Source organism: Oncorhynchus tshawytscha, linkage group LG05 (genome assembly GCF_018296145.1).
Source record: "Oncorhynchus tshawytscha isolate Ot180627B linkage group LG05, Otsh_v2.0, whole genome shotgun sequence".
NCBI classification, from domain to species: Eukaryota; Metazoa; Chordata; class Actinopteri; order Salmoniformes; family Salmonidae; genus Oncorhynchus; species Oncorhynchus tshawytscha.
The window spans coordinates 23,463,477-23,701,599 of record NC_056433.1 but is presented as its reverse complement, the minus strand read 5'-3'; the positions used below and the strand labels follow the sequence as shown (position 1 = coordinate 23,701,599).

At 44.4% G+C, this 238,123-nt stretch overlaps 11 protein-coding genes across 25 annotated transcripts in view; 4 read left to right on the top strand and 7 right to left on the bottom strand.

Annotated features, from left to right (window-relative positions):
- Positions 1-279: 279 nt before the first annotated feature.
- On the bottom strand, positions 280-4,384 carry LOC121846498. Its single transcript, XM_042321710.1, has 2 exons — positions 3,150-4,384; positions 280-3,092 (listed from the first exon to the last, which is right to left on the bottom strand). The coding sequence occupies exons 1-2, from the start codon at positions 3,202-3,204 to the stop codon at positions 556-558; spliced, it is 2,592 nt and encodes an 863-aa protein (XP_042177644.1). The 5' UTR covers positions 3,205-4,384; the 3' UTR covers positions 280-555.
- A 148-nt stretch (positions 4,385-4,532) lies between these two features.
- On the bottom strand, positions 4,533-39,544 carry vash2 (vasohibin 2). 3 transcript variants are annotated; one of them, XM_024420136.2, is made up of 8 exons: positions 39,239-39,544; positions 38,583-39,033; positions 32,850-32,938; positions 28,582-28,638; positions 27,970-28,044; positions 23,024-23,405; positions 20,090-20,208; positions 4,533-6,772 (listed from the first exon to the last, which is right to left on the bottom strand). In XM_024420136.2, the coding sequence occupies exons 2-8, from the start codon at positions 38,895-38,897 to the stop codon at positions 6,703-6,705; spliced, it is 1,107 nt and encodes a 368-aa protein (XP_024275904.1). In that variant the 5' UTR covers positions 38,898-39,033; positions 39,239-39,544; the 3' UTR covers positions 4,533-6,702. The 3 variants fall into 3 exon arrangements, with proteins under 3 accessions (XP_024275904.1, XP_024275905.1, XP_042177645.1); XM_024420137.2 differs by having other exon boundaries at positions 39,277-39,544; XM_042321711.1 differs by lacking the exon at positions 38,583-39,033 and having other exon boundaries at positions 39,277-39,544.
- A 758-nt stretch (positions 39,545-40,302) lies between these two features.
- flvcr1 (FLVCR heme transporter 1) lies at positions 40,303-51,827 on the bottom strand. Its single transcript, XM_024420129.2, has 10 exons — positions 50,774-51,827; positions 50,446-50,590; positions 48,193-48,333; positions 47,533-47,600; positions 45,213-45,316; positions 44,633-44,743; positions 43,861-43,966; positions 43,259-43,370; positions 42,997-43,064; positions 40,303-42,310 (listed from the first exon to the last, which is right to left on the bottom strand). Exons 1-10 carry the CDS (start codon positions 51,443-51,445, stop codon positions 42,224-42,226), a joined length of 1,614 nt encoding a protein of 537 aa, XP_024275897.1. The 5' UTR covers positions 51,446-51,827; the 3' UTR covers positions 40,303-42,223.
- Positions 51,828-53,218: 1,391 nt separating this feature from the next.
- On the bottom strand, positions 53,219-60,235 carry tatdn3 (TatD DNase domain containing 3). Of its 2 annotated transcripts, none has more exons than XM_024420138.2 (10): positions 60,080-60,235; positions 59,778-59,810; positions 59,576-59,649; positions 59,196-59,280; positions 58,946-59,008; positions 54,476-54,585; positions 54,189-54,244; positions 53,972-54,084; positions 53,535-53,615; positions 53,219-53,445 (listed from the first exon to the last, which is right to left on the bottom strand). In XM_024420138.2, the coding sequence occupies exons 1-10, from the start codon at positions 60,143-60,145 to the stop codon at positions 53,308-53,310; spliced, it is 819 nt and encodes a 272-aa protein (XP_024275906.1). In that variant the 5' UTR covers positions 60,146-60,235; the 3' UTR covers positions 53,219-53,307. The 2 variants fall into 2 exon arrangements, with proteins under 2 accessions (XP_024275906.1, XP_024275907.1); XM_024420139.2 differs by having other exon boundaries at positions 53,972-54,051.
- A 5-nt stretch (positions 60,236-60,240) lies between these two features.
- On the top strand, positions 60,241-63,671 carry nsl1 (NSL1 component of MIS12 kinetochore complex). Of its 2 annotated transcripts, XM_042321709.1 has the most exons (7): positions 60,241-60,472; positions 61,733-61,805; positions 62,124-62,189; positions 62,356-62,486; positions 62,685-62,739; positions 62,886-62,953; positions 63,079-63,671. In XM_042321709.1, exons 1-7 carry the CDS (start codon positions 60,305-60,307, stop codon positions 63,319-63,321), a joined length of 804 nt encoding a protein of 267 aa, XP_042177643.1. In that variant the 5' UTR covers positions 60,241-60,304; the 3' UTR covers positions 63,322-63,671. The 2 variants fall into 2 exon arrangements, with proteins under 2 accessions (XP_042177643.1, XP_024275908.1); XM_024420140.2 differs by lacking the exon at positions 62,124-62,189 and having other exon boundaries at positions 60,243-60,472.
- Positions 63,672-64,895: 1,224 nt separating this feature from the next.
- On the top strand, positions 64,896-69,013 carry batf3 (basic leucine zipper transcription factor, ATF-like 3). Its single transcript, XM_024420151.2, has 3 exons — positions 64,896-65,457; positions 66,255-66,374; positions 67,819-69,013. The coding sequence occupies exons 1-3, from the start codon at positions 65,383-65,385 to the stop codon at positions 68,011-68,013; spliced, it is 390 nt and encodes a 129-aa protein (XP_024275919.1). The 5' UTR covers positions 64,896-65,382; the 3' UTR covers positions 68,014-69,013.
- A 13,060-nt stretch (positions 69,014-82,073) lies between these two features.
- Positions 82,074-86,108, bottom strand: atf3 (activating transcription factor 3). The gene is made up of 4 exons (XM_024420143.2): positions 85,626-86,108; positions 84,803-85,054; positions 84,404-84,511; positions 82,074-83,993 (listed from the first exon to the last, which is right to left on the bottom strand). The coding sequence occupies exons 2-4, from the start codon at positions 85,043-85,045 to the stop codon at positions 83,745-83,747; spliced, it is 600 nt and encodes a 199-aa protein (XP_024275911.1). The 5' UTR covers positions 85,046-85,054; positions 85,626-86,108; the 3' UTR covers positions 82,074-83,744.
- A 21,737-nt stretch (positions 86,109-107,845) lies between these two features.
- Positions 107,846-112,800, bottom strand: pex3 (peroxisomal biogenesis factor 3). Its single transcript, XM_024420135.2, has 12 exons — positions 112,586-112,800; positions 112,171-112,302; positions 111,928-112,009; positions 111,786-111,829; positions 111,554-111,675; positions 111,315-111,381; positions 111,128-111,182; positions 110,845-110,995; positions 109,864-109,934; positions 109,641-109,772; positions 109,388-109,484; positions 107,846-109,292 (listed from the first exon to the last, which is right to left on the bottom strand). The coding sequence occupies exons 1-12, from the start codon at positions 112,656-112,658 to the stop codon at positions 109,209-109,211; spliced, it is 1,110 nt and encodes a 369-aa protein (XP_024275903.1). The 5' UTR covers positions 112,659-112,800; the 3' UTR covers positions 107,846-109,208.
- Positions 112,801-112,861: 61 nt separating this feature from the next.
- adat2 (adenosine deaminase tRNA specific 2) lies at positions 112,862-120,914 on the top strand. 4 transcript variants are annotated; one of them, XM_024420146.2, is made up of 7 exons: positions 112,862-113,095; positions 113,551-113,655; positions 114,382-114,532; positions 119,096-119,202; positions 119,383-119,455; positions 119,572-119,646; positions 120,767-120,914. In XM_024420146.2, the coding sequence occupies exons 1-6, from the start codon at positions 112,997-112,999 to the stop codon at positions 119,598-119,600; spliced, it is 564 nt and encodes a 187-aa protein (XP_024275914.1). In that variant the 5' UTR covers positions 112,862-112,996; the 3' UTR covers positions 119,601-119,646; positions 120,767-120,914. The 4 variants fall into 4 exon arrangements, with proteins under 4 accessions (XP_024275914.1, XP_024275913.1, XP_024275912.1 ...); XM_024420145.2 differs by having other exon boundaries at positions 120,034-120,914; XM_024420144.2 differs by having other exon boundaries at positions 119,572-120,914.
- A 1,856-nt stretch (positions 120,915-122,770) lies between these two features.
- Positions 122,771-184,183, bottom strand: aig1 (androgen-induced 1 (H. sapiens)). 3 transcript variants are annotated; one of them, XM_024420142.2, is made up of 6 exons: positions 183,828-184,152; positions 175,778-175,933; positions 166,344-166,445; positions 146,035-146,150; positions 124,727-124,890; positions 122,771-123,532 (listed from the first exon to the last, which is right to left on the bottom strand). In XM_024420142.2, the coding sequence occupies exons 1-6, from the start codon at positions 183,966-183,968 to the stop codon at positions 123,498-123,500; spliced, it is 714 nt and encodes a 237-aa protein (XP_024275910.1). In that variant the 5' UTR covers positions 183,969-184,152; the 3' UTR covers positions 122,771-123,497. The 3 variants fall into 3 exon arrangements, with proteins under 3 accessions (XP_024275910.1, XP_042177641.1, XP_042177642.1); XM_042321707.1 differs by lacking the exons at positions 175,778-175,933; positions 183,828-184,152 and adding an exon at positions 173,163-173,601; XM_042321708.1 differs by lacking the exons at positions 122,771-123,532; positions 124,727-124,890; positions 146,035-146,150; positions 166,344-166,445 and adding an exon at positions 173,194-173,718 and having other exon boundaries at positions 183,828-184,183.
- Positions 184,184-194,609: 10,426 nt separating this feature from the next.
- Positions 194,610-238,123, top strand: part of hivep2a (HIVEP zinc finger 2a) — a 103,534-nt gene continuing 60,020 nt past the window's right edge. For 2 of the 6 annotated variants that reach the window (XM_042321700.1, XM_042321706.1), the window contains exons 1-4: positions 194,610-194,952; positions 200,510-200,625; positions 201,545-201,619; positions 231,461-231,653. The gene's annotated coding sequence lies outside the window, so the exon portion shown is untranslated. Of the gene's footprint in view, positions 194,953-200,509; positions 200,626-200,694; positions 201,080-201,544; positions 201,620-231,460; positions 231,654-238,123 lie in introns of those variants that run through there. The other 4 variants (XM_042321702.1, XM_042321701.1, XM_042321703.1 and 1 more) reach the window with 4 other exon arrangements.

Genomic DNA, 238,123 nt, shown 5'->3' with positions numbered 1-238,123 from the left:
GACTATATACAGAGCAATATCAGTACAGCACTATCCCAAAGAACTAGTAAGACCATAGCCTACTAGGGAATGTTATGACATTATTAATTTATATTTACTCCGATGGGGTCAAATCTACCTGGTCTGGTTGTGTGATATATTCAAATCTGGAATGATTTGATTGAATACCATAATTGTACATCCATTATGCCTGTGCCCCATGAAGAAATGTATTTCACATTATTTCATTACCTATTATCTGTCCTACCTGTTGAGTAAGAAATTACAGCAAAGATCGAATAGAAACATAAATCATTTTTTATTACAACACATGGTAGAGTTGATAAAAAACCATTGTCAACTGATCAGTGTAACAGTAGGAGTTGGGAGGACATTATCTTCCACCAGCGGTCAAAATACAAAAATCACCCTGTCATCATCATACATGGAGACAACCAGGGGCGGATTCTAAAGTCTCATTTCAATAGAATAGTGTTGCTGTAAGAAATGCTACCATTTGTTCTGCTATTGATCTACCATCAATACTTTTCCTTTTCAGCCAATGGGACAAATAGATCAGCCCTTTCCAGAAATATATGAGAATAATACCAGCCAACTGGCAGCACCAGTGGCATGAGTATAAACAAGAACACTCTTAACACCCAGAGTCCTAGTACATTCCCATTTACGAGAAGAGGCCAAGAAAACACTCTTAACACCCAGAGTCCTAGTACATTCCCATTTACGAGAAGAGGCCAAGAGAACACTCTTAACACCCAGAGTCCTAGTACATTCCCATTTACGAGAAGAGGCCAAGAGAACACTCTTAACACCCAGAGTCCTAGTACATTCCCATTTACGAGAAGAGGCCAAGAGAACACTCTTAACACCCAGAGTCCTAGTACATTCCCATTTACGAGAAGAGGCCAAGGGAACACTCTTAACACCCAGAGTCCTAGTACATTCCCATTTACGAGAAGAGGCCAAGAGAACACTCTTAACACCCAGAGTCCTAGTACATTCCCATTTACGAGAAGAGGCCAAGAGAACACTCTTAACACCCAGAGTCCTAGTACATTCCCATTTACGAGAAGAGGCCAAGAGAACACTCTTAACACCCAGAGTCCTAGTACATTCCCATTTACGAGAAGAGGCCAAGAGAACACTCTTAACACCCAGAGTCCTAGTACATTCCCATTTACGAGAAGAGGCCAAGAGAACACTCTTAACACCCAGAGTCCTAGTACATTCCCATTTACGAGAAGAGGCCAAGAGAACACTCTTAACACCCAGAGTCCTAGTACATTCCCATTTACGAGAAGAGGCCAAGAAAACACTCTTAACACCCAGAGTCCTAGTACATTCCCATTTACGAGAAGAGGCCAAGAAAACACTCTTAACACCCAGAGTCCTAGTGCATTCCCATTTACGAGAAGAGGCCAAGAGAACACTCTTAACACCCAGAGTCCTAGTACATTCCCATTTACGAGAAGAGGCCAAGAGAACACTCTTAACACCCAGAGTCCTAGTACATTCCCATTTACGAGAAGAGGCCAAGAGAACACTCTTAACACCCAGAGTCCTAGTACATTCCCATTTACGAGAAGAGGCCAAGAGAACACTCTTAACACCCAGAGTCCTAGTACATTCCCATTTATGAGAAGAGGCCAAGAGAACACTCTTAACACCCAGAGTCCTAGTACATTCCCATTTACGAGAAGAGGCCAAGAGAACACTCTTAACACCCAGAGTCCTAGTACATTCCCATTTACGAGAAGAGGCCAAGAAAACACTCTTAACACCCAGAGTCCTAGTACATTCCCATTTACGAGAAGAGGCCAAGAGAACACTCTTAACACCCAGAGTCCTAGTACATTCCCATTTACGAGAAGAGGCCAAGAAAACACTCTTAACACCCAGAGTCCTAGTACATTCCCATTTACGAGAAGAGGCCAAGAGAACACTCTTAACACCCAGAGTCCTAGTACATTCCCATTTACGAGAAGAGGCCAAGAGAACACTCTTAACACCCAGAGTCCTAGTACATTCCCATTTACGAGAAGAGGCCAAGGGAACACTCTTAACACCCAGAGTCCTAGTACATTCCCATTTACGAGAAGAGGCCAAGAGAACACTCTTAACACCCAGAGTCCTAGTACATTCCCATTTACGAGAAGAGGCCAAGAGAACACTCTTAACACCCAGAGTCCTAGTACATTCCCATTTACGAGAAGAGGCCAAGAGAACACTCTTAACACCCAGAGTCCTAGTACATTCCCATTTACGAGAAGAGGCCAAGAGAACACTCTTAACACCCAGAGTCCTAGTACATTCCCATTTACGAGAAGAGGCCAAGAGAACACTCTTAACACCCAGAGTCCTAGTACATTCCCATTTACGAGAAGAGGCCAAGAGAACACTCTTAACACCCAGAGTCCTAGTACATTCCCATTTACGAGAAGAGGCCAAGAAAACACTCTTAACACCCAGAGTCCTAGTACATTCCCATTTACGAGAAGAGGCCAAGAAAACACTCTTAACACCCAGAGTCCTAGTGCATTCCCATTTACGAGAAGAGGCCAAGAGAACACTCTTAACACCCAGAGTCCTAGTACATTCCCATTTACGAGAAGAGGCCAAGAGAACACTCTTAACACCCAGAGTCCTAGTACATTCCCATTTACGAGAAGAGGCCAAGAGAACACTCTTAACACCCAGAGTCCTAGTACATTCCCATTTACGAGAAGAGGCCAAGAGAACACTCTTAACACCCAGAGTCCTAGTACATTCCCATTTATGAGAAGAGGCCAAGAGAACACTCTTAACACCCAGAGTCCTAGTACATTCCCATTTACGAGAAGAGGCCAAGAGAACACTCTTAACACCCAGAGTCCTAGTACATTCCCATTTACGAGAAGAGGCCAAGAAAACACTCTTAACACCCAGAGTCCTAGTACATTCCCATTTACGAGAAGAGGCCAAGAGAACACTCTTAACACCCAGAGTCCTAGTACATTCCCATTTACGAGAAGAGGCCAAGGGAACACTCTTAACACCCAGAGTCCTAGTACATTCCCATTTACGAGAAGAGGCCAAGAGAACACTCTTAACACCCAGAGTCCTAGTACATTCCCATTCACGAGAAGAGGCCAAGAGAACACTCTTAACACCCAGAGTCCTAGTACATTCCCATTTACGAGAAGAGGCCAAGAAAACACTCCTCATGAAACGTACGTTAATACAGGAAAAACAGTCTCATCTAAAACGCTGAATTGCAGTGACTCAAAGGTAGAGTTCCACAGTCCACATCGTGCTTTGAAAACACCTAAATATTCAGTAACACTTAGTCCCAACAGCACATCATTGCCTTTCAAGTTATCAACCACTAAATGCAGTAGGTGGTGGTATATTATAGTGGTGGTAGCTGGTTTAGGTTACTCATATTGTGCAGTTATTCAGATAACTTGATTCTGTTTTTCTTTTCTTTTTTTTAAACACCATTTGGTAAATACAAAATGGATAAAAGAAATCTACAGTCATGAGTGGTACTGTTTTTCTTTAACCATTATCCCATTGGATGGTACTTCATTTTTCAAGCCTATTCAGTGGTCAACAGCACAAACATAGCAAGACCTTTGAAAAATGATAATGCTACAATGTGGTGTGCTTCTTTAAAAATCACACCTCGTCCAAAGAATATATCATCATCATCATCACAACAAAGTGTTTTCACCACGTCATAAAAACAACAACCAGCACGATTAAACACTGCACTCAGTAACAGATGTGTTCAAGAAACAGCGAATAATCACCAATAGAACTCAGCCACAACACAATTTAGCTCTCAACACTAAACGGTTAAGAGCACAACTCTAATTTAGCTACATCACTTAAGAGTATTATCTTTCAGTTCCCAGATTTGCAGCAGTGAAAGCAGTCTTTCCTCCCAGTAAGGGTTCTAATCAATCTGGAAAGCTGAAGTGTTAGATATGCAGTGGGTACGGTAAATGCAGTCTCCACTAAAGCTGACATTGCCTTCAAATTTCAATCACGCTGTAAAGCTGAACTTCCGCAATGCATATTGAAAAGAGCCCAGTCTTTTTCTTTTTTTTTAATGGCAGTGTTTAACAGTAAGAATGTTAAACCTAGCCTGTATAGATTAGACAAACAATTGTATTGTGTAAAAGTGAAGCACATTGTGCTTCTATAGAGGATTGTAAAACCAAAGTCATATACTACATGGCCAAAAGTATGTGGACACCTGCTCGTCAAACATCTCATTCCAAAATCACGGCGATTACTATGAGGTTGGTCCCCCTTTGTTGCTATAACAGCCTCCGCCCTTCTGGGAATGCTTTCCGTCAGATGTGGGAACATTGCTGCGGGGACTTGCTTCCATTCAGCCACAAGAGCATTAGTGAGGTCGGCACTGATGTTGGGCGATTAGGCCTGGCTCGCAGTCGGCGTTCCAATTCATCCACAAGGTGTTCGATGGGGTTGAGGTCAGGGCTCTGTGTAGGCCAGTTAAGTTCTTCCACACCGACAAACCATTTCTGTATGGACCTCGCTTTGTGCTTTGTCATGCTGAAACAAAAAAGGGGCTTCCCCAAACTGTTGCCACAAAGTTGGAAGCACAGAATCATCTAGAATGTCATTGTATACTGTATGCCTCGTCCAGAGTCAGTTTGGAACTCCGTAGTGAGTGTTGCAACCGAGGACAGACGACTTTCACGTGCGCTTCAGCACATTTCCACTTCCCAATAACAGCACTTACAGTTGACCGGGGCAGCACTAGCACGGCAGAAATTTGATAAACTGTCTTGTTGGAAAGGTGGCATCCTATGACAGTGCCACATTGAAGTCACTGAGCTCTTCAGTATTGGCCATTCTACTGCCAATGTTTGTCTATGGAGATTGCTTGGCCGTGTGCTCGATTTTATACACCTGTCAGCAACGGGTGTGACTGAAACAGCTGAATTCACCAATACATATACTTTTGGCCATGTATATTAAGCTGGTTATTTTGTGCTTATAGTCTTTCAGACGGCTGGTGCCAATAGTGTTGGCCTTGATGGTATACTGTCAGACTAGCAGCACCATTCACAATTTGATCGTTAGAATAAAAAATGTTAATTAGAAACACAAGAACTGATATGTTCTCAGCTCGTTCAGGATTCAAGAAAATGAGACTGGATTTCATTTCTGCTGCAATCTCGAAACTATTTAGATTGAGGAAGACATACAATGATTTATCATTTCCGTTTGATGTGCATAGCTTGTTTAACCAAAAGCTATAAAATGTTATATTGTTCAGTTGGCACCCTCCTGGATATCTGATGACTTTTGAATACTACAAAAAAAATGGAAACAATCTTCAACACCGCATCATGGCAGTTGAGATGACATAGAAGCCTTGATTTGACTGATGTGTCTGTCTTGTGGTGTTCAGTTCAGTATTTGCATTCTTAACTTCAAGATTCTGTGATAGGATTCAGAAAGGCCTCAGGTTAGGAGCTACATAATAATATTAGACATGTTTTCGTATATGTTTGTATGCTGAGGTGTAACAGAGTTGACATTTGAAGCAACACGTCACAGTCAAATTCTCTTGGGATTAAAAAGGTAATGTTCTGGCTAAGCTCCAAAGCATCATTGTCACAAGCTTTGATTTCCTTAAAAGATTAATAGATCTGGGCCAGGTTTCCCAAAAGCATCTTAAGCGATGGTTCTAATGTTGAACTTAAAATGCTTTTGGGAAACCGGGCCCAGCACTGTATCTGTGAGAGAGGAGGGTCTATAGAGACAGAGACAGGGGGGATAATCTAACCGAGAGTCAGTGTCAGGGCTGGGGTTTAGCAGAGTACTCAGCAGGCTCTCTGCTTGACTGCCCTGGTCTTTGGCACCTCTCTGTTCCCCTCACCTCAAGCCTACAGTACTTCCTGTTTCCTCCAACTCTTCTCTCTCTTTCTCCCCTCACTCACCCTTTCATTTCCCACATCATCACACGGACTACAGCTCAGCCCAGCAGATAACTACTTAACATCCTCTACAGATTTAGGCATTACATCAACCGTTCAGTCTATATATTAATTATATTGAAAAAAAAATAGATGATCAGTCACACTATTTGATCCTTTTTACATTATGTCAGCATACTGTCGGCAATTTTTTTTAACCCACAGACTCTGTTTTTAAAAATGAATCTTCACATTGTAAAAGTAAATGAAATGTGACTGTTGCTCTCCGACACAAAAGCACACAGGCTATACAAAAACGGATTTTTAAAAACCATGTAGAGAATCCAACATATGTACTTCTCTAAACGCATGAGAGGTCTTGATATGATGTCTTCATGCAATTTAGGCATCAGTCCTTCATTAAAAACATAATAGATATGTATGCAAATGTATGTGGCTAATGCATGTGTGGAGGTGTATAATGAAACACACCTCTTTGTTCAGGCTTTTGTTCGTCTAGTCATGAAGGACAGGAAATATATACCTTTGATATATTCAATGTATAGGTTCCTACTGGATGTCCGCCTCCAGTGTAGCACTGAGCATAATGTCATCATCTTCACCCTACAGAAGAGGCTGGCAAAACCCTAGAAATACTTTATAATTATGATATACACAATGTCAGGTGAACATATTTGAGGGTGTGTGAGGCGGACTGGGTGGTCAGAGTGGAGACCAGGAGAATGAAGTCCAGTTCCAAGGAGTCTCAGATGCGGATCTGGTAGCCGTCGGTCAAAGTGCTGAGTTCTGCAGGCTTTCGATCCAGAGCCGCAGGACTGAGAGAGAGAGAGGGACAAGACAGATGTAGTTTCATCATTTAGAGCAGTAAAAGACAAGAAGACAATCAAAGTAAGACCCAGTCACTTCAGTTGAGGAACTGTATGGGCACATCAGACACACTCAATAACTTCCTATTGAAGTGATTACAGTATCCTTAAAAAGTATATATATATATATATTCCATCTAGTTTGTTTAATATAAGGAATGTGAAGTGATTTAAACTTTTACTTTTGATACTTAAGTATATTTAAAACCAAATAATTTTAGACCTTTACTCAAAGTAGTATTTTACTGGGTGAATTTCATTTTTACTTGAGGTATCTTTACTTTTACTCAAGTATGACAATTGGGTACTTATTCCACCACTGGACACACTATAACTTCATATTGAAGTGATTACAGTAGTGGACACCTCAGACCCACTCAATAACTTCATATTGAAGTGATTACAGTAGTGGACACCTCAGACCCACTCAATAACTTCATATTGAAGTGATTACAGTATTGGACACCTCTGACCCACTCAATAACTTCATATTGAAGTGATTACAGTAGTGGACACCTCTGACCCACTCAATAACTTCATATTGAAGTGATTACAGTAATCGACACCTCTGACCCACTCAATAACTTCATATTGAAGTGATTACAGTATTGGAGACCTCAGACCCACTCAATAACTTAATGGAGGAAGATGGAGTGGAATAAAGAGAGGCAGGGGGCAGATAGAAAGGGAGTAGAGAGGGAGAGAGAAAGAAGAGAAGGGGTTTGAAGTGTGAAGCAGCGGGGTAGAGTCTCAGTCAGCCAGTCATCTCTTTTTAATCCTGCTTTGTGATGGTGGTGTCCCGTCAGCTCAGCCCCGCACTGCTACACTTCCCCTGTCACTGCTATCATGCTTACACACAGACACACACACCTGCATTCTCAAGCCCTAAATAACCACACACACAGCACCTTCCCTCTTACAAAAATACTTTTCAGTCCAGAGATCAAAGAAACGAGGTATTTCTAAAGAGGCTTATGGGTTAGACCTTCATAAATAAGCTCTCTCCAAAGTAACAAAGGTTTGAATGTCTTCGGTGTTCAATATTCTGCTTGACATGAAGCCCTGAAAGCACTTCTCCTGCCTGTGCTTCTCTCACGCCATTCCCTCCCTCAGAGTGCATTTCCTGCTCACCATCCTTTCCCATTGATTTCCATCTCCTCCAGCTCCCTCTGCCAGAGAGAGCGAGAGAAGAACTCATCTCAACATCAAACCAGTCCAACAATGCAGGCGGTGTAAGCGTGTGCGTGTGTGTGTATGCTGGTATATGTGTATCTAAGACTACTTCCTCAGTGCCCTGGACAGCACACCTACTCCCTCCCCTGGTGATCTGATCAACAGCATTCTGTCTTCCAGGGAGAGGGGGAGCACAGAGCCCAGGATTTCAACACCCAGCGCACCCAGTCAGTCGATCAGTCAGCCAGAAAGGCATCAACTTTCTCTGAGTACACCATTCTCACACAGTGGCTTCCAAGCAGCTCTGGTTAACAGCCCATCCTTCACCACAGGCCACGAAATGAAAATCATTCCTCAACACAGAGAAACACCACTCTGCTTAACTATTCAGACTAAAGCCTGTAGACTTCACTAAGTCCTCTGGGAGGGCACAAATTACCTGTTGGTAGGCTTTGTTTCAGTGCTGATCAAAACAATTACAACTGTGTTGATTGAGCCCCTGTAAGGATCACAGCCTATGCATGGCTTTCACAGTTGATTACACACTGTTAGCTTTGTTAAAGAATAATAGAGGAGAGGAGAGAAGAGGAGAGAAGAGAAGAGAGAAGAGAAGAGAAGAGAAGAGAAGAGAAGAGAAGAGGAGAGGAGGAGAGGAGAGGAGAGAGAGAAGAGAGAGAGAGGAGAGAGAGGAGAGAGGGGAGGGGAAGAGAGAGAAGAGAGGAGAGGAAGAGAAGAGAAGAGAAGAGAGAGGAGAGGAGAGGAGAGGGAGAGGAGAGGAGAGGAGAGGAGAGAGAGGAGAGGGGGAGGAGAGGAGAGAAGAGAGGAGAGGAGAGGAGAGGAGAGGAGAGGAGAGGAGAGGAGAGGAGAGGAGAGGAGAGGAGAGGAGAGGAGAGGAGAGGAGGAAGAGAAGAGAAGAGAAGAGAGGAGAGAGAGAAGAGAAGAGAGGAGAGGAGAGGAGAGGAGAGAGAGGAGAGGAGAGGAGAGGAGAGGAGAGGAGAGGAGAGGAGAGGAGAGGAGAGGAGAGGAGAGGAGAGGAGAGGAGAGGAGAGGAGAGAGAGAGGGAGAGGGGGCTGGACTGAAGAGGAGAATCTAGGAGCAGCACAAGGACAGACACAGCAGTCACCACCCAGCAGCCAGCCCAGCCCACTACAGAACAGACACCCAGCCAATTATAGAACAGGCAACACCAGCACGCTACAGAATAGACAACACCCACCTCACCACAGCCCACTACAGAATTGACAACACCCAGCCCACCGCAGAATAGACGACACCAAGCCAACCGCAGAAGAGACGACACCCAGCCCACTACAGAATTGACAACAGCCAGCCCACTACAGAATAGACATCCCACTACACGGCCCGCAACCAAAACCTGCGGACTCTCCTTCACTGCAGCCGAGGTGAGTAAAACATTTAAAGGTGTTAACCCTCGCAAGGCTGCAGGCCCAGACGGCATCCCCAGCCGCGTCCTCAGAGCATGCACAGACCAGCTGGCTGGTGTGTTTACGGACATATTCAATCAATCCTTATCCCAGTCTGCTGTTCCCACATGCTTCAAGAGGGCCACCATTGTCCCTGTTCCCAAGAAAGCTAAGGTAACTGAGCTAAACGACTACCGCCCGTAGCACTCACTTCCGTCATCATGAAGTGCTTTGAGAGACTAGTCAAGGACCATATCACCTCCACCCTACCTGACACCCTAGACCCACTCCAATTTGCTTACCGCCCAAATAGGTCCACAGACGACGCAGTCACAACCACACTGCACACTGCCCTAACCTATCTGTACAAGAGGAATACCTATGTGAGAATGCTGTTCATCGACTACAGCTCAGCATTCAACACCATAGTACCCTCCAAACTCGTCATTAAGCTCGAGACCCTGGGTCTCGACCCCGCCCTGTGCAACTGGGTACTGGACTTCCTGACGGGACGCCCCCAGGTGGTGAGTGTAGGTAACAACATCTCCACCCCGCTGATCCTCAACACTGGGGACCCACAAGGGTGCGTTCTGAGCCCTCTCCTGTACTCCCTGTTCATCAACGACTGCGTGGCCATGCACGCCTTCAACTCAATCATTAAGTTTGCGGACGACACTACAGTGGTAGGCTTGATTACCAACAACGACGAGACGGCCTACAGGGAGGAGGTGAGGGCCCTCGGAGTGTGGTGTCAGGAAAATAACCTCATACTCAAAGTCAACAAAACAAAGGAGATGATTGTGGACTTCAGGAAACAGCAGAGGGAGCAGCCCCCTATCCACATCGATGGGACAGTAGTGGAGAGGGTAGTAAGTTTTAAGTTCCTCGGCGTACACATCACGGACAAACTGAATTGGTCCACCCACACAGACAGCCTCGTGAAGAAGGCGCAGCAGCGCCTCTTCAACCTCAGGAGGCTGAAGAAATTTGGCTTGTCACCAAAAGCACTCACAAACTTCTACAGATGCACAATCGAGAGCATCCTGTCGGGCTGTATCACCGCCTGGTACGGCAACTGCTCCGCACACAACCGTAAGGCTCTACAGAGGGTAGTGAGGTCTGCACAACGCATCACTGGGGGCAAACTACCTGCCCTCCAGGACACCTACACCACCCGATGTCACAGGAAGGCCATAAAGATCATCAAGGACAACAACCACCCGAGCCACTGCCTGTTCACCCTGATATCATCCAGAAGGCGAGGTCAGTACAGGTGCATCAAAGCAGGGAGACTGAAAAACAGCTTCTATCTCAAGGCCATCAGACTGTTAAACAGCCACCACTAACATTGAGTGGCTGCTGCCAACACACTGACTCAACTCCAGCCACTTTAATAATGGGAATTGATGGAAATTGATGTAAAATATATCACTAGCCACTTTAAACAATGCTACTTAATATAATGTTTACATACCCTACATTACTCATCTCATATGTATATGTATATAGTGTACTATATATAATCTACTGCATCTTTATGTAATACATGTATCACTAGCCACTTTAAACTATGCCACTTTGTTTACATACCCTACATTACTCATCTCATATGTATATACTGTACTCTATACCATCCACTGCATCTTGCCTATGCCGTTCTGTACCATCACTCATTCATATATCTTTATGTACATATTCTTTATCCCTTTACACTTGTGTGTATAAGGTAGTAGTTTTGGAATTGTTAGGTTAGATTACTCTTTGGTTATTACTGCATTGTCGGAACTAGAAGCACAAGCATTTCGCTACACTTGCATTAACATCTGCTAACCATGTGTATGTGACAAATAAATTTGATTTGACCCGTCCCACCGCAGAACAGACGACACCCGCCCCACCGCAGCACAGACGACACCCGTCCCCCGCAGAACAGACGACACACGTCCCACCGCAGAACAGACGACACCCGCCCCCCACAGAACAGACGACACCCGTCCCTCGCAGAACAGACGACAGAATAGACAACACCCAGCCCACCACAGAATAAACAACACCCAGCCCACCACGGAATAGACAACACCCAGTACCACCACAGAATAGACAACATCCAGCCCACTACAGAAAACACAACACCCAGCCCCACTGCAGAATAGACAACACCCATCCCACTGCAGAATAGACAACACCCATCCCACTGCAGAATAGACAACACCCATCCCACTGCAGAATAGACAACACCCGTCCCACTGCAGAATAGACAACACCCATCCCACTGCAGAATAGACAACACCCATCCCACTACAGAATAGACCACATCCAGCACACCACAGAATAGACAACACCCAGCCCACCACAGAATAGACAACACCCAGCCCACCACAGAATAGACAACACCCAGAATAGACAACACCCACCACAGAATAGACAACACCCAGCCCAGCCCACCACAGAATAGACAACACCCAGCCCACCACAGAATAGACAACAGCCCCAGCAACACCCACCACAGAATAGACAACACCAGCCCACCACAGAATAGACAACACCCAGCCCACCACAGAATAGACAACACCCAGCCCACCACAGAATAGACAACACCCAGCCCACCACAGAATAGACAACACCCAGCCCACCACAGAATAAACAACACCCAGCCCACCGCAGAATAGACAACACCCAGTACCACCATGGAATAGACAACATCCAGCCCACCGCAGAATAGACAACACCCAGCCCACTGCAGAATAGACAACACCCATCCCCCACTACAGAATAGACCACATCCAGCACACCACAGAATAGACAACACCCAGCCCACCACAGAATAGACAACACCCAGCCCCCAGCCCACCACAGAATAGACAACACCCAGCCCACCACAGAATAGACAACAGCCCCCAGCCCACCACAGAATAGACAACACCCATCCCACTGCAGAATAGACAACACCCAGAATCCCACTGCAGAATAGACAACACCCATCCCACTGCAGAATAGACAACACCCATCCCACTGCAGAATAGACAACACCCATCCCACTGCAGAATAGACAACACCCAGTCCCACTGCAGAATAGACAACACCCATCCCACTGCAGAATAGACAACACCCATCCCACTACAGAATAGACCACATCCAGCACACCACAGAATAGACAACACCCAGCCCACCACAGAATAGACAACACCCAGCCCACCACAGAATAGACAACACCCAGCCCACCACAGAATAGACAACACCCAGCCCACCACAGAATAGACAACACCCAGCACACCACAGAATAGACAACACCCAGCCCACCACAGAATAGAGCCCACCACAGAATAGATAACACCCAGCCCACCACAGAATAAACAACACCCAGCCCACCACGGAATAGACAACACCCAGCCCACCACAGAATAGACAACACCCAGCCCACCACAGAATAAACAACACCCAGCCCACCGCGGAATAGACAACACCCAGTACCACCACAGAATAGACAACATCCAGCCCACCACAGAATAAACAACACCCAGCCCACCACGGAATAGACAACACCCAGTACCACCACGGAATAGACAACATCCAGCCCACTACAGAAAACACAACACCCAGCCCCACAGAATAGACAACACCCATCCCACTGCAGAATAGACAACACCCATCCCACTGCAGAATAGACAACCCATCCCACTGCAGAATAGACAACACCCATCCCACTACAGAATAGACAACACCCAGCCCACCACAGAATAGACAACACCCAGCCCACCACAGAATAGACAACACCCAGCCCACCACAGAATAGACAACACCCAGCCCACCACAGAATAGACAACACCCATCCCACTGCAGAATAGACAAGACAACACCCACCCATCCCACTGCAGAATAGACAACACCCATCCCACTACAGAATAGACCACATCCAGCACACACAGAATAGACAGAACCCAGCCCACAACACCCAGCCCACCACAGAATAGACAACACCCAGCCCACCACAGAATAGACAACACCCAGCCCACCACAGAATAGACAACACCCAGCCCACCACAGAATAGACAACACCCAGCCCACCATGGAATAGACAACATCCAGCCCACCACAGAATAGACAACACCCAGCCCACCACAGAATAGACAACACCCATCCCACTGCAGAATAGACAACACCCATCCCACTGCAGAATAGACAACACCCATCCCACTGCAGAATAGACAACACCCATCCCACTACAGAATAGACCACATCCAGCACACTACAGAATAAACAACATCCAGCCCACCACAGAATAGACAACACCCAGCCCACCACAGAATAGACAACACCCAGCCCACCACAGAATAAAGATGGTGCCGAACAAAGATGAAGCCTGAGAACAAGGCTGACGTTTTAAGTATTTCTAACTAATTGTGTTTTTTATTTGTTTCTTTGCGTTATTTGTAACTTAGTTTTTTACTTATCTTGTACATAGTGTTAATGCTACCGTCTCTTATGATTGAAAATAGCTTCTGGACACTAGAACTGCGATTACTCAATACGGACTGGCAGAATCCTTTTTTTCCTTTAACAAGTCCGACGAGCACAACGTGAATGATATACTGCTTTCCCGGGAACAGGCCCAGATCCCTGTCATTTGCTTGAAGAGAAGGCAGAGAAAAATGGTCCAGAGGGCAGGCTGCCTTCTGAGATTTCGTAGGCGATCGAATAAAGCACCACTTCCTTTCATTCTGCTAGCAAACGCAGAAGATTAAACTACCAACGGGACATTCAAAACTGTAATATCTTATGCTTCACGGAATCGTGGCTGAACGACAACATTATCAACATACAGCTGGCTGGTTATACGCTGTACCGGCAGGATACAACAGCGGCGTCTGGTAAGACAAGGGACAGTGGACTATGTATTTTTGAAAATAACAGCTGGTGCACGATATCTAAGGAAGTCTCGAGTATCATGATAAGCTGTAGACTACACTATCTACCTAGAGAGATTTCATCTGTATTTTTTGTAGCTGTCTACATACCACCACAGACTGATGCTGGCATGAAGACCGCACTCAATGAGCTGTATTCCTCCATAAGCAAACAGGAAAACGCTCAACCAGAGACAGCGATCCTAGTAGCCAGGGACTTGAATGCAGAGAAACTTAAATCTGTCTCACCAAATTTCTATCAGCATGTTAAATGTGCAACCAGAGGGGGAAAAAAAACTCTGGACCACCTTTACTCCACACACAGAGACCCATACAAAGCTCTCCCTCCAATTGGCAAATCTGACAATAATTCTATCTTCCTGATTCCTGCTTACAAGCAAAACTAAAGCAGGAAGCACCAGTGACTCAATCAATAAAAAAATGGTCAGATGAAGCAGATGCTAAGCTACAGGACTGTTTTGCTAGCACAGACTGGAATATATTCAGTCATTGGCTCATCAATAAGTGCATTGATGACATTGTCCCCACAGTGACCGCACGTACATACCCCAACCAGAAGCCATGGATTAAAAGCAACATCCGCACTGTGCTAAAGGCTAGAGCTGCTGCTTTCAAGGATTGGGACTAACCCAGAAGCTTATTAGAAATCACGCTATGCCCTCTGACGAACCATCAAACAGGCAAAGCGTCAATACAGGACTAAGATCGAATCATACTTCACTGGCTCTGACGCTCGTCGGATGTGGCAGGGCTTGCAAACTATTACAGACTACAAAGGAAAGCACAGCCGAGAGCTGCCCAGTGAAACAAGCCTACCAGACGAGCAAAACTACTTATATGCTCACTTCGAGGCAAATAACACTGAAACATGCATGAGAGCACCAGCTGTTCCGGAAGACTGTGTAATCACGATCTCCGCAGCCGATGTGAGTAAGACCTTTTAACAGGTCAACATTCAGACAGATTACCAGGACGGGTACTGCGAGTATGCGCTGACCAACTGGCAAGTGTCTTCTCTCACATTTTTCAACCTCTCCCTGTCCGAGTCTGTAATACCAACATGTTTCAAGCAGACCACCATAGTCCCTGCGTCCAAGAACACTAAGGTAACCTACCTAAATGACTACCGACCCGTAGCACTCACATCTGTAGCCATGAAGTGCTTTGAAAGGCTGGCCATGGCTCATATCAACACCATTATCCCAGAAACCCTAGACCCACTTCAATTTGCATACCGCCACAACAGATCCACAGATTATGCAATCTCTATTGCACTCCACACTGCCCTTTCACACCTGGACAAAATGAACACCTATCTGAGAATGCTATTCATTGACTACAGCTCAGCGTTCAACACCATAGTGCCCTCAAAGCTCATCAATAAGCTAAGGACCCTGGGACTAAACACCTCCCTCTGCAACTGGATCCTGGACTTCCTGGCGGGCCGCCCCAGGTGGTAAGGTTAGGTAACAACACATCCGCCACACTGATCCTCAACACAGGGGCCCCTCAGAGGTGCGTGCTCAGTCCCCTCCTGTACTCCCTGTTCACTCATGACTGCATGGGCAGGAACGACTCCAACACCATCATTAAGTTTGCCAATGACGCAATAGTGGTAGGCCTGATCACCGACAACAACGACACAGCCTATAGAGCCTATAGAGGTCAGAGACCTGGTCGTGTGGTGCCAGGACAACAATCTCTCCCTCAGCATGATCAAGACAAAGGAGATGATTGTGGAATACAGGAAAAAGAGGACCGAGCACGCCCCCATTCTCATCGACGGGGCTGTAGTGGAGCAGGTTGAGAGCTTCAAGTTCCTTGGTGTCCACATCACCAACAAACTAACAAGGTCCAAGCACACCAAGACAGCTGTGAAAAGGGCACAACAATACCTATTTCCCCTCAGGAGACTGAAAAGTTTTGGCATGGGTTCTCAGATCCTCAAAAGGTTCTACAGCTGCACCATCGAGAGCATCCTGACTGGTTGCATTACTGCCTGGTACGGCAACTGCTCGGCCTACTACCGCAACGCACTACAGAGGGTAATGCGAACGGCCCAGTACTGTACATCACTGGGGCCAAGCTCTCTGCCTCTACATCAGACGGTGTCAGAGGAAAGACCTAAAAATTGTCATAGACTGTTCTCTCTGATACCGCATGGCAAGCGGAACCGGAACGCCAAGTCTAGATGCAAGAGGTTTCTAAACAGCTTCTACCCCCAAGCCATAAGACTCCTGAACATCTAATCAAATGGACATGCAGACTATTTGCATTGCCCCTTTTTTTTTTACACCGTTGCTACTCTGTTGTTATCAACTGTGCATAGTCAACTCTACCTACATGAACATATTACCGCAACTAACCGGTGTCCCCGCACATTGACTCTGTACCGGTACCCCCCTGTATATACTCTCGCTATTGATATTTTACTGCTGCTCTTTAATTACTTGTAACTTTTATATCTTATTCTTACTTTTTTTTTAAAACTGCATTGTTGGTTAGGGGCTCGTAAGTAATTTCACTGTAAGGTCTACACCTGTTGTATCCGGCGCATGTGACTAATACAATTGGATTTGAATAGACAACACCTAGCCCATCACAGAATAGACAACACCCAGCCCACCACAGCCCATGCAGAACCGACAACAGCCAGCCAATCTACTGTACAGGCTGCCGCTACAATGTACAGCTATAGAGGAAAGATAGTAGGAGATACAAACAGTAATGACAATGACAAGGCCCTTGGTCTGACCACTCTTAGCTTTCCTTGTCTCAACAACATCACTGAATATTTCACTTTTCCGAAAACAGGTTTACATGCAGTATTATAGTCCATTAGAATTACCTTGCATTTGATATTAAGAAACCGGGTGGGTCTAGAGACTCTAAAATGTATTTCCTTCAAAAGCAAAGGTTTCTTGGAGAGTGGGCTAAACCTCTAATTGATAAAGCCAGATGACAGTGACACAGAGTGATAGAGTAGAGCGCTGCCCCGGAGCATTCTGTCTCCCTGTCTGACTGCTGCTTTCCTTTGCCTGAGAGGAAGATCCCAAGGAGGAATACAATATTCATACATACCCCATCATATACCTTCATCGCCATGGAGACTAGTTCACCTCTATCTTCAACTTGCATCTCCTGCAAAGTCTTTGTCTATTAAGTGAAGTTCATTTCAGCCTTTCTCTCAGCTTTACTTGTCTGTGTGTATGAGAAGGATCCCTATGAGCTGAAAGCACCTGCTGAGCAGAGCTCTGGATAACTGCATAGAGGTCATTACCTCCTGATTCCGTCTTTTTAACGGCACTGCTAATACATCTATGGGTTCATCTACTGAACCATTCATCCACAACAGGAGGGGATTTTCCAAGCTATTCAGGGATACATCACGCTCTCAGTGTAGCTTTTATTCACCATTTAACCAATTAGATTTAATACGTTCATAAACCACTGTGGGAATAAAAATACAGTCTTCACAAATCAATGTTATTTGGCAGCGCACATTCGCCCCATTAAACAAACCCCATATCTACAAATCTCAGAGCGGCGCCACTCGATGAGCAGGCAGTGGATGGAGGGAGGGCATTAGCAGGCTTCCAGAGATCTGTTAGAGTTACTCTCCACTCTTTGTACACAGACTCTGACTGCTGATGACATTTTCTGAGGCGCTGGCTGAATAAACATTTCTAGAACATGGATAGACTATGTCGGTTGCGTCTGGATTTGAGGTGAATTATTGAATATGTTGTGACAGGGGGACACTGCTCCCTAGGGGGCGACATGGTAAGACATGGGACACGAGGACATATCAGGGGGTGGAAAAGACTCTTCCTCAATAATTAACATCTCACAGGAGGCGTCAGGCAGAGAAGTGGGTGTCTAAGAACAGGCCCAAAATAACTCTGTCAGATTGGGGGGTGGTGCTGAACACATAGACCTTGGCCTGAAGCCCCTCTTTAAATGTCACTGTTGTTCTCTTAGAAGAGCCCCCTCCCACTCCTTTGGTCTGTCAGGATAGACAATGTACTTCATTGTTCTCAATTACTACGGTGTAGAAGCCACTTCAAGTGGTGATTACGCACATGCACGGACTCACATTCACAAACACACATATAAATGTACGTAAGCATGCACGCACACACACAAACAAGCGTGCACACACACAAACCCATGCACACACACACCAGATGCCAAAGGATAAAAGGTTTCCTATCATGTCAATTCACATCACACATACCCGTAATGCAGGCATGACAGAAATCCCCTGGCCATTTCACTGTGTCCATTCCAACAGGGGCGTGGGTTACATCATTAGGCTTTGGGTTGCTGAGATGATTGGTACTATGATAAAAACCAAGTATCAAGCCTCTGTCGGAGATGGGCTGGGGATTACCAGAAGGCATCTGTCTCATGCATGTGAATCCTCCTCTCCGTGTGTGTTCCCTGAGCGACGCTGCAGCTGCTGCACTGAGTCAGCCCCAGAGCCTCTGCCTGCCCTCTGCCAGCTGAGAGGAGACCAAACCAGGCCAGGAGGATGGGAAAAGAGGGCTCTCATCTCGCAAGATAGCAACAGGGCACTGCGTGTGTGTGTGTGTGTGTGTGTGTGTGTGTGTGTGTGTGTGTGTGTGTGTGTGTGTGTGTGTGTGTGTGTGTGTGTGTGTGTGTGTGTGTGTGTGTGTGTGTGTGTGTGTGTGTGTGTGTGTGTGTGTGTGTGTGCTTGCGTGTGTGTGCTTGTGTGTGTGTGCTAAAAAAAAATCTAGTTTGGTTTTAAATAAAGTATCAGTGAGAGTGGGAGACAGGTGACTCTCCAGAGTTTCTCTCCGAGCCTCCATCAACAGTGCACATATCCCAGCAGCCTCTTTGTTAGGGCAGGGTCTTCCTGAATCCTCCCAGTGTGCTGGTGAGTGATAATACGAGTGAACACATCCCTTCTATAAGAGACACTATGCTGGCCTGGCTGGGGCTTTCAGAAAACAAATACTTCTCCCTGTGATTATGCTGCTGTGTTGTCAGAATGGACCATCAACCCAGTATACACTCACGCGTAGGCTACATACCATAGGCATGCACATTGCACACATTCACTCCCTCGCCTACACACTGAAGCCAGTGTGCTTAAAAGTTAACTCCGTACTCCAAGTTCACCCAGATTAGCTAATGTCAGTATCTGATCTAGTCCTGCTTCTTAGTCCTCACGGTTTCCTCTAACTGGAGCTGACAAGAGTGTGATCGACTGAACTCTACATGAACTGGGTTCCTTAGCCGGGAAGCAAGACAGGGAAAGAGGGTTGATAGAAGAAGAGAACTGCAATAGTCTACAGAAAACAAAGACTCTGTTAACGCCTTAGAGTTCAGCAACTTCAGAAAGTGTGCCAGCCCTCGTTAATACAAAAACAAGATGGAAAACATTCCAGCCAATTCATCTCTCTCTAACATAACAGCATCAAGCCAAGTAATCAAGATGGGGCATTGAGAGCTTTTATAGTTGATCAACAGTTGATTTCTATGAATTGTACATTTCACTCATGCATATCCAATCTGATCTATATTATATATATTACAATTTGTGACCATTGAACATGAAACAAATTCTATTTTAAAGTAACCTGATGTGAACTAACTCTCCCTAATTGTTAGGAAGTGTTGAGATGTCAATGTAAAACTACCTAAGAAAGGCCATTCCATCTTCCAGCTTCTGTCTCAGTGATGCTAATAACTCGAGATTGATTCCCAGGGATACTTACGACTTGTCTCTCCGGTGGATGTGGCGTCTTTGGGGGCTGCTCTGTCGGCGGCGGGGGGAGAGAGACTTGCCTCTGCTCCGTTCTTTGATGGGAGACTGGGCACTTGACGACTTCAGGATCTGAGAGAAAACAAAAAAATAACAGATAGGGAGTCTACATGATAAGAGACGGTTTGAGCTGCAGTTTTTTACTGCACTGATATTTAAGTGATTTTGTTTACAGCGGCAAGTTACAGAGGAGGCACTGCAGACATGTTCATCATTCAGTGGGCCCATTTGCCGCAGGCCATGTGCTGGGGAAATGAAAGGTTCCACTTCAATAAAAAGAGCAGTCGAAGACGGTAACTTTTAATGACACAGTTGGATCTCAGAGACAAAGAGTATAAAAGAGTCGTCTGTGAGCCAATGTAGGGAGAAGAGACTAACAGATAGTAATGAAGCCAGTCTCCCAAGATACCCCATTAACCCAATCAGCCCACTAGTCAACTCCCTCTGCAAACTCAATTACGCAGCACCCATCTGTCTCACAGGCACGCACACTAAGAGACACGCAGGACTTGTACTGGAAAACTACTGACGTCCGCCACTCGATTAGCAGAATTTGAGTTTCATGGTCACCTTGTCCTGGTAGAAACCTAATGAGAGCTCACTCCTGATCGACATTTGGAGGAGAGACAGGAGAGGGATCATGAATTCCTGGAATGAACACACAGGAAGTAGCTCATATTCCGTGCTCCAGAAACCACATGCAGCTGAAAGCATAGGCAGGATGTTAGTCATAAGGTTGGTGATAGATGTAAGGATATACCGTATGTGATGTAGTGGAGGAGGGTTATAAGCACAGCCAATGATCTCCTATATGAAATGCAAGCTCTGTCTGAGTTGTGCATAGAAAACACTCTACAGAAATTTTCCAACTGGTTTTTGAGCAAGTGAAAAGGTGGTTGTGATTTTTTCACCTTCCAGAAATACAGTGATATCTATTACACTGGCACATTTTTGGTATGCACTGTAAGAATGTAACATTTCTACAGTATTCACATGACTCACATGAACTATGTACAGCTAACGAGGGTCAAACACAGAGGTCAAGGCTGTGTCTCCAGCACTGGGCAGCTGGGAACTGACCTACATTTACTGCTGCTGTTATAGTCAGCTCCAGACGCACCATCCTACGACCATCCCCCAGCACCACTAGCTACCACCACCATGCAACAGCTGATGCAAGGGAGTCTGGGATACACAGTCCAACCAGCTTCTCGCTCTCTATCCATTTCTCTTTCTCTCCCTAATCTCTGTCGCTCTCGTTCTCTCTTTCGCTCTCTGTTCCACTGAGGGTAACTCCGGCCTTAATTATCCCTGAAGATTCGTATTACACCTTTTGCCTCTCCGTGGCGGCCGCTCTGCTTTCAGACCTGAATTGGGGGATTCTATGACATGACGCCGTTCCAGACGGATGTCAAGCCAAAGCAACGCGAACGAGTTAAACGTTCCCTCGGGGATGACCCAGGGACAGTAGACTAGAGAGTTAATGTACTGTGGTAAACTTTTTCACCCCAACAGAGTTCAAAATGTACAGTTGAAGTCGGAAGTTTACATACACTTAGGTTGGAGTCATTAAAACTTGTTTTTCAACCACTCCACAAATTTCTTGCTAAGACCTCCGCAAGTCTGGATCATACTTGGGAGCAATTTCCAAACGCCTGAAGGTACCACATTCATCTGTACAAACAAAATTACGCAAGTATAAACACCATTGGCCTACGCAGCCGTCATACCGCTCAGGAAGGAGACGCGTTCTGTCTCCTAGAGATTATCGTACTTTGGTGCGAAAAGTGCAAATCAATCCCAGAAGAACAGCAAAGGACCTTGTGAAGAAGCTGGAGGAAACAGGTAAAAAAAAGTATGTATATCCACAGTAAAAACAATTCCTATATCGACTTAACCTGAAAGTGCACTCAGCAAGGAAGAAACCACTGCTCCAAAACCGGCATAAAAAAAACTGACTACGGTTCCATCTTTATGTTTGGAGGAAAAAGGGTGAAGCTTGCAAGCCGAAGAACACCATCCTAATCGTGAAGCATGGGGCTGGCAGCATCATGTTGTGGGGGTGCTTCGCTGCAGGAGGGACTGGTGCACTTCACAAAATGGATGGCATCATGAGGGAGGAAATTATGTGGATATATTGAAGTAACATCTCAAGACATCCGTCAGGAATTTAAAGCTTGGTCGCAAATGGGTCTTCAAAATGGACAATGACCCCAAGCATACTTCCAAAGTTGGGGCAAAATGGCTTAAGGACAACAAAGTCAAGGTATTAATTGGAGTGGCCATCATAAAGCCCTGACCTCAATCTTATAGAAAAGTTACGGTCAGAACTAAAAAAGCGTGTGCGAGCAATGAGGCCTACAAACCTGACACAGTTACACCAGCTCTGTCAGGAGGAATGGGCCATAATTCACACTATTTATTGTAGGAAGCTTGTGAAAGGCTACCTGAAACATTTGACCCAAGATAAACAATTTAAAGGCAATGCTACCAAATAATAATTGAGTGCATGTAAAATTCTGACCCACTGGGAATGTGATGAAAGAAATTAAAGCTGAAATAAATAATTCTCCACTATTATTCTGACATTTCACATTCTTAAAATAAAGTGGTGACCCTATCTGACCTAAGACAGGGAAACTTTACTAGGATTAAATGTCAGGAATTGTAAAAAACTGAGTTTAAATGTATTTGGCCAAGGTGTACGTAAACTTCTGACTTCAACTGAATATTGTACCCTAAACGTCTTAGTATTTTTCAAAGTTACAGTATTGTAGATACTAAGCCCAGGAAATGTATGAACGGATGGCAGTGAGGCGTCAAGTAATCAAGTATGACACGTGACCTCTCATGTCTGCCCATGTGAGAAAGTAGGACAACATGTCACCTTCATCCTCATGTCTCGGCCATGCTTCTCCAGCTCCTTCCTCATGTCCTCTCTCCCCAGACGGGCGGCGTTGAGCACCAGGTACTTCCACTCGATAGGCTGGAAGACGTGCGGGTCGTGGGGCACGTATAGGCCGATCTTCACCTTCTTCAGGGTGTGCTGGTAGCGGCGGTACGAGTCCTCGAACTCCAACACCAGGTCGCTGAGCGTGCGGAAGGTCAGGGCCTTGTCCATGAGGTCTTGGCGGCGACTCATGCCCAGTGTGCCATAGCGTCCGTTGCAGTAGACGCCCAGCACCACGTGGTGGAAGTGGTTACCTGAGAACTGGGTCTTGAAGCTGATGGGAAAACGCTCCACCGAGGTCAGCCCATTGGTCAGGTAGCTGACGCAGCTTGGGTCAAGGACGTTAACTGAGATCATTAGCAAAAAATACAGTTTCATGGAATTTAACACAGTCTACTAAATGGTTATTATTTAGACAGAGAGAGAGACGGAGAGAGCATGATGGAGAGAGAAAGAGGGAGCGAGGACAGAGCTTAAGCCCCATGGTCAATGGTGTTAGCATCATTAGCATCATCAACAATAACTTAAAAGTTTTCAGAGGTTTAATACTTTCTAATTATCTCCTGAATCGTGATTACTTGATGTTTACTGCTGTTGACAAGCAGCATCAGAGAGAGAGAGAAGGGCGTATGGAGGCCAGTTTTAAGCCTCTCTCAGAAATTCATTATATTTCCATAAACTCATTAGCTAACTGGCATTTGCTTAGAACGCAAACACACCCACACTATCTCTAAATCAATCAGCTAATGGAGGGAGTCAATGAGAGGGCTCAAAGCTGAGAGGAGGCATTTTCATTATAACAGACCCAGTACAGACTATAGAATATCTCTGCAGAAACAATACATCTTTCACAAGACATTCGCATTCTTAACATGAATTCCTTCCAAATCAGCGCATCATAGGACAGGATACCATTACAAAAAGACTAAGGCCCATTTCAAATAAAAGTGAGGACTTTTATTAAGCAACCAGACTCATAAATCAAGCTCAAAGACTGCTTTCCCTAAAAGTCCCAGGAATACATTGCTGTGGTGTCCTAACGTGGACTCTCACACAACACACCAGGCTAGCCTCATTCTCCCTGGGACATATACTCTATCTGTGGTAGTGGCTCCCCAGAACCTTTATGTAACTGGCCTGTGGACCCATTACAGCATGTCTGGATGACACACGATGAGGCAGACTGGTCTAATCTGTCCTGCCCAGGTTCAGAAGGAGGCGGAAGGGGACTTGGTGGATGGTGGAACTGGGTTATCTGGGACCAGTAGAGGCACTATATGGTGACACACACAGGAACAGGAAACTCCACTGTCCGTGTCAGTGACCTAAGGACCAGTAACGAGCGACTAGCAAATTCAACCCGACTGACTGGGTCAATTACAGATACTGGAGTGTGAACCCTTTACACAAGACTTTGAGACCTTCTAGCCTGAGCAGCACTCTGATGTTAATACCACTGTTGTCCATACATCTATCATGCATCTATGATCTAATCATCCGTATCACCATCCTTTTTATTGATGCTTTATGTTTTCAGTAAGCAGGCCGTTTAAGCTGCGCCCTCACTCTGCAGTGTTGTGCAGTAACATCACAAGCTGCTACTGTGGGTGAGAGAACACAATACATCTGAGAGATGGAGCACATTTCAGGACACACTGACTGGTTTGTGGTTTGGCTCTGTCTCTCCTCAGCTACCAGCAACCATCTGTTTCAAGCTCTCACACACCGAGCCCTCTGAATGGCTTGAGCGCCTGTCCGTCATCTCAACACCCCACCAGCCACAGCACAGTACAGTCCTCTCATTAGATAATCATAGAGGCCAGCCGACAGAGCCTCACCACCAGTTTGATGGCTGCTTTGGGGATTCTCTTTTTCCTGCCGCAATGACAATGAACACAACATCCATCATTTAAAAAGGCATCTCTGTAGCGCTCGTGTACGTTTATGAGTCGTGTTTCACAAGCAAGATTCTTGGAGAGCGATATTCACAGAGAATGCCTCAAGTAAATCAAGTGAACATAGCTCTTGAGGTTCGAGAGAAAGGTGACAGGTATTATTTAATATCCCCACAGGACAGTAAGCACCATGAGTAGAGGTTATGGTTGACATGAACATGTTGATGAGTCACACATTGTGTTTTCACATGAGAAATAACCCGCACTGGGAGAATACAGCCAGGCAGCAAAAATAAATCTCCCTCAGAAAGAAGACTTTGTTCTGACACCTTGTTTCTTCACAGAGTAGCAAGCGCAGCGTGGCGTCTGTTGCAGAATGTTGGTGTGATTATTCATTGAGGTGGCAGTTAGAGAAGAAAAAAAGAAGCCAGAGGCTACGAATGAGGAGTTTTCAACCCCGCGCCACCCCCCTGGAAACGTCTTTCTCAAAACTATTTACCGCCTGTGTGTCTTGCTTGTTGATATGCTGTGTACATATAGCTTGCCTAAATACTGTAGCTGCATGTAGGCTAACTCCCCTCCGGAAAAAGAACATGAACTATGTCGTGCTTATGTTTGCATTGATTACTGTTACAACAGAAAAATAACTCAAATTGTTAGAACAAGCGGCAGCGGAGTCACGGCATGAGTGAGCACTGAGCAGGAGCTGAAAGGACCCGGAGTGCAGAAATCTCTGCAGGTCCCAGAAAATCTGGAACCGCAGCCACTCCGAAAAAGAAAGAATCTCAGTCCTTCCTGTGGCAGCTGGGTCCACACACACACACTGCTTCTCTATAATTAATGGGCTATTAACTACAAAAAGATCACATTACCCATGATGCAAGGCATGTGATCCACCCCAATAGTAGCATACTTCCAGTCCTCTTATCTGCCACCAGGCAAGCACTCTTTCTGTCACCTGGGTAGGATTACTGTTACCATGGAAACCAAGCTAAGAGACGTATGACTCTATAAAGCCTGTGTTTACTAGCTCTAGCAGCTCTCTGCTGCTTTGACACCTGAGCACTGAGCTGGGTGAACTCCAGGGAGACGTTGCAAATATTAATTACATGCCTGTTAACTGCCCACCGAGCCCTTCTCCAACCGAACAGCATATCTCCAGTTAAACGACCAACACTGTCAGTGTTTGGAAGATTAAGACAACCGCTTGCACTGTCGCCATGATGCTCTGGGAGATGGCCCACAGTAAATATGATCCATGATGCACCACTGTGGGATCCAGAAGAGGGTCAGCGCTTTACGATAGTAAAACCATCTGCAGTCCGAATTCAAATGTTTTTTTTTAAAACCAACTGTCAAAAACGTTCACTTTCCGACTCGCAACAAACATGGAAACATTCTGCTGGGAAAAGACGGCCATTAACCCCTGATCCATTACTTTTTCTAAAGTATTAAATGAATCCCCCCTCACTTGCCCTAATTCTTTGATGTTCCGACAATATTCCTGGCAGCTTAAAGCAGGGTTTTCTGCCCCCCCCCCCCGGGTGCATGTTTTTTGTTGTTGCTTTAGTACTACACATAATCAGGCTTTGATTATTTGAAGTGTTATGGCAACAACCAAAATGAGCACCCAGGTGGGGCCCCAGGACCCAGTTTGGGAAACCCTGGCCTAAAGAATAGGTATAAAATACGTGACAATGATAAGAGCATCCAGAGTTGAATTAAAGGGAACTTTAATTTCTCCTCTTTCCATGTCTTCTAAATCCAGGCTCTGGTTAATGGTGCTGGTTTATCAAAAGGTTGAAGAATACATGTCCAAGACCGAATGAAACAGTTAGATTATTGTAATTTTAAAAATCCATAAACTCTGTTTCTTCTCTCTGTGATACTCGGAATCTCTTATCGGTAGTAGAGGAACCTGCCTTGGTGGGTCCTAATAATGCAGCATGCTACTGGTGGTTTAATGCTACTGGTGGTTTAATGCTACTGGTGGTTTAAGCTCAACACAAAGAAACGGCTGTGGTGGTTGAATTTGAGCGACAACAGAGGTTGTATCATAACATGAGTATACTACGCACCATTTACTCAGCCATTAACATAACAGAACTACGAGCCATGCTGTAACAGTTGAGGATGTCTTTATCTACCTGTTAATGATGCATGAACAGAGTGAGTCAGTGAGTATCTGAACATATCAACTAGTTTTTTATCTTAACATACAGCTTGGCTGACTCCGATCTCGGAGATGAGACCCTGTCGGTTGCAAGTTGAGGTAATCATCTTTGTCAATGAGGGTTAACAGGTTTGGTCCCACATGACAGACTGGGACATAAAGATGGAATCCGCAGTGGGGGGGAAACAGCGCCACTGTCCGTTCCGCAGCCATTATTGTTTTTTTGTTTGTGTTTTTTTTAGGAAGCAGAGGTGAGGAGCGCTGGTGGAGTGTCAAAACAAATTGTATTACATATGCTGCTGTTCTGTCACGTGTGCTATGATGTACAAGGGAGAAAACTGTTTTCGTTGTTTGCAGTAACTTTGCAAACGGACGTGGCAGTTTCACCATTGAGGATTACAACTTTAAGCCTATGACATAAACCTAGAGAAAAGCCGGTCTTTCTTCATGAGTGAGACGAGCCTGCAGTGTGAATGTCCAGGCTGCCTACAACCTTGACCGAGGATAAACCTGTGTGCCCCTAAGCTTGACAGTAACCGTATGTGAAAAAGCCAAGCTGCTCTAAATGGCAATGTGTGAGACACTGCAGAAACTTTGCTCTGCCTGTCTGACTACATGCTTTGAACTTTTAGACTCTTGTTTCCTAGCAACAGGGAAATCTGTGAGCCTTATTGAGCCTAAGCGGGAACATTAGACTACATATCTCATTGATTTCAAGAGTTTCATCGGGCACATCGTGACCTGAAACAGATCGGCTCCAACTCCCACTGGTTAATGTGTATCTCTGACTGTGCCTACAGACGATGAAAGGATACATTCCAAGGATGACAGCTTCAAGGCATTTGATTGGAAGAGATTCCCTGATCATTTCCCTCGCAGTCTCCATCAACCTAAAAGGGAACAGAGATGATTGTTGTGAATACTATTGTTTCATACCAAGTCCTCTTCGGTGCTTTATGCAGAAAGTGTCACAATGGTATAATCTCATCATACAGGATTACAACAAACAAATAGTGTCAAGTACAAGCCAAGCACATTAATGAAAGCACCATCTTCTAAATACAATGACCCCTTTTACTTATTTTCTATAAAATGTCAAATGTTCTAGTTGTTTTTGCAGTACATGCACCTAGCATGTGTACTCAGAGTGAAGAACACAGACAGAGGACGGCTATTTACAACATCTGAACTGGCCTATATTCTTCTACAGGGGGGTAGGCCGCCATTGTAAATAAGAATTTGCTCTTAACTGACTTGCCAAGTTAAATAAAGTTTCAATAAAAATAAAATAAATACAGACACGTGTGGATTCCCAGAGTAGTGGGACCTCTCTCCTGGCTCTGTAAAGTAACGGTAGCAGACAGTAAAGATACACAAAGACAAGCCAATGGAAAAAAACACAGAAATGGCCTCACAGCCTCACTTACCCACACAATGGTCTAGTTTTCCTTATCTCAAAGAACTGAGTTCCTGTGTGATTGTATCTAACAGACAGTTAAGGGAATGCACGTTATTTATAATGAGGGATACCTGGAGAACCTCTGAAATTAAAATGGATGGCCCTCCCTTCAGTGAAATATATTTTTACCCAACCCTCCCTGAATGCATGAAAAAAAAAACAGGTGACCCTCCATTATAGCCAAAATAATATTTAAAACAGAAAGTGGATAGTAGAGAACAGACACTAACTCCAACACAAAGCCCTTTTGTTGTCAGTAGCCTAAACTCCAACACAAAGCCCTTTTGTTGTCAGTAGCCTAAAGTCAAATTAAAATGAAGACTGTTTAAATGAATTACTTGAATATGGCTTTTTTGTGAGGTCAATAACTCGGCTAAATAGCTTTATTATGGGCAACTAAACATATTGTTCTTATTAAAATCAATTATAGCAGCAGCAAGCTTACCTCTGGTCCTCCTCATCTTCGCGCTCTCCTTCTGAAACTGAACAGGAAATCAGGAGGCCTAGTCCGCGCGCACAAAAACATACAGTTGAAGTCGGAAGTTTACATACACCTTAGCCAAATACATTTAAACTCAGTTTCACATAATTCCTGACATTTAATCCTAGGAAAGATTCCCTGTCTTAGGTCAGATAGGATCACCACTTTATTTTAAGAATGTGAAATGTCAGAATAATAGTAGAGAGAATGATTTATTTCAGCTTTTAATTCTTTCATCACATTCCCAGTGGGTCAGAAGTTTACATACACTCAATTAGTATTTGGTAGCATTGCCTTTATATTGTTTACCTTGGGTCAAACGTTTCGGGTAGCCTTCCACAAGCTTCCCACAATAAGTTGGGTGAATTTTGGCCCATTCCTTCTGACAGAGCTGGTGTAACTGACTCAGGTTTGTAGGCCTCCTTGCTCGCACACGCTTTTTCAGTTCTGCCCACAAATGTTCTATAAGATTGAGGTCAGGGCTTTATGATGGCCACTCCTGTCACGCCCTGACCTTAGTTATCTTTGTTTTCTTTATTATTTTGGTTAGGTCAGGGTGTGACGAGGGTGGTTTGTTTAGCTTTTGTATGTCTAGGGGTTTTTCTAGTCTAGGTGTTTATATGTCTATGGTTGCCTAGATTGGTTCTCAATCAAAGGCAGCAGTTTATCATTGTCTCTGATTGGGAACCATATTTAGGTAGCCATATTCCTTGGTTATTTTGTGGGTTGTTATGTCTATGTGTAGTTGCTTGTCAGCACTTGTGTTTATAGCGTCACGGTTGTTTTGTTAGTTTGTTTAGTGGTCTTCGTTTAAATAAAGAAGAATGTATTCATCTCATGCTGCACCTTGGTCTCCTCGTTAAGATGAACGTGACAGCTCCAATACCTTGACTTTGTTGTCCTTAAGCCATTTTGCCCCAACTTTGGAAGTTTGCTTGGGGTCATTGTCCATTTGGAAGACCCATTTGCGACCAAGCTTTAACTTCCTGACTGATGTCTTGAGATGTTGCTTAAATATATCCACATAATTTTCCTTCATGATTTCATCTATTTTGTGAAGTGCACCAGTCCCTCCTGCAGCGAAGCACCCCCACAACATGATGCTGACACCCCTGTGCTTCATGGTTGGGATGGTGTTCTTCGGCTTGCAAGCCTCCCCTTTTCCTCCAAACATAACAATGGTCATTACGGCCAAAGAGTACTATTTGTATTTCATCCAACCAGAGGACATTTATCCAAAAGGTACGATCTTTGTCCCCATGTGCAGTTGCACACCGTAGTCTGGCTTTTTTATGGCGATTTTGGAGCAGTGGCTTCTTCCTTGCTGAGTGGTATTTCAGGTTATGTCGATATAGGACTTGTTTTACTGTGGATATAGATACATATATACCGGTTTCCTCCAGCTTCTTCACAAGGTCCTTTGCTGTTGTTCTGGGATTGATTTGCACTTTTCGCACCAAAGTACGTTCATCTCTAGGAAACAGAACGGATCTCCTTCCTGACACGTTATGATGGCTGTGTGGTCCCATGGTGTTTATACTTGCGTACTATTGTTTGTATAGATGAATGTGGTACCTTCAGGTGTTTGGAAATTGCTCCCAAGGATGAACCAGACTTGTGGAGGTCTACAATTCTTTTTCTGAGGTCTTGGCTAATTTATATTGATTTTCCCATGATGTCAAGCAAAGAGGCACTGAGTTTGAAGGGAGGCCTTGAAATACATCCACAGGTACAGCTCCAATTGACTCAGACTATAACAATTAGCCTATCAGAAGCTTCTAAAGCCATGACATCATTTTCTGAAATTTTCCAAGCTGTTTAAAGGCACATTCAACTTTGTGTATGTAAACTTCTGACCCACTGGAATTGTGATACAGTGAATTATAAGTGAAATAATCTGTCTGTAAACAATTGTTGGAAAAATAACTTGTGTCATGCACAAAGTAGATGTCCTTACCGATTTGTGGAGTGGTTGAAAAACAAGTTTTAATGACTCCAACCTAAAGTGCCACCGTACACAGCACAGTCATTGGATAGGCAGCACAAAAGGGTTTACCTCTGCAAGAGCAGGGCAGGCCAGGGCTACTGATTAGGATAGCCTATCTATTGCAGTGTGTAATGCAGTGCAGCCTGGTTTTATATACACAATTCCAGCAGCGCAAAAACTCTGGAAGGAAGTATATTTTCTTCAAATATGACTTTGCCTTGTGCTTCTCCGAGCATGCTCTTCATACAGCCTAGGTCTACAGTATAGGCTATGGATCATTTTATTGAGACCACACTAGATGCACTTGATATTGCGCGCCCAGCAGAGAATCAGGGATGAGGGGCATCATCGGGCACACATCGAGATACTACAATAAGCAACTCATTCTCCAACCCTGAGCAATATGACATTTAATCAAATACAAATGACATAACCCTCCCCTGGACTGAAATTGAAAAAGCATGACCTTCCCCCATTTTCCTCCGGGTAACAATTGTGCACATTTCGACTGCTCCCTAAGGGGCCTTTATAGGGGTCTGGAAGATTATATAAGTGTGGATGAGAGGGGAATGGTGGACGTTTCTGAGATCAGGTTCATGTAATGTAGGCTATCAATGTTTGAGAGAAATGTAACTGTACCTTGAAGACCTAATTAGTTTATGTATTTCCTCACTGATGTGTGTCAAGATGAACTGAAATGAATTTGAAGACTATGTCCAAGCTCCACCTGATTGTGTCTACTCTAGTTAACAGAGTTGACAGTTAATTGGTTTTAATAAAACATTTTAAGAGAGGCAGCAGATTTTTTTTTGTAAAGTGCTGACCCTCTTCTTGACCCCACAGTGGTGCATCTTGGATCATATTTACTATGGGCATTAAAGGTACTGTGACATTGTTTACAGACCCAGAGAGCCTCTGTTGTTATGGCAGTTGGTGCAACTGCACTCCCCTGGCTATTATGACAACAAATTAAGCCCATCTGAAAACCTTGAAAGTGTTAGCTAGCTAACACACTGCATGCATACAGTACAACCCCCCAGGGCTCCAGTGTGAATTAAAACAGTGTGAAAAGAGCAGTGGTGCACATGAATCTGTAATGAACTATAGGAGGACAATGTGTGCTAACAGGTGCAACGTGGTCTCAGGACAATTCGTATTATTCTATATGTAAATCTGTGACACTCCAATTAGTATGTTATGTTAAATGATGAATGGTATTGCGGTCATACAATATCATACAAATTAGAGAGTGTATAGTTTCATACACCTTATCCGGTCATACAACAGCATACGAGCTGGATGGTTTAACTTACATCCTGGAGGGCGTATAGCTTTATACATCTTTGTCTGTGACCAGGTTGCTTGTTGCATCATAACAACAGAGGAGAATTACAGAGAGAATTTATGTTGGTGCTTAGGCGAACTAACGACAAAGGTTATGAGAACTAAAACGACAAAGGTTAGGTGACTGGGTTAAGTTTAGCATAAGGGTTAAGGCTTAGCTAAAATACTACAGTTGTCCCCAACCTTTGGATTACTAGATGGTCACGGATTACACCCACCCATCTTCCCCGACTAACTTCCCTACTTTTGCTTCTGTCTAAAGTAACTAGACCATTAGTAGGTGTCATACATCTTGGAGGTGCTCAGAACTACGTACAGTATGTTTCATATGACTCTGAGGTCATTGTGTTTTGTGAACAGGGGATGAGAGAGGGGTGGAAGGGAGGGTTGGTGGCAGGTTGCGGGCTCGGCAGGGAAAGGATACTGCAGTGTCTTCATATAGTTCTGGATGGCCAGCAGCCAATCAGGGACAGACATGGTGGGCTTGAAGTTGGGGACCGATGGCACAGGGTGCTGTAGGTTGACAAAAAAAGACTGTTAGAGTTTATCTTGGTGGTGGATACATAAACATGTGGCAATATTGAAGGTCTTGGGAGAAACTGTAAAACAGCTGCTATGACTAATACTGTGCTTCCTCTGACATGTCCTAGAATTTGGCTCATAAAATGTTTGGCTTCCTTTTTATTGTACATTCATTGACTCAGTCAGAACCAGAAAAACACATGTACTGTATATGTGGTGTGTGTGTATGTGTGTGTACAGGAAGGAGGCCAGGGGACACAATAGACATAAAGCCATGTCATTTCCTCTGGGTTGTTTCTCTTAACAAGAGCTAGAATTAGCTTAGCTGAAGAGTCTGGTCTCATGCTCAAGACAAACAGTTTAGCCCTCTGGCTCAGTCACACAACTCTACTACGTTATATTTGCAAAGCCTGAGGTGATAGATCAAACTAATGAGCGAGTACCATGCCCTCAATCCAGAGTCAATACATTTCCTTTCCAGGGTATTAGGTTTTCTAGGTAGTCCTTTTTTGGTCTATTTCTCTAGTGAGTCAATGGCACACACACATACACACTGATCCTACCAATCAGGTTTCTGTGGTATCTGAGTCAATACAGCCACTGGATCAAAGGGCTGACAAGCAAAGAGAGAGTGAGAGATAGCAAATGTGTATATTTTTTTGTGGCGGGGGTGGAGAGGAAAAGAGAAACCCCAAACCAATCAAGGTGAGATGAAAATAAGATTAGGTTTTTCCTTCATCAGCACTCTACCCTTAAAGGATAGGGCTAAACTCTCTTAGTAGACACCATTTTATGCAGAGAGACTTACAGGAGCAATTAGGGTTGAGTGCCTTGCTCAAGGGCACATTGACAGATTTTCCACCTAGTCGGCTTGGGATGTGAAACAGCAACCTTTTGGTTACATTCCCAATGCTCTTAACCACTAGGTTACCTGCCGCACACAGGCCCATTTTAAAAGCATCACATTCAAGCTGTGCAAGTGAAATGAAAAGCAGAAAAATGTATGGAATATTCAGCAGTCAGTGGCATTGGGTCTTATTTCTCAATAATCCCTCAAACAATCGCCCCGCCAAACCTATCTCAATTTCTGAGAGCCTGGAATAGAACAGAATTCTGCTGGGTCAGGGAAGAAATATGGGGTGATTCCTTTCTCCTTTCCCTCTCTTTATCTCTCTCTCTCTCCACAGCATAGAGAGGGATGAGAGGATGAGTGCTAACTGAGGAAGGGACCTCGTAGTGTCTTGGGATCAGCCATTTTCTCAAAGTGTAGCCTACCACACCACTTATAGAAATGTAATAACACTTCATTGATAATTAATAGAACATGAAAACATTGATTTAGTTATTTAGGCACAGTGTTACTGTTTAGTGTTTAGTTGAGTGCAACACACAGTCCCAAATCACCCTGTGTAATTAGCTGTCATCCTTCTCCTCTTTCTCTCCTTCCCCCTGGAGAAGAGCAGGGCGCCTTGCGGAGCTCAGAGAACTACTGGAGCTGAACGAACGAGTGTGTGATTCACATCTTTATTCCTCATTATACGGTGTGAAAGAGGTTTTTATAAAAGGGGGACAATCACGCAGAGGGATATGGAAAGCTTGTGGCAGTGGCACAAGCTTTGAAAGTAGATTGAATTTCAGCCTCAGCACTGCAGTAAGTTGGATAGTAATAACACCTGGCGAACTCACTGAGCAAGGTTGAGGCTGACCATTCATGGTCTGTCTGTAGCTGTACTGTATGCTCCTCACAGGTGGACTTGCAGGAATTAAAAGATCGTTCAAAGAGGGACTTTCTCCCTTTCCGTCCAGCTGTCCCTCACCCCTTCTGAATCTTTTCCCCAGCTTTAGAGAGGTCTTCTGTGGGTGAAAAGGGCGACCTGCCCCCCTGTACGGTGGATCTAATCTAACTTTACATCCCCAGGGCACATCAGTGAAACCTGAGAGAGACAGCCAAGATGTGACTGCAGCACCAAACACCCTGGTCATTTGTCTCTCTCCAGAAGACAGTTGGGCATTGGTCAGAGACTATCTTTAGAGCATGATAGCTTGCGGTTTTCATGTGGTGTGCATGTAAGCAGAGCCTGTGTAACTACTTATTTACAGTTACCAGAAAACATTAGCTTGAACCTTCTCCCATAGGAATGCAACAAAATCAAATACCTCTCTTTATGTAATGTTGTGTTGTCTCTCTTGTCATGATGTGTGTTTTGTCCTATATTTTTATTAAATTTATTTTTAATCCCAGCCCCGGTCCCAGCAAGAGGCTTTTTGCCTTTTGGTAGGCCGTCATTGTAAATAAGAATTTGTTCTTAACTGACTTGCCTAGTTAAATAAAGGTTAAATAAAATTAGAATAAAAATGATTCTTCATACAGTAGCACCACGTTTGGAGATCAGTTCAGTTCTAACCAAATCCTGTGGTGATGCAATGTGATTTGGTGTTTGTAGAAAATACCTTTCAATGTTGTTAACACACAAAGTAACAAAAAACCTGATCTAATTTTGCACCAAATTTGCAGCACACAGTAGAATGTTCGCCACAAGTTTCCCAGAATCGTTTGCCAGAAATTCACAAGTTGCCGCAAAGTTTTGCTATATTTAGTTATAAGAGCTTTCTGCAAATTTGAATAAAATTGGCCAAAGATTTGCCTCAACTGTTTTCCAGAAGCCTGTTTTTTGGTAAGGGTGAGGTGTGTATAATCTACATTTGAAACAGAACGGAAGGCTTTGGTCTGAAATCCAGTTTAGTTTCCTGTACAAAGCTTTATGGAAACAATTAGGCGATAAAGATTATCCTAGACTCAAATCCCAGATGGTGGATTAGTTCACTCACAACCAACCCCTTCAAATAGTCAGGGCAAAGGACAGGCACAAAGCTCAAGCAGTGGTGTTACCATTCCTGACAACATCAATAGAGAATAACAGAGGAATACAGCATTTCAGGAGAGTAAAATCTGCTAAGTTCTTACCAACATGCCATTTGGATGGGACACTGGAACCAAATTTACAAAACAATGAATGACAAAATCATTTAAATCCTATCCTTTTCTTAATGCAAGATGAATGGATGCAATGAATGAATCAGGAGACACACTTTGATCACAACTCCTCAGAGTGTGTTAGTTTGCATTCAGTGCAGCAGGAAGATGCAGCTTGAGATTTCACAGGTTTCTCTCTGTAGCCTATAGCTCTATATGAATACATGTGAGCTCCACAGACAGCACTGCAATGCTCATTCCTCCACACAGTCACCCAGACGCTGGCCCTGGATTTGAGATTGTCCCTGAGCTGCCTTGCTGTAACTCTGCCCAATCTCCTTAATGAGTTAGCTAGCCCAAAACCTGCACCTTCGAGATCACAGACTGGTCAGGCAGGGTTCACTGTTACTTCTGGGATATTAATGACTCCACTCTCCTTTCACACTTTTCAGGACATTTGTGTTTCTCAAAACAGTTTTGGGTTACAGACTAATATACTGAACAAAAATATAAACGCAACATGTAAAGTGTTGGTCCCATGTTTCATGAGCTGAAATAAAATATACATTTGGCAGTACGTCCAACCTACTTCACAACTGCAGACCACGTGTAACAATGCCAGCCCAGGACCTTCACATCCAGCTTCTTCACCTGCAGGATTATCTATGACCAGCCACCCAGACAGCTGATGAAACTGTGGGTTTGCACAACTGAAGAATTTCTGCACAAACTGTCAAAAACCGTCTCAGGGCAGCTCATCTGCGTGCACGTTGTCCACGCCAGGGTCTTGACTGGCAGTTTGGCATCGTAACCGACTTCAGTGGGAAAATGCTCACCTTCGGTGGCCACTGGTACGCTGGAGAAGTGTGCTCTTCACGGATGAATCACGGTTTCAACTGTACCGGGCAGATGGTAGACAACATGAATGACGTTGTGTGAGTGAGATGGTTTTCTGATGTCAATGTTGTGAACAGTGTGCCCCATGGTGGCAGTTGGGTTATGGTATGGGTAGGCATAAGCTACAGACAACGAACACAATTGTATTTTATCGATGGCAATTTGAATGCACATCAACATGACGAGATCCAGACGCCCATTGTCGTGTCATTCATCCACCGCCATTACATCGTGTTTCAGCATGGCCCCATGGTGCAAGGATCTGTACACAAATCCTGGAAGCTGAACATGTCCCAGTTCATCCATGGCCTGCATACTCAGACATGTCACCCATTGAGCATGTTTGGGATGCTCTGGATCGACGTGTATGACCGCATGTTCCAGTTCCCACCAATATCCAGCAACTTCACACAGCCATTGAAGAGGAGTGACAACATTCCACAGGCAACAATCAACAGTCTGATCAACTCTATGCGAAGGAGATGTCGCACTGCATGAGGCTAATGGTGGTCACACCAGATACTGACTGGTTTTCTGATCCATTAAGTATCTCTGACCAACAGATGTATATCTGTATTCCCAGTCATGTGAAATCCATAGATTAGGGCCTAATATGTTTATTTGAATTGACTAAATTCCTTATGTGAATTGTAACTCAGTAAAATCTTTGAAATTGTTGCGTTAATATTTTTGTTCAGTGTAGTATGGCGTAGCAATGTGGAATACAACTACAGTCTCCTATTCACTTAGCTGTAGTCTATAAATAGTGTTCTTTATTTTTTATTTAACCAGGTAAGTCAGTTAAGAACAAATTGTTATTTACAATGACAGCCTACCGGGGGACAGTGGGATAACTGCCTTGTTCAGGGGCAGAACAACATATTTTTACCTTGTCAGCTCGGAGATTTAGTCCAGCAACCTTTCAGTTACCGGCCCAACACTCTAACCACTAGGCTACCTGCTGCCCCAATTAAGGCAGTGTGGTGGACATCGGTATGATGTGACATGCGTGAAATCCCACAGCACTGAGCAGGCCTACAGGTTTCTCAGCTAAAGACTGCTATTGTGGACTGCCAAAAGGTAGTTGATAAGACACCCTGAACATAAAAGAAAGTGTCACTGTCCCTTGGTGATACTATACAACACTAAAGCAGCCTCTGGTCATAATTCCAATAACTAGTACAGAGGCAGCATCAAGAAAGGACACAGTCTGGGGCAAATACAAAGATTCCTGTGTGCATTGTCATATGCTCTGCTATTTATATTGCCTACAGTGTGATATGAACTTTGGCTTTGCCATCACATGTACTAATTTCCAGTGTACCAATTAGTGATGCTCCAGAGTCTCCTTTCTCAGCCCAGTCCCAGTCCCACCAATGACAGCAAGAGAAAGGCTCTCAACACTGGTCCCCGCTTGGTGACATTTCGGTCCCAGTTATATCTGGCCTCTGATGAAATTACTCAGAGACAATGTAGTGTCCTGTTGGAGGCCAGGGGCAGGCTGAAATAGTCTGCATGCCTTAAATTCATTCTTCATTCCTCGTCAGCATAATTAGGAAAGAGAAGACTTTCAGGAGGAACTTTAACTCATCCTGCTATTGTCCTGTCAACAGTTGTTGATGGATTCTTTGCATAGATCGAATTTCTAATTATGTCTGTTGAATTGCAATATGAAGCATATGTCTGTTGGTTATAACATGGTAATTTCCCGGGTTTTTATGTCAATATAACTGCTTATTTGTCTGGCTTTAAGGCTATACTTACTTTAGGAAGGTATGCAGCATTCCTTATCTTGCTAATGTCTTGTCCATCAGGGTGTACTTTGGCCACATGAGTCCACATCCTCTCCCAAGTAACACCGTCAATGGGAAAACCAGTTCTGTTCACATAAAATAGCACCCCCCCATCTTTCTCCTCTTCCTCTCCCGATGAACGTCCAGCGTTGTTGGGGGTGCTAAGGGAGGCAGATTCAGCACCCGGGCTCGAGATGCAGTACGTACTGCCACTGGTGCTTTTGGATCGGTGCCTCCCCATTTTAGCTGTAGGTGAACTAGTGCTAGTGGCGTTGGGTCCAGTCATTGTTCAATTCAAAAGTGGGGGTCCTGGCAGATGGCAGCCCGTGATGATTTACTTAGCCTTTGTCAATAACCCAGGTTTGCTATAACAAACATGTTGCTGTACCAATATCCACTCCCGTACATCCATATAAAGGATACTGAAATCACATATTAACGAAATTATTTTGGGGGGCACGTGTGAAGCTTTATAGGTAGAAATGCACCAGAAAAAATATGCATTTCATATATTTAGCTAAACATAATCTTTAGCCATTAAAAAATCTGAAAGATATAGGCTAGCATGAATTCAAACCCCAAAGCATAGCCGTATAAAATACCGCATTGTGTGTGGACCATTCATACCAATGTAGTTTGCTAGTTGCCCGTAGTGGAATATTCACCGTTTGGCTTCCTCTGTAACTTCATCCTTTGCTCAGAAAACTGCGGGGGCGACTGACTCCCACAGCTGACCTCTGCTATGCATTCCGTTCCGTTCGTAGTCTACTACATATTTCCCCAATATCGAGTAGGCTGTCTATTCGAAAGCTTCGTCCTCATGATGAAAACTCCTCTTTGGTAATTTAATCCTCCATCACATGGTTAATATTTTGGGATTAATGATTTCACTACGTTATTCTGCCTATCGTAACCCCGGCAGCCAGCCGTGTTCTGAATGATTTCATTGGCTGTACCAACAAAGGGAAGCGGATTTAAGTAGCCATAGCAAATAAGGAAGGAGTCCCTTGCTGTGATTGGTGGTGATTGCGGATGAGGGCGTCAACAAGTGAAATTTGCAACAAATTGATTTCTTTTTCTCAACGCCCGTTATTGTCTAGGTCAATATTTTTAAAATTATACTGTTATTATAACAGTAAACAATGTAACATCTTCACCCGATTCAATTCAACAAGTGGTGTCTGACGTGAAATGGTCAGTGGCTATATAAAAAATTATATTGGCTTGTTTCAGCAAGCAATGTACATGTTTACATATTGTCCAAGATTATCAAGTTATCAAGGGCCAAATTATTAATGCAGAGGACAAATAAATGTAATATATTTATCAAATTGCAAAAGTGGGATATCAAGGTTACTCATTTAGAAATATGAAAATAAGCACTCCAGTAACAGGTTAGTTTGCCAAATATGCCCTCTTCTGGACAATGTTAGACAAACGCATATTCCAACTCTATTGGTCTAACTTTCTCTACACGTTTTCCAGTATTGTGATAACCTAAATGCTAGCATTTCATTCACTTAGGATACTGTCACAAAACCATTATTATAATACACTATATGCTTATGAAAATGTATGTGAGGGCACTATTGTTACAATATTTAGGTCATTAGCTAAAAGTCTTCTGTGACACCTCATGACTACAATTAGTAAAACATATACAGAATTACAACATCCACTGACTATAGTAGCTGAGCTAAAAATCATTTTATTGTATTGTTTACACTCTGTGTTTTATGTTTTGATTGCCACAGTACATTATCTGCAGATAAGCAAGTACACATGCGACTCCTTACCACCGAGAAAAGCCCAAAGACAAACTACAGAGGCAAAACTAAAACCACATTTTTACAGTACAATCTGGGGCACCTTGAAGGGATTGTCTAGCAGACACATTATATAGCAGCTGTATTGTAACAGTGTTGGCATTGACTATACTGTGGATTACTGTGCGAAATTATAAATCAGGCTGTCGAGACTTTAGACAGTCGTGTGTCAAAGCCATATGTTGTATTGAACAATAGGTAAGTATAGTTCAAGGTCCGGATGTACTCATTTTCAGTTGGGAACAATGATTCAGTTCAGTGGTCTTGGTAAATGCAATACATTGAAATAAAGATAAATAAATAATTGAAACAAATTGGTATAAGTGAACTATCAAATTTCGAGAAAAAAAGCAAGGAAATGTTATGAATGTCCATATTCGAATGTTATTTCATCATTATTCAGAACTACATTCAAATCTAGAAAAGAGAGGAATACATCTGTCAACCAAATAACTGTTTTTTTTCCTACGGTCATAAGAAGCTAAATAATAACATTAGTTTTGATACGCAAATATGAATAATTATAAGCACTAATTTGGACATATCCTGCAGGAAGCAATCATTTAAAAACAGTAAATTGTTTTTGAGATAGCAGAAACGCCTATGGGTTGGATCTTCTGATTATTAATGGGATGATATTACTTATTCCCGTTAAAACAAAGGAAAAACAGGAGCCAAAATATAGCGGTTTAGAGATGTAGTGGGGAATACCTAGTCAGTTGTCCAACTGAATGTATTCAACTGAAATGTATCTTCTGCTTTTAACCCAACCCCTATGAATCAAAGAGGTGCGGGGGCTGCCTTGATCAAAATCCACATTTTCGGCACCCGAGGATTAACTGCCTTGCTCAGGAGCAGAACAACATATTTTTACCTTGTCAATTCGGGGATTTGAAGGTCGGAGTGACCGTCCCAACACTCTAACCACTAGACCACCTACTGCGCATAGTCTTTATAGCCACCGTTTGAGCTATATAATCCACTGTGAAGGTTTGGAGCTATTTTTATTGTAACGCTGCAGTCATTATCACTCCTATTTGTGCTTCATCATCCACACAGCTTTCTTAGTATTTCCACAAAATCCCTCTGGGTGGCGCTGCTATACCATTAGCTACCTATCTCGGCAGAACTGTTATCTGTGCCATGTATTCAACAAAGTTGTCAACATTTGAACACTTTCAAAAGCATGCATGTAAGTAATACACTGAAAAGTAGATTGTGCATGTTGCACATTTGTCATATGCATTGTGCATTGTGCATCTTAGTGTGTCATATTTGGTCCATATTTGTATGAATGGCTGACATGTTATAGAGAACAAAACTGACACTGTTAAACTGCATTGTCATGCAATTCAAATAATGCAGCGTCACAATAATAACATCACCATAATGACAACAATGTTCTTCCTCACAGGCTAAGGCAGGTCAGAGATCCTACATTATATTTCCCTTTTGGTTTTGTATAATGCCTAGAAATAAGTTTAAATAAGCAGCACTTTATGAACCAGCGATGATGACAATTGTAGAGACAGAAGTGGTCATCAAGCAAAAGAAGGAGAGGACTATTGGAAGTGAAAAGGTGTATTTAGGTGCTTATAGTTTACCTATGTATAAACAAATCATGGCTTGGCTAAAACCACTACAGTACAAACATTATAACACATTACAGTTTACAATCCAAAGAAAAGGAGATTTCAAGTAACCTCAGGATATGTTGTTGAATGTGTTGTAGGCCTCTGAAATGTTCAGTAGTGTTGAGTGACCTGACCCCCCTGTCCTTTTTGGATTAAAGTGAGGTCTCGTGGGAAAAGCTGACTGAAGTTTCCATCTTGACGCCATTGGTTGCCTTGTCTGAAGGGCACTCGGTAGGGACCTAAGACAGCAGAGAGAAATATATCTTTAATTAAAGTATTCTATTCTCCTTTCATGAGACAAAGAGTCTTCTCATCACTGAAGTAACTAGTTGTAACAATGTTATAAGCCAATAGCTGTATATTAAACCAACATAGTGGGGTACATAATCACAGTGCCAAATGGTATTCTAGTATCCCATAACAACATCCTACAGCACAACTTTTCAGATGCCCTATACTGACGTCAGCAATGCTCCTGGGAACTATAAAACTATAAATCTTTTCAATAGATATGCAACATGACTACTACTATACATCTACTATACATCTTTTGTCTGGTGACTGCCTGAAGACTATTCCAAAAAATCCATGGAAAACAAATGTATTAAAGGATTCATTTGCTTTGCCCAGCACGCAGCTCTCGACATGATAAAAATTCACATTAGATGAGCCCAGCAGAGAGGTCAGTGGCGGAGACACAGCAGGACTTTTCTGTCTTTTGAGGTTTGCCCGGCCCTTGATGTTGGGGATCTCATGAGATACGAGACAGCTTTCACAATGGCTGTCAATGTGAAAGAACAAACGGACGAGTGACCTGACATCTGCGTCATTCAAGGAAAAGTGATTAAGAGGAGGCTGACCTTTCAGGAGAAAGAACAGGAAAATAGAAAATCTCTCTTAGGTAAATGGACAGAATGGGACTTACTGCTTGAAGATTTCTGTGGTTCATGCCCATATTGACGTTGTTTCTTTTCAGTTCTGATTTTATTAAGGCTGAAATAAACAAGTGAAAGTAATTAAGAGAGCCTCGTCAAAAAATATATAAACATACAACATTGTGGTGTAGCCTACATAGTATTGCATTGTATTTTATCAGCCTGTATCAGTTTTCATAGCAGAAAGTGGATCATATGGAAGACCCCCACACTCCACAGAACAGATCAGAACAGATCAGAGAGCCAACCAACCTGTGAGAAAGATGCCCAGGAAGATCCAGACACAGAGGAACAGGTTCCCAGCCAGGGGGTTGTAGTCTGTTGTTAGTCTTCCCTGGATCAATGTGAAAATAATCCCAAAGATCTGAGGGAGGAAGAAGACATAGGAGGTGAGCAACACACTATACACCTGTAGTGCCTCAAGGGTACACTCTTAGAAAAAAAGAGTTCCAAAAGGATTCTTCAGCTGTCCTCATAGGAGAACCATTTTTGGTCCCAAGTACAACTATTTTGGGTTACATGTAGAACCTTCTGTGGAAAAGGTTCTACACGAAACCCAAAAGAGTTCTACCTGGAACCAAAAAGGGTTCTTAAAAGGGTTTTTCTATATGGACAGCCGAAGAACCATTATTGGTTTTAGACAGCACCTTTTTCCCCCAAGAGTGTATATACAAATTTATGGTGACTAACAAAACAGATCACCAAACAAAAAACTTCTCAGATGCCCACTTGGCAAAGAAGCTAAATCATTTTATGAAGAGCTAGAATAGAAAGTAAATGTACTATGCAGACTTTGTAGGGGTAGGCCAATATTACATAATACACTGTTGAGGGGAGGACACATGCTGTGGTACCTGTGCAAATGCATTAAGAAGACCAGAAGATGTCCCTTCCGATTCAGGATACGTAATTTCAACCCCAAATTCAAAGCCAAGCGGCAGGTAACCAGTCATGAAGAACCTACAGAATAACAATAGCATATCAGTGAACCATGCCTGCCCTCAGGGAAAACACACTGCTTTATCTTGATGCCCTTGACGTTTATAATTTTTGAACATAACCAGGCCCGTTCTGGCCATATGGTACTTCAGGAAAATGCCAGATGGGCTGGTCCATTTTTAGCCCAGTGGGCCTGTCCAGCTTAGGTTTTTTTGCACAAAAGTATCATTATCTGGCTAATAATGGGGGCCTCAAGGAATAAAATGGGCGGGTGTGTTAGAAATGCCAAGGCAGATTTCTGGTTCCAGTCCACCCCTGAACAATACATAAATAATAGAGACATTGCATGAGTGACTGTTTACCTTCAGAGCATACAAGAGAACGAGAAGCTGATGTCCAAAAGGTCATTAGACCATGGCATGGAAATGTCCTGAATGACACCCTACTGTTCACTACCTTGTCATGTAGACACAATGTGCAACATGGGCTATCATAACTATTTTACTTCATAATTATCATTTCAATAAATTCTTTACAATCTGATAGGAAACCATTTCCTTTGTGGCTACAGGATCCTTTCCGGTTACAAAGATGTCAGTTACACAAATGAGAAGCGTCTCTCAATGATGATGCTAGACAGTCTTTTTAAAAATCTAGTTCCAACAGAGGGGTTGTCTCCAGCCTTACCCCAGCACGCCGGCAGTGAAGAACACCAGGTAGATATTGTTGAGGTCCAGAGTGAAGGTGAACACCAGCATACCAATGAAGGACAGGATGTAGACCATCAAAGTGGTCATTCTGAAGAACAATCACAGGACAGAACATTTATGTAAATACAAGTGGATACATTCAATACCGAGAGTTTCACAACTAAAGAGGCAATAGGGAGGTACCATGGGCAGGGAATTCCCTAAATGCATTAAGAGCAATTTACTACAAACCTGCATTATTATGGTCTGAACTGGCAGGACATAATTCTTGGAATGTCCCGTAGGCTGCATATCTAAAGGGCGAGTTAAAACTCATAAACGTCAGAGTTTGTGTTTTTACAGAACTTCCCTTTCTAGTAACAGCAGAATCTGTCTGCAAAACTGCTACCACAGTGCACAAAGTTTCCAGAAATAACTATACCAATTTAAATAGACATACACCGTAACTGCCTTCTGTAGCTCAAGATTGCATCATGTGCAACATAGATTCATGACTGTGTCAACAAATGATGTAGTGATTCATGTCATTGGCAGTTGTGCTTGGGGACAGTACCTACTTGTAGGTTTTGGTGTGATCCAGCCACAGTCCACAGATGATGGAGCCCACCATTCCAGCCACCACAAGGGTGAGACCAATCCTGCCTGCATTCAGTTCCTGGTTCTGGGGTGAGGAGTTTAATGTTAGTGTAGGGTAAAGCAGGCTTTTCAAGGGACATGTGCCACACTATCATATTCACACGAAGACCCATGGCTAAGAGCATTTAGTTAAAACTTGAGGCTCATGAGGACACAATATGGTCTGGATGCATGTAGGATGCATGTATGATTCATGTATGATGCATGTATGATGCATGTATGATGCATGTATAAATGGTACATACAGTACCATTCAAGGGTTTTCTTTCATTTTTAAAAAACTATTTTCTACTTTGTAGAATAATAGTGAAGACATCAAAACTATGAACACATATGGAATCATGCAGTAACCAAAAAAAGTGTTAAACAAATCAAAATATATTCTATATTTGAGATTTTTCAAAGTAGCCACCCTTTGCCTTGATGACAGCTTTGCACACTCTTGGCATTCTCTCAACCAGCTTCATGAGGTAGTCACCTAGAATGCATTTCAATTAACAGGTGTGCCTTGTTAAAAGTACATTTGTGGAATTTCTTTCCCTCTTAATTCATTTGAGCCAATCAGTTGTGTTGTGACAAGGTAGGGATGGTATACAGAGTAGCCACCCTTTGCTTTGATTACAGCTTTGCACACTCTTGGAATTCTCTCAACCAACTTCACCTCGAATGCTTTTCCAACAGTCTTGAAGGAGTTCCCACATATGCCGATTTGTTGGCTGCTTTTCCTTCACTCCAACTCATCCCAAACCGCTGAGGTCGGGTGATTGTGGAAGCCAGGGCATCTCATGCAGCACTCCATCACTCTCCTTCTTGGTCAAATAGCCCTTACACAGCCTGGATGTGTGTTGGGTCATTGTCCTGTTGAAAAACAAATTATAGTCCCACTAACTGCAAACCAGATGGGATGGTGTATCGCTGCAGAATGCTGTGGTAGGCATGCTGTTTAAGTGTGCCTACAATTCTAAATAAATCACTGTGTCACCAGCAAAGCACCCCCACACCATCACACCTCCTCCTCCATGCTTCTTAGTAGGAACCCCACATGCGAAGATCATCTGTTCACCTACTCTGAATCTCATAAAGACACAGTGGTTGGAACCAAAAATCTTACATTCGGTCTCATCAGACCAAAGGATAGATTTCCACCGGTCTAATGTCCAGTGCTCATGTTTCTTTGCCCAAGCAAGATTCTTTTTCTTATTGGTGTCTTTCAGTAGTGGTTTCTTTGCAGCAATTCGACCATGAAGGCCTGATTCATGCAGTCTCCTCTGAACAGTTGATGTCGAGATGTGTCTGTTACTTGAACTCTGTGAAGTATTTATTTGGGCTGCAATTTTCTGAGGCTAGTAACTCTAATGAACTTGTCCTCTGCAGCAGATGTAACTCTGGATCCTCCTTTCATGTGGCAGTCCTCATGAGAGACAGTTTCATCATAACTCTTGATGGTTTTTGCAACTTCACTTGAAGAAACTTTCAAAGTTCTTGTAATTTGCCGGATTGACCTCATGTCTTAAAGTAATGATGGACTTGTGTTTCTCTTTGCTTATTTGAGCTGTTCTTGCCATAATATGGACATGGTCTTTTAACAAATACGTCTATCTTCTGTATACCACCCTTACCTTGTCACAACACACCTGATTGGCTCAAATGCATTTAGAAGGAAAGAAATTCCACAAATGTACTTTTAACATGGCACACCTGTTAATTGAAATGCATTCCAGGTAACTACCTAATGAAACTGGTTGAGAGAATGCCAAATGTATGCAAAGATGTCATCAAGGCAAAGGGTGGCTACTTTGAAGAATCTCAAATATAATATATATTTAGATTTGTTTAAACCTTTTTTGATTCCATATGTGTTATTTCATAGTTTTGATGTCTCCACTATTATTCTACAATGTAGAAAATAGTAAAAATAAAGAAAAACCCTAGAATGAGTAGGTGTGTCCAAACTTTTGACTTGTACTGTACACGGTGAATCGGTTTAGGGGGTACAGTTCCGGGATTTATGGAAAAAGCGGATAATGAACTTCAAAGCGGGAGACAATGGATTTGTTCCCTGTCATGGTTTCCGCTCTCATTTAACTCCATCTGTTTATAGAGAAAGCCTTTTCCCTTAAGTCTTTACTACTGTCCTGTTCAAGAGCTTGTGTTTGATCTAGCTATGCATGTAGTAAATCAACTTAGCAAATCATCTTAATTTTCAGTCATTGAAACATGCATCTTTTGCACTCCACTTACCTTGTAACAAGCCATAATCATCTGATTGAGAAGTGTTGACACAGAGTAGAAAGAACCAGTCATGATACCTAAAAGAAAATGGGGGGGTGAAATGATTTATTTCAATGTTTCATCCCGACATAGTGATATCAATTCCAAGAATTTATGTAGTACACATAAAATCATGAAAATTGCTGAACACCAAACAAAATAAACTCTCTGGAGGTCAGATGCAAGAAACATATGTAACTGGACTGAGCACTGGGCAGTCAGTCTGCCTTGGGGTGCATGGGGTTAAAGGACAGATCTCATCTGCCTTGTATGGGGTTAAAGACAGATGGATCTCATAATGGAACAAATATCCCCCAGCAAACAATCAGTGAATGAACAGAATGCAATAACAAGAGACTTTGGTCCCCACTCAGGATAACTGGCCTGGCCCCAGATCTGTATGTGCTTCGGCCAACTCCTCTAACTTTACTTGTCATGGAAGAACACGTTTGGCATGACAACAAACCCAACAGATGAGTTTGCTAAAGCACAGACCTGGCAATTAGTCAGGTGTCTCACCATAACTTTAAGGTAGCTTTATGTTACAGTGGTAATAACATGGTTATAGTAAGTGTAGTAACAACATAAGGAGCTAAATAAGGTAAGATGATGATAAGTCTGGTGTCTCACCATAACTGATGAGCAGTAGGATGAAAGGTTTGTTCTTGAACAGGTTGATTATGGACTGTCTGTAGGAGTAGTCTTCAGGAGCACAGTCAGGTAGGACCGCCTGAGCTTGGCTGGGAGGTAGTGAGGGTCTGTCTTTCATGACTAGGAGAGAAAAGACATAGTCAACACTAACACGCTGTATGTACAGCTTTACAACATAATGGCGAAGTGTTTGTTTCTTGCTTCAAATGCACTCAGTAGCTTATGACTGCAATGACTCATTCCTGATTTTGCAAAACACTATCACAGCTTATTGTGAAATAAACACAAATTACTTACTCGAAATTCGTGACAGGCACACTTTGTATGTATTACACAATTTTCTTCACAGTGCATTTTGTGTGTATTTCTTTCTTCATAAGGCATTTGTGTACATTAAACCAATTACAATTTGTTGTGGCTAACTTTAGCTAGGCTAGCTAGGTGGCTAACGTTAACTAGAGGGCTAACGTTATAGCTCGGCTAAGACGTTGCTAGACGTTCGCATTATATGCCCACCCATCCTCAATGACCAACCTCCTTCCTATCATTTCTGTCTTAAGTAACCTACTGTCTTTATCTGTGATTGAAATTCACTGGTTACAAAATGTTGTACTGCACACAGAAAATTACACATTTTCTTGTGCCTGTCAAAAATGTCCAATAAGTAATTTGTGTCTATTTCACAATAATCTGTGATACTGGGTTAGATTTACTGTGGTATATTTGCATAGTTGTATGGAATGTGTAGCCTATAGAACATCTACAGTGCCTTCAGAAAGTGTTCACACCCCTTGAATTTTTCCACATTTTGTTGTGTTACAGCCTGAATTTAAATGGATTACATTTATATTTTTGTGTCACTGTTCTACACACAATACCCCATAATGTGAAAGTGTAATTTTGTATGTAGAACATTTTAGAAATGAATAAAAGGACCACAGGAGGAGGCAGGTGGCTGGGTCCAGGGGCAGGCAGAAGGTCAAACACAGGGGGTCCAAAAAGGCAACAGTACAGGCAGGGAAAAGGCTAGTAACATCGTCCGGGAGATCGAGCAATAGGTTGTGTGGTGGAAGAATCAGAATTAGTTGTGTAACATAGATAATTAAGATGTCTTATCTGCATAATATACTTATGTGATATACTTGTTGTTAGAATGTATCCCTTCGGACTCTGGTGTTGGCAGTTGCATTTCTTCCCTCAGCTGGGGCTCAGTCACCTGGGGCCCAGAGAGGGGAGAGGTCAGGCTTGTCTTTTACATGTCCTTGGTGCTATGCAGAATATCAGAAATGGAGGAGGACAGGAGGGAACATTGTCTTCATATGTGAATGTGTCTTTACCTATTCTTAAACCATGTGAAGGGATGGTGTGATTAATGGGAAACAAATTACTTGTCTCCACAATGTCTGTGCACCAGTCACTCCCTCGTTTGGCATTGGGGGATGTGTGTGGTAGTGTCTGGAACCATTGTATGTCATCTCTGATGTTGCACTTATCCTGGGTTAGTGTATGACCTAGAGGCTCACTCCTCTCAGTGAGCTTGTCCAGGAGTGGGGTCAAGAAGGGGTTTTACTTGAGATGGAAGTATCTGGAGTTGACAATTGATTTATGCCATTGGATGAGTTGGTGTTTTTGTGCTATGAAGTACCAGGAACGAGATTGGAACCTCGTCTTAGGGACCAAGATGAACGCTAATTTATAGCGAATTCTATCTGGCTACAGGACACTCCTTCCTCATTTAAAAAGTCTCAACCTGTGACCCATTCAAAACATCTGTGGTTTGATATGTCGACTAGGGGGTGGATCTTGGCTATAAAAGACCTTTGTACTTTTGTCTCGCCGCTTTTCAACTAATCATCAGAGACGTGGAATAAGTCAAGGGGTATGAAAACTTTCTGAAGGCATTGTAAATGCAGTTGTCTGGACCTATGGAGTTAGTTTCTACAGTGACTAAATCAGGGCTCTCCAACCCTGTTCCTGGAGAGCTACCCTCCTGTAAATTTTTGCTCCAACCCCAGCTGTAACTAGCTTATCAACCAGCTAATTATAGCTGGTTGATAAGCTAGATAATAATAATAATAACCAGCTAATTATTAGGGATGAAAAGCCACAGGACGGTAGCTGTCCAGGAACAGGGTTGGAGAGCCCTGGACTAAATGATGTGCTATCCATCGGATCCATTTCTGCACAACACTATTCCAGATGGCATGATGAGGCTTGTGTCAACTTACTTACCAATTACAGTCAAGATGAAGAGAGCAGTGGAGACTACAGCTGTCCAATAAAACATAACGCTGATGTTGTGTCCCATCAGCTCTATGTCTTCCACAGTGTTGGGGACTAGGACAGGTGGAAGCAGGAAGCCAATGGCAGTGCCCAGCTAGAAGGGGATCAGACAAATACATCAATGTCACATATTCCATCAAAATACAGAAATAAATGGTTATTTTTACACAGCAGCATAAACATGTACATCATAAGCATGCAGGCCTACAGTTTACAATATGATTAGGCTAAAGGATTCAATAGGTGCCACCCATATCATGACTCAACACACACACACCTGGTTACCCAGCACGGCAGTGGCACATGCAGTAGACACCTCCTTCGGGCCAAACCACACTGATGCAATCTTAGAGGGCAGCCCGAGGATGAAGACTTGGGCTATAGAACATATTATCTGTCCGGTCATTGTCACCCCGAACAGATCTGGCCGGACGCTGGCGCATTTCACCCACGCACCGACGCAGTTCAAACCCGCGCCCATAAGGGCTGTCAGTTTCAGTCCTTTTTTATCCAGTAACCATGTTGCCGGGAAGATCAAAGGCACATACGCGACCATGTATACAATTGACAGCCAGTCGATCTTGTCGCTGGATACATTGTAGAAGTGGGTAAAAATGTTGGTGATGATGCTGTACTGGATCCATTGAAATGCGTTGACGAGGGAGTAAAAGCTGAACACAGCTAAAACGGAGAATCTTCTCCAATAGAGTTTCGTTTCGATACATGTTTCCTCTCCAGGAAGCATAGCCTGCTTCTCATCTGGAGGGATCTCTTGTTCCAAAGCCTTCGAGTCCAGTTCTGTCAGATGTGCCGATCCATTCGTTAGATCGGTGTACTGGTCCCCTATTGGGACTGCCCCGTTATGCACCGAGCGCTTGCATGAGATGTCTATTTCGTCAGGTGCGTTGTCACGTCGCAGATGCTCCTGTACCAACTCGCCAGCTACCATGATGCTGCGCCAACGTCGCCTATCGCTATAGCCTATACCCTAAAGTCAGGAAGCACGTTTACACAAAATAGGGCAGATCCAACATTCAGTTAGTAGATAATACAACTATTCACACCGTTTTATGAATAAGTCATTTTAAAATATTGTAGGCTATCTATCTGTATTCGCTCTCATAAACGCCTTCTTTCGCATAGTCCTGCTGTAGCCTAGTATGCCCGTGCCGCTTTTGTTCAGTGCATGGGAGTGGAGAGTACTGTAAGGCAGGGCGCATTTACATCAGACAACTCAAATATAGAGGCCTTCGGATGATGACTCCGACCAATCAAAATACCTGATTTGGAGGGCTATGGCGGTTATTATCCCCAACCAGTCCGGGACATGTGATTGGAAGAAGTGCTCACCGGCCTCTTTATGCATTCAAATAAACTGGATAATTTCCTTAATATAATTGAGGTTGTTCAAAGGTGTATGTGTTCATTAGTGACACATGGTCTCCTCATTATCTCTCCCTAATCCTAATCTTAGATGAACCTAATATACCTGCCTAGCATATACTGTACAGTAGGATACTCGCACTAAAAAACTAACGATTGAGACAATCTATGCATAAAATGTGTAATAAAATCATCCACCTCAATGACATAGGCCTAACAAATCAATTTTCTCTGCTAATTGTAGACCTTACATTTGTAGATGGGAGGTGAATTTACACTTTTATTCATTATGTTTTTGAAAATGCGGATCTTCAATTCGTCCTCAGATTTACCACGATTAAATACGTTTCAAGATGCACTGGCACACGTAGGCCTACATCACTACACTTCCACGTTGTCACAGTTTGCATTGTTGCGCGAAATTCTCAGGTTTCCAGATCCATGGAAACCGCAGCGCGGCTAAAGACAACAATGCGCTCATTACGCCCACGTCATTTGGCTGCTGCTTGCTATTGTGGTGTTGTAAAGCCTATCAAACATGTCAAAATATAAAGAGGGTGCCCTGTTCGAATTAAACATGCTACGAGAAACGTGGTGTCGAGTAGAGATTGACAGTAAGTTTTGGGAAAGAGCAGAGAAGAGACATTTTGACTGTCATTTGCAAAACACCTGCGACTTCAAGTCGCTCCAGGCAGTGACTCCGGAGCAACGGTCTGCTTGGACAGCTGCAGGACATATCACCAAATACCCGGAGCGAAAACACTTCGAAGAAAGCCGTAAGCATTGCCAACGTCATAGCCAATGAGTGCTGAGTGTGTCCATAGATAGTGATGTTAGTGTCTGCTGATGTGAACCTGACCAAACAGAAACAGGATTTCTGGATGTTATTACATGTTTACTTTTGCCCTTTTTTCTAAACCTTTATTTAACTAGGCAAGTCAGTTAATTAAGATCAAATTCTTATGTTCAATGACGGCTTAGGAACAGTGGGTTAACTGCCTTGTTCAGGGGCAGAATGAAAGATGTTTACCTTGTCGGGGATTCGATCTTGCAACCTTTCAGTTACTAGTACAATGCTCTAACCACTAGGCTACCCTGCCGCCCCGTCCATGAACTTGAGGTCTTTAAAAATGTTCCTCAAATTGAAACCATGTCGCCCCTAATGGTTAATAATACAAGCTATGGATACATATATTGTTTTTTTTGTGTTTTTTTTTTTCAGACAAGGCCCATCTGGTATAATGAAGCAGAGGAACCCTTCAGCACCAAGTGGAATATTTCTGAAATAAATGGCACTTAAATTATATATAGAAGTGTCCATCACATATGCAAAAACACCTGTTGATTGAGCATTTTATTTCACAATTCCATTTCATTTTCAGAGACACAGCATGAGATAGCACAAAGTTAATTTAATTACAAAACGCATCACTCAAGTCTCTTAATTTTTGGGAACAATCTGAGGGCATTATCTGTAGTGGCATGAATTACCATTTGAGGTGTGATTCCTTTGACATGAGCAATGTACTCACAGACCAGTGAAATGTTCTTGGGTTCATTCCTTACCTGCAGAGGGGAGACGTAGAATAAGAACACTTATACAAAACTATCAGGTTGCTGCTTTACATAATGATGCATTCCAAATGATGACCCACATGTTTTTCTGGTCCCAAGGCAGGAGAGTCTGTCTCCAGACAGATGTGTTCTAATGGAATCTGTTTGATCAGCTTGGCTTTCTGTTATAACACAGTAATAACACAGTCATTATGAGGGGACTCAACAGCAACCGCCACAAATCATGTCTGGTTTTATCACGCCATATGGCCATTTCAGAGTTGTTTTGCAGAAATGCATAGTGAGCATTTCTGGCCCAGTAAAAGAAGCCTTTACACCAGTCTTTAAAACTTGAACTTGAGACGAGCTTGTTCAAAGATCAAGGTGTTAGAAAAGATAAGGTATTTCTATAGAAAAGATAAGGGATTCCCATAACAATGAGGACATACAGTACTGTTGGTGACTCCACAAAACCTATAGAAAATGTACTGAGAGATTACTGAATGACTCCAGGTTAATGAACAACTGTATCGCTCACCTGGTCATTCCTACAGACAGCTGGAGGGAAGGAGAAGAAGTACCCTGCCTGCACTCCTTCCATGGCCACTGATGGTTTCCCTGCAAAGTTGTGCAGCAAAGCACAAGTGATACCTGATAGGATAGCCAAAATAGTTAAGGCCTCCTAAAAATGGAAAAATTAGTCACTTCAGCAATGAGGCTGTCCTCTTATGTAATCCTGATTTTAAGACACCCACCCTGTTCTTTCAGAGTAGCTATGGTGACCTTTGCAGCTGATCGGGAATGGATGTTCCTGCGTCAAAGAGGAAATGCACACAACAAGAAAGTCTCAGGAGAAATATAGTGGTAACAAATAATAATACTCCTTAATATCCAGTTATAGTGAGACATTCCATGCAAAGCCTGTTCTTGTCCCTGCCAAGGACATGGCTTGTTGCAGTTGCTCGCAGTCTGATTACATGAATGTAACGTGTCTCCTAGCACACACAGTACTATGCACCAAGGCTATCCACGATAAACTCACACTGGCAAATCCAGATCCTTGGATATTTGTAATTGCTTGGTGAAAACAGTCAGCTGTTCCTCTCTCTCCTGAGAAGTGGGGGCATACCAAGGTGTGTAGTCAAGACCAATCTGCAATCAACAGAAGAAAAAGAGACTGTTTAAAGGTAGAGGGGCAATAGAAAAACATTATCATTGCATTGATTGTCTATTGACTGAATGTATGCTAAACAAAAACCATTGATTTCAATCTTTAACAAACCATGTAACTCTATGCACAATTACTACTTTGAACAATTTAGACAGTACATAAATAAATTACTGGAAACATTTTGCAGATGCAAAGTTTGGTAACAGAATTAAGGTAAAATCTCCCTCAGTTTGATTCCGTTACAAAACATTGTATGTACACAGTTCTTCCTGTATTTTTTTTAAATTAAAAGGTTCAGTGGAAATTATTAAAAGTAGTCATTGTGTGTATAGAGTTTTATGGTTTGTGAAAATTTGAAATCAATGGTTTCTGTTTGGTGAAAAAAAATCTGAGTCTCAGCATAATTCCATTATCATGGAATTGCCCCTCAGCACAAATCTGAGATGGGCACTGGGCAGCTTGATGGAAACCAGTTGAACAGTGGGCGGTTAGTCAAAGCTTTCCCAGTCCAGGCCAACAGTCAATCCCAAACAAAACACATGCTGGGAATGTCCAGCTAGAGCACCCTATCCCCACTAGCTTACTCTGTGCTGTTACTGACTGGGAGACATGGTTGATTTAGTCCTAATACCTGCCTCTCTGGGCTCCACCAAATTAACTTTGTGAAAGAATGCTTCTGCCAGACATGCATTCCTTCCAAAGCTCTTGCGAAGTATATAGATCATTAAGGGTATTAGCCGGCAGGGTGAATTGTTAGTGATTTAAGAAGTTATTGTTGCAGCGTGCACTTTCAGTTTAGCAAGTCGGAGCTCAGGCTTAATAAGCCTAATCCTTTTGCTTTACAGAAGTCATACCATTTCACAGTTTTTACACCAGGATATGACACGTGTGTTTACGTAAGATTAAGCATGATGCGGGGCCAGACAGACCTGCTGCATAGGACTAGAGAAGTGATAACTGGCTTTTCCATACAATTCTATGAGTAGGCCTACAGTACAGTACATATTAGAGGTCGACCGATTAATCGGAATGGCCGATTAATTAGGGACGATTTCAAATTTTCATAACATGTCTAAAAAATACCGATTTGGCCGATTTATTTATTTTTTATTTTACACCTTATTTAATCTTTATTTAACTAGGCAAGTCAGTTAAGAACACATTCTTATTTTCAATGACGGCCTAGGAACGGTGGGTTAACTGTCTCGTTCAGGGGCAGAACGACAGATTTTTACTTTGTCAACTCGGGGGATTCAATCTTGCCACCTTACAGTTAACTAGTCCAACGCTCTAACCACCTGATTACATTGCACTCCACGAGGAGACTGCATGTTACGCGAATGCAGTTGGGGCGGCAGTGTAGCCTAGTGGTTAGAGCATTAGACTAGTAACCGAAAGGTTGCAAGTTCAAATCCCCGAGCAGTCAAAGTACAAAATCTGTCGTTCTGCCCTTGAACAGGCAGTTAACCCACTGTTCCTAGGCCGTCATTGAAAATAAGAATTTGTTCTTAACTGACTTGCCTAGTAAAATAAAGGTAAAAAAAAGCCAAGGTAAGGTTGGTAGGTTGGTAGCCATTAAACTTATCTTATAAAAACAATCAATCAAACATAATCACTAGTTAACTACACATGGTAGATGATATTACTAGTTTATCTAGCGTGTCCTTCGTTGCATATAATCGATGCGGTGCGTATCGTTGCTCCAATGTGTACCTAACCATAAACATCAATGCCTTTCTTAAAATCCATACACAGAAGTATATATTTTTAAAACTGCATATTTAGCTAAAAGAAATCCAGGTTAGCAGGCAACATTAACCAGGTGAAATTGTGTCACTTCTCTTGCGTTCATTGCACGCAGAGTCAGTGTATATGCAACAGTTTGGACAGCCTAATTTGCCAGAATTTTCCGTAATTATGTCATTACATTTCCGGCTACCCGGATAAAGCACTAAATAAACTTCAGTTAGTGCTAAATACAGCTGCTAGAATCCTGACTAGAACCAAAAAATGTGATCATATTACTCCAGTGCTAGCCTCCCTACACTGGCTTCCTGTCAAGGCAAGGGATGATTTCAAGGTTTTACTTCTAACCTACAAAGCATTACATGGGCTTGCTCCTACCCGTCTCTCTGATTTGGTCCTGCCGTACATACCTACACGTACGCTACGGTCACAAGAAGCAGGCCTCCTAATTGTCCCTAGAATTTCTAAGCAAACAGCTGGAGGCAGGGCTTTCTCCTATAGAGCTCCATTTTTATGGAATGGTCTGCCTACCCATGTGAGAGGCGCAAACTCAGTCTCAACCTTTAAGTCTTTACTGAAGACTCATCCCTTCAGTGGGTCATATGATTGAGTGTAGTCTGGCCCAGGAGTGTGAAGGTGAACGGAAAGGCTCTGGAGCAACGAACTGCCCTTGCTGTCTCTGCCTGGCCGGTTCCCCTCTTTGCACTGGGATTCTCTGCCTCTAACCCTATTACAGGGGCTGAGTCACTGGCTTACTAGGGCTCTTTCATACTGTCCCTAGGAGGGGTGCGTCACTTGAGTGGGTTGAGTCACTGACGTGGCCTTCCTGTCTGGGTTGGCGCCCTCCCCTTGGGTTGTGCCGTGGCGGAGATCTTTGTGGGCTATACTTGGCCTTGTCTCAGAATGGTAAGTTGGTGGTTGAAGATATCCCTCTAGTGGTGTGGGGGCTGTGCTTTGGCAAAGTGGGTGGGGTTATATCCTTCCTGTTTGGCCCTGTCCGGGGGTGTCATCGGATGGGGCCACAGTGTCTCCTGACCCCTCCTGTCTCAGCCTCCAGTATTTATGCTGCAGTAGTTTATGTGTCAGGGACCTAGGGTCAGTTTGTTATATCTGGAGTACTTCTCCTGTCCTATCCGGTGTCCTGTTTGAATTTAAGTATGCTCTCTCTCTAATTCTCTCTTTCTCTCTTTCTTGGAGGACCTGAGCCCTAGGACCATGCCTCAGGACTACCTGACATGATGACTCTTTGCTGTCCCCAGTCCACCTGGCAGTGCTGCTGCTCCAGTTTCAACTGTTCTGCCTGTGATTATTATTATTTGACCATGCTGGTCATTTATGAACATTTGAACATCTTGGCCTTGTTCTGTTATAATCTCCACCCAGCACAGCCAGAAGAGGACTGGCCACCCCACATAGCCTGGTTCCTCTCTAGGTTTCTTCCTAGGTTTTGGCCTTTCTAGGGAGTTTTTCCTAGCCACCGTGCTTCTACATCTGCATTGCTTGCTGTTTGGGGTTTTAGGCTGGGTTTCTGTACAGCACTTTGAGATATCAGCTGATGTACGAAGGGCTATATAAATAAATTTGATTTGAAGGGTGTGCAATGTAACAGGAATATTTAGACTTATGGATGCCACCCGTTAGATAAAATACAGAACGGTTCCGTATTTCACTGAAAAAATAAACGTCTTGTTTTCGAGATGATAGTTTCCGGATTCGACCATATTAATGACCTAAAGCTCGCATTTCTGTGTGTTATTATGTTATAATTAAGTCTATGATTTGATAAAGCAGTCTGGCTGAGCAATGGTAGGCAGCAGCAAGCTCGTAAGCATTCATTCAAACAGCACTTTCGTACGTTTGCCAGCAGCTGTTTATGACTTCAAGCCTATCAACTCCCGAGATTAGGCTGGTGTAACCTGTGTGAAATGGCTAGCTAGTTAGCGGGGTGCACGCTAATAGCTTTTCAAACGTCACTCGCTCTGAGACTTAGGAGTGGTTGTTCCCCTTGCTCTGCATGGGTAACGCTGCTTCGAGGGTGGCTGTTGTCGATGTGTTCCTGGTTCGAGCCCAGGTAGGAGCGAGGAGAGGGACGGAAGCCATACTGTTACACTATAGTGCCTATAAGAACATCCAATAGTCAATGGTTAATGAAATATAAATGGTATAGAGATAAATAGTCCTATAATTTGTATAATAACTACAACCTAAAACTTCTTACCTGGGAATATTGAAGACTCTTGTTAAAAGGAACCACCAGCTTTCATATGTTCTCATGTTCTGAGCAAGGAACTGAAAAGTTAGCTTTCTTACTTGGCACATATTGCACTTTTACTTTCTTCTCCGACACTTTGTTTTTGCATTATTTAAACCAAATTGAACACATTTCATTATTTATTTGAGGCTAAATTGATTTTATTGATGTATTATATTAAGTTAAAATAAGTGTTCATTCAGTATTGTTGTAATTGTCATTATTACAAATACATTTCAAAAATCGACTGATTAATCGGTATCAGCTTTTTTTCCTTTTTTTGGTCCTCCAATAATCGGTATCGGCGTTTTTTGTTGTTGTATCGGTCGACCTCTAGTACATACCTCTCCAACTGCAACAATTTCATCTCTGTACTTCTGGAACAAGGGCAGGGCAGGCTCCAAGTCCTGTAATAAGAGATGTTTTGGGAAAAGTCAGCATGCTTGTTCCTCTCATCCTGAGACAACATCAACATGATGTTATAGAGTTACATTTTGTTTATAACCATAATATCTAACATAAGGCTGACTGTCTGACATGTGTTTGATGTCTATTAATTGAGTGTGTCTGCTAACTGTGTGTGAATGTTTGTACCTGAATCTTCACGCTGCGCTGGTCATGGGACCCACAGCCTTGGACTGGGTGGATTCCAAAACATGGTGCAACTAGATCTGGGTAGCTGAAAGAGCAACAGTAAGAGTAACTCAAAGACAACATTCATAAAACAGTTTCACAGTGTCTCAATGTACTACAAGAACAGATAAATGTCTCTTGGAGAAGAAAACAAACTTACAGTCAAAAGCTGCTGGAAGCCAATAGAACATTGTGATAGTGAGTTGAACTATTATTTTGTGTTATAATGTATGCATTTTGAGCAAGATATCACAAGGCACAGAATTTGCTATTATAAATCTATGACATTTCTGAATATGGGCTATTGTGTTCTGCAAATAAGATATGTTGTGTATACTAACCTTTTAAACAGCTGGATAACTCTTTCAAACTCACTGGGCTCTTCAGTGACAGAAATAAGTGTTTTGACTCCAGCCTGAAATGGCACAACATCTGATGTAGACTACAATACAACTGTTAATAAATACAGTAATCAAGATTTTATTCATATTAACTTTATACCATTAAACATTTTACATATATTATATAATAGCTATAACTAACCTCTCTGGTCCTCTTGATCACATCCTCTAAATCCTGCAGAATAGACACACACTTTTGTACTGTCACTTTTGAACATTCACCCTTGAATAATGTATTGTCATAGCATAGTCAGCTGTCTGCAAGTATTGCTGTGGACTCGATGCGACCATTTTTCACGCTTCCTAGTTGCGAGACTGCCTTCTGGTGGGCAGCACACATAAGCACCCACGCTTGCATAACAGTTGAATAATAACCGCTTCTGTTACATTAGCCTACATACCACAGACCTTTTGCTACATACCCACTCATTTGTGAACACATACCTCGGCAAATTCACAGGCTGTGATGTGGCAATGGCAATCAACAAAGCCACCATCCATTGAAGCCATAGACAAAAAAATATGTTTGAAATTCAAAGTGAATTATGTGAGGTGGAACGTTTTTTTTTTACACCGTTTTGTTTCCCTACGCGCCTTTATTCCTAGAACCACACATTTAATTTCCGGTTCCGGTCATTGCAGAATCATTTCAAACATTTGGCGCAAAAGATGGAGATCTGCTTGAATGAAGAGGAAGAATATAGGGTGAAGTTTACGTCGAAAAAAAATGTGGTCGAACAAATTAAGAAATACAAAGAACTACTGAAGAAGGTATTGAATGGCCAACCTCAGCTATCCGAGGAAGCCAAGCAACTGTTACAGGAAGAGTTGCTGGCGGTGAGTCGATCGATTGTTTACGTCTGTCTAGTTTTTTTTTTGTAAGATGTATAACTACTAGCTTGCGGAGACAAATCAAAATACAGCTTGCGATGTGATACTTAGCGTTAGCTAAGTTACTATAGTTAGGTAAGTTAAATGTTGAGTCGGCGGTACATGAAGAAACCGCAATATCAGACCGACATCCACAACAGCTAACATTTAAAGGCGCTACATGGTCAATCAGACATCTGCATTGGCCGTGCAGCATTTAGAGCACATTTCAAATCAAATCAAATTATGCTTGATACGAAAATGTGAGGCAATTGCGTCACACCATCCATACGGTATCTCCGACCTCATTTTCAGATCCAACCTAAATGGTATTTTAGAGGGCGAGGAAGGAAACTTGTGTCCATGCGTACGGTACACACTGCGTGAATCTGTTTTATACTAGATGACTGATAGTCACGTGGGTTAAACCCAGCGCCCCCTATCTTGGCACTCCCCCACCTTTGTAAAAAAAATATTTTGGAAGCTGTAGATATGTGTTTATTCATGTCTACATTAATTTTTGCTTCATTTATTATATTACAGACACCTTAATGCATACTTCGAAATGATATTATGTGAGCTAAACATTTTTTAAATTAAGACTTTTCCTTAACTTTAACTTAAGCAGTAAGGCCCTCGTTGCGTCGTGCCTAAGAACAGCCATTAGCGGTGACATATTGGCCAAATATCACAAACCCCTGAGGAGCCTTATTGCTATTATAATCTGGTTACCAATGTAATTAGGGCAGTAAAACTACATGTTTTATCATACCTGTGGTATAAGGTCTGATGTACCATGGCCTTCAGCCAATCAGAATTCAGTGCTCAAACCACCCAGTTAAAAAAAAAATGTTTTAGAGATGACTAATGTTACTGTGCCTAATGTAAACTATATATATATATATATATATTTAAATTCAAATTCATTACATGTACCTTTGTCCATGAAGCATTTAATTGAAATACTGTAGAATTAAATTCATTCCCTTGGAGGACGACTGGGAAATTCCAATATGGCCGACTGGTTACTTCAAAGCCTCTCAATGGCCAATACATAGCATCAGCAACCAGGTTTTTACACATCATTGGTGTGAATGACTTGCCTAGTTAAATGTTAAATAAAAAAAGAATGCATTGCATTATTCTGCGATATCTGCATTTCATCCTGCTGCTCGTGGCAACGTTATATGGAGGAGTCTCAATTTCACTTGATATCTTGATTTTTAGAACTTCGAGACTGCTGTTCAACAAAACGTGTTGATCAATAATCAGACGTGGGAGGAGGCTCCTGATGAAGAGGGTGAGCATATCTCCTGTCTCCTATTACATTATTATTATTTTTTTATACATCTATTGCCTTTCAGTTGAAAAGAAGACATATCTGTGTACTATCAACCACACTGCAATGAGTTTGTTATTATCCCGTTTGATCAGTTGTTTTGAAGATAGTGAACATGTTTTATAGTAAACCAGAATATCTGTTAAATGCACCAGTAACTCCATAATTTGGCTGTTTCTGGAAACCATCTATTCTTGCTAGCTGCATGTGATATTAAACTTGTAGAAATGTAGCCTGCTGTAAATGTGGGCACAGATCGTTTTAATTCTTATTAAGCAGCTCAAGGCACAATAGGACATCAATGTAAAGATTATTCAGTGAGGGAGGAGGAACTTGGTGTCATCGGTGAGTTGATATCAAGTAAAGATTGAACTGGACGAGTTTGTTGCTCAGTCTAATGACAATTATTTATACGATAGGTAGATGTTTAGTTCCCACATTAATGCTATTAAAATAAATGTAATTCAGAAAGACTTAAATTGCTTTACAACAGTATAATATCACTTCTTAGAAGATGAATGCAGTGCACTTGACGACCTGCTGGATGAGAACATTGTGGGAACTTCTCGGAAACGACGTAAAGGTCCTAAAGAGATCCTCCCCTATGTCGTACGGTCACTAAAGGCGGAGCGTAAACTCATGGTTGGTTTCACGTTTTATTTTTTTTTCACGTCTGAATTTATGGATTGTGTCTGAGTGGTCCCATTGAAAATGGAAGCATTACTTTTGCATAGCCATGATTGTCACTCTCATACTTCATGCTGCATTTTGAAAATTCATACATTTGAAAATATAGCATGTACCATGTGTTCACAAAATGAAAGTATGCTCTATTTTTAGGGAATGTATGAAGAAGTAGTGAAGCCACAAGAAATGGGAAAGGACCCAGTACAAGGCAAGCATTTAGCCCAATCAGATCTAATCGACTCAAACGCTTACAGAATAGTGTACTGGAAATGTCATGCTTTGCATGACACTGGAACATGAAATGTTATGTTCCCATTATTTTGATTGATAGTCGGTGAACTTTCCCCTGTTCAGAAACCATCATGACCACCTTATTGGATGCTGCACCTCGTATGTTTAAGCAAGCCAGCGCAGTAATGAAGGTAACAGGACAGTCTATGTAGCTTTCTGTTATTTCCCACCCACTACACCCTTTTCTATGCAACACAAGTTTATGTTTAGTTCTTTGACCATGGTCTTGAATGACTGATGTTTCTCTGCTGTCCAGTCTCTCCAGGTAGTGCAGCAGAGGGCCGAGGGCCTGGGACAGGTGCTGAACATGTGTCCCACAGCGGAGTCCCTGGAGGTGTTCAGGGAGGTGATGGGCAGCAGGCCCAATGGAGAGGAAAAGACAGCTAGTAGGACCAGACCACCCATTAAGAGAGCCATGGAGCAAACCGAGCTCAGAAACAACTATGCTCCTGTTCTAAAGAGGCCAGCTATTTGTAACAGCAATGACAACCCTGAGTGAAATATATGCCACATAAATGCTTCCTGATCATGGAACATGTACTCTTATTTGTGATTGGAAGGATGCAATACTGTAGTACTCCCCACAGTGATAAGACCTATGTTTGCAGCAGTCTGTGATACAATACAGCCCTCACATGATGGATAATGGGAAATGCACCCAATAGTAGTGTACATTGTTTTTATACTGTATATTTAAATGGCTTTAGAAGGAAAATATATATTTTTGCTTGGGTGTTCTTTTTTTCCCTTTGCCGTTTGGCATTTGTCACAGTTGAAAACGCACAGGTTGTAGGCTTATGTGAATAAAGGCTACTAAACAAGCTTTAACAGCCAGGTTTAAAGGTCCAATGCAGCTGTTTTTTTATTTTTGATCTCAATATCAAATAATTACTGGGTAACAATGCAGTACCTTAGTGTGCTTGTATTCAATTAAAATGTTAGGACTGTGGTGGTCTGAGTAATTGGCAGAGAGGTTTGGAACTATCTTATTGGTCTATTAACCAATTTACTGCTCGGTGATGTCATCAGACAGGCCAAAACTCCATTCCACCAAACTGCTCTCACACTAAAAGGGTACCATTTTTACAGTATTATTCCAACCTCATAGTGTGGAAATATACAGTACCTGTCAGAAGTTTGGACACCTCATTCTACATTGTAGAATAATAGTGTAGACACCAAAACTATGAAATAACACATGGAATCATGTAGTAACCACAAAAGTATTACAAAAATCGAAATATATTTTATATTTCAGATTCTTCAAAAATAGCCACCCTTTGCCTTGATGACAGCTTTGTACATGCTTGACATTCTCTCAACCAGCTTCACCTGGAATGCTTTTCCAACAGTCTTGGAAGTTACCACATCTGCTGAGCACTTGTTGGCTGCTTTTCCTTCACTCTGCGGTCCAACTCATCTCAATTGGGTTGAGGTTGGGTGATTTTGGAGAGCAGGTCATCAGATAAAGCACTCTCACTCCTTGATCAAATAGCCCTTACGCAGCCTGAAGGTGTGTTAGGCCATGGTCCTGTTGAAAAACAAATGATAGTCCCACTAACTGCAAACCAGATGGGATGGTGTATCGCTGCAGAATGCTGTGGTAGCCATGCTGGTTAAGTGTGCCTTGATTTCTAAATAAATCGGTGTCACCAGCAAAGCACCATCACACCACCTCCTTGCTTCACAGTGGGCACCACACATGCAGAGATCATCCGTTCACCTACTCTGCATCTCAAAGACGCAGCGGTTGGAACCAAAAATCTTGAATTTGGATTCATCAGACCAAAGGACAGATTTCCACCGGTCTAATGTCCACTGCTCGTGTTTCTTGGTCCCAAGCAACTCTTGTTATTGGTGTCCTTTAGTAGTGGTTTCTTTGCAGAAATTCAACCATGATGGCCTGATTCGTGCAGTCTCCTCTGAACAGTTGATGTTGAGATGTATTACTTGAACTCTGAGAAGCATTTATTTGGGCTGCAATCTGAAGTACAGTTAACTCTAATGAATTTATCCTCTGCAGCAGAGGTAACTCTGGGTCTTCCTTTCCTGTGGCGGTCCTCATGAGAGCCAATTTCATCATAGCGCTTGAAGAAACTTTAAAAGTTCTTGAAATGTTCCGTATTGACTGACCTTCATGTATTAAAGTAATTGTGGACTGTTGATGGACCCTATCTGGTCTAAAATGTTAATTAAATGTATGACACAAGAATATATTATATATAACAAGCCTACATCTATTTGCAACAATTCAAGTAGTATCATACAGGTACAGTAAACGTATAGGATATTTTCCGCTTGTCCTAAATCAGCTTTTTAGAGCGCACTTTATTCTGTTGCTGGTTGAACACTCAAGGGCATCTGACGCTTTTTAGCACGTGACTTAAAATATTGAAAAGAAGCGGCAAGTGCAGTTTGAACAAGTGAAACTTTGTCTCGCATACGCCCGGTCTCACTTGTACATACCTTGGATCTTGCTATCTGAAATAAAATTCGAGGAGGACTTGTTTCGACGTTTTGTATTTAACTAATCTATCAATGCATTGTTATCGCATCTGTGATGTCTGACAGCGATATTTCTGGCAGCTTTCTACACAGCAAGAATCAAAACATGTTATTACTTGAAATATGTGAGGTAAGTGTTAAATAGCGTAAATAGACTTTAATAATGTATTAGGCAGTGGTGTAAAGTACTTAAGTAAACATACTTTAAAGTACTACTTAAGTCGTTTTTATGGGTATATTTACTTTACTATTTATATTTTTTGACAACATTTAATTCCCCACATTCCTGAAGAAAAATGATGTACTTTTTATTCCATACATTTTTCTGACACCCAGAAGTACTTGTTACATTTTGAATGCTTAGCAGGACAGGAAAATGTCCCAATTCAAACACTTATCAAGAAAACATCCTTGGTCATCCCTACTGCTGCTAATCTGGCCGACTCACTAAACACACGTGCTACATTTGTAAATGATGCCAGAGTGTTGGAGTGTGCCCCTGGCTGCCCATAAATAACAATACAATCTGGTTTGCTTAATATAAGGAATTTGAAATGATTTATACTTTTACTTAGTAGTATATTTTAGCAATTACATTGACTTTTGATACCTAAGTATATTTAAAACCAAATATTTTTAGACTTTTACTGGGTGACTTTCACTTTTACTTGAGTAATTTTCTATTAAGGTATCTTTACTTTTACTCAAGTATGACAATTGGGTACTTATTCCACAACTGGTATTAGGCCTATTTGGTTACCACTTATTAATTTTCACTTGTATTTTTATATTGTTTAATATTTTGTATGATAAAATATAATCTACACCAGCAACAGTGCACACAGAGATCAGTCAAAGCTAAAGAGCAACAGCTTGTATGTGATATTCTAATAGTGACAAATGTAATACAGACCAACTGTACCTCAGCTGCAGAGCTCTGGAGATGATGGTGATGAAGACAGGAGGCTAAAAAGAAGGGAAAATAACAGGGTGGCAGCGAAGAACAGCCGAAAAAAGCAGACACAAAGAGCAGATGAGCTGCATGAGGTGGGTCAGTGCATGCACAACAGACTCCTCATCATCACACAACTCCTATTTTGGCATAGTCTAACATTTTCTGTTATATGACGGTAATGACACAGCTATAAATGTCACATTCATTCTCTTGATCAAGAAGATCAGGGATTTTGGTAACTTTGAAGGGGGTGGGGACCACAAAAAAACCTGAACTCATCATGAGGGGCCGCAGTGGCTCGCGGGTCTGTGTACCCCCCCACCCACCGAACTGCCAACAAATCATTTTAGTGCCCCTCCCCCTTGACAGCAGAGATACATTTTTTAAGTTTAGAGTTTATTTCGTGCAATTCTACACATTTTGCCATGTGATGTAGAGAAAATGTTGCCGTTTTAAACCAAAATTTCTTCAATTCTATACATTTTGTCATGGGGCGGAGAGACGATTTAGCAATTTTAGAACTATACTGAACAAAAATATAAATGCAACAATTTCTACAGAGTTACAGTTCATATAAGGAAATCAGTAAATCTGTTAGTCACAGATACCTTAAAAAAAAAGGTAGGGGCGTGGATCAGAAAGCCAGTCAGTATCTGGTGTGACCACCATTTGCCTCAATCAACGCAACACATCTTCTTCACATAGGCTGTTTATTGTGGCCTGTGGAATTTTGTCCCACTCCTATTCAATGGCTGTGCAAAGTTGCTGGATATTGGCGGGAACAGGAGCACACTATTGTACACGTTGATCCAGAGCATTCCAAACATGCTCAATGGGTGACATGTCTGGTGAGTATGCAGGCCATGGAAGAACTGGGACAGTTTCCAGGAATTGTGTACAGATCCTTGCGACATGGGGCATTATCATGCCGAAACATGAGATGATGGCGGCGGATGAATAGCACGACAATGGGCCTCAGGATCTTTTCAAGTTTCAAATTACAAGTTTCAAGAGACAATGGATCTTGTTTTGTGGGTTGGACTTTTATTGTCCCCAGCACAAGGTGCACCTGTGTAATGATCATGCTGTTTAATCAGCTTCTTGATATGCCACAGCTGTCAGTTGGATGGATTATCTTGGCAAAGGAGAAATGCTCACTAACAGGGATGTAAAAATAATGTGTGCACAAAATCTGAGACAAATTAGCTTTTTGTGCTTATGCAAAAATTCTGGGATCTTATATTTCAGCTCATGAAACATGGGACCAACATTTTACATTTTGCGTTTATATTTTGTTCAGTGTAATTTCATGCAATTCTACTCATTTTGCCATGGAGGGGAGAGGAAAATTGGCTGTTTTAAAGCAAATTTCCTGCAATTCTACATATTTTGCCATATGTAAGAAGTGGGGGGTGGGGGGTGGAATAGATCTGAGCACCTTCATGCGGCAGTTGCCCATCCCTGAAGTAGATTAATATTGTACTCTACTCAGAAAGTAAGACTATAAAGTAACTGAGCCCAGTTTGTCCTATACAGGCATATGAGTGTCTGGAGCAGAAGAACAGACAGCTGAAGAAGGATGTGCAGTTTCTGTCTGAGGAGCAGAGGCGTCTAACGGAGGCCCTCAATGCCCATGAGCCTCTCTGTCCCATCATGCACTGTGTTGCCAACCTGGGGTCAGGGACGTTGGGACCCAGGGATGTAGGGGTCCCCTCCTGTCTGCCCAGATAGCCAACATACCATGCACGGACCACAGAGACAAACCAACGTGGGAGACTTGTAAACAGAGTTAACAGGTCAGATTATATGTCCTCATCTGTCCTTTTTATTCTCGGCATCAATTGTTTTTGTACAGTTTGAATCAAGTTGTAATTTAATAATTATAGGCTTACGTAATGAGCTTTGTTTCAGATGTTCAAGTTGCTTTTCCTGTTTAAATGTTTCGTATAATACATTGAACATAAATTGCATATCCCTTTCCCAATGAGACCATTTCCCTTTGCTTCTGATAAATGTGGTTACCACACCTCTTATCACGTGTGTTTTGGTTAACCAAACTGGTTTACCAGTACCTGGGCTTGACCATGTGGGAACTTACTTATACTTTACCAGAAAAAAAGGAACCATTAAAAGGTTTTTGGTTTCTGGTTTCTTAGTCCCTAATCTAAAACATTTAATACACTGGCTATTACCAATGGATTCATGCAATTCAATGCTTAATTGATCAAATAAAATAATCAAATCACTTAATCTAACTATAATATGTACAGTTGTATTATTATTGTTTGTTAGCTCATGTTATGACATTGTTATAGAGTGTACCCTCTCTTCCCTATAATGTGGGTAAATACTCACTAACCTCATTAAGTCTTCGTCTCATAACTTTTAAAAATTAAATAAATTTGAAGCAAGCCATTATCATTCACTAACTCAATAAAAGAGGGAACATTTTGGGAATTCTTGTCCCCATCAATGATCTACAGCATGTATGGTCTATCTTGATGACATGACTGCAGGCTTCTCTAAAATGTTATTATGAATGGATGGATACATTCACAGTAGTAATTGGCAAGGCTCTACTAAATGCAGGCTGACCACTGAGAAATGTGAAAGACTCTTCAGCCACACAGACAGTTCATTTCATACCGAAGGATTTATAGACTTCTGCATTCTGCATTTGAGGGGGATTGTGGTGATTATAATAAAGCCTTTTGTGTGGATCGCTTCTTCATACCGGTATGCGCTTCTTCTTAGTTATTTTCTCTTCGAACTTTCTCTTCTCACTTTCAAATGAGCACAGACAGCTTGGACTTCCACCACACAACACAGATGATATTACTTTCACTTCAGTCCAGGAGATTTTAGAGCATAATGAGGTATATCATTAGTATATTAGTATACGCATTCATATTTTATTTTTCTTTAAGAAATAATGTTTTCCCCACACCAGATACGAACAACAATTTACTGTACAGACACCCACAAACAATGACTACATCTCATCTGCCTAGACCCGCATGCTCACACCCCCATCCCTAGTGCCTGGATTATTGCCACGTGGCCTTCAATTGTACCAATTCGTTTTTCTTGGTCGCCCATGCTATTTCAGTATTTCAATGATAAATCATTACGTTAGTGATGGCGGATTGATTGAGTTCCACGTTTTTAGTATACGGTTTTTCAAGATGAGTGATGAGAAGAGAATCGTCCAGCCCATTGGGTATCTCACTACACTCCCATATGCAATGTCTTGAAATATGCAGACAGACAGATTAAATGTACGTTTACAGTGTAATACTTCTTCTGACAGCCAACTTTTTTAGCTCCACTCATAACTTTGGACTTCATAGCATTCCCAAAAAGCATGGATTATTGAGTCATAGTTAATTTTACACTCAAGACATGACTCTGCAGTTGTGCTGTAGAATCTGATTTTTGTGTCTTTTATTGTCACGGCATTCATCGGGAAGAAGAAGAGGAATCGTCAGACCAAAATGCAGCGGGGTACGTGGTCATCTTTAATATACTGAACTGAACACTAAATACAAAATAGGAATAACCGAAAACAGTCCTGCAAGGTGAAAACACTAAACAGAAAATAACCACCCACAACTAACAGTGGGGAAAACAAGCTACCCAAGTATGGTTCTCAATCAGAGACAACGAAAGACAGCTGTCCCTGATTGAGAACCATACCCGGCCAAAACATAGAAATATAAAACCTAGACATACAAACATAGAATGCCCACCCACATCACACCCTGACCAAACAAAAAATAGAAACATACTAAGCAATCTACGGTCAGGGCGTGACATTTATAATAAAAACTATATATTAGTTTGTATTGAATTCGGCGTAGATTTTCGTTAACTGTAATTTCAGTAGTTATGCTCAGACATTCCCTCCATCTTGTGCCAAGATGTGTTCTTTTTATGTCTTAGTTCCAATATTTTATATATTTTTCTAATTGTCAATTGGATATGCTCTCTGCAAGGTTTTACATATCTTGCCCATCATATGATCATCCTTTTCTGTCTCAAATAAGTTTCCCTTAAGGTTGCTTTGATGTCCAAAAGATTTCAAATATACATTTTGTGATATGTCATTTTTAAGTTGCATATTCTTTAAAATATTAAAATATTTGTATTCAGGACAAAAAGTGAATTGCTGTGCCACATTACTTTAGTGTCTTGGAATATTTGTATTCTGTACAGACTTCCTTCTTTTCACTCTGTCAATTGAATTAGTATTGTGGATTAACCACAATGTTGTTGATCCATCCTAATTTTTCTCCTATCACTGCCATTAAACTCTGTAAAGTCACCATTGGCTTCATGGTGAAATCCCTGAGCAGTTTCCTTCCTCTCCGCAACTGAGTTAGGAAGGACGCCTGTATCTTTGTAGTGACTGGGTGTATTTTATATAACAGCCAAAGTTAGTAACTTCACCATGCTCAAAGGGATATTAAATGTCTGATTTTTTATTTTTTAGCAATCTACCAATAGGTGCCCTTCTTTCCAAGGCATTTTAAAAAAGCTCCCTGGTGTTTGTGGTTGAATCTGTGTTTGAAATTCACTGCTTGACTGAGGGATCTTACAATTACCTGTATGTGTGTGGTACAGAGATGAGGTTGTCATTCTAAAATCACGTTAAACACTATTATTGCACACAGAGTGAGTCCATGCAACTTATTATGTGACTTGTTAAGCACATATTTCTCATGAACTTATTTAGGCTTGTCATAACAAAGACATTTCAACTTAAGAATTTTTTATGAATTTGTAAAATGTTGAACAACATAATTCCACATTGACATTATGGGGTATTGTGTGTAGGCCAGTGACAAAATGTTTCAATTTAATAAACGTTTTATTCAGGCTGTAACACAAGAACATTTGGAAAAAGTCAAGGGGTGTGAATACTTTCTGAAGGAACTGTACATAGGTCAGTCCAAAATAGTTTTTAATTCTGTCATGGAAATAAATGTATTTCCTGTTAACATTTACGGTGTCTATACCTTTAGTTTTCCATGTGGACCAATTTATAGGTGAATTTTGAAAAGCTATCCAAGGATTGTTCCATAGAGTTGTGTTTTTAGGGAGTGATATTGGTTTTTGTAGAATGTTTCACTTTCTTCCATATTTGTCACGTTCTGACCTTTATTTTCCTTTGTTTTGTGTTTTTTTAGTATGGTCAGGGCGTGAGTTGGGGCGGGCAGTCTATGTTTTGTGTTTCTATGTTTTTCTATTTCTGTGTTCGGCCTAGTGTGGTTCTCAATCAGAGGCAGGTGTCGTTAGTCGTCTCTGATTGAGAATCATACTTAGGTAGCCTGGGTTTCACTGTTGGTTTGTGGTTGTTTGTTTCCTTGTCTGTGTTTTTCACCACACGGTACTGTTTCGGTTTTGTCATTCACATATTCGTTTATGGTTTTTGTATTTCATAGTGTTCAGTGTTTTTGTTATTAAAAACGCTGCGTTTTGGTCCGATCCCTGCTACAGACGAAGAGGAAGAAATCAGCCATTACAACATTGCTATATTATTAACTGAAGTTAATGTTCTTAGCTTTATCCTTTGAAAATAGACACGTAAAATTATTCTAGGGACGAGCTTGCTCATCTTCATTATGTACCCATTGTTCCTCTTTAGTGCATTTAGCTATATGTCGCAAATAAAAAAGTATTGGGTTGCGAGTTGATACAATTCCAAGTCTTGAATGTTAAAACCCCCCTCAGACTTAGAAATATGTAAAACATTCCTTTTTTTCTATGAATGTTATATGCCAATAAAGTCTATCATGACCGACTATACTTTTTTAAAGAATGTCTTCTCTGGGGTAATTGGTATAAACTTTGGGAGCCATGCCAATCTGAAGAGGTTTATTTTACCTGTAAAATATATGGGAAGATTGTTTAAATATCATATTGTTGAGTAATGGAATAAAGTTATCTTTATATATTTGTTGTTTGTTGTCACTTACCAAGCACCCTTAGTATTTCATATTTTTGTGTTCCACTTAAAGGATTGTTGAGATCATGAGTTATTTTATTTTTCCTATTAACATTTTGTTTTTTTCCACATTCATTTTATATCCTGAGACTTTAGAGTATTCTGCTAATATTGTTAAGCAAAGGGGGCATTGCGTTTTCAATATTGGTCAGGTTATTAGGAGATCATCTGCAAATAAGTTTAGTTTATATTCATGTTTACCAATACTGATACCTGTTCATTATTGGGTCCTGTCTAATTCTTTCTGCTAGCAGTTCAATTGCCAGTGCAAACAGGAGGGGAGAGAAGAGACATCCCTGTCTCCCTGTCTCATCCCTGCCCCTTTCTAATGCAATTTCATTGAAGAATGTCTTATTTGTGTAGATTTTTGCTTTAGTACATTTACATGATATTTTTATCAAATGTATTTATTTTCCCATTCAAGGCCATTATTGATAAATCTACAGTGCACTCGGAAAGTATTCAGACCCCTTGACTTTTTCCATATTTTATTACATTACAGCCTTATTCTAAAATTGTGACAAATGTGTACCGCTATGGGACTCCCAATCACAGCTGGTTGTGACACAGCCTGGGATCTAACCCGGGTCTTTGGTGATACCTCAAGCACTGCGATGCAGCGTCTTAGACCGATACGTCACTCGGGAGGCCCTGGCCTCCATCATTCTTAAATGGAAGAATTTGGACCCACCAAGATCCTTCCTAGAGCTGACCGCCCGGCCAAACAGCAATCAGGGGAGAAGTGATGTGGCACCATCCCTACGGCAAAGCATGGTGGTGGCAGCATCATACTGTGGGGATGTTTTTCAGCTACAGGGATTGGGAGACTAGTCAGGATCGAGGGAAAGATGAGAAAGATGTACAGAGAGATCCTTGATGAAAACCTGCTCCACAGCACTCAGGACCTCAAACTGGGGCGAAGGTTCACCTTCCAACAGGACAATGACCCTAAGCGAACAGCCAAGATAATGTCATTGAGTGGCCCAGCCAGAGACCGGACTTGAACCCGATCAAACATCCCTGTGTAAGTTTTTGTTTTTATTTTCTTAGTCAACCTTGTGTTCTGTTTCGTTGTGTTCTTGAACGTAGCCCTGTCTTTCTTTTTTGTTCATTGATTTCACCTGTATTAGTCACCTGGTCTCATCTGGTCTCACCTGGTCTCATCAGCTCTTTATTTAGTTTAGTTCATTCTGTTTGTGCCTTTGTGAGGTATTGTAAGTTTTGACTCTACTATGCCTTTTCTTAGCTCGTTTGTGAGGACCAGTTATCCTTCAGTCCTAGTTTTGATTCACCTGCCTGTTTGCCTTCCTGTGTATGACCATTGCCTGCCTGTGACCACGATTCCTGCCTTCTGTGAAGGCGAAATAAACACCTGCCGTGCTCTGTGCGTGAATCTACACGTTTTTCTCCCTGAGTATTCATTACACTCTGGAGAGACCTGAAAATAGCTGTGCATCGACGCTCCCTTTCCAACCTGACAGAGCTTGAAAGGATCTGCACAGAAGAATGGGAGAAACTCCCCAAATACAGTTGTGCCAAGCTTTTAGCATCATACCCAAGAAGTCTCCAGGCTGTAATCGCTGCCAAGGGTGATTCAGCAAAGTACTGAGAAAATGGTCTGAATACATATGTAAATGTGATATTTCTGTAGTGTTTTTTATACAGTACCAGTCAAAAGTTTGGACACATCTACTCATTCAAGGGTTTTTCTTTATGTTTGACTATTTTCTACATGTAGAATAATAGTGGGGGCTAGGGTCAGTCTGTTATATCTGGAGTATTTCTCCAGTGTCCTGTGTGAATTTAAGTATGCTCTCTCTTTCTTTCTCTCTTTCGGGGGACCTGAAGCCTTAGGACCATGCCTCAGGACTACCTGGAATGATGACTCCTTGCTGTCCCCAGTCCACATGGCCGTGCTGCTGCTCCAGTTTCAATTGTTCTGCCTGCGGCTATGGAACCCTGGACGTGACAGGTAGCACCAGACGTGCTACCTGTCCCAGACCTGCTGTTTTCAACTCTGTATAGACAGCAGGAGCGGTAGAGATACTCTCAATGATCAGCTATGAAAAGTCAACTGACATTTACTCCTGAGGTGCTGATCTGTTGCACCCTCGACAACTACTGTGATTTTTATTATTTGACCATGCTGGTCATTTATGAACATTTGAACATCTTGGCCATGTTCTGTTATAATCTCCACCCGGCATAGTCAGAAGAGGACTGGCCATCCCTCATAGCCTGGTTCCTCTCTATGTTTCTTCCTAGATTTTGGGCTTTCTAGTGAGTTTTTCCTAGGTGCTTTTACACCTGCATTGCTTACTGTTTGGTTTTTAGGCTGGGTTTCTGTACAGCACTTTGAGATATCAGCTGATGTAAGAAGGGCTTCATAAATACATTTGATTTGATTAGTGAAGACATCAAAACTATGAAATAACATGTAGTAGCCAAAAAAGTGTTAAACAAATCAACATATATTTTATATTTCAGATTCTTCAAAGTAGCCACCCTTTGCCTTGATGACAGCTTTGCACACTCTTGGCATTCTCTCAACCAGCTTCATAAGGTAGTCACCTGGAATGCATTTCAATTAACAGGTGTGCCTTGTTAAGTTAATATGTGGAATTTCTTTCCTTCGTAATGCGTTTAAGCCAATCAGTTGTGTTGTGACAAGGTAAGGGTGGTATACAGAAGATATCCCTATTTGGTAAAACACTAAATCTATCTTATGGCAAGAACAGCTCAAATAACCAAAGAGAAATGACAGTCCATCATTACTTTAAGACATGAAGGTCAGTCAATCTGAAAACTTTCAAGAACATTTCAAGCGCAGTCGCAAAAGCCATCAATCGCTCTCATGAGGACCGCCACAGGAAAGGAAGACCCATAGTTACATCTGCTGCGGAGGTTAAGTTAATTAGAGGTACCAGCCTCAGAAATCATCAATGAACTGCACCTCAGATTTCAGCCCGAATTAATGCTTCACAGAGTTCAAGTAACAGACATATCTCAACATCAACTGTTCAGAGGAGACTGCGTGAATCAGGCCTTCATGGTCGAATTGCTGCAACGAAACCACTACTAAAGGACACCAATAATAAAAAGAGAGTTACTTGGGCCAAGAAACATGAGCAATGGACATTAGGCTGGAGAAAATCTGTCCTTTGGTCTGATTCTCCAAATGTGAGAATTTTGCTTTCAACCGCCGTGTCTTTGTGAGATGCGGAGTAGGTGAATGGATGATCTCCGCATTTGTTGTTCCCACCGTGAAGCATGGAGGAGGAGGTGTGATGGTGTGGCGGTACTTTGCTGTGACACTGTTTGTGATTTTTTTATTTATTCAAGGCACACTTAACCAGCATGGCTACCACAGCATTCTGCAGCGATATGCCATCCCATCTGGTTTGCAGTTAGTGGGACTATCATTTGTTTTTTAACAGGACAATGACCCAACACACCTCCATGCTGTGTAAGGGCTATTTGACAAAGAAGGAGTGTAATGGAGTGCTGACCTGGCCTCCAAAATCACCCGACCTCAAGCTTATTGAGATGGTGTGGGATGAGTTGGACTGCAAAGTGAAGTAAAAACAGCCAACAAGTGCTCAGCATATGTGGGAACTCCTTCAAGACTGTTGGAAAAGCATTCCACATGAAGCTGGTATGCCAAAGTGTGTGCAAATCTGTCATCAAGGCAAATGGTGGCTACTTTGAAGAATCTGAAATATAAAATATATTTTGACTTGTTTAACACTTTTTATTACATGTGTTATTTCATAGTTTTGATGTCTTCACTATTATTCTACAATGTAGAAAATAGTTTAAAAAATCAAGAAAAACCCTTGAAGAGACTAATCCGCTCCCTATGATCCCCCTGCGTTACCATGTCCAGTGGAACCGTGGCCTCCCTGACCAGCCCTGACCCTAACGGTCGGCTATCTAGGGAGTGCACGGGAAAGGGTTGATCGATCGGTACCAGCGGAATCCCTAGCCTCAACGCGAGTCCGCAATCCATAAAGTTCCCAGCTGCGCCTGAATCGACTAGCGCCTTATGCTGGAGAGAGGGAGAAAACTCAGGGAACCAGATTAGTAAAAACATGTGACCCACAGGGAGCTCTGGGTGAGTCTGGTGCTGACTCACCTGGGGTGACCGAGAAGTACTCTGCCTGCCCTCTCGACTCCCAGACGAGCTCCTCCAGCACCGATCGGCAGTGTGTCCTCTCTGACCACAACTGGTGCAGGAGGAGCCTCCTCCTCCGGTTCCCCTCGATGCGCCCCCCACCCCATAGGGATTGGAGCGGGAAGGCCGGGAGGTGAAACTAACAGGACCCTTTCTGGACGCCCGCGGGCAGCTAGCAGGTTGTCCTGTCGGATCGACATGTCAATCAGCTTGTCGAGAGAGAGGGTGGCGTCCCGACAAGCTAGCTCCCTGCGGACGTCCTCCCGGAGGCTACACCGGTAGTAGTCCATCAGGGCCCTGTCGTGCCACCCCGCTCCAGCGGCCAAGGTCCGAAACTCCAGTGCGAAGTCCTGCGCACTCCTCGTCTCCTGTCTAAGGTGAAACAGACATTCACCCGCCGCTCGGCCCTCTGGTGGGTGGTCGAACACGGCCCGGAACTGGCGGGTGAACTCTGGGTAGTGATGCCTTGCGGATTCTGGGCCATTCCACATGCGTTGGCCCACTCCAGGGCTCGACCCGTCAGACAGGAGACGAGGACGCTCATGCTCTCCTCCCCAGAAAGAGTCGGGCGAATGGTAGCCAGGTACAGCTCTAACTGGAGCAAGAACCCCTTGCACCCAGCCGCCGCTCCACCGTACTGCCTTGGGGGCGTGAGACGAAGAGCATTGGATCCGGACGCCCCTGGAGGAGTAGGTTGAGGAGGAGGAACTGGAGGAGAGGTAGGGAGGCCACTCCTCTCCCATCGGTCCATCCTCTCCATCATCTGATACATCGCTGACCCGATTCGGTGAAGGATGGCAGTGTGATGGAGGACATGCTCCTCCATAGATGGGAGAGGGGGTGCAACTGCTCCTGCTGACTCCATGAAGGGTGCGGGCTTCTGTCACACAGCTAGGAGTGGTGGGTGCGGAGTCAGGCGCAGAGAGCAGAGGATTCATAGAAAACCGACTTTATTTCGGTAAATGGGTAAGTGGTCAACGCCAACACAACAGGCGAACAAAATATGACCGACCCAAAATGGGACACAAAAAAGGTCAGAGAACATACTACATGCAACCATCCACAGACAAACAGAAAACAAGCCCGCACAAAAGCAGGCGGGCCTAACCGGCTTAAATAGCCCTAAAACAAATCTCAAACAAGGAACAGGTGAAATCAGTACAGACATAACAAACAGAAAAGGAAAAAGGGATTGGTGGCAGCTAGTAGACCGGTGACGACGACCGCCGAGCGCCGCCGACTTGGCAGGTGAGCCACCCTCGGTGGAAGTCGTGACATTTGCGTATATTTTTTATCAACCCTGTTTGATTGATATGTATCAAGTCTGGTAAGACTTTTGCAATTCTATTGCTTATAAGCTTTGTTAATATTTTATTGTCACAATTTATTAAATTTATGGGTCTGTAATCAGCAGGGACTCTCCTGATTTCCCTGGTTTTATTATAACTGAAAAAACAGTTTGATACACGGAACTAGGACTGACTTGATTGATTTCTCTTTTTTTATTTCTAATTTTTATTTCTAAATCAGATTTAACTTTTTGCCGAGTATGAGATTATCATTCCCCTAAGGGGAATTTTGGTTCCAGAAGATGTGCACTGTTAATTCTTCAAATTATTTTGCTAAGTGTATTTTCTATTGGTGCAATCTTATCGCATGTATGATTTAGGTCACCTGCTAAAATAATAGTTCCTGTCTGGATTTGATCGACTATAGCTTGAATTCTATCTAAGAGCACCAGATTTGCCCCTGGTGGGATATACAATTAAATCAATGTGTTTTTTTCACCATGTAAGGTACACTTCAACATTAGAAAACCGCCTTCTTGTTCCATGTGGTGGGATATAGGGGAAAATGGTGTATTCTTATTTATCAGGATGCCTACATTTCTGCTGTTACTACAGTATGTGGCAGCATATGCTTCTCCAACCCAGCTCCTTTTTAAATATTACATTTCTCCTTTTAAAAACTTGCAAGAAAACCAAATCTGCTGACAATCTCTTTAAGTGTTCAAAAACCATATGCCTTTTTTTCCCCCATTATGGAGCCTGTGCACATTCCATATGATAAGTTAGATTTTGCTGGTCTTTATTTGTGTAGAATCAAAGTTAACTTTACCCGTTTGCATCTATCATTGAAGACTCAACATTTTTTGTTGTTGCAGACATGACATATAAGGGCGAGGGGCATTCCATTGTTATGGTATACATGACATATATAGAGCATGTGGGCATGTCACTTACAAATTCAGATTAACATGACTTCCTTTTCAAGAGCTTGAGGCACTGTAGCTGCTTGATTTATAACTCAATGGATAGCCTAAGTGACATTTCCCATCCTTCACTTCCTCAAATCAAATCAAATCAAATCAAACGCCTTCCTTCTAGTTCATTGGCAGGTATGGATGCACTACACCTAGGATGAAAAAAGAGTAATGTTAACAGCATAAAGCTAGAGCATATAGTCAGACTGATATTAAAATGATTGACATTGTGTGCTCCATGGCTGTCAGATATGGTAGCCAAGAACCAAAAACTAGACTCTTTACTGCTCTCCAGTGGCTGAATGTACTTTTACAGTATGATGAATGTCCTATCCATTGTTGTTCCTGTGAACATATTGTATAGGTACTTGCCCAAAAGCTTCCCAGAAGACTTACTTGTACCGGGCATTAATTTTTAGAGGAGCTGAAACATGTTTTATGTTTCTGCATAATATACTGTGTACATATACAGGTAACTGCAAAAATAAAGGAAACACTGACAGATAGTTTCTTAATAGGGCGTTGGGCCACCATGAGCCAGAACAGTGTCAATGCATCTTGGCATAGATTCTACAAGTGTCTGGAACTCTATTGGAGGGATGTGACACCATTCTTACACAAGAAATTCCATCATTTGGGGCTTTATGGAAAACGCTGTTTCAGGCACCACACCAGAATAGGATGTTTTCTATTCACCATTGGTAGTTGTAGAGTTCTGGTGAATGGAGTGCCTGGTAACATATCCATAATTTATGTGACAAAGTTCGAATTAATTCCACATTTCTAATGAATTGCAAAAGATGTGAATTAGTCACACAACTGACACACACACCAACACAACTCCTCAACCTTCCTATAAACCCTGGCTTTGGGACAAATCCTAATGAAACTAATTTTCAGTTAGTCACGCATACTGTAAGTGAAAATTGTACTTATATGCAATTTAGGATTTATCCCTTAATTTCTACCCCATCCATATAAAACCAAGTATGTCATTATCAAAAGTATCAACAGTATTAAGCTATAGGGCTAATTGTTACACAATGACCCAACTCTGCAGCATTGAAACCACCATTTCACAACGGACCTTAAACTGCTGTTGATTGCATGCAGTTCTCATATGACTATTGCATCAAATTTCCTGTACGGCGTGGTGGCTTATCTTGTGTCACTCAGAACTTCTGGACACAGTACCAACCTCCACTAGTATGACTCTCATCTGACCCGACAGAGAGAGGGCAGTTTGCCAACAAACTGTCACTGACAGCTCAGAGGAGAATGGATATCTGGACAGGCGGGTTTGTGATATAGATTTGACTTACAGCATCTATCAGTTCATGTCTGGATGCTTGTAATAAGTGGTTGTACTGTACAACATAAGAACAAATGTATTTGGGGAGGTATTCAAATGCCATGCCCATATCAGAAGCTTGGAAAACACATCTCAGGATGTCAAATAGTACACACTATCATTGCATGAATTACCATGGTGTGACAGATTTCTGTGAGGGTTGAATCATTCCTGTACTTAATTTTGTAGCGCAACTCTCTGAGAAGCATTGCGAATGGCACTTGATTGAAATGTTTTGCCATGTTTTATTATCTGTGGCATGAGACTGAGTTGAGTGCTGCAAGGCTGAAGGAACAGTTATCACGATGAGATAAAGAAGGCCCATAATAACATACCTCGGCCTCCGAGAGAGAGAGAATGAAAACATCCTTTACGGGGCTACTCATCTGAGAACATTACAGCACACAGACTTTTCACCTCACAACTTTACTTCGACCCGAATTTGACCTCTGGTGTTAAACAATGATCCAGTGCCTTTTAATAATGTTAATAATTTAGAATTCTCAATGTTTGATTGTGAGCCAATGTTTAGATGGTGGAACGTTTATTCTCTCTGTGTGTGTTACACCTGTTCAGGTTAATGTGTCAGAGTAATCATCTACATCCATATTTCCCAATCATGTTCTAGAGAAGCGCTTAAACGAAATTCTCTAGAACCATTTAAGTATATAAAACCGGTGGTCTGAGAGGGTAGGGGAAAACTGAAAACTAGCTGTTATTGGCAAAGAGGTTTGGAAAGAGGTCTCTTTCTTATTGCTCTATTAATTGTTTGAACATTGTTTTAAACATGTAAAAAAAAAAAAAATGTTTTATGTAAATATGTTATTAACTCTATTTCTTGAACTGCATTGTTGATTTAAAGACTTGTAAGTAAGCATTTCACGGTAAGGTCTTCACCTGCTATATTCGACACATGTGACAATAACATTTGATTTGATTCATCACCAGGCAGGCCAAAAGTCCATCCCACCAAAATAGTCAGAAATTTCAGGCAGTCTTTTCAAACAGCTGTTACACTAAAAGGGCATTTTCATAACTTTCACAATTTCACAGTATTATTCCAACCTCATGCTGTGGACATATACACTGAGTGTACAAAACATTAGGAACACCTTCCTAATATTGAGTTGCACCCCCTTTTCCCCTCAGAACAGACAGTTCGACGGTGCATGGACTCTAGGTGTTGAAAGCGTTCCCCAGTTCTTGGCATCTACTACCATACCCTGTTCACCTACTACCATACCCTGTTTCTTGCCTATTCACACTCTGAATAGCACACGTACACAATTCATGTCTCAATTGCCTCAAGGCTTAAAAATCCTTTATCCTGTCTCCCCCCCTTCATCTACACTGATTGAAGTGGATTTAACAAGGGACCATAGCTTTCACCTGGATTCAACTGGCCAGTCTAGTGTCATGGAAATAGCAGGTGTTCCTAATGTTTTGTACACTACGTGTCTATAAAATATAGGGAAATCTCATTTTGACTGCACTGGTCCTTTAATATTGGTCAGGCAATAACCCCAAAATCATGTTGATTCTGGTTGCATTCTGGCTGCTAGGAGTCTTGAGTAACTCAGTTGTGTAGTTATCAAAAACCACCATCAGAAAAATGGGATGTTACTTTTTATGGAATGTGGACAGCAACAGTGGGGTGGGGGTACTGGTGTTCTGAGTGAAATGGTATTTCACAGCCCATCTCGTCAGATAACACCCACTGACTCATGTTGAGCTGGCCTGGCACAGGATGAAAACACACTCTTCCAGTCTCTCCCCTGCCTGTCCTAGATATTATGTGTTTTCCAAAGAGGCAGACATGTCCTGGCTTGTTCTCAGACAAGCATCAACTGCACAAATGTGCTGAGATGCTAAACAGGTTTATGAATATTTGTTTTGTATCACAACTATGCAGTGTCAATATACCATTGAATCCCTTGCTAAAATTGTTTTAAAATGTGGTGAGTCGTTCCCCAGAAACAATCCCAAACCAAATCAATTGAAGTATATATATACACCTTTATTAATAAAGTATCAAAAACTAAAATCAACAGACAATAGAAATGAGTACTTAATTTGTTTCAGCGTGTAGTTTTACCTGACTTGATACAATTTGATCTTTTACATCCACTCAAACACACTTAATAATAATTTTTAGTGAACAATGTTCAAGTGAAACAAAGAAATGGATGGTGGAATAGAAAAGCAAGAAAGGTATTGAAGTATAAAACAGGTGTGTTATCCATCAAATTAATGATCACAGTAGTGACCCCATCCATGACTAGCATGCCTGTTTGAACACGAAACACTGAAATAAAAACAAACAAAACACATGGACACCTGAATCTCTTTCACTGTGTTCATCTCAACCGTTTACTCACAAACCAACCAAAATAAACAGTCCCTTACCATAAACCACACATGGATTAGTTTGAGACATTATAGAATATACAGACAAAAGCTACTGTTGATCGCAAAAATGTGTAGTTTGAGCAATGAGGCTAACCAGAGTTTCTGGTTGTGCAACTGACCTGTGACGATGTCACAGCACAAACAGTGGACTGATGGGAGGGGGGTTTGGCAGTGGGCTTAAGGACTTAGTAATTGCAGATGAACACTGAGGCAATTCATGTAATCTTCCATGACTTTAAAGTGAAAATTTCAGACAAGCAGAGTGATAAATAATTCCACTTAGATATCTAGCTACTGATACCTAGTGGGTCTATTGTATAAGCCTCAATAATACACAGAAGACAATAGGAGGTGTTATTTGGTTTACGTATATGGTATACAGTAACTACAGACTTATCTAGGTGAAGAAATTCTAATACGAATCACACAACCATATATTCAATACTACATATCATTATGTAATCAGGGCCTATTCCAAATACACCAGTTTACAGCGATGTAATGACTGATTTTCATTTAGGGAGGTCCAGGGCTAACAGTGCCATTGTCAGTAAGTTAGTTGAAATGCTGTCTGAATGAATCCTCATTGCATGCACTCCCTTTACTGTCCTATAACATGAGGGTTCCTCTGATATGAACTATACCTGTATATCCTGAGTTAGTAGTAGCAGCTTCAGAGGTTTTTGTTAGGCAAGTCAAGGGGGAATAAAGTGAGCTATAGACACAGCTACGACAGAATATATTCAATAAACACAACAGCAAACACGGCACAATGATTAACCTCTTCTCTTATATGACAGTAATAACAGGGCTATTAATGTCACACACAGTCATTACTATCTCTCCACTTTAATCGTATATTTTTCCTCAACAAGCATCTATCTCAACTGACCAGTGAATCATGTGCCTTTACCACATTGATGTAATACTTTGGTACAAAAAAACAGAATGAGTCATCAGCCTCGAATAACAATGTAAAAGATTTAAGGAAACAATAAACACATTGGATGTATTTCTATGTTTTAGTGCTTTGACATTCGCCGACTTGCCGGAACACCACAAGCCTACCCTAGGTAGCACATGGGGTGTCCGTCCTTGTGCTGTCAAGTCCAGTTTAAGAGTGGGACGCGCAAAGCTCCTTTTCCGGCCGCGACAGAGCCTTCACTTGACGCAGGTACAGTACAGTTGCCAGAGGACAGTGAGCATCTGTCTGAGTGAGTGAGTGAGTAGTACCCTACTTCCCCCAGGAGTGTGTGGATCAGTGATGGCCACAGGTGGTTGGCACTGAGGTGTGGTGGTGGTCCAGCTGTTCCATCTGCAGGGTACCCTCCTTGATCTGCTGGATGAACAGGTTCCTCTCATCTTCGGGGGTCTGGCCATTCTGGGCCCGTACGATGCATGTGGGCCGGTGGAGGTTCAGCATGTAGACCAGCTGCTGCTTCTGGTTTTTCAGTTCTTCAACCTGTGCCTTCAGCTCAGAGTTCACTGACTCTAGTATCTCAGACTCCTGGAGGGGAGAAGGGAATAGTGGTTTGGTTCAATCCTGTTACTGACAGCTCCCTTGGTTCCTTTAAAAAAATACTCAATTAGGTTTAGCGCATTTTAGTTTGTATGTAAATACTGGAGTGTTCTTTTGCTGTTTTGAGGCAGACATTTCTATAGAGCTCTTATCTATTTATGTATTTCAATTAAGAGTCATACAATATAAATGGAGGTTAAATAGAAATCATCCTTATGGCACATTAATTTGAAAAATATTTTGAATAATTACATATATGAGATAATATAATACTGTATGTCTACTTAATAAATCACAAAATACCACTTGGCACAGTCTGGCAGCCTCTGATTCATATGAATCATCTCTCCCCATCATAATAATGTTGTACTGCCCTGTAAAAAACACACTGAACATACCTTTTGAAGGCAGTCAGTCTTCTCCTTCTTCTTATTCCTACATTTGGCAGCAGCTACTTTGTTTCTTTCTCGTCTTCTTTTCCTCCTGTCACTTTCCTCTGGGATTTTCTGTTAATGACACATCAGGAAAATGAACAACCTTGAATAATGGTAACAACCTTCCTGAGAAATTAATGATATGGCTGATAATTTAATCATGTATGGTAGGCTTTACAGTGTGTTGGTAAACCTGTAATCACAGTGATCTCTTCTGTATAGACACAAATTTATTCTCAGGGAATACTTAAAACATAGGCATATTAAAAATAAAAAAAACTTTCCCCTATGTTATGTATGAATTACTATTGGTATTATGGGGGAGTAGATGTTACAGTAGGCGACTAATGTTGACATCCCTACCTCCCTCTTGACACTTGGAGCTTCAGACGTTCTGTCTGAACTTGAGCTCGCACAGTCGCTCATATCGGTGCTCAGTCCGTTGGACAGCCGCTTGTTCTGGATAGCATGTCGCAACTCCTCCTTTACCAGGGGAGTGAAGTTGGTGAAGTCCTCGAGCGTGAGTGTTCCAGGCGGGGACAGGCAGGGTACCAAGGCTGACGCGCTGATGTCGGACAGGCTGAATCCCGGATGCTGAAGCATCATTTTGAAAAACTGAAGAAAAAAAACGTGATGCTGTGTCACATTAAGCTGACTAAGCGAAACAAAAAACATTAAACTTGGACACGCACTGGACTAAATAAAAAACGACAGATATGAGCAGCAATCTGCTGGTTAATGTATACCATTAGACTATTTTGGTATGATAACTAGAATGTCACTTATTCCACCAGACACAGCAGTTGCACGCTACATTTTTTTGCCTGACGTGCCAACATTACAACAATATATCGCCCTTTTAAACAATGTAACAAGCTATGCAGTCCTGACATTCTTTCTCTTTGAAGTGCGTGTTAATTTAGGGACAGGTGAATGTGTTACAACATATCAACCAGTTACCACAGACCATTTCAATACAACACATTAGACAATGTGAAATAAACTACACTTTGATTCACATAAACAAAGATATGAGTAAGATTTCTAAATGTAAGCCCGTTTTCTTTATTAAATGGATGTCAGTCCAGCTGGCACTATGCTACACGTGGCACAGTCTTTTTTCCTGAAAGCGCTTATCCTATATCACACCGGTAGAAAGTTTTTACAACAAAAACAATTGACCCACCTGATTATGTTTTCAGTGAAGAAATGAAAGGCCTTTATTCTGCTCCTGGTTGTGAGGCTCTTCTGTCTGTTAAGAAAGCTACAGTTGTCGATGAAGCGTTGCATCACCCTCTTTTATAGTGAGTCGCTCTTGCAAGGCATTTACTAATAGGTGGGCGGGTCGTGGTGACGTAATCCTATTTATAGCGCTTATTTGCAATGATGCAACCCAGCAACCCCGTGTAACACACCATAACAGGGCAAGCTCAGCCCCCTTTATTCACAAAGAATTTGTCGTAACATTTCACAGCAAATAAAGACATAATAGTTTAATGATCCGGGGCGTTTTTTGTATAGTCTATACATTTTATTGTCTAGTGGCAAAAAAAGCAAAGGGATGTTGAATGTAGCAGTGAGGGGCTTGCCCATCTACCTCTTATCATATCAGTCATATCATAACCAGCGTTCAGTGCAAAGGTGCAGTACCAGTCAAAAGTTTGGACACACCTACTCATTCCAGAGTTTTTCTTTATTTTTTACTATTTTCTACATTACAGAACAGTGGCGATTTTAGCATGTAAATCTTGGGGCGGGGGATGCATGCCAGCAAAGCCACAACACACCACTAAACAATACATTAATTTCACTATAACGGTGACAAACGGTGCACACAAACTGTTAGGTCCTACATAAAGCTGCCCCAACATCTTACCACTGCTACACCTGGCTATCAGCCTTGTCTGGCAGCGAAACAGTTAATTCAGACTAATTTACTACCCTTTAAAAAAACATAGCTGATATGGCTGACTTGCTTAAACAAATGTGGTTTCTAATGACAGTTGAGATGTACCAACTATGGCATAAGGGGACGACAAGCGAATAATAGGCAATCTGGAATTTCGATTTAGACAATAATGAGTGAACTAGGACAGACATAGTCAATATAATTATTTTAATAGTACTTTTGAAATGTACTGTGACAGAAATCAGAACATGGGCCGTTATTACAGTGTTCTCCCTGTTCACCAAATCAGAACTATAGGATAAATAAAGAGGGCATATAAGCAGACAATGAAAGCTCTTACAAAATTTGATGGTTACATTTCTCTAAAACAGATTATAGTCTAAGTCAGAACAGTAGACGAAATTAAGAGGCCGAAATTAATAGACCAAATTATTAGGGTGAGGCACATGGGTTACTAACAGCTTACTACACAAAATGCACTTAGTATTACTTTCTTAGCTAGAGTATACATATCTCCCTGGCATATTACATCATTTATGCAGCAGCAGACAATGCATTTTTGGACTCACCTTGTTGTGCTGTGCTCACTTTAACAGGAAGGTGGCACGACGGTCCTTTGTGGGCAAATTTTGTCATCAAAGTCTGGCATTCTCTGGATTTAGGGTGCGTTCAAGACAACTGAGAACTCTGAAAAAACAAGGTCGAAATCATGATGACGTCATAGATCTTCAGGTCGTAGCTCTACAATGAGGCCCGAGTTCCCAAATTAGAATTCTGAGTTTGATGACTTCAAAACGTATTTCCCATGTGGAGCTCATTTTTTCCGTAATTCCTAGTCATCTTGAAGTCAGACGTTAAGTCATTTTTAACTTGGAAAAGAGTTCCTTAATCCCAGATTTGGGACCACACAGCCACTGTCACTGATTCTTTCCAAACCACTCATTGTTGAATTTGCGATTTCTAACTTGTTGTGTAATGTTTATGTCCAATGGCCAATGAGCACCGATACGTTTTATCTATAATTTCTCTCCATTATTTCTCGTCACATGACAAGGATTGAAAAGGATTAGCCAGTAGATTGTCAACTTGATTTATGATGATGTCTGCTAGCTAAGATTTTGAAAGTATGATGTTGTCCAATCAAAGCTACTGTAGATATAACGCGATTTGACGTCATTTTGTCTGTGGCCAATGATCTTGAGCTTTCTTGGATGGGCACTTCTAATGTAACTCTATGGCAGCACCCAAGGGGCTAGAATGTTCAAAGTCTACCCTTAGACTTAGCGGTGACATAGTGTCCCCATGAGTGACAAAACACTGAGCCAATCATGGTACAACACTCCATATTTTCTGCTGGCTTGCCCCACCACCACAGAAAGCCCTGAGCTAGCCTGAAACACCTGCATTTTGGAGCTGCCTTACTCAAGAAAACATAAAAGAGAACATGTTTGTATGCAGCTTTATTAACTCGATGATATTTTAAAAAATGACATTGTTTGCAAACTGATATGTGACACCAGCAAAAGAGTTAAACAAATCAACATATATTTTATATTTGAGATTCTTCAAAGTAGCCACCCTTGCCTTGATGACAGCTTTGCACACTCTTGGCATTCTCTCAACCAGCTTCATGAGGTAGTCACCTTGAATGCATTTCAATTAACAGGTGTGCCTTGTTAAAAGTTAATTTGTGGAATTTATTTCCTTCTTAATGTGTTTGAGCCAATCAGTTTTGTTGTGACAAGGTAGGAGTGGTATACAGAAGATAGCCCTATTTGGTAAAAGATCAAGTCCATATTATGGCAAGAAAAGCTCAAATAAGCAAAGAGAAACACAAGTCCTTCATTACTTTAAGACATGAAGGTCAGTCAATCTGGAAAATGTCAAGTTTCTTCAAGTGCAGTGACAAAAACCATCAAGCGCTATGATGAAACTGGCTCTCATGAGGACTGCCACAGGAAAGGAAGACCCAGAGTTACCTCTGCTGCAGAGGATAAGTTAATTAGAGTTACCAGCCTCAGAAATTGCAGCCCAAATAAATGCTTCACAGAGTTCACAGAGTTCAAGTAACAGGAACATGTCAACATCAACTGTTCAGAGGAGACTGTGAATCAGGCCTTCATGGTCTAATTACTGCAAAGAAACCGCTACTAAAGGACACCAATAAGAAGAAGACTTGCTTGGGCCTAGAAACACGAGCATCGGACATTAGACCGGTGGAAATCTGTCCTTTGGTCTGATGAGACCAAATGTAAGATTTTTGGTTTCAACCGCCCTGTCTTTGTGAGATGCAGAATAGGTGAACGGATGATCTCTGCATTTGTGGTTCTTACCGTGAAGCATGGAGGAGGAGGTGTGATGGTGTGGGGGTGCTTTGCTGGTGACACTGTTGCTGATTTATTTAAAATTCAAGGCACATTTAACCAGTATGGCTACCACAGCAGTCTGCAGCGAACCTCCATCCCATCTAGTTTGCGCTTAGTGACACTATCATTTGTTTTTCAACAGGACAATGACCCAACACACCTCCACGCTGTGTAAGGGCTATTTGACCAAGAAAGAGAGTGATGGAGTGCTGCATCAGATGACCTGGCCTCCAAAATCACCCGACCTCAACCCAATTGAGATGTTTTGGGATGAGTCTGACCGCAGAGTGAAGTAAAAGCAGCCAACTCAGCATATGTGGGGACTCCAAGACTGTTGGAAAAGCATTCCAGGTGAAGCTGGTTGAGAGAATGCCAAGAATGTGCAAAGCCCTTGAATGAGTAGGTGTGTCCAAACCTTTGACTGTTGCTGTATGTCTAGGATACTAGCAATAGGAATAATAATAATCATCATCATCATAATATAAAGTCTAGTTTATCAGCAAGCTTAAATTAATTAGCCATTTGCTTCTGAAATAAAGTGAAGGTACATTGAACTACAGTTATCAAGGCTCATAAAATGAGGATTTACAATTCAAGGTTACTGTAAATCATTTAATATTTTTGTGTTTTGTGTTTGGATATTATCTATTACTTTTACCACAATTACTTATATTATTGAAATATCATAATTGTAGATCTCATATTTGATGTGAATCACATGTTAAGTTAATAACAAATTTTGATTGATATGGGTGGCCAGGTCAGGGCCAGTTTATATCTATAATGCTACATCTACCAGCCTCATATGAACCATCCTGATCTCGCAAGATTATATTTGTAAGCGCTCAAGATCAAGATGGGTTGTATAATGAAGCATCTACCCCATTGTACAAAATCTACTGTCATATTACTTAGCTATAGTCTCAAGGAAATTTAATTTAGCTCTTATGGAAAAAGTGATGTAAAAGTGATATATGGACACGATAACAGGAACATTATTCGTCATTACTCTATGGTATCTTTGTTTGATTCCACAACAAGGTTAAACTGATAAGAAACTCCAACCATGCTACTGAGACTGTGAACTTCTATAGGGATCACTGCTTTCATTTCTCAGTTAGAAAATATTTCAGTTGTCGGCACAGATGCGTTTTAGTTTTTTAGACTAGTAAAACGTTTTACTTCCAGTATATTGGCCTAAGACATAAACTTCTCATTTACACTAGCATTTCAAGAGGTTTCGAAACTTTTGGGAGGGGGAATTTTTTACATTTAAAAAAAAAAGTTATGTCATCAACTGGATGGATAAAGACATTTTCAAAATGATGTTTTGAAATATGCAATAGCGTTTGAAATATTGGTAATTATTCATAGCTTGTAGTGGCTCACTTGACAGTGTTTCACTATAGTTTTGCATTTGTTCAAGCTGTGCTGGCCTCTGGGAGAATGGTGGTTGGGAGTGTGAAGTAAGCGAGAACTGCATTCCTCTAGTTGATGTGAAGTGCAGCTTTCTGGTAATAGTCAGGTCAGCCAGTCTCCCCTCCGTGCCCTCCCTTGTCTGATCCCAGCTATTACCTTTGAGTTCTGGAAACGTCCTATCCTATCGCCAACACTTACACCATTCAACGTCATTGCCACCACTTCTCCTGGTTTACATGGGTTTCATTTTTCTCTGTACACACACAGTCACCAAGGAGCCATGTCATAGTATTGGAAACACATGTTAACGTTCCATATCGGTAGCTTTATAGACATCAGACTGTCATATAACAGTGACTCCAAGGTGCATACCTGGCTCGTACAAGTTAATAATCAACTAGACTGCTTCCTCAACCCTGGAGATCTACTTCATGTGGGTTTTTTAATGTTAAGTGTAGCCTACGTAAACCATAAATGTAAGGGTGTATACCAAAGTAGTCAACTTTTTCAAAGCACTAAAGGTGTTTATGTAGTTTGTCCATGAGAGATTGAGAGACATATAAAGGCTGGCACACAGGATATAAAAGTATTAAAGAACACAGTCCCTCATTCTATTAAATGACTCACAGTTGGGTAGAAAGAGAAAAGAAAAGAAAAGCATGTACAGTATGTTTAACCAACTCCAAAAGGTACGCTGAGGCCACACTTTAAATGGGTACTTCTTCATACGAAACTTGATTTGACTTGTTTTATCTGGTGATGAGATCATTGGGACGTTTGTGTCATTCGATGTCATGGTTATTTGTTTGCATTTGATATATGTTTTATAACCTCTCAGAAAGTGCAAGGCTTATAAACAGTTACGCTAAACCAAAGACCCTAAGCAGTTTTCCAAACATACAACACCACCCAATGCATAGACAGCCTGGACTCCCAAGATATAATCACATCATAGAATTTACACCTCCCATACATCGGCAGACAAATATTTCAAATGTCCAGGTTCACGTCGGACCTTCAAAAAGATTGAGGGGCTGTGACACCGTCACATACTGACTTGCTAGATAATTGAATGACTGTCTCTCAATTGTATATGACAATAGAAAGTGTTTGAATTAAGGTTTTGTTCCTCAAGGTATATGAATAGGCAGTTACTTGCTTAAATGATGTCCTCATAATAATCCATTTAGAAGTTTCTGGAAGAGGCACGATGATTTGTCATTTTTGTCACACTTTCACTTTAGCTTCTTCTTGTTCTAAATTGTGACTGACCCTTACATTGATGACTGTGTGAAAAAACAAACAGGACTGGTGGGTCACAAAGTTTCATTACACGTGAAACACACAGGCGTCTCTCTGGGTTGTTTCTGATTCCCTACATCTCTTTATCAGGTGATGGGAGGAGGGTAAACATTAACTCATGTTGTGCAACTATGAATGTTCATCCATCATGACATAGCACATTGATTTATCAAACACTTGTGTCCTGGTTTACTTCAACTAAATGTTGATGTTTGTTATCCATATACATTGGGCTATACCTACCATATATATGCTACTGTGTCCAACCACGATTTACATGACAGTTTTTGAAAGTTTAGGCCATTTTTTCTCACATGCATGTCCGTTGATGAAAGTTGTTTTTCAATATAAAATATCCCTTCCATATTATAGCCTGTCATGATGTTGATCAATTTGTATGTTGATCAATCTATGCTGTTTGTTTATTCAATTGGCAAAAGGGGCAATGTGTAGGTTATTTGGGCTAACCTACAGTATAGTCTACATGTTCTGCCCTTTATTTTGTTTCATTATAGAAGCAAATACTTTCACTATTTATTTATACTGAGATCAATATAATTAGTAGTTCATCACTTAACAGCAACAATAGACATCCATGTTGATATTCCATAGTGATAAACCCTACATAACAGCAAATGGTTTCTCCCTACTTGAGAAACCTCTCTACGTGTTGATTCTCACAGGAAGAAGACTACGTAATCCTTTCCGGGAAGTGGTCGAGTCATCCTCCCTTTACCATTATCAGACAACGAGCTGGACTGTGAAAAAACGAATCAAGATAGGGAACAAGCTCTCAACACAGATCACGCGACAGAGGCAGGCTATATCATTTGCACTTTCGAACTAAGTGAATCACCATTACATTCCAGTAAGTCGCAAAACATTAGTCATAGCGTGAAACTGCTAACCTAACCGTATGCAATCCACCTGCACCGAGAAACGCTCCATCCCCAAAATTATGTTGGCTAATATTAAGGTTTTGGTGGTCAGCATTAATGTCGAAATAGATACATTTACCACAAATCGTAGGGTTTCGTTTTGCGGGGATGTCTAATGTATATCCCTCCACCATCAACCGCAGCCACTAGCCAGAATGCGCTGATGCGTTTAGCCATTATTTTTTGGAACATGTTTTGCTAGCGTTTGCAGAAGAGAGAGACTAACAATCAACAACATCAAGATCAATTAATGAGTAATATTATAATACTAATAGTAATTAATAATATTACTCATTAATATAAATTACAATAATAACGTATCTATTACAAAATAGTATTAAAACAACCACTGAATAGGCCCTATAACATTCGTTATTATGAATGGTATTAATCTATAATGTATTAATCAACAATAGTATACCAGTCACTTGTTGTAGAACTAATGCCACACTGTTTATAATGAGGCGATTCAGAAGTGTCTTCATTTAGTTTTTGTCCTTTATAGAAGTGTGTTGAAAGCTGCTTATTGGCTCATCACAGCTGATTAGTTGGTAGTAATCTGTTGCAGTTTACTGTAAGGAACCACAGTGTTTTCCAAGATAAAGTTTAAGGCCTATACGTGTTGCTTAGGCCATAACCCATGATGTATTTTAGTGAGCATATTGAACAGTGAGTGCCAGAGACTTCCCCAGATTAGTTGTTCAAGGTCTCAGTATTATGAGGCACTCATTTCGGATTGTCTTTAAAGGAAAGATTAACCCATTGTGAATGTTATATTGTTTTTGTGCATCTCTGAGCAATGTTCTCATTCTCTGTGGGTAATTTCATGTTTTCATGTGTATCTGAGCTATTAGAAATTCGATCAGTATGACGTAGCACTGTGATAACGTCTCTCACTACACTGGAAGTTAATAGGAATACGACTTTTAGATCGTGAAAACGTCTATAATACATGTCAGATTTCAATACTGGCCAATGTCATAATGTGGGAGGTTATATTCTCTCAAATGAGCCATAGATTATTTTTCTCCGATATTCCTACCTGGAGAAATGTGTAATTTAACAGAGGGCCCACCACATTTCTCCTATTTGACTATCTCTTCAGTTCAGTGTGCATTGTATGGTGCCGTTACACGGCCGTTGCCAATGTCAGACTCAACTCTGCGATTGGCAGGTTGAACATGGTGAGATTGTAGTCCCCTAAATGGATAGTGCAGTTTGTTTAGGCAATTTTACAGCTAACTAGCTACTTCACATGCTGATATTGACTTCGGTATTGACTTTGGTATTATTGTGTGTAGCTAGTGAGTTATGTAGTCGACTTGAGCTGCAACAGATTTCCACAACGATTTTCACGTTGTTACCAACCTTATTATAATGACAAAATGAAACATTTCTTCACATACTATTGTTATTTAACACTGTAAATTACAGTAATTAGTGGTTTGGGATGCATAAAAAAAAACGGAGGTATTAACCAATGGGTAGCAGTAACTTCGCTCTGTGTTACAAAGGTCACTCAAATCAGGAACTAACATATGCTGTCATTTATCTCAACCACTATTGCGGCTATAAGGATCCTGTCAGCAATGGAAGGCTAAGGTGAGGACAAACATGTGTCTATATGTAAATATGCTTAGTGAAACTCTGTGATGTTGCATTTGAGCTCACTACGTAGGGACGTCGGCTGACACGGCAGCCTTTAAAAAGAAGTTTGTAGCTTCCTTAACACTGTACATTGGCATTGTGCATGGACAGCAGAAGTAAAAGTTATTTATAAAACAATCCCCAGTTAAATCAGTACTACCTCCTCCACAGCGCTCACTCTTGAACGCAGCCCAGATCCCAGCTGTGTTTGTGTTTACCCGGCTGCAGCCATAGCAATGCCCTCCCACCCAGTAGACGTTTATCCCAGGCATGCAGACAGGCAGGACAGGCAGCAGAGGGGAAGCCGCGGCCAGGATTCCCAAGCCCGTCACAGGCCCTGACCTAATTTCCTTTTGTAGCTAGGCTCCCTGCATTGTGTTATTTCAGTCTCATGTGTAAACTGGTTACATGAACATGGCGACGCCTACATCACACGCAGTCCCAGTACTGTATGGTGTTTACCTGAAAGCAGTGGTTAAGTTGCACAGTCAGGGGTGAGACCATGGCGACGCCTACATCACACGCAGTCCCAGTACTGTATGGTGTTTACCTGAAAGCAGTGGTTAAGTTGCACAGTCAGGGGTGAGACCATGGCGACACCTACATCACACGCAGTCCCAGTACTGTATGGTGTTTACCTGAAAGCAGTGGTTAAGTTGCACAGTCAGGGGTGAGACCATGGCGACACCTACATCACACGCAGTCCCAGTACTGTATGGTGTTGACCTGAAAGCAGTGGTTAAGTTGCACAGTCAGGGGTGAGACCATGGCGACACCTACATCACACGCAGTCCCAGTACTGTATGGTGTTGACCTGAAAGCAGTGGTTAAGTTGCACAGTCAGGGGTGAGAACATGGCAGCTCAAACAAGTTGTTGAAGTTATTGCTATGAGAAGTGAAATTAGGATTCCAGATGTCACATCTGATGACATGATCCATGACCTTAGAGCTATATTGAATATCCTGATGACCTTAGAATATTGGAATAACACATGTCAATGTGTGTGTGTATTGTACACTGAATGTGTATATCATCACAAGTCCTGTTTCCCTTAGATATCCTGAAGCAAAGTTTGATATGATGTACAGTAGTGGTTACTAACCTTTTTTCAGTTACTGTACCACTGAAGTACCCCTCATGTGCATTTTACCATTAGACTTATGGTCTCATGAGTCTTCTCAAGTACTCCCTGTGGCTAGGCCAAGTACCTCCAGGGGTCGTAATACCCCTGGTTGGGAATCACTGATGTAAAGTATGACATCATAGTACTTGAAATCAAACTGTGTCGTACCATGAACAAGTTTCAGCAATCACACTGATCCAGGTTGTCATGACCTGACCTAAGGCAAGTAAAATATGTACTTTGTTTTTGAGGAAGGAAAACGGATCACAGCGCCACCATACATGACTTCCTGAAGCAAAATGTGAGTGACTTTCAGAAGGTTCTACCTGTCTTATTCCCTTTACGATCCAAGATCACAGATATACACAGATCTACATGAAACTGCAACTTTGGGCTGGCCAAGATTGTCTCACTCATTCCCATAAAGAAATATATACAATGTGGTCGTAAGACAAGCTCTCGCATACCGCTGTGGAGTCAGGTGCTTGTGTTGTCATCATTATGTGGCCTCTACTATCCTACAGGTCAATCCTTTATGAAACCACAAAAATGACATTATTGTCAGTATAAGTAACCTGATTATACCAGTGTTATTTGTGCTGGAAACTAAAGAACACACTTAGTGTATCACTTGTTTACTGGCAAGCATAAAGTGTACTGTTTACAGTATCTATATAAGTATACCATTTCCAATTCATTGTTACAGTAACTCATACTCTTTACAACTTGCAGGGGCGACGTCATACCAGGAAAGCCATGTGATTTCTTTGTAACCTCATTGTTTTGAAGCAGGGATAAAATTGATACTCCGTGCTCACTGCTCGAGCCTGCCAGTGGAGGGTCTTTAGCCAATGGGATTGCTCAGGTGAAGTGACATCATCTCCCAAATCCGTGGTGTGACTGGAGTGTGCATCATCACAGTGCTTTGTGAATAGTTAATGAGAACACTGGCCAGGGACCAATCGGGACTCAGGACAGAGATTACTCCAGGGACTGGCTTAAGAAATCAATAATGCACACACGCACACACACACACACACACACAGGGCCTGAGCAAATTGACTGTCTCTGCTCTGAACAGGCTGCTATAGTAGCACAAATACAACCAACCCTCTGAACACCTGTCAAAGATACACGGCTGGTAAACAAGCCTAGCACATGGCTGGCTAAATGGATGATGTCACCTTTTTGATTACATTGCTTTTAGATTAGTTTGAGGGAGAGATTTGTTCGAGAGAAATATCTTCGGTCATCATCATGGCCATGTGTATTCCCCCTCAAGCCGACACCTCGGCGGCTTTCAAGGAACTACAGTGGACTGTGTGCAAACTGGAAACCGCATATCCTGAGGCCGCATGTATTGTAGCTGGGGAATTTAATAAAACAAATTGGAGGAAAATGCTGCTGAAGTTTATCAACAAATCTCCTTCGCTACACGCTCATCGAGTACTCTTGACCATTGATACTCCCCTTCGGCAAATCAGATCACGCCTCTATTCTGCTCCTCCCCTCCTATCTCTTCCTATCCCAGTCTGCTGTCCATTTTTCCTGTACCCAAGAAAGCGAAGGTAACTGAAGAAAATTAACATCGCCCCATAGTACTCATTTCTGTCATCATGGCTAGATAAGGATCATATCACCTACACATTACCCGATACCCTAGATCCACTACAATTTGCATACCGCTCCAACAGATCCACTGATGACACATTCGCCATCGCACTGCACACTGCCCTATCCCATCTGGAGAAGAGGAATACCTATGTAAGTATGCTGGTCATCGACTACAGCTCAGCCTTCATCACCATCACCATCCAAGCTCACCACTAAGCTCAGGGCCCTGGGTCTGGACCCCTCCCTGTGAAATTGGGTTCTGGACTTCCTAACGGACCGACCCCAGGTGGTGAAGGTAGGCAACAACACGTCCGTTACGCTGATCCTCAATACGGGGGCCCCACAAGGGTGCAGGCTCAGCCCCCTCTTGTACTCCATGTTCACCCATGACTGCATGGCCACGCACGTCTCCAACTCAATCATCAAGTTTGCAGATGACACTACAGTGGTAGGCTTGATTACCAACAACGATGAGACAGCCTACAGGGAGGAGGTGAGGGCCCTGGCGGAGTCGTGCCAGGAATATAACTTCTCCCTCAACGTCCAAAAAATGAAGGACCTGATCATCGACTTCAAGAGACAGAAGAGAGAGCACGCCCCCATCCACATTGACGGAGCCACAGTGGAGAGGGTGAAAAGCTTCAAGTTGCTCAGCGTGCAAATCATTGACAACCTGAAATGGACCATCCACACAATGTGGTGTAGAAGACGCAACAGGACCTCTTCAACCACAGGAGGCTGAAGGAATTCAGTTTGGCCCTTAAGACCCTCACAAACTTCTACAAATGCACCATTGAGAGCATCCTGTCGGGCTGTATCACCGCCTGGTATGGCAGTTGCACCGTCCGCAACCACAGGGCTCTCCAAAGGTTGGTGCGGTCAGCCCAATGCATCACCGGGGGCACACTGCCTGCCCTCCAGGAGATCTACAGCACCCAGTGTCACAGGAAGGCCAAGATCATCAAGGACCTGAGCCATCCGAGCTACGGCCTGTTCACCCTGAAACCATCTCAAAGGCGGAAACAGTACAGGTGCATCGAAGCTGGGACTGAGAGACTGAAAGGCCATCAGTCTGTTAAATAGTCACCACTGCCCAGTACCCTGCCCTGAACTTAGTCACCGTTACTAGCCGGCTACCACCCGGTACTCTACCCTGCGCCTTACAGACTGCTGCCCTATGTACATACAGAATCATTGAACACTGATCACTTTAATCATGTTTACATACTGTTATACCAACTTCTAGTCATGGCGTATCCTATATAACTACTGCTGTACACACCTTTTCTATTCATATACTGTCCATAACACACCATATTACTTCTGATATTCATTCAGATATTTCTTTTTATTTATTGGATTTGTGTGTATTGTTTTGTATTGTTAGGTATTACTGCACTGTTGAAGCTAGAAACATAAGCATTTCGCTGCACCTGTGATAACATCTGCAAATGATGTGTACGCATCCAATATAATTTGATTTGAAATACTTCTCCGAATTATTTACAAAGCTACGGTAGCCTACAGTTGAAGTTGGGAACAACGTCTGTATGCATATAGAATAAATAGCCTATTTCACTTGAAACCATAGACTCAGGAGAGGCTTGTGATACTGTAATAAAGGTTGTTATTGTTACGGGTTTGATAACCTGTGAGGGGGAATAGAGGTGAGCTAAGCCTTTTGACAGGGAAGGTTCTGGTGATTCACTGCCAGTTGTGATGACTCACCCTTAATTGCTGAAGAAGCAGACATTTAAGCTTGAGGGATTTAAGTTAAGTAGAACAGATATTCAATAGTAGTCCACTAATGATAAAACACTACAGACTGTTACAAAAGTGTTATAAACAATGTTTTATTATTTGTGTGAATTGAGTCACAAAACATTCACATTTTCACTAATGTACTACACATATTTCATTTCAATACATCTACTACCCAATACCAGAATGTATTAGTTTGCAGAACCAAATAGGCTTGAAAGTAGTCTGAGGACAGGAAGATAATGACCTCGCTCTTTCTAGAATATGCTATTGCTGTTAAGTGGAGCAGCACAGGGGAAACCCAAGAGCAGACTCAGACCAGGAAACAGGGATGAACCAATATATTTATTGTAACACAGGGAGAGATGAAGTGCAGATCCAGGGAAGCTTGGATGAGTTGTAGGAAACCAGATGTGGAGGCTGAGGTTGGAGTGAGCTGGGTTGGGACAGGGTAAACAGGTCCAAGGGAGTGTTGATGAGTTGATTCCAGAACAGGGTAGCAGGGTGGTGAGATGTGGAACAGAAGACAGGAACCAGAGTCAGAGCAGCAAAACTGCAGTGAGAGGAGAAACAGTGTCAGGCAAGGAAATAGGCACAGCAGGATACAGGATCTTAAATAACAACAAATAGCTAGAAGCATGACTGACTGAACGGAGATTAGGATCTGGCAGAGTGGAAGTGGCAGGACAGAGTATTTGTAGAGGTCTTGATTATGGAATGGGTTGCAGCTGGTGGGGAACGTCTCTGACTCCAGCAAACCTGTCTCATACTACACAATCACACACACAGAGGGAGAGGGAGAGAACTGGGAGAATGGCTGCAGGTCAAGGAGACACCGGATGTCCACTAGGGGGTGTAGCAGGAGCAGATGTGACAATTGCAATAAATTCCCTAAACTAATACGGTTTCTATACACTCCCCTCTGTAATTATTTGGACAGTGAGGCTCTATACTGGTTTCATATGAGGTGATAGTACAGAATGTCACCTTAAAGTTTAGGTTATTTTCATACATATCTGTTTTACTGTTTAGAAATGAAAGCACTTTTTGGATCTAGTCCCGCTATTTGAAGAAGTATTTGGACAAATTCACATATTTCATTACAGTAGTCAAAAGTTTTGTATTTGATCCCATATTCCTAGCACGAAATGACTACATCAAACTTGTTGGATGCATTTGCAGTTTGTTTTGGATGAGATTCGGATTACGCTTTGCCAATAGGAACTGAATGGTGAATAATGTATTGAGACACTTTAATTGTCAATAAGAATAGAAGATGTTTCTGGACACTTCTACATTAATGTGGATGCTACCATAATTATCAATAATCATGAAGGAATTCTGAATAATAATGATGGATATGATCATTGTTCCTCTGTAACTTTATCACTCATCATTATTCACAATTCATTCATGATTAATAATCATGGTAGCATTCAGAAACATCTTTTATTCTTATTTACAATAAAATTGACTCCAAAATGACACAATACAATATTCACCATTCAGTTCCTATTGGTTCTAACATAAGCTGAAACACAACCAAAGCAAACTGCAAATTCATCTAACAAGTTTGTAGAGTCACAAGTTTGATGTAGTCATTGCGTTCTAGGAATATGGGACCAAATACTTAGCGGACTAAACTCCACGGTGAAGGAAGTTTAATGAGGAACTTCACCAACAGCATGGAGCCGAGACCAGGCTTTGTGGAATCTATTTATTTATATATTACATTTTTAAATTTAACCAGGCAAGTCAGTTAAGAACAAATTCTTATTTACAATGACAGCCTACCCCGGTCAAACCTGGACAACACTGGGCCAATTGTGTGCCACCCTATGGGATTCCCAATCACAGCCGGATGTTATACAGCCTGGATTCGAACCAGAAACTGTAGTGACGCCTCTTGCACTGAGATGCAGTGCCTTAGACTGCTGTGCCACTATCTATCTCCTACACATAAAAGGATTGAAATGATGAAACTCCTACCTTGTACTTATGTTTGTCCTCTGTATCTGTGTGCCTTTCTTTGTTTGATCAAATTCCTACTTTTTCAATAAACATTAATCAAATACAACCGCTGACTGTTTGCTCATTGCTGTTGCTCTAAGATGGCAACTTAGCGCAAATGCGCATGTGCCAATTGAATCTAAACCAAGAAACATTTGGTGGTGTTATTTGATTAACGTTTATTGAAAATATATGGATTTTAGCAAACGAAGAAAGGCACGCAACTACAGAGGTACAATGTGGGTGTTTCATATGATTATTTTCTATAAGTATTGACCTTGGGCGAATCGATGTAGTCGGAGCTAGATTCCACAAAGCCTGGTCTCGGCTCCACGCCGTTGTTGAAGTTCATCAGAAACTTCCTTCACCATGGAGTTTAGTCCACTACCAAATACTAAAACGTTTGACTACTTTAATACACTATAAGTGAATTTGTCCAAATACTTATGAAGAAAAATTCACATTCAAATGGGGGACTAGATACATAAAGTGATTTTATTTCTAAACAGTAAAACAGACACTGTACTGTCACCTCATACAGTATGAAACATTTGATCTCAAATAAAAATCCTGGAGTATAGAGACAAATGTACTCATTTTTGCTTCACTTTCCAAATAAATACAGAGAGGAGTGTACAAACCAGCCTACAGTAGTCACTCTCAGATGAGGAAAGAGCAGGGAAAATGCCTGAAATGTTTACCAAAAGATGGCGCCGACAGAGAGGGCTGCCTCGCTTCTAGTCCTTAGGGAACCTTGCAGTATTATGTTTTTTAATGTATTATTTCAAATCTCAACCATATATTGACATGTGTATATTCTTATTCCATTCCTTTCCTTAGATATGTGTCTGTTAGGTAGTTGTTGTGGAATTGTTAGTTTACATGTTAGATATTGCTGCACTGACGGAATTAGACAATTTAGTTTACCTTCACGCCCTCAGCCTTCCAGGCGACAGTCATGTGATAGGGGAATTTCCTGTTTGCTGGACGCACACAACAGAGGGCACACTCAACATGTCATGTGATTGGAGGTGAGCTGTTTGCGAACATGCTTTGTGGAAAACACCCTCACAGTTACTCATCACAATTGCTTTATGTAACAAAGCATCCATTATGTATGTTTACACTGTCCCTCTATTTTGAGGCCTAAAACTGCTTTCGTCAGCATGACTGGACCGGTTTCACCCCGTGTCACACAAAAAAGATTTCCATCACTTTTAGTATCACTTAACCCATATTCATCATGGACGTGAGTACACAGTCTGTCCTTTATTTAGCCTTGTGCCAGTTCCCTGACTGGAAGGCTTTGTTATGAAACTCTGGGGACCTTGACAAGGGCCAGTAGAGGAGTGCCATAATGGCACCACCATATCAGTCACAATCTTACACTCTTTTGTTCTTTAGGAATCCCTTCTCTTTCATGTCTGAGTTTCATAAACCACTGGCTGTGTCGAGGATATAATAGTGCAATGTAAGACCACAGTCTTGAAGGGGTCTTCTAAATCACTTGACACACACTGGGTTTGTGATGAAAATGCTTTCAAATCAAATTGTATTGGTCACATACACATGGTTATTAGATGTTATTGGGAGTGTAGCGAAATGCTTATGCTTCTAGATCCAACAGTGCAGCAGTATCTAACAGGTAATATCTAACAATTTCACAACAACACCTAATATCTTAACAATTCCACAACAATACCTAATATCTAACAATTCCACAACAACACCTAATATCTAACAAATTCCACAACAAAACCTAAAACACACAATCTAGTAAAGGAATGGGATAAGAATATATAAGTATAAAATATATGGATTAGCAGGGACAGAGCGGTTAAGGATACAGTATACAGTATATATACAAAGGAATGTCCCTTTTTCAGGACCCTGTCTTTCAAAGATAATTTGTAAAAATCCAAATAACTTCACAGATCTTCATTGTAAAGGGTTTAAACACTGTTTCCCAAGCTTTTCAATTAACCATAAACAATTAATGAACATGCACCTGTGGAACGGTCATTAAGATACTAACAGCTTACAGACGGTAGGCAATTAAGGTCACAGTTATGAAAACTTAGGACACTAAAGAGGCCATTCTATTGACTCAGGATCCCTGCTCATCTGCGTGAAAGTGCCTTAGGCATGCTGCAAGGAGGCATGAGGACTGCAGATGTGGCCGGGGCAATACATTGCAATGTCCGTACTGTGAGACGCCTAAGACAGGCTACATGGAGACAGGAAGGACAGCTGATTGTCCTCGCAGTGGCAGACCACGTGTAACAACCAGAGGTCGACCAATTATGATTTTTCAACGCCGATACCGATTATTGGAGGACCAATAAAGCCGATAGCGATTAATCGGCAGATTTAAACAAAAAAATGTATTTGTAATAATGAAAATTAAAACAATACTGAATTAACACTTATTTTAAATTAATGGAATACATCAATAAAATCAATTTAGCCTCAAGTAGATAATGAAACATGTTCAATTTGGTTTAAATAATGCAAAAACAAAGAACGTAAAAGTGCAATATGTGCTATACAAGAAGGCTAACGTTTCAGTTCCTTGCTCAGAACATGAGAACATATGAAAGCTGGTGGTTCCTTTTAACAAGAGTCTTCAATATTCCCAGGTAAGACGTTTTAGGTTGTAGTTATTATAGTACTATTTCCCTCTATACCATTTGTATTTCATTAACCTTTGACTATTGGATGTTCTTATAGGCACTTTAGTATTGCCAGTGTATCGCTCCTCCCTGGGCTCGAACCAGCAACACAACGACAACAGCCACCACGTCGAAGCAGCGTTACCCATGCAGAGCAAGGGAAACAACCACCCCAAGGCTCAGTCAGTGAATTTTGAAACGCTATTAGCGCGCGCTAACAAGCCAGCCATTTCACTTCGGTCACACCAGCCTCATCTCGGGAGTTGATAGGTTTGAAGTCATAAACAGCCCAATGCTTGACGCACAAGGAAGAGCTGCTGGCAAAACGCACAAAAATGCTGTTTGAATTAATGTTTACACGCCTGCTTCTGCCTACCACCGCTGTCAGATACTTAGATACGTGTATGCTCAGTCAGATTATATGCAACACAGGACACGCTAGATAATATCTAGTAATATCATCAACCATGTGTAGTTAACTAGTGAGTATGATTGATTGTTTTTTATAAGATAAGTTTAATGCTAGCTAGCAATTTATCTTGGCTTGCTGCATTTGCATAACAGGCAGTCTCCTTGTGGAATGCAACGAGAGAGGCAGGTCGTTATTGCGTTGGACGAGTTAACTGTAAGGTTGCAAGATTGGATCCCCCGAGCGGACAAGGTGAACATCTGTCTTTCTGCCCCTGAACGAGACCGTTAACCCACCGTTCCTAGCCCGTCATTGAAAATAAGAATGTGTTCTTAACTGACTTGCCTAGTTAAATAAAGATTCAATAAAGGTGTAAAAATTGGATTCACGTTTATTGTCGAAGGAATGGGCATTACACCGAGGCCTGTACTCTGGAGCGGGATCGATTTGGAGGTGGAGGGTCCGTCATGGTCTGGGGCGGCGTGTCACAGCATCATCGGACTGAGCTTGTTGTCATTGCAGGCAATCTCAATGATGTGCGTTACAAGGGAAGACATCCTCCTCCCTCATGTGGTACCCTTCCTGCAGGCTCATCCTGACATGACTCTCCAGCATGACAATGACACCAGCCATACTGCTCGTTCTGTGCGTGATTTCCTGCAAGAGGAATGTCAGTGTTCTGCCATTGCCAGCGAAGAGCCCAGATCTCAATCCCATTGAGCACGTCTGGGACCTGTTGGATCAGAGGGTGAGGGCTAGGGCCATTCCCCCCAGAAATGTACAGAAATGTGCAGGTGTCTTGGTGGAAGAGTGGGGTAACATCTCACAGCAAGAACTGACAAATCTGGTGCAGTCCCTGAGGAGGAGATGCACTGCAGTACTTAATGCAGCTGGTGGCCACAACAGATACTGACCGTTACATTTGATTTTGCCCTCCCTCCCCTTTGTTCAGGGACACATTATTCAATTTCTGTTAGTCACATGTCTGTGGAACTTGTTCAGTTAATGTCTCAGTTATTGAATCTTCTTATGTTCATAGAAATATTTACACATGTTAAGTTTGCTGAAAATAAACGTTTATTTTTTTGCTGAGTTTACATGTGAAATGAGTAATGTGAGATATGTAAACATTATTAAAGTGGCATTATTAAAGTGACTAGTGTTCCATTTATTAAAGTGGCCAATGATATCAAGTCTGTAGGTAGGCAGCCGCCTCTCTGTGCTAGTGGTGGCTGTTTAACAATCTGATGGCCTTGAGATAGAAGCTGTTTTTCAATCTCTGTCCCAGCTTTGATGCACCTATACTGACCTCACCTTCTGGATGGAAGCGGGGGAACAGGCAGTGGCTTGGGTGGTTATTGTCCTTGATTTATTTTGGCTTTCTGTGACGTCAGGTGTTGTGGGTGCCCTGGAGGGCAGGTAGTTTGCCCCCGGTGATGCGTTGTGCAGACCGCACCACCCTCTGGAGGGCCCTGCGGTTGTGGGCGGTGCAGTTGCCGTACCAGGCGGTGATACAACCTGACAGGATGTTTTCAATCATGCACCTGTAAAAGTTAGTGAGGGTTTTCGGTGATAAGCGGAACATTTTCAGCCTGCTGAGGTTGAAGAGGCGCTGTTGTGCCTTCTTCACCATAGTGTCTGTGTGCGTGGACCATTTCAGTTTGTCAGTGATATGTACACAAAGGAACTTAAAACGTTCCACCTTCTCCACTGCTGTCCCATCGATGAGAATAGGGAGTGTACCCTTTGCTGTTTCCTGAAGTTCACGATCATCTCTTTTGTTTGGCTGACATTGAATGAGAGGTTATTTTCCTGACACCACGCTCCCGGGGGCCCTCACCTCCTCCCTGTAGGCTGTTTTGTTGTTGTTGGTAATCAAGCCTACCACTGTAGTGTCATCTGCAAACTTGATGATTGAGTTGAAGGCATGCATGGCCACGCAGTCGTGGGTGAACAGGAAGTACAGGAGGGGGCTGAGAACACACCCTTGTGGGGCCCCAGTGTTGAGGATCAGTGGAGGGGAGATGTTGTTTCCTACCTTCACCACCTGGGGTTGCTCGTCAGGAAGTCCAGGACCCAGTTGCATAGGGCGGGGTCGAGACCCAGGGTCTCAAGCTTAAGGATGAGTTTGGATGGTACTATGGTGTTGAATGCTGAGCTGTAGTCAATGAACAGCATTCTTACATAGGTATTCCTCTTGTCCAGATGGGATAGAGCAGTGTGATGGCGATTGCATCTTCTGTGGACCTATTGGGGCTGTAAGCAAATTGGATTGGGTCTAGGGTGACAGGTCGGGTGGAGGGCATATGATCCTTGACTAGTGTCTCAAAGCACTTCATGATGACAGAAGTGAGTGCTACGGGGCGGGGCGATAGTCTTTTAGTTCAGTTACCTTAGCTTTCTTGGGAACAGGAACAATGGTGGCCCTCTTTAAGAATGTGGGGACAGCAGACTGGGATAGGGATTGATTGAATATGTCCGTAAACACACCAGACAGCTGGTCCGCGCATGCTCTGAGGACGTGGCTAGGGATGCCGTCTGGGCCGGCAGCCTTGCGAGGGTTAACACGTTTAAATGTTTTCTCACGGGTGCCACGGAGAAGGAGAGCCTACAGTCTTTGGGAGCGAGCCGGGTTAGTGGCACTGTATTATCCTCAAAGAGAGCAAAAAAGTTGTTTAATTTGTCTGGAAGCAAGACGTCGATGTCCGCGACAGGGCTGGTGATCCGTAATTGTCTGTAGACCCTGCCACAAAGGTCTTGTGTTTGGGCCATTGAATTGCGACTCCACTTTGTCTCTATACTGACACTTTGCTCGTTTAATTGCTTTACGGAGGGATTAACTACACTGTTTGTATTCGGCCATGTTTCCAGTCGCCTTGCCATGATTAAATGCGGTGGTACGTGCTTTCAGTTTTGCGCAAATTCTGAGATCAATCCACGGTTTTAGGTTAGGGAAGGTTTTAATAGTCACAGTGGGTACAATATCTCCTATACACTTCCTTCTAAACTCACTCACCGAGTCAGCGTATATGTCAATGTTATTGTCTGAGGCTACCCGGAACATATCCCAGTCCACGTGATCGAAGCAAACTTGACGCGTGGGATCCGATTGATCAGACCAGCATTGGATAGACCTGAGCATGGGCGCTTCCTGTTTTAGTTTCTGCCTATAGGAGGGGAGCAACAAGATGGAGTTATGGTCGGATTTACCAAAAGGAGGGCGGGGGAGGGCCTTGTGTGTCTCGCGGAAGTTAGAGTAGCAATGGTCGAGCGTGTTACTCACTCGTGTATTGCAATCGATATGCTGATAGAATTTAGGTAGCCTTGTTCTCAAATTAGCTTTGTTAAATCCCCAGCTACGATAAATGCAGCCTCAGGATATATGGTTTCCAGTTTGCATAAAGTCCAGTGAATTCCTTGATGGCCGTCTTGATATCTGTTTGCAGGGGGATATACATGGCTGTGATGATAACCGAGGAGAGTTCTCTTGCGAGATAATAAGGTCAGCATATGATTGTGACAAATTCTAGGTCAGGTGAACAAAAGGACTTGAGTTCTTGTATGTTTTTACAATTACACCATGAGTTGTTAATCATGAACATACACCACCACCCTTCTTCTTACAGGAGAGATGTTTATTCCTGTCGGCGCAATGCACTGAAAATCTCGTTGGCTGTACGGACTCCGACAGCATGTCCCCAGCTAGCCATGTTTCCGTGAAACAGAGTATGTTACAATCCCGGATATCTATTTGAAAGCAACTCTTTCCCTGATTTCGTCGACTTTGTTACTAGGGACTGGACATTAGCAAGTGGGTGGTGTGCGCGCATCCGAAGCCTCACTCGGTTCGAATTCCCTGGGAGGTGCAGACAAAGGAGCCGCTTTGGGAAAGTCGTATTCCTGGTTGTAGTGCTGGTTGTCACAAAAATATGTATTTGTTTATGTTTCACCTGAAATGGCCATTTTATATTCAAACACTTTACATCTAATCATATCTTTTCTACCCCGTAACATACTAAAATGTGTAGTCAAGTGAAAAAATATAAACCAGAAAAGGAGCTTAAAATGAAATGTGAATCAGTGTGTTTATCACAAAGGTCAATAACTAGATGATGTCATGTTTAGTCACACACTCATATCATATGAACGATGTAATCTTTGAAAACAAGGGTTTAGGAGGTTTTGTTTGCCATCAGTATTTTCTAGGACTCATAAAACATGCCAACTACACAAAATACATGTTTTTGGTCATTTTCTTTATGTTTAACTTCTTAAATAATGGTGGCGGATCCATTTGTAAAATAAATACTGTGAAATTAACAAGGAAGGTAATCTAATGTATTTCCTAATAACATTTAATAGAGCTGTACTTGGTCCATAGCAAGTTTTTATTGAGCAGGTTGACATTTATTGATATGAATCTTGTCCTGGAGGCAGTACTAAGTGAATTCCACAAGATGGGCCAGCTGCTAAGTCAAAATTGGCTATATATCGTTAAAAAAATATATATTTTTTGGGGGTTGTTTTAAGATTTTGGGTTTTAATTTAAGGTTAGGCACAAGGTTAGGGTTAAAATCAGATTTGATTAATTTCTAGCTGTGCCATCTAGTGCTACCCTGCAGAGCATCCTTCATGAGTCATCCGAATAAATGCCAACCTGCCTTTATTGGCAGCTTGAGGGAGTGAGGGAGTCAACGTTAGTCCTTAGTTCTGTGCTGCCCTCTGCTGCTGCACAAAGGAACTTCTTAAATCAACACTACAGTATGATACAGACGCAGCAGTCAATGAAACGGCAACCTACATTTCTGTATAATAGGAAACACAAATCAAATACTGAATATATTAAATCATGTGTTTATAATTTTCAATGTCAACACTACAGTACTTACATTTTCTGTTGTCATTTAGAATGTTATGTTACAAAATATATAATACATAGGCCTACATTCTCACCTCTGAAATTTCCCAATTTCCATGATTTAAGAAAACAAACCTTAAAGATTACATTTCCAAAGAAGAGACAACATAAAAAGTGCAGAATTATGTATTAGACAATACTGAACATTGTTAAACAGGAATTAGACTGAGGTGTAATGAGAACTTGCAGCCTTGATGACACAGCACTGTTGATAATGGTAGATTAAAGGTCAAAATGGAAGGTAAGAGTTGACTCTTCAACAACAGTAATAGAAAGGAGAAAATAGTTCAAACTCAAAGCGACAGTAGTTCAACTTATGGTTAATGTATCGAAACAACGTCTACGTAAAGTGGGACAAGGCTTTCAGGATTTTATTTATTTTTCATGACACAGGAAAGTTACTTTGATTCAGAGGAGTCTGGCTGGCTGACTTTATAAACCGTGAGCCAAAAACTCAACTTCCCAAGATGAAGTGGGTATCTCACCTTGAGGTCTACAGCTGGAGTAGGCGGCAGTTCATGGCATTACATTCCACAATGGAACAGTCCTCAAGTATTCTGACATGGTACAGCGAATAAGAGCATTTCTTCCTCCATTCGTGATGTCCACAGCAGGCAGCGTCATGCAAAGATACAGAGCAGGAAGAGCAGGCCAGGTCTACCAGGAATATGTCAACTCCCTTATTTCTGCAGTTCATGGGATGTGCTGAATGTCTCATACACATTGGCAGCAAACTCCTTCACTTGGTCTATCATCAGGAGATCCTGCAGAGAGGAAAAGTGTCATCCTTAGACTCAAGACTTAAAACATGCTGGGATTCAAAAATGGAAATCGTTCCCAAAGGCAAATGAGCTCTTACCTGTACAAAGTGACTTGGTATTTCACTGCAGATGGAGTGGATCTGTCCATTCACAATGGGGATGATTTTGGCAACTGGGAGACTTACATGCGAGAGACTAGAAGAGATTGTGGAGGGGGCATTAATTGATAGGTAGAGTCATTTTATACAAAAACATGTTTTTTCATTTGTAGAATTCAGAAAGTGATTTACTATGACAAGTGACCTCCCATAAATTGCTGACAACTAAATTCATCCACAAAAAAAAACAGACCTATCAGGTGTAGTGATGGGGGTGGAGTCTCCTTGTGCTCCGGGTGGGGGCCGGAAAAACTCTGCCATGTTGTCAAGGAAACGGTTGAAGCCCCTGTTCAGGCAGGTGTTGAGTACAGTTCCGAAGTCCGGGCTGGAGAACAGAGGGGACACAGTTCAGCACACCCACACGCAAGATAAACCTCTCTAAATAAGGGTCAATGAGTGTTAGGCCTCCATTTTACCTTTCAAGCATGTCTCTGGTTTCATTGAGCAGCTTTATCGTAGTGACATCATTCTCCGTCAGACCACAGGCCTGTCAAACAATTAAATAATGTAAACCCCAGTTTTAACCCAAATAAACAAAAAAAAAAAAAAAAACATAAAGTTGTATGTCTATCAGTTCATGACCATTAATCTGACCAGGGTTGACAATCCAGCAATGGTTGGAACCGGTTCAGGGAAAAGAAACGAAAACCAGATTTTTATTTATTCATTTAGTAACAGAACCGGAAGCCATCTATACTGTTCCGGAACCGAATCGTTATTTTAAAAGCATGGGAACCAGTTAATAACATTCCAGGTATTTTTTTCCAGTCCCACAAAATCTCTTAAGAAATTGCCTATGCAAAGCCCTCCCTCTGTCGCTCAGAAACGTATATGCCAGTGTCTGCCTGCCAGCTGGAAATCTTTGCCAGTGGGTGTGTGTGTAGGCTACCTACCCCTCCCCTCTGAAGTATAGGTTACTGTAGCCTACAGCTGGCCAAGCTAGTGGAACTCGCTTAGTACTGCCTCCAGGACAAGATTCATACCAATAAAAAGCACGATTCAGGCATTAGGGAGATCTGTTTAAAATAATAGATGAACTTTTTCCAAGTTAAGGATACTATAGCTTCACATTGGAAGTATTAACTACAAGAGGTAAGACTTGTTTTTAGCTTGTTCCCTAGCTAACATTTGCTCTGGTCCAACGTTAAACCAACTCGGAAGTCCAAAGACATTCAAAGTTCCTCCATAGAAGCCACTCTTTTTCCATAGGTATAATTCTGTGGGCCTAATTCAGATAATGCATGTCATAACAAGATGCCTCCATCCCCTCTCGCCTCACCCGCAAAATTTCAGTTGCATCTTGTGCCCTACACTGTTTTTGCTGGTTTAGTTTGCCGGTCTGCTGGTCAGAACAGTAAAAAAATATATTTAAAAAATGGGCAGGTGAGGGCTGTCACCTGTGCAGCCAGAGTGTTCTCCTCGTCAGGCATCATGTACCAGGAGAGAGGTCTGTGTGTGGAGTCCCCGTCTCCCTCCTCCACCTGGGCTCTGATCTGGTTAAGGTGCTGCTCCAGCTCCTGAAGGGACAGACTCTGCTTCAGGGACACCCTGGGTGGGTGGGTGGGGAGACAGACACACAGTCACTGACAGACAGGCAAAAGCATCACATATGACTTAATCCTCCTAATGTGGTTTGAGGTGCTGCTGTGCAATGCGTGCATGTGGCTGGCACTGACTCACCCGCCCAATGTGTTCTGCACAGCTTTCTTAACTGCTGTTATCATCTCACTCAACCCTTGGGAGTCAGAGAGAATCCGTAAAATGCAAGGATGCTTTATAGCCTGTGGAACTCATTTAGGCTAATCAACAGAGGACTTGTTATACTAAAGGCCTAGCTATTTCAGAAAGCAGAGTAATTGTCTCTTACCATCCCCAAGGAGGTGCTGGATGCTGGAGAGGTATTGTTGTTGCACATCTGGAGGGGCCAAGGGCATCTGGTGGAGCACAGAACACAAAAATGGCATTTATAGACCACCCCACATCCAGAGGTGGTTTTATGGACACAGATAAAGCCAATTCCTGAACAAAAAAAAACATTTTAAATAGAGATTCTCCAGGCTAAATGTTTGTCTGGGAATTAAAAGAGATTGAAGCTTTAAGGCTTACCATGCCACTCTTGCTGACAGAGTTGTCCAAGTATAAGTAGCCACCAATGATATTGAGCTGGACACGGAGTAAAACAACCAACATACATGTACTGTACACAGCCACAACACTTCGGGTGAAACCTGGGGGAATAGGAAAAAGAGTGATTCCATGACAAACCTGTATATCAAGTGATCAAATGACTTTAGTTATTGATTCACAACGTAATTGCTGTTAAGGAACAATAACTTACTAATAATCTTCAGGTCCTCCCATATGTCAAGTTTATTTGCTGGTCTAGAAGAGAAACAGCAGATGTCATTAATACCTTAAACTAATAATTTTGTTTAACTATAGCTTTAGCAATTCCCCGACAGAGGTCATAAGACACTTACTTGCTCTTCAGCAGTGTAGTGAGGCTCTCAGAGTTTAAATGATGTAAAATGGCTTCTCTTAATGTAGGGAGCATTGACAACACTAAAAAAAAAAATGAAAAAAAGCATTAACAGGGTGTCAAACTGCACAAATAAGTGCTGTACGTAACTCAATCACTTGACATAATGAGTGTTGCAGGAGATTTCTGGGACTGTTACTAGGCTGAAGATGATGTGCCGATCAGGTAGACAGCAGTACTGTACCTGTCATGTTGCACGTTCTCTGGTTACTCTCGAAGTGGAACTGACGTCGGGCTTGAGCGATGTACTCTGATGCCTCACGCTCCTGCATCTCTCGGATTTTCTTTTGAGCATATTTACCAAGAAAGTACACACCTGGAACCGGCAAACGTACGGTCAAGGTAGCTAGAATGAGATTAGCTATTAACTAGATTTACCTACCACGATTATCTTTCAGGACATTAATTTTCTACCCATTTACATAACTTAGCTTTATATATACATAATCGTCAAAGTTTACATTAAACATTTCTGATAAAGTCCAGAACCACACAGGTAAACATTATGGCTTGCTAGCCAACTTTTCTAAATAATGAAAACGTTAGCACTTGGCTAACTAGCTCAACGTTATCTTGATAGCGTAGCTAGCTAACTTTACCTCCGACAAAAGCTCCAGCGAAAATAAATTTCCTTTTGTGGCGCTTCAGAAAATTCCACGTAGACGAAAACATTTTTGAGACGATTTATAAAACAGAAGAAACAAAGCACCCAACCGTGTTATTTTCCACAGTCGCACATGACACGAATTTGAATGCTAGCTACATGTCAAACACGGAGGTGGGAAGCTGAGCAAAGCAACATCGATTGATCAGTGTTTCTGCGATCATCTGCAAAATAAATGCCTGCGTGGTGCGTCCAATATTATCTTCCCCTTCAATGTGCGCAAATTTGTTCCAGGCAGACGGTGGGGATTTTATAACTGTCGCATGAGCGCTCTGTAATTGGAGTAGCTAGTTGGTATGCGTTTGTGTAATCTAATTTATCTAGTTTCTCAGACTGTACATTCAACATGGGGACAGAGCATGTGGGGAATGATGTCGTTTCTAAAGAGAACTTCCAGCCATGTGCCGAAGACATACAAAGGTGGATGGCTAATGCCTTTGACATGGTTGGTTTGGCATAGGGCAGCGTTTCCCAAAGTAGGTATTCGAGATCCCATGGGGTGCAGGTTCTGGTTATTGCCCTAACGCTACACCGCTAATTCAATTGATTAAAGCTTGATTAGCTTTGTAGTGCTAGGGCAAAAACCAAAACGTGCACCCATTGGGGTCCCGAGGGCCGAGTTTGGGAAACCCTGGCGTGGGTGCAGGACCTATAGCTACAATGCGCCGTTGGTGGTCGGTGTTTAGTTCTTTAGGGGTTTCAATAACTTTTAGAGGACGCCAAAACAAATCAGTTACTTTTCTTTTGCGTTTTCACTATGAAGACGCAAAAGAAAAGGAACGGAACCGCGACCACCAACGGCACATTTAGGCAAGGCAGGACAGGTCAATCCCACCAATAAATTACAACACACTATTTTAAATGGCTGGTGTACTAATAATAATCTCCACCTCTTTACAGGCAAAAGAAGCTTTGGAGAATGGTGAGGTGCCTGTTGGATGTCTCATGGTCTACAACAATGAGATTCTTGGAAAGGGGAGAAATGAAGTGAATGAAACAAAAAATGTGAGTAACTTAATCATTTCAGCTGAGCTATCACAGACAAACACATCTCCTCAATGGTTATTTGCTGTGGTTATTGCCTTGCACGTGTCCAAACAAAGGCATTTACCAAAGACATACCGGTACCCTAATCTAGTGGTTCTCAAGCCTCTCCTCTTGGATCCCCAGACGTTTCACAATGTTGTTGTAGCCCTTTACTAGCTCACCTGGTTCACCTAGTCATGGGCTTGAACTGGTTCACCTAGTCATGGGCTTGAACTGGTTCACCTAGTCATGGGCTTGAACTGGTTCACCTAGTCATGGGCTTGAACTGGTTCACCTAGTCATGGGCTTGAACTGGCTCACCTGGTTCACCTAGTCATGGGCTTGAATTGGCTCACCTGGTTCACCTAGTCATGGGTTTGAATTGGCTCACCTGGTTCACCTAGTCATGGGCTTGAATTGGCTCACCTGGTTCACCTAGTCATGGGCTTGAATTGGCTCACCTGGTTCACCTAGTCATGGGCTTGAACTGGCTCACCTGGTCATGGGCTTGAACTGGCTCACCTGGTTCACCTAGTCATGGGCTTGAGGAGTAGTTGACTCAGAAGTGTTTGATCTATTCCAGAGCTAGCACATTGAAGTGCTGGGGATCCCAGAGGAGAGGTTTGAGAACCACTGGAATCGTTCTCTTTCTCCTATCCTTCCAACACCATGCCTGTTAATGTTAGCTGTCTCTGTGTGTTCCAGGCCACTCGCCATGCTGAGATGGTGGCTCTGGACCAGGTGCTGGAGTGGTGTCGTCATAGAGACCTGGACCCCAGGACAGTGTGTGAAAGGACTGTGCTCTACGTGACTGTGGAGCCTTGCATCATGTGTGCAGGAGCTCTTCGCCTGACCAGTATCCTTATGACCTCATCAACCAGTCTCCACTTGGGTTTACCTAGTTTACTGTAGCATTTGTGTAGATTTGTTGTGAGGGTTTACCTCAAATGACTCTGTATAGGATGGCCAATCAAAAATTGATATTTTGACCAATGGGTAAAATAATGTTGTGTAGATAATCCTCCAAGAAAACCAATGGTCCAAACCTCATGTCTCATCATCTGTTGAAAAATTGTAGTTTTGACCCTTGTAAAACGGGGGTGACTAAATCAATGGAGGCCAGAGGGAAAAAACAGCTAGGCTGGATTCTGTGCAAGAATGAAGGTTACTGGCTACCTGACAGGGTGACGTTCCTGTTGAAATTGTCATCTGTGTAATGGTTCTCTTGTGGTGAAGGAGAGTCGGACCAAAATGTGGCGTGTAGATTGCGATCCATGTTTAATAAACAAACGTAAAAACACGAATCAATACAAACACTACAAAACAATGAACGTAACAAAAACCGAAACAGTCCTATCTGGTTCAAACACAGAGACAGGAACAATCACCCACAAACACACATTGAAACCCAGGCTACCTAAATATGGTTCCCAATCAGAGACAATGACTAACACCTGCCTCTGATTGAGAACCATATCAAGCCAGACATAGAAATAGACAAACTAGACATGAAACAGAATGCCCACCCAGCTCACGTCCTGACCAACACTAAAACAAGGAAAACCCATACGAATGATGGTCAGAATGTGACAGTACCCCCCCCCCCCAAAGTGCGGACTCCGAACGCACAACCTAAACCTATAGGGGAGGGTCTGGGTGGGCATCTGTCCGCGGGTGGCGGCTCTGGCGCTGGACGTGGACCCCACTCCATAATTGTCTTAGTCCACCTCCTTAGCGTCCCTTGAGTGGCGACCCTCGCTGCTAACCTTGGCCTAGGAAACCTAACAACGGACCCCACTGGACTGAGGGGCAGCTCCGGACTGAGGTAGCTCAGGACTGAGGGATAGCTCGGGACTGAGGGGAAGCTCAGGACTGAGGGGAAGCTCAGGACTGAGGGGAAGCTCAGGACTGAGGGGAAGCTCAGGACTGAGGGGAAGCTCAAGACTGAGGGGAAGCTCAAGAGGAAGCTCAGGACTGAGAGGAAGCTCCGGACTGAAAGGAAGCTCCGGCAGGTTGATGGATCTAGCAGATCCTGGCTGGCTGGTGGTTCCGGCAGATCCTGGCTGACTGGCAGATCCTGGCTGAATGGCGAATCCTGGCAGACTGGCGGATCCTGGCAGACTGGCGGATCCTGGCTGACTGGCGGATCCTGGCTGGTGGATCTAACTGATCCTGGCGGCACTTGCGGCGCTGGACAGACTGGCGGCACTGGGCAGACTGGCGGCACTGGCGGCACTGGGCAGACTGGCGGCGCTGGGCAGACTGACGGCACTGGCGGCGCTGGGCAGACTAGCGGCGCTGGGCAGACTGGCGGCACTGGGCAGACTGGCGGCACTGGGCAGACTGGCGGCACTGACGGCGCTGGGCAGACTGGCGGCACTGACGGCGCTGGGCAGACTGGCGGCACTGGGCAGACTGGCGGCGCTGGGCAGACTGGCGGCACTGGAAGAGTCTGGTTGACTGGCGGATCTGGAAGAGTCTGGCTGACTGGCGGATCTGGAAGAGTCTGGCTGACTGGCGGATCTGGAAGAGTCTGGCTGACTGGCGGATCTGGAAGAGTCTGGCTGACTGGCGGATCTGGAAGAGTCTGGCTGACTGGCGGATCTGGAAGAGTCTGGCTGACTGGCGGTTCATGGCAGACTGACTGATCTGGCTGCTCCATGCTGACTGGCGGCTCTGGCTGCTCCACGCTGACTGGCGGCTCTGGCTGCTCCATATAGGCTGACAGCTCTGGCGGCTTCTTACAGACTGGCAGCTATGGCGGCTCCGTGCAGACTGGCAGCTCCTTGCAGACTGGCAGCTCCTTACAGATTGGCAGCTCCGTGCAGACTGGCAGCTCCGTGCAGCCTTGCAACTCCTTGCAGACTGGCAGCTCCGGCTGCTCCATGCAGACTGACAGCTCTGGCTGCTCTATGCAGACTGGCAGCTCTGGCTGCTCCATGCAGGCTGACAGCTCTGGCTGCTCCATGCAGGCTGACAGCTCTGGCTGCTCCATGCAGGCTGGCAGCTCTGGCTGCTCCATGCAGGCTGGCAGCTCTGGCTGCTCCATGCAGGCTGGCAGCTCTGGCTGCTCCATGCAGGCTGGCATCTCTGGCTGCGCTGAACAGACAGGAGACTCCAGCAGCGCTGTAGAGGAGGAAGGCTCTGGCTGCGCTGAACAGGCGGGAGACTCCGACAGCGCTGGAGAGGCGAGGCGCACTGTAGGCCTGATGCGTGGTGCTGGTACTGGTGGTACTGGACCGAGCACACGCACAGGAAGCCTGGTGCGGGGAGCTGCCACCGGAGGGCTGGTGTGTGAAGGTGGTACTGGATAGACCGGACCGTGCAGGCGCACTGGAGCTCTTGAGCACCGAGCCTGCCCAACCTTACCTGGTTGAATACTCCCGGTCGCTCTACCAGTGCGGCGAGGTGGAATAGCCCGCAATGGGCTATGTAGGCGAACCGGGGACACCGTGCGCAAGGCTGGTGCCATGTAAGCCGGCCCAAGGAGACGCACTGGGGACCAGATGCGTAGAGCCGGCTTCATGGCATTTGGCTCGACGCTCAATCTAGCCCGGCCGATACGCGGAGCTGGAATATACCGCACCGGGCTATGCACCCGCACTGGAGACACTGTGCGCACCACAGCATAACACGGTGCCTGCCCGGTCTCTCTAGCCCCCCGGTAAACACAGGGAGTTTGCGCAGGTCTCCTACCTGGCGTAGCCATACTCCCTGTGAGCCCCCCCAAGACATTTTTGGGGCTGACTCTCGGGCTTCCGTCCGCGCCGCCGTGCTTGCTTCGCCAACCTCATTCTCCGATAACCTTCCGCGCACTGCTCCATCGAATCCCAGGCGGGCTCCGGCACTCTCCCTGGGTCGACCGCCCACCTGTCTATCTCCTCCCAAGAAGTATAGTCCATACTGTACTCCTCTTTGGGCTGCTCCTGTTGCCTCCTCTCCTGCTGCACCTGTTGCCTCTCCTGCTGCTCCTGCCTGTTGACACGCTGCTTGGTCCGGTTGTGGTGGGTGATTCTGTAACGGTTCTCTTGTGGTGAAGGAGAGTCGGACCAAAATGTGGCGTGTAGATTGCGATCCATGTTTAATAAACAAACGTAAAAACACGAATCAATACAAACACTACAAAACAAAGAACGTAACGAAAACCGAAACAGTCCTATCTGGTTCAGAGACAGGATCACCCACAAACACACAGTGAAACCCAGGCTACCTAAATATGGTTCCCAATCAGAGACAATGACTAACACCTGCCTCTGATTGAGAACCATATCAGGCCAGACATAGAAATAGACAAACTAGACATGAAACATAGAATGCCCACCCAGCTTACGTCCTGACCAACACTAAAACAAGGAAAACGCATACGAATGATGGTCAGAACGTGACAATCTGTCTTCTCGAATCCGCAGGACATAGATTAATATAGATGTAAAATGGTTATCGAGTTTGAGACATGGCATGTAGTATTTTCACATTTTAGTACACATTCGAAATTTCTGTTCTTTTCAGAAGATTTCTCACAAAACAAGCGTATCTGTGAAATGTCAACGGAACACTGAGCGTATACCAAGCTTTTTATTTTCAGTCGTTCACGTTTAATTCAGCTCTTGTCAAGCTAATTTAGCCTTTTGCAACCTGCTGGAACAACTCTGAAGACGACAAATGTAAAGTCCTCAAATTGTCACGAGAAACCTGCTCCGCTATGTCAAAAGAGCTCGGTGCTTATTATTGGATGTATTAGGTTAATTAGGTTATGAAATCTGACTTTTAGGATATAATGTTAATGATCTGTTAGAGAAAGACCCCACTAAACGATTCAGAACATTTACAATCATATGTCTTGGTAAAATGTATTTTACTAACATAAGGAAGTGAAATTTCATCACCGAAGCTCGTTTTCACCCACTCTTGGAAGAATGGGTGGACACCCTACTCTGTAGGACATGTCCGAGAGCGAGTTTGTTTTGCCTGATGCCCCGGGTGGGTGGAAATTTCACTTGAGGCCCAATAGAATGGTCTAAAATGTGCGAACTCCGCCCACCCGCAGCACCCGGCAATTCAAAATTAACAAAACCTCTTTATCCTTTTTAAATTGTATTTATGTATTTTTTATTTATTTTTTTTTACCCCCTTTTTCGATCTTGTCTCATCGCTGCAACTCCTCAACGGGCTCTGCGGCGAAGGCCGAGTCATGTGTCCTCCAAACCGCGCTTCTTAACACCCGCCCGCTTAACTCGGAAGCCAGCCGCACCAATGTGTCGGAGAAAACACCGTTCAACTGACTACAATAGTCAACCTGCAGGCTCCCGATCCGCCACAAGGAGTCGCTAGAGCTTGATGAGCCAAGTCTGTAGTGCCTTAGACCGCTGTGTCACTCGGGATGCCCCTCATGATCAATTTTACCTTAACAGTGCAACAGACATTCCTCTAGTGGTCTACGGGTGTAATAATGACAGGTTTGGTGGCTGTGGATCTGTTCTAGACATCCCCTCGGCTGATCTACCTCACACTGGCTCATCATTTAAGGTACAATATGTCGTCCAGTGTTCACAGCATTCTTTTTGAACCCAGTCTCTCTTTGTGCTTTTGTTGGAAAGAGACTGATTATCTCATGTTGAAATGCATCCGAGCCTAGTCTAGAGTTGAGTAGGATCATTAATTGACTTCAGGAGGGCAATGATTAAACAATTGCTCCTTCATTTTCAGTGTATCTCTGGCTTCAGAGCAGAGGAAGCAGTGGAGATGCTGAAGACTTTTTATAAACAGGAGAACCCTAATGGTAAGAACTGCTCTTTTAGGATTTATCTCATTCTGTAACCAGCATTATACGTATCTAAGTATTATCATGTACATTATAGTTGCACAACTTTAAAAGACAGTTTTTTTCCATTTCAGCTCCCAAGCCGAAGACAAGGAAGGAGTGATATTTTGTTGGTGTCCAGCAGGGGGCTCTAGACTTTAAGAAATGAGGTGAGGAGCAGAGAAGGATGATGTAAATGGAGTAGCTAACAAAGCTTTTTCCCTAAAAAGACTTGGATTTGTCTTTCTGACAAAGGAATCAAATAGATTTTTTGTGTGTTCTCACTTATTTGCTCAGACGTTTGTGTTAGCACTCATTTTCATATTATTGACAGTATATTAGACCCTTACAGTATAGTTTGGCTGGAGACAAACGTCTGGAAAGTGGCTTGATTGTGACGCTTTGCAGGCTCTGTATCTTTCCTGTGTGGTTGGCTATGTGAGGAGCTGTTGCTGACTTTATTATGGTTATTAGTGTACAGTACCAAGTAGACAGAAACTGTCCGGTCTGCATTATTGTCTGGGTTCTCTTCTTCTCCATGTTCTCATCTAACCCAGAATGTGATCTCACTCCGAGCACCCTGGGTCTAGGATGAGCTGAGCTTAAGGCAGGTACCGGGGGCCCCTCAGCAACCTCTAAAGGAGCTCTCTCTCTCTCTGGCGTCAATCATCAACTGCCGTCATGGATCTGAAATCAGTGTTGCCCCCCGAGGCCATTTCCCACTCCAATGTATCATGTCTGTGATAGTTTCTGGGTTTGTTATGCATGTCTTGGATTGTTAAGTACTGGTGTCGTCATGTACAATAGGATGGTGGAGTTCTCCACTTTGAAAATGTTGTGATTACTAAGTGGCATAGCTGCTTTGTGATTGATTGATTTTCTGCTGAAGAACAAATACGTATTCACAGCATTAGTCTCAGCGGGAGAAGGAACACTGAATAGTATAATAGACTGGGAGCGCCCATGCAGACAGTCCTGTCTCTCCTACTGAATGACTAGGCCAGACTTCACTGCAGAGGGACCATATTTCAATGTGGGACCAACTTATTTCAGATCAGAAAGGAGACAAATGTCCGTTCCATCGACTCCCGCAGGTATTTTGATCTCAGTCTCAGTAACCACCAACACTCACACCAGCACTGCAGTTTGGTGTGTCACAAACAGAATGTGTTTGTAGCATAGAGCACAGCTGTGAGGGGTAATAGTCAGTCTGAAGCGCCTCCCCTTCACTTGCAGCAGGCAGGCAGCATCCCTCAGCCTTAAACCCTTAGTGGTCTCTTCCCTGGACAGGATCAGGAACAGAGGAAGTAACCGCCCAGTCAGCATCAGACAGTTCCGGTTGTACCAGCTCCAAGTGACTGCTCCACACTGACCTGCTGTAGCTTTCACTATGGTTTAAAACTCTCTTGTAAATCTAATAAAACTTTTTTTGAAATGCACAAAATGTTCTCTTTATTTAGTTCAACTACCGTATGTAGTTTATTCACCAATGTAAATGTTGTGGATAAACACTTTGTGAAGGTGACAATGTAAGTTTGAAGAACTGCGAACCTCTAGCTAGTGATCACCATTGCTATATCTACAGGAAATTTGACAATTTATTTCAGATTTTCAGTAACTGACTGGTGTTTGAGAGTTTTCTACAATAAGAGAACAGTGATTATCACCTACCGGCTGCAGTGCAATTATTCTTAATCACTTAATACTGTCACGTCCCCCTGGATTTGTGTGTTATGACTCATTCCTTTAAAGGTTTCAAATCTTTGATGATTGCGGCTGTGGCGAGTTAGATGCAATCTCTTGCCCTTGGCTACATTCTAACTATACAACCCCCCCTGAAAGTCACTCCTGTAGAGCTCTGCTGCTCCAGCCAAAGTACCACTCAGGATCCCTGCCTCAGACTGGCACAGTACACTTGCTCAGCTGCCCGCCCGCCCACACACATCCGGCAGACACGCACACACACACCTTGCCAAAGGATCTGTACTCTGTATTTTCTGTGCTTGGAGGCTGCAGGGTTTGAGAACCATCACAGTGAGTACTTGGAGCCACGATGCAGGGCTATATCTGGGCCTCCATCTTGTGGCTGCAGATTAAGCTGCGTTGTTTTCCACCTAGTGGGGCCTGGAGACAGAAAAGTTGCATTTAAACAGCTTTTACCTCCACTGATGTCGATACACGTCGAGCGGTAATGTTATCTGGCTCTGGCATTTCTGCCTGTGAGTTTGTAGTCATGACACTTTTGATTGGCTTTGACTAAGCCTTGCATGTTGCTCAAGCTTTTCCTGCTTACCGAACACCGTTTTTGCCCTAATTACTATGCTAATGTATGCCAGCAAAATCCTTCAAAATGCATTCAATTTGTCACCTCCACATGGGGGACCGGCAGTGTTAATGAGAAGACTGAAGTGTCGTTCTCTTGTTATCAAGCTGACAGAGAGCCTGCGACTGTGCACACATTCCGCCATTACAAAAGTGTATACAAAACAACTTACCCGGGCAAAGATGTCATTCTCTATCAGGATGAAAAACCACAGTTGTCAAGACCACCTATTTCTGTTTCACTAGAGAGGGATGGATGAGAAGGGTTTCATTTTTCCATCTAATTGAGCTGACAGCTGTTATTACAGGAGTTGGTTCTGGTGGGACACTTTAAGAGGTTTTGTTGAATAGAAAAGTGAGGATAGCTAGAGAGGAGATTTAGCTCTGCTATTTGCCTGTTTTGGCTCTGTTTAAACATGGGTGTTAATAGGGTTGTAATAACTTGTCAGTCTGTTTAAAAATGATAAACAGCAGCGGAGATCATATCACTCGAAATAAACGTACAGCCACTCAAAGAATGTACCAAATGTTTCTATTATATACTGTGGTATACTTACATTATAGGCTAACATATTATTTTGAGAGAGCTTTTGAGGTCTGTCTCCCAGAGTCACTAGAGCCTTGGAATAGCTGTGAATAAAAATACATATTATGGGTACATTTCTTCTGCATTGAGCTTCTGGTTATTTAGTGTGTCTTTATGGACTGGAATGTGTGTGTTTCTCGTTAAGAGCTTGTCCAGCGCTGCACAAAGGAATTGTTATGTTTGGACCGAGTGCGTCTGAAAAAGCAAGGCAGAAATTGCCAGTGAAAATATAGAGCAAAAATGAAATCATACGTGTGGTTATTTTTAATTGAATGGCTGGGCCGTCATTCCCGTGGAACTTAGTGTTGTGTGAGTCTGTGAAGAGAAGAGCTGTAGTGAGACTGGCTGACACACACACACACACACACACGTCCACGACACCTCTGACTCGCTCTAAATAACAACTTTTTATTGAAAGACCATACACTTTAAATGCGGTCATCCTTTTTCTTTTCTTTTTTTTACAAAAGCATTAAAACAAGAAAGGGTATTTTGGAGCAGCGGAGCTGCCAGTCTGGCTGTCCCAGAAAATAACATTCTGTGGTACAGCTGTTAGACAATACACATCCAAGAAAAGGCGATCATTCATGCCACTGTACGAGATGCCCTCGCTGGAAAGCACTCCAGTCAAAAGAAAAAAGAGAAGAGAATTTGAATACATGGCTTTTGCTAACTCTGCTGGCGTGCCTAAGCATCTTAAGATTAATATCATACCGTAGCAGTTAGTTCATTCCACTAATACACTACACTCTGTGTTCAGATAATAACTTGAGCCTTTGAGGTGGATGAACAGGATGATTCAATATTAATAAGTGGGTAAATGTAATGTCATCGTCATACCTCCAGTGAATAGAAAGGTGGAGAATTCATATCCCACCTTGTCATCGACGGAAAACAGGCATCTCAGTTCTTAGCTACAGTCTCAACAATTTTAAGAGGAGGACTCCGAACACAGCTTTAAAAGCCAACATAACATTCCCACGTATTTTTCCATCATTTATTTACACAGTGGTTGTTATTCTGCAGTCCGAGTCGGGATTGGGCCTGTCTTTGCGGCAGCCCAGTGAGGACTGGGTCTTGACTTGATGGCAAGGTTCCCACATGTGTTTGCCTTCAGTCGGATTTAGCCTTGTCTGTGTCTAGAACACCTGGAAGACAGAGAAATATCAATGCACGGTTTTCTCTACTTTAATCGTACACAACTCAAATCAGTGGTGTTGAGGGGAATATGAAGTTGTATAAGACAGAGAACAGAAATATTAACAGTTTGTAAATGTAGAGAGTTTTCAGAGACCATAGTCACAAATACCACTTTATATCCAAAATGAAAAACCAATTGAACATTCATAGCTGACCAATTGGCCTCATATATCTATCATCAAATGTCCCATATGGGCAAATTGAGGTTATGTTGGAGTGGTGAGATGGGAACATGAGCTCTGAAGGATGGAGCTAAATCACAGCAGGACTAAACCAAGGAGAAGAGAGAGGGGATTGGAAAGGAGAGAGCAAAAGAGAGAGAGCCAGGGAGAGTGGATTGGAAAGAAGTAAAGTGGGAGAGAGAGAGGGAGAAAGAGGATGGGCTAGAGGATGAAGGGATTAGAAGGAAAAGAGAGGAGGGAGAAAGAAGAGAGAACATGGGTGAAGGGAGGGGAATGGTAAAGAGAGATAGAAAAGAGAGGAGAAGAGGAGACCAGAGAGGACAAGAGAAATGAGAATGGACAGAGAGATGAGGGAATAGTGAGCAGATCAAAGGATGTAGAAGTTTGTGATAGGAAATGGAATGGTTGTGCTGATTTGTTGGGTCAGTGTCAAACAGGTGGGAGGAGAAGGGATGGAGGGATTTGGTGTCTGCTAGCTGCAGTCAACTCGTCTTCTCTCCTCATTTCCCATCTGTTACTCAGCACCGCAGGTAGCACTACTCCCACAGACCTCCCAGCCCGCACTTTTAATGGAAATGGGTACAGGAATGTGTGTGTGTGATAGCTCAAGTGTGTACAGGTGTGCGAGTGTATGTGCAGTGTGTGTGTGCGGGTAAATATGTTAGTGTGTTACATATTTTGCACTAGTTTGCACTTGTGTGTGTGGGTGAGTGCTGGTGTGAGTGCGAGAACTAATAGAGGCTCTGAAATCCCAGGGATTCTGTGCAGGGATTTGCGCCAGGACAGGCACCTAACATGCTATTCCGCTTTGCACTGTGGCTAACACACACACACACACACACACACACACACACACACACACACACACACACACACACACACACACACACACACACACACACACACACACACACACACACACACACACACCAGCGGCTGCCAGACGTCCTGAGGGCTTACATTTGGAGCCGTCCCAGATGTAGCTGTTGAGGATCTCTCCCAGGACGTAGTAGATGTTAATCAGGACAGTGAGGCAGAAGAAGAAGGCCACCTTCGCCAGGGGACTGATCTGCTCCAACAGGGGGTAGACCCACACGCCGGTCACATGGTTCACCCAGCACATCCTGACAGGAGAGCGAGAGGGAGGTAGGGGTGAGATAGAGGACAAAGATATAAGGAAAGAGAGAGAGTGCAGAGTTTATACTTTTATATTACAGCCAGCTGTCTGTGTCAATAGAGGCTCAAAGTTGGCCAAAGTGGAGATCCTTTGTTGCTGCCATCCACCCACTGTCTGTGTCACTTTGTCTGTCTGCCTTCTAGAGTATCCAGCCACATCCCTTTCATAAAGTCAGTCTGGTCCAGCGAGTGTCTGACAGACAGCACACACACGTGGTTGTCTTACTGTAGGAATCCAGACTAAACATTTTTAATAGTGAGATGATGATATAAACGTACCCGTCCTAAACTATGCCGAACCACTGAAATGGAGTACATACAGTACATGTAATGCTATACTTGAACATACAGTACTACCGATACAGTACAGTGGTAGAGGACATTAGAAGGACCATCAGTGTCAGTGGATTGAGGTAATGTGCCCTCAAAGGAGAGACACACTGCTAGGAGAGGTCTGAGAGAGAGAGAGACACTGCTAGAAGAGGTCTCAGAGAAAGAGACACTGCTAGGAGAGGTCTCAGAGAGAGAGAGACACTGCTAGGAGAGGTCTCAGAGAGAGAGAGACACTGCTAGGAGAGGTCTCAGAGAGAGAGACACTGCTAGGAGAGGTCTCAGATGAGAGAGACTGCTAGAAGAGGTCTCGAGAAGAGGTCTCAGAGAGAGGAACACTGCTAGGAGACGTCTCAGAGAGAGGGACACTGCTAGGAGACGTCTCGGGAGAGGAGACACTGCTAGGAGACATCTCAGAGAGAGAGACACTGTTAGGAGAGATCTCAGAGAGAGAGACACTGCTATGAGAGGTCTCAGAGATAGAGACACTGCTAGGAGAGATCTCAGAGAGAGAGAGAGACACTGATAGGAGAGATCTCAGAGAGAGAGACACTGCTATGAGAGGTCTCAGAGATAGAGACACTGCTAGGAGAGATCTCAGAGAGATAGAGACACTGTTAGGAGAGATCTCAGAGAGAGAGAAACTGTTAGGAGAGATCTCAGAGAGAGAGACACTGCTATGAGAGGTCTCAGAGATAGAGACACTGCTAGGAGAGGTCTCATAGAACAGAGAGACACTTCTTGGGGAGATCTCAGGGAGAGAGACACTGCTAGCAGAGGTCTCGGAGAGAGAGAGAGACACTGCTAGGGGAGGTCTCAAGGATAGACACTTCTAGAAGAGGTCTCAGGGAGAGAGACACTGCTAGGAGAGGTCTCAGAGAGAGAGACACTGCTAGGAGAGGTCTCAGAGAGAGAGACACTGATAGGAGAAGTCTCAGAGAGAGAGACACTGCTAGGAGAGATCTCAGAGAGAGAAAGACACTGATAGGAGAAGTCTCAGAGAGAGAGACACTGCTAAGAGAGGTCTCAGATGAGCAAGACTCTGCTAGGAGAGGTCTCAGAGAGAGAGACACTGCTAGGAGAGGTCAGAGAGAGAGACACTGCTAGGAGGGGTCTCAGATGAGAGAGACTCTGCTAGGAGAGGTCAGAGAGAGACACTGCTAGGAGAGGTCTCAGAGAGAGAGAGACACTGCTAGGAGAGATCTCAGAGAGAGAGACACTGATAGGAGAGATCTCAGAGAGAGAGACACTGCTAGGAGAGATCTCAGAGAGAGAGACACTGCTAGGAGAGGTCTCAGATGAGAGAGACTGCTAGGAGAGGTCTCAGAGAGAGAGACACTGCTAGGAGAGATCTCAGAGAGAGGGACACTGCTAGGAGATGTCTCAGAGAGAGGGACACTGCTAGGAGGGATCTCAGAGAGAGAGAGACACTGTTAGGAGAGGTCTCAGAGAGAGAGACACTGCTATGAGAGGTCTCAGAGATAGAGACACTGCTAGGAGAGGTCTCATAGAACAGAGAGACACTTCTTGGGGAGATCTCAGGGAGAGAGACACTGCTAGCAGAGGTCTCGGAGAGAGGGACACTGCTAGGAGAGATCTCAGAGAGAGAGACACTTCTAGAAGAGGTCTCAGGGAGAGAGACACTGCTAGGAGAGGTCTCAGAGAGAGGGACACTGCTAGGAGAGATCTCAGAGAGAGAGACACTGCTAGGAGAGGTCTCAGAGAGAGAGACGCTGCTAGGAGAGGTCTCAGAGAGAGAGACACTGCTAGGAGAGGTCTCAGAGAGAGAGACACTGATAGGAGAAGTCTCAGAGATAGAGACACTGCTAGGAGAGGTCTCATAGAACAGAGAGACACTTCTTGGGGAGATCTCAGGGAGAGAGACACTGCTAGGAGAGGTCTCGGATGAGAGAGACACTGCTAGGAGAGGTCTCAGATGAGAGAGACACTGCTAGGAGAGATCTCAGAGAGAGAGAGACACTGTTAGGAGAGATCTCAGAGAGAGAGACACTGTTAGGAGAGGTCTCAGAGAGAGAGACACTGCTAGGAGAGATCTCAGAGAGAGAGAAACACTGATAGGAGAAGTCTCAGAGAGAGGGACACTGCTAGGAGAGATCTCAGAGAGAGAGAGACACTGTTAGGGGAGATCTCAGAGAGAGAGACACTGTTAGGAGAGGTCTCAGAGAGAGAGACACTGCTAGGAGAGGTCTCAGAGAGAGAGACACTGCTAGGAGAGATCTCAGAGAGAGAGAGACACTGTTAGGAGAGATCTCAGAGAGAGAGACACTGTTAGGAGAGGTCTCAGAGAGAGAGACACTGCTAGGAGAGATCTCAGAGAGAGAGACACTGTTAGGAGAGGTCTCAGAGAGAGAGACACTGCTAGGAGAGGTCTCAGATGAGAGAGACACTGCTAGGAGAGATCTCAGAGAGAGAGAGACACTGTTAGGAGAGATCTCAGAGAGAGAGACACTGTTAGGAGAGGTCTCAGAGAGAGAGACACTGCTAGGAGAGATCTCAGAGAGAGAGAAACACTGTTAGGGGAGATCTCAGAGAGAGAGACACTGTTAGGAGAGGTCTCAGAGAGAGAGACACTGCTAGGAGAGGTCTCAGAGAGAGAGACACTGCTAGGAGAGATCTCAGAGAGAGAGAGACACTGATAGGAGAAGTCTCAGAGAGAGAGACACTGCTATGAGAGGTCTCAGAGAGAGAGACACTGCTAGGAGAGATCTCAGAGAGAGAGAGAAACTGATAGGAGAAGTCTCAGAGAGTGAGACACTGCTATGAGAGGTCTCAGAGATAGAGACACTGCTAGGAGAGGTCTCATAGAACAGAGAGACACTTCTTGGGGAGATCTCAGGGAGAGAGACACTGCTAGGAGAGTCTCGAGAGAGAGAGAGACACTGCTAGGAGAGGTCTCAGAGAGGAGAGACACTGCTAGGAGAGGTCTCAGAGAGAGAGACACTGCTAGGAGAGGTCTCAGAGAGAGAGACACTGCTAGGAGAGATCTCAGAGAGAGACACTGAGAGACACAGAGAGAGAGACACTGCTATGAGAGGTCTCAGAGAGAGACACTGCTAGGAGAGGTCTCAGAGAAGAGAGAGACACTGCTGGGGAGATCTCAGAGAGAGAGACACTGCTAGGAGAGGTCTCAGAGAGAGAGAGACACTGCTAGGAGGTCTCAGAGATAGACACTCTTGGAGAGGTCTCAGAGAGAGAGACACTGCTAGGAGAGGTCTCAGAGAGAGAGACACTGCTAGAGAGGTCTCAGAGAGAGAGACACTGCTAGGAGAGGTCTCAGAGAGAGAGAGACACTGCTAGGAGAGATCTCAGAGAGAGAGACACTGCTAGGAGAGGTCTCAGAGAGAGAGACACTGCTAGGAGAGATCTCAGAGAGAGAGACACACTAGTAGAGAGTCTCAGAGAGAGAGACACTGCTAGGAGAGGTCTCAGAGAGAGAGACACTGCTAGGAGAGGTCTCAGAGAGAGAGACACTGCTAGGAGAGGTCTCAGAGAGAGAGACACTGCTAGGAGAGGTCTCAGAGAGAGAGACACTGCTAGGAGAGGTCTCAGAGAGAGAGACACTAGGGGAGATCTCAGGGAGAGAGACACTGCTAGGAGAGGTCTCAGAGAGAGAGACACTGCTAGGAGAGGTCTCAGAGAGAGAGACACTGCTAGGAGAGGAGAGATCACAGAGAGAGAGAGACACTGCTAGGAGAGATCTCAGAGAGAGAGACACTGCTAGGAGAGGTCTCAGAGAGAGAGACACTGCTAGGAGAGGTCTCAGAGAGAGAGACTCTGCTAGGAGAGGTCAGAGAGAGACACTGCTAGGAGAGGTCTCAGAGAGAGAGAGACACTGCTAGGAGAGATCTCAGAGAGAGAGACACTGATAGGAGAGATCTCAGAGAGAGAGAGACTGCTAGCAGAGGTCTCAGAGAGAGAGAGACTACTAGGAGAGGTCTCCAAGAGAGAGACAGTGCCAGGAGAGTCTCAAAGAGAGACACTGCTAGGAGAGGTCTCAGAGAGAGGGACACTGCTAGGAGAGATATCAGAGAGAGAGACACTGCTTAGGGAGGTCTCAAGGATAGACACTGCTTGGAGAGGTCTCAGAGAGAGAGACACTGCTAGGAGAGATCTCAGAGAGAGAGAGACTGCTAGGAGAGGTCTCAGAGAGAGAGAGACTACTAGGAGAGGTCTCCGAGAGAGAGACAGTGCTAGGAGAGGTCTCAGAGAGAGACACTGCTAGGAGAGGTCTCAGAGAGAGAGACACTGCTAGGAGAGATCTCAGAGAGAGAGAGACACTGTTAGGGGAGATCTCAGAGAGAGAGACACTGTTAGGAGAGGTCTCAGAGAGAGAGACACTGCTAGGAGAGGTCTCAGAGAGAGAGACACTGCTAGGAGAGATCTCAGAGAGAGAGAGACACTGATAGGAGAAGTCTCAGAGAGAGAGACACTGCTATGAGAGGTCTCAGAGAGAGAGACACTGCTAGGAGAGATCTCAGAGAGAGAGACACTGCTAGGAGAGTCTCAGAGAGAGAGACACTGCTAGGAGAGGTCTCAGAGAGAGAGACACTGCTAGGAGAGGTCTCAGACAGAGAGACACTTCTAGGAGATCTCAGGGAGGTCTAGGAGAGGAGAGAGAGAGAGACACTGCTAGGGAGATCTCAGAGGAGAGACACTGTCTAGGAGAGGTCTCAGGAGAGAGAGACACTGCTAGGAGAGATCTCTCAGAGAGAGAGAGACACTGCTAGGAGAGATCTCAGAGAGAGAGACACTGCTAGAGAGGTCTCAGAGAGAGAGACACTGCTAGGAGAGAGAACAGAGAGACACTTCTTGGGGAGATCTCAGGGAGAGAGACACTGCTAGGACAGGTCTCGGAGAGAGAGAGAGACACTGTTAGGGAGGTCTCAAGGATAGACACTGCTTGGAGAGGTCTCAGAGAGAGAGACACTGCTAGGAGAGATCTCAGAGAGAGAGAGACTGCTAGCAGAGGTCTCAGAGAGAGAGAGACTACTAGGAGAGGTCTCCAAGAGAGAGACAGTGCCAGGAGAGTCTCAAAGAGAGACACTGCTAGGAGAGGTCTCAGAGAGAGGGACACTGCTAGGAGAGATATCAGATGAGAGAGACATTAGTAGGGGAGGTCAGAGAGAGATAGACACTGCTAGGAGAGGTCTTAGAGAGAGAGACACTGCTAGGAGAGGTCTGAGAGAGAGAGACACTGCTAGAAGAGGTCTCAGAGAGAGAGAGAAAGGGAGACACTGCTAAGAGAGGTCTCAGAGAGAGAGACACTGGTAGGAGAGGTCTCAGAGAGAGAGACACTCTAGGAGAGTCTCAGAGAGAGAGAGACACTGATATGAGGGAGTCTCAGAGAGATGAGACACTGCTAGGAGAGGTCTCAGAGATAGAGAGACACTGCTAGGAGAGATCTCATAGAACAGAGAGACACTGCTAAGAGAGGTCTCAGAGAGAGAGACACCGGTAGGAGAGGTCTCAGAGAGAGACAGACACTGCTAGGAGATGTCTCAGAGAGAGACACTGCTAAGAAAAGTCTCAGAGAGAGACACTGCTAAGAAAAGTCTCAGAGAGAGAGACACTGCTAGAAGAGGTCTCCGAGAGAGAGACACTGCTAGGAGAGTCTCAGAGAGAGACACTGCTAGGAGAGATCTTAGAGAGAGAGAGACACTGCTAGGGGAGGTAAGAGAGAGACACTGCTAGGGGAGGTCAGAGAGTGAGAGACACTGCTAGGAGAGGTATCAGAGAGAGAGACACTGCTAGGAGAGATCTCAGAGAGAGAGACACTGCTAGGAGAGGTCTCAGAGAGAGAGACACTGCTAGGAGAGGTCTCAGATGAGAGAGACTGCTAGGAGAGGTCTCAGAGAGAGAGACACTGCTAGGAGAGGTCTCATAGAACAGAGAGACACTTCTTGGGGAGATCTCAGGGAGAGAGACACTGCTAGCAGAGGTCTCGGAGAGAGGGACACTGCTAGGAGAGATCTCAGAGAGAGAGACACTGCTAGGAGAGGTCTCAGAGAGGGAGACGCTGCTAGGAGAGGTCTCAGATGAGAGAGACTCTGCTAGGAGAGGTCAGAGAGAGAGACACTGCTAGGAGGGGTCTCAGATGAGAGAGACTCTGCTAGGAGAGGTCAGAGAGAGACACTGCTAGGAGAGGTCTCAGAGAGAGAGAGACACTGCTAGGAGAGATCTCAGAGAGAGAGACACTGCTAGGAGAGATCTCAGAGAGAGAGACACTGCTAGGAGAGATCTCAGAGAGAGAGACACTGCTAGGAGAGGTCTCAGATGAGAGAGACTGCTAGGAGAGGTCTCAGAGAGAGAGACACTGATAGGAGAAGTCTCAGAGAGAGAGACACTGCTATGAGAGGTCTCAGAGAGAGAGACACTGCTAGGAGAGATCTCAGAGAGAGAGAGACACTGATAGGAGAAGTCTCAGAGAGTGAGACACTGCTATGAGAGGTCTCAGAGATAGAGACACTGCTAGGAGAGGTCTCATAGAACAGAGAGACACTTCTTGGGGAGATCTCAGGGAGAGAGACACTGCTAGCAGAGGTCTCGGAGAGAGAGAGAGACACTGCTAGGGGAGGTCTCAAGGATAGACACTTCTAGAAGAGGTCTCAGGGAGAGAGACACTGCTAGGAGAGGTCTCAGAGAGAGGGACACTGCTAGGAGAGATCTCAGAGAGAGAGACACTGCTAGGAGAGGTCTCAGAGAGAGAGACGCTGCTAGGAGAGGTCTCAGAGAGAGAGACACTGCTAGGAGAGGTCTCAGAGAGAGAGACACTGATAGGAGAAGTCTCAGAGATAGAGACACTGCTAGGAGAGGTCTCATAGAACAGAGAGACACTTCTTGGGGAGATCTCAGAGAGAGAGACACTGCTAGGAGAGGTCTCGGAGAGAGAGACACTGCTAGGAGAGGTCTCAGATGAGAGAGACACTGCTAGGAGAGATCTCAGAGAGAGAGAGACACTGTTAGGAGAGATCTCAGAGAGAGGGACACTGCTAGGAGAGATCTCAGAGAGAGAGAGACACTGTTAGGAGAGATCTCAGAGAGAGAGAGACACTGATAGGAGAGGTCTCAGAGAGAGGGACACTGCTAGGAGAGATCTCAGAGAGAGAGACACTGTTAGGAGAGATCTCAGAGAGAGACACTGCTAGGAGAGGTCTCAGAGAGAGAGACACTGCTAGGAGAGGTCTCAGAGAGAGACACTAGAGAGATCTAGAGAGAGACACTCTAGGAGAGGTCTCAGAGAGAGAGACACTGCTAGGAGAGGTCTCAGAGAGAGAGACACTGCTAGAGAGTCTCAGAGAGAGAGACACTGCTAGGAGAGGTCTCAGAGAGAGAGACACTGCTAGGAGAGATCTCAGAGAGAGAGACACTGCTAGGAGAGGTCTCAGAGAGAGAGAGACACTGCTAGGAGAGGTCTCAGAGAGAGAGACACTGCTAGAGAGGTCTCAGAGACACTGCTATGAGAGGTCTCAGAGATAGAGACACTGCTAGGAGAGGTCTCATAGAACAGAGAGACACTTCTTGGGGAGATCTCAGGGAGAGAGACACTGCTAGGAGAGGTCTCGGAGAGAGAGATAGACACTGCTAGGGGAGGTCTCAAGGATAGACACTTCTAGGAGAGGTCTCAGGGAGAGAGACACTTCTAGGAGAGGTCTCAGAGAGAGGGACACTGCTAGGAGAGATCTCAGAGAGAGAGACACAGAGAGAGAGACACTGCTATGAGAGGTCTCAGAGATAGAGACACTGCTAGGAGAGGTCTCATAGAACAGAGAGACACTTCTTGGGGAGATCTCAGGGAGAGAGACACTGCTAGGACAGGTCTCGGAGAGAGAGAGAGACACTGCTTAGGGAGGTCTCAAGGATAGACACTGCTTGGAGAGGTCTCAGAGAGAGAGACACTGCTAGGAGAGATCTCAGAGAGAGAGACACTGCTAGGAGAGTCTCAGAGAGAGAGACACTGCTAGGAGAGATCTCAGAGAGAGAGACACTGCTAGGGGAGGTCTCAGATGAGAGAGACTCTGCTAGGAGAGGTCAGAGAGAGAGACACTGCTAGGAGGGGTCTCAGATGAGAGAGACTCTGCTAGGAGAGGTCAGAGAGAGACACTGCTAGGAGAGGTCTCAGAGAGAGAGACACTGCTAGGAGAGATCTCAGAGAGAGAGACACTGCTAGGAGAGGTCTCAGAGAGAGAGACACTGCTAGGAGAGGTCTCAGAGAGAGAGACACTGCTAGGAGAGGTCTCAGGAGAGAGACACTGCTAGGAGAGGTCTCAGAGAGAGAGACACTGCTAGGAGAGGTCTCAGAGAGACACTGCTATGAGAGGTCTCAGGGAGAGAGACACTGCTAGGAGAGGTCTCAGAGAGAGAGACACTGCTAGGAGAGTCTCAGAGAGAGAGACACTGCTAGAGAGGTCTCAGAGAGAGACAGACACTGCTAGGAGATGTCTCAGAGAGAGACACTGCTAGGAGAGGTCTCAGAGAGAGAGACACTGCTAGGAGAGTCTCAGAGAGAGAGACACTGCTAGGAGAGGTCTCAGAGAGAGAGACACTGCTAGGAGAGGTCTCAGAGAGAGAGACACTGTCTCAGAGAGAGAGACACTCTAGAGAGGTCTCAGAGAGAGAGACACACTCTAGACTGAGAGAGTACTGCTAGGAGAGGTCTCAGAGAGACACTGCTAGGAGAGGTCTCAGGGAGAGAGACACTGCTAGGAGAGATCTCAGAGAGAGAGACACTGCTAGGAGAGTCTCAGAGAGAGAGACACTGCTAGGAGAGGTCTCAGAGAGAGAGACACTGCTAGGAGAGGTCTCAGAGAGAGAGACACTGCTAGGAGAGATCTCAGATGAGAGAGACGTTGCTAGAGAGGTCTCAGAGAGATAGACACTGCTAGGAGAGGTCTCAGAGAGAGAGACACTGCTAGGAGAGGTCTCAGAGAGAGAGACACTGCTAGGAGATGTCTCAGGAGAGAGACACTCTAGGAGAGTCTCAGAGAGAGACACTGCTAGGAGAGGTCTCAGGGAGAGACACTGCTAGGAGAGATCTCAGAGAGAGAGACACTGCTAGAAGAGTCTCACAGAGAGAGAGAGAAAGGGAGACTGCTAAGAGAGGTCTCAGAGAGAGAGCCACTGCTAGGAGAGGTCTCAGAGAGAGAGCCACTGCTAGGAGAGTCTCAGAGAGAGAGAGAGACACTGCTTGGAGAGGTATCAAGGAGAGAGAGACTGCTAGGAGAGGTCTCAGGGAGAGAGACACTGCTAGGGGAGGTAAGAGAGTGAGAGATACTGCTAGTAGAGGTATCAGAGAGAGAGACACTGCTAAGAGAGGTCTCTGGGAGAGAGCCACTGCTAGGAGAGGTCTCAGATGAGAGAGACACTGCTAGGAGAGGTCTCAGAGAGAGAGAGACACTGCTAGGGGAGGTCAGAGAGTGAGAGACACTGCTAGGAGAGGTATCAGAGAGAGAGACACTGCTAGGAGAGATCTCAGATGAGAGAGATGTTGCTAGGGAGGTCAGAGAGAGATAGACACTGCTAGAAGAGGTCTCAGAGAGAGAGACTGCTAGGAGAGGTCTCAGAGAGAGAGACACTGCTAGGAGAAGTCTCAGATGAGAGAGACACTGCTAGGAGAGGTCTCAGATGAGAGAGACATGCAAATGAGAGTTCTCAGAGATAGAGACACTGCTAGGAGAGGTCTCAGAGAGAGACACTGCTAGGAGAGGTCTCAGGGAGAGAGACCATGCAAATGGGGGTTCTCAGAGAGATAGACACTCCTAGGAGAGGTCTCAGGGAGAGACACTGCTAGGAGAGATCACATAGAGAGAGACACTGCTAGGAAAGATCTCAGAGAGAGAGACACTGCTAGAAGAGTCTCACAGAGAGAGAGAAAGGAGACACTGCTAAGAGAGGTCTCAGAGAGAGAGAGACTGCTAGGAGAGGTCTCAGAGAGAGACAGACACTGCTAGGAGATGTCTCAGAGAGAGACACTGATAGGAGAGGTCTCAGAGAGAGACAGACACTGCTAGGAGATGTCTCAGGGAGAGAGACACTGCTAGGAGAGTCTCAGAGAGAGACACTGCTAGGAGAGGTCTCAGGGAGAGAGACACTGCTAGGAGATGTTTCAGGGAGAGCCACTGCTTGGAGAATCTCAGAGAGAGAGAGACACTTCTAGGAGAGGTCTCAGAGAGAGAGACACTGCTAGGAGAGGTCTCAGAGAGAGAGCCACTGCTAGGAGAGTCTCAGAGAGAGAGAGACACTGCTTGGAGAGGTATCAAGGAGAGAGAGACTGCTAGGAGAGGTCTCAGGGAGAGAGACACTGCTAGGGAGGTAAGAGAGTGAGAGATACTGCTAGTAGAGGTATCAGAGAGAGAGACACTGCTAAGAGAGGTCTCAGGGAGAGAGCCACTGCTGGGAGAGGTCTCAGATGAGAGAGACACTGCTAGGAGAGGTCTCAGAGAGAGAGACACTGCTAGGGAGGTCAGAGAGTGAGAGACACTGCTAGGAGAGGTCTCAGAGAGAGGGACACTGCTAGGAGAGATATCAGATGAGAGAGACATTAGTAGGGGAGGTCAGAGAGAGATAGACACTGCTAGGAGAGGTCTTACAGAGAGAGACACTGCTAGGAGAGGTCTCAGAGAGAGAGACACTGCTAGAAGAGGTCTCAGAGAGAGAGAGAAAGGGAGACACTGCTAAGAGAGGTCTCAGAGAGAGAGACACTGGTAGGAGAGGTCTCAGAGAGAGAGACACTGCTAGGAGAGATATCAGATGAGAGAGACATTAGTAGGGGAGGTCAGAGAGAGATAGACACTGCTAGGAGAGGTCTTACAGAGAGAGACGCTGCTAGGAGAGGTCTCAGAGAGAGAGACACTGCTAGGAGAAGTCTCAGATGAGAGAGACACTGCTAGGAGAGGTCTCAGATGAGAGAGACCATGCAAATGAGAGTTCTCAGAGATAGAGACACTGCTAGGAGAGGTCTCAGAGAGAGAGACACTGCTAGGAGAGGTCTCAGGGAGAGAGACCATGCAAATGAGGGTTCTCAGAGAGATAGACACTCCTAGGAGAGGTCTCAGGGAGAGAGACACTGCTAGGAGAGATCACATAGAGAGAGACACTGCTAGGAGAGAACTCAGAGAGAGAGACACTGCTAGAAGAGTCTCACAGAGAGAGAGAAAGGGAGACACTGCTAAGAGAGGTCTCAGAGAGAGAGACACTGCTAGGAGAGGTCTCAGAGAGAGACAGACACTGCTAGGAGATGTCTCAGAGAGAGACACTGCTAAGAAAAGTCTCAGAGAGAGACACTGCTAAGAAAAGTCTCAGAGAGAGAGACACTGCTAGAAGAGGTCTCCGAGAGAGAGACACTGCTAGGAGAGTCTCAGAGAGAGAGACACTGCTAGGAGAGGTCTCAGAGAGAGAGACACTGCTTGGAGAGGTATCAAGGAGAGAGAGACTGCTAGGAGAGGTCTCAGGAGAGAGACACTGCTAGGGGAGGTAAGAGAGTGAGAGATACTGCTAGTAGAGGTATCAGAGAGAGAGACACTGCTAAGAGAGGTCTCTGGGAGAGAGCCACTGCTAGGAGAGGTCTCAGATGAGAGAGACACTGCTAGGAGAGGTCTCAGAGAGAGCGACACTGCTAGGGAGGTCAGAGAGTGAGAGACACTGCTAGGAGAGGTATCAGAGAGAGAGACACTGCTAGGAGAGATCTCAGATGAGAGAGACATTGCTAGGGAGGTCAGAGAGAGATAGACACTGCTAGGAGAGGTCTCAGAGAGAGAGACTGCTAGGAGAGGTCTCAGAGAGAGAGACACTGCTAGGAGAAGTCTCAGATGAGAGAGACACTGCTAGGAGAGGTCTCAGATGAGCGAGACCATGCAAATGAGAGTTCTCAGAGATAGAGACACTGCTAGGAGAGGTCTCAGAGAGAGAGACACTGCTAGGAGAGGTCTCAGGGAGCGAGACCATGCAAATGAGGGTTCTCAGAGAGATAGACACTCCTAGGAGAGGTCTCAGGGAGAGAGACACTGCTAGGAGAGATCACATAGAGAGAGACACTGCTAGGAGAGAACTCAGAGAGAGAGACACTGCTAGAAGAGTCTCACAGAGAGAGAGAAAGGGAGACACTGCTAAGAGAGGTCTCAGAAAGGGAGACACTGCTAAGAGAGGTCTCAGAGAGAGACAGACACTGCTAGGAGATGTCTCAGAGAGAGACACTGCTAGGAGAGGTCTCAGAGAGAGACAGACACTGCTAGGAGATGTCTCAGAGAGAGACACTGATAGGAGAGGTCTCAGAGAGAGACAGACACTGCTAGGAGATGTCTCAGGGAGAGAGACACTGCTAGGAGAGTCTCAGAGAGAGACACTGCTAGGAGAGGTCTCAGGGAGAGAGACACTGCTAGGAGATGTTTCAGGGAGAGCCACTGCTTGGAGAATCTCAGAGAGAGAGAGACACTTCTAGGAGAGGTCTCAGAGAGAGAGACACTGCTAGGAGAGGTCTCAGAGAGAGAGCCACTGCTAGTAGAGTCTCAGAGAGAGAGAGACACTGCTTGGAGAGGTATCAAGGAGAGAGAGACTGCTAGGAGAGGTCTCAGGGAGAGAGACACTGCTAGGGGAGGTAAGAGAGTGAGAGATACTGCTAGTAGAGGTATCAGAGAGAGAGACACTGCTAAGAGAGGTCTCTGGGAGAGAGCCACTGCTGGGAGAGGTCTCAGATGAGAGAGACACTGCTAGGAGAGGTCTCAGAGAGAGAGACACTGCTAGGGGAGGTCAGAGAGTGAGAGACACTGCTAGGAGAGGTATCAGAGAGAGAGACACTGCTAGGAGAGATCTCAGATGAGAGAGACATTGCTAGGGGAGGTCAGAGAGAGATAGACACTGCTAGGAGAGGTCTCAGAGAGAGACGCTGCTAGGAGAGGTCTCAGAGAGAGAGACACTGCTAGGAGAAGTCTCAGATGAGAGAGACACTGCTAGGAGAGGTCTCAGATGAGAGAGACCATGCAAATGAGAGTTCTCAGAGATAGAGACACTGCTAGGAGAGGTCTCAGAGAGAGAGACACTGCTAGGAGAGGTCTCAGGGAGAGAGACCATGCAAATGAGGGTTCTCAGAGAGATAGACACTCCTAGGAGAGGTCTCAGGGAGAGAGACACTGCTAGGAGAGATCACATAGAGAGAGACACTGCTAGGAGAGAACTCAGAGAGAGAGACACTGCTAGAAGAGTCTCACAGAGAGAGAGAAAGGGAGACACTGCTAAGAGAGGTCTCAGAGAGAGAGACACTGCTAGGAGAGGTCTCAGAGAGAGACAGACACTGCTAGGAGATGTCTCAGGGAGAGAGACACTGCTAGGAGAGTCTCAGAGAGAGACACTGCTAGGAGAGGTCTCAGGGAGAGAGACGCTGCTAGGAGATGTTTCAGGGAGAGAGCCACTGCTAGGAGAGTCTCAGAGAGAGAGACACTGCTAGGAGAGGTCTCAGAGAGAGAGACACTGCTTGGAGAGGTATCAAGGAGAGAGAGACTGCTAGGAGAGGTCTCAGGGAGAGAGACACTGCTAGGGGAGGTAAGAGAGTGAGAGATACTGCTAGTAGAGGTATCAGAGAGAGAGACACTGCTAAGAGAGGTCTCTGGGAGAGAGCCACTGCTAGGAGAGGTCTCAGATGAGAGAGACACTGCTAGGAGAGGTCTCAGAGAGAGCGACACTGCTAGGGGAGGTCAGAGAGTGAGAGACACTGCTAGGAGAGGTATCAGAGAGAGAGACACTGCTAGGAGAGATCTCAGATGAGAGAGACATTGCTAGGGGAGGTCAGAGAGAGATAGACACTGCTAGGAGAGGTCTCAGAGAGAGAGACTGCTAGGAGAGGTCTCAGAGAGAGAGACACTGCTAGGAGAAGTCTCAGATGAGAGAGACACTGCTAGGAGAGGTCTCAGATGAGAGAGACCATGCAAATGAGAGTTCTCAGAGATAGAGACACTGCTAGGAGAGGTCTCAGAGAGAGAGACACTGCTAGGAGAGGTCTCAGGGAGCGAGACCATGCAAATGAGGGTTCTCAGAGAGATAGACACTCCTAGGAGAGGTCTCAGGGAGAGAGACACTGCTAGGAGAGATCACATAGAGAGAGACACTGCTAGGAGAGAACTCAGAGAGAGAGACACTGTTAGAAGAGTCTCACAGAGAGAGAGAAAGGGAGACACTGCTAAGAGAGGTCTCAGAGAGAGAGACACTGCTAGGAGAGGTCTCAGAGAGAGACAGACACTGCTAGGAATTGTCTCAGGGAGAGAGACACTGCTAGGAGAGTCTCAGAGAGAGACACTGCTAGTAGAGGTCTCAGGGAGAGAGACGCTGCTAGGAGATGTTTCAGGGAGAGAGCCACTGCTAGGAGAGTCTCAGAGAGAGAGACACTGCTAGGAGAGGTCTCAGAGAGAGAGAGAGACACTGCTTGGAGAGGTCTCAGGGAGAGAGAAACTGCTAGGAGAAGTCTCACGGTGAGACACTGCCAGGGGAGATCTCAGGGAGAGAGAGCGCATACAGTACTGGACAAGGGCACATTAGTGAGAGTCGACAGAGTCCAGTGCGTCAGCTGGCCCACTCACAGCCTCCCCTGATTCCAAAGCAATCACTCAAGGTGAAACTGGACTGGCCCTTACCCTGGCCCGAGGCTGCTGCACAATACAGCTGATCCCACTAATATGAAAAATTGCACATACTTGAGTCCACAGACGGAAGCTGTTGGGCGTCAGTAAGGCGGTGAATTATGTAAATGCTTCAATTAGCTGAATTCAATAATTGGGCAATTAGTTGAATGGCACTTTTAAGTCTTCAAGTTGCACATGTGGAGGTAAACAAGGTGGTTTCTAACAGTTACATTAGTTGTTACATCCGTTGACCTCTATTCTCTTTTATTACGTTCCGTATAATTCCTTCCTAACCAAGAGGGATTTTAGACTATGTCTCTATGGATTCAGGGGAAATCCCTACATGCGATGTTCATTTTAGTAACATAGCATTTCATCACTTGACAATTTGTTGGTGTCTGACAGACTGTACAGATCAGACATGTCTGCCACTGAAGCTTAGCTCATCCTACTTTAGGCTTGACATCTTTCTCTTTCGCTCTCTCTGTCTATTCCCCTCCCCCTCTCTCTCTGTAACTCCCTGGCTGGGAATCCCCATTTAAGGCAGCCAGTGGAGGCTGCTGAGGGGAGGTCGGCTCATAATAATGGCTGGAACTGAGGGAATGGAATGGCATCAAACACATGGAAACCATGTTGGATATACACTGCTCAAAAGAATAAAGGGAACACTTAAACAACACAATGTAACTCCAAGTCAATCACACTTCTGTGAAATCAAACTGTCCACTTAGGAAGCAACACTGATTGACAATAAATTTCACATGCTGTTGTGCAAATGGAATAGACAACAGGTGGAAATTATAGGCATTTAGCAAGACACCCCCAATAAAGGAGTGGTTCTGCAGGTGGGGACCACAGACCACTTCTCAGTTCCTGATGTTTTTCTTTTGAACGGAGTCTAGTCTACAACCCACACAAGTGGCTCAGGTAGTGCAGCTCATCCAGGATGGCACATCAATGCGAGATGTGGCAAGAAGGTTTGCTGTGTCTGTCAGCTTAGTGTCCAGAGCATGGAGGCGCTACCAGGAGACAGGCCAGTACATCAGGAGACGTGGAGGAGGCCGTAGGAGGGCAACAACCCAGCAGCAGGACCGCTACCTCCACCTTTGTGCGAGGAAGAGCAGGAGGAGCACTGCCAGAGCCCTGCAAAATGACCTCCAGCAGGCCACAAATGTGCATGTTTCTGCTCAAACGGTCAGAAACAGACTCCATGAGGGTGGTATGAGGGCCCGACGTCCACAGGTGGGGGTTGTGCTTACAGCCCAACACCGTGCAGGACATTTGGCATTTGCCAGAGAACACCAAGATTGGCAAATTCGCCACTGGTGCCCTGTGCTCTTCACAGATGAAAGCAGGTTCACACTGAGCACATGTGACAGACGTGACAGTGTCTGGAGACGCCGTGGAGAACGTTCTGCTGCCTGTAACATCCTCTAGCATGACCGGTTTGGCGGTGGGTCAGTCATGGTGTGGGGTGGTATTTCTTTGGGGGGCCGCACAGCCCTCCATGTGCTCGCCAGAGGTAGCCTGACTGCCATTAGGTACCGAGATGAGATCCTCAGACCCCTTGTGAGACCATATGCTGGTGTGGTTGGCCCTGGGTTCCTCCTAATGCAAGACAATGCTAGACCTCATGTGGCTGGAGTGTGTCAGCAGTTCCTGCAAGAGGAAGGCATTGATGCTATGGACTGGCCCGCCCGTTCCCCAGACCTGAATCCAATTGAGCACATCTGGGACATCATGTCTCGCTCCATCCACCAACGCCACGTTGCACCACAGATTGTCCAGGAGTTGGCGGATGCTTTAGTCCAGGTCTGGGAGGAGATCCCTCAGAAGACCATCCGCCATCAGGAGCATGCCCAGGTGTTGTAGGGAGGTCATACAGGCACGTGGAGGCCACACACACAAAAAAAGTATTTAATAAGAATATTTCATTCATTCAGATCTAGGATGTGTTATTTTAGTGTTCCCTTAATTTCTTTGAGCAGTGTATTTGATACCATTCCATTCATTTTGCTACAGCCATTACCACGAGTCCGTCCTCCCCAATGAAGGTGCCACCAGCCTCCTGTGAAGACTGCCTATGGATTTACCCAACTCCAGCATAGGGAAACGAGGCAGATTCTCTGACCCTGTGAGACGTGTGGGGATATAATCAACTTAATTTAGCCAGGGATTAAAATGAAGAGAGGTGTTTGTTGCCTGAGGCTCCTACACTTCAGGTGGGTCTGGCAAATCCCCTTCTCCTTGCTGTCAGCCCTGGTTAGCTATGGCTGCAGTAGAGGGCTCCCTCGGCTCCAAGCCTCTCCTCTCTGAGAGCATTACATGTGCCGTGCTCAGGACTAGGGTCTGGTCCTCTGGTTCTGTAACATGTGTTGTCACAAGGTAGGCCTCTCTGCCAGACCAGAGACAGATCCCCCCCTCTCTCTTTCTTGACTGATAGAGGAGGTTTAGAGGCTGTTTTTTCTGCAGCAGAGACTGTGTTACCATGCTCGGAGAAGGTCATCCATCATAAGTGCGTGGAGGGACAGAGCCATCAGGAACATGGGAATGGAGCTAGCTGCCAGACCTCCGGGCCTGGAGAAGCAGAGGGGAGGGGCGGGGTGGCTGGACATCCCTGTCTTCTCATTAGCCACACAGATCACATTCATCATCAAGACACACAGTATACAGTATTTATACTGTGATGTTGCTGTGATGGTTTCTCTGTTCTGTACAGTATGTTCTTATATGTGTCGTATGCCTGTTTTCAAGAGTCTGTTTTAATGGCCCCAAGTGGAAATGGACAATAACATTTTAGGCCTTTTCACACTGCATTGTTCTGAGCCCCTGGCTATCTTAGCCCTGGGCTAGTTTAGCCTGTGTTCACACAAGCATTTGTTAAACCTGGGCTAAGCTTTAGCCCTGTGCTAAGGATTCACACTTGTATTCCAAAGCACTGCACTGTAACAAATTGTTGTACATTTACAGCAAAACTTTTAGTTAGCTACTGTAACTCTATATTAGAGTATAGTACTGTAAAGAGCAATGCATTATGAGGGCTCAATGGCATTCTGCTACACTGCTGTACAATTACAGCAATTTTACAGTGACATTCTACAGGCGTGCCTTGTAAGAGGCTATATTTGTTGCACCCTATTAGTGAGAATGCAGTAGCCCACAGAATGAAGCACCATACCATATTTGTGTATATTCGTCCTGTAAATCTACAGTAATTTACTGGCTAGTGTGCTGTCAGTAATTTACTGTAATTCAGTACCACCTCACAGCATACAGTACCATACTGTAATTTTTGAGCTGCAAAAAGCTTTTGTGGGTGCATGGTATTGTTGTGGCTCATGAACCAATGTTGAGGCGTGCCTTGTAAGAGGCTATACTTGTTGCACCCCTTAGTGAGAGTGCTGTACCAATTTAAGTGATATGTGGTAGTAGTTCCCTAACAATTAAATGTACAGGGGACAGATTATGGGACGGATCAGAGTGACTGCAAGTCTTTAATGGTTGGAAATTAAGCCATGTCCTTTTCGATATGTTTTGCCCTGTAGTCACATCCAGTTTGGGAGCTTTTGTTTAGGCCTCTAGAAGTGCAAGTGATGTAAAACACCACATATTCATAAATAGGCTGTAATATACAAATACCTAGCAGCCAACCTGCTTGTACTAATCCCATGTAATTATAGTAAAGTACTGTAAAATATCAACATGATTACAGTAGCATTTACTTTCTTACATTATAGTAGCCTAATTTTACAGTATTGTACTGTCATTGCTCTGCATTTTCCAGTAACTTACAGGACGCTGGTGGGAAGTTACTGTGAATTTTACAGTAATGTAGCCAGAGATAGGCAAAGATACATTCAAAAGGTAACTTGTAACAAATACAGGATATGTGGAAGACCAATGTATCCTTAACTACAACACCTTCCCACAAACAATCACAGAAACGTGTTAGTCGCTTTGACTGTGATGTGCTGTTTTTGAATCAACCGTAGAGGAATGCACTGACTGTATGTCGCTTTCGACAAGAGCGTCTGCTAAATGACCAAAATGAAAATGTTAAAAATGAACATTTGCAAAGCACACTGCTGGTTATTATTCTAATGAGCTCCGCCCTCAAACTATTTGTATTTTAATCAAATGTGGCCTCGTTTGGGGGCAAAGGTGCTTAGAATAATATCCAGCGTGCTTTGCAAGTGTCCATTTTCACATTTACATTTTGATCATTTAGCAGACGCTCTTATCCAGAGCGACTTACAGACAGCGTTTTAAACTAAGTTAAACAAGAATATACCATAGTCATAGCCAGTAAAAAGATGATGTTACCGTTACAGAGAATGTTGTAGTTATGCGGGCTACTTGCAAGTATATATTTGTATTAGAAAATATGTGTATTCTAATTAAACCGTTACAAAATAGGTCACATGAATTGTAGTTCAGCTGGGGGCTGTCTGGGAGCTGTCTAGGTGCTGTCTGGGTGCTGTCTGGGAGCTGTCTGGGAGCTGTCTGGGAGCTGTCTGGGAGCTGTCTGGGAGCTGTCTAGGGGCTGTCTGGCCACAAATAAATAAATAGGAATTGCATGTTTTGAAATACATACAGTATATCAAATATATGTAACAGAAATACTGCCCGTCGTTAGCAAGCTACTTCCACTGTAAATCTACAAGATTTTACTAACCACTGTGCTTCCACTGTAAATCTACAAGATTTTACTAACCACTGTGCTTCCACTGTAAAATCTAGAAACACAGCATGTCGCTGTAGTCAGGTGTTCCAGTAATATGCTGTAAATTTGTGTTCAAGTAAAGGTCTTGTAAATCTACAGTAATGTACTGGCTTATGTGTTGTAAGTAATTCAATGTAAATTTACAGTAACCTTCTGGCTACAGTGCTGCCAGTATTGTACAGTAAAAATTACAGGAAATGTTTTACAGTGTAGGCTAATGGACAAACACAATAATATAAGCAATTAGACATTAATTAACACATTATTTCATCTTGCTTCTAGCTAGCCGAGCATTGATTTCCAACAGTAATGGTTTGTATAAAACTTGCTGTCTGCCTGTCTGACCTCAGAAACAATGTTTCACTTTTGAAATTCGATCTCGCCCCTGTACAGAGAGTGCTATGGCGAATGAGACATCAACTTTTCTGATCCAGGTGAAATCATGCAACAATACTATAATTATGGATATATCCAATGATATGTAAATAGAAAATCTATGGAAACAGACAAATGGTGCGTTTACTGCCCATCCGGCTGTTGAGTTTTTAGTTGTAGTTGACCTTTAGTTGAAGTGAGAAGATGGTAGCCAGCCTGCTGTACAGCAACCATTTTTGTTAGATATAGCAACCAATGTTTTGTTTTTTGTCCTCAGGAAGAAGGATTAAATAGTATGAATTTACTTATCAAAATAACGTGCAGAACGATTACAGGCATCACAAGCATATGTCAATTAAGTGACATTTCAGCTTTTGTGATTGAACAGTAAGCATTCTAGGCATTGTTCTTAAACCTATTTCACACGGGCTATTTTGGCACCGTGTTTGATCTGGGTCTAAATCCGAAAAGTCGGTACTAACCCTGCTCCGGAGCAGGGTTGATGCTAGCCCACTTTACAATGTGCAAGTGTGAACACTCGCTTAAATCTTCCTTGGCCCAGGGCTTTTATGGTCTCTTATCAATTAGCAACACAAACTGAGGAAGAGTTCAGCCTGCCATTGTTGGAGGAAAGGGGCTCTTCAAATCAAATCAAATCAAATCAAATTTATTTATATAGCCCTTCGTACATCAGCTGATATCTCAAAGTGCTGTACAGAAACCCAGCCTAAAACCCCAAACAGCAAGCAATGCAGGTGTAGAAGCACGGTGGCTAGGAAAAACTCCCTAGAAAGGCCAAAACCTAGGAAGAAACCTAGAGAGGAACCAGGCTATGTGGGGTGGCCAGTCCTCTTCTGTCTGTGCCGGGTGGAGATTATAACAGGACATGGCCAAGATGTTCAAATGTTCATAAATGACCAGCATGGTCAAATAATAATAAGGCAGAACAGTTGAAACTGGAGCAGCAGCACAGTCAGGTGGAAGTTGAAACTGGAGCAGCAGCATGGCCAGGTGGACTGGGGACAGCAAGGAGCTCTTACCATATAACATATCCCACGGCAAAGCTGCACACAGCTATCGTTCCACAAGGCCTGCTGGGATACTGGTGGTGCGTGGTCCTCATCTCAATGATGATGAAGGGGAGGACGGTTGTGTGCTGGAGCAGAGAACACAGAGAGAACACTCGTTAGCCACTCACAGATAGCTAGTTGGTATTAGCGACACGGTACATGTCTCACCTCAGGCTCAGTGACAACGATTGAGACATGATACATTAGTACCACACAGTATGGCTTTACAGCAGGGAGAGAGAGAGAGAGAGAGAGAGAGAGATGTTATGATGAGGCACTCAGGCAGATAGCCTATAGATAGGTTAATGTAAACAGAGGGAGTCTAGAAGCTCTGTCAGTCTGGGACATTGAGCGCAGGGTCATAAGAGAGTAATGACGTTTTTTATCGAGCCGTGTGTGTGGGAGACGTTGAACAGATGACGTGTGATGCTGCTGCGTAGAGACGAGTGCTCTGCTCTCCAGAGTGAGTGTCTCATGATTCAAATCCCCACCGCTCTCCTCTTATGTTGTCTGTCTGACAGACCTCGCTGACATTTTACTGTTGTGACTTTCAATAATTCAGTAATCTGCTTGCTTTGGCTCAGGATGTGGGGCCTTTTTTCCTCCAATGTGCTCAAAGGATCAGATATTTTTTGGAGTCTGCCGCTAAGGATGCTCCAGCCTGGTACAGATGTGTTTGCAGAGGGGCGGGCAGAGAGATAACATTGAACTATTAATACCCTTTAATATTTCGTGGTGTGTGTGTGCTGCTATTTTTTACCATGTTTTTTCACCTAGCTGAAACCAGCAGACCGCTGGGGCCCGGTAGAGCCCACCTTGTCGCCCCTACCGCACACACTGAGTGATGCTCCCTCTCTTTAATCAATGTGCTCATGACTCACCTGCTGTTCTTATAGACCACCTGCGCTCTGTCAGGAATAGAACCATTACGTAACGTGTGTGTGTGTCTAAGTGTCTGTGCACGGCTGATTAGAAATAGAGGAAGTGGGAAGTTTGAGAGAACATTGAAACAGGCAGCAGCCATGGAAACAGGCTATTTTGTACAGTGCAGCATACTACAGTTAACCTTGCTTCTAGCTGTTTCTGATTCAGACGATTATTTTTGCATTGTCACACCAAATAAGTTGGTATCAAGCAGAAACAGAATGAAAACCCGGCTGTCATTGACAAAGACACAGGCTGGGTGGCCGTGGAGGAAATGTTGTATGTGACTAATTGCAAATGGGAGCTAATGACAGTATCTCTAAAGGTGCTCTAGCCATTGGTGGGGGATGTGGAGGGTCACAGTTGAGAGACCTCTCTCCTGTGCTAATTGAAATCAAAATCAGCTCCCTGAACATACATTTCCACTGAGTGGGCCAGAAGTGGCCTGGGTTCATAATACAGTATTAATGTGTGGTTCATCCAACATTTTTTGGTAGTTTTCTGTTCATTCAAAAGTGTGAATGGTAGTGGATACTAGGCCCATGTAACCATGTGGTGAGAATGCCACATGGTTACATTGGTATGTGGGCCTATAAGCTAGGACTTTAAAACAAAGCTTACAGTGCTCCAATGGTTCATAACCAGTTAAAAGCTTGATGGAGGACACTGGCCTTTCCATGTATGCATTACTTACACCAGTCACCAGATGGCAGCCTTCTTACATTCAGACCAACAGAAGAATCTCCTCCCATACCAGTCTAGCCTCAGTTGACCCAATGTTCTGTACACTGCATTATATCAATGACTATCAATGAGCCATGTTCCAGTCTAATCTGTTCTTAAATACCTGACATGTTGGCATTACACGGCTCTGCCCAGAAACGGTGGTTTACCCTCAACTCCTCATTAATGTGCCAGTAAATGCTATTCAATGTTATTTATTACACCTCTTACTGGCCTCTCACCACACTACAGTAGAACATAACCTATTCTACCATTTACTGGTCACACAAATGAAGCTCCCTAAACACTATTGAATTGCGCTCATGACACACACACAATGGGTAGGGTGTAGACTGATGCTAAGCCAGTCACAGTGAGTGCGCACTCACGCACACACACACACACACACACACACACACACACACACACACACACACACACACACACACACACACACACACCCGCACACACACACACCCGCACACACACACACACACACACACACACACACACACACACACACACACACACACACCCGCACACACACACACCCGCACACACACACACACACACACACACACACACACACACACACACACACACACACACACACACACACACACACACACACACACACACACACACACACACACACACACACACACACACACACACACACACACACTCCCCTCCTATCTTTGACCTCTGCGCATCCACAGATCTCATCCACAGGTCTCATCCACAGGTCTCATCCACAGATCTCTACCCACTGAGGCACACATCTACACTCTTCTCCCACACGCATACACACATAGTCACACACACACATACACTTACACTCATCACCATGCAAACACCCACTCACAACATACGCTGCTGCTATAGCGATAATTATTACCATTGGTATATATCCTGCTACTAGTCACTTTTACCTCTGGGTTCATGTAGAAACCTACCTCCCTCCAATACCCCTGCACACTGGACTCTGGAACTGACCTTCTCCTGTTTTTTATTTGATTTTATTCTCATATTTCTCATGGTTTTTCTTCTTCTATATCATTACTTTTATTGTGCATTGTTGGGAAAGAGCTCCAAGTAAGCGTTTCACTGTGCTGTTTTACACCTGCTGTATCCTGTGCATGTGAAAATAAAGACACTATAGAGGATTGATCGTGACATGTGGGGGAGATAGACACATCCATACATCTCTCCTGTGCTATAGCCTGAGAGTGAACCTTGATACGCGGCAGTTCCACGCAGCTGCTGGAAGTGCAAATGGGGTAAGAAGTACCTCATCTCCACAGAGACATTACATACTCCCTTTCAGGAGAGAGGAGCTCTTCCACCGCTCTGCTCTCCTGGAGTTGCAAATGTTCCCAGGGAGAGCGTGCTGTGCTGTGCGTGGTTTGTGTCAGAGTCAAAGTCTCGCTCACTTATCTATCTGTCTTTCCCTCTCACTTGCTATCTCAATCTCCTTTTTCTCTAATATAAATGCGTAGGCACGGAGACATGGACACTTTTTCAGACAGAGTTTATCTAAACGCTGAGGCAAGAATAACCTCTAGATTTACAGTATGGGTTTACTTGAGCAGTAATGGCCATCATCGAAAGGCCAAGCAGGATTAAGCGGAGTAGTGCAGAGAGGGTAGAGAGAGTTTAGTTAGCACTTCTGAGAAGAGTTCTCCCACAACAGACCCAGGCCAGTGAAGGAAGGTGGTTTTAACACAGGCTCCAAGAACAACTCTCCCCGCCAATATCACTCACACTTAATTTATTTTGACTTGCCATATAAAACCATGTCCATGATGAGCTTTGGTCTCATGCTTCCTGACAATGCTTATTAATTCATGCAATGGAGAGGTCTATGATTTCCATTGAACATGTTGCTTGGCAGATGCCCTGGTCCACAGTGAAGATACCCTGGAAGCTACTCAGGCTCTCCGTTTCCCCACAGAGCAATTAGGGTGAATTTTATCACAGCTGTAGCCTGGTTGGGATTTGAACCAGACACCCTGCGGTCAGGAGTGTGAAGCCTCAGCTACTGGTACTTCTATTGTCATTATTGTCTGCTACTGCTATCCAAGTGCTGGGGACATATTTTGAGGACCTCTGAGTGTATGCTATGCAAAGCATGGTAATTACCATAGCCACCACACACAATGGACAACCAGAGAACAAATAAATAGACAACAAGAGAGAGCTTCACTTCTGAAGTCACAAAGACTCCTGCCTTTCCATTGCTGTCACGACTGACTCCGTTACATTAGACTATCCATACACAAATGAACTGGTTCAGACAGGAAATGCCACATATTCAAGAAAGATTACAATGCATGCAATGCATTAGTCTTGGCATTGAGCTCTGCTCCTCTGGGGTAGCTCACTGCTAGAGCATGCATCATGGTAAGATAATAACAATTACAGACAGTGAGCAAAAAACGCTGTGCAAATCCCTGTGACCGAAACAAAAGCAGTGCGCAAACAGGTGGAGTCCGGGGTGGGTAAGCAGGAAACAGACATGCGTGGCGGGTAGAGCAGGTAACAACAATAGCATGCCACCAGCAACACCAGAGCATAGCTTGTGTGTGGCAGCCATCAGAGAATGTGTGTGCAGAACTTGACTGACTAAATAGACAGCCATGTTAAGGTAGAATGAGGAATCTGATTGGTGCAATATCAGCTGATGCGCTTGATTTCTGTGCTTGTGGCAATAACTCGAAGTGACAATGAGAATGTAAGTATGTAAAAACGCTGGAGACACGGTGTCTTTTCTTACCCCCCCTACGGTGAGTGAACCTTCAGTAGGTTAGCTGACATTGGGAGGTGAGAGCGACCCTCCCCTCCACCTCTTCTGTCACATATAGATAGAGCATGAATTATTGACTGGGCTCTCAGTTCCCTTTCTAATCAGTGACAAGATGCCTGACATGCTTAAGTCACTTATTTCACCCTGTGTACTTAGTGTCATGAGCTCTCCCCCTTCTCCCCTCCCTGCCAGGCCAGCCCGTGTGTGTGCTGCCGTCAGGGCATTGTGGGATTGTGGACACCAGAGTTATTTTGCTGCAGTGGGCGTGATGGGATGCCTGTTGGCCTAGTGAAGGGCTCCCAGAGGGTATTGGGTGACAGAAATAGCGCTCCCTCCCAAGGTCGGGTGCAGAGTCCCTCCCCCCCACACACTGCTCCCTCCCTCCAGCCGCACTCCACCACCTGTCCACCCTCCACCAACCTACGCAACACACTCTCAGCAGCTCCCAGTCAACAGAGGGCTCACATGACCCCGTAGCCCCTCTTCCCCCGTCAGCAACGCAATCTCTAGAAAATACCTCCAGGGGTATGCTCATTCTCATTATACCGCAAACACCTATGCTGATAAGGAGAGTCTGTTCGGTTTGTGTCCCTGCTCCTCTCCTTTCAGCTCCTCTCAGTCTGGACAGGGTGGAAATGAATTGATATGGCCGGATGGTGCATTTTTCAACCCCCGCCCCCATGTTTGTATCCAGGATTTCAAATGACTCCGTCATGTTTTATTTTATCCCTGTTTTAGCCCCCCTCCTCCCCCCACATGAATCTAATGTGACAGTCTCTGTCTCTCTCACTCTCTCTCTGACCACCAGATTGAGGAGCTCTCAGAGACCTATGGTCTGGATGCCAGTACTGTCTGTGGAAAATCCCCTCTTACAAAAAAAAGCGCAAGTCACTCAAGTGGTCCAGGGCTAAAACAGGATAGGCCATGTCATACACAAACACTGGGGAGAAAGAAAGAGAGAGGAAGAGAAGAGCAGGTCTCACTGCGCTCTGAAAACACCAAGGAGCGTATGATAAAAGCCAAGAAAGCCAAGTGTCAAGACTTCACATTCGTATTATGCGTTGAGGAGCCAAGGCGCAGCATTGAATGTGCGGATGCATCACACCTCACCTGCTGCCATCCCACCAACAGGGTTGTGAACGCATTCTCACAAATGTTTGGAAATGTACTGCTAAAGCAGAGTCCCACTAAAGGACTTTGTAATTCAACTAAATAAGAAATTGTGTTTCTGTAACCGATTTACTCACGCAGTAAGATTTACATCGGCTTTGGGAACAATGGGCAAAAAAGCAAGCTGTGAAACGGCCATCGTTCACTGGGTCGAGATGAGTAAATATTTTCCCAGTAGTCAAGGATGAGCTAGTGAGCCAGCTATGCACCCGTTTTAATGACAGGGTTTGGACGGGGGAACTTAACCTAGTAACTTTTCCAGGCTCAATGTGGCCGGCGACTCAATCATGATATTGTACACCACTGCGCCTCAAACTGCCCTGAAATATTAGCATCCAGAAAAATTGACCTGCAATTATTGATCTTTTTTAAGTAATCCCCCAGCAGTCTGCAAACCAGAAGGAAATAGCAGTGCAGAGAACACGGGAAAGGATTGTTTTTCTGGTGAAGAATCAATACCATTGAACACTCGTGTTCTCTCTCTCTTTCTCTATCTTCCCTCTCAGCCTCTCTCTCTTTTTTTCAATGTCTCTCACTCTCTCTCTCTCTCTTTCCTTCCCTCCCTGGGTTGTTGGAGAAGTTGGGTTGGTTCTCTCCGGCTAACTGAATCTGTCTCTCTCAGACACCGTGCACATCTGTTCTCCCGCTTCACACACAGCTGGCCCAAGCAGCAAGGTAGAGTCAAATTATTTTCAGCAAAATCTCCCCTCAAAATGTTCCCCCGCGGTAAGCATCTGGGCTCTGAGAGCACTACATTATAGTGTCTAAAAATGAGTTGCCTCTCTGTTTTCACTTAAATAAGGTCAGTCAGGAGCTAGTGTCATGACGTTGCCGTCTTTGGGTACAGCGAGTGTAACGGATGTGAAACGGCTAGCTAGTTAGCGGTGGTGCACGCTAAATAGCGTTTCAATCGGTGACGTCACTTGCTCTGAGACCTTGAAGTAGTGGTTCCCCTTGCTCTGCAAGGGCCGTGGCTTTTGTGGAGCGATGGGTAACGATGCTTCGTGGGTGACTGTTGTTGATGTGTGCAGAGGGTCCCTGGTTCGAGCCCGGGTATGGGCGAGGGGACGGTCTAAAGTTATACTGTTACACGAGCACCCCTACAATCTGCACCAGCCCTTTTCTAGGTACCATCCCCTACCCCCCTGTCTCCTACACCCAGGCTGCTGTGGTCAGAGAGAGGTCGTAAATTCCTGGAGGAAATTATCTCCTCATGGCCACAGTATAGAGAGAGAGAGAGAAAAGTTTCATAGAGAGAAAAAAATTATTTCTTCCACCTCACAGAACTGGAGAACCGAACAACATTTATGTTCTGGAGTAGGTATAAAAGATCAGTGAAGAATCCAGCTACGAACTGGTCTGCTTGGTACAATTTTGTAAACTCATGGGAGACAATACGGCCATATTACCATAACGATGTTTATATAATAGCCTCAGATATGAGGCTTACATCTAATTGTTGTATAAGATGAATGAGTGAGGATGATACTGTTTGTGAAATTGTGTCATGTGATTTTGGACTGTTTAATGAAGGAAACTCCAATTCCCTTTGCAGTTTAACTAAATCAGAGGACCGCCCATGAGCACAGTTATGGTGGGGCATCCTGGGACAGGCCCTTTTCTGCAATTCTGAATAAAACCCCCACTTTGAGAATTTCTCAACAGACCATGTTGCTCTCAATTACGACAGGACAAAGGTTGCAGACCAGCTTACTTCAATAACGAGAGGGCCAAGGTTTGAGACCAGACTGCTGAATCTTTTAACCATCCCACGTGGTTAAACTCTTAGACTATCGATACCGACAGAATAAGAACAAGTCTTTGAAATTAATTACTAGTCTGCAGCTAGGAATTCGGTATCATTGAACGCGAAGACCGACAACCGTCGAAACATCTATCCTATAACGACATGAATGAATGTCACTCTGAACTATCCATTCTAACCACGACAGAGAGGACGGACAAACTCTCCAACAAACTCTCCAACTTTTCAACAGAGATCCTGACGACACACTGAGCGTAAATATATATATATATCGATTGCAATTGTTCCCGAATGAGTGAGCGTTCATGTGCGAAGGATTAGCATTTCAATTGTTATAATTATCAACTGTGTGTTGTCTTATCTCAGTCGACCCCCACTTCCCTTTTGTACACCAAGCCGCAATGCCGGTTTATGCCACTAGGGAAACGCCGTTAACAATTCCTTGTAACTATCTATCTACAAACAGTGGCCAGGCCAGAGGTGATGAGAGCTGGGGTAGAGAGCCCCCCCCCGTGGAGGAGCTGTCAGCTGGACACCTGTCAACCATGAACACATGTCACCTCCCTGCCTCCCTAACATGCTGGCTGGGACAGTGCTGACACTCACAGGGCCTCTTCCAGAGATACACAGCAGAGCCAGACACAGCCCCCATGTTATGTTCTCTTGTATAATAGTGGACCTCCCTCATTAGAATGGCCCCTCTGTGATCATATTAAGGAATTACTTTTATACTTTCATATCAACTAATTAGCTCCATTTGAATAAATGGAGGTCCCATAATGATGTATACTATTTCTCAGAGTATCAGATGGATCTGGAATAGTGGCATCACACTTGTGTCTGATGGGGCTATATTAAAAAGCTTGTCTGTGTGACTGACTACCATCCGGAGACATCTGCTGTGTGCATCTTCAGTTCATTTTCAGTTTCATTTCAAGTCTGTTGGGATGAGCAACTCTTTTAGTGTAACTGTAGCAGACAGAGAACACTCTTAAAACCTCCTGAGGCCCGGTGAATTTGGCCACCTCCTTGGTTTCATGGCCAGGCTCATCTGCACGTCGAAACCCATTTCTGGAACCCCGAACCAAACAAATTTCAGCAGATGTGAAAACGTTTGAGCAACGGCCAACGTCTCTTAAACCAAATAAGCAAGTGAAAGTTTACGGGGAGAGGCTTACTGCTGAGTAGCTAATGATGCCAGGTCATTTTTTATCTTCTGCACTCCTCTGCTACATTCCCATCCCCTCCCTCCTTTTCCCCTCCACAATATGTTTGCGATATAAAGGACAGTTCATGGCAGCCCCACGAGGTCTCCGTGAAAAATGTTGCACGTTTTATACGCTCCTCGTAGTTTTATCGGCCTTCCCAGCGTTTTCCAGAGAGGCGTTGTTTTCCTCCAGCTTGAGAAGCTTCTCCCGGTGTACATTTCAGGCGGGGTGGGTTCCTCTGTGGAGAGATGCACCTCTTGGCAGAATCTTGAAGGATATTGTCCGAGGCACGAGAAACAGTATGCAGAGGCTTCTGGTATGATGACTTACAACAGAGAAGAGTTGAACATGTCATATGTTATATAAATTAAACAAGCAACAATGTCTCCCTCTTTATCCACTGAAAAAGGACTGCATTTGACTTTGCCTCAACATCTAATTTGGTAAAGCATAATCAGAGTGAAGGAAGGAAAGCTATTCTGTGACAGTAGAGGAGCAGCAGAGCCGTATGGTTCTCCCACTGGGGATTGAGTTTCTGTGTAATGTCTCCCATTAGGAAGGAAAGAGGAGGATGATTGCACTCTATGGGAGCAGAACACTGGGTTCTACTGGCATTCTTAATGTGATTATCATGTTATGACAGGCCGTTGTGGATGAATACTCCTGGAAGACTCCACTGTTAGGGCCGGCAGGGCTGCTCCGGGCTACATGGGCACGCTGGTTAGTGATGATGTGCCTAACTCTTCATGCCAGCTGGGACCTTTGACCTTTGACCGAACGCTGAGGACAGGACAGGCCAGTTAGCAAAGGCCAGCACTGGGATGGAGGGAAAAGGGAAAGGGGGAGACCTAGTCAGTTGTACAACTGAATGCCTTCAACTGAAATGTGACTTCTGAATTTAACCCAACCTTTCTGAATCAGAGAGGAGTGGGGGGCTGCCTTAATCGACATCCACATTTTTGGCGCCCGGGGAATAGTGGGTTAACTGCCTTGCGCAGGGGGTGAATGACAGCATTTTACCTTGTCAGCGTGGAGATTCGCCTTTCGGTTACTGGCCCAACGCTCTAATCGAAAGGAAGTTCAAGGGGGTTGTGGGGTTATAGATCACAGGCCCCTCAATACATAGATGGCACCTCTGGCCTTGTGTTGTCATCACTATAGCCTCGAGCCAATCACAATAAGTTGTTTAGACCAGCTGTCCTTACTGGGCATTAGTCGAAATTAAACTGACCCATTCTGTTCTCTGGAAGAATACAGGGGAGCTGAGTCATATAAGAACGTCTGCCTGCCTTTCCCTTATTCTTCACTTGTCTTCTCCTCCCTCTGCCATCTCAGCCCCAACTGAGCAGGTCTTACACAAGACTAAGGTACAGTATGTCCTTAGTAAAATATTGGACACCTGCCAGTAATAACAGCCAGATCCCATCTGTCACTTTGCAGCTTTTCTAAAAGGCTGCAGGTAGTTAGCGTGTAAAAGATAAGACTTACATGACTATGTGACGGCAGGCCGAGAAAACATCAACAAGCAGTGGAAGATGAAGCAACCTGAGGTCAGTGGGGCAGGTTGTTTCCATGGAGTGGACCAGTGACAGACATGCTCAGTCAGGTTATAACCAGTGTTATGCACTCTCAAGTACCCTGGTGTCTACTGAAGCACAATGATTGCACCCAGCTACCTTTAATACCGCCACCGGGAATAGTAGACTGCTATCGAGAGAGATGAATTGCTGCGCTGCCATCTCGGTCACACCTAACACTATATATAAGAAATCCTCCCAAAAAGAGTTCCATATCTGCATTGTGACATTACATAGGGAATTCCGTGGGACTACCCTGAGTGATTGGTGTAGCCATCAGATAATGTGGGGAACACTAGGCCCTATAACAGGTCGAAATTATGTCAAGGTACAAATGTAGGAGGACCCACAACTGCCTTTGATGCCTGCAATAAAACGGTATCATGTCAGCCAATAAACACTCATGTAGCCATGTACCAGGTAGCTACCTGGGCAATGCCCACCAGGGGGCAATCTTATTACAGCCACCTATATCTTCCCTAGACTGTACCTGTGATGTTTTATCAGTCCAAGACATAGGAAGCTGCACAGTGTTTAGAACCTGGGTCTTGCCTTTAATAGGATGATTTAAGTGGGAGTTGCAGTGCTGTAACCATGGCGGAGCCTGGTTGACAGTGGGCTACACCTAGCCATGCCTTTCTCATTATGGATGGGGTGTTCGTCTCATCTGTGTTTTGCGTTCTTGAGACTGCGCCAAAAACATCACTGGATCCAAATGTACAGTATGCAATGTGAAGTGCATAAGAGTTCTGAAAACAGACGACTTACACAAACACATCTGTTTCATATAGTACAAGTGTCTTATCCTTGGTCTGGGTAATACCATTGGTTGAACTTACACAGTGTGTTAACTCCAAAGATGTAGCTCCTCAGATGTTGGTAAACCAAACATGTCATTATCAAGAATGTTGACACCATTAGAGTGCATTGGAAGCCGCAATCATCCCAGCAGTATATTGGATGGGACGTTGATCGATTGTGGCCATACTGACAGAGACCTCTACTTTCACAAGAGTTACAGTAGGGACTGTTAAGACTGTTAGTTTAAATGGCCATCTCCACTGTCCCACAGTCTAAACAAACCCCAAAGTCACAGCAGGAGCGTACAGTTACACACAATCTTCTCCTCTGCAAAGGGCCCATTCCACATTTGTCTGTGGGCACTGCTATTTTCCACTCTTAATGACTGCCCACAAATCCAGCACAAGGAATTGGACTTAAACGCCACAAACAGTTCAGAGACAGTTTAGGAGGCAGTCTTCAGAGTTTACAGACTCTTCAGTCCTGTCGCTCTCTGTAAGACACTGTACTAACTTCAAAACTAAGAGACGGAGTCAGGGAGAAAATATAGCATAATACTGTATATAGAGATTCACATCTGGGAAAAGAGTACCACAATATGAGTCATAATACCCATAAAACCTAGCGTTCGAAGAAGGAAATGGTTCCAATCATTTTTCCACCACTAATTTTTCCCATAGGGGATTTTAGAATAAGGGCTATGTTTGGTGTAGGCTTACCCTGGCGTGACATTTTGATAACCGTGTAAATCTCTCTAGGACTGTCACGGATTCCCCCGGTACTGCTGCTCATTCCATGCCCCAGTTCCGGAGGTCTACCTCACCGGCCTCCAGGCGTCACTGAACTGTCTCATTACACACACCTGGTTCCAATTCCTCTGATTAGTAATTGTATATAGGTGCCCTCTGTTCACCATTGTCCTGGTTGTTTATTGTTCCCATGTTCGTTGGTCTTGTGAGTACCTGTGCTTTGTTGTTTCGGCTTCCATGCCGCGTGTATTGTGCACTTGTTATTATGGGTCTCGTCCCATGCATTGTTGTGCACTTGTTATTACGGGTCTCGTCCCGTGTATTGTTATTACGGGTCTCGTCCCGTGTATTGTTATTACGTGTCTCGTCCCGTGTATTGTTATTACGGGTCTCGTCCCGTGTATTGTTATTACGGGTCTCGTCCCGTGTATTGTTATTACGTGTCTCGTCCCGTGTATTGTTATTACGGGTCTCGTCCCGTGTATTGTTATTACGGGTCTCGTCCCGTGTATTGTTATTACGGGTCTCGTCCCGTGTATTGTTATTACGGGTCTCGTCCCGTGTATTGTTATTACGGGTCTCGTCCCATGTATTGTTGTGCACTTGTTATTACGGGTCTCGTCCCGTGTATTTATTAGAGGTTTAACCTCGCTCTTTGTTTGGGTTACATCCCTGTGTTTTCACGTGTTTGTTTTGGGCTTCGTCCCCATGCCTTTTCAGGGCATGTTGTATATTTTGGGTGGAGTATAAAAAACCCAGTTACGAATTCCTGCGCCTGTCTCCAATCATTTATACAACGTGACATGGACATGGTGACTTTTATCAATATATTTGCCTGTATTTACCCCCCCAAAATGCAATGCTAATTAGCTGCTAATGTAGCTATCATAAAGAACTACAAATGCCATGATGGTCTGAACGAGACTGTCGAGTCGAGGCAAAGGTAAGAATCTCTGGATTAACTACCTAATATTAGCTAAATTTAGTAATGAATAAATTGGCTACATTTCTTTCAATATACAATTTTGTGAACTGTGTTGTGTAAGTTTTAAATTGACACAAAACCTGTTAGCAAAGATGTCAGCTAGAGACACTGCATTTGAGGCTGCATTTATTGTAGCTGGGGATTTTAACAAAGCAAATTTGAGAACAAGTCTACCTAAATTCTTACAGCATATTGATTGAGCTACGTGCATGCACGATACCCTCGACCACTGCTACTCTAACTTCCGTGATGCATACAAAGCCTTCCAACACCCTCCCTTTGGAAAATCCGACCACGACGCCATCTTACTCCTTCCGTCTTAAAGGCACAAAATCAAACAGGATGTACCAATGATGGCGGCATTCACGCATTTAGTGCGATCCACCGCATTTAACCATGGAAAGAAGTCTAGGAACATGTCTGAATATAAACAGTGCAGCTATTCCCTCCGCAAGGCAATCAAACAAGCAAAATTACAGTACAGTGACAAGGTGGAGTCGCAATTCAATGGCTCAGACATGATACATATGTAGCAGGGTTTACAGGAAATCCCGGACTACAAAAAAAATCTAGCCACGTCACGGACACCGACGTCACGCTTCCAGACAAACTAAACACCTTCTTTGCCCGCTTTGAGGGTAATACAGTGCCACCGTCGCGGCCCGCTAACAAGGACTGCACCCCCTTATCCTTCTCCGTGGCTGACGTGAGTAAAACATTTAAACGTGTTAACCCTCGCAAGGCCGCTGGCCCAGACGGCATCCCTAGCCGTGTCCTCAAAGCCTGCTCAGACCAGCTGGCTAGTGTGTTTACGGACATATTTAATCAATCCCTATCCCAGTCTGTTTTCCCCACATGCTTCAAGATGGCTACCATTCTTCCTGTACCCAAGAAGGCAAAGATAACTAAACTAAATGACTACCGCCCCGTAGCACTCACTTCTGTCATCATGAAGTGCATTGAGAGACTATTCAAGGATCATATCACCTCCACCTTACCGGACACCCTAGACCCACATCAGTTTGCATACCGCCCCAACAGGACCAGAGACGACGCAATTGCCATCACACTGCACACTGCCCTATCCCATCTGGACAAAAGGAATACCTATGTAAGAATGCTGTTCATTGACTACAGCTCAGCATTCAACACCATAGAACCCTCCAAGCTCATCATCAAGCTGGAGGCCCTGTGTCTCAACCCTGCCCTGTGCAATTGGGTCCTAGACTTTGACGGGCCTCCCCCAGGTGTTGAAGGTAGGAAACAGCATCTCCACTTCACTGACCCTTAACACTGAGGCCCCACAAGGGTGCGTGCTCAACCCCCTCCTGTACTTCCTGTTCACCCACGACTGCGTGGCCATGCACGCCTCCAACTCAATCATCAAGTTTGCGGACGACACAACAGTAGTGGGCTTGATTACCAACAACGACAAGAGCCTACAGGGAGGAGGTGTGGGCATTCGGAGTGTGGTGTCAGGAAAACAACCTCTCACTCAACATCAACAAAACAATGGAGATGATCGTGGACTTCAGGAAAGAGGAGAGGGAGCATCCCCCTATCCACATCGAAGGGACAGCAGTGGAGAAAGTGGAAAGTTTTAAGTTTGTCGGCGTACACATCACAGACAAACTGAAATGGTCCTGAAATCTTCAGGAAGCTGAAGAAATGTGGCTTGTCACCCAAAACCCTGCCAAACTTTTACAGCACAATCGAGAGCATCCTGTCGGGCTGTATCACAGCCTGGTATGGCAACTGCACCGCCCTCAACCGCAAGGCTCTCCAGAGGGTGGTGCGGTCTGCACAACGCATCACCGGGGGCAAACTACCTGCCCTTCATGACACCTATGATACCCAATGTCACAGGAAAGCCAAAAAGATCATCAAGGACATCAACCACCCAAGCCACTGCCTGTTCACCCCGCTACCATCTAGAAGGCAAGGTCAGTACAGGTGCATCAAAGCTGGGGCCGAGAGACTGAAAAACAGCTTCTATCTCAAGGCCATCAGACTGCTTAACAGCAATCACTAACTCAGAGAGGCTGCTGCCTACATTGAGACCCAATCACTGGTCACTTTAATAAATAGATCATGAGTCACTTTATACAATGCACTCTAAATAATGCCACTTTAATAATGATTACATATCTTACATTACTCATATCACATGTACAGTTGAAGTCGGAAGTTTACATACACTTAGGTTGGAGTCATGAAAACTTGTTTTTGAACCACTCCACAAATGTATTGTTAACAAACTATAGTTTTGGCAGTCAGTTAGGACATCTACTTTGTGCATGACACAAGTATTTTTTCCAACAATTGTTTACAGACAGATTATTTCACTTATAATTCACTGTATCACAATTCCAGTGGGTCAGAAGTTTACATACACTAAGTTGACTGTGCCTTACAGCTTGGAAAATTCCAGAAAATTATGTCATGGCTTTAGATGCTTCTGATGGGCTAATTGACATAATCTGAGTCAATTGGAGCTGTACCTGTGGATGTATTTCAAGGTATACCTTCAAACTCAACGCCTGAAGGTACCACGTTCATCTGTACAAACAATAGTACGCAAGTATAAACATCATGGGACCACGCATCCATCATACCGCTCAGGAAGGAGACACATTCTGTCTCCTAGAGATGAACGTACTTTGGTGAGAAAAGTGCAAATCAATCCCAGAACAACAGCAAAGGACCTTGGTGAAGATGCTGGAGGAAACCGGGAAAAAAGTATTGATCTATATCCACAGTAAAACAAGTCCTATATCGACATAACCTGAAAGGCCGCTCAGCAAGGAAGAAGCCACTGCTCTGAAACCATCATAAAAAAGCCCGACTACTGTTTGCAACTGCACATGGGGACAAAGATTGTACTTTTTGGATAAATGTACTCTGGTCTGATGAAACAAAAATAGAACTGTTTGGCCATAATGACCATTGTTATGTTTGGAGGGAAAAGGGGAGGCTTGCAAGCCGAAGACCACCATCCCAACCGTGAAGCACAAGGGTGGCAGCATCATGTTGTGGGGTTGCTTTGCTGCAGGAGGGACTGGTGTACTTCACAATATAGATGGCGTCATGAGGGAAAAAATTATGTGAATAAATTTAAGCAACATCTCAAGACATCAGTCAGGAAGTTAAAGCTTGGTCGCAAATGGGTCTTCCAAATGGATAATGACCCCAAGCAAACTTCCAAAGTTGTGGCAAAATGGCTTAAGGACAACAAAGTCAAGGTTTTGGAGTGGCCACCACAAAGCCGTGACCTCAATCCTATAGAAAATGTGTGGGCAGCACTGAAAAAGCGTGTGCGAGCAAGGAGGCCTACAAACCTAACTCAGTTACACCAGTTCTATCAGGAGGAATGGGCCAAAATTCACCCAACTTATTGTGGGAAGCTTGTGGAAGGCTACCCGAAATGTTTGACCCAAGTTAAACCATTTAAAGGCAATGCTACCAAATACTAATTTAGTGTATGTAAACTTCTGACCCACTGGTAATGTGATGAAATAAATAAAAGCTGAAATAAATCATTCTCTCTACTATTATTCTGACATTTCACATTCTTAAACCAAAGTGGTGATCCTGACTGACATAAGACAGGGAATTTTGAAATTTCAGAAATATCAGGAATTGTGAAAAACTGAGTTCAAATGTATTTGGCTAAGGTGTATGTAAACCTCCGACTTCATCTGGATATACTGTATTTTATACCATCTATTGCACCTTCACCATTGCTCATCCATATACTTACATGTACATATTCTCATTCAACCCTTTAGATATGTGTGTATTATGTAGTTGTTGGGGAATTGTTAGATTACTTGTTAGATATTACTTACTATTAGATATTATTGTTAGATATTACTGCACTGTCGGAACTAGAAGCACAAGCATTTTGCTACACTTGCATTAACATCTGCTAACCATGTGTATGTGACAAATAAAATCTGATTTGATTTTGAGATGACGTGCTGGTGCTTGTAGTCTTGCATTATGTCTACTTTGATGCTAATTAGCATTTTTGGGTTCTGAGGTAAATAGAGCTGTATATATTGATGAGTCACCTTGTCCCAGAGAGATTTACATAGTTATCAAAATGTCGGTCCAGGGTAAGCCGACAAGAAACACAGCCCTTATTTGAAGTTTTTTTTAAATCCCCTGTGGGAAAAATTAATGTTGAGAAACAATTGGAACCATTTCCCTGTTTGACCGCTACGTTTCATGGGTATGACACCTCCACTGTGGGGCTCCGTGAGGAGGTGATATTGTTACAACCATTATTGGTACAACCATCTGTGATGAAAACGTAATAATAATCCAAATACATTTCCACGTAGGTAAATAAATACACAAGACAACAGAACATAGAGAGGGAACTCACCAAAGTAAAAGAGAAGGGACATGAATAGTTGATGTGGGGGAATCAGAGGACTGCTCTTATGGAAAGGGTGCTGTGGTGTATCACATTGTCCCCTGGCTTTACACTTGGCAGCGCAACTAAAGGCCTGGCTGAGACGTAGGGGGTGTTTACCAGGGATAATCAGTCATAAAGACCCCAGCGCACAATGAGGTCCATCTCAAGGCACAGTGTCATTTAAACGTCCCCTGAACCGACCTGCTGAATGAAATATAAGGCTGCCCTGACAGAGAGGGAGAGAGAGGCTTCCTGCGAACGCCACAGGGGCCCAACAAGAATAGAACACCTCCAACTTGTCTGTTTCTCTCAATCTTCCACTTGTTTTGTTGGTTTCTGACTCTCGTTGTTATTGTGAACCGGGACATTGGTAGCCAGCTGGCGCCATCCCTACATATGTATCTCTCCGGGGAAATGTCAAATGTTTACTTGCAGCATTGACATGCATTGAGCTGCTTTGAACCTGGACTGTTCTCGGTAAGAGATGTCTGGAATGAACATTACAGTACAGAGACAGTCCTCTCTCAGCAGCCCACTTATAACATAGTGAAGACTTGGATTATTGTTGAAGCGAGTTTGACGCAGGTGGAACTCGGTGGAACTCTCACAGAGAATCCGCAATGCCTAACTGTTTAAGTGGCGATGAAGTGACTCTGCCCTAATTGTCACAGTCACATTAAGGGAAGCCTGTTAAGCTTGCCAAACATGCAGCACCGGGATTTGACAACATCAAAACATGTGCTGAGGGAAACTGTTCCGTATATTCCCGCTTTGGTGACAAATGCTCTAGAATTCACACTGGTTTATTGTCTCTTCCTTTGTGTATCTTCTGGAAGGCAAATCTCTTGATGGCAGATTTACACTTTCCGTGGCACACTTTTGAAGTCACGTCTCTCTTTACTTTGTGAACTTGAAAGGAATATTCAGGGGGGGATATTCTGCATAAATTAACGGAATGTTACTAGGACATTCAGTGGGATATCACTTTGACAGTACTACATGCTGTACTAACAGCATTGTAATCAGAGCCCTCCTTACACAGTCTATAAAACATTATTGTCTTCTCTTTGTGCCTTCCCTGAATAACGTTATCTCTAGGGCTGTGTGCAGCAGTGCAATGTGTCAGGGACTGTGTGAGGATGGTCTGTTGTATCTCCCACACTGAGGGAAAGGTGTGACCAGGTTTCTATCAACACCTCTCTCCCCTGCATCGCTCTGTGTGCATCAAGGCTTCATTGTGTGGTAGACAGGGTGCAAAATAATTCCTGCCTGCCTTCCTTTCCTCTGTTACATCCTGCTGCCTGTTTGCCTGCGTATTTGAATTTTCAACCAGCAGCCCTGTGATATGCAGTGTGATGAGGCGATAGATATATTGGGCTGAACTAGGCCAGGCTCTCTTGCTCTGTAGTGAACTGTAATAGCAGACACAGGCCAGGCCAGACTGCCAAACAGTAACAGGGTCCGGTCACTCCCTCCTAACACAGAAGGGAGCGGGAGACAGTTGCCGTGGCAGCGGGGGTAAACAAACAAATGCGGTACCATGGAATGTGGCAAAATATTTACTATGGAGTAACTCTGCTGCTGCAGTCGTCACCCGTCCAGTGCTCAGAGCTCACATATCTGGAAGGTTTGCATATCATGAATTGTTTTCAGCTGTTGGACCCGTTGTGGTTATTTCCTGGGGTTGGCCCTTAGCAACATGGTTAGCAGGACTGGAGGCCAGGCCACTTTCTGTGAGTGTGTCTGTTCTGGGTTGGACAGGGTCATGTTGGTCCACATGATTGTTGAGGCGCTGGGTAACATCTCGTCCTGATTTGCGGAATCATTGATCTGTTTATGTTTGATCCGAGCAATTGGGACTTGAATTGACCGTAGCAACCCAGATTCCAACACACAACAAACAACACTCCTGGCTGCTGTGGATATGGTTCAGTGTAATAAGCTTGAGGATATGAGTCTGGCACTTTTGCATAGCACCACTTGAAAATGATCTGATTTATCTCTCACGTGATCTCTCCTGAATGGAAAGGTTGCATATCCATAGTTGCAATCTAAACAAGGCGTTGTTCCACGGTTTGACTGAAAAAAGGTATGCTGATATTCGGTAGTATGGCCCATTAAACACCATTTAATATAATCTGTGACGCTTTGGACATTTGCATACACAGACTTTATCATTGCTTACGCAGTCTATGTGAACACAGTTATTGTTACGTAGCAACCAGTCTGTGTACTATTATTGGTTCGCTAGCCACGACACAGACTACTACAATATGTCGCATCCATTAAGACATCCATTGAGACGTATTTACCTTACATACACTGTCTATGCACACAGCTGGAGGCTTGACTCTTGTTGTAGGAATGGGATGTGATTGTAGGAATGGGATGTGACACACACACACACACACACACACACACACACACACACACACACACACACACACACACACACACACACACACACACACACACACACACACACACACACACACACACACACACACACACACACACACACACACACAGTGAACACAGCCATCAATCACCAGTCTCACCTGCTAGAATAACAAGCCTATCATCTAATTGTGCCAGCAGGAGGGCTTCAGTTCCATCTGATTGATATCAGCAGTTGAAAAACCTCTTCCCATTGTTTTGAATGCTGACGTCAATATGACCAAAGAGAAGGTTTGTTCTTATTGAGGAGAACAAAATGTGCCTCGCTACTTGTCTGCTATTATAGGAAGCGTTTAGGCACCATTAGCTGCCCATTGTCCACTGTGACTAATGTCTGGGGCTCCAGATATGCTCTCAAATGTCTATTTATTTACTGAGTGGGTTCTCAAATAGTGATGGGAAAATGCTTATGGCCTATAATAAATACCTCAACTGGAGTAACTGTTCGTGTTAACTGTGATAAATGATTATGTTAAATGACAAATATGACCACATAGACGTGTGGTGGGTTAAATAACATTTATCTTTGGGACTAAATAACATTTGTCTTTTTGACAAAAATGTATGCATAACCATTATCTTATTCTAGCTCTTTTTTTTCCTAGACACCCTGTACTAGCCATACTAAATAATGTAACAGAGTAATGCTATGACAGGCCTGGGAACTGTATAGCAGACAGACAGTACTCACCATGCCGTGGTTGAGCCACTGGGGTATGAAGTTGTCCAGCAGTCTGGGGTACACCAGGTCTCTGTCATACAAGTACAGGGTCCAGAACATGGTCACCACAAACTGCAGAGAGACATAGGAGACATAGTGAGGACATAGGAGCTATAGTAAGAACATAGGAGGCATAGTGAGGACATAGGACTAATTCAAAGTTAAACTTCACTGCACTTGGCATAGATATATTTGTTGGTGAGTTCATGTTTTGTGCTGGAAATACTAGGTTGGAATATTGCGTAACGTGAGGTTGTGGTAGTCTATAAATATATATATAGTCTATAATATATATGTGACACACGTACCATTACACAACCAAACGTACAGCACCTTGAGCCATGTCATAGGACACACCATCCAGCCTCGTGAAGCTATGGGCCCAGGGGATCAAATAACCATGAATGTTTACATGCTGCCCATGTTATCCCAAGAAAATATAGTTCAACCTATCCAAAGGGTAGATTTTTAAAAAGTACGGTAAATTGTGTTTTCAGCTCTAAGTCTTCATATTATATTATCATGTCATATTTTTCAGACAAGATAAATATGTCTGTAATTTAAATGGCAATGCAATGGTCTATTTGTATTTTCCAGACCATATCCGCCTGCGTTTTACACCCTCTGGAGACGCGGTATCCCTCAGGTCATCATGTACCCAGGAAATCCCCTGGTTCTGTTGTGGCCCTTCTCTTCCCTGTCTCTCCATGAGGTTTCCTGCTTGGCCTGACCTGGCCCGGGTTGAGCTTGACCCAGCCGCCCCCACAGTCTGTTCATCTGAGGACAGTCCTGGAGCGCAGAGATGTCAGCCTCTGACCTGAGCACTAGCTATCTCCTCTATCCATTCCTCCTTCAAAGGCAGGCTGCCTGGCACTCTCATACTAACAACGAGGCGAGCTAGCGCTAAAGCCCACCATGCAGCCGTGAGGTGAAGCGAAGCGACAGTTCTGGGCTCATGTTTTCATATCAGCATACCATAATTAATCCCTAAGAGCTGACTTTTTCTCCTTTCCTTGTCTCTTATCCCGACGCTTCTCCACAAGGCCTGTATGCCCCCTGTAGGAAGGACAGTAGTAAGCTTGTGAGGATATCAAACGCACTGCAAAAACAAGCATGTTACTGTCGAGTGTAGAGGCTTTGAAAGGGCTATTTGAAGTTCCAGCTCCATGGAGTGGAGCAGCTTCCTCGGTGAACGGATTCCAGTTCTGCCCGTAATCTCTTTGATCCAGACAGTTCTAACTGCTCCCGACCATACCAAACTACCCAACCTATTAGCATTAATCAACCTCGATTAGCGATGTGACAGAATCCTGTTTTGCTTCGTATTCTCACAGTATTTAACTGGATCTCTGTTTTCCAGTAAGTTTCCAATGACTTGCCGCTGTAGCCAAATAAACAGGCTGCGTTACAAGGCCACGGCAGGCAGGCCTGCTGAATGGAGAGCATTGACTCTGAGGGAGCAGCTTATTAAAGCCCCTCGAAAGCGAGAAACAGCATTTCTTATTTCCTCTCCGAGGTGCAGAGTGCGAGTAAATGGACTCGTTCTGAGACAGGTAGTTTATTTAGACATTTCACATTTCCACACCCTCAGCCTTTTTAGCTGCATGGGCTCCATGTCATCGGGCCCGTAGGGAAACCACACCTGGCCCTGTCAGGGGCCTTCAAGCCTGTCCAGGAGCCAAACCATCCACAGCCCAGTTAGGTGGATGGAATTACCTGGCCTACCATCTGCGACTCAGACGGATGCATGTGAGATGCCCCTGATATTGTGCCCTGATGGCACGCTCTCCTCTTTCATCATGTGGAGAGGTGGGAAGAATGAAGGGGTGCGCTCCACTCTGCCAGGGATGCATTCATACCTGACCAATTCAGGGAGAATACACACACACACACACACACACACACACTAGAGCACTAGAACAGTCTAGAGATACACGTATATTATCATTACCAAACATCACCGTCGACTGGGGCTCATTTTTCCCGGCATTAGCCGCGACACTAATGACATCCATTGTGTGGTGTGTAAACTGAACTTCATGGCTAACTCTCAGACAGGGGCCAGTGCCAAGTGGCTCATCATATAGCAGCCTGCACTGCTCTGTGATGGTGACGCTAGCAACTGGTCGCTGGTTTTTAGGAGGACACCTGAGGAGCAGCACGTGGTCTCACTCTCTGCTCTGCTTCTGTATTGACTCATGTCTTACAGCCTACCCTTATAAAAAAAACACACGTGAAATTGCATTTTCACGTGAAATAGCAGTTTTCACATGTTGAGGTTAAATTTCACGTGAAACCATTTTATCACATGTATTACATTTAGAGTTCACATGTTAACACCATCTTTGCACATGAGAAGAAAAACATGTTTTCACCTCACACAATTGCAGTTGCACATGTGAAAACAGTTTCATATGTAAGAGACATCTGCATTTGAAAATATAACTTCCACATATCGAATTGCAAGTTCAGCTGTAGTGGTGAAACAGTGTTATTCTCCTCATGTGAAAAGGTGGTGTTAACATGTTGCAGTAGTAGCAGTGTTTTCACATATATATTTACAAATTCTGTAATGGCGTTCTGTAAAAAGGGAACTTGGCCTACCTGAGTATAAGCAAACAAGAAAACGTTCACCCAGAGGCGGCGTTCCTAGTAGCCGGGGACTTTAATGCAGGGAAACTTAAATCTGTTTTACCAAATTTCTATCAGCATGTTAAAAGTGCAACCAGAGGGGGAAAAAAACTCTGGACCACCTTTACTCCACACACAGAGACCCATACAAAGCTCTCCCTCACCCTCCATTTGGCAAATCTGACCATAATTCTGTTCTCCTGATTTCTGCTTACAAGCTAAAATGAAAGTAGGAAGCACCAGTGACTAGATCAATAAAAAAGTGGTCAGATGAAGCAGATGCTAAGCTACAGGACTGTTTTGCTAGTATTGACTGGAATATGTTCCTGGGTTCCTCCGATGGCATTGAGGAATACACCACATCTGTCATTGGCTTCATCAATAAGTACATCGATGACGTCGTCCCCACTGTGACCGTATGTACATACCCCAACCAGAACCCATGGATTACAGGCAACATCCGCACTGAGCTAAAGGCTAGAGCTACCGCTTTCAAGGAGCGGGACTCTAACCCGGAAGCTTGTAAGAAATCCCACTATGCCCTCCGACAAACCATCAAACAGGCAAAGCGTCAATACAGGACTAAGATCGAATCGTACTACACCGGCTCTGACGCTCGTCAGATGTGGCAGGGCTTGCAAACTATTACAGACTACAAAGGGAAGCACAGCCGAGAGCTGCCCAGTGACACAAGCCTACCAGACGAGCTAAACTACTTCTATGCTCGCTTTAAGGCAAATAACACTGAAACATGCATGAGAGCACCAGCTGTTCTGGAAGACTGTGTAATCACGCTCTCCGCAGCCGATGTGAGTAAGACCTTAGAACAGGTCAACATTCACAAGGCCGCAGGGCCAGACAGATTACCAGGACGGGTACTGCGAGCATGCGTTGACCAAATGGCAAGTGTCTTCACTGACATTTTCAACCTCTCCCTGTCTGAGTCTGTAATACCAACATGTTTCAAGCAGACCACCATAGTGCCTGTGCGCAAGAATACTAAGGTAACCTGCTTAAATGACTACCGATCCGTAGCACTCACGTCTGTAGACATGAAGTGCTTCGAAAGGCTGGTCATGGCTCACATCATCACCATTATCCCAGAAACCCTAGACCCACTCCAATTCGCATACCGCCCCAACAGATCCACAGATGATGCAATCTCTATTGCACTCCACACTGCCCTTTCCCACCTGGACAAAAGGAACACCTATGTGAGAATGCTATTCATTGACTACAGCTCAGCGTTCAACACCATAGTGCTCTCAAAGCTCTTCAATAAGCTAAGGACCCTGGGACCAAACACCTCCCTCTGCAACTGGATCCTGCACTTCCTGACGGGCCGCACCCAGGTGGTAAGGGTAGGTAACAACACATTAGCCATGCTGATCCTCAACACAGGGGCCCTTCAAGGGTGTGTGCTCAGTCCCCTCCTGTATTCCCTGTTCACTCATGACTGCACGGCCAGGCACGACTCTGACACCATCATTAAGTTTGCCGATGACACAACAGTGGTAGGTCGGATCACCGACAACGACGAGACAGCCTATAGGGAGGAGTTCAGAGACCTGGCCGTGTGGTGCCATGACAACAACCTCTCCCTCAAGGTGATCAAGACAAAGGAGCTGATTGTGGACTACAGGAAAAAGAGGACCGAGCACGCCCCCATTCTCATCGACCTGGCTGCAGTGGATGCAGGTTGAGAGCTTCAAGTTCCTTGGTGTCCACATCACCAACAAGCTAACATGGTCCAAGCACACTAAGACAATCGTGAGGAGGGCATGGGTTCTCAGATCCTCAAAAGGTTATACAGCTGCACCATCGAGAGCATCCTGACTGGTTGCATCACCGCCTGGTATGGTATGGGAACTGCTCGGCATCTGACCGTAAGGCGCTACAGAGGGTAGTGCGAATGGCCCTGCACATCACTGGGGCCAAGCTTCCTGCCATCCAGGCAGGAAAGAAGCAAGAAGAACAGATGGCAGTGGGAGTTTACTTGCTCGCCTACGGATTCTCAGAAGGCTGCCCGATCTGCGGCCCCTTTCCCTGCGTCTTTTCTTCAGGCAAAAGGCATGGATCTGGGCCTGTTCCCAGAAAGCAGGATATCCTTCTTGTCGGACTCGTTAAAGGAAAAAGTTTATTCCAGTCCGCGGTGAGTAATCGCTGTTCTCATGTCCAGAAGTTATTTTTGGTCATAAGAGACAGTAGCAGCAACATTATGTACACAATAAATAAAAAAATAAGTTACACAAAATGCCAAAAAACAAACAAAATAGCACTATTGGTTGGGAGAATGTAAAACTTCAGCTATGTTCCTCGGCGCCATCTTGATCACTGCCTGGCAACTGTTCGGCCTCTGACCGCAAAGCACTACAGAGGGTAGTGCAAACGGCTCAGTAGATCACTGGGGCCAAGCTTCCTGCCATACAGGACCTCTATACCAGGCGTGTCAGAGGAAGGCCCTAAAAATTGTCAAAGACTCCAGCCACCCTAGTCATAGACTGTTCTCTCTGCTACCACACGGCAAGCGGTATCGGAACGCCAAGTCTAGGTCCAAGAGGCTTCTAAACAGCTTCTACCCTCAAGCCAGAAGACTCCTGAACACCTAATCAAATGGCTACCCAGACTATTTGGATTGCCCCCCTCTTTTACACCACTGCTACTCTCTGTGGTTATCATCTGTGCATAGTCACTGTAATAACTCTACCTACATGTACATATCACCTCAACTAACCGGTCCCCCGCACATTGACTCTGTACTGGTACCCCCCTGTATATAGTATCGCTATTGTTATTTTGTTATTTTACTGCTGCTCTTTAATGACTTGTTACTTTTATTTCATTCCATTTGGAGTGTTACAGCTGAAGGCTCCTCTCCTCTTCATACGTTGGTCAGTGACCGTTAGAAGAGCCCAGTGTAAAGGACAGAGAAGCTTTTTCTTCCCAATTCTGTGGTATCCAGTCTTGTCCCATCGCTGCAACTCCCGTACGGACTCGGGAGAGGCGAAGGACGCCATGCGTCCCCTGAAACACGACCTCGCCAAGCCACACTGCTCGCTTCACCTGGAAGCCACCCGCACCAATGTGTCGGAGGAAACACCGTACACCTGGCGACCGAAGTCAGCGTACATGCGCCTGGCCCGCCACAAGGAGTCACTAGAGGGTGATGGGACAAGGACATCCCGGCCGGCCAAACCCTCCCCTAACCCGGACGATGCTGGGCCAATTGTGCACCACCTCGTGGGTCTCCCGGTCGTGGCCGGCTGTGATACAGCCTGGGATCAAACACTGGTCTGTAGTGACGCCTCTAGCACTGCAAAGCAGTGCCTTAGACTGCTGTGCCTCTCTGGAGCCTATTATTTATCCTTTTTAACATATTAAAATTAGCGCTGTCAGAGTTAATCAGTTAACTCAAGGTCACTTTTTGTAATTTTGGTTTGAAAGTGTTGAAACACTGAAAACATCCAACATACATAATCTATATACTAAAAACAACATTGTCAAAACAAGTTGACTTTGAGGTTAAAGAAAGTGTCTTTATCAATTTACCTGATTTTGATAATATTCCTTTAATGCTTTTTGTATAAATACATCTTAAATTACAGCTCAATTTGAGCAAATCATTAATTTGCGATTAATCCTGATCAATCACAGGAAATCCTGCGATGAACTGGATCAAATTTGTTTGACAGTCCTAGTTGACATTTAAATGTGAAAATGCACATGTCAAAGTGTAGTGGGCATGAATCGGTCATGGTTGCTCATGGTCACGTGATGAGGTAAGCCCCGCCTACGACTTCAAAATGAGTGCTGGCCCTTTTGGTCGAATGTATGGAAACCACATGTCTGACTTTTTGCACGTTCTTTTTTTTCATGTGTTTTTTTCTAAGGGTACCTACACAGAAGAACACAGGATCAAAATTCGGTCCCAGCACACGTCACATGATCTATGGTAAACAAGGACTGTGATACACAGAACATGCCTGTCCCTATTTCACTTTAGGCCATGTTAAAAAAGATGATGACATGACATGTAATTTTCTTCTTACTTATTACACAGTGACTAGGCCAAAGTTAGTGAACATGAAATGATGTCCCTATCTTTTGGCTCGAGGCCTGGAAAAACCATCATATTGGCAACCAGTATCTTCCCAGTACCTTATAAATACACATCTCTGTATGAACCCCTCAGCGCCTGCTGCCTGGGCACCCTGGCCCTTCGCCACCTCCTCACTGTATGAAACTAAAACATCACCTCTTCCTGCAACAGAAAAAAAGACGGCAGCAAAGATCCAATTGAAATATTTTTAGAGTAATTATCAGATGGCAATCACGGACACAAGGGCAGATAAAAGCAAGACAAACACAGTTTCCTTTTTCTCGTTGCCTGCCCGCTGCCTGACCGCTGCCTCCAAGGCTGTCACATGACACCCATCCTGATAGATGACTTGGCATTTGCAAAGCAAATGGGCCGTGCTGCATCCAAGACAATGTGACTCGGTGTCCTTACTTATGCAAAGGCCCTCCCAGAGGCCAGTGCAGTCCAGTAAGACCACAGACAGCAGCATGCACCAGGGAAAGGTGTCCACTGACTCACAGGGAAGGCTAGCTAGGGGACCTTTCCTTTCCGTCAGCCTTTCGGTTTCACCAGTGAGAAGTGAGATGGATTTGGCTGACCAACATATAGGCTAAAGACTAGCATGTGTCTGGCGACCTAGAAGAAAAACAGACACTTGTTTAGTATGTGGAGTTGTTGAGTTTCTGTTATGCTTCTCAGATACGGTACCTTCGGAAAGTATTCAGACCCCTTGACTTTTCCCACATTTTGTTACCTTACAGCCTCAATCTAAAATTGATTTTTTTTAAAATACATCTGCAATCTACATACAATACCCCATAATGACGAAGCGAAAACAGGTTTTTTGAAGTTTTTCAAATGTATAAAAAAACATTTAAAAAAATATCTTATTTACATAAGTATTCAGACCCTTTGCTATGATACTCGAAATTGAGCTCAGGTGCATGCTGTTTCCATTGATCATCCTTGAGATCCTTCTACAACTTTCTACAACTCCACATGTGGTAAAATCAATTGATTGGACATGATTTGGAAAGGCACACACCTGTCTATATAAGGTCCCACAGTTGACAGTACATGTCAGAGCAAAAACTAAGCCATGAGGTTGAAGGAAGAGCTCCGATACAGGATTGTGTTGAGGCACAGATCTGGTGAATGGTACCTCAAAATGTCTGCAGCATTGAAGGTCCCCAAGAACACAGTGGCTCCATCATTCTTAAATGGAAGAAGTTTGGAACCACCAAGACTCTTCCTAGAGCTGGCCGCCCGATCAAACTGAGCAATCGGGGAAGAAGGGCCTTGGTCAGGGAGGTGACCAAAAACCCGATGGTCAGAGTTCCTGACCATCTGGAGATGGGTGAACCTTCCAGAACGACAACCATCTCTGCACCCCTCACCAATCAGGCCTTTATGTTAGAGTGGCCAGACAGAAGCCACTCCTCAGTAAAAGGCACATGACAGCCCGCTTGGAGTTGCCAAAAGGCACCTAAAGACTCTCAGACCATGAGAAACAAGATTCTCTGGTCTGATGAAACTGAGATTTAACTCTTTGGCCTGAATGCCAAGCGTCACGTCTGGAGGAAACCTGTCACCATCCCTACGGTGAAGCATGGTGATGGCAGCATCATGCTGTGGGGTTGTTTTTCAGCGGTAGGGACTGGGAGACTAGTCAGGATTGAGGCAAAGATGAACGAAGCAAAGTACAGCAAGATCCTAGAATAAAACCTGCTTCAGAGCACTCAGGACTGGGGCGAAGGTTCACATTCCAACAGGATAAGGACCCTAAGCACACAGCCAAGACTATGCAGGAGTGGCTTCAAGACAAGTTTCTGAATGTCCTTGAGTGGCCCAGCCAGAGCCCAGACTTGAATCCGATCGAAAATCTGAAAATAGCTGGTGCAGCTACACTCCCATTCCAACCTGACAGAGCTTGAGAGGATCTGCAGAAAAGAATGGGAGAAACTCCCCAAATACAGGTGTCCTAAGCTTGTAGCGTCATACCCAAGAAGACTCGAGGCTGTAATCGCTGCCAAAGGTGCTTCAACAAAGTACTGAGTAAATGGTCTGAATACTTATGTAAATGTGATATTTCTGTTTTTTATTTGAATAAATTTGCAAAAATTTATAAAAACCTGTTTTTAATTTGTCATTATGCAGTATTGTGTATAAATCATTTTTTGGGAATAGGCTGTAAGGTAACACAATGTGGAAAATGTCAAGGGGTCTGAATACTTTCCGAATGCACTGTACTCTACATCAGTGAAGCTGTAGTATTGTATGCTGCACTGAGGTTACTTGCATTAAATAACAATAATGCAATGAAGCACATATTCCGGTACATTAGCTGTTTCTTCAAATATCTTTCTTCTATCCATGAATGATTCTTGAAAAGGGAACGAGAATGGAAACATATGGTTGTTGTGGATCAGTGGTTTCAAGCATCTTGACTGTCAGAGTAAGAAAGGCCGTTCTTAACAATACAGAGCATTTACAGTGTCTTCTGCTTCTTTCTCAGTGAATTTGTGCCTCGTTGGTGTACTGTAAAAGGGAAACTATCATAGTCCCAGATCTGGTTGTGCTGTACAGTATAGTCTACTTCAATGGTCGTTGAGTTAGCGGTACAACACAATCAGATCTGAGAGCAGACTCCAACGCTCCAGGCCTACTGTAGTGTTGTGTCGTGACTATCGCTCACCACTCCAACGGGGAAGGCCAGCACGGCCATCATCCAGTCCCTCAGGCCAATGAGCTTCCTAAGCTGCCTGTCTTGCTCCTGGTTCTCACTGCCCTTGGTCAGCAGTCTGGACAGGTCTGTCAGCACACACACGCCAAAGAAAACTGCCTGGATCACCTAGAGCAGGGAAGGCGAGGACAAAACGATGTGTTCTTAGAGATAAGAGCAGCCACAACAGATTACACAATAGTTAGACATTATCATGTCACTCTTTCTAAGCAGAATAGCTGATCCAGGAGTTGTGTCACGGGACAAAGAATTTTACAACACAATTTAAATCCGGAGAGGTGAACCGGAGATTATTTTGGGTCACAAAATCAGTAGAGTTCGTCATCTCTCAAGAGGACAGTAGCATTAAATATGAATATCACATTATATTCATGGGAAGCATATGAATCCCAAAAAGCATATCTATAAAACATTCATATGTACATCAAAAAGGAGTTCATTGAGGTGTCCTCTAAAACGCAATAAAATACATATTTTATATAGCAATACAAATAATTATATAACAACTGAACAATTACATAAACCTCATACTTTCGATGTCTATCCCCTTAAACTAGCATATGTCATTTTATGTGGGTCTATGAGCAGTCTGTGGCAGCGGTGGGGATTATTTTAGCATGAAATTAAGAGCTAGAGAACATAACAGGGTGTCTTTATCGCCACAGCAAAAACCCAACAGACTGGAAAGTGTGACTTTCATTCTCATTTAATTCAATGTTTCATTTCGGATACCAGGAACCAGCATTATCTTTTCGATCCAAAAATTGCGTTGCAGAACTTGGTTCTAGGACACGGTAGTGCCCAGCAACAGCATTTAGTGTGACACCTAGCTAACACACAAGACAGCTGTTTCATTTCTCAGGCGTTTTCGCAGCCTTTATATCTTTGACTTAGTTTTTTTGCCTTTGTAAGCAGCAGGTTTAGCCTGAGGCTATGCAAAAAACGAATGCCTTCCAGGTTCTTTTTCACTTATCTCAAATGCAAGGGGTTTGGAAAACAGAGCTCTCACAGGGAATGAATGCCAAAATCTAAGCATAAAACCCTTTTAATATTTCTACAGGCTCTTTCCCTGCCCTGTATTGCAGGCACTTAGGAGCAACTACAATAATTCCTGGACTGGAGCTCAGGTTATAAAGTGTTGCTCCACACAACTCAAATGTCTGCAGCTGGGATAGTGGAGCACAGAGGGAGTCTGGGAAGGAGAATATGGAAGCTGCATGAACAAGAGAGATACAGAACCAGTTTAGAAGTTTAACAGCTATAGGAGTGATGATGTACATACTACAGCATAATGTAATTACAAGACAGAACATATCCAACATGTATTGCCCTATATAGACTAATGGGAAGCAATGTAATGTCTAGGAACCTAATTACCTCCACAGTTAGCAGAGGCTGACAGGAGAGTAGAGTAATGCATCATGTCTTACTTAGCAAAGACATTAGGCACTGTCCTACACTCCCCCTAGCCCTCTTTACATGTGCTGTGTAGTGTGCTGGCCAGGTGCAGAGAGGGCCTTCATAAGTACTGGGTGGTCTAGGGAAGGGGACAGTATGTAAAGCCAGACATAATATCTCTCTGTCCACACCTGCCTCCTCTGGGCATCACCTGACACTCTGTGGCAGAGAGGATCTGCACTCTGGCACTGCAGCTATGCCACTTATATAATGTGTGTGTGTGTGTGTGTGTGTGTGTGTGTGTATGTGTGTGTGTGTGTGTGTGTGTGTGTGTGTGTGTGTGTGTGTGTGTGTGTGTGTGTGTGTGTGTGTGTGTGTGTGTGTGTGTGTGTGTGTAACATAAAACAGATGACATGCTCTATATGGTCACTTATTTGGCTTAAAGGCTCTATGCAGCTGTTTTTATCACACAATCAAATAATTTTTGCCTAATTGGAGGGACATTATAACCTGAAAACTAGCTGTTATTGGCAGAGAGGTTTGGAACGCTCTTTGTTATTTTACCTTGTTATTTTAGCTTGTATACTGTTGTTTAGGGTAGCTCTCATTGTTTTATTTTACTGTGAAGCCCCTAGTCCTGCTCAACATGCCTCAGATAGCCCCCTTGTCCCACCCCCCACACATGCGGAGACCGCACCTAGCATAACTGACGCCTCCAGAGATGCAACCTCTCTCATTGTCACTCAATGCCTAGGTTTACCCCCACTGTACTCCCACCCTACCATACCCTTGTCTGTACACTATGGCCTGAATCTATCCTACCACACCCGGAAATCTGCTCCTTTTATTCTCTGTTCCGAACGCACTAGACGACCATAGCCTTTAGCCGTACCCTCATCCTACTCCTCCTCTGTTCCTCTGGTGATGTAGAGGTTAACCCAGGCCCTGTGTGTCTCCAAGAGGTCTCATTTGTTGACTTCTGCAACCGTAAAAGCCTTTGGTTCATGCATGTTAACATCAGAAGCCTCCTCCCTAAGTTTGCTTTATTCACTGCTTTAGCACACTCCGCCAACCCTGATGTCCTAGCCGTGTCTGAATCCTGGTTTAGGAAGGCCACCAAAAATTCTGACATTTCCATCCCCAATTATACAACATTTTCCATCAAGACATAACTGCTAAAGGGGGCAGAATTGTTATCTACTGTAGAGATAGACTGTAGAGTTCTGTCATTACTATCCAGGTCTATGCCAAAACAGTTTGAGCTTCTACTTTTAAAGATCCATCTCTCCAGAAATAAGTCCCTCACTGTTGACGCTTGTTATAGACCCCCCTCAGCTCCCAGCTGTGCCATGGACACCATATGTGAATTGATTGCCCCCCATCTATCGTCAGAGTTCGCACTGCTAGGTGACCTAAATTGGGATATGCTTAACACCCCGGCTGTCCTACAATCTAAGCTAGATGCCCTCAATCTCACACAAATTATCAAGGAACCTACCAGGTACAATCCCAAATCCCTAAACATGGGCACCCTCAGATATAATCCTGACCAATTTGCACTCTAAATACACCTCTGCTGTTTTCAACCAGGAACTCAACGATCACTGCCTCATTGCCTGCGTCCGTTATGGGTCCGCTGTCAAACGACCACCCCTCATCACTGTCAAACGCTCCCTAAAACACTTCTGCGAGCAGGCCTTTCTAATCAACCTGGCCCGGGTATCCTGGAAGGATATTAACCTCATCCCGTCAGTAGAGGATGCCTGTTTGTTCTTTAAAAGTGCTTTCCTCACCATCTTAAATAAGCATGCCCCTTTCAAAAAATGTATAGCCCTTGGTTCACTCCAGACTTGACTGCCCTTGACCAGCACAAAAACACCCTATGGCGTACTGCACTAGCATCGAATTGTCCCCGCGATATGCAACTTTCAGCGAAGTCAGGAACCAATACACACACTCAGTTAGGAAAGCAAAGGCTAGCTTTTTCAAACAGAAATTTGCATCTTGCAGCACTAATTCCCAAAAGTTTTGGGACACTGTAAAGTCCATGGAGTATAAGAGTACCTCCTCCCAGCTGCACACTGCACTGAGACCAGGCAAAACTGTCACCACTGATAAATCCACGATAATCTAGAATTTCAATGAGCATTCCTCTACGGCTGGCCATGCTTTCCACCTGGCTACCCCAACCCCGGCCAACAGCTCTGCACCACCCGCAGCAACTGGCTGCACTCCCCTCTTCAAGGGGGAAGACACTCTAGACACAAACTGTTACAGACCCATATCCATCCTGCCCTGCCTTTCTAAAGTCTTCAAAAACCAAGTGAACAAACAGATCACCGACCATTTCGAATCGCGACCAGTTTGACTATTTTCTCTGTATATATCAATGATGTCGCTCTTGCTGCGGGTGATTCTCTGATCCACCTCTATGCAGATGACACCATTCTGTATACGTCTGGCCCTTCTTTGGATTCTGTGTTAACAAACCTCCAAACAAGCTTCAAAGCCATACAACACTCCTTCCGTGGCCTCCAACTGCTCTTAAATGCTATTAAAACTAAATGCATGCTCTTCAACCGATCGCTGCACGCACCCGCACACCCGACTAGCATCACTACTCTGGACTGTTCTGACTTAGAATATGTGGACAACTACAAATACCTAGGTGTCTGGCTAGACTGTAAACTCTCCTTCCAGACTCACATTAAGCATCTCCAATCCAAAGTTAAATCTAGAATCGGCTTCCTATTTTGCAAACAAAGCCTCCTTCACTCATGTTGCCAAACATACCCTCGTAAAATTGACTATCCTACCGATCCTTGACTTCGGTGATGTCATTTACAAAATAGCTTCCAACACTCTACTCAGCAAATTGGATGCAGTCTATCACAGTGCCATCCGTTTTGTAATCAAAGCACCATATACTACCCACCACTGTGACATGTATGCTCTCGTTGGCTGGTCCTCGCTACATATTCGTCGACAAAACCCACTGGCTCCAGGTCATCTATAAGTCTTTGCTAGGTACACTGGTCACCATAGTAACACCCACCCATAGCACACGCTCCGTCCGGTATATTTCACTGGTCATTCCCAAAGCCAACACCTTCAACACCGCCTTTCCCTCCAGTTCTCTGCTGCCAATGCCTGGAACGAATTGCAAAAATCACTGAAGTTGGAGACTTATATCTCCCTCACTAACTTTAAGCGTAAGCTGTCAGAGCAGCTTACCAATCGCTGCTGCTGTACACAGCCCATCTGTAAATAGCCCATCCAACCAACTACCTACCTCATCCCCTCATTTTCTGCTCTTTTGCACACCAGTATTTCTACTTGCACATTCTCATCTGCACATATATTACTCCAGTGTAAATTGCTAATTTGTAATTACTTTGCCACTATTGGCCAATTTATTGCCTTACCTCCTTACTTCATTTGCACACACCGTATACAATATTCTATTGTTATTGACTGTACTTTTGTTTATCCCATGTGTAACTCTGTGTTGTTGTTTTTGTCGCACTGCCTTGCTTTATCTTGGCCAGGTTGCAGTTGTAAATCCGAACTTGTTCTCAACTGGCCTACCTGGTTAAATAAGGTGAAATAAAAAATATACATTTTAGCAAGTCAAAACTCTGCCCATGTAAAACCTGCTGATTAGAAGGTCCTGTGTAAATTGTATTTTCAAACAGCAACTATCTGGAAATAACTCTGATCACATTTATTCACACTTTCACAGTGTTTGTTTTTGAACAATATGATACAAAACACAGGAAAAACAAAATTGTTACTGCATTGGGCCTTTAAAACTGATTAATTGAATAACTAACAACTTGGAAGTGAGAGAACATTTTAAACCAAAAGTATGACTCAGTTTCATAATCTGTCTGCTAGGTGCCTCAGTTTTTATCCGAAGAGGCACTATGCTAAACCACAACAAAACTTTTCAGATCATATGATTTGATTCCTCCAAGCACAGGGGTTAGACATTTTGTTCTGCCTATTGTATTCATGTGGACAAAGGCCAGATCTCACTGGTGGTATCAACCCACTGGACAGCCCTGTGTTCTGCTCCTCATGTATCCTCGATGGAAACCCACATCTGAACCCCACACTCAATAATGAATGACTGAGACCCAATGAAAGCATATCTACAGGCTAAAATCACAGCTAGGCAGCCAAGGTCCTAAACCAAGTGAAGTGTAACAGAATTAGTGTAGACAGACAGAGGCGTGGAGGTTAGGCCTGGCTACCGTGGCTGGTTTCTAGAGTTTTCCACTAGACTTCTATCCCATTCGCCCTGAGTAAGGTCTGATTCTAAAGCCTGCGAGCGAGTGGCATCTTTTGCTGTGATAATATTTCTTCGTTGTCTGTTCTAATAATAACTGCTTCATATAGCAACACTTAATCATGATGATGACGTATAGAATAATACGAAACCAGTTATTCAAAAGGCCTGTTTCATGTCAAACTCAATCCATATCAACCTCACATCGTGTTACCTTCATTTCTTGTGCCCCTATTTGTGTGAGAGCTAAAACAGAGCAAACTACCCACTACCAGTGTCCCACTGGGCAAAAAAAACTGGTTGAATCAATGTTGTTTTCACGTCATTTCAAAATAATACAATCAATATGATGAGGTTGAATCAACACGGAAAAGTGTTTGGATTTGCGAAGAATCATCAAAGTAAAGGCAAACGTTATTTTCTTCACCCAACTTTTAACCTAAATCCAATGACATGGTGACACTTTCTATTGATTTCATGTTGAATTCACATTAGTTTACAAATCAACCAAATGTGTATCAAAACTAGATGTGGAACTGAAATCTGTTCACAGTGGGGTGTGAGTAGCAGTGGTGTAAAGTACTTAAGTAAAAATACTTTAAAGTACTACTTAAATAGGTTTTTTGGGTATCTGTACTTTACTATTTATATTTTTGACTACTTTTACTTTTACTTCACTACATTCCTAAAGAAAATGATGTACTTTTTACTCCATACATTTTCCCTGACACCCAAAAGTACTCGTTACATTTGGAATGCTTAGCAGGACAGGAAAATGGTCCTTTCACACACTTAACAAGAGAACATCCCTGGTCATCCCTACTGCCTCTGATCTGGCGGACTCACTAAACACACATGCTTCGTTTGTAAATTATGTCTGAGTGTTGGAGTGTGCCCCTGGCTATCCATAAATCACACAAGCAAGAAAATGGAGATGTCTGGTTTGCTTAATATAAGGAATTTTAAATTATTCATACTTTTACTTTTGACACTTAAGTATATTTTAGCAATTACATTTACTTTTGATACTTAAGTATATTTAAAACCAAACACTTTTAGACTTTTACTCAAGTAGTATTTTACTGGGTGACTTTCACTTTTACTTGAGTCATTTTCTATTAAAGTATCTTTACTTTTACTCAAGTATGATAATTGGATACTTTTTCCACCATTGGTGAGTAGCTTTGATTCCTGAGAAAAATAAAACTAATAAGCAGAAGAATGAGAGAATCCGTCATAAGTAGTAGGACATTGCACATTTTCATTACAGTAAATTGGGAGCTAAATCTAAGTACTATTCCTGGGGTTGGCATATTCACGTCACATTGGCGTTTTTATCATCACGGCAGTAATTCATCATGACTAAAGACAGAATCATGACTAAATAGTAAACACAAACATGCTCATGCACGCGCGACACACACACTTTGTCAGGATTTATACGATAGGCTTAAACTAGATGTTGTAATGCACAATAACAAAACATGTTTATTGCTGTTATTGCATTTAGCGCCATTGCCATGAAAATAGTAGTAAAATGGCTCAGCAGTGGGCTTCTAATGTGGAAAACATGAGTCATCTGTTGAAAAACTGACAGAACATCAGGATCTAAATATGTGTGTGTGTGTGTGTGTGTGTGTGTGTGTGTGTGTGTGTGTGTGTGTGTGTGTGTGTGTGTGTGTGTGTGTGTGTGTGTGTGTGTGTGTGTGTGTGTGTGTGCGTACATATACTTATAGAGTAAGCAAAATGTGAAAATGTATTTCAGAAAACAAGAGTGCAACTATTCCTAGAAAAAAGAAGAGCAAAACACAGACAGTGAGATAAAGAAAACATCCTGGGTGTTTTCGTAGAAGGTTTTTTACTATCCAAACAACGTTCTCTTAAAATAAAGGCTGTGTGATCTAACAGGGGAATCATTTGAGCTCGGGATGTCGTTATCCTAATCACATCATCTCGGGTACCCACGGGCAACGGATGGTTCCTTAATAATTGTGATTCATGTGATTCCAATGTTGCAACAAAAAAGGCAACTGACTTGCGCGCAGCCGAGAAGAGGGGGGGCCTTTTTAGTGGGTGTGAGCTTTTAATGACCGTAACACTTGCCCAAAAAATTGAGGAGTCTGTACAGCGCTGGAAGAAACAAAACATATTGTAGCTGACAGCCTAATAACACAGCAGGCCCGTTTCGCAACTGAGGGTGGGCGGTATCAACAACTGGAGGTAGGACACTGACTGTCTGTAGCATATCATACCATGACGTGCTAGCATTTCTGAATGACCAGGCTCCGGTCTAGAGAACAATATTACACTTACCAGGTCTATGAATGTTAAAAACTTCCAGCTCCCGCCATATGTTTGATGCGCGGGCATGTCAATTGCTTTATAATTGCAGAGGATGGAGAAATAGGACAGGAGAATGGCTACCCTTAGCACCTGAGATGGGATGAGCGCCATGTTTTTTCTCAGTGTCCTTGTCTCGTCTCCTGCTATATCCTCCTGTCAGATTGATGCTGCGGGTCTCGCACAGTGCAGGGGGGTCGTTGCCTCGGAGAAGGGAATCAGACAGAGGAGGTTGCGTACGAGATGTGAACGTGAGGAAAGGGATGAGGAGGAGGGGTGTTGCCATAGAAACAGAACGCAGCCTCTCCAAGACGAGGAGGAGCAGACCACTATGTGATGCTCTGCATACATACAGAGGCTCCTTCAATGATGTCTTTATAGTCTGGTCAATGGTTTTGGCTAGTCTAGTGTAACGGATGTGAAACGGCTAGCTTAGTTAGCGGTGGTGCGCGCTGAATAGCGTTTCAATCGTTGACATCACTTGCACTGAGACCTTGAAGTAGTGGTTCCCCTTGCTCGATGCTTTGTGGGTGACTGTTGTTGATGTGTGCAGAGGGTCCCTGGTTCACGCCCGGGTATGGGCGAGGGGACGGTCTAAAGTTATACTGTTACACTAGTATAATAGTGGAATAATGCTAATGTATTCACATTTCTACTGAGGCCATTGCATCTTTGCACATACATATAGTTCAAATGTGCTCAACAATTTATTGTAACTAAATATGTATGTAGATTTTTCACTTAAACAATAAAAAATGGCAACACAAAATTAACATTGTGTTCTAACACAAGACTGTGCTTGTCCCTCCAATTGAATTTATTTATTTATTTTATTTCACCTTTATTTAACCAGGTAGGCTAGTTGAGAACAAGTTCTCATTTGCAACTGCGACCTGGCCAAGATAAAGCATAGCAGTGTGAACAGACAACACAGAGTTACACATGGAGTAAACAATTAACAAGTCAATAACACAGTAGATTAAAAAAAGTCTATATACATCGTGTGCAAAAGGCATGAGGAGGTAGGCGAATAATTACAATTTTGCAGATTAACACTGGAGTGATAAATGATCATGTACAGGTAGAGATACTGGTGTGCAAAAGAGCAGAAAAGTAAATAAATATAAACAGTATGGGGATGAGGTAGGTAAAATTGGGTGGGCTATTTACTGATAGACTATGTACAGCTGCAGCAATGGGTTAGCTGCTCAGATAGCAGATGTTTGAAGTTGGTGAGGGAGATAAAAGTCTCCAACTTCAGCGATTTTTGCAATTCGTTCCAGTCACAGGCAGCAGAGAACTGGAACGAAAGGCGGCCAAATGAGGTGTTGGCTTTAGGGATGATCAGTGAGATACACCTGCTGGAGTGCGTGCTACGGGTGGGTGTTGCCATCGTGACCAGTGAACTGAGATAAGGCGGAGCTTTACCTAGCATGGACTTGTAGATGACCTGGAGCCAGTGGGTCTGGCGACGAATATGTAGCGAGGGCCAGCCGACTAGAGCATACAGGTCGCAGTGGTGGGTGGTATAAGGTGCTTTAGTAACAAAACGGATGGCACTGTGATAAACTGCATCCAGTTTGCTGAGTAGAGTATTGGAAGCTATTTTGTAGATGACATCGCCGAAGTCGAGGATCGGTAGGATAGTCAGTTTTACTGGGGCAAGTTTGGCGGCGTGAGTGAAGGAGGCTTTGTTGCGGAATAGAAAGCCAACTCTAGATTTGATTTTAGATTGGACATGTTTGATATGAGTCTGGAAGGAGAGTTTACAGTCTAGCCAGACACCTAGGTACTTATAGATGTCCACATATTCTAGGTCGGAACAATCCAGGGTGGTGATGCTAGTCGGGCGTGCGGGGAATAAAAAACACTGTCTTCCTTCTGACATACTTACATTCTGTTTCAAGATAGAGGCAGTTACAGAGGAGCTTTGTTGCTCCACCCGAGACTTTCTGATATGCTATAATTAACTGCCTTTGGCAGGTAGCTTACTATTACTAGAAGCGTTTTACAACTCTACAATGGTCTCTAGGACACAAGGCCAACTGATGGTGCTTAGATCTGTTTACTACTTTATTGGCAGTCTTCAGGATCCCAAGGCTGTTATAAGTTAGATATTGTGTTATTAATTCCGTCACTGGGTTTTCATATTTTATTGATCCCGTAAAAGTACAGTACTTTAACCAAACCAAAACACCACTAGGGGACTGAGGGCATGACCAGAAGAACATCAAAGTGTTGCGTGACTCTTCAGAGCTAAGAGAATAGGCCTGGGAAATAAGAGGGCATCAAGCGCATCAGATCAGACACCATTCCGGAACAGAAAAACACCTAGGTTTTTCCCACTGACACATTGACTGCTTCACACAGTATTACCGTAATCTATAATTGCCAGCTCCAGTCTCAAAGCTTTTTGAGAGATGTCAGGCAGCGGCAGACTAACTCTCCCCCCTGTTAAAATCAGTATTAAGTTACGATAAGGCAGCTACAGAGGTTTATTCTATAAAAATCCCTCGCTAGAGACAGACAAATGGTTTCCAATCCCAGCTATTAAGAGGATAGAGAACTGGGGATTACAGCTTCTGGCCTCGGTCCCCCCCAAAGTCAGCACAAGATTGGAAGGCTGACTTGGGCAGGCAGGCAGAGATGGTATGGATGGATGGCCTATCCTGGTATAACCCTGGTGAGAGGCTTTGTGGGTCTGAATATGAGTCCTGCCTCATTCGGTAACACAAAAGCTCCCAACTACCATAAATGCATAATTTCTACATTTTGGATCTAATACACTGAGTTACTCAAACATTCTGTCAGGAACATTCACTTCATGTAGAGTGCAGAAAACCTTCTCAATTGTTCTGCAAGTGTTCTTGGCCTGCTGCAGAGTTGCAGGGGTCTGCTGGAGTGCATGCGCTGGCTTTTGACGGTTTGTGGTTAGCCGTGGGGTGTTTGCTTGAGAGTTTCCAGTGTCACCGCCTGCTTTAAAGTAGAGGAGCTGATTCGCAGCTAGCTATTGCACACTCATCCAGTTTGCTCTGCACTCTCAGTGCACTCAGTGGATACAGCCCGAAATCGTCCCTCTTCTCACTGGGATGTATTGGCGAGCGAGAGGCTTCTGTGCTGGGTGAACACAGCATGGGCTCCGTCTCATGTTTGGATATGATCTAGGAGTATAACCATTAGCATGTTAAAGCATTGGAACAGCTTTGAGTATTGTTTTATGGCGGGCCTATAAAGGCCAGTAGTTGTGGGTTTAGCACTCCAGACTCTGTCTATCACATCCACATACAGTAACCTTTCTTCCTCTGTTCTTCCTCTTTGAATATGTCGTTCATTCTATGTTGACTGTAGATACCCAACACACTGCAAGAACCAGACTGGGATTACGCCATAGATGTTGTGCGGCCTAAATGTGGCGGTCACAAATTCCCATCAGGTTAACTAGGGAATTTCAGTCCTTAATCCACTCGACATCTGTCCTCATCCAAGCATCCGTCTTTAATGACTCCCCCTCGCCTCAGATAAATCTCCACAAACAACACACGAGAGGATGTCCATCTCATCCAAGTCATCTTTCATTATCCCCCACTAGCTGAGCTGTGTAGGAAAGGTGGGGCTAATCCTCTGGCAGCCAGGGCAAGGCTGTGTCTTGACTGGCGCTACACAGGACATAAACCCTCACTCACCTCTCCTCTCCTCACCTTTCGCTATGGCCCCATAGATTTCAATACAGCACGGAAGTGACTTAGCTCTCTCTCTCTTTCTCTGTGTGAGCTGGCTGGCTAGCTGGCTGGCACATCATGTCAAGGGACTAAAAATAGGCCTCCAAGCCTCATTAAGGCCCTAAGTTTGTTTGCCTCGGTATAATGCCCATGGCATCCATTGGCCCGGGTGTTTGTGTCTGTTTGCAAACATCAAAGTCTGGCCAATCAATCTAATGAGGAGAACGAGGACACACATCTGTTCTCTCGTGCCTGTCTTTTACCTCCATCCCAATTTTTGTAATTAGAGGTCCCCATGGTAAACCACTGCTTTAATCCAGATTGGTAATGATAAATAAATATTTATTTATCTATTTAGTCGGGGGCAAATGCTTCCAGCTTTAAACAGGATTGGTTTACATAATAAGGAAGGCTGACTTGGGCAGGCAGGCAGAGATGGCAGGCAGAGTCCTTTAAGTGTAGTGGCTATAGCCCAGCCCAATGTGGAACATCTTCCATGTGCATACGCTGCGCGCTTGGTTGGTTTATTACTGCGTTACAATCCTGAAGGAGGGTGAGTGTTTTTCCATTTTGAAACGGATGATGGTTTTTATGGTTTTAGCCTTTGACTTTGATCATGGCTTTCATGTTTGTCTGTATTTTGCACTCAAGTGAAATGAGTATCACCAACCTTGTGGGGGGTAGGATTAGTGATAAAGAGCACTGCCAAGGGTCTCCCTGCCTGCCTCATGTGTTCTGATTAGAATGGATCATTTGATGAGATAAAGATGTCATGAGACGCACGGCAGAGCAGAACGCTAATTGTCCCCAAGCCTCTGACTGGCCTGAATGGGAGTGTTGCATGTTGTACCTACTTCTGTCTGCTTTCAGCATCGTCCTGATGACAGTGTTTAAAGGATGACGTTTCTGAATAAAGCTCACTGTATCGTATTCCTGGACCCATGGCCATGCCAAAATGTCCACGTTTAGTTGATTTCTTTATAGGCTGACACCAGAGGAGAGGGGCCTCAGCCATGCACCTGTTGTGAGGAACGGAGCGAGGCATTGACAGAGGAGCGTGTCTATACCCTTGGATTTTGATGGAAAGGTGTGAAAAGGCCGGAGGCTGCCAATAGGAAGGTAAACACGTGTGTTTGTGCAGGAGAATGGCTGATTACGCAAGAGCGCCACAAAAAGAAAGTGTAGCTTGCACAAACACCAGGCTGTAAAAGCTTCAGAGACAAACAAAGGTGGCACGGAATGGGCTACAAAGGGACACTGACAGGTGAGGGTTGAATGGAAATAGCATTCTCATAACCTGCCTGTTACATCAAACCTTCTGTGGTGTATGTTTGTCTGTATAAGGACAGAACCTTATCTTTTACCTAGCAGAGCTGGACTGTGCTGGCTCCCTGTCTGTTCAATTACTAGGCTACTAGTATGGCCTCTCCTTATTATTTACACGACAAAGTTCCTAATAAAACCGGGGATTTGACCAAATGGAAAGAGCAATCACTTTGTGGAAAATATTATTCACAGCGACCGGGTGATATTAATACAGAAAAGATGTATTTTGTCTGTCAGGGCTATCCCTCCACAACCACAGTATGAAAAGATGTATTTTGTCTGTCAGGGCTATCCCTCCACAACCACAGTATGAAAAGATGTATTTTGTCTGTCAGGGCTATCTCTCCACAACCACAGTATGAAAAGATGTATTTTGTCTGTCAGGGCTATCCCTCCACAACCACAGTATGACCTTATAGCCCATTTACCAATCCCATCTGGATAATAAACAGAGAGATCTCATTAGCTAAAAGTATACTGGCCGCTGTTGCCGGTTATGAGCTGCCGTTCTTGCCATCAGGAAGGGTCGTCTGCAGTGCACACAATTTTACTACGCATAGATTAAAACAATTTCATTTGTCCTGCTCCTGCCTGAGCTCAGGGAAAATATATGACTGTGCTGAAAGGTATAGAGATTAAACTGGCATGTCACTGTGTCTCAGCTATATGCCAGCAAGCTTAATCACCACCTGTAAAACATCTCAGCCTGGAATTGGTTCTGCTCAGTCTGCAATTAACATTGTCTTTGGAAGTGACTTTAAAGCCTTGCAGTATCATGCTTTACATGCTCACTGAGAGGATTGCAACGATGGGTGCCATGTTCAATTATTTTGTCTAGACTAAATCACGTAAATGATCTAAGAGGGTCCTGTTCTGATTTCACAGCAGCCACGTTGAAGCTTGTGTATCATGTGAGAAGAGATCAGCTTGTTTAAACCAGATATGAGAAAATGTCATATTCATACTGTTGAATATTACAGATAGACCGATGCCTATAGATCTGAAGGGGGTTTAACACAGTGTAGTGGCAGACTAGAATAAACACTATGTAGAATAAACTCGATGTATTGTAGATGAAGGTTAAACAATCCTAAATGGAAGGGGTGGGAACTCCGGCATGGGACTATCTGACAGGAAAGAGAAATCATAAAGGGATCAGTGGCTGTGTCCTGTAATTTGGAGAATATGTTGACCCGGCTGATCCCAGGCAAGCAGAACAAGCTGCCAAGTCCTGGGTGGAAAGCATCCCTCTGCCAGGCTCCTATGTATTACCACTTTCTGTCACTTTCTGTCAGTTTCCTACTTCAAACACAGCGCAGTCCCAGGAGTTTAAGAGGTGCTGGCAGTAGCCGGCTTTTTATCTCCCGAAATGTTCCACTGTGGGAAACTTTGCCTAGGCAACAAGAGTCCCAGTGTCCGGAGGTTGGAAATAAAAAAACAAGATCGGCCCATTTCCGAGGAAGAGGGGGTACACTGGCTCCCAGAACAGGGGTGTGTGTCTCTGACCTCACAACCTTGATGGGTAAAGTCAAAACATTCTCCCACTCACAAAAACTACAAGGAAAGAATAGCCAAGAGCATATTTTGATTTATATATAGTTTGATCCTTGGAGCACTCAAACTTTAGTAAGTGAACAGAAGTGAACAGCTATCAACCTATCATCAATAATTGATGAGGTGATTATTTTATTTCTGACATTTTCAGTTGTATCAGGAGAAGTCAGATCAGGCATGCTGACACTGTTTGGGATTTCTCTAGTAACACAGACTGTCTGCTCTGTACCTACTTTGAACTTCAATCAACAGGAACTCTTAAGGTCAGAGACAGTATTCTAGTTCGACCACTAGGGGTCTTGGTTTACCTCTGTCTGGTAAAAGAGTGAAGACATTACAGTTACCAATCTGAGAGGCTTTCAACAGGCCTTCTATCCAATGTAGGGCACGCTAAGTGTCATTTTCGTTAACATTTTCCATTTAATTTGCTATTTCATGACTCAACACAGCCATTCAAACAATAGTGTTGAATAAACTGACAACTCTTGGTATGCAAAAGTGAAAATGCTACCCCATTGAATAATAACAATTGAATTGAATTGAATATGTTTCATATGTGTTTGTCTATCCTATCAGTGAGAAGTGTTGTTCCTTTCTCAGGTATGTCTGAAGAAACCTGAGTTGTTTTATCATAGTCACCCATCAGCCTAGTGCAGTTTTTACTGACTGTTTTACAGCCTGGGAGCAAGAGATGAAAGCAGCTCTTCCTTGAGGATTCACCAGTGGCCACCAGTCATGCTGCGTTAGTGCCCTGCCTTATCACTCACACAAAATGACCTTTGTTATAGTGTAGCACATGTACAGTATATCCTTATGTCATTTCCTGGCAGCGAGAGAGAGAGAGAGAGAGAGAGAGAGAGAGAGAGAGAGAGAGAGAGAGAGAGAGAGAGAGAGAGAGAGAGAGAGAGAGAGAGGTGAAGCTGGGATTCCAGGGAATGTGTGACACAGCACTGAGTGTTAGAGCTAATCAGAGGAGCTGAACTTGCACAATAGCAGCAGATTATTGCTGGGTACAACTAGGTGTGGAGCCTGAGAGGTTGGTGCCCATGCCCAGTGAGTAAGCACTGACAATACATCAGCTGTCGAGACCTCATTGTTTCAGAGGCACTGGTTGCAGCCACGGGACATGTGCCTGAGGGCAAGAATGTTTGTGTGTGTAGGTGTGTGTGTGTGTGTGTGTGTGTGTGTGTGTGTGTGTGCGTGTGCGTGTGCATTGTTCTGAGGAACTTTATAATGCTTTCGATGATACTGCAGCAGGACAACAGGCATGGAAATGGTCTCCAGTGCCTCTGTGTGCTTCAGGAAGTGGCCTGTTTGATGAATGTGTACAATGTGTTGTGAATGGAGCGGACAGGCCTTCAATGGACATGCTGTGTTCTATCTAAGCCATTACACAGCGAAGAAGACATTCAAAGGGCTTGTCTCAGGATCAGTTACAAATTAGCTTAATGAGTAGGAGCTCGAAGTATATAACAGTAAAGGCCATAGTATCATAATTTGATGTGATTATGTATAATTAACATGGGGTTACAATTTAATATATTTTAGACATTCATAATAAAATCAGTCACCGTGTTTTAACAAGTATCATCACCTGCTTGGTTCTTGGGCCATTACGTTTCAGTGACTAAGTCAGAGTACAAAAAACTTGATCTGTGGGAATACCCTCAGGGGTCCTTGGATGAATGTCAAAATATGAGACTCTTGCAGGTACTCGTACCAGCAGCTTTGACATCACCTTCTAGGAATACTGTACCAACAATGTTATATAACCCAGAGGAAAGACACTGTTCTAACATGCCTTTTGTGGTCAAGAGGACAGGTTCTTTCTCTTGGTGTTGTTTCACCAGAGATAGTTTAAGGGGGTTTAGTAGCAGTGCTGGTTAACATTTTTAAAATGTTATGTTGGATAACGTTTAGCTTTTTTATGTGTGATGTATTTATGCATGTGAGTCCTATTGACGTATAGGCACACTATCTCTTACTAGTCAGCCCTTGAGCAGTATGACAATATTACTCCTAGAAGACCAGCCATGATTTAAAGACAGTTAGTTTAGGGCCATGGGAGCTGATCTCCCTTGGGAATGGCTTTCTAAAGATTACAGAGAGGAGGTCTCCATGGGGAGTCCCAAGCCACAGCTGATATGATATGGCCATGAGCTACCAGAGACTGTAAGCCACTCTTGTTCTAGCTGATAATCCACTTAACTCTATATATGTACAGCACACACACACACACACACACACACACACACACACACACACACAGACACAGACACACACACACACACACACACACACACACACACACACACACACACACACACACACACACACACACACACACACACACACACACACACACACACACAGGACCAGGGCCCAGGCCAAAGAAAGCATAGGCTCTATTAGACACACTCACTTTCATTGAGGAGTTGTGTTACCTCGCTCCTAAGGACTGGCTCATGTGTTTACCAAAAGAGGATGAGTTTACTGGATGTCTCATGATGGCTGTTGTGGTGGTCTGGTTATTTATAGATATTCACTCTTGAGATAATATCTAGAGTCAAATCAATAATTTTGTGTTTGAATAATTAGGGCTATCGAAATGACTGGAATACCCTATGTGAGCCTATTGTTGTTCTATTGATGCACATGCAGTCTAACATAGGCTACATAAGTAGCATCGGGTGTTATTCTGTTTTTATAATGCATGGTGACCATAGTCTCATACAGATGACACCATTAGCACCCATAGGCCTCTTCATTTCCCTTCACTTTGTCCTTTTGCTTCTGAACAACAATTGGACTGCTGTAGACTGTTAATAATAATGAATGGACTTTTCATTTTAGTTGCCTAACTCATTCTGTAATTGTTTAAGGGGTTTCTGAAGTATACAGCTCAAAGAGAAGCGTGTACTCTCATGTAGACAGTGGCGGATTTAGGTATAGCCGACCCAGCGCAACATTTTCCCGGGGACGGCACGGGGCGCCCGCACAAAAAAAAAGTGGAATGGTGACATTTACGTGACCGGTTTGGGTCAATTACCGACAATTAACCTTGTCGGTGTGGGAGCCCTGATTCTAGTTGGTGAGCTAGGCAGGCTACTGACTGGGAAGGTCTCCCACTCAGAAGTATGAGATGGGGAGGGGGCGGGGTAGGTTGACCTCTGGTCTCCTCATTGGAAGCCCGAGGTAGGGGGAGCAGGGGAATCTATCAAATAGCTCACCTCTAACTTTGTACAGTACTAATGCAATTAGTCAAATCATTCACACTACGAAATGATACCAAATAAAGCACAATTAATTCATAATACTGTGAATATATAGTTTCACAGACATATTGTTGATTTTTTTTCTGGTTTGTGCAAAATTGTTAAGAATAATATAAAACCAGTCTGCACACCACCAAGGTGAACTGGTTTAGTCTTGACTCTTGGTTGACAGTGTTGGGGGATGGGTAATGTATTGATGCTCAGTGCCAAATCAACACAAACTTGTGTCTATTTGTCTCTGTTTCTTCTTTTTGATATATGTTTATATTTATATAGTTTTAAATATTATGATTATTTATTTGTGTTGTTACAAATGTCGGAATAAAAATGACCGTTTTTGGGGGGGTGGGGGTGGGTGTGCGGCTGAAGGGGGAGGTTCGCCCAGGGAGCCATACAAGCTTGAACCCCCACTGCATGTAGAGAATCATTTTCACTGGAACATATGAAGAGGCAGACTAAATAAACTGGTTGCATATTGTACCCTGAGAATAAAGAGCGTTTACACCTTTATGTAATTACATTCACTGTGGCAACAGTGACTGTAGTGGCAGGCACACAGTAATTGCACCATGGTATTTTATAAGATATGCTAGATACATATTTTTATATGAATAGAGGCCAGAATAAATGAGTGAAAATACATCAAATTGCGCCTCGCATGAAATGTACTCTGTCTGTTTGCGTGTCACGTCCCCCGGCGCGCCGCTGAGGGAGTTCCCTTTGTGCAGAGCTCGGTTGAAAGGAGGACGGGGCCGGATTCTCCCTGTCCCTCTCCCTCCTCACACTGCTTCGCTCCATGGCTTCTGCCTCTCTCTCTCTGGGCCGAGCTGGGGGATCCGATGACGTCACGCACCAAACACTGTCACTCACTCCCTCTCTCTCTACCTCTGTCTTTCGCTCTCCCCTCTCCCTCTCTCAGATGTTCTATTCTGGGAAGTTGTGCCAGGAATAATAGCTTCGGCGTCTTCCTCGCAAACTGAAAAATCGTGTCGAGGAGGATGTTTTACTCACAAGGTGTCTTCATTTAGTAGCAGCATAAGGCTTTAGAATAGTCATACGGAAGTCGATCTTTTTTTGTGCTAATTCTTGTTTAATTTTTCACTCTTGAGTCTTGGACGCTTTTATCCGACAATTAGCGAAGTGTCAAGAGCGTTGTCATAGGTTGTCATTTATTTGGGATTTTACCGGACGTGGGTTTTTGCACGGCACCTGAAGTGTGACACGGTAAGTGACTAAATAGAAGCTGTCAGTTGACTTCCAGTGTACAATTTCGTTGTTTTGCAACGAAAAATCTATAGTGTTTGTTCTGTTTATTACGATAGCTATGTGGGGAATACCCAGTGCTTTGCATGCAGATTAGGAATGTTGCGTAATATCCTAAGGAATTTGCACAGCCAATGCAGCGGGCAAACGGCTTGTAAAACCTAGCTACAGTATGAAGCTGGATTCATGGCAGGAAGATTGTGTTTTTCTCTCTCTCTGCAGAACAGTCAAGTCCATGTACACCCCTCTGTCATTGTCACCTATCTGTACATAGTGTTGTATCCGTGTTGACTGTTGTGGTCTGTAATTCTATGTACGTCGTATGTTTCTGTGCTTGAATGTGTGTGTGTGTCTATGAGAGGGATGGTGGGTGGTACGCTGGCCCGTTCCGGGAATGTTCCATGACGTGTTCGCCGTCAAGATCGGGGCCCATCAAGGGGGTTCTCTGCCGCTGATCGTCTCCGTCTTTCTGTTGAAAATACAATATTAACATGAAAAAAAGTGACTTTATTTATGTTTCGTAAGTCAGACTTGGAGCCTATTAATTAGACATATATTACGCATGGACTAGGCATGGGTTATGCATGCAACATATTGCCCAACTTTTAGCCAATGCACAGAGCTAGTGATGTTAAGTTATAATTTTCTGCTTTGCTTGTTTATTTTGTTCAGCAGCCTGAATGTTATTTCCTCTCAACCATTTGCTCAACATGCATTTCTATTATCATATTTTCCTCATAGAAAGCAAATATTTAAAAGGCTTATTATTGGAAGGTACTCTAGAGAGGTCAGTTCTCTTGTGCATACAGTATCACTCTATAAGATTATACATTTTATGTTTAACATCCCGCCTCGCTGTTATTATGCTTGACCCAATTAAACCCATTTATCTGGTGTGTCCTCAAACTGTACATATTGTCACTCCATATTTCAGTCTGTCATCACGACAGTGACTGGTGTTTGTTTTTTATCAGCACAGCAGAACTATCCATCAAAATGCAACAGGTTCTCCCATGAGACATTCAAGCCTTTGCCTCCATGGTAACAGCCTATTAACATGGTACCACAATTGAGGCCTATATCACCCGGTGGTAGATTTGAATCTGTTTATCCTACAATACCTTAATTTAGATATCCTACATTGCTTTATTGCAGATACAGCTATAACCTACAGTCCCATCATTGTAATTCACCTTTGTTGAGCATGATATGACTGAATGGATATAACTCAGGTTAGCCACCACCAGCCAAAGGCAGGGAGCAGTAGAGCTGCACTGTGGATATCCATCAGCCACTGGGAATTAATTCTGAAAGACCAACCTACATATGGTATCATCTGTCCCACAGCAGCGTTGTAGGAGAGGATTGGGATATCTTTTATCATACTGCACATACATTGTAGTGTGTCTTTCGCTGTACCAGCAACCTGACTGTGAGAGGAGGACGGAGAGGTTGTGAGCCTGGAATACAGAACGTAAGCTATATGATATTGCACAATTTTACAATAGGCACATAGCAGTGAATGAAGAACTCTACCCATCTCTTTGTGGACGGTTTCTGTTTTGTGCCTCTGGTTAGGGAGCTGGCCTATTGTGAAACTTTCTTTCAGCGCTACTGTAGATTCATCAGTCCCAATATACCCATAAGAGGCTTTCCGGTACTGTGCAGAGACACTGTGGATCATTTGGCACTTGCGGGTTAATGATACAGTCACACCTTCTGTGGTGGGGTAAATACATCGTCGGCTCCTGTCCCTCTCTGCCTTTGAGCTACGGCCCTGAATACACACAGAACACGGGACACACACAGCCTGGAAAGAGGTGGTCCACTTTGCACCTTTGTCATTGTGGAAGATTCACTCTCACGTTGTAGAGGGACAACCCATGCAACACATTTAATGACTTGATATCCCAGAGAGGGAAGGAAAGGCCATGATATCTAAACCTTGTGGTTCTGCGTGTATTATGTGTAGTGTATAGCTCAGGAGACTGGGGTGCTAGGTTATTACTGTGCATAGGGTCCTAAGTATCTTGGCCTCCATATACACTCTTCAGTGATGGGAAGATGACAGTGACTCACACCTGAGCGGTGTCTGGCCTCCTCTAAATCCTCTGAGTAATCTGTCTGTCTCACGCTCTAACCTCTGTCTGTTGTCCCCATCCCAATCTACATGGGGACTCCCGCATAATCAAATCACATGTGCCGAATACAACATGTAGACCTTACAGTGAAATGCTTACTTACAAGCCCTTAACCAACAATAGGCTTTAAGAAAAATAGGTGTTAAAGTATTTACTAAAATAATTGAACAAAAAATGGAAGAAGAATGAATAGAAATAGAAAAAGAATTAAAGAGAAACAATATCACAAGTAAGATTATGTGAGTTAAATTACAGAATAACTGTTTGTTAGTGTGTGTGTGTGTGTGTGTGTGTGTGTGTGTGTGTGTGTGTGTGTGTGCGTGTGCGTGTGCGTGCGTGTGTGTGTTTATATGTGTGTGAGGAAGAGATGGTGTTCTGATTACTAGAAGAATGATTTCCAGTTGCACCAATGAGTCATGATGACTCAAAGGTCCAAGCATCTGAATGACCTTCAGACTAGTCGGTCCCTTTGATCTCACACTTTTTCATTGTGGGTCCAAACAACGTCTTCAAACGTATGAGATGGTCAGACGGGTCAACTGGTTAGAGAGGTGGGTCACAGATGGGGACATTGTGACTGTGTAGTTGTATGATGTGTACATTTTGAGACTGTTTATCCAGGTTATATTCCAATGGGTGTATAGGTCTGTGGTGTGGCTTGCTAGAAATGTGTTCACTTAACAATCAGAACACTCAGACACCTGCATCCTACATCTGATGCCATGGAAATGTCTGTAACTGAAAATAGCACCGTTGCACACACAGGAGCCTGACCATGGCTTGAAATCTTCACAATCATGTGATCACAATAACAAAAACAGCACCGACACAGGTGACTGTGTTCAGGTTCACCCCTCTACAGTACAGAATCTCTATGTAATGCGTGTGTGTAATCCCCAGCAGTGTGTATGTGACTGGGGCCCTTTGAATTATTCAGCCTGAGCTGTGGCCGTGTCACCAGGACCGTGCTCCGTGCACCGCACACACTTAAATGGGCCGACTGGGTTCAGTGGCTCACCCTGCTAAACACTCAACCTGCTCTGTGGTTTCCCCTATTAGCTGTACATGTGCACCTGCGGAGCCAGGAGGCAGCGTAGGGGAGGGGAGGGAGAGGAGGGAGGAGGAAGGAGGGGGTGGCGGCATGTGGTGCTGACTACACCTCCCCTGGAGCAGCAGTGGAAGGAGGAGGAAACAACACCGGTAACCAAGGCGACTCTCACACTTTACAAGGTCACTCTACAAGGCGACTCTGTCACTCTGTTAGCCCAGCGCTAGCTCTGTTGAGCTAGCGCTGGGCTAACAGAATGTGACTTCTGTTGCCTTCCTCTAGTGTTATGGCCCATGTTTGCCTAGGGGCGGCCGGGCATCTGGAGAAAATGAGCGTCAGATGGCATTATAACAGCTGCAAATGTGCTCTGTGACTGTAGCCAACTGTGAAGTGATAGCAAGCTGTTCAAGGCTAATGAAAGCGAGAAGACCCTTTAAAAGAGAGAGAATTAGTAGAAAAATATGGCGACTAGTTTTATTCTTCCTCTTGTGCCTTGTGACAAACGTTCCTTAAACGAAGAAAGGAAAACCCTGCACACATCTAATTGTAGATTCTTGTCGTATTTGCTTTCTTTAAACAACAGTGTTTTCTTTGATAAAAGTGGTGATTTCTAGGGCTGGGAATTGCCAGGGACTTCACGATACAATATTATCACGATACTTCAGTGCCGATACAATATTGCGATTCGATGCTGTGATTTTATTGAGATTCAATGTTCCAAACACATTGCTGCAGAGGGACAAGAGAGAGCCATGAGAAAACAAGTGTTGATCAGTCATGGAAATAAAAGTGCTGAAAACAAATGGGCTCCCTATTTAAAAAGAAGATGGAGAACAGGCTATGAAGGGAAAATACTGTCGTTTTGGTGCAGGTACAGCCAACTAGCGCAACAAAAATATATTGTGATATTGTCATAACGATACTATATATCGTCAAAAATATTATCCCGATATGCAACGGTGCCGATCCCCCCCCCCCCTTCACTAATGGTTTACAGTGTAATTGGCCCCTAGCTGGGTGTCAGTCCAGACAGGGGTAGAGTGGCTGGATGGGGATATTCACAGCTGAGTAATGACACTCACCCACATCATAGATCACTGTGACACATAGCACATTCACCCACACACAGGGCTATGTGTCTAAATGTGAACCCCTGTTAGTGGAGCAGGACATGGGCACTGAGGGCCAGCAGAGGAGGCACATCAGAAGACGAGGTCAGTAGTACAGGTGCATCAAAGCAGGTACAGAGGGACTGAAAAACAGCTTCTATCTCAAGGCCATCAGACTGTTAAATAGTCACCACTAGCCGGCCTCCGCCCAGTACCCTGGCCTGAAATGTAATCACTGTCACTAGCCGGCCTCCGCCCAGTACCCTGGCCTGAAATGTAATCACTGTCACTAGCCGGCCTCCGCCCAGTACCCTGGCCTGAAATGTAATCACTGTCACTAGCCGGCCTCCGCCCAGTACCCTGGCCTGAAATGTAATCACTGTCACTAGCCGGCCTCCGCCCAGTACCCTGGCCTGAAATGTAATCACTGTCACTAGCCGGCCTCCGCCCAGTACCAGCCTACCCTGGCCTGAAATGTAATCACTGTCACTAGCCGGCCTCCGCCCAGTACCCTGGCCTGAAATGTAATCACTGTCACTAGCCGGCCTCCGTACCCCCAGTACCCTGGCCTGAAATGTAATCACTGTCACTAGCCGGCCTCCGCCCAGTACCCTGGCCTGAAATGTAATCACTGTCACTAGCCGGCCTCCGCCCAGTACCCTGGTCTGAAATGTAATCACTGTCACTAGCCGGCTACCACCTGGTTACTCTACCATGCACCTTAGAGGCTGCTGCCCTATGTACATAGACATGGAATCACTGGTCACTTTAATAATGTTTACATATTTTTTTACTAATTTCATATGTACATTCTGTATTCTAGGCAATTCCATCCTATTCAACTATTGCTGTATATTTACTATTCTATCCTATGTATTCTACAGATATACTAAATATTCTATCCACGTACTGTCCATAATGTCCATAATGCCTATACATCCCATCACATATATATATTTCTTAGTTCCATTCTTCTACTTTTAGATCTGTGTGTATTGTTGTGAATTGTTTGAAATTACTGCACTGCTGGAGCTAGGAACACAAGCATTTCGCTTCACCAGCAATAACATCTGCTAAATATGTGTATTGCAACCAATACGATTTGATTTGATCTGTGACTGAGAGTAAACACACGGAGTAGTCTTTGTGTTGTTCTCGTCCTGATCCTTCTCCTGCTCCTCCTTTTCTGGGTGTCTGAAAGGAGTGTATTTCCTTGGCAGGCTGTGCCGATGCCCTGGAGGAGTGTGAACGCTGTGTGACGTCCTCGCAAGTCGCTCTCCTTGGCTGCACAACAGGAAACACTTGTGGCCTCCCTCCTTCCTGCGCTCAGAAAGAGGTAGTCTCTTTCTTTCTTCCTCTCCCCCTCTTTCTTTCTTTTCTATGGCTTTCTGTAGTGGTAGAACCAGCTGAGACCTACTTTTATGTCCGCACTCTGCCAGCAGCCACTGCTGGAGTGTTGCTGGCTCCATTGATGCCTCCTCCGCTCCCATCCAGCCAATCAGACCACAGCTGTTTATGCTGAAGAAATGTGATCGTTCTTTGCTCCAGCCTCTGAGCAGCGAGCAGCGCTAGAAGCAGAGCAAGAGAGAGAGAGAGAGAGCGCGCAGGCGGGCTAGAGAAAGAGGGAGGGCTGCAGACAGTAGAAGGGAATAAGCTCCTCTTAGAGCCGTTTGAGTGGCGCTCGTAGAGGCTTGTGAGACTCGGGTTCGGTGAGGCTGTGATTTGTACCCCCCCACCCCTCTCCCCCGAGGCTCCCCAGCGCTGGAGGGATGCAGAGGACACCGTGTCAGGTGGGCTGCTGGGGGGGGCTTGGCAAGTGAATACCGCTGAATAATGTCGGGAGAGACATAGAGATGAAGGGAGCGAGTTAAAGAGAGATATAGGGAGTGGGCGATACAGAGAGAGAGCTCTTGTCAGAGTGTCTCGGTGCTGCTCTTGTCACCTGCCTCATCAGTGTAGGGGGGTGAGGAGAGAGGGTCTCTCACGCATGGTGGTTGAGGCTCCACCACGCCACCCAAAGGATGAAGAGGAGCGTGGCAGACTGACAGGCACAGATACACAGAGGAACAATGTGGAGAGCAAGTCCACTGTTCACTTTGGGCAGAATATACATGACTACCAATACCTTTTAGTTGTAATTTTATTTAACACTTTCACAGTGTTTGTCTATGTGTCGTCTTTGTGCATGGTCATGCACGTTTAGCCACTAGTCTGTATATTCCTGACAGCTTCGTATCCCTCTCTCCCGATCACAGGGCGTGTGAAGAGGGTGTGTGCCTGGATAGGCTTGCCAGGACTGCCAGGCAGAAGTCGTCTGTCAAATCCCAGAGGTACGTTCCCGTACTGTAATCTACTGTATCTCTACTGTACTCTACTGTATCTGTACTGTGCTCTACTGTATCTATACTGTACACTACTGTATCTATACTGTATCTCTACAGTACTCTACGGTACTCTACTGTATCTATACTGCACTCTACTGTATCTATACTGTACTCTGCTGTATCTGTACTGTACTCTACTCTATCTATTCTGTACTCTACTGTACTCTACTTATATATACTGTACTTTACTGTATCTATACTGTACTCTACTGTATCTATACTGTATCTATTCTGTACTCTACTGTACTCTACTTATATATACTGTACTCTACTGTATCTATACTGTACTATACTGTATCTATACTGTACTCTACTGTATATATACTGTACTCTACCTGTACTCTACTGTATCTATACTGTACTCTACTGTATCTATTCTGTACTCTACTGTATCTATTCTGTACTCTACTGTATCTATTCTGTACTCTACTGTACTCTACTTATATATAATGTACTCCACTGTATCTATACTGTACTCTACTGTATATATACTGTACTCTAATGTATCTATACTGTACTCTACTGTATGTATACTGTATTCTACCTGTACTCTACTGTATCTATACTGTACTCTACTGTATCTATACTGTACTCCACTGTATATGTACTGTACAGTATCTATACTCTACTCTACTCTACTCTACTCTACTCTACTCTACTCTACTGTACTCTACTGCATCTGTACTGTACTCTACTGTATCTATACTGTACTCTACTGTACTCTACTGTGCTGTATTTATTCTGTACTCTAATCTACTTTGTCTATACTATACTCTACTTTACTCTACTGTACACTACTGTATCTAAACTGTACTTTACTCTAATGTACTCTACTGTATTTATACTCTACTCTACTGTATCTATACTATACTCTACTGTACTCTACTGTATCTATACTGCACTCTACTATTTGACTGTACTCTACTCTACTGTATCTATACTGTACTCTACTCTACTGTATCTATACTGTACTCTACTCTACTGTATCTATACTGTACTCTACTCTACTGTATCTATACTGTACTCTACTCTACTGTATCTATACTGTACTCGACTGTATTGGACTGTACTGTATCTCTACTGTATCTCTGCTGTATCTCTGCTGTACTGTTTGACTGTACTGTGTTTCCTCTATACAGTACTGCTCTGTTCAGCCATTTCTATCTCTCATTCTTTACACAGTACTGTAGCTCCATCATAGGAGCACTTCTGCTTGGAGAGCCGTAACAGGCACCTAGCTAACGTGTGAATTTCTGTCTAAAGAGAGATTATTAACACAACCATTGAAGCCATTTTTTTGCATAATACCCATCATTAGGGGCTAAAATGTAAGTTCTTTTGTCTGTGTCTGATAGATAGGGTTGAATGAGGCGTAATGTAGTCATTTTGTAGAATTATTCTCAATGTCGGCGCTGAATACCATGCTAACCAAATGACTCAGTTATAATCTTTTGCCAAGGGTATAATATCCAAAATGTTCAATGTTTTTTTTGTGTGTGCTTTTTTCCCTGTTATCCCTGATGTTCCTGCCGCTAGAATAATTCAGATTCTGTTCTTTCCATGCGATGGGGTTGATAAAAGAAACAGCTTGTGTTAGATGATGTGTGCTGTTGACGACGTGCAGCAATGTCACCTTTAAAGGGTTAAAGAGCCTTCTGTCACTAGTCACCCGTGTCATATCCTGTGTGGCAGACTGGCTCTGTGAAGGAGAACTTTAACTATGTATTTTCTTCTGACACCCCCCCCCTCTCTCCCTCTCTCTCTCTCTCTCTCTCTCTCTCTCTCTCTCTCTCTCTCTCTCTCTCTCTCTCTGTCTCTCTCTCTCTCTCCTCTCTCTCTCTCTCTCTCTCTCTGTCTCTCTCTCTCTCTCTCTCTCTCTCTCTGTCTCTCTCTCTCTCTCTCTCTCTCTCTCTCTCTCTCTCCCTCTCTCTCTCTCTCTCTCTGTCTCTCTCTCTCTCTCTCTCTCTCTCTCTCTCTCTCTCTCTCTCTCTCTCTCTCTGTCTCTCTCGTTGCCCTTTGTACCTAGTTGTGTTGTTGTGCAGGTGGTGTGTGTTCCGCCTGCTCTTCAGCTCTTTGTCTGATAGCGGCTTGTGGTGTGGCTGCAGACACAAATAAACATGTAAAACACTGATAACTTTCACAACCTGATGAGAGCGTGTTTGTGTGTTTGTGTGTGTGTGTGCGTGCCCCCCACACCGCCGTCAGCGTTAGTGTGTGAATGTCAGCATCTCGTCACACACAGGAAGTGGGAGTGAGAGTGTATGGGGTGCGTCAGTGGCTGTGAACCGGGGTGACAAGCCGGGCGATGCCAGAGTAGGTGGGTAATGGGTGCACAGACAGGGATGATTGTCACTAATTGCACAGCGTTGTGTGGCAAGCTGCTTAACAACAAAAGGAAGATATTTCTTGCCTCTTTCTCTTTTTGAAAAGGAGAGCTTTCCACTTCTTGAAATGACTATTTTTATTGAGAACTTATCAACTACTATATTGCAATACCATTTGACAGTTTATTCGTTTATTTTTGAGGGCTCGTGGTTTAGTTTTGCTCTGTAGTGTAGTGTATAGTCAAATCTGGTTTGGTTACTGTTTACACACATTCCAGGAGGTTAAAACTAATTTGTAATCCCTCTCTGACTTGGGATCTGTCATGATGCAGAGTGTATGTGCTGCTGAGCTCCACGTATCTATCATGACAGGATGGTACTGTAGTAGAGCCCTCCGGTTGTTGTTTTATCTGCTAATTGGAGACTCATGCAATCCCCTTGAAAATGGTGGCACCAAAATGGCTGCCAGCGAGTCAGCTGAGCAGCAGTAGCTGTCAGAAGCCGGGAGAGGTTAGACATGGGCGCGTCAATGTTCAATATGGCGAATATTGGTAGTGCAACTGAAGCTGTTGGTTGAGTGGGATGCATGGGCTTTTGGGAGAGAGGACATCAGTGGGGAACAGGTTATGGAAGCACTCTGTATTTAGGTCATGTTCTGTCCAATGGAAAATAGTTTCCATGGGTCTTCAGTGTAGACAGACCGACAGGGAAGTATGATTTATACAGTCTTGCTGCGGGTGTGCAGAGCCATAACTCCTCCCTCCCACACAGCACCAATGGACTCACACAGAAGTGAGGTGAACTTAATGTGTTATAATTTATGAATAGTGGCCTGATACATGGTAACATTCATATTATTATGCCAAATGATTATCCATGCCGATGTCCATTGTCCAGTGACTTCTTGTTTTCCAAGCAGTAAGACTTAACCACTAAGTTATACTGACTCACAGACAGTGGTTGCGTTGAACTAGTGACAGTCGTGTCTTGCTGATCCATCCTCCGTCCATAGCGTCTTGTTCTCTGTGGAACTGCCTGCTACATGCCTACAAGTCGACCATAGCCACTCTGGCCCTGAGGTCACCTCGGCCCAGCCAGGCACCCAGGAGGCTCATGGGAGGGAGGATTGGGTATGGGACTCACACTGGTGCTTGCTGGGTAGTCAATAGGAAACCCCCCAACCCCCATGTATGTAGACTTGAGTCTGTCTTCTGTGAAGTTTAATAACCATAGGAGAGTGGCTACTGTAGCAGAAGGTCAGACTACCACCCGCTGGGTCAGATAAGGCCTCTCTGATTTACATTTGACATTGTGTATGTCTGCCTGTCTCCAGTGCCGTGCATACATTTAGAGGTGGAGGTGGCTCAGCTCACTGGCCAGTCACACGATGCCCTTGAGTTCTGTGCTGTCACTGTGTGTCACGCTGCATCGACCCAGCCAGCTCGGCTCCCTCTGAAAGCGGCGGGGTTCTGTCAGCACCACCATCTTCAGGCCTCGGCTCGGGTCGGGGAAAGGTCAATGCTTCCAGGGAGAGCTGAGGCTGGATTCTTCCCTCCCTGGGAGGATTGGACCAATGTGCTGGGGCTCAGGCACACACCTGGCAGGGCTATGTCACATACAGAGAGAGATCTGGAGCTACACTGCCCCCCCCCCCTCTCCCTGAAGCAGACACATTTAGGTACATCATGTTGGGTTGGTGGGATTTAACAATCCACACACGTAGACTTTCTAGCTAAGTAGATGTGGGTAAGGCCAATAGGGTAAGACATGAGACCTCTGGCGTAGTTGGAGTGTGTGTGTGTGTGTGTGTGTGTGGGTGGGTGGACTCCAGGCGTGGAAGCGCTGGTAAACTGCACGGTTCCCTCGGACCGTATGGCCATGAGGAGAAGAGAACAGGCAGAATACCACAGCCATGACGTGACCAGGCACAACTAGAGCAACCCAGAACTGGAACCCCACGGCCCTCCCTGGCCTCCACTGGACAGCCAAGCCTAGCAAAAAGCTAATCCATCTCTCTCCCTAACCATCCAAAATGAAAGGGTCCACTCCAGGAGAAACACACAGCCATATTCGTAGGTGGCGAGAGAAAATGGCCGACCACTTTATGAACCACAGCAGGGATTCCAAAAGCTTGTCATGGACAGAGGAGCTGAGGGGGAGAGGAAAATAAATGACCACTGCTGGTCAGCCTGCCGTTCGCTTTGATTCAAGCTGCCAGCGTGGTAGACAATAGACAGAGAGCCCTAAAGTAGAAACACACATTCTGTTACTATGGGAACCCTCAGCGCTCCTCGCGCCGCTGTGTCCTTAAAGGAATCAGATTGAGAGTGTAACAGTATAGACGGGACTGAATGAGGGAGGAGAGGAGGGGGGAGCTCAGCCTGAGAAACAGCTGTGGCCAAATAGTCTCCCCCGGGGGGGATCTAAATTTGGCTGGTAAGAATAAAGGCACATGTGATTAGCCTGTGTTTGCACGGCGACCGCCTCTCATGTGCAGCAGGTACTCAGAACCGCAACACATGTCCTCCTTCTCCTGAAGGACTGAGGGCTCAATCATGTGCTGAGAAGAAAATGATAGACAGACAGACAGACAGACAGGAAGTGGTGACAATGGGAGGTGGGTGTTAGTCAGCAGCCCAAGGGTATGGCAAACCTACCATCATACAAATCTCACTGGGCAGAAAACTGTTTTTTTCTCTCATGTCTGAAATTGGTCACCTGCTGATTCTCTATCTCCATATCTCTCTCTCTCTCCATCCCTCTGTCGGCCTCCCTCCCTCCCTCCCTTTGACGGTCTCTCTCTCCCTCCATCTGTCAGTCTCCCCCTCTCTCTCTCGTTCTTCTTCTCCCTCTCTATTGATTGGATACTTTCTGAATTGATATGGCTGCATCCAGGAGTCAGGAGTGGTGGCCAGACTGATGTCTGTGCTACTGTGAGGAGGTTGTAGCTGGATCCTGGCTGCTGCTGACTATCTGTGTTGTGTTGATGAAGGTGAAACCCAGACAGGGAATAGGTGAGTCAGTCAATATGTTTTAGCACAGCACTAGCTGTTGTTTGCGTGTTCACGCTGGTGTACACGGGGGTAGAAGCCAGCCAAAACGCTGTGCCTGCATCGGTGTAGGCTTTCTCAATTAGAACAATAGCTCTACTTTAGTCTACAGAGTGTGTGCAGGTGTCTCGTCAGATCCCGAGCGGAACACACACACACACACACACACACATCATGTAGGTATGTAGGTCATTTGACTGTGTGTGTGTACACAACACTTCAAAGTCCCATTTATTCCCAAGCCCTCACGTGAACATTACCTCTGCTTTCGAGCAGAAACAGTTACACAAACCCATAACTCTAGGTTGTATTGTGTTACCCTCATGTTGTCCTTCCTTCTCTCTGTGTCCAGTGATCAGACAGACAGACAGAGAAAGACAGACAGACAGACAGACAGACAGACAGACAGACAGACAGACAGACAGACAGACAGACAGACAGACAGACAGACAGACAGACAGATAAAGACACACACATGGTGGTCCATTTCTCTTTGGTGCTGGGGAGATAACCGAGCATTTGAATTTTAATAGCATGGATTGAAGCATCGCTGAGCACCAGTTTGTTTGCTCCCATTTTCTGTAAATACCCAGAAGTCCTTGGGCAGACTTTGTGTCCGTAGTCAAAGCACATGGAAAGCAGCGTTTGGGGAAAGGTGTGGCGCTGCGGCGGCTCAGTACAGTAAAACATAACGAGGCACGGTTTCATTTCCTCTTCATCGCACATGCAAATGAAGCCCCACAAACTCGCATCTCTGCAGCCACGCGTACTTTCTGTTTCGGGAAGCGTGCAGTCATGGCCATGGTGTGGGTCGGTCCTGATGAGAGAGGGAGGGATATTTAGGGCTGGAGTGATTGCATCCAGGAACACAGACCTGCCCCCTGCCTCCTCTTTGCCTCCTCTTTCTTCCCACGCATTCTGAAGGACGTCTTGATTAGTTACGGACTGGTATGTCCTGAGTGTAATCTGTGGGCCCTGATAAGCCCATACCATTGCTCACCTCAGCCTCCAAGCTATAATGTTGATAGACAGTAAGCTGAACAGAAGATCAATCTGATAAGTTATATTCCACTAATGTATGTGTACTACATCAGTTCTACCGTAAGCCACCGCTACAGCCTAGCCAGTCTGGGTGGTACATCCCATGGTGTGACTGACTAGGCCAAAGAGGGATGATGTAGGCTGGCTCAGGGGATCATGACACCAGCCAGGGTTAGGGATGATGCATGGCACTCTGCAGGTCTTTGTTCCCCCCCAGTCAGTCCCACCCATAAGCCCCCTTCTCAATGTCCCCCTGCCTGCCACGTAGAGGACACAAAGGGATACCCATCTCACACCTGTTCCTCCCTGTAACCCTGAGCTTGTGATGCCCCTGTCCGTCTCGCTCCAACCTCCCTCAGTCCTCCTCCAATAGCCTGGATGCAGGGAGCTCCATGCCGAAGAGCAAGATGGCACAGTCAGATAGTATGTGTGACTTACTATAGACAGATAGGAATGAAACTAGGGTGGTTTCACTGCTCTGTGAAACAATGTCCAGGTTTATTGTAGCAGCACTTCCTGACAAACATTTTATTTGTATTTTTGATTTAACTAGGCAAGTCAGTTAAGAACAAATTCTTATTTACAATGACGGCCTACCCCGGCCAAACCCGGATGACGCTGGGCCACTTGTGCAGCCCCCCATGGGACTCCCAATCACAGCCAGATGTGATGCAGCCTGGTTTCGAACCAGGTACTGCAGTCACACCTCTAGCACTGAGATGCAGTGTCTTAGACCACTGCGCCACTCGGGAGCCCATGATGGGTGAATGTGGAAACAGGCTGGTGGAGGAAGCTGCCCCAGTAATAAACGGGTTGTCTCTGGAAGGGAGGGAGGCAGTAAAAGGAAGCAAGGGAGTGTGGAGGGGGTTAGGCTCTCTCTTCTCCTTTGCCATGGCAGAACAGGTGGTGAGCTTGCTGAGGCACCAGTTGGTCGCCCCGGAGCCCGCAGCTGTGCCAGGCGGTGACTAAAGCACTCCTTCACTACGCCCACGCTCTCAAAAGAGCAAATGGCAGGAGTGTCACTAGATAGCTCATTCTGCTCGCTACGTGCCGACGGATGTCTGGGGACCGGGGGAAGAGAGAAGGGGTGGGGGGAGAGAAAACGGGTGGGTGACTGACAGAGGTATATGATTTGAGAGAGTGACCAATTTCAGACATGAGAGAGAAAAAAACAGTTTTCTGCCCAGTGAGATTTGTATGATGGTAGGTTTGCCATACTCTTGGGCTGCTGACTGACACCCACCTCCCATTGTCACCACTGTCTGTCTGTCTGTCTGTCCCTCCCTCCCTCCCTCCCTTCCTTCCTTCCTTCCTTCCTTCCTTCCCTTCCTTCCTTCCTTCCTTCCTTCCTTCCTTCTTTCTTCCTTCCTTCCTTCTGGAATGTTATCCTTTTCTTCTCAGCACATGATTGAGCCCTCAGTCCTTTACATGGAGTGTGTCAGGCCACCCATGTGCAGTGTGTGAATCTGTGTGTGCATTTGTGAATCTGTGTGTGCATTTGTGAATCTGTGTGTGCGCATGTGAATCTGTGTTTGCATATGTGAATCTGTGTGTGCGTATGTGAATCTGTGTGTGCGCATGTGAATCTGTGTGTGCGTTTGGGAATCTGTGTGCGTATGTGAATCTGTGTGCGTTTGGGAATCTGTGTGTGTTTGGGAATCTGTGTGTGCGTTTGGGAATCTGTGTGTGCGTTTGGGAATCTGTGTGTGCGTTTGGGAATCTGTGTGTGCGCGTTTATGATTGTATGTGTGTGAGAGCTGCCTGCTGAGGAGATGGATAGAGCCCCTCTGACATATTGTCACTTCCTCTCCCTCCATCTCCTAATCTGACCTGTCTGTCATTCAGATTGCTTTTCACTGCATTAACCAGAGAAGGGAGAGAGGAGAGAGACGTGAAAGCCGGACAGACAATGTCCCTTCTCTTTATGGACTCCAATGATGGGACGAGGGGGCGACGGTGATGACACTCATCCACTCTGCAATCAGAGGCAGGAGCGATGGATGCGTCACAGTATTTGATTAGCTAGAGTTGGCCTCTCAGCCTGAAGCACTGCTTACAGACCAAGATGTTTGTTTTCAGCGAAAAGAGGTCAATAGCTAGGAAGATGTGAGGTAGCTAACAAGCAGGTTGACACGACAGTCTGAAGATGGTACACTTACTGTAATGAATTGGATGACATCACCAGGAGTTGACGGACAGGGCTCAGTCTTATGAGATCGAGAAATCAAATGTCTTGTTCTCAGATGGATAGAGCTGTCTCTCACCTCACGGCGTTTTGTCACAATTTTTCCAACCTTGTATCCATCCAGGCATCGCTGCGCTGAAAGACAACCCTGAGATTGATGTCTGAGGTGAGGCACATCAGCCCAGTCACAAGTCCTTCACAACCTTTTTTTTCTTAAAATAAAACAAATCTGTCTTTAAGCATGTTGGAAAAGGACCCGTAAGTAAGTAAGCATTTCACTGTTCGTCTACACCTGCTGTTTACCAAGCAGGTGACAAAGGACACTTCCTCAATGGAGCGTAAATACTGTAGCAGCCATGCCAAGACAGTGAGAGCTAAAACATCCTGAAACTCAGAGCCTGGTTCAGCTCACATGGCAACAACACGTCAAACCTTATAAAGTGTTAACAGAGAAGCCAATGTACAGACCCAGGAGAATCATCCCTCTGCTCTTACTGTGTGTGCGTGCTTGCATTTGTGTGTGCAATTGTCTGTGTGTGTGTGAGTGTGTGTGTGTGTGTGTGTACGTGATCTCTCATACTCTCCCCCAGCCTCCAGCCTCTTTTTCTGGCTCTAATATAGCACCCTCTTCAGCTCAGAGCGGAGCTCCTCATATTTACGTGTGGGATGAGAGTGGCAGGGGCTTCTCTATTAGCCCTCAGGATGAGCCAGTGCTAGCTAGCTCCCAGCTCCCAGCTCCCAGCTCCGATCACAAGCAGCCAGGGTATGAAAGAGAAATCCCTTCATCACCAAAGTCGTAATGAATTTGTAACGACCCCCATTTATTACATTTATTTTGCTGAATTTCGATGTTCAAACTTTAAGCAAACAGACAACAAGTGGGCCAATGTTGTAGCTTATATTAGTGATATCCCAAAGTTGTTCTCGATGGGTGCTTTTGATAATTTATATGTAAGATATGTGTGTGTCTTTGCGTGTGTGTGTGTGTGTGTGTGTGTGTGTGTGTGTGTGTGTGTGTGTGTGTGTGTGTTACCATCCCTCCCAGAACTGGGCCCTTGATCACAGGGCTGGCAGTCTTCAGACGTCAAGCAGCACCGAGTCTGCTGTGAAACGCAGTGTCAGAGGTCTTGATGAATACTCCTCGCTGCCTCCCCTTCAAAGCCCTAGCAATCTGTCTGTAAACATTGATCCTCTTCCTCATCCTGTCAGCGCGCAGCGACACCCCAAAGGCAATATTAGCTTAAAGAAAATGGTTGATTTTCTCCGCACGTGTCAGAATGTCTAGCTCTGCTCTGAGGCTCTTCTTTGTGTCCTCGATCCTTTTAACTGGCGAGGCGACAAAACATTGAAAAGAGCGTTGTGATGTATTTGTTTAAATGCTCTTCACTGTGTTCTCATTTGACATAGTTAAAATAGTGGCGTTTTGTTGCCACCTGAAATCCGATCGGCGCAGTCTGACGAAGGGTACTACACGTGGCAGTAACACTTTGCGAACACAGATACTACTTCACTGACAGCTCCAGACAACACCATCAGCCTGATATTCAACCTCTTCTTCAACACGAACTACAAATGAACATGAACATGAAAGCCAGGCAGCTCTCAGTGTATACAGTGTCTGTGTTTTTAGCGTGCTTCATTTGTCTAGTCTTGTTTAGCATTGAAGTCATTGACTGTTCTCTCTTGGTGAGTACCCGTCAGACAGGCATGTCACCACACGTTTTCTGACATGTACTGTATGTTATCTTGGCTGTCAGATACTATCAGGCCCAGACATGGAGGCCTATGTTTTTCATACTGTATTTATAAACTAGTCTGGGCTGAACCTGCACTTCAATGGAGTTGTTATAGCTTGTATTCCCTTTCTATTCTATATCTAAATAGGTTGAATAGTGCCAGGGACAAATTGGGACAGTTGTGGCAATCATCTCTTCCTCCCAACTAGTCACCTGCCTCCTGTGACGACAGTGCTGCTGGTGCTGCATCCTGCTCCTCTCTAAACAGACTGTGATTTTGGGCAGAGCAGAGAAGGTGTTGCCATTGCAGACGCATGCACACACACCCCACAACACACACACTCTCACATCTTATTTAGGTGGGCTGAGGAAGGGAAGTGTGAGCTGGCTCTGTGTCAGGTCTCTAGTGCTCCCAGCAGCCCACGCTGCGTATGGTTAGCAACCTGGCAGTGCCAGCACCCTGCTCTACACACCACCTCCTCCTCTCCCCTCCTGTCTCCTCCTCTCCCCTCCTGTCTCCTCCTGTCTTCTCCTCTCCCCTCCTGTCTTCTCCTCTCCCCTCCTGTCTTCTCCTCTCCCCTCCTGTCTTCTCCTCTCCCCCCCGTCTTCTTCTCTCCCCTCCTGTCTTCTCCTCTCCCCTCCTGTCTCCTCCTCTCCCCTCTTGTCCTCTCCTCTCCCCTTCTGTCCTCTGCTCTCCCCTCCAGTCTTCTTCTCCTCCCTCCTGTCTCCTCTCCCCTCCTGTCTTCCACCCTCCTGTCTTCCCACCCTCCTGTCTTCTCCTCTCCCCTCCTGTCTTCTCCTCTCCCCTTCTGTCTTCCCCCTCCTGTCTTCTCCTCTCCCCTTCTGTCTTTCCCCCTCCTGTCTCCTCCTCTCCCCTCTTGTCCTCTCCCCTCCTGTCCTCTCCTCTCCCATCCAGTCTTCTTCTCCTCCCTCCTGTCTTCTCCTCTCCCCTCCTGTCTTCCACCCTCCTGTCTTCTCCTCTCCCCTCCTGTCTTCTCCTCTCCCCTCCTGTCTTCTCCTCTCCCCTTCTGTCTTCCCCCTCCTGTCTTCTCCCCTCCCCTCCTCTCCTGTCTTCTCCCCTCCTGTCTTCTCTCCCCTCCTGTCTTCCCCCCCTCCTGTCTTCTCCTCTCCCCTCCTGTCCTCTCCTCTCCCCTCCTGTCCTCTCCTCTCCCCTCCTGTCCTCTCCTCTCCCCCCTCCAGTCTTCTTCTCCTCCCTCCAGTCTTCTTCTCCTCCCTCCTGTCTTCTCCTCTCCCCTCCTGTCTTCTCCTCTCCCCTCCTGTCTTCCCCCTCCTGACTTCTCCTCTCCCCTCCTGTCTTCTCCTCTCCCCTCTTGTCCTCTCCTCTCCCCTCCAGTTTTCTTCTCCTCCCTCCTGTCTTCCCCTCCCCTCCCTCTCCTCTCCCCTCCCGTCCTCTCCTCTCCCCTCCTGTCTTCTCCCCTCCCCTCCCCTCCCCTCCCCCCCCCCCCTCCCCTCCCCTCCCCTCCCCTCCCCTCCCCTCCCCTCCCCTCCCCTCCCCTCCCCTCCCTCCTCTCCCCTCCTGTCTTCTCCTCTCCCCCCCCTCCAGTCCTCTCCTCTCCCCTCCTGTCTCCCCTCCCCTCCCCTCCCCTCCTGTCCTCTCCTGTCTTCACTCCCCCTCCTGTATTCACCCCCTCCTGTCTTCCACCCTCCTGTCTTCTCCTCTCCCCTCCTGTCTTCTCCTCTCCCCTTCTCCTCTCTCCTCCTGTCTTCTCCCCATCTCCTCCTGTCTTCTCCTCTCCCCTTCTCCTCACTCCTCCTGTCTTCTCCCAATCTCCTCCTGTCTTCTCTTCTCCCCTCCTGTCCTCTCCTCTCCACAGCTATGGAGGGAAGAAAGATCATATTTGTGGAATTCCCTAAATCTTTTTGTTTTACCACCACTCATTCTGAGCACGTGTCAAATAAAACATAGTGTTGCAAATGCAGAATCACTCAATCTACACCCGTGTGCGAGAACACGCACACACACACACACACACCCTACAACGTGGCCACAGCAAGCAGGTTGTGTGTCTGCGATTTCCAATTAAATTAGCGTACGTAGTTACTAGTCGTGTAGGGACTGAGTAGGGGCTGTGTCTTGGCAGGCAGGTATGCACCGGTAGCTAAGCAGGAAGTTTCTCTTTTATCTGATTTCTGTCAGTTTGCTTATCCCATCTGGCAGTTAGCAGACCCACAGAAGCTGACGTTGATACTCAAATCTTAAGCATCTAGTTTAAGCATTCTGCCTGACTGAAGGCTCCAGCCTGCAGTTGTATATCTTCCGTGCTGTGGCATGCTACACACTTCCTGCCAAGCTAAAGGCGCTGTCTGTAGTTCATACACAATGCCGAATGATGGGAGGTGCACTACTGAGGAATAACATGTTCTACTGTACAGTACCCGGGCTCGTGTGCATGGCATGGATGGCTAGGAAGAATGCCCTTCATTTCTCTGCGCTGTGCTCCTCCATCCTCAGTTTAGCCCTCTGCTCTCCATAGAAGGAAACTAGTCAGTTCATCCCTTGGAGTACCTGTGTCTGTAGAGAATGACTTGGTGTTGAGACAGAGAGAGGTGGGGAACCCAACTCAATCCGGAATAATTGAGGTCACAATGAGCCCTGAGTATCCATGCCTACTGGGTAGCATAGTGCTGGAGAGATGCTGTAATACTGAACGTATGAGCGGTCCCACTGAATTTACTAACTGCTTTCCAGTTGGGAAATAAGTGCGTACAGTATATTGGTGTACTATACAGTATGAACAAGGCCCATGTATTATTTACTGAAATAATAATGGTCTATTTTTATTGCCATTTGAAATGTTGCAAAGTAAAAAATACAGTGAAAAGATTATGCAGAGAGAGTTTGAAAAGAAACAATGTTTTACAGTGTGTCACATCTAGAGGACTGCATACATATTATTTGGTTGTAAAAGGGAGTCCCTGTAGTTTCATTTCATAGCTTAGGTGTCTGATGTGCCACTGTATGGAAAACAATAATTGAAGTGTTTTTTCCATACCGAGCAGACACCCGAAAAGCTGCTCTGGCAAGTTTGTGGGATGTATAAATATTGAAGCAGCTAATTCCGATGCTAATCGAGACTGTATTCCTGTAAAAGGTTGCCACATTTATTCTCTGGCTTTTTATGAGGAGAAAATGCATGTATTTTTGCTGGGACTGCCTGTCTGAGAGATTCTGGTCAGCCTCTCACACAGCACTGCTACAGCACAGCACATAATGTTTCCTCTCCGTATGCTCCCACACATCACACCTCCTTCATTTCTCCAATGCAAATGAAAACAATGGTGAGTGTGTTGGTGGCCTTGTGGGGTGATTAACTTCTATACTAGCCTTGAGTATGAGGCTGATACCACTATGTGTCTCTACTGTATAGGTGACTAACTGTTGGAGTTGAAGATGTTATGTTAGTGTTGAACTTATTAGGTTACGCCAGTTAACCAGCAGAGGAGGAAGGAAGGAAGGATCCGCTCCAGGATACAGGTGAGGGAACCAGTGTGGCTGCCTGGCTGGTGTTACCCATGTGGTTTGTTGCTAGCAGAGAACTCTGGCAATGTTAGTGATCTCAATAAACACACAGCTGATCTGAGGAAGGCCCAGCAGTAGGCAGGGAGACAGATTGATTTCCTTTCCTTTGCTAGGACAGACCTGGGACAGATCTGGGCTCTCCGCTGATGAAACCTGGGTCTGCCCGTTCTGTTGGACTGGGGACCTACTAGCTCCCCCTCCAGTCTTGCTGACAGAAACCTTCCAGGGAGGCTGTTTTTCTCGGTTTTCACTATTGGCACATAAGATAGGGAGAAAGAGAGAGGGGTGTGACTATGTGTGCAAATTGACAAGTATTGGAAGGGCTGCACAGGGCTGAAAGTGTGTTGGTACTAGTGGTCGACCGATTAATCGGAATGGCCGATTAATTAGGGACGATTTCAAGTTTTCATAACAATTGGAAATCGGACAATTTTTGGACACCGATTTTTAAAAATGTATTTATTTTATTTTTTTACACACCTTTATTTAATCTTTATTTAACTAAGCAAGTCAGTTAAGAACACATTCTTATTTTCAATGACGGCCTAGGAATGGTGGGTTAACTGCCTCGTTCAGGGGCAGAACGACAGATTTTCACCTTGTCTGCTCCAATTTTGCAACCTTACAGTTAACTAGTCCAACGCAATATTGACTGTTGCATTCCACAAGGAGACTGCCTGTTACATGAATGCAGTAAGCCACGGTAAGTTGCTAGCTAGCATTAAACGTATCTTATAAAAAACAATCAATCATAATCACTAGTTAACTACACATGGTTGATGATATTACTAGATATTATCTAGCGTGTCCTGCGTTGCGTATAATCTGACTGAGCATACAAGTATCTAAGTATCTGACTGAGCGGTGGTAGGCAGAAGCAGGCGCGTAAACATTAATTCAAACAGCACTTTTGTGCGTTTTGCCAGCAGCTCTTCGTTGTGCGTCAAGCATTGCGCTGTTTATGACTTCAAGCCTATCAACTCCCGAGATGAGGCTGGTGTAACCGAAGTGAAATGGCCTGCTAGTTAGCGTGCGCTAATAGCGTTTCAAACGTCTCTCGCTCTGAGTCTTGGGGTGGTTGTTTCCCTTGCTCTGCATGGGTAATGCTGCTTCGAGGGTAGCTGTTGTCTTTGTGTTCCTGGTTCGACCCCAGGGAGGAGCAAGGAGAGGGGTGGAAGCTATACTGTTACACTGGCAATACTAAAGTGCCTATAAGAACATCCAATAGTCAAAGGTTAATGAAATACAAATGGTATAGAGGGAAATAGTCCTATAATTCCTATAATAACTACAACCTAAAACTTCTTACCTGGGAATATTGAAGACTCATGTTAAAAGGAACCACCAGCTTTCATATGTTCTCATGTTCTGAGCAAGGAACTTAAACGTTAGCTTTCTTACATTGCACATATTGCACTTTTACTTTCTTCTCCAACACTTTGTTTTTGCATTATTTAAACCAAATTGAACATGTTTCATTATTTATTTGAGGCTAAATAGATTTTATTGATGTATTATATGTTAAAATAAGTGTTCATTCAGTATTGTTGTAATTGTCATTATTACAAATACATTTTTTAAAATCGGCTTTTTTGGTCCTCCAATAATCGGTATCGGCGTTGAAAAATAATAATCGGTCGACCTCTAGTTGGTACTAATTGTGTGACCTCATGGATGCTGCTCTCTGTTGGACTCTGTGACTGAGTGGAGCTGACTGGGGTGTCATTGTCTCCTCTCCTCCTCTCTCCCCCTCCTGACAGGTCTTTGTTTCACTCCCATCGCCACGCTCACTCTGACTGATGTCATATGGGCTTTTTAGCAAACCAAGCATCCCCCCCTGCCGTTTCTCCCCCGCCTTCAAGCCACTTGGTTGCGTTAGCTCCGGAGCCTCCCACTGCTTCCCAGCCTCCTGTTTCTCAGATGGGCTCAGGGAAGGACCTAAAATTAGCAGCTCCCCATGCTCTGTTTTGCTTTGCACAGATCGCTTAATTAGCTGTAGAACACAGCATGGATGAGCCCAGACCTGGCCCATGGATGCATTATATAAGGGTTATATAATTTGATGCATATTTTATGCTGAATATTGCAGGGAGAGTGCTGCTTTATGGTGGTACCCCGCTCGTAGATCTGCGCTGTCGAGTCAGATAGGAGGCAAAAGGTCAGCTCTGCTTCCAGGGTTTGACAGGGAGAGGAGAAGTTACTTCACCTGGGGCCATTTACAGAGGCAGCGTCTCAGGCTCGGGTGCTAATAGTGTCTACTGCTGTATTCTCTACAGGCGGTATGTTTTGGGTGCTATTGATACATTGTATGAATGGAGGATGATTGCAGTATACGTAATCCTCCTGCAGTAAAGATGATGGAAAAAACAAGGTTCCCATATTTGAAGGTTGTCACCTATTATTTCCAATGTACTGTATCTATTGGTAGTGCCACCCTTTCTTTTGAAGAGTAGCAAATTCATTTGTGACCCTCCTGATCCATGTTCCTCGTTAAGAGTACATTCATATGCCTAGCAAATTCACAACGGGAAATAGGTTTTGTAGTATTGTTGACCTCCGCTGTGAATAAGCTACGTTATGTTGGAGAAGCTCTCTTCTAGCTAGCCTACAGATACATTACCAGAGGCTCTAGGTGTTCTGTGCACAGGCCTGTGTTTGTTTTTCTTTGTTGAAATGAAGAAAATGATTTGCTCACTTGATTATTTACAAACCATGTCTTACCATGGTGATATGTGTTATTATTTTACCATCTGCAATGTTTTTTTTTCATTACAGTTGATGGGATGACCCTGGCGATACAATAGCTCCTTCCACAATGCGATGGCATCCATTTAGCACGACAGTGTTGTAAATAGTCACACACCATTCTTTACGCTGGCCAGAATTACACACACTCTACTGCTGAATAGGAATTGGCAATATACACAGATCAAATCACAACATCACCAGTCACAGATATCTGCTCCCATGGTTTAATAGAACCCTATAAATTTCCCATTATGGGTATTGTTGTTTGTGAGCCAGGATAAGCTCACAAAGCTTGTTGATTTGTCTGAGAAATTCCTAAATAAATGAGTGAGTCATGTTACTTCCCGAAACAAGACATTTTTACAACCGGGTCTACGGGCCCGGTGCCTGCCTTGGCAGTGCATAGTGAGCGGGGAAAAGCAGGCAGGTCCTCATTAGGAGTGTGTGGGAAAAGTAAGGGAAAGGGATCACATGCAGGATCGACAGGTCATTTTGTTCTTCCTCAGTCAGGATTAGGTTAGTTCTCCCAAGTCATTTTACTGGGGATTTATCCTTGAGGTGACATTGGGGCCAAACACTTCCCTCCAGTCAATGTCATTGATGTTGATCAGCTTGTTGGATGGATGTAGAGACAAAGAGGAACGTGTGGGCTGAAGGTTGATGCCATGTATTGGGATTCCATTACCAGACCAGTTAGATACAGTATGTTGTAGCTCAACTCATTGACTGTGTCTGCTTTATTCAGCGTGGCACTCCATTCATGTTAGCTAACAGCTCTGTTTACACATCCATCAGACAGCCATGGGATCAATCACTGGGCTGGGAGCTAATTGTTTCCTTCAGTGTATTACAATTGACCTGCTTGGTCACATTGGTCCTGCAGTATTGGCATTGCTGATGGTGGGTCATGCTCTTCAGTCATCAAGCATTTATGCTCCAATAGGATGTGTGTTGAGAGAATTCACAGCATTACATGTGTGCATCGAATATAGTGTGTGGTGTGCTGGCTGGCCTGCCGCGCGAGAGAGAGAGAGAGTGCCCCCTAGACACAACTACGACAAAACAACCAACAGAAACGGGTCACAACTCCTGCTTTTCTGTTGCACGCTGGAACTATACATAGTCAATGGTATACTTCGAGGGGACTCCAATGGTAGGTACACCTATAGCTCATCTCTTGGCAGTTGTACTGTAGATTACTTTATCACTGAACTTAACCCACAGTCTGTAAGTGTACATTTAGCAGTAGGAAGCCTGAACAGTATATTTGACCTATCAGCTAACATATTAAGCAGAAAACCTAAGAAAATGAACAGCGATGAGAAGTGGTTTAGCTTACGCCTTAAACAATACAGAAATACACTAAGAAAAACAAGGAACAGCATGCAAGAAAACAGCTCAATGTGATTGATGAATCCGTAGAATCAAATCACTTCTATCCAGAAATGGAGATGTGTGGATAAACCACTTCTCCATTCTTTTGGCTGTATAACAAAGAACCAAGAACAAAAACATATACATGATAATGTACTTCACTTAGAATCAACTATCACCAGAAGCCATTAGATTCACTAATTACATTGTAAGAGCTACAGGACAAAGTACAAACCATCCAACCCAAAAAGGCCTGTGGTGTTGATGGTATACTAAACAAAATGATACAGATAGGCTATTCTTAAATCTTCAACATTATCCTCAGCTCTGACATCTTCCCCAATATTTGGAACCAAGGTCTGGTCACCTCAATCCACAAAGGTTTAGGCAAATTGAACCTCAATACAGCAGAATCTGCGTCAACAGTAATCTCTGGAAAGTCCTCTGCAGTATCATCAACAGCAGAGTCCAACATTTATTTCCTCAGTGAAAACAATGTCCTGAGCAAATGTCAAGTTGACTCCTTCCTAAAATACTGTACAACAGACCCATACACCATGCACAACCTTATTGACAAACAAACAAAACAAAACAAAAGCGAAGTCTTCTCATGCTTTGTTGATTTAAAAAAGGGCTTTACTCAAGTTAACATTTTAGTCATTTAGCAGACACTCTTATCCAGAGTGACTTACAGTAAGTAGACTGCAAACATTTTCATACTTTTTTTCTTCTTCTTCGTCATACTGGACCCCCTTGGGAATTGAACCTACAACCCTGGTGTTGCAAGTGCCATGCGCTACCAACTGAGACACATGGGACCACTTTGGCATTAGGGTCTGCTAAACAAATGGTTGGAAATTGGCAATAAACATACACTTTCCTCAGGGCCGTGGGGTGAGACAGGGATGCAGCTTGAGCCCCACCATCTTCAACATACTGTATATCAATTAATTGGCGAGGGCACTAGAACAGTCTGCAGCACCCGGCTTCACCCTGCTGGACTTTGAACTCAAACGTCTACTGTTTGCAGATGATCTGGTTCTTCTGTCCCCAACCAAAGAGGACCTACAGCAGCACCTAGATCTTCTGCACAGATTCTGTCAGACCTGGAACCTGTCGGTGACTCTCAGTAAGCCAAAAATAACGGTGTTCCAAAAAAGGTCCAGTTGCCAGGACAACGAATACAAGAGAGATCATATTTAGACACCGTTGCCCAAGAGCATACCAATAATTATACCTACCTCTGCCTAAACAGAGGAACATAAAACTCAACATCCCAATTAGGATCTGGCTCAGTCAGTTATAGAACCCATTGCCCTCTGTGATTGTGAGGTCTGGGCTCCACTCACCAACTAAGAATTCACTAAATGGGACAAACACCCAATTGAGACTCTGCATGCAGAATTCTGCAAAGACGCAAAACCCCAAATGATGCAAGCAGAGCAAAATTAGGACTATACCCGCTAGTTATCAAAATCCAGAAAAGAGCTGTTCAATTTTACAACCACCTAAAATGAAAAGATGCCCACACATTCCACCACAAAGCCCTCACCTACAGAGATGAACCTAGAAAAGAGTCCCCTTCAGCCAGCTGGTTCTGGGGCTCTGTTTACAAACACAAACAGACCCAGGACAGCAACACAATTAGATCCAAACAAATTATGAGAATGCAAAAAGAGAATTATTTGACACACTGTAAAGAATCAACCAGAAAACAAAGCAATTTGGAATGCTATCTGGAATCAATAGATTAGATACGTGCCCACTGTCCACAGTGGAAACTGAGCTGCACTTCCTAACCTCCTGCCAAATGTATGACCATATTAGAGACACATATTTCCCACAGATCACATAGACCCGGAAAGAATTTGTAAACAAATCAAACTGATAAATTCCCATATCTGTTAGTCAAAATACCGTAATGTGCCATCACAGTAGCAAAAGTTGTGGCCCATTGCCATGAGAAAAAAGAGCGAGAGAGATGCTAGGAGTATAGTAATATCCATGAGAAAAGAGAGAGAGATGCTAGGAGTATAGTAATGTCCATGAGAAAAGAGAGAGAGATGCTAGGAGTATAGTAACGTCCATGAGAAAAGAGAGAGAGGGTGAGATGCTAGGAGTATAGTAACGTCCATGAGAAAAGAGAGAGAGAGATGCTAGGAGTATAGTAATGTCCATGAGAAAAGAGAGAGAGAGAGAGAGAGATGCTAGGAGTATAGTAATGTCCATGAGAAAAGAGAGAGAGGGTGAGATGCTAGGAGTATAGTAATGTCCATGAGAAAAGAGAGAGAGGGTGAGATGCTAGAGTATAGTAACGTCCATGAGAAAAGAGAGAGAGAGATGCTAGGAGTATAGTAATGTCCATGAGAAAAGAGAGAGAGAGAGAGATGCTAGGAGTATAGTAATGTCCATGAGAAAAGAGAGAGAGGGTGAGATGCTAGGAGTATAGTAACGTCCATGAGAAAAGAGAGAGAGAGATGCTAGGAGTATAGTAATGTCCATGAGAAAAGAGAGAAGAGAGAGAGAGATGCTAGGAGTATAGTAATGTCCATGAGAAAAGAGAGAGAGAGAGAGAGAGATGGTAGGAGTATAGTAATGTCCATGAGAAAAGAGAGAGAGAGATGCTAGGAGTATAGTAACATCCATGAAAAAGAGAGAGAGAGATGCTAGGAGTATAGTAATGTCCATGAGAAAAGAGAGAGAGAGAGAGATGCTAGGAGTATAGTAACATCCATGAGAAAAGAGAGAGAGAGAGAGAGAGATGCTAGGAGTATAGTAATGTCCATGAGAAAAGAGAGAGAGAGAGAGATGCTAGGAGTATAGTAACGTCCATGAGAAAAGAGAGAGAGAGATGCTAGGAGTATAGTAACGTCCATGAGAAAAAGAGAGAGAGAGAGATGCTAGGAGTATAGTAATGTCCATGAGAAAAGAGAGAGAGGGTGAGATGCTAGGAGTATAGTAACGTCCATGAGAAAAGAGAGAGAGAGAGAGAGATGCTAGGAGTATAGTAATGTCCATGAGAAAAGAGAGAGATAGAGAGATGCTAGGAGTATAGTAATGTCCATGAGAAAAGAGAGAGAGGGTGAGATGCTAGGAGTATAGTAACGTCCATGAGAAAAGAGAGAGAGAGAGAGATGCTAGGAGTATAGTAATGTCCATGAGAAAAGAGAGAGAGAGAGAGAGAGAGATGCTAGGAGTATAGTAATGTCCATGAGAAAAGAGAGAGAGAGAGAGATGCTAGGAGTATAGTAATGTCCATGAGAAAAGAGAGAGAGAGATGCTAGGAGTACAGTAATGTCCATGAGAAAAGAGAGAGATGCTAGGAGTATAGTAACGTCCATGAGAAAAAGAGAGAGAGAGAGATGCTAGGAGTATAGTAACATCCATGAGAAAAGAGAGAGAGAGAGAGATGCTAGGAGTATAGTAACGTCCATGAGAAAAAGAGAGAGATGCTAGGAGTATAGTAATGTCCATGAGAAAAAAGAGAGAGAGAGAGAGATGGTAGGAGTATAGTAATGTCCATGAGAAAAGAGAGAGAGAGATGCTAGGAGTATAGTAACATCCATGAGAAAAAAGAGAGAGATGCTAGAGTATAGTAATGTCCATGAGAAAAAGAGAGAGAGAGAGATGCTAGGAGTATAGTAACATCCATGAGAAAAAGAGAGAGAGAGAGAGAGATGCTAGGAGTATAGTAATGTCCATGAGAAAAGAGAGAGAGAGAGAGATGCTAGGAGTATAGTAACGTCCATGAGAAGAGATGCTAGGAGTATAGTAACGTCCATGAGAAAAGAGAGAGAGAGATGCTAAGAGTATAGTAACGTCCATGAGAAAAGAGAGAGAGAGAGAGATGCTAGGAGTATAGTAACATCCATGAGAAAAAAGAGAGAGAGAGAGAGATGCTAGGAGTATAGTAATGTCCATGAGAAAAGAGAGAGAGAGAGAGATGCTAGGAGTATAGTAACGTCCATGAGAAAAGAGAGAGAGAGATGCTAGGAGTATAGTAACGTCCATGAGAAAAGAGAGAGAGAGATGCTAGGAGTATAGTAACGTCCATGAGAAAAAAGAGAGAGAGATGCTAGGAGTATAGTAACGTCCATGAGAAAAGAGAGAGAGAGAGATGCTAAGAGTATAGTAACGTCCATGAGAAAAAGAGAGAGAGAGAGATGCTAGGAGTATAGTAATGTCCATGAGAAAAAGAGAGAGAGATGCTAGGAGTATAGTAACATCCATGAGAAAAGAGAGAGAGAGAGAAATGCTAGGAGTATAGTAACGTCCATGAGAAAAGAGAGAGAGAGAGATGCTAGGAGTATAGTAATATCCATGAGAAAAGAGAGAGAGAGAGAGATGCTAGGAGTATAGTAACGTCCATGAGAAAAGAGAGAGAGAGAGAGATGCTAGGAGTATAGTAATGTCCATGAGAAAAGAGAGAGAGAGAGAGATGCTAGGAGTATAGTAACATCCATGAGAAAAGAGAGAAAGAGATGCTAGGAGTATAGTAATGTCCATGAGAAAAGAGAGAGAGAGATGCTAGGAGTTTAGTAACGTCCATGAGAAAAAGAGAGAGAGAGAGATGAGTATAGTAAATGAGAGAGAGAGAGATGCTAGGAGTTTAGTAACGTCCATGAGAAAAAGAGAGAGAGAGAGATGCTAGGAGTATAGTAACGTCCATGAGAAAAAGAGAGAGAGAGAGATGCTAGGAGTATAGTAACGTCCATGAGAAAAGAGAGAGAGAGAGAGATGCTAGGAGTATAGTAACATCCATGAGAAAAGAGAGAGAGAGAGATGCTAGGAGTATAGTAACGTCCATGAGAAAAGAGAGAGAGAGAGATGCTAGGAGTATAGTAATGTCCATGAGAAAAAGAGAGAGAGAGAGAGATGCTAGGAGTATAGTAACGTCCATGAGAAAAAAGAGAGAGAGAGATGCTAGGAGTATAGTAATGTCCATGTGAAGAGAGAGATGCTAGGAGTATAGTAATGTCCATGTGAAAAGAGATGCTAGGAGTATAGTAATGTCCATGTGAAAAAGAGAGATGCTAGAGAGTAATGTCCTAGAGATGCTAGGAGTATAGTAACGTCCATGAGAGAAAGTAATGTCCATGTGAAAAGAGAGAGATGCTAGGAGTATAGTAATGTCCATGTGAAAAGAAAGATGCTAGGAGTATAGTAATGTCCATGTGAAAAGAGAGAGATGCTAGGAGTATAGTAATGTCCATGAAAAGAGAGAGAAGGAGTATAGTAATGTCCATGTGAAAAGAGAGAGATGCTAGGAGTATAGTAATGTCCATGAGAAAAAGAGAGAGAGAGAGATGCTAGGAGTATAGTAATGTCCATGAGAAAAGAGAGAGAGATGTGCTAGGAGTATAGTAATGTCCATGTGAAAAGAGAGAGAGAGAGAGAGAGATGCTAGGAGTATAGTAATGTCCATGAGAAAAGAGAGAGAGAGAGAGAGATGCTAGGAGTATAGTAATGTCCATGAGAAAAGAGAGAGATGCTAGGAGTATAGTAATGTCCATGTGAAAAGAGAGAGATGCTAGGAGTATAGTAATGTCCATGTGAAAAGAGAGAGATGCTAGGAGTATAGTAATGTCCATGTGAAAAGAGAGAGATGCTAGGAGTATAGTAATGTCCATGTGAAAAGAGAGAGATGCTAGGAGTATAGTAATGTCCATGTGAAAAGAGAGAGATGCTAGGAGTATAGTAATGTCCATGAGAAAAGAGAGAGAGAGAGAGATGCTAGGAGTATAGTAATGTCCATGAGAAAAAGAGAGAGAGAGATGTGCTAGGAGTATAGTAATGTCCATGAAAAGAGAGAAGAGAGAGATGCTAGGAGTATAGTAATGTCCATGTGAAAAAGAGAGAGAGAGATGCTAGGAGTATTGTAACGTCCATGAGAAAAGAGAGAGAGAGATGCTAGGAGTATAGTAATGTCCATGAGAAAAGAAGAGAGAGAGAGAGAGAGATGCTAGGAGTATTGTGTCCATGAGAAAAAAGAGAGAGAGATGCTAGGAGTATAGTAATGTCCATGCTGAGTAAAATGAGAAAGAGAGAGAGAGATGCTAGGAGTATAGTAATGTCCATGAGAGAGAGAGAGAGAGATGCTAGGAGTATAGTAACGTCCATGAGAAAAGAGAGAGAGAGATGCTAGGAGTATTGTAACGTCCATGAGAAAAGAGAGAGAGAGATGCTAGGAGTATAGTAATGTCCATGAGAAAGAGAGAGAGAGAGAGATGCTAGGAGTATTGTAATGTCCATGAGAAAAAAGAGAGAGAGAGAGATGCTAGGAGTATAGTAACGTCCATGTGAAAAGAGAGAGATGCTAGGAGTATAGTAATGTCCATGTGAAAAGAGAGAGATGCTAGGAGTATAGTAATGTCCATGAGAAAAGAGAGAGAGAGAGAGAGAGAGATGCTAGGAGTATAGTAATGTCCATGGGGCAGCCCATGATATTTTTAGCCTGAGCCAATCTGACAGCATGTCCTTCACTGCTCATCCACTAACAGCCGCTCAGTGTTACTCTACTCCCCAGCCAGGCCATAGGATCTAAATGACAGAGCATGGCCAGGCTATACAGATGAATGACAGAGCATGCCCAGGCTATAAAGATGAATGGCATGTGTGCTTTAGCTTCATTTGGCGCTGTGGAAGGATCTGTTTTTAGAAAGCAAGAGGTAAGATTATCGTCTCAGTCATTTGCAATGAAAGATTGAGAGGAGTGTATTTTAGGGGTAAATTGAGTGATTTATTTGAGAATGTTCCTCTATAAATGTACTTCCCTCTAGAACGTGCTTGCATATTTGTGGTGTACAGCATGGTGTATGAAGATTTAAAACACTTAGTGGGTTGTGTGGGGGCGTTTACTGGATATTCATGGGAGTCATTGAAATGAATTTTGAATCAAATCTGTCAATATTCAAGATGCCACTTTACCACCCTCTCAGAGCCTCCTACTCGGTTCCTGTGTGCATGCCACAAATAGCTACAAATTGGCTGCCATTAAAACCTGTTAAAAACCAGATTATGTTAATCGCCTGTAAAACTGAAAGGTGTGATGCAACCCAATTAATATCATGTTTGATGGAAATTTTATCCAGCCATCTGTGATGGAGGATTTGGACTGATTTGTCTCTCGAGCAAATTAAAAAGCGGTTAAATATGTGCTGTCAAAGCAATTGACTTGATTATGAGGCCATAATGCTCTTTCCAGGGCAATTGTTTGTCAGGGAAAAATATAATTTGTTAAATTAACTCCCATCCATGATCTTTCACGAATCACGACAGTACATTTGGTTTTGATTCAAGTCTGGAAAAAAACACATTTTCAGTGAGCCAGCCTGACCCCAGATACCTTTTGATCGTTTTGTTCTTGAGCGTGGCTCTTAGTGACTCACCTGCGCTCCCATGTGTTGTTGGTTGTAGAGGAGCTGCGGGCCATGGGACCCCAGCAGGGGTGTTCTGTTTGGGAAGCCCCCGGTGCTCATTCCCAGCATCAGCCAGCTGATCTGACTCAGGGCCAAGTCTAAAATTGTTACTGCTTGTCTGGGTGATTGCCGTAAACTGACACTGGAGAGAAAAAGGGCCATGGGGGAGTGGTGGAATGGAGTGGGGGGCTCTCTGAGCTGGCCTGCCTGCCTGCTTTGCCTTACCGCTGGGGGTAACAGGTGCCACGGGCAACATGAGACCCGGTGGAGTGACAGGGACGGAGAGAAGGGCTTCGGGGCGGGAGGGGGTGGGGAGGGGTGCGACGTTCCGAGAGGTTTTGTCCAGAAAGGGTTTCACCGTCGGAATCGGGAACAGCTGTGGGGTCGGCCCCTCAGCTGGCGGTGGAAAACACGCAGGCAGGCCTGTTGCGTAACTCCTAACTGGGTCCCTGATGGCTGGCTGAGAGAGAGTCACTGCCTCACACTCCAATGAGCAATTGTACCTCGGCTGCATGAGAGCGGGTTTGTTTTGGAGGGGCTGCTGAGCGACTGTTTTCATGATCGCTTGATCTCATTCTGTCAGGCTGCCTCACGCTCCCCCAAGGCCTGCTAGGAAGACCCACCCCCTGGCCAGGGACGGTCAGGGGTCGCTAGGTCAAATATGACCTTGTCATGAAAAAGCTCTGGTCCCATTAGAGAGGCTGATGCTGCCAGGAACATGTGACACACTGTGTTTCTACTTCTCCCTCTCTCTGTCCGTCCCTGAATAGAAGGAAAGAAACGTGTAAAGGGATATAAAATAGCGATAAAATGTGATGTGACTCATTCGATGTCTGCTTTGACTTAAAGGAGCACGTTCATTATTTTGTCGCACCATAAAACACGGTTTAAAATGTAGTGCGTGTGTGTGCATTTGGGTACGTGTGTGTGTGCTGCGTGCTTTGCGGACTCCGCTCCCTGTGTGTTCCTCTGTCTCCGCTCCAGGGGGTGTATAAGTGAAACCCTCTGCACAGCTTTCAATAGAAAAATACAGAAAGGGATTCCTCTCCCCATTTTCTCTTGCTCCAGTTACCAAGGCAGTTTCCCCCTCTCTCTCAGTGTACATTAGGCACAGATATCAATATGTGTCTGATGAAAGTCCTGTGTGGCTCAGCTGGTACAGCGTGGTGCTAGCGAGGGCAGGGTTGGGGTTTCGATTCCCACGTGGGACTAGTACAAAGATGTGTGTACTCACTACTGTAAGTCACCCTGTGTAAGAGCATCTACTAAATGACTCAAATGTAACATCCTTAAGTTCAATGTGATTCCAGGTCTCAGATGAGTGGTGGGATTAATTTCTCCTTGAAGGCCATGGATTTTAGAGTGATGTGGTGCCGTTGATGCAACCAGCTTTTGAAGTAACTACATTTTATAGCGTACATTTAGGTTACATTTCTGTAGCTGGTTTTGTAGCCTTTTTAAAGGGTCCACTCCACTCAGAGTTTTGGGACTAACCTTGTGCAGCCAGGGTCCTAGATGGCAAAGGTTGGAATCTTCCTCGCCAGTTTATAACACGGTTATAGAAACCCATAGGGCAAGGAATTGACCTGAGGTGCCGGAAAACTATCTTTAGATGTATTCATAGACATTCACAGAATTCTCCACTTGAAGAACTCTACAAGGTTGTCTAGTCTGTTTTACTAGCTAGCTAAATGGTTTTCAAACGTGGATAGTGAGAGAGTTTGTGCCTTGACAGGATAAGCTGATTTGGTCACACGCAGCATGTGCCGTTCAGCGTTTTATGCATAAATGAAGAGTTTATTTCCAAAATGCTAGGGTAGTCTAGTGGTTAGAGTGTTGGACTAGTAACTGAAAGGTTGCAAGTTCAAATCCCCAAGCTGACAAGGTACAAATATGTTGTTCTGTCCCTGAACAGGCAGTTAACCCACTGTTCCTAGGCTGTCATTGAAAATAAGAATTTGTTCTTAACTGACTTGCCTAGTTAAATAAAGGTTAAAAAAATACTATACATACATTTTACACATTTGTGTTTTTTCTTCAGAAATGGGATGGTGTACCTAATAAACTGACATCTGAGTGTATGTTTCTACTAGATCATTCTGTTGCTTGATATCCAGGTCATGTTATGTGTTTACATAAAGATGTGCAGTAGGGCCTACAGTATATGATAGAGAACTGTCCTAGTTTTTATACTCTGCTAATTTCAAAATATAAACATATGTTTCTCTCTATTTATACCTAATGATGCTATTCCACCTGTAAAAGGCAATGGGGAACTGTGTCTTTTAAGATGAAGTCAAATGGAGTGTTGAGTCCTGAGTGTGTTAAACACTCTATCTGTCTTTCTCTCATAACACCTGTTGTGTGCTATAGTGTTATTCTCTTTCTGCTGTCTCCCAGTGTGAATGCACATGCTCACGTAGAAATAGCTAGGCCTGTCGTTGTGAACTGTGTCATTTCATCTTGTCCCACACATCGCATCAACTATACCTCTGCTTCCTGCTCAGGAGTACTGCACTCCTACTGAGAGCTGAACAGTGTGGACTTTTGAGTTTAGTTCACAGCAAGTGTTGGCTACTTTGGATAGCCAATAGGTGGCTATGGTGTCAGGTCTCCCTGCTCCGGGACAGTCCTTTGGGGGGGGTGTTAGGGTCAACTATTCCCATTTGTCTCCTGCCCACAGCAGTTTCTGATTTCTCATAGGGAGTTCAACAGAGGTCAAGTTATTGTTAGACCTATAAATTGGATTCTCCAGTAAGGGCAAAGTAACAATGGTCTTATAATAGAGGTGCACGTTTGACTTGCGTGACAGCACGGGCGTTATTAGCCAGAGTATCACCAGCATGGAACTGGTGTCTACCCTTGCTCGAGTTGGTCCACTCAAAACAACTGCCGTATGTGCTCTCCACACTGCCTGCGTTTTGACAATGTGTGGCCCTGAATGTAGGCAATGCGGAGAATGTTATACGGGAGCTCTCAAACTAGCTACACCACTGTCACTCATGACATACCTGAGGTTAATTCAGAAGCATAAACATGCATTAATATTCAATACTGCAGCGAGGGTTGTGGCTGGAAGCTATTGCTCAGCTGGGCTTCTCTCTTCTCTTTCTCCCTTTCCCTCTTCCATCTCTCTCTGCTGCCCTGTACCAGTGCAGCCCTGTCCCAGTGCAGCCCTGTCCCAATGTGCCCTGTCCCAGTGCAGTCCTGTCCCAATGTTGCCCTGTCCCAGTGCAGTCCTGTCCCAATGCTGCCCTGTCCCAGTGCTGCCCTGTCCCAGTGCAGTCCTGTCCCAATGCTGCCCTGTCCCAGTGCGGCCCTGTCCCAATGCTGCCCTGTCCCAGTGCTGCCCTGTCCCAGTGCAGTCCTGTCCCACTGCTGCCCTGTCCCAGTGCGACCCTGTCCCAATGCCGCCCTGTCCCAATGCTGACCTGTCCCAGTGCTGCCCTGTCCCAGTGCAGCCCTGTCCCAATGTTGCTCTGTCCCAGTGCTGCCCTGTCCGAATGCTGCCCTGTCCCAGTGCTTCCCTGTCCCAATGCTGCCCTGTCCCAGTGCTGCCCTGTCCCAATGCTGCCCTGTCCCAGTGCTGTCCTGTCCCAGTGCTGCCCTGTCCCAATGTCACTCTTCATGGCACTCTTAATGTGGCGGTAGCCACGCACTGAAGGAGCAACACAGGAGCGAATCATATCGTTGACCGGAGAGCAGGGGATTGGGCCGGAGAAAACACATCTCTGAGGCCATTTTTCACTATCAGCCTGGCAAGTTATTTATAGAGCTAGGGAGGAGGAGGAGGAGGAGTGGGGAGGGGGAGGCGGCAGGGGAAGCGGGGCGGGAGGGGTATAGGGAAGGAGGGAGAGTAGAGGGATACCATGTTATGGCTCGCTCTTTGACAGGACACACTCGCTTTTGGATAGGACAACCCCCGGGGGGTCAGAGGTGGTGTGTGTCCAGACTGCTGTAGTGTGGTGTCGCCCGCCAGGCCAGCCTGATAAGGTTGTGCTGCTGTGTCATAACAACACAACACTTAGAGAGAGAAGCAGCCGGCAACAGCCCTGCTCCTGCCGCTCCACCCCATAACTGCTGTCTTTCACTTGACCCCTCTATTTGTGGTCATGTCTTGCTTAGGAAAATGTCATCTTACTTTGTAAAAAAAGACTGTGGAGCCAGCAAAGAGAGGGCAGGCAGGCAGGCCGGCCGGCAGGCAGGCGAGAGAGAGAGAATGAGCATGAGCGCTGCCTGCCTTCCTGCTCTGTGGGCCAGTGGAAGGTCCTCTAAATGTAGTCTGTTGTATAATCCCTCTGGGGGCCCTATTGCTATTTCTGATCCTGGATATGCGTCACAACTGACTGGGTATTTTCTCTGGTGACTAGCTTACATCAGTAGGTCTCCGAGCAAGCATACGCTCTCACTACCAGTGAGTGGCTATTCTGATTGATGGGAGTTTGGCCCCGCTGTTTTGGCTTTCTATCGGTGACCCCGGAGAATGGACAGGAAAAGTTTCACCCCAGAGGATTGCTGTTGGTGACTGGAGATGTTGTGGGACTGGGAAGCTGATATACCCAGGTAAGTAGACATACCGTTTCTCCCTCTCCTTTTCTCTACCTCGTCTCTCTCTCTCTCTCTCTGTGGTGATGCTGCTGAGAAGTGATTCCCTTGTTGTCAGTGTGTTTGTAAACTGAATGGAGGATGACAGTGGCTGTTGGATCTCCACCATACACAGCCTTCTTCTCTGTGTTTTGGTACAAGCTGTCTGCTGTGTGTTGTCGTGGCGATACAGCCGTCACTGTGCGTGTGTATTTGTGTGTGTGACAGATGGGGCTGGTCTGGGCTGCAGGGGCTCTGTCTACTGACGGCTTGTTTGCACAGCCCTGGCAGGTATTTAAAGAGACTGAGATAAGCGAGAAACTATGACATAACCTGACCTCTTCTTCGCTCCGCAGAGCACGTCCCTCCCTCCCTCCCTACTTCATCCTCCTGTTCTCTAGCTCTCCTCCCCAGTGGCGAGGCACTTGTTGTTTAGTCCGTGAGGCAGCCTGAGGAGGGAGGAAGAGTAGCTGTAAAACACCCATTCACATCCCCCCCGGCTCCGCAGACGAGGCGTGGCACTGCGAAGCCTCCCACCTCCTCCATCCCCCAGCCGCTGCTGTCTGTTTTAATTCTCACCTGTTCTAAATCTCACCTGTTCTAAATCTCACATAACAAGTCCGTTTTCCAGCCCAACACCCCAAGCCACTGACTCGCTTGCGGGCCTGTCTGTCTGTCTCACTCTGTGTGTGTTATCATACTGGAATAACTTGTTATGTGAGGGAAGGTCCTGGTGATAAGGCAGGGAAACACCACACATACACACACCTCATGCCTCACTCACGCACGCACGCACACACACACACACACACACACACACACACACACACACACACACACACACACACACACACACACACACACACACACACACACACACACACACACACACGCATGCAAACACACACTATTTCAAAGTTGTTGTTTTCGGAAAAGCTTATCTTCTTGCCGCTCTGCATGCCTGATGACATACACCACCCCAACAACAACAACCCCAACCCCAGACTCCATCATCTGGGGCCCAGGGGTGAGATTACCACAACCTTGAAATTAGCTTCCATGGCTGGGTCCTTTTTTATCAACCCTCCCTCCCTCCCTCCTCTCCTCTCCTCTCCTCTCTCTCCCTTCTCTCCTCGGTCAGCCAGAGAGATTCCTCTTATGCACTCTCTCTCTTGTCTTTTTCTCCCTCTGTCTGTCTTTCTGCGGAGAAGAGAACTGTAATGCCCCTATCTGGCACCTGTGGAATGAGGACTCGTGCCTCTGCTAAGTGTGCTAAACTATTTTTCCATTCTCTAATTCTCAGACGATTTATAATGTGTGTCGCCGCAGCTCACAGTGCTTCAGGGGTTTGGGGGGGGACATTTTTGCACGGGCATGTCTCGAGGACACCCTCTCCCTCACTGTAGGCCCCCTGTCTGGTCTCCTACTGTCTCTCAACAGTGTGGAGATACATTTTAAGAGACTCAACATCCTAATCCTAATACCAGGAAGTTATGGAAGGGATGTCTGGGCATGCTATTGCTAGTGTTTGCCCTGTGTATAGTGCTGTACGTCAGCATCCTGACAGGGCAGAGAGAGGGAGCGGTGAGTACCAGTCTACCACATCGTTATGGTGGGGTGATGGGGCGTGTTTGTCATGTGTCTGTCTATATAGTGTCTGTCTGTATAGTGTCCGTCTGTCTGTTTGTCTGTCTGTCATTGGGGGCCAATCCAATTACCCACCCAAGTTGGATCCCATTAGCCCTCAAAGTGCGTGGGGTAATGTGATGCAGGGCTACATTAAACAGCCACCACTGTGGTTACAGGGTTACAATGGAACCACATTGGGAACCACCTGATACGGACCCTGCTTTATCAGTTGCCCTCTCTTGGCAGCGGGACAGGCCAGTAATTGTGTGCAGGTTTTGGTACTGCATTTGTTGTTGCTTGTTTTCTGTTTGCTATTATTTGATTACCCTCAAGCCTGTGCGTGTGCGTGTGCGTGTGCGTGCGTGATAAAGATCTCCCTGGATCCCCAACAGTGTGAAGGGGGTCTCCTAACTAACTTTGTTTTTCCATCTATCTAACTCTGTGTTTGCTGCTCGCTTCCAGACCTTTCTACAGTGAGTGAAACAGTCAGTCCCACTCCCTCCACTCTACAATGGTCTACTGTGCAGAGAGGCCTTACTGCCATCTGCTTTATTGCTACTCGTTCGCTCCCACATCCATGACCTCCGCTGGGAATTATTTTACATTCAGTAGCCTATGTCCTCAATCTGAGTATTTTTTGGGGAAGTGTTCACCTCATGTACTTCACCCAGGTTTAGACTAGCCTGGTAGCAGATCAGTTTGTGCTTATTTCATGCTCTCCTTTTTTCATGTTCCGTGCCATGCAAAACATGACACGGTGTTGGCGACAGGACATAAATCAAATCAGATCTGGTGTAGCAAAATGCTTATGTTTCTAGCTCCAACAGTGCAGTAATACCTGACACTCCAAAACAATACACACAAATCCACAAAATAAAAATCAAGGAATGAAGAAATATAGAGTATATACAGTTCTGTGACCACACTAGCAGCAAACACCAAGTACGTTAGTCTCCATTTCTCTGTCGTATCCAAACCGCTATCTGGCTGGGTATACAGATCCCTCCCTCTCTCCACCTTCGTGCTTCAACCCCACCCCACTACTGTAGGAGAAGGGAACAGGGGGACATTAGGGAGAAGGGCTGTCCTTGTGCAGTGTCCTGTCTCTGTCTGCTGTAGTGTAATATCCAGGTGGATGGGTTCAGTGTGTTAACCTGAGACGCGTGATCCTCAGTGACCTTGTCCAAGGAGCATTCGTTCAGCTGTCTGATTCAGAGGAGGAAGTAAATCAACATGTCAGCACTTTTAGCACTGCTCTCCTTTCTCTCTCTCTCTATCTCTCTCTCTCTCTCTCTCTTTTTCCTTCTCTTTCTGTCCCTCTCAAGTTCTCTCTCCCCTTTCTTCCTCTCTTCCTCTCTTCCTCTCTTCCTCTCTCTCTCTCTCTCTCTCTCTCTCTCTCTCTCTCTCTCTCTCTCAAAAGTACGTGTGTTCTGAACAGGACTTTGGCCACAGAGTGAGTGACTGTGCATAGTAACGCAGCCTAGCCGGTCGTATGCTCCAGTATTGACGTTTTCCTCTATCGACATGACCTATATCTGGTCCTCGCGGTGTAGGTAGTAACATAACCACACAGCTAGAGTTACTGAAGCCAACACGACTTCCTTTAAGGATCGCGTTCTGAAGAGCTATCTGCTCAATACATTCTTCTGAATGGATACTCCCACACATAACCGCTGTGCAGCAGATGCCTGGTTGAATGGAAGCAGCAAAATCGGCCTCGCCGAATATATATCAGTCCTTGAAACACACACATACTGTAGGCATTATCATCATCAATGGATCCCTGGTTCTAGTAATACTATATTGAGGTGCATTGCGGCAAACTTATTTTCACAATTCTCCTTGTAGCTACACGCTGTGCTTGTCTCACCCCCAAATCTCCTTCTTATGGAGAATTCTGAATTAGGAGGGTGGCACATACATGATTCATCTGGTCCTGTGAAGAACGTTGTCAGGACAGACAGAAAGACAGTCCAGTAGTTGTAGTTGTGGAGGTGATTAGAGAGGGGAGTCTGTGTCCTGTTGGACTGTAGTGTCTGAGGATGAGTGTTACACTAAATATGTGTGAGGGTGGTCACTTCTCCCTCTCTCTTTCACTCTCTTGCGCTCTGTCTCTCCTCCGCTCCATTTCCCTCCCTCCCTCCCTCCCTCCCTCCCTCCCTCCCTCCCTCCCTCCCTCCCTCCCCCTCCCTCCCTCCCTCCCTCCCTCCCTCCCTCCCTCCCTCCCTCCCTCCCTCCCTCCCTCCCTCCCTCCCTCCCTCCCTCCCTCCCTCCCTCCCTCTCCCAGTGAATGCCTGTGTCCTGGTCTCTGACAGGGCGCAGTGGGTCTAAGCCCCTCACACCTTCTGTCCTTCAGTCCAGCAGCCATTGGTGCCAGGCCCGAGAGAGAGTGTGTGTGAGAGAGAGAGAGAGAGAGAGAGAGAGAGAGAGAGAGAGCGAGACCCTGGTAGGTGGGCAAGCTCCCCTCTCTCTGCCTCCTACCCCCTTCATACCCAGCAGGCAGCCAAACACAGCCCTGCCTTTGGCAAACATGGCTTTGTGCTCACACTGTGCTTAACAGTTAAGATATTTTTAAAAATTGAATTAGTGAGAGAGAGAGAGAGGGGAAACGGGTTAGAGAGAGGGGAAACGGGTTAGAGAGAGGGGAAACGGGGGAGAGAGAGAGAGGGAGAGAGAGAGGGGAAACGGATTAGAGAGAGGGGAAACGGGGAGAGTGAGAGAGAGGGGAAACGGGTTAGAGATAGGGGAAACAGAGAGAGAGGGGAAACGGTGAGAGAGACAGAGAGAGAGGGGAAATGGGTTAGAGAGAGGGGAAACGGGGGGAGAGAGGGAGAGAGAGAGAGAGAGAGAGAAACGGGGGAAAACGGGGAGAGAGAGAGAGAGAGAGAGAGAGAGAGGATACAGGGAGAGAGAGAGAGAGAGGAGAAATGGGTTAGAGAGAGAGGAAATGGGTTAGAGAGAGGGAAATGGGGAGAGAGAGAGAGAGAGAGGGGGAAACGGATTAGAGAGAGGGGAAACGGGGAGAGCGAGAGAGAGGGGAAACGGGTTAGAGATAGGGGAAACAGGGAGAGAGAGAGAGAGAGAGAGGGGAAACGGGGAGGAGAGAGGGGAAACGGGGGGAGAGAGAGGGGAAACGGTGAGAGAGAGAGAGAGAGGGGAAACGGGTTAGAGAGAGAAACGGGGAGAGGGAAACGGGGAGAGAGAGAGAGAGAGAGAGGGGAAACGAGGGAGAGAGAGAGAGAGAGAGAGAGAGAGAGAGGGGAAACGCGGAGAGAGAGAGAGAGAGAGGATACAGGAGAGAGAGGGGAAACAGGGGAGAGAGAGAGAGAGAGAGGGGAAACGGGGAGAGAGAGAGAGAGAGAGAGGAGAAACGGGTTAAGAGAGAGAGGAAATGGGTTAGAGAGAGGGGAAACGGGGAGAGAGAGAGGAAAGGGGGAAACATTGTAAATACAACCCATATTTATGGGGAGAGAGAGAGAGAGAGAGAGAGGAAAGGGGGAAACGGGGAGAGAGAGGGAGAGGGGAAACATGTTTCCCATGGGGGGAGAGAGAGAGAGAGAGGAAAGGGGGAAACAGGGAGAGAGAGGGAGAGGGGAAACGGGGAGAGAGAGAGAGAGGAAAGGGGGAAACGGGGAGAGAGAGGGGTAGTGAGGGGAAAAAGACAGTGAATCTATTTCTTAGTCAAAAACATATTGGACCTCTCTGAAGTAGGTCCATCATGCCTCTTGTCCATTGTGTTCACAATCAGTATTCACACAGTTACCATGGGTTACTATTAGTCAAGTATGAAGCACTGGAACACACATGAATATATGAATATGATCAACTGTCAAACAAAAACAATGAATCATAAAAACATATGACCTTTGTCAACAATGCTTGCGTGAATCACACAAATTCAAATCGACTGAAGGTAAGCCTCAAGATTAGGGATGAGCTTGTATGGCTATCATTGGCCTTGGCCACTGTTAGCATATCAGGAAGCCTAGTGTATGTGTTCTGTGTGTCTGGCTAGCTGTGTCAGGCTAGCTGTTTCCAGATCCTGGCAGGTGGGCTGGAGGTGCTGGGTCCTGGCCTACATTGGAGGATTAGCACAGATGCTAATGCTAATGTCAGTGGTTTGGCAGGGCAGCACCCCTCAGTGTGACCAGGACTAGCTGCTGGTGCTCTGTCATTACAGCCTGCTGCCAGCACTGCCCAGCAGTGGGAGGCCAGGCTCCAGGCCCGGACACACACAGAGGAAGTGAAAAGACAGGGCTGGGGGGCTTCTCAGACAGATGGCCCGCTGACACGGGACACAGTGCCCAGGGCAGGCTGAAAGGACATGCAGAGAGAGAGGAAGGTGAAAGAGAGGTAATGAATGAGAGGCTCCATGTAGAGGTGAGAGAGAGATATTGTAATGTGGCCAGGAAAGCGTGGGACTGTGTTCCATGGTGTAAACACTTCATCTCCAGGTGGTGCCACCTGTCCACCCAGTCTTGTTCCTCGCCATGTCCACTCTGATCCCCCACACCCACAGAAAGGGGACTGGAGGCAGGGACTCAAGCCCAGAATGGAGCTCCAGTGCTGGGGCTCATTGTGGCACAGTCAGGCTACTCATCCATGGCTGAACAAAGCTAGCAGGCTAACCGCTAGAAGGGTAGCATTTTGTTAGCACTCAGTATTTTACACTATAGAGCCTTAAGTTGAGAGAGAGGCTTCATGAACTACAGTAGGATCAGCTTCAGCCCTCGTAAACGAAATCCCTCTGAAATGATCCAGTCACTGGCGCGACCAAGCTTCCTGTCTGCAGTTCGTTTGTTCAGACTCACTAATCTTCT

Coding starts and splice junctions, on each gene's coding strand:
- LOC121846498 (XM_042321710.1), bottom strand. CDS start 3,204: ATGAGGAGTGTTTTCTTGGCCTCTTCTCGTAAATGGGAATGTACTAGG. Junction 3,093..3,149: donor GGAATGTACTAGGACTCTGG/GTGTTAAGAGTG, acceptor CTAGGACTCTGG/GTGTTAAGAGTGTTCTCTTG.
- vash2 (XM_024420136.2), bottom strand. CDS start 38,897: ATGACTGGACCCAACGCCACTAGCACTAGTTCACCTACAGCTAAAATG. Junction 28,045..28,581: donor AAAACTAGACCATTGTGTGG/GTAAGTGAGGCT, acceptor GTTCCCTTTTAG/GTTGATGGAGACTGCGAGGG. Junction 6,773..20,089: donor ATCCACCGGAGAGACAAGTC/GTAAGTATCCCT, acceptor TCTCTCTCTCAG/TCCTGCGGCTCTGGATCGAA.
- flvcr1 (XM_024420129.2), bottom strand. CDS start 51,445: ATGGTAGCTGGCGAGTTGGTACAGGAGCATCTGCGACGTGACAACGCA. Junction 44,744..45,212: donor GATCACACCAAAACCTACAA/GTAGGTACTGTC, acceptor ATTGTTCTTCAG/AATGACCACTTTGATGGTCT. Junction 43,967..44,632: donor TTCACTGCCGGCGTGCTGGG/GTAAGGCTGGAG, acceptor GTTATTCTGTAG/GTTCTTCATGACTGGTTACC.
- tatdn3 (XM_024420138.2), bottom strand. CDS start 60,145: ATGGCTTCAATGGATGGTGGCTTTGTTGATTGCCATTGCCACATCACA. Junction 59,009..59,195: donor AGCGCAGCGTGAAGATTCAG/GTACAAACATTC, acceptor CTCTTATTACAG/GACTTGGAGCCTGCCCTGCC. Junction 53,446..53,534: donor CCTTGGGACCAGAAAAACAT/GTGGGTCATCAT, acceptor TCCCCTCTGCAG/GTAAGGAATGAACCCAAGAA.
- nsl1 (XM_042321709.1), top strand. CDS start 60,305: ATGGAGATCTGCTTGAATGAAGAGGAAGAATATAGGGTGAAGTTTACG. Junction 62,740..62,885: donor GGGAAAGGACCCAGTACAAG/GCAAGCATTTAG, acceptor TCCCCTGTTCAG/AAACCATCATGACCACCTTA. Junction 62,954..63,078: donor AAGCCAGCGCAGTAATGAAG/GTAACAGGACAG, acceptor TCTGCTGTCCAG/TCTCTCCAGGTAGTGCAGCA.
- batf3 (XM_024420151.2), top strand. CDS start 65,383: ATGTCTGACAGCGATATTTCTGGCAGCTTTCTACACAGCAAGAATCAA. Junction 65,458..66,254: donor TATTACTTGAAATATGTGAG/GTAAGTGTTAAA, acceptor ACTGTACCTCAG/CTGCAGAGCTCTGGAGATGA. Junction 66,375..67,818: donor GAGCAGATGAGCTGCATGAG/GTGGGTCAGTGC, acceptor TGTCCTATACAG/GCATATGAGTGTCTGGAGCA.
- atf3 (XM_024420143.2), bottom strand. CDS start 85,045: ATGATGCTTCAGCATCCGGGATTCAGCCTGTCCGACATCAGCGCGTCA. Junction 84,512..84,802: donor CTCCAAGTGTCAAGAGGGAG/GTAGGGATGTCA, acceptor TGTCATTAACAG/AAAATCCCAGAGGAAAGTGA. Junction 83,994..84,403: donor AGACTGACTGCCTTCAAAAG/GTATGTTCAGTG, acceptor TCTCCCCTCCAG/GAGTCTGAGATACTAGAGTC.
- pex3 (XM_024420135.2), bottom strand. CDS start 112,658: ATGTTTTCGTCTACGTGGAATTTTCTGAAGCGCCACAAAAGGAAATTT. Junction 112,303..112,585: donor CGCTGGAGCTTTTGTCGGAG/GTAAAGTTAGCT, acceptor TGCCGGTTCCAG/GTGTGTACTTTCTTGGTAAA. Junction 111,830..111,927: donor ACTACACTGCTGAAGAGCAA/GTAAGTGTCTTA, acceptor TTTCTCTTCTAG/ACCAGCAAATAAACTTGACA.
- adat2 (XM_024420146.2), top strand. CDS start 112,997: ATGGGGACAGAGCATGTGGGGAATGATGTCGTTTCTAAAGAGAACTTC. Junction 119,203..119,382: donor ACACTGGCTCATCATTTAAG/GTACAATATGTC, acceptor CTTCATTTTCAG/TGTATCTCTGGCTTCAGAGC. Junction 119,456..119,571: donor TAAACAGGAGAACCCTAATG/GTAAGAACTGCT, acceptor TTTCCATTTCAG/CTCCCAAGCCGAAGACAAGG.
- aig1 (XM_024420142.2), bottom strand. CDS start 183,968: ATGGCGCTCATCCCATCTCAGGTGCTAAGGGTAGCCATTCTCCTGTCC. Junction 166,446..175,777: donor TGGCCTTCCCCGTTGGAGTG/GTGAGCGATAGT, acceptor GTCTCTCTGCAG/TTTGTGGTGACCATGTTCTG. Junction 124,891..146,034: donor GCCGTGGGATATGTTATATG/GTAAGAGCTCCT, acceptor CTCTCCTGTCAG/GATGTGCTGGGTGAACCATG.